Source organism: Schistocerca gregaria, chromosome X, assembly GCF_023897955.1.
Source record: "Schistocerca gregaria isolate iqSchGreg1 chromosome X, iqSchGreg1.2, whole genome shotgun sequence".
NCBI classification, from domain to species: Eukaryota; Metazoa; Arthropoda; class Insecta; order Orthoptera; family Acrididae; genus Schistocerca; species Schistocerca gregaria.
In genome coordinates, this window is record NC_064931.1 from 242918272 (window position 1) to 243206629 (window position 288358).

At 39.7% G+C, this 288358-nt stretch overlaps 2 protein-coding genes across 2 annotated transcripts; both read right to left on the reverse strand.

The window, feature by feature from the left end:
* Nucleotides 1-95997: 95997 nt before the first annotated feature.
* Nucleotides 95998-174904, reverse strand: LOC126298015 (uncharacterized). Its single transcript, XM_049989338.1, has 5 exons — nucleotides 174888-174904; nucleotides 174393-174524; nucleotides 150195-150323; nucleotides 132757-132885; nucleotides 95998-96283 (listed from the first exon to the last, which is right to left on the reverse strand). Exons 1-5 carry the CDS (start codon nucleotides 174902-174904, stop codon nucleotides 95998-96000), a joined length of 693 nt encoding a protein of 230 aa, XP_049845295.1.
* Nucleotides 174905-177455: 2551 nt separating this feature from the next.
* LOC126299144 (uncharacterized) lies at nucleotides 177456-221939 on the reverse strand. The gene is made up of 4 exons (XM_049990912.1): nucleotides 221746-221939; nucleotides 210647-210784; nucleotides 204965-205102; nucleotides 177456-177517 (listed from the first exon to the last, which is right to left on the reverse strand). Exons 1-4 carry the CDS (start codon nucleotides 221853-221855, stop codon nucleotides 177514-177516), a joined length of 390 nt encoding a protein of 129 aa, XP_049846869.1. The 5' UTR covers nucleotides 221856-221939; the 3' UTR covers nucleotides 177456-177513.
* Between the last annotated feature and the right edge of the window lie 66419 nt (nucleotides 221940-288358).

Here is a 288358-nt window from a genome sequence, read left to right on the forward strand (position 1 = left end):
TATTGGCATTTTCCTTTCATATGTGTTGTCCATGTCATTTGGCATGGTCACTAAAGTGGTTGCTGCTGCCACCACATCTTCTGCGTTCTCAAAAAGTAAAATAATCTATTAGTCATAGGTGTTCTGTCCTACAGCAACTTGTTGATTGTAATATAAAAGCTGATGATGCCACAGAACACGTGAGGCTGTCAGATGATGTTTGTTGCATTCCTTAATATTACTTTTGGAAAAACAGTGTTCCTTCAAAAGTCTGCAACTGTGTCAGTAAGAATCTGAATAATAAAATATGGTATGACTTACTGGTACATTTTTTTCAAGTGCTAGACATTACTGAAAATGCAACAGAACTCCTGAGCTGCATCATGTTAAGCATCGTAAAACATAACTAGGGCACCATTTTATTATTTGAATTATTTTGGGTGTTGTTAACTGCAGTACAACCAGTGATCCATAAGGCTTATTTGTTTTGGTAAATTAAATATTGAGGATTGGTTCCTTACAAAGGGAATAGTGTAGCGAGCTTCAGGTACGTGTGATGAGTGATAGGAATATCAGCATCAACACCCTGGTATTACCACCACATTTCTGTTTTTTCCTTCTCTTGGTGCAATGATCTGGTGGTCTCGTTTATATTTCCCTTGAGTTAAGCAATCTATGGAAGAATCCAGAGCTACCATATACGAGGGTGAGTCAAATTAAAATTTTAAATTTATAATAACAAATCCAGTCCTGCTGTTATCTTGTAAGTTGGTAAGCGTGCTACAAACCGCGTGCAGAATGGTCTGTAGGTGGCAGCATAGTGCAGATGCGCCACATACCGTTGCATTATCAGTATAAAGATGGCCGCCCCACTTGCGACTTTTACCAGGGAAGAACAGCGTTCTGTTATTCGGTTTTTGCGTAGTTAAGGTGTGATAGCTATTGAATTTCATCGACGAATGAAGGTTCATTACGGTGATGCATGTTTGTCATAGCAGAAAATCTATGAATGGAGTGGGATGTTCGCAAAAGGTGTGAGGTATGACGTCAGAGGAAGATGCTCATCGTCTAGGTCAGGTGCAACCAATTGTGACTCAACAGTACATTGCAGCAGTGGAAGCCATAGTGAAGGAAAACCGCCGAGTGACACTGAATGACATTGCAGCATGCTTACAGATTAGTCATGGGTCAGCACACCGCATTGTGCAGTTTCACAAAGTGTCACCGAGATGGGTGCCACTGACTCCTGATATGAGAGAATGACATGTTGGTGCGTGTGAAGTACTTCTTCAACGCTTTAAGCGAGAAAGTCATGGCTTCCTTGCAAGAATCGTTACTGGGCACGAAACCTAGGTTCACTTCCACCAACCGGTAAAGAAGAGAGCGAGCAACGAATGGCATCATTCCTCATCACCAAAACCACAGAAGTTTCGAACAGAACCATCAGCAGGGAAGGTTATGCTGACACCATTTTGGGACAAAAAAGGCGTCAATTTGGAACGTTACATGCCTAGAGGGACCACTGTCACCAGTGCATCGTACACAGATCTCCTAAAAAATCATCTGTGGCCTGCAGTCAAATCTAAGCGACGTGGATTGCTATCAGCAGGTGTCCTTTTGCAACATGACAATGCAAGGCCCACACTGCCCATACAACAATTGCAACAATCACAGACCTGCATTTTGAGTGTCTTCCTCATCCACCATACTCACCAGACCTGCCCCAAGTGATTTCCAAATGTTTGGACGACTCAGAGACGCAATGGAAGGAAGGAAGTTCCGTTCTAATGAAGAGATACGCCACCCTCTGCATGAGTGGTTGCACGGACTACCAAAAGAATTTTTTTCTAAAGTAATTTATGCACTTTGTAAGCTCTGGAGTACTTGCATTGAATGTGGGGTCCATTATGTTGAAAAGTGATACAGCTTTCTACCACTTCTGCACAATAAATAATATTTAATAAAATATTTAAGGTTTTCATTTGACGCACCCTCGTATGTCTATGTATTTTGTGCTGTTGTGTTGATCAAAGATTGCCTAAAACTTTACGCAAATGTTAAGGCAGTTTGTGATTTTTGTTGATCTACAGTCCTCAATAAGATCAAATCATCCTTGAAAACAATCAAAAAAGTACTAAGAGCACCTGAACATATCATATTACCATTGCTAATTACGGCTGAGCTCTGTTCTATTTTGTTTCTTGAAAAGCATTATTAAACTTTATCAATTTTGTAATCTTTCATATTCTTCTTATGAAGACATACACTTATCATGACATATGAACAGTGTTTAAATCAATTTACACATTTTGTTTCTTTGTGATGCTGTTATGATACAGTTTCTTCTCTTTACTAAAATTTAAGCTCCAAATCACTCATCATGCTGCATCTTAACATTTCTGTTAGTACCTTGTTGTAGATCCAATACACTGAAACGGTTTGCTGTGTTATTTCTGTAATCTGAGTGCTAAGTACATTTGTAGTAGTGTAGCGCTTAAAATTGTAACATGTCAACAGCACTCGTATAGGGGATGCCCATTGACAGCCAAGTTTGCATAGCGCCACTATTGTTATTATTATTTAATGCTCTTCTTTTAGTTAACTATGTAATACTTTAATTCTCTTAGGGCATAAAACATATTGTCAATATGATGCTCTAAAACAGATAAATGGAAATATGTGGGAAACGGTATCTAGTAACCAGACAAGTGGAGATGTTGGAGATTAGTATTTACTACTTGACACTGAAGTCAGCACAGCACTGACAGCATGCTCACATCCTTTAAATTTCTGCTGACTGTAGCAGTACTGGAAGAATGTGGTGATGTTCTAGGCTGCTTCTTACTTTTCTGCCTGACAAGTTACATTTGAAAAATGTCTTATTGGCAATGAACTCGTGTTATGTACTCAGGCATAGCAAGTCCTATACATATTAGTATTACACATTTTAGCTACCCATTTAACAATATCAGCAGCAGGTAATAGATTTAAGCAGCACATAGTGCCTTGGCAGTGCAAGAGAAGCTTATTCTGGGTCTATAGTATTTGTGTGTGAGTGATGTAGTGAACTGTAAGTTGACATTTCGTGTTTGTATTTGTGTTATGGACAGTGAGGACTGATGTAAACTATGTGTTAGAGGTTTTATACCAATTTAATTACCATCATTGCCACATGAAGAGAAAAGAGAAGAGACACCTGCAAACTTTATCATTGGTTTGATCAAGAAACTTGAAGTTGTCACTATCACTGAAATACTGAAGAATGAAGAACTTGTGCAAATGCCTTCCAAGGACATTACTGATCTTGAACAAATTTATGAGACTTTTAGTGATGATTGAAACAAAAGATAAAGGGTGGTCATTGAAAACAATTATGCATCACTTTAGAAAGGTCAAGGGCAGGGACATCTGTCTCATTACCAAAGTATTATGACCAACAAGGAACAAAATGTGAAAAACTGAAGGTCATATCAGAGTACATTTGGTGTATTTTCCAAGTGGCAAGTGTCAATTCCATTGCTGTGGATGATCTCAATACAAGGCTGTCAGCGTAGGCCTACACAAAAGCTAGAGTGCTTGGACACAGGGGCAATAATCATTGAAGACTCCACAGTTGGCAGACCAATTGCAGTGGTCGTTCGCCAGCAGTCCCTACTGCAAAGAGTGCTGTCCAACCTCAAGCAGCAGCAGGCTCCCATCACCAGTGCAGCAGTTCCACCAGTGCATGAGACTTTACCACATGCAAGGCACCATCTGCAGTGGCAGTTCCAGCTACTTTCCAGTTAATCCTCAGTTATGTTTGGGATCCACCCATTATAGTTTTCAGTGACACCAGAGAGCCACTTAGCAGTACAATGATGCACATTGCTAATCAGTGTTTACCTCATATCAGAGACATCAACTCATCCATGGCTAGTAACATTATCTTTCTGAAACCTTGACCTCAGCCAGATGCAATTGAGCTATTATTCAGAGACCTACTATTGTACATGCCAATGCCATCATTAGGCAAAAGACTCTTTACTGCACCACACACTTATCTCCAATTTGTAAGTTGACTATTCTCCATATAACATTTTTAAGATGATGTTTGTCATGCTCTGATTCCCATGCACCTTCCTGAACAGAATTTTGTTTTGTATGCATGTCTACCACTCAGACACACATTGTTCTCTGCTGACGCTATGAGCTACAACATCTGGCGACAAGGAAAAATAAGATTTTGAAACTGCTGTGTGAATATGAGAAAATTTGTGCCTGTTTCAGATTTGGCTCTTACCCACCAGTATTTACGTGTACTAATATGTTCTTACCACAGAATTCATGCAGAAGACAACTTCCTGAGTATATACTGTATTTTATTGTTGTGCAGTACTCTGCTTTCACTTCTCTTAGAATTAGTCATTACTTGAACTTTTACTTGTCATTGTTATGCCAGAAATGTCAGTTATACAAGTCACTCAGTTTCAGGCACTACAGATGCAAAAACATATGGATAGTATGAATAGAGTCTTGAAGTTCCAATCAAACATAACAGCATGGCATCCTGCTACCCAGGCCACGCTGAAGCATTCTAAATCTGCCTGTGCACCTAAGTTCTGAGAATCTAATGTACAGCAGAAAGACTGCACTGAGTATTTTGCACAGCTGCAGGCACATTTCTCAGTCTATCACACACAATTTACAGAGTGATTTGCTCATTTTCTTTCAACAGTTGGTGTTGAAACTCACCAGAGGTTTTGTAAACTGTTTCCCACAACTTGTACTGAGAATGTTACCTTTGACAATTTAGTAGCAGTTCTAGAGAAGCATTTTGACGAACAGATTTCTGTAGCAGCTGCGAGATTTAAATTTTTTTACATTGTGTAGAAAGCAGCAAACTAACAAACAATAGCCTTCATATTAGAGAGACTTAACCAGACAGTGCAAATTGAAATGTGAATTTGGCAAATATTATAGTGATGAGAGTTTCATGATGCCATTATCCAAAATATTTCAGACAGTTGTCTTAGAGCTCAAATTCTCACACTCCCAGGTCCTATTTTTCAGCAGGTTGTCGATTTGTTGGATCACCAAGACATATTTGATATAGTGATGTTCAGGCTAGTGGCAGTAGTAAACAGCCTATGGATGCAGGTTATGTACCGTGGTCCAGTGCGAACTGCCCCAGCCTGGCATGGCCTGTGCAATCAGGTGGAAGTAGCAAACACCTGCCTCTCACTAAGGAACCAATAAACAAAGTAAAGTTATGTCCACAATGCTTCAACGCAGGTAAGCGGCAAGCTTCTCCTTATAGAACGGCAGAATGGTATAAATGTAGCAACCGTAGACACATTCAATCAGTCTGTATGTAAAACAATTTCAGAACAAGTCAGGTGTTAGTTCATTAGAAAAGCAAGATTATAGTGTGAATATAATTGTGTCAAAGCCAGTTCCTGAGGCTAACATCGTTAAATTTGCCAGTTTCAAGTATGTAGTTAAATCAGTCACAAAGCCATAGAAATTTCCCTCAATCCAGAGAAAAGCTAGGTTATACATGTCTTTGAACATTTCTCAACAACATCTGCATATGCAACTAGACACTGTAGCATTAGTCACTGTGGTAAACATATTACGAATTACGTTAGTCAAAACTTTTCAGAGTCGCAAACTGTACTGTCCACTTACAATAGAAGTGATATTCCGAATCGTGTGATGTGTGCTCTACCTGCAACTTCTAAAAAGTAACTAAAACTGTGTCATTTGTGGTGCTATGCACAAAAGACAGTCTAAACATCTTTGGCATTGATACCTTAGATTTGTCTGGCTTGCAAATTCAGGAAAATGTTTTGTCAGTCAACACATTAATACCTAACACCATTTTATCTTAACTGCACAATGAATTTTGGGGTCTGTTTCAATTCTCATTAGGCAAGACCAATGATTTTGAAGTTTGTATTACTCTGAAAGCAAATTCATAATAAAAAAATGTTCCAGGCACAGCTAGTCCTATACGCCATTGGTAGAGGGATGAAGAATGAAGTGTATTTGGCTGTCAAGGCGGTGCCGGCATCGGTGGTCTCGCGGTTCTAGGCGCGCAGTCTGGAACCGTGCGACTGCTACGGTCGCAGGTTCGAATCCTGCCTCGGGCATGGATGTGTGTGATGTCCTTAGGTTAGTTAGGTTTCAGTAGTTCTAAGTTCTAGGGGACTGATGACCACAGCAGTTGAGTCCCATAGTGCTCAGAGCCATTTGACATTTTTTTTGTCAAGACGGCAGTGAATTAGGCCATTAACGTCTACCAAAACCCAAAGAAACTCTGGTTATATGTAAAGACTATCAATGAGGCCAATGTTAGTGTTCACACACTTATGGATGTCCAAAGAATCAAAACTGAAGGTATTAAACCAAAATCAGAAATACTAAACTGCATTTCCAAATAACTAACGAAGATATAGTTCTTCTTCCACACCAATGAATAGATGAGAGCTATCAAACAATGATGCAGGACACAGTGGGATCTCTGTCAGATTGCATACACAATTTACAGCTGAATTAGCTCCAATTTTCACTATAGTATATCATACATCTCTTAACAACAAACTATCCCTATGATTACAAAAGAGCACAGGTCACACCTGTGTGCCTGAAAGATAACAGAAATGATCCAGAAAATTACCATTCGGTTTCACTGACAACCCATCTATTGTAGAATCCTTGATATGTCCTGAGCTCAATCTTTACAAGTTACCTGAAACAAAATGACCTCCTCCATGTCAACCAGCACGAATTCCAAAAACATTGTCCATGCAAAACCTACTTGTGCTTTTCTCAAGTGACATCTTGATAGCCGTGTACCAAGGAAATCAGATGACTGCAGACTTTATAGACTTCTGAAAAGCATTTGACCCAGTACCATACCAGGGTTTATTAATTATGAATATATTGAGTACGAAACAAAATGTTTGACACAGTTCAAGATAACTTGGTAGACAGGAAATAGTATGTTATCTTGGATGAATAGTAATCAACAGAGATCAAAGCACTTCATATGTGCACATACATCTACATCTACATGACTACTCTGCAATTCACATTTAAGTGCTTGGCAGAGGGTTCATCGAACCACAATCATACTATCTCTCTACTATTCCACTCCCGAACAGCGAGCGGGAAAAACGAACACCTAAACCTTTCTGTTCGAGCTCTGATTTCTCTTATTTTATTTTGATGATCATTCCTACCTATGTAGGTTGGGCTCAACAAAATATTTTCGCATTCGGAAGAGAAAGTTGGTGACTGAAATTTCGTAAAAAGGTCTCGCCGCGACGAAAAACGTCTATGCTGTAATGACTTCCATCCCAACTCGTGTATCATATCTGCCACACTCTCTCCCCTATAACGCGATAATACAAAACGAGCTGCCCTTCTTTGCACCCTCTCGATGTCCTCCGTCAATCCCACATAAAAGCGTGCTGGAACATTTGTGGTTCATGTTGTATGTTAATGATATGGCAGACAATATCAAACCAGAACCTCAGACTTTCCCCAAGTGATCCAGTTTTCTCTGTGAAGTATTCTTTGAAAAAAGCTACAAGAACATTCTGTCAAATCTTTATAAAATTTTAAGGTGGTGCAAAGATGAGCAGTCTGCTTTAAATGCATAGAGAAGTAAAATAATGCTCCTCACAAAATGAAAAAAATACATAGTGTACAATGGTTACAATATCAGTTAGTATTATTGATCTTGTACAAATACCTGTGTGTAACAATTGGTAGGATTATGAAATCAGTTAACAGTAAATATGCAGCCTATGGAACGAACAAATGACAAGAAAGCAGCACAGAAGATAATATCACCATGTAAAAGGACTGCGGAGGAACCTGTGCCAGAGTGGATAGAAGATAAAACAGCAGATTGCAACGAGACCCCAGACAGAGGACAACATCCAAACAATACGTGAATGATTTTCTTATGGTCTAATTCACTGCTGAAGAATACAACCATGGGCCCTCAGGAGGTGAAAATGAAGACAGAAATGAAAAGAATACCAGTGTCTGCTCTTCAAATAATTAACCTGGCAAGAAATGTGCCTCTCATAGAACTGAATAATTTATTAACTCTCCTATTTCAAAATGTATGGGGCATAATCAGTAAGTTATATGAGCTAGAGGTCCTTTTGAGTGACACATTGAAGGAGATTTCAATACCAGGGATTATAGACTTCCAGTTGATCAACACCTTTTGCAGGGAAACAGAGGGAATGGAACATGTTTATGAGTATCAAAGGAAATCTGGTTTAAAATGTATGCTGTAGTGTAAAGGATTTTCAGTATAGTTTATGTGAATTAACAGTAAGAAAAATTATAATTGCATTTGAACATAGGCAATTCTGAATTGTACTCTGAAAGTGTGGAAAATCTTTTGAACTTCCTTAGTAATTGGTCAAAGTACATAATTATAATAGCGGATTTCAATACCAATTTTAAGCACAACTCTAAAAAAGGGTAGAAACTGGTCAATCTACTAAAACCATACAATATGGACATATGTGTAGAAGATATCACCAGATATGACAGCAGAAGCGGAAGTACTACTGATCAAATAGCCATAGACAAATCCAAATGTAGTTTTAAACCTCAGGTATTGGATTCTCTAAACATCAAGTAATTAAATTGACTGTAAATGAATCTTATGAGGAAAGAGATATATTGAGAGAAGAGTAATTAATTATAACAGCATTAGGGTCTTTAATCTCATGTTAAAAAATGTAAAATGGAACATTGAAACCATCATAAAATTCATCAAGTACCTGTCAAATTATAAATGCTGTTGTGATATTTCAATTTTTTGAGACTAACAATAATAAATAAAAACTCAAATTCATGGTTAACAAGTGACATTAAAGAGTTATCAGAAAGTTATAGAATGCTATATAGCGTGCAATGTAAAATAATATCTCAAAACCGTATGTAAAGTGTTATAGAAAAAAGGCTCAGGAAAGCTATAGTTGCTGCAAGAAAAGAAGCACAATGATTCATATATCAGAAAAGTAAACAACAAAATGAAATCTGTGTGGAAAGTTATGAATAATCATACAGTGAAATATGAAAATACAAGTAATACTAATCAACATAATGCAAATAAATGAAGTTCTTGATCAACTGCTTCTAATAGGTAATGATCATTATAATAAGATAGCAAAGACATCACCACAAGTATATATAATCCAAAGACAAAGGTAAAAACTCCAATAAATAAAAAGACAATATTCCTGTATCCCGTAACACCCGAAGTAGTACAAAGGGTGATCAGTAAAGTAAAGAGTGAAATGACCTTCAGATTTGTTGGTATCACTGACAACATTATTAAACATAGTGCTGATAATGCTGTCTCTCAACTCGTGTACATAATCAATGATTCCTTTGAAATTGGTATGTTTACAAGGAAACTTCAGTAGCCAACAGTAATAACAGTTTATAAAAGTAGTGACAAGTTTGACATTAAACATTTCAGACCACTATCACTATAATCCACATTTTCGAAACTAATTGAAAGAATAATGTATAACAGATTGCTAGACTTCCTCAACAAAAATAAAATTCTGGTAAAGGAACAGAACGGTTCAGAACAGGGAAATCTACAGAAACAGCTTTCTTCAATTTCCTAAAACTTGTTTAGAAAGCTATAGAGGACAAGGAACTGGTCTGTGGGTTGATTTCGGACGTTTCCAAAGCATTTGATCTTATAAATCATACTCTACTACTGTCACAACTATATAAATATGGTGTCCATGATATTTACTATTAGTGGTTCAAGCATTTAACCTGACACGTTCCACATCATTACGAAGTGTCGTATTCATGATCTATGGAACAAGTATTAATCTAATCTAATCTATAGAAAGCAAAGAGTGAAAATTTCTCACGATCGTAATGTATGTCGTTCTGAATATAAAAGAGTTAATAATGGGGTGCCCCAGGGCTTGGTAATGGGCCATTGTTATTCTTGTAACAATTTTCAACAGCTGATACTATATTATTTGCTGGTGATACCAGCTTCTTTATAAAAGGGAAGAATGATTATGAGATGCAGCAAAAGATCGAAAAAATAGCAGAAGCGTCTGAAAAATGATTTAAAGATAATTAACTGGTTGTCAGTAATAAGAAAACTCGATGGATGATCTTCAGTCATATAAGACACAAAAATTGGACCAATGTAAAATTCATATTATCGAATAGCCAGATTCATGAAAAGAATTAAATAAAATTTTTTGTATTACATGTGGGTCAGCATCTAAGATGGGAAGACATGTAGAATGATAAACAATAAATTTAACAAGCATTGTTACTTATTAAGCATGCATAAAGTTTGGTGCAATACTGAAACACTGCTTATTATTCATACATGCATAGTCTACTGTTGTATGGTATAGTATTCTGGTGAAGCACCCCTGTCACAAAGCAGTCTTTTAAACTTCAAAAGAAAGATGTAAGATTAATAAGTGATGTTGCTTACAGACAATCATGTAGAAATACCTTTAAGGAATCTATATTTATATTTCAAATAATCTACTTCATTAAAAACCATCAAGTTTCTGCTTTGAACACTGAGACTCACAATTATCAAACAAAGAACAGGGGTGATTATCACAGATATGTACACAGAAAATCAATATATCAAGACAGTGTTGTTTACAAACTAAACATTCCGTACAGTGTTTTGTGTGATAACATCAAACAGTACCAGACATAAATACATTTAAAAAAGATATAAAAAATGTACTAATAAACAACAGCTTCTACACCATTAATTAATACCTATAATTTTGTTCAAATCTGCAGGTCTGCCCATGATCTATCTAAACAAAAATTCATAATTATCAGCGTATTCTTAGATAAAACTGAAATTCTTTCCTGAATGTATGTATCTAATTATGCACATACCTATAGTGCCATAAGTTACTATGCCTATTTCAGTAAAGTTGTTGTATTTAGTGGTTTTAGTAAAATCAATCCGGTGTTCCACAAGCTTTTATTTTATCTGTATGTATGTATACAACTTTGTAATATGATTAAGCAGAACAATGTTTCTGCTATAAAGATGTGTTGATGAGAATATTAAGATTTTGTACATGATGAAAATATATAGTATTTCATACTGTTTTGACCTTTGAAAAGTCCAATATCATGAATGTGGTAATATGGGTGCTAAATAAATAAATGCTTATGAATGATCAGCTGCGTGTGACACAGGTGGCAGAATACTGGGATAATGCAATCAATCTACAAAAGAGAGTGCTTATATGTCACTTATGAATCGAATCTTAGAATATTGCTCAAGTATATGAGACCCACACCAAATAGAATGAACAGTTGATTTGCGGTGTATACAAAGAAGGCTGTGTGACTTGTCACAGGTCTGTTTGACTCATGGGAGAGCATCATCCAAATGTTGGATAACCTGAATTGACAGACACTTGCAGATATACAGAAGGTATTAACAAAAGTTTACAAACAAATGTTTAAGAAGCTATATTAAGTGGAGAACCTTCCCTTATGTATCACTTATACAGGGCTGTATAAACAAAATAATACTAATTACAGCACACAAAAATGCATATGACCAGCCATCTTTCCCATGCTCTATACTCAATTGGAACCAGAAGAAATCTTAACATGATACTATTCTCTGTACCCACTCCCATACATTTCACAGAGGCCTGCATATATATATACACTCCTGGAAATGGAAAAAAGAACACATTGACACCGGTGTGTCAGACCCACCATACTTGCTCTGGACACTGCGAGAGGGCTGTACAAGCAATGATCACACGCACGGCACAGCGGACACACCGCAACCGCGGTGTTGGCCGTCGAATGGCGCTAGCTGCGCAGCATTTGTGCACCGCCGCCGTCAGTGTCAGCCAGTTTGCCGTGGCATACGGAGCTCCATCGCAGTCTTTAACATTGGTAGCATGCCGCGACAGCGTGGACGTGAACCGTATGTGCAGTTGACGGACTTTGAGAGAGGGCGTATAGTGGGCATGCGGGAGGCCGGGTGGACGCACCACCGAATTGCTCAACACGTGGGGCGTGAGGTCTCCACAGTACATCGATGTTGTCGCCAGTGGTCGGCGGAAGGTGCACGTGCCCGTCGACCTGGGACCGGACCGCAGCGACGCACGGATGCACGCCAAGACCGTAGGATCCTACGCAGTGCCGTAGGGGACCGCACCGCCACTTCCCAGCAAATTAGGGACACTCTTGCTCCTGGGGTATCGGCGAGGACCATTCGCAATCGTCTCCATGAAGCTGGGCTGCGGTCCCGCACACCGTTAGGCCGTCTTCCGCTCACGCCCCAACATCGTGCAGCCCGCCTCCAGTGGTGTCGCGACAGGCGTCAATGGAGGGACGAATGGAGACGTGTTGTCGTCAGCGATGAGAGTCGCTTCTGCCTTGGTGCCAATGATGGTCGTATGCGTGTTTGGCGCCGTGCAGGTGAGCGTCACAATCAGGACTGCATACGACCGAGGCACACATGGCCAACACCCGGCATCATGGCATCCTACACTGGCTGTACACCTCTGGTGATCGTCGAGGGGACACTGAATAGTGCACGGTACATCCAAACCGTCATCGAACCCATCGTTCTACCATTCCTAGACCGGCAAGGGAACTTGCTGTTCCAACAGGACAATGCACGTCCGCATGTATCCCGTGCCCCCCAATGTGCTCTAGAAGGTGTAAGTCAACTACCCTGGCCAGCAAGATCTCCAGATCTGTCCCCCATTGAGCATTTTTGGGACTGGATGAAGCGTCGTCTCACGCGGTCTGCGCGTCCAGCACGAGCATTGGTCCAACTGAGGCGCCAGGTGGAAATGGCATGGCAAGCCGTTCCACAGGACTACATCCAGCATCTCTACGATCGTGTCCATGGGAGAATAGCAGCCTGCATTGCTGCGAAAGGTGGATATACACTGTACTAGTGCCGACATTGTGCATGCTCTGTTGCCTGTGTCTATGTGCCTGTGATTCTGTCAGTGTGATCATGTGATGTATCTGACCCCAGGAATGTGTCAATAAAGTTTCCCCTTCCTGGGACAATGAATTCACGGTGTTCTTATTTCAATTTCCAGGAGTGTATATAGATATGGCTATTACTTGAGTGTCAGATTTGTCATATCTCATACAGAAGCTGAACACCTTCACAGTCTGTATCTGCTCTTTACAAAACTCCAGCAGAATGGTGTAAAGCTTCCATACTCAAGTGGAATACCTATGGCACATCCTTATCTGTAGAGGCACAGGACTGATGCAGCACATGTTGAAGCAGTCACTTACTTACCACTGGCAACAAACCAGGAGGAACTCTAAGGCTTCTTAGGAAAAGTAAATTATTGCTCCAAATCCACACTACATAGATCTGAGTTTGTAACTGGCAATAACTGCCTACTTCTACAGATATAGCACATTATCATCAATGTCTGAGCTGCAAACCTACCTCTCACACCAGCATTGGAACTATACACAAATCACTTCCTCTAGCATCAATTACAGGTCATCACCAGAGTCACTCTAAGCCTCCTGGAAAATGAAGACTGCAGCGTGTTATGCCTCGATGTTTCTGCCTTCTCATCCTCCAGATGCTCCGTGGTGACTAGTGTGACACCATCTACATGACAGCAATGGGCACCATAACTACTGACTGGGAATCAAATGAGGTGTTAAGTGTAAGGCCACCTCATATGCAACCTGCTACAACTACCAGGTCACTCCACAGCTCTGCAGCATAGCCTGCTCCATGCCACAAGTTCCATGGGACCACTTCAATATGGAATAAACTGGAGCTTTTATCAGTAAAATGTGACTTATCATCATTCATGCACTATGAAAATTTCAGTATGTGGCACAAATGTATTCTTCAACCACTTCTATGCCAGAATGTCTTCTATTGCAATGACTATATTGACCCAGATCTCAAACCTATTATTTTACGGTGTCTGTCAGTCCTAAATATCAAGCAATAGCCCACAATCTATGTCTGCTGAATTATCTTCTTTCTGCCAGTCTACTAACAGTGATCACATATTCATAGCGCCATTCCCTCTATCCTCAGGTGGCAAAGCAGAAGGTTCTGTATGTGGCATCAAACAATAACTTAAGAAAGAAGTGTTTGTAGATACAATACCATGGTGGGATTCCTCTCTTCATATCAAACCACTCCAATTCATTGGATGTTCCTGACCAAGATACCCCACTTCATTAGATCTCCTATGTCACATAGTGTAGCAGTCACCTCAGTCAACTCCCCCACAATACTTTGTGGACTCCCCAGTGTGGGATCACACCTACAGCTGGATGTTAGGCTGGATCCCAAGTAAAATTACTGCTCTCTGAGGTAAGGCCAGTTGGACAAACTTTCAATGCCATGCTCAACTTTGCCTCTGCAATGCACCCTAGCCCCAGGATTGGGTTGGGCGAAGCCTCCTTCTCCATCTCCACAGTATAGACTTCATCCGGGATCACCAACATCCACAGACCTTCTTAACTTCTACCCATTTACAGAGGACATCAAGGAAACCAAGGAGATGGCACCACTGCTGGTCTAGTACTTCAAAAAGCTTCTCAGCATGGCTGGCTGCTCCCAGGGCATGGTAGGAGGACACAGTAGACAACATAGATGGGAGTGTGACAAAAGAATCATCTTAAGATTCTGTATTGTGTTCATCCCTACAGCTGGCACCTTTGGCTCAGCTACCTGTACCTTCACATTGTGCCACCACCAATGCCAGATGGGAAAGTTTTGGTTGTACTGGATAAACGTGGGGGAGGAATCTATATCCTGCCCTAACACTGTATCTGGTTCTAACTCACACACTGTTATTGACATAATACAATTGTTTACATAAACAGTAGCCCAGGTGAGGAATCACACACAAGTTACTGTGGCCTTCATTACTAGTTGCTCACAACATGTCAAGTGCTGCCCCAACTACACCAGAATGACAAGAATATAGGTCTCATATTAGCTGAGGAGCACCTCTTTGGATATTCTAGTAACATTACCTGAACAAATCGTGAAACTTAGATACATTCTGTATTTCAACACTGGAGGATTAGACTTTGGATACCTGATCATTCTGCTCAATTAATCTTGTTCTATTTTGGTCTCTTAGTGAAATTTAACTTGAAACGGATAAATTATGAAACAAATAAACTTTCATTGTGATTATTAATTCAGCGTGTGGATAAATTAGGTCATGAAAGATGTAGCACAAGTTCGGAGGGGTTAAAGGAGGGCTAAGGATATCAGGTTTTGTCGTTTCAAAGGAACCATCCTGACATCTGTCATGAGCAATTTACAGAAATAATGTGACATTTAAATATGGATGGCTGGATGCAGATTTAAACTGTCATCCTCTTGAATGAAGGAGGCATATTAATCACAGTTGACAATAAACAGAAATCCACCAAAATACCAATTCAAGAAGCATGTATCTGACCCCTCATGTTGCCCATCCTAGTATATTTTTCCACTCTATAGTAACCATACTGAACAGGACTGATGGGGATACTAGATGTATGAGGTCTGTCTGCAAAATTCCAGGACTTCATCCACAAAGGACATTAATCATTTAAGTCTTGTAATCTTCCTAGATCTACTGATGAATGACACCTTACCGTCAATATGCCACATGAAACTTATGGCAGCAGGGTCTCTGGAAGCAGTGAGCAGCACAGCATTTCCAGCCAACAGGTCGGGAGGCACTATCAGCCAGCAGATTTCAGACCAAGCAGTCACTTCTGTTTGATAGCTAATGTGTTCTTCTCCACGACCAGCTGATATACAGATGACGTTTCTGCACTATAACAGTGATATCAGGATATTCTTTGGACTTATCATGTTATTTGTTCATAGTAAGTGGGCCGGCTCAGTACCTGAGTATAATGACTTCGGCCTACCATTGTTAAGGTCTACTTTGGAGGACTGTGATATCATTTTGGTCAAATGATTGATTACAGCTTTGTCAGTAATTCCCATCATTGTAATTCATATTTTGTTGATTCTGATTGCTTTCATTTTAGGTCCTGGAAAATTCACAGGATCAGCAGCTCTTCTGAGCTATGTATGATGTATCCTATGTTTTAGTTTTTTTCGATAATGTGTAGATAAATGAGTTTTGTGATATAAACTGGGTCCAATAACTTTTTATATCAAAATGTATTTTGTCACAGCTCAAACTGATTTTTTCGCACCACCGTAACTCAGACTCACAGATCTTGGGAGACTGAGTACGAAGTGTAACTGTACATGCATTTGTAGCCTAGCACAAGCAAGAAGTTTAATTGCAGGTACTGTAACTCACCGTAACTCTCAGCCCATGATAGAGATGTGTGCTCATAAGGGTTGCCTCAGTTAGATCCAATGTAAGCAGAGGTTTTATGAGTGGCTAGATCTTTTAAAATTTCACAAGCTGCCCAGTAAACGTTTCCTGATTATTTTTAAATGTCTATGATGGCCTCGATGGGAACCAACAAAATGCAACAGATGTTTCCTTCTAATCTTATTATTGTAAACGAGTCTCATCCTGTGGCACTCTGCCAGTCGCACTATACTTTATCTCATGTATTTCAGAGCAAAGTTTCCAGACTGAAAGTTTTTGATCACTGCCTAATTTTTCTGATTGTTTCACTTTACACCCATTTCAGAACTGCCCAGATTATAGTGACAAATGCCAAAAGTCGATACTGTTCCCATAAGGAACACATTGTGGACATATGTCAAAGTGTCTGACCCTGTGTTTCTACAATCAAGATTAGCAATATCAAGAGATGTGATCCTGCAGTTGTTCTTTGAAAAATATTATGTTATTCAGAGAAATCAAAATGTATCTGTTACATTATTACTAGATACAGGTGCATCTGCCTCTACGATCAATCACCTGACAGCTTTCAGTATTGGTCCCCTGCCTTTGGACACTGTGGAGTCCCAAGTATGTGTTCATCAGCATAATGAAATTCTGTTGTTAGGTCAAATGAAGTTTTTTGTGAAGTATAAACACATGATCATGAAGTTACCTTTGCTTGTGGTCACCAGTCTTTCTGTAAATATTGTTTTTGGTCTTGCTTCCTATTTGGTTTTGGTTTTCCTATTCAGCACATTATAAATGCTACGTAGCTTTCACTGCCGTGTGAAGAAACTGAAATTTTTTGTTTTAAATTTGCATTATTGTTTCAGTTTGGTCACAGACAGTCTAGACTTTTAGTCACAAATTATTCCAAAACAGTGTATAGTCGACCACTTTTACCTGCTGCCCAGTATTGTATCTCTGTTAATAAAAAAATTTTGTAATGGCCTACTGGCTCCACAGGAATAGTGATTTATTAAGTAATAAACTAACTTCACGTTATAGAATTTATAAAGTTGAGTTACAGCAAGTTAAGGACATAATAATGGTACTTACCAGACACTTTATTTCAGACTTTTATTAAAATCCATTGAAAATATTTTTAAAACCACTCGTGGGCAGTAGGGACCAGATTGACTACAACTCTTCTACACTTCTGCATTTTTTAAAAGACTGCATTTCCATTGGGCCTTTATGATAAAGGGAAACTGGAATTAGACAAGTTGATACAATAGCAAGTGCCTCTGTCTAGTGGTTGTACATGACCCTGGTGGCGACCTATGTCTGTGTGACAACTTCACTAGTTAGTGCCCAAGAGGAAGTTGATTCCTACCTTTTACTTCAGTCTGATTAATAATTTAACTGGTAGCCACTTATATTCAAAAAGTGACCTGGCAAGGGTTTTGTTTGCAGTTTCCATTGGCAGAGGAGCTGAAGGAAATCTGTGTATTAAATATTCCTTTTGGTCTTTGCTAGTGTAATAGGTTACCATTTGGGGTAATGAGTCCAGATGGTATTCCCTCAAAAAATTTAGAGGCACTGATAGCAGATATTTCTGAGTGTGTTAAATACGTTGACAAAACCCTCGTTAGAGACTGTGCAAACAAGGAAAATTCATGCAATTTGCATCAGGTTTTCATGACTCTGTCTGAAAAGGGTCTTAAGTGACATTTTTCTAATGATCATTCATTTCAGGTTACCATCACTTCTTAGTAAGAGTCCCACACAGTAATATGTCAAGGTAATCAAAATTGTGCTTGTTCCCCAATGTGTGAAGGACCTCCAGGTGTTTCATGGCAAGATTACCTGTTTGCCAAATTTATTCCTTGGGCAGCTTCCATTGCTTATGATTTGAATCAGTTTCCTTGTAATGGCATTCCATTCCAATGGTCCACAGTTTGTTAGCAAGTGTTCAAATTATGAAATCTCACCTACTGTTAGCCCCCTGCTATGTGATGCATCACCCTTGGTTGCCATTGACTCTGGCAATAGATGCATCTCTTCATGGAAATGGAGTCATTGTTTCTCATACATTTCCAAATGGTTCTCAGAATCTTGTACTGTTCGTTTCTGAAACCTTAATTCAGGCTCAAGAAAATTAGTCACAATTCAAGATGGAAGTGCGGGGTGTAATTTTTGGACTGCATAAATTCTTCATTTTTCTTTCTATAACTAAGTCACTGAAACAAGCCTTTACTTGCTTTGTTTTGCCTCAAGGCTATATTTGCAGAACGAAGGGCTCATCATACTAATTTCATCTGAAATACATTTCTTTTGAAGTTTTATCTAAATTGTAGGTGGAGGGGGGGGGGAGTGGGGATGACGAGAAAGGAAAGGGAGTAGGAGGGACTCATGATGGCAACTGCTTCAATACTTTATGCAGAATCTGCAGCACCAAGCTACAATGTGTGCTGGTGCAGGATTCAAAGTCAGGGTCTTTTTGCTAACTAGGCAGTTGCATGTACCACTATGCCATTCGGACACGTTGTTCAGCGTAATTGCACAGACTCCCTCAGTATGACCCCTGGCTGATCCACATTCCCACCTGGATCCACAAGGCACCGTACGTTCCTACAGCTGGGACACCTCAATGGGATATGAAACCACCACCTTCAGTGTGAATGCACAGCCACGTTCAACCACCTGCTAGAATCTGAAAGAAGCGAGCATGGAGGACATGGATGGGGACTACGGATATGTGATGCTAGGTGGGTATTAGGGTTGCCTGATGGGCATACCGAGATAGACCGTGTGGGTGTGATAAACATTGTGTTTGGGTGGCACCACAGTTAACGCAACTACATAGTAAGCAGGAAATCCCAGGTTAAAGTCCTGGTCCGCCACACATTTTCGCTCGACATAAAATCCTGATGCAGCTGACATCACCAGTTCCTTCCACCTCCCGCCACCCCCTCCCCTTCCACCTTGAATTTACATAATAGGTATCCCAGATTCGGATTCTGGGTGATGTCTGTTCAGACAATAAACGTTCATATAATTTTTGAAATTTTGCTTATGTTGAGTGTCAGCTGCCAATGTCGGTACCAAGCACAGATCTTCTGCAGGTATTCCTGTAGTTCGTTACAATTTCTTAGCGTTGTGACGTCTGCTTAAACGACAAAATTATCCGTGAACAGCCTTATAGAGATTCCGACGTTATCCTCTAGGTTATTTTTTAAAAAAATGATGTGAACAGTAATTTTCCTAAAACGATTCCTTGGCGTATGGTCGAAGTCACTTTCACATCTCATAATTTGTTTCTGATAAAATAACATGGTGTGTTCCATTTGATATAAACTCTTCAATCCAGTCATAAGGCTGGTCTCATACTCGGTACGCTGGAGTATGATTCATTAATTGACAGTACAGAGCAGTATCGAAAGACTTGTTACCTTTCCGTAGCTAAACCGCTAAACCGATTTTGATGAAACTTGGTATGGAGATAGCTTGAATGCTGAGGAAGAACTCATGCGCCTATTTGTCATCACCGATTTAATTCATATTTATGGTGTATGCAGGGCTTGGCCAGAAATGAAAGTGACAGAAATGGAAGCTCCAGATGGAAAACTGGATAGAGGAAATAGTAATTTTGCCGCGGGTCGAGCGAATTATAAGCTATTTATGTTAGTGTAGCTTCCATGCAGCTCTTGGTGTAGTGCTGGGCCGGCCACAGCGTGCCGAACTTCACGTGAGCAGCATGTGAGTGCTGCGTGTGAGCCACGGGCCGACCTCTCATTCACATTTGTTCGGTCCTTCTCGGAAGTACTCGGAACAGCACGACATTTCTTTAACATTGCGGTGTGGCAGTTTTCAGTCGTCACATGTCTCTGAATTCGACAGAATCGTAATGTCAGTGCTGATTCAATGTTGTATAAATAGTTCCACGGTAAACGGCTACATATCGAGTATAAATTGTATATAGTGCAATAACTACATCGCGAAAGGTATCAGGTTATGTGCAGTGTCGCAAAAATGGATTCTTGCAAAGCGTTTCGCGGGAACGGAAGAATGAGACGCGAAATGTGTGGCATGGAATGCTGCGATCTACTAACGGTAGCTTTGTCAATATACGATAACTGCATAGAAGAAAGTGTTACTGCATCGCTTCAGCAAGACCTTGTGGTTGCAAATCGTTAGGTAAATAAGTTATAGGAGCTGATAAAACAACGGAAAGATGACGATTTAAAAAACGAGTGTAATGAAAACATACCGGCAACTTTCGTTTCAAACAAAACTTCTGCTCGTAGTGAACGAAACCTTTCTGACGGTATGAAATCGGCAGTAAATATAGTGCAAAGAAAAACGGGTAATAAAGACAAGACATGACGAAATGTGAACTCAAAAAATAAGACTAGTGAAAATGAATCTAGATCATCTTTGTGTTCTAACGAGAGAACTTCAAAGAGTACTATAAAACCAACTGAACGAGGGCACTTGGAGAACAACAAGTCTGTGTATTAGGTGTGGTACAAATAATAAATGATCGGCAGTCCCAATTTAGAGTAACAGGCATTGGCAAACCTGGCGCTCCCCTTAATGAAATAGTAAATAATTATGAAAAGTTAGTTAAGACTGGAACATGCTGTATGGTAATAGGTGGAGCAAATGGCGTATACAAAAATGAAAGCCAATTACCGGCAAGGGCACTTCAAAAAACTCTAAAAAAACCGTCAGATCTAAAGTTAAAGGTTCTCGTTGTAAGGTAGCCACATGGACATGATCTAATTGAGGAATTATGTCTAAATAAAGAAATTAAGTCATCAAATAATTAATTTAGGAAGATCTGCTATGCTTTTAAGAGAGAACTTATTTCATGAGGCATGGACAGCACAGGAACAATTATGGAAAAAAGATGTTGGGTGTAAAAATACTAGAAGAAATAAGCCTTACATCAATAGAAAAGTTCCCTAAAATCCCACTCCAAATGTAGCTAGTATAAACAATCAATCAGCATCATCCATTTCAAGTAGGAAAAGCAACAGAAACAAGAAACCTGTGGTACAACAGGATGTTTGGTATCCAGCCTTAGGGAAAACTCCAAGTTAACAGTGTTAAACGAAAGAAGAAATACCATAGGTGCTCACTCCCCTGTTCTAAAGATGATGGCTCAAAATGTGCAGTGTCTCAATAACAACTACTGTGAATTCGAAATAGCAGTAAGTAACACCCAACCTGATGCCTTGTGTATTACTGAACACTGGTGTAAGGTCCATGAAATTAGTAGTATTCATATTAATCCATTTAAACTGGCAAATCATTATAGTAGGAAAATTGCATAAAGTGGTGGAGTCGGTATTTACCTTAGAGAAGAGTTAGAATTTAAAAAGAGATGTGAAGCAAAGAACTTCAGTATTGAAAAATTTTTTGAAGCAGGTGCTGTCCAGCTGTATGGCCTGATGAAAAAAGTCATAGTCATGACAGTGTATAGGTCACCATGTGGGAACATAGAAGCCTTTTTGATAAATTAGAATTGTTGCTAAATACTTTTTACAAAAAAGAAATTGTGATTATTCTTTGCGGTGATTTCTAGTTGAAAGTCAACAAAAAAGGCAATTTTTGGACATGAGTTTCAACATGTCATCACACACAAACAATTCAACTAGAATAACAAACACTTCCAATAGCCTCATAGATAACATTTTCTCATATATGTCAACAATTGACATAGAGGTAACAAACATTGATTTAGGATTGTCTGACCACAATGCTCTCACCATTGAAATCCCTTTAAGGTCAAAGGAAGATCTAGGTGTAAATAATATTTACAAAAGAAACTTGTCTGTAGAAACCTGTCATCAGTTCATAAGTATCTTAGAAAATGAAAACTGGTTAGATGTTATGAATTAAACAAGTACAGATGAGGCATATAGTGTATTTGCATTGATTTATATGATGTACTTTGAGATGTGTTTTCCAAAGAAACTGACCAGAATCAAGTCTACTGGGCACATAAAGTCAGGTTCTTGGATGACTCTTGGCATTAAGAAATCATGTGAAAACATTAAAAAGCTGAATTCAGAGTTGAGGGACTGTACAGATACCGATTTTATAGAATATGTAAAAAGATATAGGAAAATATATAGCACAGCAATTACAAATGCAAAGTTACTAAGTAATGACATGGAAGTAAAACTTTCCAAAAATAAAAATAAAATAGCATATAAAAGATAAGGAAATTTTTCTAAAAGATGAGGAGACTAAAATCGTAGATAAATATTCCATCCCTAATAATATAAATAACTACTTTTTAAATATACCCCAGACATTAAGCAGGAATTTTGGGGAGCAGATTAAGATGGCAGCACCCAAGACAGTCAGCAGTATGATGGCGGTCCCAGCAAACGAAAAGGAAGTTTTAAAAGCGATTAAAAGTCTGAAGTCCAAGATGTCAGCTAGAGTAGATGAGGTGCCAATAATACTAGAAAGGAAAACAGCTAATCAAATAGCGAAACCATTGGCGCACATAGTAAACTTGTCAATGGCAGAGGGCATGTTTCTGCAGAAACTGAAATTTTCTAGAGTCTTTAACCTGTTGAAAAAGGGTGATAAGCTTAAAATAGAAAACTACAGACCTGTCTCACTTCTCCCAACTTTCTCTAAGGTTTTAATGACACTAATGAAATATACAGTCACACACTATCTTAATATCCACACTCTCATAAACAGTAATCAGCATGGATTTCTAGCTGGGAGAAGTACCAGAACAGCTGTACCGGAATACACAAAAGAAATAATCAGTAAATTGGGAGAGGGAAAAAGTGTAGTCGGGATAAATCCAGATCTGTCAGAAGCCTTTGACACTGTTGACCACAGCATACTTTTGGAAAAGCTTGAAGCTATAAGTATCAGAGGACCGGTAACAAAGTGGTTATAGTCGTATCTGGAAAAGAAGAGAGAGGTGGCTGAAATTACAGCGCGAAATATTAACCAAAAAATTAAACCAAGATCAGATCCAAGGGAGGTCGCAGTAGGAGTACCCCAAGGAAGTGTATTAGGCCCCTTGCTGTTCCTCATTTACATTAATGATATTCAGGTGTGAGAGAGAAAAGCTAGAATCATGTTATTTGCTGATGATACTAGTTTAATAGTTAGTGATATGAAGCAGTCATTGCACAGTACTGTGGACCATGTTCTATAAGATATACAAAAATGGTTTAGTGCAAACAAGCTAATACTGAATGCAAAAATCTAATTATGTGTTATATGGGAAAATAAGTGAACATGAAGATCTAAATCTCACCATGGAGGGCAAACAACTTGAAAGAGTACAGTGTGCAAAATTCCTGGGTATGCACAGTGATCAGAAGCTATACTGGAAAGACCTTATGGTGAGTTTAGTACTAAAACTAAATTCTGCATATTTTGTACTAGGAATACTTTCAAGAGCTTGTAGTAATTACTGTACCATATTAGTATAGTTCGGCAATTTTCAGTCCATTGCATCCTATAGGATAGTATTCTGAGGAAAAACAAATTGCCGTCTAAATGAGATTTTCAAATTACAAAAACGCGCTATTCAGATAATGACCCAGAGCCCACCTCAAACACATTATAGGCTCCTTTTTAAAGCATTGAAAATTTTAAGAATTCCATCATTAAACATTCTGGAATGTCTGTTGGTGATCAAAAGAAATCAGGACAAAATGAAAACCAATACAGACTACCATAATTACGATACACCACAATGTAAAGATCTCCACTTACAAGCTGTAACAAGGATCTGAAGTCAGAAACATGTATGTAATCAAGGCATTAAAGTTTTTAATGTTCTACCAAAACATATCAAAGAGCTGGAAAATGAGGATAAATTTAAAACTGTTATAAAGAATCACATGCTTGAAAATGTTATTACAGTGTAAGTGAATGTCTATGCTTAACTGTATTAGAATATAAGGAACCACATTCTTGACAAATGTTTTTACAGCATAAGTGAATATCTCTGCCCAATTTTATAAGAATATATGTTAAGGTTAATGTGACAAATGATATTACATCAATTAATATGTCTGTCAAGCACATAAGAAGATTAAGTACCACATGCTTAACAAATATCACTACAGTATTAGTGAATAGATTTGCTGAACTGTATAAGAATATATGATATCGTAAATGTGACAAATGAAATCAAAACAAGGAACAGGTCTGTCAAGCACATGAGAAATTATATTATAAAAACACTTATTAGTTGTATATTGTATTAAAGATAAGATAGATTCATATGAATTCAGCATAGACAAAAATTTTTGGAAAGATATTTTATAGTTGTTGAAATGTATCCTGACAAATCCTATATCTCAAATGTAATCATTGGGATGTTAATAAATAAATAACTAAAATAAAGTAAATAGATTACTCTTCTCTCTTTGTTCGTGGTATGAACGATGTTCACAGGCCCAGCGGCTCTTTGCATAAAAACAGCAGTCTATTGATCTATCGTCACAAGCCTTTAAAATGAATGGGAATGACAGAGGAGAGATATGAGAATTCTCAGTTCGCATAAGCGAAAGGTAGCTACTGCGTATTTGCTATGAAACGCACCACTATACCATGCAGATGGAATTTAAATATTTCGTGGGCAATGAAAAGGAAAAGAATTACAACAATCGACAGACGGGATTCATTGCTCTGTACATTAAAAAACACTATGTGCTAAATTTAGAGGCCTGGAGCACATGACGATTTCTGGTACGAGTAACAAAATTTCTGGATTTGAATGCATTGTTCCATTGACAGTGCAACAGTTTTCGATGGAACTGATCAAAGAGAATGGAGACTTGATTCATCACTGCAAAGTATGTTGGTTAAGACAAGGGGCATGCCTGCAACGATTTTTTTGATTTAAAATCGCTGTTATTGAATATATGAAGGAAAAAAAAAGGAACGAAAAAAAAGAAGTATGGGAACAAAAATTGGAACATCTGAAAAGGACTACCGACTTAATATTTTACGTGGAACAGACAGCACATTGCTAACAGTAAGATAGTGCAAGATAATTTCTTTCTGATTTGATGGGGATACATTTAAAAAGAAAATCGCTTTGTAGAAGGGACACATTCTGACAGCTGTCAAGTTCCCTAAGATCACTAACATTGAAGATAAAGCAAGGTTTGAAAAATTTATTGTTACCTTGAAAGATTTACAAGGAAGCTGTTTTTGAAACCGTTTACCATTTCAATTGAAATTGCCCTGTGCATTTGTAGGTGTAACTGACTGACCTGGAAGGTAATTCTAGTTTTAATGACAAATATTTTTACATTATATTCCTCAGGTAGAGTTTCCAATTCGCCATAATGACGTTGCAAAAGTGCTACAATATTCTGATCAAAATATTTGTGTGAAAGACAAAGAAACATTATGATAATAAATAAATCACGATTACATATCTACCTGAGTGCGAAACTTGAGATTGTCTGTCTGTCCGTGTGCCGAATGTTTGTACCAGATAAAACTTGTATTACGTCTTCAGGGCGCCAAAAATAATTAAATAACACTAAAAATTTGTTTTGTTTGTTACCTATGTTATTAGGAAATGTGAAATGTAACACTGAGTAGTATGGAGCCTGCCATTTAATTCGCAATTTTCCCTTCTTCCTCCTCTTGGCTTTCAACAGCGTGGTGTGACGGTGGGGGAAATGTGAAGTCAGGCTGTACGCTTTGTCACTCGTGCCCACGTACGGCCCAAGAGTTGAAATCTTGGCCGCCACTGGCGAAGTGGAAAGAGTAGGAAACAGTAATCGGAGAAGCTTGGCGTCGAGTAATTATGCGGAAATATTTTTTCAGTTTTTACGTTATTTAAGTTTCAGATAAACGTAAATAAAGCTCAGTATATTGTATTTATTAATATTTTCGTAAAAGACACGAATGAGAAAGAAGAAAGGAAATTTGAGATTGCAAATAAGTTTTCAGAAGAGGATTGTACTTTATCCTCAATCAGGACTCCGTATATAGCTTTCGAAGAAGAGAGTGCAGTTAAACCGTACAGATGAAAATGCGGCATTTATAACGTATGCAAGAGGCTGATAAAATTACTGCTTCCCCAGGGTTTACGATGAATATCAGCCCAGCACGTATAAATCGTAAACTGTACGATAATGAAAGTATGTCTTCAGTGATATTGTCAAGTATCTATTCCAACATTAAGTAGACAATGAGGCTGAAGAGTTAAGTGTGTATATCCGGGTGAGTATATGTGCTACAACAAAGCTAGGTAGTACTAATTCTACAAACAGAAACTCCATACAAGCGGATTTACAGATGGCATTCCTAAGCCTAGTAGTCTTCCAGTTTGTTTGTGTGAAATACAGGTTGCATTTAAAGCACATAAAAAGCAGTTATTTGAAAAGCTTTGCTGACTAATGAATAATGTTGAAGTATAAAAAGCAGAATGATAATGTTTTATTGCCGATGCTTATTTCTTTTCCACAGATCATAAAATAAAAAATTTATATTAACAATGTATACAACTGTATATAATGAATTATATTCATACATGTTGCATTGTACTTAATCCCCTTATACAACACCCCATGAGGCTTAACAGTTGTCCGAGCGAGGTGGATCAGTGGTTAGCACACTGGACTCGCATACAGGAGGACGAAGGTTCAACCCCGCCTCCGACCATTCTGATTTAGGTTTACCGTGATTTCCCTAAATAACTTCAGGCAAATGGTTCCTTTGACAGGGCATGGCTGACTTCCTTCCGATGAGGCTGATGACCTCGCTGTTTGGTCTCTTGCCCCAAACAAACCAATCAACCAACCAGCTTAATAGTTGAAATGTTGGAGGAGAGACTTAGTAGTTCACACATCTTCTGTGCCAGAGAGAGAGTTTACAGTCTGGTCGCTGCTGCTATGTCGAAAAGAAGTAGTACATGTTACATGATATGATATTTTACACTGAGAGGCCTGAGATTTATATTTTCTGTTACAGCTTCTCTCAGTTTCTTCCAATATACGACCACTACCTTCCTATCACATTCCTACAGTGGTGCGAAGAATCTGTGACACGTTCAGCCGTGAGGATGGTAGATTTCCGATGAGGTGGATAAAAGATGTTTGAAACTGTAAGAAAATAAGCTTGAGCTGTAGGAAAAAGAAATGTAATAATACAACATTTAGAAGAACCTATTGACATGTAATTTCAAGAGTGAGATGGTTGATAGCACTTGGTAAGACAAATTTACAGCTGATCTTGTACATCGATTAAGAGCTGACAGCCACTGCAATATTCCCGACCGTTGTTCCATCAGAGCACCAGTTTTAACGTCAGCCAACCCAGAAATACGTTTTTTTTTCATGGTGGTTTTAGACGCCTTCTTGCTGATTTCATCCAGTATTCTTCCTGCCATCTCACTGTCATCTGCATGGTTTCTCAGCCTTGACAGAGATGAAATTGATAGCTTGAGAAATCATTTAACGTATCACACACATTGTTAAAGAGTATGCCAGTGGACTCGTCATCTTACCAAGAAGTTCAAGCATACATAACAAATATGTATAGCTATCGAACAGGTGAACCACACCAGCTGTCTATGGGAGCGTAGAGACTAGACTTCAGGAGCACTGCCCTTATATATGGATAGTAGAGCGCAGTAGCCAGACAGTATAGTATAGCGCTATACTCAGATATGGTTTCGGACAGGAGAGTACAGTGACATAGGCAGTGAGTACAGAATATTTTGCTGTACCCAAATATATACGTGAACGTGGTTGCAGTAGTTACTACATTTAGACAGGAAGTGTAATACAGCACTGTACTCAATTACAGCTCCAGAAATGACAATACAACGCCTAGGATGGGCATTGGAGTATAGAGCTGTATCCGAAAACAGTTTCGGACGAGGTAGGACAGCAAATTAGCCTTACGATAAACTAGAGCTCTTGTAACTGAACGTGGTTGCAAAATTATGGGACCTGGGTAGGGTGACGCTCGTGAGGGGCAGTAACGGCTCCCCCCTCCCCTATCCTCCCCGCCTGTTCCATGCCACAAATGCGTTGTGTGGTTCACCTGATCAATACATACACATGTTTGTGATTCGTCAAGTATGCATCAACTTCTTCGTAATATGATGAGAACAGCTGCCGAACAATTTCAAAATGTGTGTGGTACCTAAAAAATTCCTCAGGTTCGTATGTTCATCATTCACAAGCCTGATAACCACGTCTACTACATGGGGATGAAAGGTGATTGTGGGAGGAATACCAGATAAAATCAGCAAGAAGGCATTTAAAGCACTCGTTAATAAAACCGAAAACTGGTGATAACTGATGTTATAAATTGCTGCTCTAATGGAACAACTGTTTCGAATTACACACTAGCTGTCAGTTCTTCCTCGATGAACAAGATCACGTGTAACTTTGACTTAGGCATTGTCAGTCCAGCCAGCTAGTCCTTGAACTTACATTCCAATAGGTTCTTTTACATTTATTTCAGTATCTTCCTATTTCTCATGCTTTTTTCCTTATAATTTCAAACATCTGTTCCCACCTCATCGGAAATTTACCTTCCCAACAGCTGAATGTCTCACGAACTATATCCACTGCTGTAGGAATATGATAGGATGGTACTTGGTAATGGTGATATGGTGGAAGAAACTGAGAGCACCTGTACCAGAAAATGTAACTCTTAGATCTTTCAGCGTAAAAATCTCACCTCAGTTTGAATGTTCTTAGTCTCTCGCACATATCAGAGGCAACTGGCCTGCAAAGACTCTCTATGGCATAGAAAATGTATGAGACACTAAAGCTATGGAAATAAATAATACGTAACTCTTAAAAATATTGTCATTCTCTTTTTTATACATCAGTCCCACTCCTCAATCAACACTTTCGAGTAACTGATTTTTATGTTTCAAATTCAGCATGTATTTCACGCAAACTAATTGAAGCTCTAACAGACTTAAGAGTACTGTCTTTTGACTGTATGGAGTTTCTGTCTATAGGAGTAATACTAGCAGAGTTTAGTACAGCACACATAGACACATCTATAAACATACTTAACTTCTCATTCTGAATGTACACTTCATGTTCCAACAGATACTTGACAATATCATAGCAGAGACTTTTATAGCTGATGGGTAGTAAGTCTTGACAATGCAGATCACTAGTGGATAGAATTCTGTTGTAAATAATGATTTGTCTGAAAAATCATTTAAAAATGCAGTGCCAGCCCAGACAGGAGGTTGGAGTTTAGCGTTTTGTCTACACTACATTTTCATCACACCAAGGTACATCTACAGCGACACCCGGTGTATATTAAGAAGTTACACTGCCACCCAGTAGAAGCGTGTGTGGATGCAGTGGTACAGCTGGCTGAAAGTCCTCCAGCTAGTTGGGAAACTACGGCAATCTTAATTCGTACTGGGATCCACTCTTTGAATTTATTCAATCTACTATCAGTACTGCTAGTGTAACTCGAGACATTCGAACAATCCTTTCATTCTTAACTCTGGGAAACTAAGATCACAACCACAGGTGGAAGTGCAAGAGGCCAAAGACATGGCTAGCTAGGGCATAACCACCTATGGCGAGCTAACATACACTCACAGGCGACACCTTTGGCAAGCCCCTGCACATCAGCAACACTGACTGGATATGCCAGTTGCTATCACAGGTGACTACCCTACAGTGTGACCCGAAATATGACCTATCGGGAACTAACTGATGATGAACCAAACTGTTACAGGTATGCTGATGCTGACCAAGATGCCAACACCTGAACCCAGCTGCTGCTGCAGAGGAACATCTCTCCACAACCCAAAGGTATCTGCCTGCAAGATGTCCAGTACTAACAAAACCTACCTGCAGGTCCTTTTGCAGGCAGCATAAAAACCGCTAATGCTCTTACAGCCCAACTGAAGTATCGCATAGGCTTTCTTCCCTTGGCTCTTGCCTTGGCACTTACTTTCCTCTGGTCTTCAGACCACTACACTCATTCAGCTTTCGACCCTGTCTACCTCCAGATGAATGCATATTAATAATTAATGATAACCAGACGTTCACAAGCATTGCAATACCCGTAGGTTGGGAGACTACACTTACTGAAAACTAACCAATATGCAGAGATGGTAGTAGGCCTTTCGTGTTGGCCATTATACTGGTGTGAGCTTGGAGGGGCTCCACCTTTTTTTTTTTTTTTAAATCTACTGCTACTACTACAAATCCTAGTACGGTACTACAACTGAAGCAAAGCAAACTGCATACCGCATTTTCCTCTCCAGATATCCTTACAATTCATCACAAATGAGACATGTTTGTTGCGTGTGATGTTAAAGATTTTGATGCTGCTTCAGCTAAGCCTCTAACCTTAGAAAGGCGACTATGAGCATCTATCCTCTGGAAGCCTACATGCGCGTAGAATATCTTATTTGATTGCTAATAGACCCCTTTTGCTATTCCACCTGCATATGGAGCAATGGAAGAACGAATATGTGTCACAGACAAGTAACTTCAAGTGTTTGAGTGTGGTGAATCTATGCAACTTCTACTCTGCAATACGGATCGCTATGGAGAGACTAAATCAGTGTGAGACGTCTCTTGAACTACTCTTAGATTATGTTGTCAAGAACGTGTTGGAATATAAAGGTAGTGTTCCTGAATTCTGGTCGGTGTTAGATACATGGTGTGCTGTGGTTTAGTATCTGACTCTGATGACTGCTTTTAATGTTGAAATGTCATGAATAAGACGGGAACAAATTATCATCACCACAAGAAGTCGCTGTTTTGTTAAATAGTTTACCATCGCTGACGATTATTTTATAGAGGTTGATGTGAACATAACATAATTTCTGAACCATTATTTTCTACGAGTCTTGTAAACAGTTGCTAATCCCCTGTGGAAATCTATAAATGGTTTTTGTCGGGTAGAATCGATGTATTTGATATACAAAGTTGTAGCTTCATTCTCTTACAGTTTGCGACCATTGTGTTTGGAGCTCTGTAAGAAAGAAACTTGTTAGATGAACGTACATAAGGCACTGGAAATAGATTTTATCCTACTACAGAGCATGCCAGTTGTGGTGGGGCACACATCCTGTATACCATAGCACCTAGAAATTCAGACCTGCATCATGCAGGAGAAAGTTGATGGTCATGACTGGAGATGATAGCAGCTGCATGGTTTGTTGCTTATGTGGAATTGTGTGATGTTGTATGGAGTGCAGTAAGCCCTGGCAAGCAGTCTGCTAAGGCATGTAGGTTATGCCTGTTATGTAATGTCATAAGCATTACATCACCTTCCCACAGTACAATGTTCTAAAATTAGGGTACGTATGTATACAGGCTGCATCAGTGATCTAAGCAGTTTTAAAGGTAGGACGAGTGCTCTCCGGTGTTGTAACCCAGCAGAGTCCCTATCATGTTAGACTTGGACTCTGTGGGTTTTCTCAACATTTTGGAGTTATTATGGTTGGTATGGATCGGCTATTTGTTTAAAATGTAATGTCAGAGGGGTTGTGGAGGTTGTTTAAGCATAGCAAAAGCATACTTCTGGGGGAAGTTGACCCAGCACGCACTGTGGCAGGTTGTGTGGATTGCAAGGCAGCATGGTTGATGAGAGTGGCATGTGAGTAATGGCTGAGGTGGTGGTGTTTGTGCAGGCAATTTGTGGGTAGTGAAGGGGCAGAGCAATGGTGGAGAGCTCTTCCGCTTCCCTCACCAGAGTTTGTTTCAGTAATAACAGAATTGGAGAGATCCATACTTAGAGCGTGCAGTGGCCATGCACCTCTGAGCGAATGGTAGCTTGAATGGAAAAACATGTCACGTAGGCCAGCAGACAGGCCTGGACCTGCTCAATCATCCTTTGTCTCAGGTGTCATAGTGCCAGTATTTCAGAACTAGGATTCTGAAGGCATAGAGTCTGTCACAGTATTTGAAGCCGGGACCAGTATGCCAGAATTCCACACTGTTATGAATAGCCCAACAGCTCTGACCTGCATTGTGACATCATAGAGCTAGGGCCAGTATTCCAGCTCTGGGACGATATATAAGAGGTCCATACTTTTATAAACAGCCCAACAAGTTTGATCTGGACTGCGACGTTAAGAGCCAGGGCAAGTATTCCAAGCCAGCGAGCATGACAAGGCGTCATCTTGCATTTCTGACCAGTTCATACTTAGGACAACAACCCTACTTCCACAGGAGTGGGTGAAATTCACTAGCACAAACAGGCTATTTATTTATAATTTCCCACCAAACTGTGAATTTCTCGCCAAAGCTTGTATTGTCTGCCATTTTATACATATTGGCCTTTGTCAGATGGTGGAGGGGTTGGGGTGGGAAGATCTCATGGCTTAACGATGATGTCATCAAGGGCCACAACTTCCTAGAATAATTACTGAAAACAGTGAAAGCAGTTCCCTATTATCTTCTTTGCTTGTATTAAGAACTAACGCACAGTCCAGAATTTATGGAATTGTTTTAACCACTACGTATTTGGAACAATGGAACGGTGGTGAATAAGAGTTTTCATAAATGACTGTAACCAGTCGCTTTACGTAATGGCAGAATTTTAATTTTTCCACTACTAGTTTCATAACCAGTAAAACACATAGTGGTTATTAACTGTGGCAATGTTTATACTGTGTTGTGTTGATAAGATAACTGGACATCTTAAACAATGTTTTCCAAAGTGACGTGTGCCCTTAGGAACAATCTCGTGGACTGAAACAACTCTACCCAGTGGCCCCCACAATGTTCTGAACTATCACTAAGGACTGTACCATGTGATGATGAGTAGCTAGGCGACTTGAAACCAGTAATGGGAAACTAAAAATTCCATGATCACAAAGGACGCCTAGGTGTAGCCATTACTGAAAACCTGTTCAGGAGTTATGTTAAGTGAAATGAATACAAGTTCACCGCGCGGGATTATCCGAGCGGCCTAAGGCGCTGCAGTCATGGACTGTGCGGCTGGTCCCGGCGGATGTTCTAGTCCTCCCTCGGGCATGGGTGTGTGTGTTTGACCTTAGGATAATTTAGGTTAAGTAGTGTGTAACCTTAGGGACTGATGACCTTAGAAGTTAAGTCTCATAAGATTTGACACACAATACAATTTCTTACGGGCAAATTGTAAATTTTTTTAAACTACTCTTCCACCAAACACTGACGAATGTCAAATACTACCCCAACTACTGACACCATTCAGCGGAAAAAGTTTCGGCACTAGTACCATAAATGCGATCGCAGTAGTATTATGTCTGCGTTTCTCTAATTAGATGAAAACAATCAGAGAAACCGAACTACAATTGCTGCTGCTCTCTTTTTCTTCGACAGTATCGTTAAAGGGCTTACAGTGTTGCAGCCTCCTCCAGCAATAATACAGTTGTGCCCATCATACTTCTTCTGAAGATAGCAACATAATAGGGTTCATCATTTTGACCAGCGGACTCTGTTGTATCGTTTGAGTACCCGTCTGGAACACTAAAAGTGTAAAGAGAATCATTCGGAAAATGAGTTATAAATTTTCTGTGAAGAGCATTTTCCGAAAATCATTAATGGCTCAGTCTTGACGATGCTGGCTCCGCAGTAAACTGATCTCTTTCTGCTCTGGCGTAACCAAACCACACAATAGATAAGGTCTAGATTTTATATAAATTTGGGATCCTTCGATACACAACTATATTCATGAAGCAGCTGTAATTTCTGCATGCAATTATCTTGGAGATATATCTGTATTTCATCATGGTAGTAAGGCCAGATATCGGTGATGTTAAAGACTGATTACTCATGGCCAAAATTGTTTGGGAGTCCGATGTGTTACATGTGTCAGTAGGAATTCTCACCAAAGCCCCTAAATGGGCGTCTATGGAACACTGACACTTATACGGAGATGAAATGTGCTGACATTTCTGCGAAGTAAAAGACATTTTAGGCAGTGTTTTGCTACCCTATTCGTTGACTTCGCCAACTCAAAAGAAAACTGTCAAACTACACTATAATCTAGACCCAACTGGTAAAAGCAAAATTAATTATCATAAAAAAGTGACTCATCACAGTTTCTCAACCTTTCAACATATATTAAAAAAGTTACATAGTAATACATATCGTAGACTGTAGGCAGTTGTGCTAACCTGCTAGACAGGATAACAATTCTTAGTGTGCCTGTATACTACCTGGGAAAAGACGCGTACTTCAGCCAGAGCTCCAGGTTCCTTAAAAATGTCTGTACGCACAAGTGTTGCAACCCGTTGAACGCTGCTGAAAGTTCTCCATTTGCATTAGTTTTATCTATTGTGTCTTCAAAACTGCGTTTAAGCGATGTCTTACGAGTATTATGACTTGAACTTCGCCTTTCCTGTGTAAAAGTCCAAACATAATTTTGAGACAAATGAGTAACTTCCAGTTATCTACTAATCACGGCCATATTCGCAACACCAAGTATGCCTTTCCAATGCCAGTTACACAGTTTCAAGTTTTGTGAAAATATTGAAACAGTGACTGATGTTTACATTGTTCTATTTTTCGAATTACTCTAGATTTTGGCGAGACAGTGTTACGATTTATTGTGGATGTAATGTGATGTGGTGGAAGTTACCAATTATTCACCACCAGTCAAAAGAAATTTTGGGTCATACTCATAACATCATTATTGAGACATATAGTCTATCATCAACGTAGTTTCGCATTATGACTTCAGAATGTTTACAGCAACGCACTAGTTCATCTACCAAAATTCAGCTCTGGTATTGCTCATCCAACCAGTTTCATATATGTTTTTGAGTGCATATATATATATATATATATATATATATATATATATATATATATATATATATATCTGTGTGTGTGTGTGTGTGTGTGTGTATTTGCACTCTAGCGTGTAAAAGGGTAGCTCCAGAAACTAGCAAGTTTTCTTTATTTTTTGGTTGTGCCCGTCGACTACTCAAAGCTTCTGATTAGCAGTGAGTGATCTTCTATACTGCTAAAGTATAGTAGCAGGGAAAAAAAAATCGTTCACCTCGAAAGGCGATGTCGATTTTGATTCAATGATTGAATATGCCACCTGGGGTACAGTAGGTGTACTGATTATGATTTCAACGTCGTCTGCCAAGAGATAGCGCTATCGCAAAGCTACCAGAGTGCCATCCATGTCTACCCTTTAACGGACGGAAGGCAAGTGGACTTCAGGAATTCGATTTTTAGATTTTAGCAAATTTTAAATGCCTTGTCTGTCCTGCGTGAAACAGTTTTTGTTTTATATAAATACGACAATTTTTTGATAAGATATGGTGGTTTTGTTGACGCTCTGTGCAATCTGGCATTTAAATGCCACACCTTCCTTTTTGCGCCATGCAGAGATAATGCGCAGCATTCTTTCACTCCTTGTATATTATTTCATGCTTGTATTGTCTTATCGCTTCAGTGTTCCCTACCCTGTATCTGCTATCGATACTCGCTTTTCCGATAGTGTTTGTTATTGTTTCGAGCATTAATGGTTGTACTTAAGGAAGTTCGTTGTGAGTGACGTACGTGTCGATTTGTATTTTATTTGACTCAGCGTGTTTTCATAAAAATACCACGAATAAAGAAAATATCGCCTAAATTAAAATTCAGAGGAAATAAATATGAAAAGGTAAATGAGGTTAGTGGGTCAAAGGACCCAAGAATGTTAGGCATAAAGAAAATCAGCACATCAAGAAAGAAACTGCAATGTCTTCAAGGCATTTCCTCCCAGTCACCTTGTGGAGATGAACATTCGTTTGGGAATATTATGGTAAACCTCAGCATGCTCTGTGATTTCATTTCTAAAATTACTGTGTGCAGAATATGTGGTGGTGACGTATCTTTGGGTGAGAATCAGTGTCTTCGTAAAGGGATTGTTTCAAACCTGACACTGAGTTGTACAAAACGTGGTGCAGTTGCTACAACAACGACATCAAAAGTGGCAAATAATAATTTATATGAGAACAACATAAGGCTAGTTTATTGTCTCAGATCTAGTGGTAAGGGGGTGGAGGCAGGCAAACTTTTTTCTGCATTACTTGACATTCCAAATCCTCTTGCAAAATTTATGACTTACAATAATGTTATTGGTACTGCTGTTGCTGAAATTTTTAACATCTCAATGAAGGAAGCAGCTGAAGAAGCGCTCAAGGAAAGTGATGACAGTGAATGTGGTGATATGTGTGCATGTTTTGATGGTAGCTGGTAGAAACGTGGAACATATCACTAAATGGTGTTGTGACAGCTACATCATTTGATACTGGCAAGGTAATTACTGTAGAGACTCTAAGCAGGTACTGTAAAACTTGTGGCAGTGGAACTGAGAAAGAGCATGAACATAACTGTCAGATGAATTATACTGGTCCAAGTGGTGGGATGGAAGTAGCAGGAGTTCTCAGGATTTTTAATCGTTCAGTGGCAGACGTGGCAGATACACACAGTATTTAGGGGATGGTGACAGCAAGGCTTATGACTGGGTATGTGCAGAACAACCCTATGGTCCTAATCTCACAATTTTTAAATTAAAGTGGATTGGGCTTGTCCAGAAGAGCATGAGATCCAGCTTGACAAGATTATTTAAAGAAAAGTCCAAAATAGTATTGGAAGATGATAAGACGATAGGTGGTAAAGGTCGCCTGACAAATGTTGAAATACATGCATTACAGAATTATTATGGCTTGGCCATAAGAAGAAATGTAGGGAATTCAGAAAACATGAAAAAACCTGTATGGGCTATCTTTTTCCATAAGCTACACACAAATGAAAATCCAGTGCATGGTCTTTCCCCGAATGATCCTGATGCTTCATACAAGTACAGGAGAAGTGTCAGATATGACTACAAATATTCTTTATCTGCATCTGTAATGAATGAAATTAAACCCATATTTAGAGACCTTTGTAAAGATACCTTGTTGAAGAAATGTCTTTATGGGAAAATCCAAAATTTAAATGAATATGTAAATTCTGTCATTTGGAACTGGTTACTAAAAACTGCATTTGTTCAGCTTACATCCCTCAAGTTCCACGTATTTCATGCTTCAGCGATGGTGTATTTAGAAAACTGGATCTTATGGAGTTATTGGGCATAAAATGCAGTGGAAATACTGCAAAATCCTTGGTGCACGTGGATAAAGAGAGAATCTGCAAAGCAGATATTGCTAATTTAAAATGCACAAAAGAAGACAGAAAATAAGAGGGACCAAGAGAAGAAAATAAGATCAATATGAGTCAAATGATGCTTAGTATGGTGCAGGAAAATATTAGTGGTAAGTAATTCACATCAATAACTAGACTATAACTGAAATATTAAAATTTAAATTGATTTTTCTCAAAATTATGTTTTTTCTTTTACTTTTAGGTACCATTATTTGATAAACTAATGGGGTTAGAAACATGAAATTTGGTCAATTTGTACTGAAGATGGTAATAAGTTATTAAAAGTAAATTGAGAACCACCAAACAATCAGAAACTATTTTATAATAATTGTTGTATAAAGAGAAGTTAGTTTTACTAGTGACAGAATAAAAAAATTTTCTTCAAAACCATAAGTGGTATTATATTGATTTTCCTTTTAAATTGAAGCATATATATATATATATATATATATATATATATATATATATATGCAGTAATTGATTTTCCTTTTAAATTGAAGCATATATATATATATATATATATATATATATATATATATATATATATATATATGCAGTAAAAATTTCATTGCTTTATCACTTATAGTTCTTTTGAAAAGTGTACCTACTCAAAGGGTAAAATAGCATTGGCAGAATAGGGATGAAAATTGCCTTCCGTCTCCCCTTAAAACTGGAGCCGTTCCTGTGCATTAATGGCTAGTGGGGCGAGTAAAGCTATCTCTCCATATACGGTGGTCTGGTTGTCAATGAACTCGGAATATCGAAGTGTTCGTTGAATGTAACTTCGCAAAATTGTATGCCGTTCTAATAAGCCTAAGATGTATACTTTTACTGATAGGTGATGACTTACATTCGCCCATTACCAAAGCGCCTCATTCTCATTGCACAGCAAAAGGAAACATCGTAAGTAGAGGTGCTGAAATTAACAAAATATATGCCAGAATCCGTAATCAATTGCAGCCTCCAGCTTTAGAGAAAATGCTTTGATGTGCTTCATTTGCCAAGAAATTAGCACCAGATTGCGAGGTACTTAGCAGTATTAACGTAGTTGCATTTCCTAATGGTATTCACAGTAAAGGATGTAACAGAGGCATATTTGCCTTCCCATGATGCTGGTGGGGCTTAGATTTTTTTCTGTTTTCTGCGTTTCCATGAGAGATGTGACCCTAGAGAATACACTGGTCCTCTTGAACTATAAAAGTTAAAATCAAAGCAAAAACTGATATCCTAGAATTTACAGCATTTTTTCATTTTCGGTTACTGTTAGTTACATAACGTTATATGAGATTTGTGATGATAAAATCTAATTTTAATAACATGTGAAACGCTTATTCATTTTTAGATACTTCTGTTGAATTTCTCTAGGTCACTAAAATATTGATGTCACTGTCTCATACTTGCGGGACAACAAATGAAAAAAATATAAAAACATAAGACTGGATCTAAACAAGGATCGCAAAAGTTTGAAACTGCTCTTAGTCAGCACGGTGCCAATACGCTTGGTACAGCACAACGTGTGTGAACTGATGCTGTAGCGTCAGAGCTTTGACTGTAATTGTCTCGGAAAGTACTGAGTGTTAGCACTCAAGACAAAATATGAACCCCTTTATTTTCAGCAAGTAAAGTTTCAAATGTGTGAGAGAGCGGGCTGTAGATTGTCCTCCTTGTAAAACATAGTTTCAGTATTTCCGCACAGGAAACACAGTTCGGCCGATCTCTAATAGCCCCACAACGTCTCTCTTGAGAAACTAATACACTGCCGAAATTAAGTACCACGTTCTGCATACCTCAGGACTACTATGGTGATTCGACGTGTTAAAGTAAGGTCAAACCATAATGATTCCGTGGAAACTGGCAAATTCATTTTCCTTTGATTTGTGGACACTTTCCTTATTCCTTTTTGACTCTCATCCTGAAACTATATCATTGCTGAGTTTCTCGACGAAATTGTAGGATGCAGTGACCGACACTCTCTACTTCGACTTCGAGTTACCAAAGTATTTAAAACGACTCTAAGAGATTATCAAGTACACACATTAGGTGTTTGTCAGCCGTATAGGGGCGAATTCAAAACGGAGATACTTACACAATAAATGGTTTAGGTTTCATCTCGAAATATTTGATTCGTTTTATCAACCTCATTTCATCTAAAGTAGTTGCCTCACCAGTGCTTAATATTTTCAGGTTATTCCACAGGGACATAAAGGATGAGATGTCTTGTCCCCATGCCTATGCTTCTTTCTGGCTTTACCCATTTTATGTGGCTCAACATTTTAGTTAAATAAGAGACATGAGCAGTAGCATCCCAAGACAAGTTAATGTTCATGGGAACTAACTTTAATACATTTTTGAGACATTCCAATGGTCTGCAAGATGAAATAAAAGTATAATTAGCGTTTTCCACTAAGTCGCAAACTCTATAATATTTAACATAGAAGTCTGTTTTAATATTTACACCTAGGTATTTCTCATATCTTTGTTGTGGTTGCCTAGAGAGGTTGTTAGTATGAAACAACTGGGAAATATACTACGAGCAAGATGAGACAACTGCAAGGTACTGTATGGACATTCCAACCCATGCTCACTTAACGCAAATTCAACTAGATACTTTCGTTCCTATCGGTCTTAAGCTGTCTGCAAACTGAAAAGCTCATTCATCAGGCGCTTTTGGCTTTTACTGACAAAGCATCAAGAGTGGTTTTATCGTAATCATTACGAGCAGACGATACTTTTCGTCTCTGTATTTATAGAACGAAGGACACTTTTGCTTAAGAATGACATACTCTACACACTGCATTCGGTTCTTTTTGATCCTTGTTTCATATTCTCATCACAACTGCTGATGATACTAAAAAGGCGAATCGCTTGCGGTGAATCATATTTAATTTGCAGTTCACTTAAGGCAACAGCTACTGGAGAGGAAATGTACACAAATAGTTTTCCCTTCTGTCTATTTATGATGGTGCAGTCAGTGCATCTGGATATTATTTGTAACTACGCATTACTTCCAAAATATACACTCCTGGAAATGGAAAAAAGAACACATTGACACCGGTGTGTCAGACCCACCATACTTGCTCCGGACACTGCGAGAGGGCTGTACAAGCAATGATCACACGCACGGCACAGCGGACACAGCAGGAACCGCGGTGTTGGCCGTCGAATGGCGCTAGCTGCGCAGCATTTGTGCACCGCCGCCGTCAGTGTCAGCCAGTTTGCCGTGGCATACGGAGCTCCATCGCAGTCTTTAACACTGGTAGCATGCCGCGACAGCGTGGACGTGAACCGTATGTGCAGTTGACGGACTTTGAGCGAGGGCGTATAGTGGGCATGCGGAAGGCCGGGTGGACGTACCGCCGAATTGCTCAACACGTGGGGCGTGAGGTCTCCACAGTACATCGATGTTGTCGTCAGTGGTCGGCGGAAGGTGCACGTGCCCGTCGACCTGGGGCCGGACCGCAGCGACGCACGGCTGCACGCCAAGACCATAGGATCCTACGCAGTGCCGTAGGGAACCGCACCGCCACTTCCCAGCAAATTAGGGACACTGTTGTTCCTGGGGTATCGGCGAGGACCATTCGCAACCGTCTCCATGAAGCTGGGCTACGGTCCCGCACACCATTAGGCCGTCTTCCGCTCACGCCCCAACATCGTGCAGCCCGCCTCCAGTGGTGTCGCGACAGGCGTGAATGGAGGGACGAATGGAGACGTGTCGTCTTCAGCGATGAGAGTCGCTTCTGCCTTGGTGCCAATGATGGTCGTATGCGTGTTTGGCGCCGTGCAGGTGAGCGCCACAATCAGGACTGCATACGACCGAGGCACACAGGGCCAACACTCAGCATCATGGTGTGGGGAGCAATCTCCTACACTGGCCGTACACCTCTGGTGATCGTCGAGGGGACACTGGATAGTGCACAGTACATCCAAACCGTCATCGAATCCAGCGTTCTACCATTCCTAGACCGGCAAGGGAACTTGCTGTTCCAACAGGACAATGCACGTCCGCATGTATCCCGTGCCACCCAACGTCCTCTAGAAGGTGTAAGTCAACTACCCTGGCCAGCAAGATCTCTGGATCTGTCCCCCATTGAGCAGGTTTGGGACTGGATGAAGCGTCGTCTCACGCGGTCTGCACGTCCAGCACGAACGCTGGTCCAACTGAGGCGCCAGGTGGAAATGGCATGGCAAGCCGTTCCACAGGACTACATCCAGCATCTCTACGATCGTCTCCATGGGAGAATAGCAGCCTGCATTGCTGCGAAAGGTGGATATACACTGTACTGGTGCCGACATTGTGCATGCTGTGTTGCCTGTGTCTATGTGCCTGTGGTTTTGTCAGTGTGAACATGTGATGTATCTGACCCCAGGAATGTGTCAATAAAGTTTCCCCTTCCTGGGACAATGAATTCACGGTGTTCTTATTTCAATTTCCAGGAGTGTAGTTACAGATTAAGAAATAAGGGCCTATGCTAGGTATTCTCTTCCCAGTCAATGCAGTGGCAGCCAACAATGCAATTCGAAGGGCGATCTTCAAGAGTCCTGCCAGCTGAAGAAACACGTCTACTGAGCAGATGTATTCTGTCTGTCACTAGTCTAACGGACATTTAGAAACATCGTAGAATATGTTTGTCAACCATGTGGCCGTCGGTTTACTTTCTGGAGTGGTTCAGAATCATGGTAAATTCCCTCGATATTTTCCTGTCTTGCAGATTAAATATTCTGAATTATTTCCAGTTAAGAGATGACATAGAGGTAGCACACTTACGTTTTAGAGACCAGGAAGCTCGTTTAAACAGAAAATGCAGCTTACTTTCCCATTTACGTGCGAATTAGCAGTCTTACGAGGAACCCTTTGAGTGCGAGGTCGCGAAAGGCCAGTGATGTTGCCGGTAGTCGACGACCCACGTAGTGTTTACCATGTAACCGCAATATTGGCTGCTAATGACGGGGGACGGTACTGGAAGTATCCTACGGTGAGTGCAACATGAGGCTTCGGATCGTAATCGAACTGCTTATTCGACGAATAACTCACAACAGTGCTACCGTGCTAATAGTGCTGCTAAAAAGCAGATAAACAGAAACGATAAACAAATCAAACATTGGATTATATCTAGAGCAACATTTGCCAAAGGTGGCATATCGACAGAAAGTTCAAATGTTTCAAATGGCTCTGAGCACTATGGCACTTAACTGCTGAGCTCATCAGTCCCCTAGAACTTAGAACTACTTAAACCTAACTAGCCTAAGGGCATGACAGATATCCATACCCGAGGTAGGATTCGAACTTGCGACAGTAGCAGTCGCGCGGTTCCAGGCTGTAGCGCCTAGAACCGGTCGGCCACAGGCGGCCGGCTCGACAGAAAGGAACAAAAGGAATTTCGCAGAGTGAAATATCAGCGTTGCTATGAGTCAGTGGAATGTGTGGTGTCGCCTTAAGAGTGGATACCTAGTTGAACGTCCTGCATGGTTTATAACTCCCAATAAGCTCGCCTTCGATCTCATTATACATGAAATATATTAGCAGTTCCAGCTGTATAATGTAACGGCGACAATGAAAATTTGCCCCGGACCGGGACTCGAACTCTGATTTGCCTCTTATCGCGAGCTGTCGCCTTACTGTATAGCTACCCGAGAACGACTAACGACCAGACCCAATCTTCCATAAGTCGTCAGGCATGTATCTACAAACTGTACTCGTACATTCATTATGTATATTCCCGTACAGGAGACACGTTTTAATTGAAAGTCGCCATCCCGGGGTTGGCGGATAAATACGATTTTGCAGTGTCTCTGTCATTCCGAATTACGATGCTTTGTTCATTCGGAGTTCCGTAATTCGGAATAACACACGCAGCGCAATATCCTATGTATCCGCCGACAGTTAGCAAGAGACTCTCAAGTAAAATGTCTCCCCTGTATGAAAATGTACTTAATGGATGTATGAGTACGTGATGTTGACACGTTGCTGACGACCTATGGAAGCTTGGGTATGGCCTTCACTCGTGCTTAGGTAGCGGAAGGCTAAGGTGGCCGCTCCCGATAATCGGGAAAAACCGGGTTGGACTCCCGGTCCGGCACAAATTTCCACTGTCGTCATTCCATTATACAGCCGATGGTTTCCATAATCGCAACTGCGAACACATTTCATGTATTTCATAATAGCTGCAGTCGCGCAGTGCCTGTTCCTTCGGACGTGTATGCATGTCTGAAGAAACATTGTATCGTAATTCGGAGTGACACAGGCACTGAAATATGGTATTCGATGTTGATGGTACCAACTTTTGTGATCACTGTTGAACGCCATTTTTCATTCGGTATTCATTGCCTGGTAGGCGGTGCGGGTCTCTGCATCGCCCCTACGCTCCTCCGAGTATGGGACCTGATCATCATCATTCATGGTGCCTGTTGATGGTTTGTTTTGAACGTTTCTTGACTGTCGATGATGTCAATTTTGTGATGAATAATACATACATCCCATAGAAGGTTAATCTCTACACCTCCTGCACATTCATCTTCTGTCGACCTCTAGATGCATATGGTGAGTCATAAGCAGATAATATTTATCCTGTCGTAACTGATAACACAACACTTTTAAATTAGCCTTACAAAAGATTGACCTTGCGACCTCGCTCACAAGGGGTCACTCGTAAGCCATAACTGGTAACACAAGGAAGCTCTCTATGATGCAGTTGTATGCTGGATTAGTAGTAAAGTGCTTCAAGTGGACGAGTGGGGTAGTTTTCAATTCAAATCTCACTGGAGACAAGATTTTTAACTAATCTGTGAAAGAGCCACTAGTAGGCAGATGGATATGCAGCAAACAAATCGTAAGACAACTTTGGTCGCTGCCTTGATTCTGTACGCTGCAGATCTAAAAAACGTTCAAATGTGTGTGAATACCTAAGGGACCAAACTGCAGAGGTCATCGGCCCCTAGACTTACACACTATTTAAACTAACTTACGCTAAGGACAACACACACATCCATGCCCACGGAAGGACTCGAACCTCGGGCAGGAGGGGCCGGCATATCCAAAGGTGAAAAACTTGCTGAACTGTACACTCGATAGTGCGCACTCTTTCTGCTTCTGTCAGCTGTATACACTTAATAACAGGATTTTCTTATATATCTACTCCTACTGCTACATTTGAATATTTTCGTGGTAGTCCTCTAGCCCAGCTTCACTACGACTGTGGAATGAACGTAGACACAAATCATTTAGAAGCCGAATGTGCGTATCATCCGGTTAATTCTGGGATACTTTGTTTTATTAAAAGAAACTTTCTTTAGAAACGTTATCATGATAAGTTGTAAGTCATATGTAACAGTAGAGTGGATACTAAATAGCGTTTTTTCCTTAGTTTATTGAACGCAGTAGGTAGACATAAGAGATAAATAAATCAGCAGCAATATAGTCTCCCACATTATCTAAAACTTTCTGAGAATTTTCGAATAGTTTTTCGACTTTAAGCCTGTAGACAATATGTTGGTAGCACTTCGTCTTTCTGAGAATTTTTGAATATTTTTTCGACTTTATGCCTGTAGACAATATGTTGGTAAAGTCTAGGGCCCGATGACCTCAGCAGTTTGATCCCTTAGAAATTCACACACATTTTTGAGTCTACCTGCCGCATCAATACGTAACTCCTCTTTTCCAGTGAAAACCCCCAAAACAAGATATAAGGGAGGCCTTTCAATAAATTTGTTTAATACGTTAGGAAACAATTATTGTTTCCCTCTTATCTGAAAATGGAACTGCAGTAACCCTGTGATGTGCTTACCACTTCAGGTGTACACATTACTTTGTGCCCTGAACGTTAGAAGTAGCCTGTGACATACTTGGGCAATAATTTTATATATAGCTGCCCAAGAATTTGGGCTCCTTAATGCAAGTAGAAAGTCCACATCTACAACGATGTTGCCGCTGGTACCACAGTTTAGAGAACACTGCAGTCTAGTATCATCTAGTGTATCGACCTCTCCATATTCACATCTATTTGCATGACGATTGCCGATTTTACGCAGATACACAGGGCACAGTTCATGTCCTGTTATGAAATTGTTCTCCCCTCGACCGCGATTTATATATTGCATTTTTTCCTTTCTAGAATGTCAAGGAACAATTTTTAAACACTACGGCCAACGTCCTTATTGGCCCAGCTCATCTGCCACGTACCGATTCTGAAGTACTTAAGACGTTCCCGCCAACATGTACCACTGGTGGGTCACTCTAGATCCTCCCACCACGCAGCGTGTGCCACCTACGACTCACACTCGCCTCTACCTAACATGGTACCTGCAATACACCAACGTATGATGTATTATCTGTAAGACAGGCGCTCTGAATACAATTTTGTCTGACCCTTCATCGAGAGAACTTTCCCATCAAATGAGATATCACTTAACTTGTGATTAATTTAATCTTAAAGTATTTCGTGTGATCTCTCGCTGTTTTAAAAGAATGAACTTACATTGATCAGCCAGAACATTATGACCACTTCCCTAATACCCAGTATGTCCACTTTTGGCACAGATAACCACGGCCGCGCGGAGTGGCCACAGGATTTGAGGCGTCGTGTTACGGACTGTGCGGCCCCTCCCGCCTGAGGTTCGAGTCCTCCCTCAGGCATGAGTGTATGTGTTGTTGTTAGTGTAAGTTAGATTAAGTGGTGTGTAAGACTAGGGACCGATGACCTAAGTAGTTTGGTCCCTTAGGAATTCACACACATTTGAAGATTTTGATAACTGTGGCGACGCATCGTCACATGGAAGCAGTAAACCATCGGTAGGTCTCTGGAGGGAGTTGGCACTACACCTGCTCACGCAAGTCACCAAATACCCGTAAATTCTGGGGAGGTGGCGATGAGATCTGACGCCACATTTTATCACATCCCAGATGTCTTAGATCGCGTTAAGACGTGGCGTGTTGGGGGTCCAGCACATCAATTGGAACTCGCCACTGTGTTCCTCGAACCACTCCTTCACACTCCTGGCCTTCCGACATGGCGCATTATCTTGTTGAACAATGCCACTGAAGGTGGAAAACATAATCGTCATGAAGGGGTGTAAATGGTCCCCAACCAATATACGATACCCCATGGCTGTCATGGTGCCTTGCACGAGCTCCATTGCACCCATGGATGCCCACATGAATGATCCCCAAAGCAAAATGAAGCTGTCACTAGCACGTCTCCGCCCTGCAGTACTGGTGTCAAGGAGCTGTTCCCCTGGAAGGCGACGAATTCGTTCTCTCCCATCAGTATGATGAATAAAGTATCGGGATACATTAGACTATACAACACTCTGCCACTGAGCCAAAATCAAGTGCCGATGGTTACGTGTCCATTTCAGTCAAAGTTGCAGATTTCGCGGCGTTAACATTGACACATGCATGAGTCGTCGGCAGGGGAGGCCCATCGTTAGTAGTGTTCGGTGTAGTATGTGTTCAGACACACTTACACTCTGCCCAGCACTAAAGTCTGATGTTAGTTCCGCGACAGTTCGCCGCCTGTTCTCTTTTTTACTAGTATGTCCAGCCTACGATGTCCGACATCTGTGATTAGGCTCACTGAGGTTACCTGCAGCGTGCGTGTGTATGACTAGCAGTGATTCATCGCCAGGTGACGCTGCTATCGCCCAGACGTGTTTATGTCGTTAGTGGACCAGTAGGCCGCGGGGGATTAGCCGAGCGGTCTAGGGCGCTGCAGTCATGGACTGTGCGGCTGGTCCCGGCGGAGGTTCGAGTCCTCCTTCGGGCATGGGTGTGTGTGTTGTCCCTGGGATAATTTAGTTTAAGTCGTGTGTAAGCTTAGGGACTGATGACCTTAGCAGTTAAGTCTCATAAGATTCCACACACATTTGAACATTTTTTTTTGGACCAGTAGTCACTATATTGTAGCTGATCAGTGTACGTCGCTTTAAAAATTAAAGGTCAGTATATTAAAATAGTAGCCTAAGCTTCCGAATACGAAACTGCCCCACAGCGAGAAACAGGAAAAGCAGCGTCACCAATTGGAGAAATGCATGAATACGTGAGCGGCCCCACAGCGAGGAACACAACACCTAGCGCTGGTGTGAACGTGTTAAGCTGCACTTTATGTGTAATTTGTTTGACAGTGATCTGTCTTACTTTCTCAAAGTCCCCTTTCCGCAACCAAGAGCATGCAGCTCTGTAGAATATAAGTGTATCGGCAGGATGCACTTCCAAAATTATTGAGAATGCTTTTCCTGGTGGTGTACCAACTGTTCCCGGAAGTACATTTCGCAATATATGTCTTAGGCATGCTTTCCCACGCTGGTAGCCCATCTCTTGGGTCCACGTGCTTGCTGCGAATCCATTACTGACATGAAAGATGACACGATGATACACTCTCACTGTTAACGATGGTAATTTATAAGTCATATTTCCAGCACATGAGAGCTTGTGCATGATTTTGTACGGTTTCTGGGTGAAATTACTAAGGTAAGCTGAGTAATTTCTTTCCTCTTCTATATGAATTTAACCTACTTTGGTAATTAGGTAATTGTTCAGATACCGATCTCGAAACTTTTGAGGTCTTCAAAAGTCATGTGACACCTCCTAATACAGTGTCGAACCTCCATTTGCCTGACGTAGCAAAGCAGTTCGACGTGGCATGGACTCAACATGTCATTGGAAGTCCCATTCAGAAATACTGAGCCATGCTGCCTCTATAGCCGTCCATAACCGCGAAAGTGTTGCCAGTGCAGAATTTTGAGCACGAACTACCTCTCGATTACGTCCCATAAACGTTCGATGACACTGATGTCGAGTGATCTGGGTGGCCAGACCATTCGCTGGAAATGTCTGGAATGTTCTTCAAACCAGTCGTGAACAACTGTGCCCCGGTGACAGGGAACATTATCATCCATACAAATTCCGTCGTTGCTTAGGAACATCAAGTCCATGAATTGCTGCAAATGGTATCCAAGTACCCAGACATTACCATTTCCAGTCAATGATCGGTTCAGTTGTACCAGAAGAGCCATTCCATTCCACGTAAACACATTCCACATCGTTATGGAGCCTTCATCAGCTTGCACAGTGCTTTGGTGTCAACTTGAGTCCATAGCTTCGTTGGATCTGCGCCACACTCCCAACCTATCGTCAGCTCTTCTCAACCGAAATCGGGACTCATCTGACCAGAGACTCTTAAGTGCCATCATGCGACCATAATCACGTCGTAAACCTTTTCACCTGAATCACCTGAGGAAAAATGACAGCTCTGCCAATGCATTGCCCTTTTATACCTTGTGTGCGGGACACTACCGCCATCTGCATATGTGCATATCGTTATCCCATAACTTTTGTCACCATAATGTATATTTTATTATTGTATTTCTTTTTATCTTTTCTATCGTTCAGTCATCACATACATATATACTTACAAGCCAAAACCTTTTGAGGACTGCCTACTGTAGGAATGAGAGCCGCTTGGTTGCGTTGTGGGTAAGTGGTATGGTAAGGAAAGTATAAGTTGATCAGATAGAATATTATGACCACCGACCTGCTATCGATATAAACCCATCTAGGCGATATCAGCGTCATCTGGCAAGGAATTATTGCTGGTCAGACACACAAACGGTGCATATAGTATCAGTTGAGTATGCTGTCCATGTGGAGAATGGGGAATGAGCGCCATCTGTCTGGGTTTGACGGAGAACAAACTGTGATTGTTCAAGGGGTGCTGTGGTGAGTGTCTTCAACACGTGGCGAAACCAAGGTGAAATCACTTCCATACGTTGTGGAGATGGGCGCCCACCCCTCATTACAGATGTTAGACGTCGTAAGTTGGGCAGACTGATAAAACAGAACAGGTGGCGAACTGCGGCGGAACTAACATCAGACTTTAATGATGGGCACGTGACCCTCGGCACTGGACGCTGGCGCAGTGGCAGATTGTTGCATAGGCTGATGAATCCCGATACTTTCTTCATCATCCTGATGGGAAGGCACGAATCTGTTGTCTTCCAGGGGAATAGCTCCTTGATACCTGTACTGCAGGACGGAGACAAGCTAGTGGCGGTTTTGTTATGCTCTGAGGAACATTCAAATGGTCATCCATAGGTCCAGTGAAGCTGGTGCAAGCCACCATGACGGCCAAGGGGTATCGTATATTGGTTGCAGACCACGTACAGCCCTTCCAGATGTCAGTGGCATTTTTCAACAAGATAATGTGCCATGCCACAAGGCAAGGAGTGTGATGGTGTGGGTCGGCGAACAAGGTGGTGAGTTCCAATTAATATGCTGGCCCCACAACTCGCCAGTTCTTAACCCAATAGAACATATCTGTGATGTGACTGGACATGGCGTCAGAACTCTTCGGCCCCTCCCAGAAATTTATGGGAATTCGGTGACTTGTGTTTACAACTCCCTCCAGTGACCTGCCAATGCCTCATTGATTCCATGCATTGTCGTTGTTATCCGTGCTAAATGTGGACGTACCAGCTATTAGGTTGGTGGTCATAATGTTCTGCTTGATCAGTGTACAGGCGGAGCAGAGACGAACAGTAAATAGTTGTAGCCGTGATACGGGCTCCAAATGAGGAAATCGACTGAAATAAGTCTTTCACATCGGGAAGACTACTATGGCCTCACGCGTGGAGTCCAGTATGTCGGAAATGACGAAGCTGGTCGGTTGTTCGAGTGCTTGTATCGTGAGCATCTACAGAAAGTGACTGATTGACAGTGAAACCATGAGTAGGAAACAAGCTGTTGGATGTCCAAGCCTGATAGCAGATCGTGGACGACGGAGGGTTGCCCAACCAGTTAAGCATGATAGGTAACAGTCTGCAGCAGACATGAACACGTTGTAAGAGGTTAGTGAGTAAGTTCGTTCCGTTTTTAGTTAAGTTTAATAAACATAACAGAGACTTTAGTCATCTATAATATATTCTGCTTCATTATTTACAACAGTTTGTCAACACTGGAGAAACTTTTTGATTCCACGGCTCCAGAAATAACGTGGTTTTGCGGCGAAGAACTCGTCGACCCATGTACGGCGAGCATTTTAATTTGGAAAAGAAGTTCCTTGAAGGTTGCTCGATAGAGAGTGGAAAAGGTGAAAATCTGAGAGCCAAGATGAGGTGAATAAGTTGGGTATGAAGTGACTTCCCAACCCACCTCTGTATAGTTTTTTGCCAGTCTAGCAGAGAACAGGAGAGCATTAACGTGGAGTAGTAGCCATTCAGGCAGCCTTCCTGGCCGTTGCTCTCGGACTGAGTCTGCAAGACGCCTCAGTTGCTGACAATCGATCTTAGCAGTGATGATTACAACTTGGGAAAGCAATTCGCAGTACACCACTTCGTCGCTGTTGCACCAGATGCGTGGTTGTGTCTTCCCAGTAGTCGGTGGCACCTTGCAGCAGTATAATTGCCCATGTCACGAAGCTAAAAACGTGCTACAGTAGTTGGAGGAGCATGATACTAGATTAACTTTGATATCTTAGGTTCCAAATTCGCCTGATATGAACCAGATGGCACGTGCATGGGACTCTATTGCGCATTAGCTCTGCAGCTCCAAACCACCAACCCACAGTTTACAGGAATCACATGACCTGAGCGTAGATATCTGATGCCACATACCTGCAGAAACTTACGAAGGTCCTTACCACGCAGAATCGCTGCTATATTCCATTCTGAACATGAACCAACACGTTGCTAGGCACGCTACAGCAATGTTTTGGCTCATAGTGTATGTTGAGAACACTATAATGTTTGTTCATTCTTTATAGAATACATAATCAATGACAGCACATCTAAGTATGAAACTCATTAACCATGCTGAACGACCTAGGAATCACGACAGAACAGAACAGCGATGCCATCCTGAGGCCAGATGCTGTCAAGGATTTCCTTATACAAATCACTGTTGCTTACACTATTGAGAAGATATGGTACTTCCCTGAAGCCTCGTGTTTCGTAGCGCAATGGTGAACTGTATGAAAGATACTAAGAGCATACTCATCGCAGCCAGACAACTCATGTTGCCCCCAGTGCTTGAAGCCAGCATTCGTTTGCATGGAGCGCAAACTGCGTGAACCATACCTTGCATAGAAACCATCTTCACAATCATCCTGATGGTTCTAATCGTGCGAAAGAGTCACCAGGAAAGTACTGGCTGAGTTGTGGACGCGTGATGTGTGGTCTAGCCTGGTCCTCTGGCGACTGAAAATTTCGTGAGTCTGGATCCATCTTTCGGCCCCTTCCAGTAACACTCTAACGATGTCAAACATATCAGTATTCTTTCATACTGTTTATAATTTTTGATAGAGCTCATTTACACATACTTTTAATCCCTAAAGCCTTAAACCTTCTTTCATAAATTATTTACATGGATATACAAAACTGTGTTTCATACTGTAGGTATAAAACAATTTTGTACCAAATTACGAGCAATTTAGTTAGAGATAAGTGCTGGGCTGGGGAAAGACCACCTTTGTCCCCACTGAAAATGGAATATTTCGGCGTGTTATATGACTAAGATGCTTTCAGACCTTGTATTTGCCCTTTACCATGATTGTGGACCACCGCCGATATCAGTGTATATAGCTGCACCCAGGTCCTGGGTGCCCGATGAATGGAATACCCAATCCCAAAAGCAATGCAGATGCTGGGGCACAATTTCAAGGGTGTATCGTGAGCACCTCAACAACTTAATGACGGGTCACTGTCCACTATTGCAGATTGTAACAACGGATATACAGGTGACACTGTAGTAATACAGTCATGAATCCAATTTCAACAACAATTGCTAATTAACATAATCATCCATGTGCAACAACAATTGCTAATTAACAAAATCATCCATGTGAATTGCGATTTGTAATTACAGATATACTGGATGTCCCAGGGGAAACGGGTCAAAATTCAGGGCTATGACAGGAACGACTATTCGAAGCAATATTGTAGTAAACACGGGCTCTAAAATGCCTACCTTGACAGCTATGAGCACTTTTTCATCTTCAATACTATGAAACAGATCTCTTCTACTGCCACCACTTTGCTTTCCATATTTTAAGATAATAGTAGTAGTAGTAGTAGTAGTAGTAGTAGTAATTTACTCATCCAGCGACAATGTACATGGCATGGATTTCGACAAAGAACGTAGTATAACAAAAATAAGGTAAGGGTGTACAGTTTACTACATAATACAACGGTTCATTGTACCCATCACAATATTTTTGGGGCAGTTCAACTTTGATTACTGTAATAATATAAAAGTATAAGAAGGACTTTTGCATGAAATACATTACAAGTAAATAATTTATGTAACACTTTAGTTTAGGGCATTTTACATGAAATACATTACAAGTAAATAATTGATTTAACATTTTTGTTCAGAAAAATTAAAATAGTGGCTGTGGCAAGTATTTGATTTATGGTACTATTAACATATAGTAAATGGATGTAGTTACTTGCTACAAGGTTACTGCAGATATTCATTTACACTATAATAGCATTGGTCATTAAGAACTTAAATACTGCTTCCTTGAATGTAGATAATGTCTTTATTTCTTTTAGCTACGTTGGAACTTTGTTGTACAAAATAGTATTCTGAATGTTGGTTTGTTTTTGTGTTAAAGCCTTGTTGACTCTTTTCATGTGGATGTCATTGTACATTCTTGTATTATATGATTGATGATCTGAGTTGGTTTTGTAATTACCAATGTGCATTTTTATATTAAGATCCAATTTTTTATATAGAGGCGTGGTAAGGGTAGAATATTTAGCTGTTGAAATAACTGTTTGGAAGGTGTTAGCCTTTTACTGTTTGAAATTATTCTAACATTTCGTTTTTGTAAGGTGAAGATGGTTTTCGTGTTTGCCTTATTATGACCCCAGAGGGTTAGACCATAGGTGATAGCAGAATGGATGTGAGCAAAGTAGACAGTTCTGCTACACTCTCTACTGCACAGAATACTAATTATGTATATTGCAAAACAAGCACAGCTTAACTTGTTAGTGAGGTAGAGAATGTAGGCTTTCCAGTCTAAATTTTCATCAATTTGCACACCTAAGAATTCTGTGGCAGCTACCCTTTCAATTTGATTATTTCGAATTGTGAGATTCACATCATGATGAGACTTTGTTTTCCTTTAATGTATATAATTAGTTTTTGAAATATTTAAAGTTAGTCTTCTGTGCTCAAACCAGTTTTGTATGTATTCCAAAACCCTTGTTGCAGATGTTGGCAATACCGTGTTTACGTCTGTCACAACAATATTTGCATCATCAGCAAACAAAGTTATGTTTGTACTACGGATTGGGATCTTGATATCATTAATATATATAAGAAATAATAGAGGTCCTAGAACGCTGCCCTGAGGTACTCCAATTGGTACAGTGTGCATGTCCAATCTGAACACAATGCATTGGTTTTTATTGTTTGCATAGGTAATTTCTACTACCTGTTTTCTGTTTTGGAGATATGACTGAAACCATTTTAATTCAACTCCTCGTATACTTATAGTTTCTAGTTTGTCTAGCAAGATATCACGGTCAACAGTATGAAATGCCTTTGATAAGTCTAAGTTTATACCTACTATACTGTTATTTCTGTCAAGTTCTATTACAATGTTTTCGATGTGTTGGGTAATTGCTATTTCTGTGCTCATGCCTTTGTGAAAACCATGTTGGTTTACAGACAAGAGATTTCGAGGTTATTTGTAATTATATTTTTCATGATAGTCCCCACTATTTTTGAAAATACAGAAAACAAAGCTATTGCTCTACAGTTTCCTACTTCATATATATTATCCTTTTTATACAATGGTTTTATTTTTGAAATTTTTAATCTTTGTGATAACGCCCCTTCTGTTAATGATATGTTTATGTTGTGTGAGAGTAGTACTGATATGACACTAGCACATTTAATTATGACTGTACCTTGTACCTCGTTAATTCCAGAGGACATTTTACTCTTCATTGTTTTTATTATGTTAACAACTTGTAATTTATTTGTGGGACATAGCAGTATTGACTTACCACTTCGTCTCTTTCAAGTGTGGTACTGCTATTACTAGCAAAATTTTTATTCAGATTGACTAGAGAGTTTATGAAATAGTCATTTATGTAGTTTGCTAGAGTGCCATTTCTGAGTAACACACCATGATCATCTTCCAATACAGTGTCATCTTGCCTTTTAACACTTTTGTTTATTTCCTTTTTTACTATATTCCACATTGCTTTCGACTTGTTTGCTGTCCCTATGATTACCTTGTCATTGTGCATTGTCTTGGTTGTTTTAATTACTTTCTTATATATTTTCTTATAAGTCTTAACATATTCTGCAAACTGATCATCTTGGTTGTCTTTTCTCAGTTGATTGAGAAGTTTTTCTTTCGACTGGATACTCTGATAGCAGGTGTTGTCCACTGGCTGCTGTTTCTTGGCATGAGATTAATTGTTGCCAGTTTTTTTTTTAAACACATGTCAAATATGGACATGAAAGTATTATAAATGCATTGAATGATTCATTAGTTGATGATTTTGAGTACACATCTTCCCAGGTTTCTTTTGCTAACGATTGGATAAAAATATTATTAACCTTTTTGGGTAGAAGTGCGTTTTATATCCCCATTTGTACTTAACCACCTCAGGTACAGAAGAATTTATGCATGTTAGTAGTGTGTTGTGGTCTGAAACACCTAAGTTAACTTTTTGTGCCTCAGTAACATCATTTTCGATATTTGTAAAGATATTATCTAATTGGGATGAAGATGACCCTGTTATTCTAATGGGGTCTGTGAATAGTGGCTTCATGTGAAAGCTGTTTAGGATACTCAAAAGCTGTCTTTTTTCTTCATTTTCAATTAACAGGTTGAGGTTAAAATCCCCACTTAGTAATAAGTTCACTTCATTGATATACAAAATATTTAGCACTGCTCCCAAATTTTTAAAAAATATGTTTTTGTCACCTAGTCACTAGGAGAGCCGACAGCAAGGGAAAACTGGGACATATGAAGTCATAGCCATCCCCACAGCTGCAAGCACACGGGAAGATGGGAATCATCAATATAAATAACTCACTCTTCTTAACAAATGTCTAATACCAAGTGCTGATTGCTGACTCCCCCGAATGTAGTATCAACCAATGTGTCAGTTGCAGCTATCTAGGGACATGGGAGGCTATGGAGGTCGACCCTCAGCACACCTAGCCATCCTCTGTCATCTATGGAGCCATGTGTCTGGCTGGAAGAACGCTGTTGCTGCCAAATGCACTGCCAGTTTCTGAGGCAACACTGATGGGGCCTGCAGGCTGAGGGTCGACCTCTGTGAGCCAGCCAGTACTCCAGGCAGACCTGAGGGTATCATCCCTGAGTGCAAACCTTCAACATCCATGAGAGCACTTTGGAGATCGATACATAGAGCTGGAGGCCACTGACGTCCATGGGGCGATTCCACTCTCTGATGTAACAGCCAGCACTCAGTGCTTCGCTGCACTGGAGAAACTGCAACTGAGGCATATACCAGCCTTCCTCTGCTGATGATGCATATGTTCTGCCGGCCTGGCTGTGACACAAAACTTTGGAAGACAATCCTGTATTACTGCATAATAAATATGTTTGTTATTGCCAATGATGTTTCCATGGCGCTCTCGAGAGTAACTAGTTCATCACCACCGCATCCTGCTTGGCCTTCTCCTGAAGACTGTAGCAGTCTAGAACCAAACTTCTAGAACAATGTCACTGATCATTTAATTGGGAGGCCACACTTCGATTAGAATTTGATAGTGATAGAATTTAGTTTCATAACATTTCATAACACCATCTTTATGCGTAAACGTATTTTCATGAAGACGGAATTTTTCCAAAGCCTTTTCCAGTTAGAAAACCCTACGGAAGTAAATAAATCTTTTTTTTGTGAAGAAAATTTTAATAAATTTTTAGCATCTGCCCCTTTGCAAGCTTTGCAAATAATTTTCTTGGTAGAAGCTTCATATTCTATCCATGTATATTTGATCAACCGAGACTTCTGAAATGATCTTCTCTTACCGGATGGTCCAGGTTTCGGCTGTAAACGGTTATCGCCTGAAGATAAAGAGGCAACTGACGACACAATAATTGTTGGAAGTTGACTTGCAGTATCATCAACAACAAAACACAACTTTTTGTTAGCAAATTAATCCCTTGCAAATGTATTTCACAATACAATAAGAGACTAAGGTAAACGAATAAAATATAGTCATATAAAATAGTCAACTAGGCACTAAAGTCGCAACTCTAAACACGTTTCCAGCATGCACTGAGCGAAACTATCCACACTTAACGACTGCGACAGTAGGATGGGCTTTATATAGCCACGGCATCGTAATGCCTCGAAGCGTCAAGGCGAGGGTTACTGGCGCTTCTCCTCTAGTCCTTTTGATGTCGCCGCGGCCTCAGCGCTGCCCTGCCCTGCCGGGGCCAGACTTACACGAAAGTTCGCACACTAGGACAAATTCTAAGTATGCCTACAGCACCTTAACGTTATCAAGATTTACACAAATCGTTTTCAGTTAACCTGCTTACTACAATCATAATTATTTGTTTTAACTCATTACTGAATGTATTTTAGAAGGTAACTGTCGTCATACAAGGAAAATAAAAAATTCCAACATAACTTTGTGATTTTACAAATCATAATGTAACTTATAATCTTCCTACATTATTTTGAGATGACTCGGGCCCCCTTAGGCCCCCATGAAATCGGCGCCTGTGGACAGATATTATACTGGACATACATTCATTCTTGTATATTGTCTAAATGTTACAGTTTTTCTATAATAAGTGGTTCTGCTCCTTTTATTCTCTTTTTATTTTCCCCAGTTATTTTGAAAATACATATCATGCTGAAACTAGCATTGTAAAGGGAGAAAGACAGCAAATGAAGTAAAGTAAAATATGTGGTAGGCCTATGAAGTCGTGTGAATAAAGTGGAATTTTGTGTGTGTGTGTGTGTGTGTGTGTGTGTGTGTGAAAGAGAGAGAGAGAGAGAGAGAGAGAGAGAGAGAGAGAGAGAAAATTAGACCAATATTATCAATATTATGATCTGTGTTCTTACATTTCCATATCATTGACATTTTTGTAAAATGTTCCAGTGTGCTGTAACTGTACACAAAGTCATTGGTTCACAATTCACAATCAAGTACTTCTATGCACTAACACCTGAAGTAATATTCGGTCTAGGACAACTTTCCACCTAAAGTAAGGTAACACAGTTTTATGAATAGTTAAATGCGAAAATATATGAAAGTAATTATATGCAATGTGAAACTACAGAATTACTTAATGTGGGTAATCAATATTACTTTTACAATTAATTATGGCCAAAAAATTGGAAGTAAATCTGGCCTGGAAGCTGAAGACACAAATGATAGTAGTAACAAGAGTCATTAATTAGAAACCAGATAGGTTAGATATGCTTCCCATTATCCTATTTGTTTACACTGCCTAATAAAAAAAAAGTGAAGCTCCGAAGAGGACATGATCAGATGTCACTGTAACTTCATGCATATACACATCATTGGTTGATGTTTAAATGATTAGAGTTGTAATTCTCTGTGACATGTAAAACAGTCACCAGAGTGCATTTGGTTTATCCATCTTTAGATTGTTACCTGGTTTGATAGGATAAGTAAAGAATGTTAATGGCATGAAATACTGTGTGATTACCGTGAAAGATATGCACTCATGTAAGAGAGAGTTATTAACTCCTGACAGAATCTGAAAGAGGCCTTATTGTGGGGTCCCTATTTGGTTGACTGACTGTCTCAAGCGATATTCAGAATAATGTGGCATTTCGGGAAGACAGTGGCCTGATTTTGTATTCCATGGGAATGTGAGTGCAGACATACTCATTGTCAAGATTCCAATTCCTACCACCATGTGGGAGGATTGCTGTATTGTGCACGAAGCACACTATAAGCCCTTCACATATACACCTGCTATCTGAGAAAAAGTACTTGATTCTGTGTAACATTATATGTCATATCACAATTTTTGTAGAATTGTAGCAGCAGGTAAACTGTGGGATTACCATCCCATTCTTGGGCTGCCATTAATACTACAGCTTAAACAAATGTGTTTGAAGTGGTGCTGTGAGCATGATACATGGCCTGCTGATGAATGGTGCTGCATTGTGTTCAGTGGTGAATTTCAGTTCTGCTCTATCATAATTGGTCATCACTGGTGAGCATGGTGGTGACCTGGGGAGAGATCAAATTTTTCTAATGTTTCAAAGAGACACAGTGGTGTTGTCTCATTCTTCCAATATTTTAGACAGACACAGTGGTGTTACTCCTGACATGTTATGAGGCGCCATTGGGTATGGCTTCTACTCACAGCTGGTAGTAATTGAAAGATCTCTGACAGTACAATAGTGTGTCACAAAAACCTTCATCTTCATGTGTTACCTCTGATGCGACAATATTGTAGTTCTGATGTTCAACGTGATGGTGCTTGCCCATACAGGGCAGGAGTCTTTATGAACTGTGTGCATTATGTTCAGATATTCCTATGGCCAACAATACCCCCAGGTCTGTCCCTGATAGAACAGGTGTGGAACCAGCTAAGACATCACTCTGTCCAAGTGCCAGTATCCAGGATATCAACGACCAGTTTCAATAACAGTAGGCCTTCATGTCTCAGGAGAGGATATGACACTTTTATGACACAGTTTACAAATGGTTCAGTGTATTCATTGGGGTTAGAGGAGCTGTAACTTCATATTGTTAAATGGGCACATACTGCCAAGTACTTTGTAAATGTGACAGTTTTGTAATCATTGTAGTAACATCAAATAATCTCTCAACCCATTCAGATGCATTTCATGTCATCCTCCACTTCTGAGAGCCTCACCTTTATTGTCAGGCAGTGTATTTATTTAGCACATTCAGTCATATGCAGTACAATGTACCAGGTGATAATGGACTTTATATGATTTTAGTGTTTGCAATAAAAAATAATGATGTATGTATTTACCTACATTAAACTTTCCTTGAGTGATTTCTCTGTTGTACACACTGAGGAATAATTAAACAGAACCCTATTAGTGTATGCATGTTTCACATTTTTCCACTCTCGCCTTATCAAAGGAACTCTTCTACACTCCTGGAAATTGAAATAAGAACACCGTGAATTCATTGTCCCAGGAAGGGGAAACTTTATTGACACATTCCTGGGGTCAGATACATCACATGATCACACTGACAGAACCACAGGCACATAGACACAGGCAACAGAGCATGCACAATGTCGACACTAGTACAGTGTATATCAACATTTCGCAGCAATGCAGACTGCTATTCTCCCATGGAGACGATCGTAGAGATACTAGATGTAGTCCTGTGGAACGGCTTGCCATGCCATTTCCACCTGGCGCCTCAGTTGGACCAGCGTTCGTGCTGGACGTCAGACCGCGTGAGACAACCCTTCATCCAGTCCCAAACATGCTCAATGGGGGACAGATCCGGAGATCGTGCTGGCCAGGGTAGTTGACTTACACCTTCTAGAGCACGTTGGGTGGCACGGGATACATTCGGATGTGCATTGTCCTGTTGGAACAGCAAGTTCCCTTCCTGGTCTAGGAATGGTAGAACGATGGGTTCGATGACGGTTTGGATGAACCGTGCACCATTCAGTGTCCCCTCGACGATCACCAGAGGTGTACGGCCAGTGTAGGAGATCGCTTCCCACACCATGACGCTGAGTGTTGGCCCTGTGTGCCTCGGTCGTATGCAGTCCTGATTGTGGCCCTCACCTGCACGGCGCCAAACACGCATACGACCATCATTGGCACCAAGGCAGAAGCGACTCTCATCGCTGAAGACAACACGTCTCCATTCGTCCCTCCATTCACGCCTGTCGCGACACCACTGGAGGCGGGCTGCACGATGTTGGGGCGTGAGCGGAAGACGGCCTAACGGTGTGCGGGACCGTAGCCCAGCTTCATGGAGACGGTTGCGAATGGTCCTCGCCGATACCCCAGGAGCAACAGTGTCCCTAATTTGCTGGGAAGTGGCGGTGCGGTCCCCTACGGCACTGCGTAGGATCCTATGGTCTTGGCGTGCATCCGTGCATCGCTGCGGTCCGGTCGCAGGTCGACGGGCATGGTACCTTCCGCCGACCACTGGCAACAACATCGATGTACTGTGGAGACCTCACGCAACACGTGTTGAGCAATTCGGCGGTACGTCCACCCGGCCTCCCGCATGCCCACTATACGCCCTCGATCAAAGTCCGTCAACTGCACATACGGTTCACGTCCACGCTGTCGCGGCATGCTACCAGTGTTAAAGACTGCAATGGAGCTCCGTATGCCACGGCAAACTGGCTGACACCGACGGCGGCGGTGCACAAATGCTGCGCAGCTAGCGCCATTCGACGGCCTACACCGCGGTTCCAGGTGTGTCCGCTGTGCCGTGCGTGTGATCATTGCTTGTACAGCCCTCTCGCAGTGTCCAGAGCAAGTATGGTGGGTCTGACACACTGGTGTCAATGTGTTCTTTTTTCCATTTCCAGGAGTGTATATGGTAACTGCCCCAGCTCAAAATAGTATTCAGATAGCAAACAATGGCAGCATGTGCTACAACAGAATCTTGTAAAGATTTCTTCGAAGAGCTCAGTATTATTATAATCAATAGCCTCTATTTGTAAATTATCCGTCTCAATGTTAAAGATAAATTAGATAACGTCAACCTTAGGATGTTCGGTCATGAACACAATGCAAGAACTGGACAATCAATTGATGTACCTACAGTAACACAGCCACAGCCACAAATATCTGGGGCCCAAATTTTTTTTAGTAGAATTCCAAAAGCTGCCCATTATGTTAACTACAGAACATTTAAAACTATTTTAGCTGGTTGGTTTAAGACGACAATGTGCTACTCCATAAAAGAATGTGAGGAATCAGACTTAAGTGACATAAAGTTATAACTAATTATTGTTAAACAAAGTTGTAACAAGTCGTTGTTTAAAAGTTTGCTCCGTGTATAATTTCCACATAACAGGAAACAATGTGTCACTGATGTAAATATCATCAAATTTTATGTATCTCATATGTCTTACATGTAAGAATTTCTACCAATAACATGTAAAATGTAAGTCTGCAGGCTTTCGTGGCCATTCTCAGTATAGTTAAAAATTTTTGAGTTGTTAGGCCACGTCATATTTCCTTCTAAAATAATCAGTGTTTCGACCCTTCTGCTGGTATCCAATCAGAGGGGTGAACATGTTGATATTTTAGAATGAAATATGATGCAGTCTTATAATCTAAAAGATTTTAACTTTGCTAACATGTTAGATGTTTGAAGCAGAATGAACTGTATTCTGAACGCTATTCTCTGTTGGTTCTCTCTTTACCCATATGACTTGAGACAAATTCCTTTGATTAATGGGTTGGTAGAGCTATAGAAATATTGGTTTTACCAATGGTGTATCTAGATGAAGGGATTGTTTATTTCTTGCCAATAACACACAAAAACTAAGTATAAGGCATGTACAAGTAGAATCATTAAATTTTTGTCTGTTTAAAAGTTAGAGGATATTTCTCAGTAGAGTGCTTAGTCACCAACGGGGTTCCTCAAGGGTCATTAATGGAAACTGTTCAAAAACTGGTACAAATGGCTCTGAGCACTATGGGATGTAACATCTGAGGTCATCAGTCCCCTAGAGCTTAGAACTACTTAAACTTAACTAACCTAAGGACATCATACATCCAAGCCCGAGACAGGATTTGAACCTGCGACCGTAGCAGTCACGCGTTTCCAGACTGAAGCACTTAGAACTGCTCGGACACCATGGCCAGCAAAAACTGTTCTTCGCCTGATTCATATCAGTGAGCTGAATGTCCATGCTGATTTAAATAAAACAAATATGTTTACTGATGACCCAACATTATCAATGAAAGCAATTCAAAATGCAGATATTCTACATGTTGTAAACTCTATTATAAGTCAGCTCAGCAAATGGTCAACAATAAATGGGCTCATTACAAACTATGCGAAAACAGTATCAATAAATTTCTGTAGACGTCAAAAGAGTATCATGCATTAACCTGATGCCACCAGTAACAATCAACCCATTTAAAATAAAGTAACAACAAGGGTTCTTGATATTTCAATAGAATGTGGCCTATAATGGGACAAGCATGGTAAATACATCATTCTGATCTGTCAACAGGCTGGTAAAATTTATTGTGGTGAGAAGGATGCAGGAATAAGCAAATACTCATCCAGCTGAGTTCCTGGTCTATGTAGAAACCCAAAAGGTTAATTATTTTCTAATCTTCATTTAATGTTGGAAACAATGACTGCAGTTTTGTTAGAATTAATTTCTTAGCAATTTGTCTCAAACCAATTAGTACATTGGTCTATACACTCCTGGAAATGGAAAAAAGAACACATTGACACCGGTGTGTCAGACCCACCATACTTGCTCCGGACACTGCGAGAGGGCTGTACAAGCAATGATCACACGCACGGCACAGCGGACACACCAGGAACCGCGGTGTTGGCCGTCGAATGGCGCTAGCTGCACAGCATTTGTGCACCGCCGCCGTCAGTGTCAGGCAGTTTTCCGTGGCATACGGAGCTCCATCGCAGTCTTTAACACTAGTAGCATGCCGCGACAGCATGGACATGAACCGTATGTGCAGTTGACGGTCTTTGAGCGAGGGCGTATAGTGGGCATGCGGAAGGCCGGGTGGACGTACCACCGAATTGCTCAACACATGGGGCGTGAGGTCTCCACAGTACATCGATGTTGTCGCCAGTGGTCGGCGGAAGGTGCACGTGCCTGTCGACCTGGGACCGGACCGCAGCGACGCACGGATGCACGCCAAGACCGTAGGATCCTATGCAGTGCCGTAGGGGACCGCACCGCCACTTCCCAGCAAATTAGGGACACTGTTGTTCCTGGGGTATCGGCGAGGACCATTCGCAACCGTCTCCATGAAGCTGGGCTACGGTCCCGCGCACCGTTAGGCCGTCTTCCTCTCACGTCCCAACATCGTGCAGCCCGCCTCCAGTGGTGTCGCGACAGGCGTGAATGGAGGGACGAATGGAGGCGTGTCGTCTTCAGCGATGAGAGTCGCTTCTGCCTTGGTGCCAATGATGGTCACAAATGCGTGTTTGGCGCCGTGCAGGTGAGCGCCACAATCAGGACTGCATACGACCGAGGCACACAGGGCCAACACCTGGTACCGTGGTGTGGGGAGCGATCTCCTACACTGGCCGACAACCTCTGGTGATCATCGAGGGGACACTGAATAGTGCACGGTACATCCGAACCGTCATCGAACCCATCGTTCTACCATTCCTAGACCGGCAAGGGAACTTGCTGTTCCAACAGGACAATGCACGTCCGCATGTATCCCGTGCCACCCAACGTGCTCTTGAAGGTGTAAGTCAACTACCCTGGCCAGCAAGATCTCTGGATCTGTCCCCCATTGAGCATGTTTGGGACTGGATGAAGCGTCGTCTCACGCGGTCTGCACGTCCAGCACGAACGCTGGTCCAACTGAGGCGCCAGGTGGAAATGGCATGGCAAGCCGTTCCACAGGACTACATCCAGCATCTCTACAATCGTCTCCATGGGAGAATAGCAGCCTGCATTGCTGTGAAAGGTGGATATACCCTGTACTGGTGCCGACATTGTGCATGCTCTGTTGCCTGTGTCTATGTGCCTGTGGTTCTGTCAGTGTGATCATGTGATGTATCTGACCCCAGGAATGTGTCAATAAAGTTTCCCCTTCCTGGGACAATGAATTCACGGTGTTCTTATTTCAATTTCCAGGAGTATATATATATATGAGTATGTCACAGCTCCTACAGATCATCAACTTGCATAAATCGAGATGTATCATATGTGTCCAATACAAACTCAAGTGTCAAAAATTAGGTCAAATCATTCATTCACACAATTAATCAGAAAGGACAAAATACTAAACCATGTGGGATGTCTTTTGTAGCAGATAAGCATTTCTGACCTTTGAGTAAAGTTATTAACTGTTTCCTCTACCTTAGATGTGACGCAGTAAGGTGAAGAGCATTCTCTACAACTCTGTAGTACTGGAACTTTACTATTAGTATGCTGTGGAAGACAGTATCAAAAGCTTTCCCTCAAATCCAGTACAGCTTCAGAGGTTGCTTTTTTTTTACACTTAAAAGAAAGCATGTTGTGAAGAGCTAAGAATGCTATTTTCCTGAAAGTGCTGTTTCATCTGTTTGTGTATATAATATTCTATCAATACTAGAAATAAGAATAATCTTCACATGGATTTAAAGTCACATAGTCTTGTACAAAATGGTGTGCACTATTCAGGAACACACATTTTCAATAACTTGCCAGCAGCCATAAAAAGCGTAACAACCAATGATATGCAGTTTAAGAGAAACCTAAAGGATTTATTGGTGGCCAACTCCTTCTACTCCATTGCTGAATTTCTCAGTAGAACCAACTCATTTGTTTGTGTGTGTGTGTGTGTGTGTGTGTGTGTGTGTGTGTGTGTGTGTGTGTGTGTGTGTGTATGTGTGTGCAAATATAAGTACAATATAACTTCTGCACAATTTCAGTGCAGTAATGTGTTCATTGAAAATAAGTATTATTGTAGTTGTATTGCACGTTAATTACCTAACATATAAAAAAATTATTTTAAATTCAGTGCATTAGTATTTGTAAAATGATTTATTCATTAAAAAATAATGATCATTCCACTTGGGACCTGTGGTATGTTACATTAGTTTATTTGTTTGAGTTGTTAATGTTAGTCATATATTGTTGTTTTTCTGACATGTTGTACATCCTTTTTTGTATTTATTTGTATTTATTGTATTTTTTTGCATGGAGACACCAACTGGTGTCTGTTGCAAACGTCATAGCATTTTTTTACAAGCTTAGTACAGTCATACATATGTGATTACATGTACATGATACAAATGTACCATTGTACCTAATAAGGCACAATATTGTGTGTTACATCGTACCTATTACAAATATTCAGATTTTACACAACTATATATATATATATATATATATATATATATTAGTTTAATATTAATATTCACTTAAAGAATATAAACACTTGTCAATCAAGAAATATTTCAGTTTCACTTTGAATGAGTTCCCTTTGTGGCATCTTATAGAGCTCGGTAATCTGTTGTACCATATTTCGACAACTAATGCATGGGCTATGGTCTGTTGTTTTTAATTTTGTTCTTTGTCTGTAGTAGCAGCCTTTATTTCTTGTATTATAGGCATGCATATCAGAGCACTTTGTTGCTTTGTTTTGATGTGTCACAAAAAATATAATTAATTTGTAAAGATACAGTAGAGTAGACTGTGAGGTATTTATGATGAACAGAGATTTCCCTGCATGAATCTCTATACTCTAATCCATGCATAATTCTGATTGCTCTTTTCTGTAGGGTTAATATTCTGTTCTTATGTATGTCGGCAGCACAACCCCAAATCTCTATTCCATGATTAATCTGTGCAAAAATGGTTCCATAATAAATTGTTTTTAATGTCTGATGTGAAACTACTTTTGATAACTGGCTGATTAGATGTAATGAACTGCTGATTTTATTGCATAAAAATCTGATATGGTTTACCCATCTTGGATTCTCATCTAGGTGAATACCTAGAAATCTGCAGCCTTCTGTGTCCACTACTTCAATTCCACCTACGTTACTGATAGAGGTTTGGTGTGAGTTTGTAAGTTTAAATGGCAATAACTGAGATTTACTGATATTAACTTTCAAACCTTGACCTTGGAAATAAGTAGTTATTTGACGTAGTCCCTCAGTTTCTACCAACATTAACTCATCATTTTGTTTACCAAGAAATAACAGTGAGTTATCATGTGCATAGGTTACCAATTGGGAGTTGAAAGGTTGCTCTATATCATTCATGTACACTAGGAAAAGGAAAGGGCCCAAAATTGAGCGCTGGGGTACACCTTATGTGACTGTCCTGGAGGACCTTCTCACTACAGATCAATAGGAATGAAAGTAAATCTAATCTTATCTAATCTGTCTATGCTATTATTGGTGTGAGTGATATGTGATGGTAGTTATAAGAGAATGCTTTATTACCTCTGTTATGAGTAGATGTTAAAATAGTAAGTTTTGGTGATCTGGAAAGAACCCTTATTTGGTTGATGACTTAAGTTTGTGGCTTTAAAATTTCATTCTTAATGTTTTTATTGCATAGTTTGATAGTCCATAGAAGCCTTTGACTTATGAGTTTGCTAATTTTGATAACTGCTTCCCAAACTGTTCTGTAAGTTACACAAGACCAGCAGAAATTGTCAGATGGCTTGTTATCTATAGTTGGGGCCAAAGATTATTTACATCTTTAGTGAGATTTTTTATTTGTGTCAGAAGTGGTAAATTTTGCATTTATGTAAGTGCCTGGTAGGATTCAAATGTGTTTAATTTCAGAGCTTAATTTTGTTGTGATAACTTTCCATTCTAACTCACACTTTGAGTTGAGTATGTAGTTGTTGAGTTGAGTATTTAGTTGTCATCAACTATCCAATGGAGGCTCTAATTTCTAATCTGTACATCCTTCTTGCTACCATCTAAGCCTCATTCTCAGCTTGACTCTATTGTCATCTGTCACAGTGTACAGTCATCTCCTCACAAATTTGCTCAGGTGTAGTATGTACAAGCTCCTTAGCTCTTGAGGTTTATTATACTGATTCTGTTTTGTGTGTTTTTGCAATATTTGGGGTAACATGTGTCAAGGTTTTTCACTAATAATTTAAAAAATCTGTGTGTTGATTCATTGGCAGGCATATCATTAGTGACTACTGTGCCCCAGTTTATCTGATTAAGATTGGTTTTTAGCTAAATCAATTCATGTTCATTGCTTGATCTGATTACCCTTCAAAGTTAAGTTGAAGAACTGTCTGTGTTGTTGTTTAGAGGGGGCAGAAGCCACAGCCACGCATAGTCTGACAGCCTGACGTTTATGGTACGAAATACAGTTTTGTATGGTTGAAAGTTGCAGATTATATTACTTAATTCTGCATTGAGCCTGATGGGATTATCACACAGACAGTAGTAGTTTTGTGATCTTAACATGTTTAATAGATACATCACATTTCTAGTCTTATACCTAATGTCTATGTTAATATAGGTAAATATTAGAACTCTGCCATTACTACACACCAGGAAAGAATTACCCAAATACGGTGGATATCGGTAGATGTGACGTACATTTACAGACAAGTAAAGGTTACAATTTCAGAAAAATTGGATGAATTATTCGAGAGACAGAGCATTACATATTGAGGAGGTCAGAAACGTGTTGGTTCACCTTTGGCCCTTCTGTAAGCAATTACTGAGCTTTGCATTAATTGATAGAATGGTTGTCTGCCATCCTGACGGATATTGTGGCAAATTCTGTCCAACTGGCACATTAGATCACTGAAATCCTGAGCTGGATAGAAGGCCCTGTCTATAAAGCTCCATACATTCTGTACTGGTAAGAGATCCAGCGTCCTTGCAGGTCAAGGTATGGTCAGGAAGTTTGAAGACAAGCAGCAGAAACTATCATTGTGTGCAGACAGGCATTATCTTGCTGAAATGGAAGCTCAGGATTGCTTGCACTGAAGGGCAACAAAATCGGGCATAGAATATAGTTCCTGTACTACTACTACCACAGACAGCAACCAAAGGGCTCCTGCTATGAAATGAAGTGGCGCCCTGGCCTATCACTCCTGCTTGTCAGGCCATATGGTGGACGACAGTCAGGTTGATATCGTACTGCTGTCCAGGTTGTCTCCAGACAGTTCAAAGGGTTACTCGTCACTGAAGACAATTCTACTCCATTCAATGCGATTCCTGGCTGAATGTACATAACACTGCTGCTAGTGGGATTTCTGGTGTACAGAGGTCAATGGCATTCAGTGCAAGGGGTGCCATGACCTCAGCACCTTTTCTGTGAGCCACCAATTAATAGTTGTTGTGGTCACTGAAACACCAGTTGTATGTCAGGTCAATGATAATATTGGATCCAGGGGTCTGAGTGCCTCTGAGAATTGTTCAGGCTTCACTTTCTGTTATCTCCCTAGCTCGACCACTTTCTTCTTGATATGGTGTTTACTGTGGTTTACACATTTCTGCTGAAATTGTCAAATACTGGCATTGCCCCTATGCAAATGTTCAGCATTTCACCAATTGCTCCAACCAATTTCTTTGAGCCCAACCAAATATCCTCTCTGAAGTGCTAACATCTGTGTATATTGTTCATGAACCTGTCTGCAATACATACTTAGTGTCCAACTAATTACACAGAATGAAATTCACAAAAGACATTATGCCCTGGTATTGACATGTCCTATGTTTAGTATACTTGCCAGCTGCATGGTGAAACTGTGCTGCAGAATTATATATTCATCCATTCAGCTGCCAAAGTTTACAATTTTGTATTTTCCATCAATACCTGTATCAATGTCAGTTTGTGATCAATTTGCATAGCTCCTTCCTGGTGTATCATTTTTTCTGTCTTAGAGTGTATTTTAAGAGCATTATTATCATTTTTCAAGATTTTCTACACATAATTCCATGTTATTACTACAGGGGTGTTATGCCGATACAGCTATTAGTTTCTGACTTAGCATCAGCATTTTTGGAACTTCAAAAACTGCTTCTACACAGAGAGAACTTACATTAATCACTTTATATGCTAAATTATTTGTTTCTTTGATAACATTTGAAACACCATCATGCTTCAAATTGCCTCTACATTAACATGTGGCTAGTTAATATTGTTAAGATATACTTAATTCATGTTCACTATGGATTTGCCTGTGTCCTTTTACTAGAAAAAGATCATAATTTAATTCTTCTAACCAATATTCCATTTCTGTCAGTTAATTTTTAAGTTATTTACAATAAGAGGCTTGAAAAAATATAGTGTTGGCCCTGATGTTTGGTAGTAGCAATAAGCATATACTGGGTTGGTGTATAAATTCGTAGCATTTTTGCATAAGTTTCACGAACATAAAGGATACATATAACAAAGACTTTGGTCATCAGAAATGTATGCCCCTTCACTATTTATAACAGCCTGCCAGTGATGTGGTAGTGATGGTTACAACTTTGGGGAGCAATTTGTAGTGCATCACAACATTACTATTTTACCAGATACATAACATTATCTTCTATGGACACACTTAAGTTTTGTACAAGGATTTGCACCTTTTTTGGGCACAATCATTTCTTTCTTTGCTTTATGTTAATATAAAGACAACATTTCTCATAACTAGTAATGATACAGGGCAGGAATGGTTGATGTTGTTCATGATCCAATTGATGAGTGGGCAGAATTGCACATATCACCACCCACTCATTTCTGTGATTTCAGCTTAGAGCATACAGTACCCATACACCCAATGTTTCAACCACCCTTATTTCATGGAAATGTCTCAAAATGGTGGAATGATCACAGTTCATCAAATTTGTCAGTTCTCAATTACAGTAATGTGGGTGACAGTGGATTAATGCATTTAAACAAATGTGGAGTGTCACTAATGTCTAAATGATCCACCTTAAAATGAGAAAATCATTTTCTTTCTATGCTTTGTCCAATGGCATTATCCCCATACACAGCACAAATGTTTCAGACTGCCCCACTGCTGTCACCCCTCTCTTAGAACTCAAAAAAACAAAAATATGTCAGAAATGTTCACAATTGGCATTCCATTTTTTAGTTTCCTCAGTTCCACTCACTATCTCCAAATGATAAAGTGACAATGTGTAAACTCAAATAGCAGCAGTGAACTACAAATAAAAAATGGCAATCAATACATAACCCCATTTCAACTGGAATACCATCATGAAAAATGGAAATGCTATGAACTTATGCACCGACCTAGTATGTTCAAGATAGGTGATCAACACCTTTTTGAGGAGATGAGATTCTGGCAGTTATATTGGCTTTAGGTAGAATTGCAACGGGCTTTATTTGTATCACTAGACTGAGCTGCTAGAGATTATTAATTTTTTTATTTAAAATTCTTGTTCTGTTCCATATAACTTTTCCAGTGTCATTGCTTATAGTTATAGGAAAGAAGCAGAACTTACCATTGAACCTGTTAATCATTTTGAAACTGAAAGTATGGAGGGCAGTTGAAGAACTGTTCAGTGAATTCAAAAGCTAAATTTTACTATTCCAACTGACCAAGTATCTGAATTGGTTGTAGGCTATTGTAAATTCAGTAAATGGTTCAAAGTTGTGTACCCAACTTCTCAGTAATGATATTGGAATGAAAGTGGCAGATGGCAGGTATAAAGCTGAAGTATCAAATTTGGTTTCCAAAATTTTTTCATTGTGGAACTTTGTAGTAAAATTCTTCATTTAAGTCCTTGCATGAAAACCACAATACCAGATACCGTTGAAGGTGATCATGATCATGGAATATAAGTGAAGCTACATTGTTCTCTTGTGGGAAGGCATCTGGAATTTATAAGGTACTGTAATATGCTACACAGTTTATGCAAAAGATGTTGCCGCCTTCTATCTACAGTTTATTTCAAGTTACTGGAAAATGAATGATATCTTACAATACAATTAGACAATTGCTGGTCACTAACAGTTTCAGAAAAAGTTTATTGGAGGGGTGAAGATATAAATAAATAGGTTTATGTTGCTACCACCATTCTGATGCAGAACTAAGGAACATATTTTTAGATCATCCACTATGATCTATTTGTAGAAAAAATCTCATCTATGGGAAACAAATTAGATTCTGCTAACAGAGATCTTGTGAAACTCATACCTTAGTGTCCTCTTTCTTTTTCTCTACAATAATTATTTAGTATACACAGTCTTTTAAACCATATATATCCTGGAACTACAGTATTTTAATTATGATTACAACGCTCATAAAAATAGTACTAATACTAAACAAAAATTATCTGTAATAGGACAAAAGTAACTATAAAAGCTAAACATACAAACTACATTCAGCATAAGCTGCAATATGAAATACATTAGCAGCCTGCTAAGACAGTGCAAATACAATGTCAGGAAAAGCATGTCTTTGATGAAACATACATTGCCCTCAAAGAAGATTTCATAGTGTAAAATCTGATAAAGAAGATAGTGATTATCTTCAAAAGCTTAGTGTAAATTAGGTTTGAGATGTCTGAATGTGGAGAAAATTTTCTACAATAATGCTGCTGTGAAAGACTTCAATATCAATTGCTCAAAGTGACATCATTACATCTCCAAACATGTAGCAACTCATTCAATCATGTTTCTCTGTACTATTTGAAACATATTTGCATTCACAGTTACATGAACGGAATTGATGTTCTTTACTAGATCTTGTATATTTATTACCAACAGAAGAAATGTGCACACAAGTACAAGTGCCTCTGGAAGAACAAATACACTGGAATTAGGTTAGGCAAACACAGAGGCTATAAAACTGGACCTATGTAACCAACCCATTTCCCAGGAAAAACTCTACATATTCCTTTCAGAGTGTGCAAATGCACTATTATGTCATAACGACAACCTCCTCAAAATGTAAAGTGGAACATCTCCCAGAACCTCAGACAAATAGTTTATGAGAAATGGATGATAGCTCCATGCAGTCAACTGATTTAGCAAGTAGGGACCTGAAATGGAAGTTCCTATACATTCTTGCTAAAGCAGATCTGGTATACATGATTATAGTAGATGTGCATGCTGCCGCCAGACCAATAGTGGCATTATGCCTATTGAAGTTATCCTCACCTATGACTACTGCTTCATCAGACCATATTAAAACACTTAAGAAGTGGCAGATTAAAACTGTGTGCCAGACCTAGACTCAAACTCGGGACCTTTGCCTTTCATGGGCAAGTGCTCTACACTTGGTAGAGCACTTGCCCACGAAATGCAAAGGTTCTGAGTTTGAGTCTCGGTCCGGCACACACATTTAATCTGCCAGGAAGTATCATTTCAGTACACACTCCACTGCAGAGTGTAACTCTCATTCATTTAAGAAGTTATCATCAGGTTCCTATGATGGTTGGATCCATCTACAAACTGCATCTGCAGGAGATAATCTTCAGGACGCAGGTATTGCATTATCAAATAATGATGCATGTGAATCTCTTCACCATGCAACATCTTAACTACTGTTCTTTGCAATACAGGCCACTGTATTGTTACATCATGTGTACTTAGCTGGGTCCTTTATATATATCTTCAAAAATGGCATCTTTGGTAGTTAGGGTATGGTTAAACATATGTGGCCTCTGTTGAGGCAAAACACCATATGACAAAATACATTTTTATGTGGATGACATTTACCAGGAGACCTAACAGCATATCGACAAAAACTAACACCAGCCCTATAATCTGATGCACAAAGGTCCAAAAGCCTATCAAGATATTTGGCATTTATTTATGCCATATGACTGTCTATGCTGTCCTCTAAGAAACAGAAGGACAAAGTACAGCATGTATTACTTCCCATCTATGGAACCAAACATGTACACACATCAGTCATCAGAGAGGGCCATTGTGCTTCAGAAACATCAGCACTGGTAAAGCTTGTTCTTGGTGACATACAGAGATAGAAATATCAACACACATTTCAAAAAATATACAATCCATGTTCTGACAATATCCACTATATACAGCATTTCAAACCACTTTTGCATCAATGGTTCACAAAAGGTTAACATCACTATCTAGGCCATGGTGTCAACAATTTGTTAGTTGTGTGTGTGACTCGAAAGTTACAGAAAAATATCTTTCATTCTGCATTATTCAACCCAACATTGCCATTGCCAAAAAGGCTTAAGATTCCAATCGAACTGTTTTCCTGACAGTAACAGACAAGATAATTGCAGATTTCCATCAATGTAACTAATAATAATGAATGGAGAACCATGCTACATGGCCTGCACTTATTGGACTGAATAGTTAAATGCATAATTAGTGGTTACTCAGTGTTGATGGTTGTGATGATAAAAATAGTAAGAATGTTTGGCAATTATCTGTAATATGGCTTACTTGCCCTATGGATATTGCGACATCCTAATTAATATAATGAGTAAGAGACATGAAAGTGGCATGAATTATAGTTGGTACTCATCGATGGAAGAAGGTTTTAAATGTAGTAGGTGAATATATACATTTATACAGTGCACTTACATGGACAATAACATGGAAAAGCAAAAATAAAAGATATTATCATGCCTTATATAGTGTAAGAGAACTGTTGGTATTCAAAACATCTTCCATTCAGCTCAAAATGTTTAAATACAGTTCCTGTACAGCTTTCAAGGGAAGTTTATGTCATTCTTTCTGTAAAATAGTGACAGGTTCAGTTAACAATGATGGAGGTAGATAGTGATCATGCACCTGCTCTCCAAAGTAGATCACACAGGCTCCATAATACTGAGATAGGGTGACTTGATCTTCATGCTTATAGAATCAGTCCTGGACAATGTAAACTATTTTAACAGAGGCCCTGTCATCTTGGAATAAAACATCACCACTGGGGAACAAACACAGTACCATGAGAAGGATCTGATCAGCCATAATGGTCTCATAACCCTTGAAAGTAATGTGACACTGCAGAGTGCCCATGGGGACCATGAAATACCAGGGTATGGTTGTACAAATCCTCACAAAACCCCCACCATGTTTCACTCATGGGACATAAATCAGCCAGAAGTGATAATAGTGTGAAACAAAACTAATTCGACGACATTATATTCTTCCATTGCTCCATAGTCTAGGTCACTGATATGTGATTTTGGAATTTCTGTTTTGTTGGCATTCCTCTGCTTATGGACTTCCCTTCATGGTTTCTTCATTGTAACAGAGTTCACCAGTGCAACATTCAGTTCTGCAGTGACTTTTGTAGCAGCTGTCTTCTTCATTTTTGTCTCCTGTCCTATTCAATGACCATCCATCATGATCACTCAAAACACCCTTTTGTCCACTTTCTGATATAGCATACCATATTTTCCCCACTTTCCCTGTATAAGGTATCCATTTTCAATATGTTGTGCTTAAAACACCAAATACTTTGGTTACCTTGGTTACAGAAGCACCCAACATACAAGTGTCAACAATTTGCACACATTCGTATTCACTTGGCTCCAAAGTACTACCCTCAAAACTCCACAGAACACTGTTCTAAGCATGACAAACATTTGTAATATATTGAGAATATTGCACTGGCGGTGTTCATGATCGATTACAACAGCACAACCTGCAGGCTTGCCTAGCATCCACATTCACATTCAAACATGCATTTCCTATGTTCTTTCTTTATTTTTGTCCAGCTCCTTTATTTGATTTTCATGGTTTAGGGCTAACTGACTATGACAAGTATGAATTCATTTATGTATCAGGAACAGACCAAAATGAATATGGATAGAATAGTCCCTCTTTTATTTATTTATTTATCTCTATCTATTGCAGTAACTGGGCAGTCTTACTGAAGGAAAGTACATGTCATATTTGTGAGTACATTGTTAGGAAATTGTCATTGTTTGACATCCATTTTCTTCTGAAAATATGGATGCGATGAACTTTTGTTACAGATGCTTATATGTTGCTAGTAGTGAGGGGATGCTGATCTGGAGTCAGTATATATGAATGTTTCTTCACCAAGTATGTAAATGATTTAGTGGATAATATTGCAAATTTTCTGAAACTGTTTGAGTGGGATCCTGTTGTCTATATGAATGTTGCAATGTCAGAAGAGTGCAGCAAAACACAGTGAGACCTGAAAAGGATACAAGATTTGTACAGTGATTGGTAGTTGAACTTACATGTAAACAGATGGAACCTATTGTGCTTACATTAGGAAAGAGGTCCATTAAAGACTGAATATAAAACTGGAGACAAATCATTTCAAACAGAATCAACCACAAATTACCTAGAATTAACCACATGAAGTGACTTAAAGTCGAATTATCGCGTGAAATCAGTTTTAGGGAAAGCAAATGCCAGGCTGAGACTGAGTGCAGAATCTAGACAAAATTCAGTTTATCCACAACAGAAGTGGCTTAGCAAACCCTCATTCAACCAATTAACAAATGCTGCTTCTCAGTGTGGGACCTTTACCAGCTTGGATTAATAGAAGAGGTAGAGAATATGCAACAAATATTGGTTTGCTTAGCCTTACATTTGTTTAGTAGGTGGAAGAATATTACAGATATGCTTATTAAAGTCCAGTGATGAACACAAGAGAGGAGTTGTTTACATCAGAGAGCTTTTTGTTATAATTCCCACACTATGTGTTCCAAGGAGAGTTGGGGAGCACATTATGTCCCCATATATGTCTCAACAAATGACCACAACCAGACAGCCACATTAATTACAGCTAATACAGAGGGTTATTGACAATAAGGGAGGGATGCAACAGTGGTATCAGAAGTACCCTTCACCATGCAAACAGTCAGAGAATAGGCTGAATTTCAAATATGAAGTACATGACATGGAACATAAGCTGTGCTATACAAAATGGATGGGGATCAGTAGTTTATCATACATGTTTGAGTGCAATTATGCAAAACATTTGGGCTAGAATAGGAAAATTGTGTATGAAGATGTTAGTTAGCGCCATGAACATTCTATTCAGTTAATATTTGGCACAGTACATAAACGTAGTATTTCTCAAGCAAAGTTAATCCTGATGTTATTTTAGTTGTAACAAAGAACCACAATAAAATGGAAGAATTGTACTGTACATGCAATTAACAACAGGTTTTCTTTTAAACATGCTACTACATTTGAAATTAGCAACATACTAAAATACTAATTTGCATAAACTGAACTTAAACATATTTATGTGGTAATTTATTACACATCTTAATTTTCACTTTGCTGAATACAATAATACAGTTTTTTGAAACAAACCATGTCATTTAAAGAAAAATAAGTAAAATTTGTAATGTGAAAAAACTGTGCATTTCATTAATGTTCTGTTATAAATGAGAATTTTGTTTAAGGAACAAAAACTGCACTTGTCTTGCATTTCCGCTGCATTTTTAAAATAGATTCACATTTATTACAATTCATATCTTGATTGGAAAAATTGATGTATTTATAGAGGTTTCCTTTCTTGCATATTCTAATACCAAAACCTAAAGTATGTTTGTACTAAGTACAAGCCCGATAACTTGAGGTTTAATCTCTCAATTCTTATTGTGAGTGCCATGCATGTAGAAATCAGATCCAAAAACTGTATGTCATTTGCTACTTATCAATATACATGAAGGGCTGTAATCTACAACGATTATTGATGATCATTTACAAGAACAAAATACAGCAAATGAATAAGAAAAGGTAGATACCATTTTTTAAATGAGAAACCGCACTACATGGACACTGATGCCAGTGGTTTTCAGGTACTAACCAGATCAACAGAAAAGGTAAGTTTTATTATTGTAAAACTTGTATCACTTTTCCTGTAATAATGTAAATGCCATAATAGCTCTAAATATTGAATGATATTTCATGTAGTAAATATTAATGGTATATGAATACTCATAACCATATACTGTACAGTGGCTTGTGGGCTGTAGATGTATATTATCTATGTTGCTGTAGCCCAAGGGATTTTGTCCAAGCTAGAGATCATCACCATCAGAAAGGTAAGGTGGGTAACAAAGAATGAATAATTATTGATTAGTAAGACTTGATACCACATTCAGTAAGATGGCGGATTCAGTAAGATGGCGGAAAGTGTAGATGTAGTGTGTGTTAGCTCCGCAAATGTGAACAAAAACAGTGGTAAAAAGTGTGCAAAATCTAAAAAAAAAACATTTATAGTGAAGAGGAATGTGTTATGTGCCATATGATTGTAAAAATATCAGAAGAAAAGATGGGGAAATCGACAAATTTGGTTAACGCAATCGCGCCGGCCTAGCGGTTCTACGCGCGACTGCTACGGTCGCATGTTTGAATCCTGCCTCGGGCATGGGTGTGTGTGATGTCCTTAGGTTAGTTCAGTTTAAGTATTTCTAGGTTCTAGGGGACTTATGACCTAAGATGTTGAGTCCCATAGTGCTCAGAGCCACTTTTTTAACGCAATCGCGAGTATAGCGTCCACATGGTCCTCCGATCAACCTCGTGGTGAACATTACGTGTATTCTCAGACAAGTGCTAACGCAACAAGCGAGAAACGAAAGGTATTATGTGATTTAAATGCAAAACCTTACACCATTGCAGTTGTGCAAGTGCTAATTCTGGACTTGTGGGGATGTAATGTAGACGACACTGAAAAAAAAAACAAAAATCTGATCAGTGCAGAATGCGAAAGTGAAGTGATTACAACTTTGCTAACTGAGATCGGCATTTTAGAACATAAATATGACGCCTTAACACAAGAAGACCTACAGCCTCATATATTAAAATATAAAAGCGAACTGGAAGAAGCAAAATTAATAATAAGTTCATTAACTAATGAACTACAAAGACAGGCCTCACATAGAAAACACTCTGAGATCGGTGCATTTCAACAGAAAATGCATACCAGTGAAGCGAAAATCTGTGCCCAAGTGACATATTTGTTTCCTACAATAAATAAGAAATCTTCAGGAAATCTGACTGAGTTAAATATCTACTCAGATAACCACGGACGCGGACTGGCGGAAGTACTACGAAACCACTACGATCTGAAACTATGCAGTCATTTGAAACCAGGAGCACCAATGCGGGAAATTATTAGGGACGTTTTACTGGACAAACAAGACAGCAAAAATCGTCATGTTGTATCAATTGGAGGAGCAAATGACGAGTATTGTAACGAGTTAGGTAATGCTATTATCAGTCTCAAAAGTGCCTTCAGTTCGATAAGGAAACCACAGTGAGTATTGTATCACCACCTCCATCCTACTCCAAAGTAGTGCCTCCATTCAGCCAACCCACATAAACTATGTAACATGTAAAACAAACAAGAACCTTGAGAAACAGACAAAAAAATGTCACCTCCAGTAGCAGATAAGAAGACACCACACATCTTCCCTCTTGCTGTGAAAAATCAATATGATTTATGCACATAAATATTAGATCTCTGAAATATAAAGCTGATGAACTTGGTGTTGTATTGAATGGAAACAGTAGAATAGTATTATGTATTAATGAACACTGGTTAAGAGAAGAATAGATAAAACTGTATGTACCACCATCTTTTAATTCAATTACAAGTTACTGCAGACCCAGTTAAGGTTATGGGGGTTTCTCAATATATATAAGTGACAACCTAGGGTTAAGATATACTGTGCTTGATGTTAGGGACATATGTGTTAAAGGCATTCTTGAAGCGGCTGTCATGCTACTACCAACATTAAAACTCACAGTTATTTCAATATACCATACTCCTGAAAGTGATGACAATAAATTTGTAGAGTGTTTAGATAAATGTATTCATCGTACAGAAAAATATACCAAACACAAGACAATAATTTTAGGAGATTTAAATTTCGATGTAAGAAAAAACCACACAAAAATATTAATTTGCTTAATATGCTAAAATCCCTTAATCTCTTCTGTGCAAATTATAGTCCCACAAGACAACTTTCTTGTCTAGAAAATTTTATGACAAATATACATAAAGATGATTTGGAATTGGGACTCCTTAATGTCGACCATCTGACAGATGACAAAGGTATATGGGTAAAACTAACAATTAATGAAACAATGGGGGATTGTGAACCAACCCGGTATGTCAGGTTATTAAATGATAAAATCATAAATAGCTTCAGGGATAAGCTGAAGGTACTAAACTGGAATAATACACTCCTGGAAATGGAAAAAAGAACACATTGACACCGGTGTGTCAGACCCACCATACTTGCTCTGGACACTGCGAGAGGGCTGTACAAGCAATGATCACACGCATGGCACAGCGGACACACCAGGAACCGCAGTGTTGGCCGTCGAATGGCGCTAGCTGTGCAGCATTTGTGCACCGCCGCCGTCAGTGTCAACCAGTTTTCCGTGGAATACAGAGCTCCATCGCAGTCTTTAACACTGGTAGCATGCCGCGACAGCGTGGACGTGAACCATATGTGCAGTTGATGGACTTTGAGCGAGGGCGTATAGTGGGCATGCGGGAGGCCGGGTGGACGTACCGCCGAATTGCTCAACACGTGGGGCGTTAGGTCTCCACAGTACATCGATGCTGTCGCCAGTGGTCGGCGGAAGGTACCGTGCCCGTCGACCTGGGACCGGACCGCAGCGACGCACGGATGCACGCCAAGACCGTAGGATCCTACACAGTGCCGTATGGGAACGCACCGCCACTTCCCAGCAAATTAGGGACACTGTTGCTCCTGGGGTATCGGCGAGGACCATTCGCAACCGTCTCCATGAAGCTGGGCTACGGTCCCGCACACCGTTAGGCCGTCTTCCGCTCACGCCCCAACATCGTGCAGCCCGCCTCCAGTGGTGTCGCGACAGGCGTGAATGGAGGGACGAATGGAGACGTGTCGTCTTCAGCGATGAGAGTCGCTTCTGCCTTGGTGCCAATGATGGTCGTATCCGTGTTTGGCGCTGTGCAGGTGAGCGCCACAATCAGGACTGCATACGACCAAGGCACACAGGGCCAACACCCGGCATCATGGTGTGGGGAGCAATATCCTACACTGGCCGTACACCTCTGGTGATCGTCGAGGGGACACTGAATAGTGCACGGTACATCCAAACTGTCATCGAACCCATCGTTCTACCATTCCTAGACTGGCAAGGGAACTTGCTGTTCCAACAGGACAATGCACGTCCGCATGTATCCCGTGCCACCCAACGTGCTCTTGAAGGTGTAAGTCAACTACCCTGGCCAGCAAGATCTCTGGATCTGTCCCCCATTGAGCATGTTGGGGACTGGATGAAGCGTCGTCTCACGCGGTCTGCACGTCCAGCACGAACGCTGGTCCAACTGAGGCGCCAGGTGGAAATGGCATGGCAAGACGTTCCACAGGACTACATCCAGCATCTCTACGATCGTCTCCATGGGAGAATAGCAGCCTGCATTGCTGCGAAAGGTGGATATACACTGTACTGGTGCCGACATTGTGCATGCTCTGTTGCCTGTGTCTATGTGCCTGTGGTTCTGTCAGTGTGATCATGTGATGTATCTGACCCCAGGAATGTGTCAATAAAGTTTCCCCTTCCTGGGACAATGAATTCACGGTGTTCTTATTTCAATTTCCAGGAGTGTATAATATATGCTTCTAACAATGTTGAGGAGATTGTAGCAGGTTTGTTAGTACTCTATCTGAAATTTTCAATACCTCATAAGAAGAGTTCCAAATCAGATTCACAATCTACTTATATAAACCAGTTTTTACGAAACTTTGCTGATACTGTGCCAACCTCTAATTGGGGACATGTGGAAATAAGTGATGTAATTAAATCAGTGGCAAAATTAAGTGACTCCAGATCAGAAGATATTTATGGCTTCTCAAATTTTGTGATTAAAAAAATAATCGACTTGATATTCTCTCTCTGCACACTCATAAACTGGATATTTGACACTGGTATTTTCCCAGAATGTCTAAAGAAGACAGTAGTAATTCCATTACACAAAAAGGGTGATAAATACTGCACTAATACTTATCGTCCAATTTCTCTGATACCTGTTTTTTGCAAAATAATCGAATAATGTATAAAAAAAAGCAAATTAACATGCAGTTGTCAAAAAACAATATACTGACAAAGTTCCACTATGGGTTTAGGACCCATATCAACAATGAATGCTGTTGAAAATGTTGTTTCTAATCTGCAATCTTCTTTTGAAACCAAATTATCTGCTGAAGCCACACTAGTGGACTTACACAAAGCATTTGATTCTGTAAACCACACAATACTGCTGGAAAAACTATGATGTTATGGCATTAGGGATCTGAAACTCTCATTAAATCATATCTCAGTAACAGAAAGCAAACTGTAAGCTACAAAGGTCAAAAGTCAAAGTTGCTGAATGTCACTAGAGGTGTTCCCCAAGGATCAGTGCTTGGGCAATTACTGTTTATAATATTTATGAATGACCTGCCCAGCAATATGCCATGCAAATCTGTGTTTCACACAGATGATACAAGTTTCATCAATTTAGGGAAGGACATAAAAAAACCGAAGGAGCAAAGTAAAGATTTCCTCAGATTATCCAATATGTGGTTCAATGCCAGTGAGTTAGCTATTAACTATGAAAAGACTGTAAATATATCGTTCAGCTTATCTATTGCTGATATTGAGTACACTTCTAACAAACTTCTTGGCATGTACTTACATACAAAATTAACCTGGTAGAGTCACATAGACAACATATGTCGAAAGCTTTCGCGAGTTATCTATCTACTGAAAAAATTATGCACCTGTGTTTCTGAAAGCCTGCTGATCAATTCCTATAATGCATTCTTTCATTCCCATATTAGCTATGGTATTCTTCTATGAGGTAATTCTTCATGGTCCAGGAAAATTTTTATTTGGCAGAAGGAAGCCATCAGGGGCATCTCTGGGATTACCAAAAATAACATATCATGTAGATCATACATCAAAGAATTACAGATAATGACAGTCCCTTCTCTTTTCATATGCAGCTGCCTTTTGTACATAAAAGAAAATTTTAACAGTTACAACCTTAGGCAGTTTGATCATAATAATAACACTCATAAAACATTTAAGATGGGTATACCAACAACTCAACTCAAGAAAACACAGGACAGTTATGAATACATGGGAATAAGGCTTTTCAACACATTACCTGTGCAGGCACATTGTTTCTCTCTTAATATATTTAAAAGTAAGACTAAAAAATGGCTGGAAGACAAAGCTTTTTACAGTGTTAAAGAATTTGAAAACTCTTCAAAAATAGACCTGGCTTACGAAATAACTTGCAACTCTGTTTGTATCTCTTACCAACCTTATTTTGTCTCTGTAGTTCCACATTTAAGTGTTAAAAATGTGGAGAAATCCTTATGTATAAAATGTATTCTTTTATTATGCACATTCTTTAAAATGCACACTTTAGTTATGTGGGATATCTTTATGTATCAAATGTATTCCTTTATTGTGTATGTTCTTTTAAAATGTATACTTTAGCTGTGCGTGATACCTCACAATAGTTATATTTCTTAATGTGTAAATTGTACATTACCCATGACGACATCGATTGCATGTAAATGCTTGAAGATGGATAATTAAATAGTCAGTTTCTACAATTTCCTGACTTCCCATGAATTAGTACATCTGTAAACTATTCCACAACGCTTAAAACTGGGCTAAATGTATGACAACTCTGACACACTTACAAGTAAGTTAAGTTATAGGTATCCATGTAACTGATTCTAAGACGAGAGAAATAGCAAAACAGAGCAATCACCATACACTTGAATAATTATGGTGTTAGTTATTGGAATCGAATGACTATGTGTCTCTATATGTGCAAATATTGAGAGATTTATTTGGACTATGATACTACTATTAGCAAATGCAATGTAATGAAAAGTTATTCATTCAATCACGAGTTGAGCAGTTAGATACAATTTGACAGTTTGATATGATGAAATCATGGTCATGTACAGAGAAATGGATTGCAAAGATATTATGTTTGTGGCATGAAACAGATTGGAGTGCATATTGTTCTCAACAATATTATAATGGACATCCAATCATGTCTTGTGCTGATATAATGGAATGTTCACAGTGGTCACTGTTAGCAAGTATTGGAGTGCTATACAGCTGATGACAGAAAACAAAATGTAAATATATAAGCTGTATTATGTAGCAGTTGCTAAAAAGTGATGGGACACTAAAACATTCACTGAGAAAACAAGAGAACTCCTTTCCAAGAAATCAAATGAAACTCTCAAGGAAGTTTATGATTGGTAAACAATAAAGTGACATTGAACATAAAGAAAACTAATGCCATTAACTTCAGTTTGAAGAGGAAAAACGACAATGTTAAATGTAGATGGCACCTCCATAGACTGTGTAATAAATGCAAAATTCCTAGGAATGAATATTGATTCTCAGTTGAAGTGGTGTGAACACACAAAGGTACTTGCAAAGCAGAATGTCATCAGCATGTTATGCCCTTAGAATCCTATCATTAGTGTGTAACATGCAGTGTCTTTTAGTTACATATTATTCATATGTACACTCAATTCTTAGCTATAGCATTCTTTTCTGGGGAGCAAATGCACAAAATATGAACAGAATTCTCAAACTCCAGAAAAGAGCCATGAGAATAATAACCATATATATACTGTTGAGCTCATTGTGAAGATATGTTCAAAACACTGGGGATTTTAACTGCTCGATGTAAATACATTTACCAATCAGTTGTACACATCCAAAATAACATTGGTAATTGCTGCACAAACAGCTGTGTCCATGACCATGCAACAAGAGATATACTCAACTTATATTTACCAAGAAAAAAATAAACATAAAACTCAAAACAGCATTTTCTAGCAAGGAATAAAACTATGCAATAAATTACCAAAAGATATTAAAGAAGTTGCCAAAATACAGTTATTTAAAAGTACCTGTTATGCAATACTTTTTATACATTGAAGGGTTACTTAGCTAAGACAGAGTAGGGATTCGATAAAAAATGTTATACAAATAAATAATAATATTTTTTCCTTCTTTCTTGCCTTTCTAGAAATACTTACCCCCAAGCAATGCATAGCACAATACTAATACCTCTTCCTCTTTCTGACATCAACATCTCACTCATTATGGACATGTCCTATATCCTTGTAAAAAGAGGTCTACGGATGAATAAAGCTACTACTACTACTACTACTACTACTACTACTAGTAGTAGTAGTAGTAGTAGTAGTACTGCATGACAGTAATTACAGTGTACAGTTGTAACGAACATTATATTTTAGGAAACAGTGGAACCATATTCTTTCTTTGTTAATGTCAGTTTCAGATATGTATCAATGTACAAAGTACTATTACTGAACAGTTCATGAAAGCCAGCATAAGTACATTAAATATTTTAAGAGTGTTTGCTGTTATATCTAAGTCTGTTAGCTGTAGGATATAAAATGTTGAGTTATTAATCTATAAAAGTATGTAGCCTATAAAAAGAGTTGTAGAGTGAGAGTGGAATTAATTGAATAGCTGCCCAATACATGACATTTATTATAACACTGAGGGTGTAAAGTGGGAGAATTGGATAATGGATTAAGAAGAATCATACATAAATTAAACAATAAAAGTTTTCCGGTTTTATTCTAAACATTACATAATACTTGAGTGACTAGTTGCTGTTTCACAGCATACATCCTTGAGTGCAATCAATGAATAATTTCTTAAGTCTTAAATATATGTGCCACATGTCATTCAATAGTTGTTTCACCATTAAAACACTGATTATTTAATAAATTTTATATTTTGAGTGTTCATAGACATTCACAGACAAACAGATTAAAACTGAAACAGTGTTACACATGGCAAGTGAAGAGCCAAATAATGTGACTTGGCAAAATATTCTTACTGCATATTTGGGGATCAAAGGGTAAAAACTGTTACTAATACTGTAAAAACATTAACACATTTCGTATAGGATTTTTTAAAAATTAATACTTTTGTGGCAGTTAACAAGGAACGAGTGGCTAAAACATAATTGAAACTCTTCTGATAAACATTTTATCAAGTAAAATTATGTGAATACACATGGCGAAATGTGGGGGCATTTGGAACAATAAAATGTAAGCTTTCCACAGAATAATGAATTAAATTTTTTCATGAATTAGTAAACTATACAAAATCAAAGAAATATAACTGCTAAACTCATTGTGATGTTGGCTTCACTGCAAGTGTGTGTTTTGGGTTTCCCTATCTTCGAGGAACTGTCTCTGCTATTAGAATGTACTCATGCTTCAGCTCCACACCTTATGTTGAGCCATTTGTACAACACCCTCCAATCGTTGCACTAACCTGAAACAGAGTGCCCATAATAGTTTAATATCCTGAATGACTGAAAAAAAATAAGGGAAGGAGACAATTTGCTTTTGCCTTTAAAGAACTCTTAATTGCTTATAATAACTCTGTTGTATTTGTTTCTGTTTGTAATTGTGCTCATTGTAGTTATTTCTTTACTTTTATTTATTTATTTAACTTATGGGGTTATCTTCAGCATCTGTATAACTGCTGTAATTTCATTTTGCCTAAAGGTAGATGGTCACGGGCAGAGAATAATTTATTAATTGTGACAGGAAAACTGTCTTATTTGGTTTTTAAATGCAGAAAGAATTATTTGTCTATGACAGATTACTGTACAATTAACCAGCATGCTATAGGCCAGTCATTGTTGTTTACTACTATGGAACGGCAACACACAGATCTACAGTACAATGAAGGCTTTTACGAATGGGTTGTATAGCTGTGTTCCATGGAGCTCTTCTATCCCTGACGTTTCGTCCAAGGGTACGTTGGACATCTTCAGAGGTGCGCTTGGTTGTGCTGAGTCTTGCCGACTGACGAGTCGGACGTCGAAGAGCGGCCTAAATACCTTGGAAAGTGGGCATGGTCTGGATTTCATGTGACAGTGGAGATAAATCTTGTCAAAGATAAAATATAACTATCGATCATAGTACGTCAAAGATAAAAACTTCTCATCGATTCTCTAGCGCCACTGTCCATATATCGCTGAGTTTCATGGCTTCTTCTTTTCTCTTAAAATTATCCCCATGTTTATTTATTTCGGTAGTTTCTCTATATAGCCATGGATACTTCATCACAGTACACAAAACTTCAGTTTCTGAAAATTTCACTACGTGATAACCTGACTGAAGTGCATGTTCTGCCATGGCTGACTCGTCTGTTTTCCCTAGTCGGCAAAGACTTTTATATCTTTTATGTTCCTTCAATCATGTGTTCACACTTCTCTTTGTAGTTTCAATGTAGACCTTACCACACATACACAAAATCTTGTATACACCACTTGAAGACAGAGGAGGAGATTTATCCTTAATGGAATGAAGTGCTTTTCGTCTGAAAATCGGTTGAATATTACATTTCCTTAAAATCCTACTGATTTGATGCGTTACTTTTCTGATGATGGGTAGAAAATCGTGTTCTTCCATTGCTGTGTCCTATCCTTGTCCTTAAGCCGCCTGTTATTCAGTCACAAAACTATTTATTTCCTTAATAGAGTACCTATTCTTCTCAAAAGCCTGCTTTAGATGTTTTAACTTGGTGTTCAGGTATTCTGATGTACAAATCCTTTTAGCTCTGACCATTAGAGTTTTAATTACACCTCTTTTATGTTGTGGATGATGAATGGAATCCTTATGCAAGTATCTGTCAGTATGTGTAACCTTCCAAAAAACTTTGTGTTTCAACCTCCAATCAGTCTGTGTCATAACAAAGACATTCAAGAAGGATATTGCATTGTCTTTCTCCATTTCCATGGTAAACTGGATTTTAGGATTTATACTACTCTTTTGTTATTTGAATAAAACAAGCGCCAAATTAAAAGAGTTGAGGAATGAAATAAGGAGACTTGTATTCAAATGACTGAAATAATAGGGGATATTAATAAATATAAAATGGTTGTAGAGTCAGAGCACAAATGAATCAATGTACTGGTTGATTCAGTGGGAGGTGAACTGACTGAATTTAAAACAAATTTTACTGATAAAGCTGAGAAAATAGGAAAAATTTTGAAATAATGGATAATGTGCTAAAATAAGAAAGCTATGTATTAAGATCAGAAATGGATCAACATAATAATAATCTTGAATGTAAAATTAATAACTTAGAAAGTATAATAGAAAATCCAGTCTAGTTAATTAATGATGAAGTTGCTGAGGTAAAGAAATTTGTAATGTAATAGCACTGTAGTTAATATTCTTAGAAAACTGCCTGAATTGGGAGAAAATTTTGTAACTAGAAGTTTCAGCAGTAACTGTAGTGGGAGGTGGACCAATGCACCAATTAAAGGTTTTTGAGAAAATAATAAGCTTAACCCAGTCAACTTTTTACAACATTGTTATGATAATATTGTTAGTGGTATGACTGATATGCATAAAATAAAGTCTTGGGGGAGGAAGCACTCTCTTGGACTAACCAATATACTAATTCAGATATGATATATTGTCAATTTGAAAACAGCTTTTTGAATAAACTGTCAGAACTGAACAAGCTAGTATCAAAAATGAAATCATAAATGAACCACATTGCTAACAAGTGAGTGGTAGTATGAAAGATTTTTGTGAGAAGCTCCTGACACAATAATTAACAACCCTAGGTCAATCATTTGAAGAGCATACACAAGTAAGTGTATGAAAGAGGATTTTATTTTTTGAATCATATGGCTAGGGTGCCCCCATCGGGCAGGCCGTTCTCCAGGTCTTTAATTTTGACACCACTTCGGAGACCTGCAGTCGATGAGGATGATAGGATGATGATGAGGACAACATAACACCCAGTACCTGAGTGGAGAAAATTCCCTGACCCAGCCGGGAATCGAACCCGGGCCCAGAGAATTGACAATCCGTCACGCTGGCCATTCAGCTACTGGAGGCAGACTATGAAAGAGGAGATTACCAAGGAAAATGCAGTGGGGTTTAGTTTATGAGCCAGATGATTCTATTTTGATTTTTGACATACATAGATAAAATAGACAGGGCATTAGAGAGAAATTTTTCATCAGAAACTCCATTGTGTGCATACAGGCCAGAGGGAGTGAAATGCCATAGTGACAAGTGGATGGATACTATGAAGGTCTTTTTAAAATTTCACTCTATTTTGTAGTTACTGAAATAATATTACATACACTCTCAATTCATAAAGTTTTATTTCCTCCTCCCCTTCTAACCACTTCACTTTTTTTTTGTCAGGCTGTATAGTACTGCTTTCCTGTTCACAATTAGTAATGGAAAATAGGTCTGAAAGAAGCTGATGAAGGTTTTTGGAAATATAAGTTTGTCTTTCTGTTGTTCTGTATTATATAATTTCTGTAACTGTTGCCAAATGTGCGCCTTAAGGTCTGGCTTGTAAATACTTCTTTAGCATATGGCTGCATTAATTCTGGTTAAGGTTTGTATTTGTGGATCATCATCTGACAGCTCCTCACTAACATCCCTCCCTGTATGCCCCTTTACTATAGAACAATCAAAGTAGATATAGCCAGTGTGTGTGTGTGTGTGTGTGTGTGTGTGTGTGTGTGTGTGTGTGTGTGTGTGTGTGTGTGTGTTACTACTTGTCCATATACTACTGAGCAAGATGGTGCAGTGCTTAGCACCTTGGACTCACATTCAGGAAGATGAAAGTTCAAACCCATGTCTGACCATCCAGATTTAGGTTTTCCATGTTTTCCATAAATTGCTCCAGGAAAAGGCTGAGATGAATCCTTCATAATGGCACAGCCAATTTCCTTCCCCATTATTAATGTAATCTTAGCTTGGGGTCTGTTTCTAATGACTTTTTTTCTGTAGGCTGGTTTCAAAGTAAGATATCTGCGGAAGGTTGTAAGACTCAAATAGATCCCTTAAAATTCTGTTCCACAGCAAATCAGTCCTGACATTAGTACAAAAATTGTCATAGGAGGCTAAGTAAAATTAACTTTATATATTCCTTATGGAATGAGCTTTGCAGTGTCAACTAAAGAGTAATTAAGACATGTTTTTCTTCTTGTAAAGTAACTATGAACACCATATTCATCTCAAATTGTGATTGAATATTTATCATGAACTTCATTGTCAAATATACATCTTGTGAAACATTTAACATGAAGAAGTCCCTAAAAGGCATTTACAAGGTGATTCTTGATAAACTTGACATATTATGGAGTAGACCATTGATTACCTGATATCAGTCAATTGAAACATTGATTAAATGAAAGGGTTTCATTAAGTAAATTTAAATTTGTACATCATACACTTCCACTAGTGGCCACTAGTACTTGCTGGACCTCAATCCTTTTGTCATAATCCATAAGTGGCATTTTAGCCTTCACTTGAAACATAATGCTGTAGTTGTACTGTCCACAACAATGAACAAATGTAAATGCATTGTTCTCAGTGTTTCCAATAAACTTAAAAAGTAGGCCAACTGAGGAATTGTGCTAGTGAATCAAGTTTAGTTAGAGGATATGGCATGCTGCAGGACTGGATATTAAAAAGAATGTAATGCTATTACCAAATTTGCCAAGTGGCGTGGCAGTGAAGATAGAGCCTTACACATAAAAATGTTGAAAATGGCAGAAAACTGGAATTTAGACACTGCAGTGTACACATGGTTCATGCAGTCCATAAGTGATCCTTTGATTTATGAAAAAGTGCTTCATTGAATAAGAAACTTGGAGGTAACACTGACTTTACAGTGACTGCTGTCTGGTTTGTTGTTTTTTTGTTGTGGTCTTCAGTCCATACACTGGTTAGATGCAGCTCTCCATACTACTCTACCCTGTGCAGACCTCTTCATCTCCAAGTATATACTGCAATGTACATCTTTCTGAATCTGCTTAGTGTATTCACCTCTTGGTTTTCCTCTATGATTTTTACCCTCCATACTTCCCTCCAATACTAAATTGGTGAGCCCTTGATGCCTCAGAATGTGTCCTAACAACTGATCCCTTCTTCTAGTCCAGTTGTGCCACAAATTCCATCTTCTCCCCAATTATATTCAGTACATCCTCATTAGTTATGTGATCTACCCATCTAATCCTTAGCATTCTTTTGTAGCACCACATTTCAAAAGCTTCTATTTTCTTCTTGTGTAAACTGTTTATCGCACACAATTTACTTCCATACATGGCTGCACTCCATACAAATACTTTCAGGAAATACTTCCTGACACTTAAACTCATACTTGATATTAACAAATTTGTCTTCTTCTGAAATACTTTCCTTACCATCACCTGTCTATATTTTATATCCTCTCTACTTTGACAAACATCAGTTACTTTGTTGCCCAAATAGCAAAATTCATCTAATACTTTAAGGGCCTCATTTCCTAATATAATTCCCTCAGCATCACCTGATTTCATTCAACTACATTCCATTATCTGCATTTTGCTTTTGTTGATGCTCATCTTATATCCTCCTTTCAACATACTATCCATTATGTTCAACTGTTATAACAAGTCGTTTGCTGTCTCTGACTGAATTACAATAGCTTCGGCAAACCTCAAGTGTTTTATTTCTTCTCCCTGGGTTTTAGTTTCTACTCCAAATTTTTCTTTTGTTTCCTTTCCTCCTCAATATATAGATTCAATAACATCAGGGATAGGCTATAATACTGTCTCACTCCCTTCTCAACCACTGTGTCCCTTTCGTACCCCTTGAATCTTGTAACTTCCATGTGGTTTCTGTATAAATTGTAAATAGCATTTTGCCCCCTGGATTTTTCCCCTGACACCTTCAGAATTTGATAGAGAGTATTCCAATCAATACTGTCAGAACCTTTCTCTAAGTCTACAAATGCTATAAATGTAGATTTGTCTTTCCTTAACCTATCTGCTAAGATAAGTCATAGGGTCAGTATTGCCTTGAGTGCTCCTGCATTTCTGTGGAATCCAAACAGATCTTCCCTGAAGTCAGTTTCTACTAGTTTTTCCATTCATCTAAAAAGAATTTGTGTTGTTATTTTGCAACAGTGACTTGTTAAACTGATAGTTCAGTAATTTTCACACCTATCAGAACCTGCTATCTTTGGAATTGGAGTTATTATATTCTCCTGAAGTCTGAGGGTGTTTTACCTGTCTCATACATCTCGCTCGCCAGATGCAACAGTTTTGTCATGGCTGGCTCTCCCAAGACTCTGAGTAGTTATAGCAGAATATTACATGCTCCCTCGCCCTTGTTTCAAAAGAGGTCTTTCAGTGCTATGACAAATTATTTATGCAGTATCATATCTCGCATCTCATCTTCATCTACATCCTCTTTCGCATCCATAATACAGACCTCAAGTACATTGCCCTTGTATAGAACCTCTAAATACTCCTTCCAACTTGCTGCTTTCCATTCTTTGCTTAGAACTGGTTTTCCATCTGAGCTCTTTATATTCATACAGGTGGTTTTCTTTTCTCCAAATTTCTCTTTTTTGAGGCAGTATCTAACATGCCCCTAGTGATATATGCCTCTACATCCTTACATATGTCCTCTAGCTATCCCTCCTTAGCCATTTTATGCTCCCTGTTGACCTTATTTTGAGACATTTGTATTCCTTTTCACCTGATTCATTTAGTGCATTTTTATATTTTCTCCCTTCATCAATTAAATTCAATATCTCTTGTTATACCCAAGGATTTCTACTAGTCCTCATCTTTTTACTCACTTGATCCTCTGCTGCCTTCACTATTTCATCCCTCAAAGCTACCCATTCTTCTTTTTTGCTGGCTTATGCACTCCAAATATAGGCACTGAATTGGGGAATTGGACACTCAAGGTGAAAAACTATTGGCTAATACTGAGGCAGCTGAATGTTTTAAAGAGATTTTAAAACAATTTATCACCAAGGCTATAACAAAACCAATGTCTACAGTGCAGATGATATTGCTTTGAATTGTAAGAAAATGCCAACAAAATCCCTAGTTTCCAAGGAAGGAAACCTCACATCATTGCTATGGTATGTGGAAATGTTACTGGAACACATGGGCTATCTTTTCTGCTCCTAGGGAAATCTAAGACTTTGTAGCACTTTATGGGAGTAAAAAAACTGTTAGTCACCTACAAGAATCAAAAGAATGCAAAGACAGTCACTAACATTTTTACAGAATGGTATCACATTGTGTTTATTTCTGAAGTCAAAAATCATCAGCATGCAATTGGTAATTCTGAAAATGTTTTGTTGTTGATTGATAATTCCCCAAGTCATCACTAGCCTCTTTAATGTCACTGCAGGCATCTTGGTCAATGCAAAGACAAACTGGAAAGTCTAAAGTTATTTTCTTGCCTCCCAATAATACTGATACTAACTTGAAGGCCACTGTGCACATGGCAGCTGAAGTTTGGACTACTCTTAAAACACTAGTCTAGCAAAATGTTGGAACAAGATCCTTCCATCTGGTGAGCTTATTACTGGAACTTGAGAACCATCAAACAGATATTTTTGTTGCAACTGGCTGGGCTGATTAAAGCATCTTTAGGATTTGAAAATTGTGACCAGAAAACATTCAAGACTGGTTCAAATGTGATACCAATGCTCCTGGTTATCAATTACTAACAGATGATGAGGTCATTGCTAGTGTCATCAATGACCAAGATGCCTGCAGTGACATTAAAGAGGCTAGTGATGATTTTACTGTAAAAGAACCATTCAGTAAGGAAGCTTTTCACTGCCTTGCAAACAAGAAGAGTGTGGCATTGTGCTGTTGCTGTGTTTAAGATGTATGTTGGATTTAATGGCAAAAAAAGCATGTTTCAGTTCTGGAGCAAATATTACTTTTGAACTTCTTTCCATAAATGGTAGGACTGTTTTAATAGAAAATGACTGCTTTATGTAAGCTATGTACAGTATTTGTAATACATATAAAAACAATGCACTTTTGTATTTAAAACAAACATCTGTTTCTTTGTTTCATATTTCTCCACTGATAGTGATACTTTTTTCTCAAAAATGATTAGTTATGTGAAAAATCAGTTATCCAAACACCCCCAGGCCCGAATTGTTTTGGTTAACTGATGCTGTGCTTTACTCACTACTTACTTTATGCAACAGTATTTCCTTTCTGAATTATGCCATAAGACATTAGTACACATAAATATGAAGAATATGTAATGATTTTTATCTGTTTCTTTCAAAGAGTGGCAATTATGTGAATGACAATAATTCATGAACTTAGTTGTTTGAGCAGCTCAGTTATACGTTTATTCCACTTTCATTTAGTCATCATTACATTCACCCAAAAATTTGGGAAATTCTGTGCTATTTACTGACTGCCATTCAGAGAGTAAAATGCATTTACCTACACCTTCCTTGGAAGTCCACTAATTTTTCCTCTCTTGATACAAAAATAGCACAGACAGCATTTGTCTATACAGGTCTAAAAATGTATGCACAGTACCCAATTTTTTAGTGTTTCTTCTCTTTATCCTTGATTGTTATTGGCGCAAAAACAAAGCTCAAAACAAAGCAAGAAATGCATACACACTATCAAAACTTCTGCATTTGACTTAGGAACCTTGTCAGACAAGCAAATGGAAGCAATGAGCATATCAATTTGTGTGGCATTGCCTACATCCAGCAAGGGTGCCTGCAGACACCAGTATTATAAGCTGCTCACATGAATTTCTGTACAATGCAAATGTAAGTTCACCGGTGGCTAGTTGCTGTAATCCAACTTTTTCTCAGCAAGTGAACTATGACCACCACTGAAGTTTATATGGACCAGTTTACACTTGTGTTGTATAGTGCTTTGACAGATGAGCAATTTGTTTCCAGCCCCTCCAGTCTTATGTGGGACTTTGCTCTTCATGTTATAATTTTAATATGCATGCATCATGAAGTACTATTGCTTGGATTTATATCATATTCAGACATGAACTACTGCACTTTAATTTCTGTCAGTAACTAGGGCTTATATTAATTACCACCATGAATTATTGTTTGGTTTAATGGACTAATAGACAATAGTAACCTGTTGTTACAGTTAATTTATTTGTATTTGACAAACTGTGATGACACTATATTTGAGGTTACAGTATGTGACCCATGAGAACTTCATAGTTCAGGTAAATATCTGTGGCTGCCTTTCTTCGTACCCAGGAGATATAAGTAACAATATGCAGCCATTATTTCAGCAATATGCTTTGGATTACGTGGTATTTTCATTAAACATTTGTTTTGTAATCTTGCTTATTTTTGAAATTTAATCTTTTGAGCCTTACATATATTATCTGTGCTAATAAAATAACTGCAAGTATCACTATAACCTTCTTCATCTCTTTCACAGTCTAACTCTGAATCACAGTGACATATTATACTCCACTGTCTACTGCTTCTTACTCAGTGATCAATTAATGTAATATACTGGGTGTTTCTTAACTCCCAAATTAATGTAGATGGCGCTGAGTCAATTACTTTAAGACACAAGAGGTTGCAAATGTCACAAAATATCCCAAAAGTATATGACAAATGTTGAACAAGTCATGGCACCACATGATATACTTTGTCAGCCTAACTGTCTGTCACGCCTGCTTATCGCAACCCAAGTCAAGTATTCCTATCAGTATGGTTCTGAGCCAATGTGCACAACTTCAGTGTATGGAACTCAGAGTTTGAGTCTTGTGTCCGGCAGGCAATATTTTTTCTTTGCATTAAACAATTATGCATTTACATTGAGGTAAAATTTATTATTTTACTTAGTGGTCTTGCAGTCACCAAGAGTTAATGCCACAAGAAAACCTTACCATATTGAAGCACTAGTAAATGGGAAAGCTTCAAAATTACATTGTTACTAGTAAATTAGCTACATTTCTTTACTATACAATATCTGTAAAAAGGACAATAAGAGATAAAAGTAAAGAAACACATAATAAAAATAACTTTTACTTGGTTACAGCATGGACAATAATTTAGCATATACTACATTTACAACAGATCATATTTACAAAAGGTGTCTGAAATTTGCACTGTTTGCTTGAATGCAAGTACTGCATCACTCAATCATCCCTTCATGCCCAAGGCCTACAACATGTGTGACAAGGTATATCATCTGGTGATGTCGCATGTTCAGTATTTCTCATCCCTTCTTGGGGTATTTCCTTACATTTGCTATCATATGTCTGACCATCATCTACAACACTTTTGGTACATTAAAATGTTTCAATATTTTTTTAGATTTAATTCTTATAAATGTGTAGAAACATAGTGATCATAATACTTGGATCATAACTAACAAATGGAATCACAATTTTTACTGAGTAGCATTTCTGGTAAAATAATAATAATATGCTATTAAATTATTTATGAGACCAGACTCACGGGCTGACCACTTCACAGTACTGTAGTATAACATCTAACGGCATGGGTGAAAGAGAATGTGACTTACTCTATTCAGTGTTTAGGGCAATAATGAGTAGATCAAAGGTACTAATGTCAAGCATTGCTTCATGGCAAAAAGTGGAATACTTCAAACCCCCTCACTCAAAATTTAATTACCATGGGTCCAGAATTAGAGAACATTAACACATGTTATTATAAATCACGTGTGGGATGCAATGGGAGGCAGACTGCCATCCATCACCAACATGAACTACTCTTCCAGACCTACAAAAACCTCAGGAATGGAATCAATTGTCAATAATACTTCTGAACTAATTCATAGCAAGTATGATTGGTAGCTGGAGATACTATTTTGTCTGATCATATTTTGTTGTTGTTTTTGAAGATATTTTTCAGGTCTGTACTTCTTTTTTAAAATGGGTAGTTTTTTCTAAATACGTGAAGTGGGCTCTGTTCAGTTTCATACATTTTTTCATCAATGATTATCTTGTTCTGTGAACATTCAAACATTCTGTTTCCGTTATACACATTAATTTCTTGATTGTTTTTAGCTTTAGGAGACTAGTATAGTAATAACATGTCAGATGACTACTGTTGGTTTTTGTCTATAGTGAAGGTAATTTTAGAAACTCGAGGTAACAGCTTACCTCTTCTACTTGGTGATTCCTCTGATGTGTCTGCATCTGCATGTATTGAAGTAGCAACTCCCAGTGAGCTGCTAATACTAGCATATAACGGAAGACCAATGTAGTACTCAACATCCTGTGGTGTTACGAGAGGCCATGGTAGCAACTCTTCCTCAGATCTCCCCAGGATGCCAAAATCTGGCAGTGGTGAAGGCTGCTGGGCACTGCTTGCATCTGCTTGCTTGTCTCTGTATCATGCAAAACAGTGGTTAGTGTCTAGTGTTTTGGTGAGAGTGAAATCACTAGTAATGGAGGCTATAGCTCATGGTGGATGAGTGACAAGTGTGGAGAGGCTGGATGTGGTCATATAAAAAAACTCGACCAAATATTTTTCTTTATTATGGAAAACCTGCAGCTTGAAGGCTAGGCAATAATTTGAAACCACCAGTTCCATGTGTGAGTCTAATGCCCCACATGCATGCTTTCCTTTGGTCCTGTTTTGAATTTGACAGTCTACCCAAGGATCTCTGAGTATTTAGAAACATACATGCTCTTAACATTCATGGGCCACATAACTAAAAACAGCTGATATGTTGGAGAGAGGGTACAGCTATAACCATAGCAAATGAGATAGTTTGTAAGTCATGGAATCAGGAAGTAATCCTGGCCATTGGCAGGGCAAGATGAGCATAAGATGAGAAAGATGCAATATAACAACAAACCCCATCAAAGCCAAACTGCGGGACACAATGGCATAGAGCACCATCATGGAGGTTGTGCAGACCACAGGTGAATGATAAACTAGGAGTACCTCAATTCAGGGAAACCTGTTATCCACAGAATCAACTACCACTGGTAACACTGTGTTGATAACATGGGTTACAACTAAAAATAGCAAGCAAACATAAGGGAGAGGAGGAGTGGGCCAGTGTTTGATTAAGTGAGACATGTGGACTTAGCATTTGAGGAATTTTAAATAATTTGCGAACTGCGATTTAATTCGCACATAAGATGAAATGGTTAATTGAAATGAATAAAATTATTTTGTCAACATTTTATAAAAATTTAATGTACAAGACAGGGACAGAGTCTAAATATTTTAATGTTCAGAAAGGAGACCATGACAGAACAAAAGCCATGGTAAGGTTCTACACATCAAGCTGCATAGTTAATCTAACAAATGCATCTGGGCGAATATCTGAGCATTCAGTGAGTAACTGTCTAGCAGTGGTGAAAGTGCAATGAGGTGGTATGGTAGTGGTAGGGGGATCACAGTGGCATTGGCAAAAATGTAAAATATGGTGAAGTAAAGTTTTGAGTAGTTAAAGCGAGAAAACACACTTCATCTATGATAATTTACTGTTCTGCTAGAAGCCTTAACAGCAACATTATTTGTAAATTTGCTATTGCTAACATGTCAAGAGAAACACTGCTTTGAGTTTTGTTCTGTTGTTTTATACTGCATTTATAATATTGTAAAATATCTCATTTTGCCATGGACAGTTACAGAATGCAGAAATGAAGATTAGTACAGTTATATACAGTGGGCTTATAATTAAAGTTTCCCTAGTTGAGAGGCCCCCATGAAAAACAAGTTATCATATCACAATGAAACTTTGTAGAAACGATTTTAGGGACAAGTGGGAGATAAATAATGAATAAACCATTGAAAGAAACACATTTCAATTTCCACATGAAAGGGTATCATTTATTAATTGCATACAATTTTATGTTCCAGGTTTCAAATTTTGCTGAATATTAAGACCATTTGCAACCAATACAGTCTGGAACCATATTAGGGATACTAATTCATAATTGTTCATTGTACTTTCCAAACAGTGGACCATGGAATGTTCATCTGTTGTGATACAGCCTGTGAACTGCTTGAAGACTGCACATTGCATCCATGATTCTCAGCAACAGTAACTTCAACACTCTGGAGCACAATTGTCCATCAGCCTCTCGCAGGAGCAATTTCCAAAACACCAGTTCATTCAAACTTCCTAATAATGTTCTTCAAGAAAGAGGACCTCTCCATATTCCTTCAATGTGTCAATATTCATGAAGAATATGCTGCTTATTTTGATAAAACAGCTTTATGAGTGAAGCCTTGCTCACCTTGTCCAAGCTCATGTTGACTGCCTGCAACTGTAATGCAAACTGATGCTTTTGTTTCAATCCTGCAGCACCATACCAGTACCAACACGCAATGTCAAGTCATTACACTAGCGCTAGTAACAATGCAAATCCTGCAGCACAGAGTCCGAACATCATACTTATAAAATTGGATACCTCTACAGTAAATAGTTTTCCTTCTACAATGGCTCAAGTAGTAAAAGTTTAATGATGACCAAGCTGTTTTTCTGCATGTTTCTTAGAAACATTTAACTCAATTTGCTTTTAATCAAGACACATTCCTCTTCTCATGAGTACAGTTAGCCCTGCATAGAGACATGACACACCTCAAAAATGATTTGTACATTTCCTGCTAAGCAATTGCAAAATTTCCGAGATAGAACACATTTAATATACAATTGCTTGTTTGATAACTGCAGAAACTTTCCATGTGCTGGTAGTAGGACTATGCTACATCTTTCAACAATGTCTTACCCATCCAGCCTCTTTGACATTTTTTCTAATCCAACCCATCTCACCACTTTCAACTTCTTTGGTTGGGATGTCTTTCTGCCACTATAAAAGCCTGTTGAACACATAGGTGCCAAATGTGTGTTTTCAGTGAAGTAGTGTGGAGGACAGAGGTTGTATCAGAGAGAAGCACTGTTTAACTCTGTTAGTACGCCTTCTGGCTAAAATGCCAAAAAGCTTCACTATGCACATATGTGTATGTTTATGGCTTCTTTAATGATAGTACACCTGCTGTCAGCTCTTCCCAACACATCAACTGACTGTGGAGAATTTACCAGAGTTTCCAGCACATTTTGTGAAATGGGCATTCTTCTTCCAAAGTCTGTTTTTTCTTCTGAGCATATATTTAAGCAATCAGTGCTGGATCAGCAACACATTGTTGAAATGGTGCAGCATAGTTCTACTACCAGCACATAGTAACTTTCTGCAGTTATCAGTGTGCCATGCACATGTGTAAGGTAAACATTACATGTGGGAAGCTTGTACCCATTTCACTCATAGCATTTCCACAATCTTCACATTGGCAACAATGTCACATGATATGAATTTTGTTAGTGGTTAAATGACAGTTGTCATTTGCTTCCATTAATACTATGCACTGATGAAGCCACATTTAGATGAAATGGGACTTTTTTTTTCTTTGGAAAATTTGTTTGTTTTACACATTGCACATTGAGGGTGTTCCTTTGGCCACACAAACTACAATGTACTTCTAACAGGATACAGTGTCTCCACATTTTACCAGACATGCCAGGGAACATCTCAACTGCAATTGCTGGATAGTACAGTTAACAAGCCACCATGATTGCACACCTTATACAATGTTCCTAACCATCACACTCTCTTACAAAATGTATATGCTCTCACCAGGGATCGAAAACTTACTATGTTAATTTCAACACCATCGCAGATTCTGGATTTCTTGTCGATCTCCAATGGGAAACAATTGGCAAATTCTAAAAATAGTCTGGCTCAGAAAGCTTTCAGGCTATATTTATACAAATGCAAGCCACTTCCTTACAACACAAGAAGTTTTTTTCTTTGATGACAACACTACCCTGACCTCCTAAGGTGAAACATATGAAATGACAGAACTCACTCTTGATGGTTCTCTGAAAGAACTAGCACATACTATGAGACTAACCACAGAAAGCCTAAACCTCAAAAACTCCTGTCTCTGCTTTCCATCGCAGGAATCGGGAGGCCTCAATGAAAACTGAATGTATCTTGTAACGGCACATTACTTCACTCCAAAGTACATGCAAGCAATACTGGACTGCCCCTTTACCTTTTAGGCAACACAGCTTATACATGAGAGAGAGTATCAGTGCTCAGAATAACATAATGAAAATTTATGTTGTTGTTGTCTTCAGTCCTGAGACTGGTTTGATGCAGCTCTCCATGCTACTCTATCCTGTGCAAGCTGCTTCATCTCCCAGTATCTACTGCAATCTACATCCTTCTGAATCTGTTTAGTGTATTCATCTCTTGGTCTCCCTCTACGGTTTTTACCCTCCACGCTGCTCTTTAATGCTAAATTTCTGATCCGTTGATGCCTCAAAACATGTCCTACCAACCGATCCCTACTTCTAGTCAAGTTGTGCCACAAACTTCTCTTCTCCCCAATCCTATTCAATACCTCCTCATTAGTTACGTGATCTATCCATCTAATCTTCAGCATTCTTCTGTAGCACCACATTTCGAAAGCTTCTATTCTCTTCTTGTCCAAACTAGTTATCGTCCATGTTTCACTTCCATACATGGCTAAACTCCAAACAAATACTTTCATAAATGACTTCCTGACACTTAAATCTATATTCGATGTTAACAAATTTCTCTTCTTGAGAAACGCTTTCCTTGCCATTGCCAGTCTACATTTTATATCCTCTCTACTTCGACCATCATCAGTTATTTTACTTCCTAAATAGCAAAACTCCTTTACTACTTTAAGTGTCTCATTTCCTAATCTAATTCCCTCAGCATCACCTGATTTAATTTGACTACATTCCATTATCCTCGTTTTGCTTTTGTTGATGTTCATCTTATATCCTCTTTTCAAGACACTGTCCATTCCATTCAACTGCTCTTCCAAGTCCTTTGCCGTCTCTGACAGAATTACAATGTCATCGGCGAACCTCAAAGTTTTTATTTCTTCTCCATGAATTTTAATACCTACTCCCAATTTTTCTTTTGTTTCCTTTACTGCTTGCTCAATATACAGATTGAATAACATCGGGGAGAGGCTACAACCCTGTCTCACTTCTTTCCCAACCACTGCTTCCCTTTCATGCCCCTCGACTCTTATGACTGCCATCTGGTTTCTGTACAAATTGTAAATAGCCTTTCGCTCTCTGTATTTTACCCCTGCCACCTTCAGAATTTGAAGGAGAGTATTCCAGTCAACATTGTCAAAAGTTTTCTTTAAGTCTACAAATGCTAGAAACATAGGTTTGCCTTTTCTTAATCTTTCTTCTAAGATAAGTCGTAAGGTCAGTATTGCCTCACGTGTTCCAACATTCCTACGGAATCCAAACTGATCCTCCCCGAGGTCCGCATCTACCAGTTTTTCCATTTGTCTGTAAAGAATTCGCGTTAGTATTTTGCAGCTGTGACTTATTAAACTGATAGTTCAGTAATTTTCACATCTGTCAGCACCTGCTTTCTTTGGGATTGGAATTATTATATTCTTCTTGAAGTCTGAGGGTATTTCACCTGTCTCATACATCTTGCTCAGCAGATGGTAGAGTTTTGTCATGACTGGCTCTCCCAAGACCGTCAGTAGTTCCAATGGAATGTTGTCTACTCCGGTGGCCTTGTTTCGACTCAGGTCTTTCAGTGCTCTGTCAAACTCTTCACGCAGTATCTTACCTCCCATTTCGTCTTCATCTACATCGTCTTCCATTTCCATAATATTGTCCTCAAGTACATCACCCTTGTATAAACCTTCTATATACTCCTTCCACCGTTCTGCCTTCCCTTCTTTGCTTAGAACTGGGTTGCCATCTGAGCTCTTGATATTCATACACGTGGTTCTCTTCTCTCCAAAGGTCTCTTTAATTTTCCTGTAGGCAGTATCTATCTTATCCCTAGTGAGATAAGCTTCTACATCCTTACATTTGTCCTCAAGCCATCCCTGCTTAGCCATTTTGCACTCCCTGTCGATCTCATTTTTGAGACGTTTGTATTCCTTTTTGCCTGCTTCATTTACTGCATTTTTATATTTTCTCCTTTCATCAATTAAATTCAATATTTCTTCTGTTACCCAAGGATTTCTAGCAGCCCTCGTTTTCTTACCTACTTTATCCTCTGCTGCCTTCACTACTTCATCCCTCAGAGCTACCCATTCTTCTTCAACTGTGTTTCTTTCCCCCATTGCTGCCAATTGTTCCCTTATGCTCTCCTTGAAACTCTGTACAACCTCTGGTTCTTTCAGCTTATCCAGATCCCATGTCCTTAAATTCCCACCTTTTTGCAGTTTCTTCAGTTTTAACCTACAGGTCATAACCAATAGATTGTGATCAGAGTCCACATCTGCCCCTGGAAATGTCCTACAATTTAAAACCTGATTCCTAAATCTCTGTCTTACCATTATATAATCTATCTGATACCTTTTAGTATCTCCAGGATTCTTCCATGTATACAACCTTCTTTTATGATTCTTGAACCAATTGTTAGCTATGATTAAGTTATGCTCTGTGCAAAATTCTACCAAACGGCTTCCTCTTTCATTTCTTAGCCCCAATCCATAATCACCTACAATGTTTCCTTCTCTCCCTTGTCCTACTGATGAATTCCAGTCACCCATGACTATTAAATTTTCGTCTCCCTTCACTACCTGAATAATTTCTTTTATCTCATCATACATTTCATCAATTTCTTCATCATCTGCAGAGCTAGTTGGCATATAAACTTGTACTACTGTAGTAGGCATGGGCTTTGTGTCTATCTTGGCCACAATAATGCGTTCACTATGCTGTTTGTAGTAGCTTACCCGCATTCCTACTTTCCTATTCATTATTAAACCTACTCCTGCATTACCCCTATTTGATTTTGTATTTATAACCCTGTATTCACCTGACCAAAAGTCTTGTTCCTCCTGCCACCGAACTTCACTAATTCCCACTATATCTAACTTTAACCTATCCATTTCCCTTTTTAAATTTTCTAACCTACCTGCCCGATTAAGGGATCTGACATTCCACGCTCCGATCCGTAGAATGCCAGTTTTCTTTCTCCTGATAACGATGTCCTCCTGAGTAGTCCCCGGCCGGAGATCCGAATGGGGGACTATTTTACCTCCGGAATATTTTACCCAAGAGGACGTCATCATCATTTAATCATACAGTAAAGCTGCATGTCCTCAGGATAAATTACGGCTGTAGTTTCCCCTTGCTTTCAGCCGTTCGCAGTACCAGCACAGCAAGGCCGTTTTGGTTAATGTTGCAAGGCCAGATCAGTCAATCATCCAGACTGTTGCCCCTGCAACTACTGAAAAGGCTGCTGCCCCTCTTCAGGAACCACATGTTTGTCTGGCCTCTCAACAAATACCCCTCCGTTGTGGTTGCACCTACAGTACGGCCATCTGTATCGCTGAGGCACGCAAGCCTCCCCACCAACGGCAAGGTCCATGGTTCATGGGGGGGATGAAAATTTAAGGAGGCACAAAATTGAGAGCTAAGCTGCACATTCCTAGAACTGCTGCCTTTTCCCGTGCTATTATGCAACACAGTATGCCCCTCCTGTTTGCTACAAGTCATCTCATGACAAAGATATGGCTGCTACTCAGAGTGAAGCTTTCAGGCAGATTAAAGGGTGCTTAAAACCTACCCCTATTGAGAAGATTTACTGTCTTGCAGGTATTTAACCTGCAGATATTTGATGAGAAGCTGTCACCAGTCATAAACAACTGAGAATGTTGAAGCTCAAATGCTGTCTGGGCATGATCTACTTCAGCTTAGACTAAAATCTTGATTAAGTTACCTTTGAATAGCAGACCCTTTGAAACTACCTCCAGACAAGACAAGACATTGTTGATGAACATTCATACAACAACACTGATTGCAACCAAGATAACATATTCCAGCCAGCCATAATAAGGAAAGGGGTGTTTGGAGGTCCATTAGATACACTTAAGAACATGTGTCAATAAGGAAAATCCTCTCTTAAACTATGCCATGTGACAATGGAGGATACATAATATGAGTGTGGAGAAGAACAAACTGTGGACCACCTGTGTCAGTGCCCTCTTTGTCCAGTTATCTGTTGAACATAGCATTATGTGCTTGAAATAATAGACTGTATGCATGATGATCAATGACAGTGAACCCAAGGCACCAGATTGTTGCAGATGTCACGGTGCACGCATGTGGTCTGGCATTGTCATGCTGAAAGTGAGAGTTCCCCATGTGTGGATGAACTCTTCAGTTCGAAACTCGATTACAGCACAATGTTTCTTACACACCAAAACAGTTACATAACATATTGCCATGTTCAGAGACTTCTAGCAGCAGAGTGATGCAAATATGAAGACAAAGAAAGACTATACAATGTCAATAATGTTTGTTTCATACAAGAAGTTTCAAGAGTTTTCACATTAAAAATTTGGAGGTACAACTTTTTAGCCCTCCCTCATGCAAGGTAATAGAACTTTGAAGTTTGACATGCTATGACCTGATGCTTTTATTTATTTATTTATTTATTTATTTCATGTTCTGTAGATCCAGTTACTGAGTCAATCACAAGGATATGGAATGTGTCAAATTGTACAGGTTTCAGTTTTTAGTTGGTTGTCGATCTTTTTGAGAAATTAGTGGCAAAATTTAGAAGAATTTGTACTTACAGTTCCCTTATGGTCCATTTGTGCAGAGTCTCAGTGATGTTTAGTGTGTGTGTGATACTCTGCTCAAATGGACCATAAGGAAACTATAAGTACAAATTCTTCTAAATTTCACCACTAACTTCACAAAAAGATCGACAACCAACTAAAAATCAGGTGTTTTCTTATATAGTGCAGTAAAGTCAACAAAATGAAAGGGACTCTCACACATCAACAACATAACATAGGAATGACATAAGAAACACAAAAAACACACTTGAAAATGGGAATCATTTCCAGAAAGGGGTCATGTGAAAAATAAAATAAAGAAAATCATGACTAGTAGCAGATGAGTTATTTACATACAAACAAACCTACACTCCTGGAAATTGAAATAAGAACACCGTGAATTCATTGTCCCAGGAAGGGGAAACTTTATTGACACATTCCTGGGGTCAGATATATCACATGATCACACTGACAGAACCACAGACACATATACACAGGCAACAGAGCATGCACAATGTCGGCACTAGTACAGTGTATATCCACCTTTCGCAGCAATGCAGGCTGCTATTCTCCCATGGAGACGATCGTAAAGATGCTGGATGTAGTCCTGTGGAACGGCTTGCCATGCCATTTCCACCTGGCGCCTCAGTTGGACCAGCATTCGTGCTGGACGTGCAGACCGCGTGAGACGACGCTTCATCCAGTCCCAAACATGCTCAATGGGGGACAGATCCGGAGATCTTGCTGGCCAGGGTAGTTGACTTACACCTTCTAGAGCACGTTGGGTGGCACGGGATACATGCGGACATGCATTGTCCTGTTGGAACAGCAAGTTCCCTTGCCGGTCTAGGAATGGTAGAACGATGGGTTCGATGACGGTTTGGATGTACCGTGCACTATTCAGTGCCCCTCGACGATCACCAGAGGTGTACGGCCAGTTAGGAGATCGCTCCCCACACCATGATGCCGGGTGTTGGCCCTGTGTGCCTCGGTCGTATGCAGTCCTGATTGTGGCGCTCACCTGCACGGCGCCAAACACGCATACGACCATCATTAGCACCAAGGCAGAAGCGACTCTCATCGCTGAAGACGACACGTCTCCATTCGTCCCTCCATTCACGCCTGTCGCGACACCACTGGAGGCGGGCTGCACGATGTTGGGGCGTGAGCGGAAGACGGCCTAACGGTGTGCGGGGCCGTAGCCCAGTTTAATGGAGACGGTTGCGAATGGTCCTCGCCGATACCCCAGGAACAACAGTGTCCCTAATTTGCTGGGAAGTGGCGGTGCGGTCCCCTATGGCACTGCGTAGGATCCTACGGTCTTGGCGTGCATCCGTGCGTCGCTGCGGTCCGGTCCCAGGTCGACGGGCACGTGCACCTTCCACCGACCACTGGCGACAACATCGATGTACTGTGGAGACCTCACGCCCCACGTGTTGAGCAATTCGGCGGTATGTCCACCCGGCCTCCCGCATGCCCACTATACGCCCTCGCTCAAAGTCCGTCAACTGCACATACGGTTCACGTCCACGCTGTCGCGGCATGCTACCACTGTTAAAGACTGCGATGGAGCTCCGTATGCCATGGCAAACTGGCTGACACTGATGGCGGCGGTGCACAAATGCTGCGCAGCTAGCGCCATTCGACGGCCAACACAGCGGTTCCTCGTGTGTCCGCTGTGCCGTGCGTGTGATCATTGCTTGTACAGCCCTCTCGCAGTGTCCGGAGCAAGTATGGTGGGTCTGACACACCGGTATCAATGTGTTCTTTTTTCCATTTCCAGGAGTGTATTAAGATTCTCTTGCTCACCAGTGCCCTGTGAGCTCATTGTTTTATTCTGTTTTTAGCCACAGAGTCTATATACTGGGTAATCTTGGTGAAAATTGGTACATTTTTCTGCTTCTGACATTTCAGTAAAAATGCAAGAGAGCACAACAGTTAATTTCTCTTGTTACAAAGTTTATCAAACTCATATATTGTTGCACACCTCCTCTACATAGAGATTTTTACTGACATGTTAGTACCAGTAATCACAATGAAGATTTACAATGCATTTTGAACACAATACACTCAACAACAAAAGCAGTCAGAAGAAATTGAGAACTTCACAAGGATGTCAGTGATGTGTCCTCTAAAATCGGCAGGGTATTACAGAAACATCAATAAAATGTGTCTTTGCACTCTGGAATGAGTGCAAATGATTTGGGGTTGTATTCACAATGATCTAGGTCTAAGGAGATTTGAGTAGCTAAAATTTCATGCCCTTGTGTGGAAAATTCTTCAGTGCTTGGACATGTTGCACTATTAAAGACAGATGCAATGTACACAGCATAACAGACTAGGCCAGCCAGAAAAGTCTGTTGTTGCTAAACATTGTCTGTAAAAAGGACATGGAACAAACTATGGAAAGATCAAGATTCTCTAGTGTGCCTCTAGTTACTGAGACTCCATCATTAAAGAAGCAGTCACAATTGGTATAGCTAATGAGTTAATTAACAGTCACATGGGATTTCAAATGAGTGAAGCATGGGAACCAGCATTGGTGGTAATATGGCATTGTTGGGCACAGAAAAATGATTACAAAGAGTTAATCCAAACGAAGAATCAAAGCCAGAACAATTATTATACGCACAGGCATATTACAAGTACATGTACACCGGTACACTAGGGTCTGCAGCTTGTGGCAAGGCTACCCTGAACCATACATGTGGAGTCCATAGTCCATTACTCCAAGAGAGGGCTTCGGATCTCAATGTCCTTTGTGAGGGTGTTATAACCCTGCCACTTGATGGCTGCACCTTTATAGTGAGCCATCGTATAAATTTTCGAACTACAATGGCAACATGCAATAGCAGCTGAAGATGATAAGCAGTTGCCTCATGGGAAAATTGTGCAGTTTATAAAATACCATCTGTTACACTATATGTGAACCTATTAAGCAGTTATTATATCTGGGAATCCTCATACAGCAAAAGTGCCGATGTTCAAAAAGTACAAACCTCATTAGTACTGACATGTTTCCAGTGGGTGTGATATAAATAATCAGTTAAATCTAACATTTTGTCTTCAGTATGAAAACTGGTTTCATGCAGCTCCTCATATTGCTATATCCTGCACCAGCCTCTTCAACTCTGAATAACTACAACAATGTATGTCCAGTTAAACCTGCTTATTGCTCTCATCCCTTGGCCCCCCTCTAAAATTTTTACCCCCCTTCTTCAGAAACAATTTCCTTGCCATTGCCAGTCTACATTTTATATCCTCTCTACTTCGACCATCATCAGTTATTTTGCTCCCCAAATAGCAAAACTCCTTTACTACTTTAAGTGTCTCATTTCCTAATCTAATTCCCTCAGCATCACCTGACTTAATTTGACTGCATTCCATTAACCTCGTTTTGCTTTTGTTCATGTTCATCTTATATCCTCCTTTCAAGACACAGTCCATTCCATTCAACTGCTCTTCCAAGTCCTTTACTGTCTCTGAGAGAATTACAATGTCATCGGCGAACCTCAAAGTTTTTATTTCTTCTCCATGGATTTTAATACCTACTCCGAATTTTTCTTTTGTTTCCTTTACTGCTTGCTCAATATACAGATTGAATAACATCGGGGAGAGGCTACAACCCTGTCTTACTCCCTTCCCAACCACTGCGTCCCTTTCATGTCCCTCGACTCTTATAACTGCCATCTGGTTTCTGTACAAATTGTAAATAGCCTTTTGCTCCCTGCATTTTACCCCTGCCACCCTTAGAATTTGAAAGAGAGTGTCCCAGTCAACATTGTCAAAAACTTTCTCTAAGTCTACAAATCCTAGGAACATAGATTTGCCTTTCCTTAATCTTTCTTCTAAGATAAGTCATGAGGTCAGTATTGCCTCATCTGTTCCAGTATTTCTACAGAATCCAAACTGATCTCCCCCGAGGTTGGCCTCTACCAGTTTTTCCATTCATCTGTACATAATTTGTGTTAGTATTTTGCAGCTGTGGCTTATTAAACTGATTATTCAGTAATTTTCACATCTATCAACACCTGCTTTCTTTGGGATTGGAATTATTATATTCTTCTTGAAGTCTGAGGGTATTTCACCTGTTTCATACATCTTGCTCTCCAGATGGTAGAGTTTTGTCAGGACTGGCTCTCCCAAGGCCGTCAGTAGTTCCAATGGAATGTTGTCTACTCCGGGGGCCTTGTTTCGACTCAGGTCTTTCAGTGCTCTTTCAAACTCTTCACGCAATATCATATCTCCCATTTCATCTTCATCTACATCCTCTTCCATTTCCATAATATTGTCCTCAAGTACATCGCCCTTGTATAGACCATCTACATACTCCTTCCACCTTTCTACTTTGACTTCTTTGCTTAGAACTGGGTTTCCATCTAAGCTCTTTATGTTCATACAAGTGATTCTCTTATCTCCAAAAGTCTCTTTAATTTTCCTGTAGGCAGTATCTATTTTACCCGTAGTGAGGTAAGCCATCCTTACATTTTTCCTCTAGCCATCCCTGCTTGCACTTCCTGTCGATCTCAGTTTTGAGACGTCTGTATTCCTTTTTGCCTGCTTCATTTGCTGCATTTTTATATTTTCTCCTTTCATCAATTAAATTCAATATTTCTTCTGTTACCCAAGGATTTCTACTAGCCCTCGTCTTTTTACCTACTTGATCGTCTGCTGCCGTCACTACTTCATCCCTCAAAGCTACCCATTCTTCTTCCACTGTATTTCTTTCCCCCATTCCTGTCAATTGTTCCCTTATGCTCTCCCTGAAACTCTGTACAACCTCTGGTTCTTTTAGTTTATCCAGGTCCCATCTCATTAAATTCCCACCTTTTTGCAGTTTCTTTAGTTTTAATCTACAGGTCATAACCAATAGATTGTGGTCAGAGTCCACATCTGCCCCTGTAAATATCTTACAATTTAAAACCTGATTCGTAAATCTCTGTCTTACCATTATATAATATATCTGAAACCTGTCAGTATCTCCAGGCTTCTTCCATGTGTACAACCTTCTTTTATGATTCTTGAACCAAGTGTTAGCTATGATTTAGTTGTGCTCTGTGCAAAATTCTACCAGGCGGCTTTCTCTTTCATTTCTTAGCCCCAGTTCATATTCACCTACTATGTTTCCTTCTCTCCCTTTTCCTACTAACATTAATTAAATAAATTTTGTTAAGAATACATGCCCAGAAATAATGTTGCCAATGGAAAGGACTGATTTTGTCTTCAGTATGAAAACTGGTTTCATGCAGCTCCTCATACTGCTCTATCCTGCACCAGCCTCTTCATCTCTGAATAACTACAACAATGTATGTCCAGTTAAACCAGCTTATTGCTCTCATCCCTTGGCCTCCCTCTAAAATTTTTACCCCTCACATTTTCCTCCATTACTTGCCTTCAAAACTGATGATTTCTTAATGCCTCATGATATATTCAACCAACCAATCCCATTATTAGTAAAGCTGTGCCATAAATCTCTTTCTTCCCTAGTTCAGTTCAGGATCTCCTCATTATTTATTTATCTGGTCTACATCATTCTTCTGTAGAGCTACATTTCAAAAGCTTCTACACTCCTCTTGTCTGAACTGCTTATAATCCATGTGCACTTCTGAACAAAGCTACAAACTTCACAAATACATTTAGGAAAGTGTTGCTAGCTCTGAAACTTATATTAAATGTTACCAAATTCCTCTTTTTCTAATATGGTTTTCCTGCCATAGCCAGTTGGCATTTTATGTACTACTTTTAGTGTCTCATTGTCAATCCACTTCCCTCAGCACTGTTTGATTTCATTTTATTACATTCCATTATGCTTGTTTTGCATTTGTCATTGTTCAACTTATTACCTCTTCTCAAAGCCCCATCCATTGCATTCAGCTGTTCTTCCAAGTTCTTTGCTGTATCTGACAGAAATAAAATGTCATCAGCATACCTCAAAGTTTTTACCTCATCCATCTGAACTTAAGTTCTCTCTCAAAGTTTGTCATTGGTTTCTTTTACTGCTTGTTCATTGCACAAGTTGAATGACATCAGGGATATGCTGCAGTCTCATGAAACTTGATTCCCTACCACTGGTTCCTTTTCATGTCCTTCAACGCTTGTAACTGCAATCTGGTTTCTGTCCCAGGTTGAACGTAACACTTCTTTACCTGTGTTTTGTCCCTGTTACCTTCACGATTTCAAAGAGTGTATTCCAGTCAGCACTGTAAACAGTTTCCTCTAAATCTACAAACACCAATTTGCCGTTCCCTAGTTTTTCTTATAGCACAAATTGTTGGGTCAGCATTGGCTCACATGTTAGTATATTCCTCTGGTATCAAAACTGACCTTCCGTGAGGTCAGCTTCTAACATTTTTCCTATTCTTCTGTAAATAATTTATGTTACTATTTTGCAAGCATGGAATAATAAACTGATGAATCAGTATTTTTCACATTTGTAAGACCCTGTCATCTTTGAAATGCGGATTATTTATATCTGAGGGTACTTTGTTTTTCTCATATATAAGAGGTGTTAAAAAAGATTCACTTCACAGGCCATACAATCCAGAATTAGTATGCCAATAAGGTGAAATTGCTGTGATCATTGATGCATTCATCCCACCAAGGTGTTGTTGTTGTGGTCTTCAGTCCTGAGACTAGTTGGATGCAGCTCTCCATGCTACTCTATCCTGTGCAACCGTCTTCATCTCCCAATACCTACTGCAGCCTACATCCTTCTGAATCTGCTTAGTGTATTCATCTCTTGGTCTCCCTCTACAATTTTTACCCTCCACGCTGCCCTCCAATACTAAATTGGTGATCCGTTGATGCCTCAGAACATGTCCTACCAACCAATCCCTCCTTCTGGTCAAGTTGTGCCACAAACTTCTCTTCTCCCCAATCCTATTCAATACTTCCTCATTAGTTATGTGATCTACCCATCTAATCTTCAGCATTGTTCTGTAACACCACATTTTGAAAGCATCTATTCTCTTTTTGTCCAAACTATTTATTGTCCATGTTTCACTTCCATACATGGCTACACCCCATACAAATACTTTCAGAAATGACTTCCTGACACTTAAATCTATACTTGCTTTTAAGAAATTTCTCTTCTTCAGAAATGCTTTCCTTGCCATTGCCAGTCTACATTTTATATCCTCTCTACTTTGACCATCATCAGTTATTTTGCTCCCCAATTAGCAAAACTCCTTTACTACGTTAAGTGTCTCATTTCTTAATCTAATTCCCTCAGCATCACCTGACTTAATTCGACAACATTCCATTATCCTCGTTTTGCTTTTGTTGATGTTCATCTTATATCCTCCTTTCAAGACACTGTCCATTCCATTCAACTGCTCTTCCAAGTCCTTTGCTGTCTCTGACAGAATTACAATGTCATCGGCGAACCTCAAAGTTTTTATTTCTTCTCCATGGATTTTGATACCTACTCCGAATTTTTCTTTTGTTTCCTTTACTGCTTGCTCAATATACTGATTGAATAACATCGGGGAGAGGCTACAACCCTGTCTTACTCCCTTCCCAACCACTGCTTCCCTTTCATGTCCCTCGACTCCTATAACTGCCATCTGGTTTCTGTACAAATTGTAAATAGCCATTTCTCCCTGTATTTTACCCCTGCCACCTTCTGAATTTGAAAGAGAGTATTCCAGTCAACATGGTCAAAAACTTTCTCTAAGTCTACAAATGCTAGAAACGTAGGTTTGTCTTTCCATAATCTTTCTTCTAAGACAAGTCATAAGGTCAGTATTGCCTCACGAGTTCCAGTATTTCTACGGAATCCAAACTGATCTTCCCTGAGGTCAGCCTCTACCAGTTTTTCCATTTGTCTGTAAATAATTTGTGTTAGTATTTTGCAAATGTGGCTTATTAAACTGATTGTTCGGTAATTTTCACATCTGTCAACACCTGGTTTCTTTGGGATTGGAATTATTATATTCTTCTTGAAGTCTGAGGGTATTTTGCCAGTCTCATACATCTTGCTCAGCAGATGGTAGAGTTTTGTCAGGACTAGCTCTGCCACGGTTGTCAATAGTTCTAATGGGATGTTCTCTACTCCCAGGGCCTTGTTTCGACTCAGGTCTTTCAGTGCTCTGTCAATTTCTTCACGCAATATTGTATCTCCCATTTCATCTTCATCTACATCCTCTTCCATTTCCACAATATTGTCCTCAAGTACATTGCCCTTGTATAGACCCTCTATTTACTCATTCCACCTTTCTGCTTTCCCATATTTGCTTAGAACTGGGTTTCCATCTAAGCTCTTTATGTTCATACAAGTGGTTCTCTTATCTCCAAAGGTCTCTTTAATTTTCCTGTAGGCAGTATCTATTTTACCCCTAGTGACATAAGCCTCTACATCCTTACATTTGTCCTCTAGCCATCCCTGCTTGCACTTCCTGTCGATCTCATTTTTGAGACATCTGTATTCCTTTTTGCCTGCTTCATTTACTGCATTTTTATATTTTCTCCTCTCATTAATTAAATTCAATATTTCTTCTGTTACCCAAGGATTTCTACTAGCCCTCGTCTTTTTACCTACTTGATCCTCTGCTTCCTTCACTACTTCATCCCTCAAAACTACCCATTCTTCTTCCACTGTATCTCTTTCCCCCATTCCTGTCAATAAACTCTGTACAACCTCTGGTTCTTTTAGTTTATCCAGGTCCCATCTCCTTAAATTCCTACCTTTTTGCAGTTTCTTTAGTTTTAATCTACAGGTCATAACCAATAGATTGTGGTCAGAGTCCACATCTGCCCCTGTAAATATCTTACAATTTAAAACCTGATTCGTAAATCTCTGTCTTACCATTATATAATATATCTGAAACCTGTCAGTATCTCCAGGCTTCTTCCATGTGTACAACCTTCTTTTATGATTCTTGAACCAAGTGTTAGCTATGATTTAGTTGTGCTCTGTGCAAAATTCTACCAGGCGGCTTTCTCTTTCATTTCTTAGCCCCAGTTCATATTCACCTACTATGTTTCCTTCTCTCCCTTTTCCTACTAACATTAATTAAATATATTTTGTTAAGAATACATGCTCAGAAATAATGTTGCCAATGGAAAGAACTGATTTTGTCTTCAGTATGAAAACTGGTTTCATGCAACTCCTCATACTGCTCTATCCTGCACCAGCCTCTTCATCTCTGAATAACTGCAACAATGTATGTCCAGTTAAACCTGCTTATTGCTCTCATTCCTTGGCCTCCCTCTAAAATTTTTATCCCTCACATTTTCCTCCATTACTTGCCTTCAAAACTGATGATTTCTTAATGCCTCATGATATATTCAACCAACCAATCCCATTATTAATAAAGCTGTGCCATAAATCTCTTTCTTCCCTAGTTCAGTTCAAGACCTCCTGATTATTTATTTATCTGGTCTTCATCATTCTTCTGTAGAGCTACATTTCAAAAGCTTCTACACTCCTCTTGTCTGAACTGCTTATAATCCATGTGCACTTCTGTACAAAGCTACAATCTTCACAAATACCTTTAGGAAAGTGTTGCTAGCTCTGAAATTTATATTAAATGTTAGCAAATTCCTCTTTTTCTAATATGGTTTTCCTGCTATAGCCAGTTGGCATTTTATGTACTACTTTTAGTGTCTCATTGCCAATCCAATTCCCTCAGCACTGTTTCATTTAATTTTATTACATTCCATTACGCTTGTTTTGCATTTGTCATTGTTCAACTTATTACCTCTTCTCAAAGCACCATCCATTGCATTCAGCTGTCTTCCAAGTTCTTTGCTGTATCTGACAGAATTAAAATGTCATCAGCATACCTCAAAGTTTTTACCTCATCCATCTGAACTTAAGTTCTCTCTCAAAGTTTGTCATTGGTTTCTTTTACTGCTTGTTCATTGCACAAGATGAATGACATCAGGGATATGATACAATCTCATGCCACTTGATTCCCTACCACTGGTTCCTTTTCATGTCCTTCAACGCTTGTATCTGCAATCTGGTTTCTGTCCCAGGTTGAACGTAACACTTCTTTACCTGTGTTTTCGAAGAGTGTATTCCAGTCAGCAATGTAAACAGTTTCCTCTAAATCTACAAACACCAATTTGCCGTTCCCTAGTTTTTCTTATAGCACAAATTGTTGGGTCAGCATTGGCTCACATGTTAGTATATTCCTCTGGTATCAAAACTGACCTTCCGTGAGGTCAGCTTCTAACATTTTTCCTATTCTTCTGTAAATAATTTATGTTACTATTTTGCAAGCATGGAATAATAAACTGATGAATCAGTATTTTTCACATTTGTAAGACCCTGTCATCTTTGAAATGCGGATTATTTACATCTGAGGGTACTTTGTATTTCTCATATATAAGAGGTGTTAAAAAAGATTCACTTCACAGGCCATACAATCCAGAATTAGTATGCCAATAAGGTGAAATTGCTGTGATCATTGATGCATTCATCCCACCAAGGTGGTGTTGTTGTTGTGGTCTTCAGTCCTGAGACTGGTTGGATGCAGCTCTCCATGCTACTCTATCCTGTGCAAGCTTCTTCATCTCCCAGTACCTACTGCAACCTACATCCTTCTGAATCTGCTTAGTGTATTCATCTCTTGGTCTCCCTCTACAATTTTTATCCTCCACACTGCCCTCCAATACTAAATTGGTGATCCGTTGATGCCTCAGAACATGTCCTACCAACCAATCCCTCCTTCTGGTCAAGTTGTGCCACAAACTTCTCTTCTCCCCAATCCTATTCAATACTTCCTCATTAGTTATGTGATCTAATCTTCAGCATTGTTCTGTAGCACCACATTTTGAAAGCATCTATTCTCTTTTTGTCCAAACTATTTATTGTCCATGTTTCACTTCCATACATAACTACACCCCATACAAATACTTTCAGAAATGACTTCCTGACACTTAAATCTACACTTGATTTTAAGAAATTTCTCTTCTTCAGAAATGCTTTCCTTGCCATTGCCAGTCTACATTTTATATCCTCTCTACATTGACCATCATCAGTTATTTTGCTCCCCAAATAGCAAAACACCTTTACCACTTTAAGTGTCTCATTTCCTAATGTAATTCCCTCAGTATCACCTGACTTAATTCGACTACATTCCATTATCCTCGTTTTGCTTTTGTTGATGTTCATCTTATATCCTCCTTTCAAGACACTGTCCATTCCATTCAACTGCTCTTCCAAGTCCTTTGCTGTCTCTGACAGAATTACAATGTCATCGGCGAACCTCAAAGTTTTTATTTCTTCTCCATGGATTTTAATACCTACTCCGAATTTTTCTTTTGTTTCCTTTACTGCTTGCTCAATATACTGATTGAATAACATCGGGGAGAGGCTACAACCCTGTCTTACTCCCTTCCCAACCACTGCTTCCCTTTCATGTCCCTCGACTCCTATAACTGCCATCTGGTTTCTGTACAAATTGTAAATAGCCATTTCTCCCTGTATTTTACCCCTGCCACCTTCTGAATTTGAAAGAGAGTATTCCAGTCAACATGGTCAAAAACTTTCTCTAAGTCTACAAATGCTAGAAACGTAGGTTTGCCTTTCCATAATCTTTCTTCTAAGACAAGTCGTAAGGTCAGTGTTGCCTCACGAGTTCCAGTATTTCTACGGAATCCAAACTGATCTTCCCTGAGGTCAGCCTCTACCAGTTTTTCCATTTGTCTGTAAATAATTTGTGTTAGTATTTTGCAGCTGTGGCTTATTAAACTGATTATTTGGTAATTTTCACATCTATCAACAACTGCTTTCTTAGGGATTGGAATTATTATATTCTTCTTGAAGTCTGAGGGTATTTTGCCAGTCTCATACATCTCGCTCACCAGATGGTAGAGTTTTGTCAGGACTGGCTCTCTCACGGCTGTCAATAGTTCTAATGGGATGTTCTCTACTCCCGGTGCCTTGTTTCGACTAAGGTCTTTCGTTGCTCTGTCAAACTCTTCACGCAGTATCGTATCTCCCATTTCATCTTCATCTACATCCTCTTCCATTTCCATAATATTGTCCTCAAGTACATCGCCCTTGTATAGACCCTCTATTTACTCATTCCACCTTTCTGCTTTCCCTTATTTGCTTAGAACTGGGTTTCCATCTAAGCTCTTTATGTTCATACAAGTGGTTCTCTTACCTACAAAGGTCTCTTCAATTTTCCTGTAGGCAGTATCTATTTTACCCCTAGTGAGATAAGCCTCTACATCCTTACAGTTGTCCTCTAGCCATCCCTGCTTGCACTTCCTGTCGATCTCATTTTTGAGACGCCTGTATTCCTTTTTGCCTGCTTCGTTTACTGCAGTTTTATATTTTCTCCTTTCATCAATTAAATTCAATATTTCTTCTGTTAACCAAGGATTTCTACTAGCCCTCGTCTTTTTACCTACTTGAACCTCTCCTGCCTTCACTACTTCATCCCTCAAAGCTACCCATTCTTCTTCTACTGTATTTCTTTCCCCCATTCCTGTCAATTGTTCCCTTATGCTCTCCCTGAAACTCTGCACAACCTCTGGTTCTTTCAGTTTATCCAGGTCCAATCTCCTTAAATTCCTACCTTTTGTACTTTCTTCAGTTTTAATCTACCAAGGTAACAGGTTAAAAATATGTGTTTGGTAAAATACTGTGTCCTGTTACATGAAGAAGCCTCTAACTCCCTGCAGCATATCCTTGTCTGAGAGGAATTTTTACCCTTCAAGGCCATTTCTAAAGGATCAATGGCACAATCGTCACATGGGGAGAGATCAGGACTTTACAGTGAGTGCTCAAGAGTGTTCCACTTGAGTTGGTACAACTTCTGCATATAAAATTTGCTATGTAGGGATGTGTGTTGTCATGAATCAGTGGCATGGAACTTGGTGCATCCTTCTACAATGGTGCTTTTCCACAGACATGCAGCTTAGCACACATTCTTCTTTCTGAGTTGGAAATCTACTGGTGTTTGTCCTTTGGCAACCAAGAAACACATTGGTCCTGTTTGGACACATTTGATAATAACATTGGCATAGTTCACATTTCTACATTTACTGTACACATGCCAGAAAGACATCAATGCCACAGTAATTCATTGCTTACGTTTTGGTGCTTATATAGTCACATTGGAGCCATGTTACGCTGCATGTACACTGCAGCAGTGCCCTCAGATGGAAACTTTTGATGGCCCCTTATACGTTCTGCACCAGGTGGGATAGTTTTGTCATAATGGCTCTTCCAAGGATCTCTATAACTTGTCAGGTAATGTCATCATTTCAGAGGTCTTGTTTTGACTCAGGTCTTTCAGGGTTATGTTTAATTACTTCCAACACATCCTCATATACTTTCTTTTCCTTTTCTATAATATTGTCTTCAAGTCTGTATTCCTTTTATAGCCATTAAATCTGCAGTGTGCTGGTCCAATTGAGGACTGTGTGCATGGAGGATGCACCACTGCCCGACACTCGGTGCCGCAACACCATCTGCTGCTCGGTCACCCCAGTGGTGTTTCTCACTGGTGGTTTATATCGCAGCTGTGCGGACATATTGGTATGTGCGCTGTGCTGGGAGAGTTCGCTATGGCACCCAAGTGGGGCTTTGCCCTTCTGTGGCGCTGGCGTTGGAGCTGCAGGTCACCGTAGGTGGCCACGTGTTGTCTACCGCCGGCGACACCATGACAGCATGTTCCTGGGCTTCTGTCTGTAGTGGCAAGCTCAGTTGAGAGCATGGGCGGTCACACTGAAAGCATCTACTTGCCTAACTCCAGGCAATTGCGCCTCTCTCGAACTCGAACAAGTACTTAACTCTGTATTCCTTTTATAGCCATTCTTTATAATCCTTCCACCTTTCAGCTTTTCTTTCCTTGCTTAGTACTGATTTGCCATCTGAGCTCTGAATATCCATACAGCTGTTTCTCTTTTCTCCAAAGGTTTCTTAAATTTTGCTAAGCTGATTTCTATCTTTCTCCTAATTATGTGTGTTTCCATATCATTGAAATTATTGTGTAACCTTTCCTGCTTAGCCTTAGCTATTTTACACTTTCTGTCAATCTCACTTTTTAGATGTTAGTGTTCTCATCTGACTGCTCCATTTGCTACTTTTTCATATTTTCTCCTTTCATCAATTATACTCACTATCTCACACGTTATCCAAGGATTTCTACTGGGCATTGTCTCTTAGCCTATTTGATCCTGTGTTGCCCTCATTATTTTGTCTTTCAAAGTTACCCATTTATCTTATATTGTATTCCTTTTCTTTGTTGCAGCTAACTGTCTAACCTTAAGAAACTCTCAGCTACCTCTGGTTCTTTCAACTTGTCCATGTCCCATCTCATAAATTTTTCTCATTTTTTGAACCTCTTCAGTTTAGATCTGTAGTTTACAACTAATAAATTATGGTCAGAGTCCACATCTGCCCCTGGCAATGTTTTGCAGTTAAAAGTTTGGTTTCAAAGTGTCCATCTTACCATTATGTAACATTCAGAAACAATTCTGTGCCATTGGTTCCTCGATATATGCAATATTCTTTCACAACTTTTAAACCAAATTTTAGCAGTAATTAAATTATGTTCTGTTTGTAATTCTATCAGGTAAGTTCCTCTGCCATTACCTTCCCCTGTTCCATGTTGTTCTACTATTTTTCCTTATCTTCCTTTACCTACTATTGATTTCTAGTCCCTCATCACAATTGAATTTTCATTTCCTCAAAAGTTTCTTTTATCTCATCGTACATTCTTTCAATTTCTTCATCCTCTGCAAAACTAGTTGGCGTATAAACTTGTACTACTGAGATGGATGTTGGCTCTGGATCTATCTTGACCATCACCGTGCTCTTCACAGATGCTTACCTGCATTCCTATTTTGGTACTCACTATCCCTTGATTTTTTATTAATAATCCTGTACTCACCTGAGACCTGATGGGAAGTCCTGTTCTTCTTGCCACCACACTTCACTATTTTCCATTATATTTAACTTCAATCTGTTCATTTCCATTTTCAAATTCTCTAGCCTATGTATCCAACTGAGGGAACAGTTCATTATCCGCCACACAGAATTCAAGTTTGTTTTTGTTAATGACATTAGTAGTCACTCAAAGGAGATCTGAATGGGGGACCATTTTACCTGCTTAATGTTTTACCCAAGGGTCTGCCATCATTATTTGACCACATAGCAGAGCTGCATGTCATCAGGAAATATAATGGCTGTGGTTTCCCCTTGCTTTAAGCTTGATTTGCAGAACAAGCTTAGCAAGACAATGTTGACTAATGTTAAGAAGTCAGATCAGTCAGTTATCCCAACTGTTGCCCTTGCAACTGCTGGAAAGACTACTCCTCCTCTTCTGAAACAAAGTATTTGTCTGGGCTCTCCAGAGATACAACTCGACAGTGGTTGCACCTGCAGTATGGCTGTCTGTATTTCTGAGGCATGCAAGCCACCCCACCTTGGCTAGTTCACTGGTTTATGGGGTGTTGAAAGAATTATAAAGCTAAAATTCATTTTTGATCAACACTGTACACCTCTAAAACATATGTTTTTAGTGATTGGAAATGTGTCTAAACTGATTCACCTTTTCAAAAAAGTTGAAGTAAAGTGTGTTACAAACCTATCATATGAGCATATTTGGCGATAAAATATTGGTTTTCAAAAGTCATTTCTGGAACTTATGCTATTCAAATATTTGTTTTGATCCTAGTATATGAACATTCTAAAATACACTATCTGTTTTTCAGTACTCTTTTAAGTAATACATTACAACCATGATTATTAATTTTGAGAGTGCTAGGGAAGACAATTAGTATTGACAGTATTAACTGTAGAGGATCAACATGACAGAATTATAAATAAAAATCTCAGGGGAGTTAACAAAAGTCTGCTGTCTGCCTTATCTCATAACTAGTAAATTAGGAAACACTGTTCTGTTATGAAAGATATCTGTAATAGAGAGAGTGTAAAAGATAAAGAACTTATTAAAGAAAGAAGTTGCAGGAAAGGGGAGAAGAGGACAATGTGGTAAATAGTGAGTGGACAGTACTTATGAACAGCTATTTTTGGGTCAGAATTCATGATTACACACATGTAGGGTGACTGCAGTATAGGTCAGAGCTGTCATAGATATATAAAGTTATTTCACAAATCATGATCTCAGTGGATCATGTGCAGTAATGTCATAAGCAGTCACATATGTAGCTTAATCAAACAATGGAAAATCTAAGATGGAATGTAACAGTATAATGAAAAGAATAGTTGCTGCTCACCATATAGTGGGAAAAGGCACAACAAAAAGACTGTCAGAAAGATAGCTTTTGGCGAAAAGGCCTTTGTCAAAAGTATACAACACACAACACAATCATGCAAACGCAACTCACACACACATGGCCATAGTCTCTGGCAGCTAGAGCCAGACTGCAAGCAGCAGGGCAAGGTAACAGGGTGGGGATAAGGAGGAGGCTGTGGTGGGAAGGAGAAGCGATAGCATGGTAGAGGTAGGGGATGATAAAGTGCTGCTGGGAGACTGCAGGGATGAGATGGAGAGTGGGGCAGCTAGGTCCAGGTTAGACAGAAAGTGGGAGGGGGGTGGTGTTTCAGAAAAGGAGAGAAGTAAAACAACTGGTTGCTTTGGTGCAATAGAGGGCTGTGTAGTGCTGGAATGGTAACCAGGAAGGGGCTAGATGAGTGAGGACAGTGACTAACAAAGTTCGAGGCCAGGAGCATTATGAAAACATAGGATATATTGCAGGGAGAGTTCCCACCTGCGCAATTCAGAAAAGCTGGTGTTGGTGGGAAGGATCCACATGGCACAGGTTGTGAAGCAGTATTGGAAATGAAGGTTGTTGTGTTGGGCGGCACATCCCGAGCTTGTGGTGTTGTGGGTAGCATTGCTACCTCTGGATCACGGGGTCCCATGTTCGATTCTTGGCCGGGAAAGGGATTTTCTCTGGCCAGGCACTGGGTGTTTGCATTGTCCTCATCATCTCATCATCATTCAGGAAGTGTCAAGATTTGGAACTGCAACAATTGGGAACTTATATGGGTGCTGATGACCTTGATGTTGAGCACCCCAAAAAACATCATCATCATCATCATCATAATTGGCAACAGGGTGGTAGGGTTATTTCTTGGCTACAGTTTCCTGTTGCCTATTCATGGGGACAGACAGCTTGATGGTTGTCATGCCATATAGAACAGCACAGTGGTTGCAGCTTAGCTTGTAGATCACATGACTGGTTTCACAGGTAGCCCTGCCTTTAATGGGATAGGTGATGTTTGTGATAGAACTGGAGTTGCTGGTGGTGGGAGGATGTATGGGACAGGTCTTGTACATAGTTCTATTACAGGGTATGAGCCATTAAGCAAGGAGCTGGGAGCAGGGGTTGTGTATGGATGGTCAAAGATATTGTGCAGGTTTGGTTGGTGGCAGAATACCACTGTGGAAGGAGTGGTAATGATAACGGATAGGGCATTTCTCATTTCAGGGAATGACGAGATGTAGTTGAAACCCTAACAGAGAATGTAATTCAACTGCTCCAGTCCTGTGTGCTACTGAGTCATGAAGAGAATGTTCCTCTATGGCCAGACAGCAAGGCTTTGGAAGTGTTGGGTGACTGGAAAAATAAGGCATGGGAGATCTGTTTTGTACAAGGTTGGGAGGGGGTAATTACAATCTGTAAAGGCCTCAGTGAAACCCTTGGAATATTTCGAGAGGGACCGCTTGTCACTACAAATGCAACATTGATGGGTGTATAGGCTGTATGGAAAGGGTTTCTTGGTATGGAATGGATGGCAGCTGTCAAAGTGGAGGTATTGCTGCTGGGTGGTAGGTTTCCTATGGACAGAGGTACTGATACAGCCATCTTTCAGGTGGAGGTCAAAATCAAAGAAGGTGGCTTCATGTGTTGCTAGAACCAGATGATGTGAATGAACACATTATCTGAAAACTGTCTTGAGCAGCTAAATTGACAGCCAATGAGTAATGGAAATATTTTATATCTGGTAGCCACGAACAGACCAGACCTCATTGACGATGTCAATGTTGAGACAGGGATTTGTGATCATGATGTTGTCATTACGACTATGGTTACGAAAGTTAAAAAGTCGGTCAAGAAAGTTAGGAGAATATTCTTACTAGAAAGAGCAGATAAGCTGTTGTTAGCGTCCCTCTCAGTAAACGAATCGACATCATTTACTTCCAGTATGATGGACTTGGAAGAATTATGGGCAAATTTTAAACACATTGTAAATCACGCATTGGACAAGTATGTGCCAAAAAAGTGGGTTACGGACGCAAAAGACCCAACGAGATTTAACAGCACAATTCGGAAAGTGCTTAGGAAGCAAAGGCAGTTGAACTCACGGTACAAGAAAAATTGGGGTAATGAGGACAGGCAAAAGTTAGTAGAGATTCACGTGCTGATGTAAAAAGAGCGATGCACGAAGCATTCAACCACTACAACCATCATACTTCATCAAAAGATCTTGCTGAAAACCCAAGGAAATTCTGGTCTTACGTAAAATCGGTAAGCGGGTTGAAGGCTTCCATCCAGTCACTCACTGATCAGTCTGGTCTGGCAACAGAAGACAGCAAAACGAAAGCTGAAATTTTAAACTTAGCATTTGAGAAATCTTTCATGCAGGAAGATCATACAAACATACCGCCGTTTGAGTCTTGTACAGATTCCCGTATGGAGGACATAGTGATAGACATCCCTGGGGTTGTGAAGCAGCTGAATGTCTTGAAAATAAATAAATCACCAGGTCCTGATGGGATTCCAATTCGGTTTTACAGAGAGTACTCTACTGCATTGGCTCCTTACTTAGCTTGCATTTATAGTGAATCTCTTGCCCAACATAAAGTCCTGAGTGACTGGAAAAAAGCGCAGGTGACACCTGTATATAAGAAGGGTAGAAGGATGGATCCTCATAATTACAGACCAATATCCTTAACATCGGTTTGTTGCAGGATTCTCAAACATATTCTCAGTTCAAATATAATGAATTTCCTTGAGACAGAGAAGTTGCATTACCACGGCTTTCGAAAGCATCGCTCCTGCAGAATGCAAATTGCCCTTCCTTCACATGATATCTTGCAAATCATGGATGAAGGGTATCAGACGGATGCCATATTCCTTGACTTCCGGAATGCGTTTGACTCGGTGCCCCACTGCAAACTCCTAACTAGGGTACGAGCATATGGGATTGGTTCCCAAGTATGAGTGGCTCGAAGACTTCTTAAGTAATAGAACCCAGTATGTTGTCCTCGATGGTGAGTGTTCATCGGAGGTGAGGGTATCATCTGGAGTGCCCCAGGGAAGTGTGGTAGGTCCGCTGTTGTTTTCTATCTACATAAATGATCTTTTGGATAGGGTGGATAGCAATGTGCAGCTGTTTGCTGATGATGCTGTAGTGTACAGGAAGGTGTCATCGTTGAGTGATTGTAGGAGGCTACAAGATGACTTAGACAGGATTTGTGATTGGTGTAAAGAATGGCAGCTGACTCTAAATATAGATAAATGTAAATTAATGCAGATAAATAGGGAAAAGAATCCTGTAATGTTTGAATACTCCATTATTAGTGTAGCGCTTGACACAGTCACATCGATTAAATATTTGGGCGTAACATTGCAGAGTGATATGAAGTGGGACAAGCATGTAATGGCAGTTGTGGGGAAGGAGGACAGTCATCTTTGGTTCATTGCTAGAATTTTGGGAATATGTGGTTCATCTGTAAAGGAGACAGCTTATAAAACACTAATACAACCTATTCTTGAGTACTGCTTGAGTATTTGGGATGCCTATCAGATCGGATTGAGGAGGACATGGAAGCAATTCAGAGGCGGGCTGCTAGATTTGTTACTGGTAGGTTTGATCATCACGCAAGTGTTACAGAAATGCTTCAAGAACTCGGGTGGGAGTCTCTAGAGGAAAGGAGGTGTTCTTTTCGTGAATCGCTACTGAGGAAATTTAGAGAACCAGCATTTGAGGCTGACTGCAGTACAATTTTACTGCCGCCAACTTGCATTTTGCAGAAAGATCACAAAGATAAGATAAGAGAGATTAGGGCTTGTACAGAGGCATATAGGCAGTCATTTTTCCCTCTTTTTGTTTGGGAGTGGAACAGGGAGAGAAGATGCTGGTTGTGGTACAAGGTACCCTCCACCATGCACCGTATGGTGGATTGCAGAGTATGTATGTAGATGTAGATGTAGAGGGAATGTGCTGAGGTTTTGGAGGAATGTGGATAGGATTTCCTCATCCTCGATCCAGATCACATTTCTGGGAACCAGTGATCAATACCTTGAGCCAAAACTTTTGCAGACATAGTGTGACAAAGTAAGGTGGATTCTACCCCACCTGTTATGTTTTATAGCCCTGATAATAACTATTTTTTCTTCCCTATTTAAATTTTCTGCTATATTTTCAGTTCTGTTTTATAAGTAATATGTGGTGTATGTATTGATAATCCGAAAGTGTAATTAAACATTCAGCAATTTAAATTTTTTTTAAATTTCCCTTTTGGCTAGGCTTATTATAATGGTGCCATTAGTTTGGCTATATAGCAGGTTAATTAAAAATTATAGTTAATTAGAGTCAACACTACAGTATGATACATGAAAAACTTTCTGAACTAATCAATATAAATCCATATAATGACCCACACCAACATAAAGTAAAGCATTCCAATTTTCCTGTAAAATGCTTTTAGTTACCTATGACTAATTATCTTCTGAAATAATGTAATCTGTAGTTCAGAACCACTGCCAATTTCTACAGCAGTTTTTTTCATAACAGGTGTTTAATTCTGATCATTGATGGCATGCTCTTGTTTCCTCATTTTTTCTGTATATAATGACATACAACATTCATTCATTAATTAATTCAGTAGTTAATAATTTCATGTAATTTATTGAAATCTGCAAAATGGTCCTCATACATATAAACAAGCATGTTTACATTGCATAATGAGAATAGTGCTCATATATTTTTCTAATTTGTGACCAACACCATTTTCTATCAGCCAGAACCACTAGTTCTTATAGTTAATCAAAAACAACAAAATCCAGACTAGCTGATTTTTACAGCATTTTGTGTTTTTCATAATAATGGTTTATTCTTACTCCCATCTGCAAAAAGTCAGACATCACCCAAAATTGCCAGTTCATGTTTCGAAAGCTCACAAGTAAGACCTATGTCAGACATACTCTCAGTGTTGACTTAGACTCCTAATGTGCTCATTCAGTACATTACATGCACACCTACAACCACAAAACTCAAAAACTTCAATGTTTAACAACTTTTGAGTGATTTCTGTAACCTTAATCAATGAAATTTTATGCAAACTATGTTGTGATAAGCAAGAGTGTGGAATGTTATTGTCATCAAAACTAGTGATTGTTGCAGTTGGTTATTCTCATTATAGACTAAATTACATGAACTATCAAAGTGTAATCCTTTTCCAGTAAATCACCACAGTACAGTACTAAGTTCAAACCGTGACATATGTAAATGTGTCTTTGTACCACAACAGACCCATTAACTTTATTACTATTATTGTAGGGCTGATTTGGTTCAATGAGCTAAATAATTTTTGTAGACGACAAACTGGTCACCATATCTAATAATCAAACATAGATGTTTATGTTACTTTAATACAAGTAATGGTGTTGTGTCCACCTTCGAGCAAACAGCATCTCACACTCATTCAGACTTTCAGCTTTGTGTTAGTCAAGAGTGGTGTTATTGAGGGGAGACTATGAGAACCAAGTCTATCACTACATCTAGTGTCCCAGTGTTTTGGAGCTAAGGCACAGTGAAAAAGGGCACATATGAAATAGTAAAGTGGCAGTGAACTGTTAATATAGAGTGGTGAAGCGACTACTGAGCAGTGAACTATAAGAGACAATAAATGAAAATGAAATGGATGAAAAAGGTACATAAACTGTTCATTATTTCAACAATAATCATGATAACTGAATGATTATTTATCCCACTGTGAGACAAGATGGACAGTGACTTCACAGAAAAATGTTTGTGGTTGCCTATGCAACCATTATTTTACCCATTCATTTTATTGTTCATCCAGAACAAATTGTTAGACATGAATGTTTTTCTTCTAGGCTCCTAAATATATGGAAATTGCACGGGGAGAGATTGACGCTGAATGAAGGGTATGTAAGGGCTTCCCAGTGACACTTCTACAGCATGAAGGTGGACACTTTACAAAAATTTAAGCATACCATCAAGTCCAAATGTACAGGAATGTTGAAGGATAGTGTCCACCCATATGCTGCCAAGGGTGTTTTGATTATGCTACAGAATTTTTGCTGGGAAGCTCTGTATGAGAAAGCTAAGATTGTTGTAAAATGATCTATGGTTAAAACTTCTTGATTCTTGATTCTTGCACATCATCTTATCCATACAGTCCCAATCTCTCCCACACAATTTTCATGTCTTTCGAGCCTTGAAGAAAGACATTCGTAACCATGCAATAGCTTTGGATAAAGAGGTGGATGACTGGGTTCAATCATGGGCAACTGCAAATGTTTTCCATGACACTGATCATTCTGTGATATATTAGCAGTTACGATAATTACTTTTGAAATAAGAAATTTTTTACTTACTTTTTCCAGTCTGTTTCGTTTTCAACGGACTGGCCCTTATATACTTTGGGTGGCAAAATTTAACTGAAATTATGTTTACACTGCAAATAGGGCAGTGCACAAACAATTTTCAGGATTGTTCAAATTATATTATGTGAAGCAGATGCCATTATGAGCAGTGGGAGAATGAGTTCATCTGATGTCATCACTAATGCCATCTTGAGCAAGACCCAATGATCACAGATCCTAGCAGTCTACAATGAAATAGCATGGTATGAAAGTTCTAGTTGGGAGCAGTAAGCAGATGGTGGTTGCAAGTTATAACAGCAGCAAATTTCAAGGGTAACAGTGACTGATAGGTAAGTAATTTGGAGCAAAAGTGTCTTTGTCATTTAAATGTGATTAACTGTTTGCCAAAGTGAGTCACAAGTGAGATGGAGACATAAGCATGAACATTAGGAAAGAGCCATGTTATGGCAATGCGAATTATTATGTCTTTTTCCCAATCTTGAAACAAAGTGAAGTTCACAATGACAGTGGTTTTAAATCAGGATTATGCACAGCTTTATATAACGAAGTGAACTATAATCATGTTGTGAACAAAATAGAACAGGCTTCACCCAACGCTTGCTGCAATGGGAATGAGAGAGAGCAAAGTTCCAAAGTGGTGGAGTAAACTAATATTAAACTAGAACTGCATGAAGGAGTCATGAAGTACAGGAAGTGTCAGTGAATGAGGATAATCAACTAGTGACACTGAAGTTGGTGAAAAAGTCAAATTCAGGAATGGAAGCGCAGGAAAAGATGATATCTACTAAGAATGACATTCATACTTTAGATTCCAGAATGAACCAAAACATTAAAGATTTTAAATAAGAATGTAAAAATTTAGACAAAAAATTATATCCATAAGAATTTATTTTGAAAATATATTAGATACCTGCACTTGGAATATCCAATATAGAGAAAATGTAACTGACAAACTATTTAAATAGAAGATTAAAATTACTGATTTTTGTCACAATGATTTAACAGAAATGGATGCAGATCTGTTCTGATATAGTAATGAAATGATTTTCAAAGCAAAGCAAATTGGTACTATTGGACTGAGAGAGCATGTAGGTGTAAATATTGATGTGCTGAGAACACTGAAACAATTTGTGTGCAGGTGGTAAAGGGAAGTGTTGACATGGTTGAGAGATCTTAGAAGCTAACAGTAATATCAATAAGATACAATTAGTATAACCTGATGCAGTTAATATCAAAATTAAAAATGTTCATATTGAGAAGAGAAAGGTTGCCAAGGTAAAGAAGCATGGACTGAAATTAACAGCAGTTACTATGTACAAATTATTAGAAGTTAATAATGAAGTAAACAGTGCGATGGGTGTAAAAGGAATTCTATGGGATTGGCAGTAAGGAGACACTTTTCAAGAGGTTATTCTCAGTGTAAATATTCAAAAATTTTTGTTCACTATTAAAGTACAGTAAACAGTTGTTCAGGCAGATGAAATTTTGTTGTGTTTTGTCTTGGTCTGGTAAATGTACTGAAAGACAGGTGTTGTTCTGAAATTGGTAATGCAAAACTAGCTGGATGGGCTGGGGGTTAAATTAATTGTGAATCTGTCCATAGGTCGGACGTTCACTGCTCTTTAGTCAATCCATTATTTAGCACATAATGCTTCCCCAAACTGGGTGATACCATTCTTTCTCTTTCCTGAATCACTAAGCCTCACTTAATATCCTCTCAATTGCTTGTAAGTGGACAATGTTCAGCTTCCACTTTGAACAATTTTATGTAGTATTCGGAGATATGAAGTCTTGATGATTAAAATTTGTATTGTTTCAAGCATAAGTTTTGGGTAGTGATTAACTATAGTAATGCAAGTGGATGGAAACCAGTACAACAGATAAATTTTGTTAAGCTTGATGATGTGTTGTGTTGTTTCTGAGTATAGTAGTACTGAGAATTTTGTGTCTATAATAAACAAATTTCTGTTAGTCATAAGGTAATTTTAAAAAGTAAAATATAAAATATGTTAGCAGATAAGAGAATGTTGAAATGTCTGGAGACAATACTGACTATCTAAAGTAACCAGCAAATATCTGAGTCAATAAACATTTACACAGGAGCATAAAGAAAAAAAACCTTAAATGCATGATTCAGTATTGTTTGTGTAAATGTGTGAAAGTCTTTTGCTCAGGCTAAAGTTAAACTGAATGACATTGTTTATGGAAATGGCCATCTTTGTTTAAAATATGTCATATTACAGCCCTTCAGACATTATTAAAGAAACACAATATGCAATGCCTTAATGGTCACTTGCATAGTTATCACGTAGATGCAGATGTAGGTTGTAGTTGCCTATAGCAATGTCTGTGCAATGAAGGGAAGTTTTGTGTCTGTATTGTCCTTCAGGCTGCAGTTCAGAATAATATCTACCCATAACATGAAGTAGTGATTTCAGTAATTCATATTTTGTCTGTTGTGTTATGGAAATAAGAGTTTTGCCTATAATACTGTGGTTGGTTATTGTAAAGCATATTTTCACAAAGTCATTTTCTGTATATTCAGCAAAGCAGGGGTATATTTGTTGTTTAATGAAGTAAAGAAGTGATGATGTAATGACATACAAAGGAATATGTGAAGTATAGGTAATCAGGAAGAAGTAACAGTACATAATTGAAAATATACATGAATTAATAACAGTTAAGGAACTTGACTTTGCAGTACCTTAATTTTTCAGAATGCACCCCTGTAGCTAACTAGGTTGAAAAGCACTTTCTGCATAAGTGAATCAAAAAGAACATTACACTGCCATGTAAAAAGTCATGGATCACTAAAGGGATAAAGGTATCTCATGGAAGGGAATGGGAAATGTATCTTTGGAAAGAACAAGGAGGGATCGTGCAGTAGCTGCATGCTACAAAAATTACTCATAATTATTGAGGAAGGTTACTAAAAAATCAAGGAACATGCAGATAATGTCAGAAATCAGTAATTTCAGCAGCAGACTTAAGGCTGTATGGAATGTAGTGGAACGAGAGACAGGACAACCAGCCACAGAACTAGACGATGCCACTACTGAACTGAATGAAAGGCTTGTAAATGATGAGTAACAGGTAGCAAATGTATTTAATAATCATTCAAGAGAAAAAGTTACTCCCACAAAAATAAATCATATGAATGTATCACGAAATTCTCCTTTTGAAATTGCGGAAATTATACATTCTTTCAAAAATAATAGTATATATCTCTCAAGGTGTTTCCAAAAAATTATTAAAGATTGGCTCACATATAAAAGTTGCAGTTAGATCTAACACATGTAATTCATCACTGATTACAGCTATTTTCCATAGAGACTGAAATATGTCATTGTTAAGCCCCTCTTTAAAAACATGATAAGAGAGATGTCAATAACTACTGATCTGTTTCACTGCTGACATCATTTTCCAAAATTTTTGATAAAGTGTTGTATTCTAGAGTAGCATCTCACCTTAGCAACAATAACATCTTCAGTAAATCACAGTCTGGATTTCAGAAGGGCCATTGTACTGAGAATGCCATTTACATCCAGAGTGTGACATAGGACATGGTTTCCATCCTATGTGTTACACTTTTGATCTCTCACAATAAATAATTTTTTCTTTCCTTTTTCTAATTTTCTGCAAACATTTTCAGTACTGTCATATAGGTATGTATGGCATATTTACTGATATTCCAAAAGTGAATTTCAGATTCACCTGTTCAAATTTATTGTTTAGATATTGTTTTTGGCTAGGCTTATTCCTAAAGTTTCGCTATAGAGTAGGTTAATTAAAAGTTACAATTAAATAATTTTAACATTATAGTCCGATGTGAAATTTTTTAAGGCTAATCAACATAATTCAGCTAATGATCCACATCAGTAGAAACTTAAGTATTCTGACTTTCTTGTGAAGTACTTTAAATTACCTAAAATTAATGTCTTCTGAAATAATGAAACCTGAAGTTCAGAGCTGCACAACCACTGTTAGATTCTGATCTTTGACAACATACTTTTGCTACCTAAATTTTTCTGTAAGTAATGACATAAAACACTCTCTGTCCGAATAGGCCATGAAGGCCAATGGTACCGACCAACCACAGTGTCATCTTCAGCCCACAGGCATCATTGGATGCCCATATGGAAGAGCATATGGTCAGCACCCCGTTCTCCCAGCCATTGTCAGTTTCCATGACCAAAAATGCTGCTTCTCAATCAAGTAGTTCCTAAGTTGGCCACAAAAGGGTTGGTGCATCCCACTTGCCAACAGCACTCAGCAGATCAGTTGGTCACCAGTCCAAGTGTTAGCCAAGCCCAAGAGTGCTTGACTTCAGTGATCTGATGTTACCACCGCAGCAAGGCCACTGACACATAATTACACAGAAAAATATTAATTAAATAATTAATAATTTCATGTAATTTATCCTAATCTGCAATATGGCACTCTGATATATAAACAAGAGGATTCCCATTGTGTAGGAAGAATAGTGTCCATACAGTTTTCCAAATTTCTGACATGTGATATTTTCTATGAGACAAAATCTCATTCTTCTAATTGATTCATCTGTGTGTTCTTGGTGGAATACTGTATATCATATTAACTAAATGAAAGCTGTTTTTAGTCTTGTTTCAAAAACTTTCTTGTTACTCTATGACACAGGTTGCAGGAAAATATGTTTAAACTTGAAACATAGGTCATACAGTAATACTACACTTTGTGAAACAAGGCTAAAAAAAGCATTTCATGTAGTTAATACAAAATCACATTTGTTCTTGTTGTAGATCAGAAACAGCAAAAGTCAACCTAGCTAAACTGTAAAGCATTGTATAGTTTTCACAGTAACTGTTTGCTGTTGTGCCTGTCTGTAAGCAGTCAAACGTCACTCAAAATTGCCAGTTTGCAGTTAGAAAGAACACAAGTAAGAACTCAAGAACTTTAACATTTAACAACTTACGAACAATTTATATAGCTTAAACTAATGAACATATCACTCAATCTGTGTTGTGATAACCAAGAGTGTGGAATATTATTTTCATCAAAACTAGTGATTGTTGCACATAGTGTTTCCCATTATAGACTGGCTTAAAGGAACTATTAAAGTGTCCATTTTTCCAATAAATTACTACACAACAGTGCTAAGTGGAAACTGCGGCATGTGTAAATGTGAAATATGTCTTTCTGCCACAGTATAACCATTAACTTCACTACTGTAATTGTAGAGTTGATCTGGTTCAACAAGCTAACAAATTTCTGTAGTTGACAAACTGGTCACCATTTCTAATATCAAACTTAGTGAAGAAGAAATGGGTGTGTTAGTTCAATGTACACAATGGTGTTGTGTACATCTTTGAGTATGCACCATCTTGCACTCATTTATACTTTTCAGCTTTGTGGTAATCAAAAGTGCTGCTACTGAGTAGGAACGGAACCAGGTTAATACTGGTAGAGCTACAGTAGGTGGTACACCTGCCCTACCAGTTCCTTCAAGAAACATGTACTGAAGTCAATAAACACCTTAACTACTTATATTAGCTCAAACAAAAATTAACAGACTAAAATTAGAAAAATAAATAAAATGACTGTAAATCTGTACACCTTTAATTAACTTGAAAACCCAAATATATCTGAAAAAGTCACTCAAGATGTGTTTATATTTTACGCAAATGATGATAAACTTACTCTCCTTCTGTTTGCTTCTTGGTATATTCAGTTGGTGCCCTGCCTGGTGTTGCATCATGGAAGGTGGACACAGATGCTGTTTCTCCCATAGCTGACATAGTCACACCTGTTTCCCCCTCTTCTGAAAACCTACAACCATGCATTAGCCTGAGACAACCTAGCCATGAGTGTGTATTAGAGTTGCTTTTCTAGCCTTTATCTTGCTTATACATTTATCTTTTATACCAGATAAAAATATAAAGATACTCGGATAGCTGTTCCTATATATATCAAACATAAAAAATGGTATTTTGTGTAGGAGGGATAATAGAAGTTCATAATGATGGCAAGCCTTAGCCTCAGCTTTCATAAGCAACAGAAATGAAAAAAAAAACATAAAAGTATGTCATTGCTTCTCTCACACAATTATGAACACTTGTACATTCTGCAACACAATTGGAAATACATACATAATTATGTAGAGGATAGTAAAACAACTTACACTCTTCCTCTTTGTTTTTCACGTGGTGTGTCACAGAAGCAAGGGGTAGCTAATACAATTGCTGCTTCTTCTACTGTAGACCTATTCACTCCCTTTCCTATTTATTATGAGGGCTCTGAAGCATTGATTAGCCTCAGATGTCATGGTGAAGTGCCTGCACTGCAAATGGTCACTCTTTGTACATTAATAGACAATCGTACTATGAAAAGGCATGGCTACCAAATGATGTGTGTGTGTGTGTGTGTGTGTGTGTGTGTGTGTGTGTGTGTGTGTGTGTGTTTGTGTTGTTTTTACTGTTCTGGGCTTCCTCAAGGCTAGTCAGCTACTCAAACTTTGGCAAATCTTCTTGCACTTTGTGGACAGATGTGTCATCACAAACCAAGGATTGCCATGAGCATCCTTTCCTCACTGATAAACATTAATTGTGAAGTCTTTCTCAGTTGTAATACTGTTAATTGGATCCACAGAATGCCACAGGTTAGTGTAGTGAGCCCCAGAAAAGTTTTCAGATGTCACTATTTTGAAGAGAGCATGGCCAGGTGTGGGCCAACCAATAAGGTCACCATGGTATTACCATTACTTTCTGTAAGTTGCTTTCTGAGTAATCTGTAATACATTGTGGTGCTCTTTTGTTTTGCCCTTAATCCACAACAAATTTGGAAGTGTGTAAAAGAAGTAGTAATCTGTTAGTCTTGTGTGTTTTTGTGATCTACAATCATGTGGAAGCTTAGACACTTTTAGGAAGCACAAATTGTCAATCAAAGATTATTTGGTGCCTCTGTGGTAACAGTAAAAAGCTACTAAGTGTATCTCCAGCTATTGTATCTAATCTTCAGATCTGTATAGATTTAACTGGATAAATGCATCTGCTTTGAAGAGAACCTGAACTTCTGGAAAAAGAGAAAATGGTTTTAAAAAGGTTTACCTTTCATGTTATGTAAGTTCCATCTAGGTTTCATCTGGGCTAAATATGTGTCTAATGAACACAGTTCTAACAAAGTATTTCCACCTGTATTACCAAATACACTGTATGGTAGAGTTGCTGCTGCAACACTTCACCATATCAGAAAAATGCATAAAAAATGTTTCAGTTGTTCAAAGCAAAAAAATACTGCACTGTATAGCTGTAGTAGCATGCTACCTTACCCATCATTTCAGTTTTCATACAATACACTGGACACTGATGGAAAAAATTCACAACACCAAGAACAATTTGTGTGACATACATAACAATTGGCAGGAAAGTTTCTACACCTGAAAGATAATGTCTACTCAAATTTCATGTAAACTGCATAAAAATAGCATTAGTGGAAGCACTATGATGGTGCAAATCAGGTTTGCTTTAAACATATGCTGTAATTATCATGAGTGTTAGGTACCTTTGAGATTGAATGTGGTGAGTTGATGTTAGTCAAGAATGCATTTAAAGCAACAAAGGTGCCATTATCAACACCTCATTGACTTTGAAAGAAGCCATTTCTGTGAAAAACTGGATGTTCCTTCTGCGATACTGCAGCAAGACTTGGCAGGTATGTGGCCACTGTAGATCATTGCTGGCAATGGTGGTCACAAAAATGTACATTCGCAAGAAGACCAGGCTCTGGACAGACACTTGGCACTACTGGGAGGGAAGACCTTTGAGTTTGGCATATGGCTCTGGCATATCGTGCTGCATCTGCAGCAGGCAGCAGTTGGCATCACAGTGACACAACAAACTGTTACAAATCAGTTACTTCAAGAACAGCTCTGAGCCAGGTGGCCCATAGCATGCATTCAACTGAACCACCATTTCTGGGCTCAGTTGCGTCAAGCAAGAGCTGATTGGCGGTAAGTGTTGAGGTGCCAGTAATGACTGTGTGTTGCTTACATGTAGGGCAGTTGAGGACCTGCAACCAACCTGTCCCCATGCTAGACACACCCTGGACAAACCTGGAGATATGGTCTGGGGTGTGATTTCATACAGCAGCAGGAGCATCCTCGTGGTTATCCCACACATCCTGACTGCAAAACTGTATGTCAGAGTGGTGATTGAACCTGTTCTGCTATCATTTATGAACAGCAATCCAGGGGGTGTTAGCCAACAGGATAATGCTCACTCACATACCTCTTTTGCAATCCAACATGGTCTACAGAGTGTTGACATGTTGCCTTGACCTGCTCAATCACCAGGTCTGCCTGCAGTCAAGCAGCCAGGTATGGGATATCATCAAACAACAACTCCAGTGTCATCCATAAACAGCAATAACTGTTCCTGCAATGACTAAGTGCAACAGGCATGGAATTCCATCCCACAAACAGTGCACATGTGATTGCATGATTATATTCAACACTCTGATGGGTACAATGGTTATTAATGTACCAGAATTTCACATTTGCAGTGTGTCATTTCACTCTTACATTAATGTGTTACTCACTTAAATATATTTCCTAGAAAAATGTATCCCTAAAATTTCATTATTCTACATTAATTTTTTTGGTATTGTGATTTTTTTTTCATAAGAGTGTTTACCTGTGAAGAAAATCAGGAAATGGATAAAGTCCTCACTGTCTCTTCCTCTTTTCCAGCAGAGTGTAGAGTGTGCAATGGACTGACTGATAATAAACTTGTGTTTCAATATAATAAACAGTAACTGCTAGGGTCTTGAAGTGACTTAATTTCCATAAAAAGTAAAAGTATTTTATACATAATGAAAACTCAAAAAATATGTGCCAAAACTGTTTACATGTAGTCAGTGTATAGAACATATTATTACACCATAAATAGAATATAAGTTAAGAGTAAAAACAGACATAAATGTAATATAAGATGGTTTGAACTCTGTAATATGTTAGGTCAAAACTGCTTCTCTGTCATACTGGATTTTACCATAATCAAATCATCTGGTGTACATTTAAGTCTTGTCTTTGTATTGTTTTTTCACTGTCATATTTTCCTCTAATTGTGAACTTCATGACCTGGATGCACGATATATCTAAAACACAAATGATCATTTTTCCTTTTATTTTCTCTCTCTCTCTCTCTCTCTCTCTTTCCTTTAAATGGATCCTGGCATACTATTTTGGCAACCAGAGATATACAGGAAATGCTTATTCTATGCGTGGTCACAGGATGGGTGGACTGTATCACTATGCAACACCAGTGCCTCTTACTGATCATTATAATTTACACTCACAACTCAACACTTGCATACCTACCAGCAAACATTAATACACTCCTGGAAATTGAAATAAGAACACCCTGAATTCATTATCCAAGGAAGGGGAAACTTTATTGACACATTCCTGGGGTCAGATACATCACATGATCACACTTACAGAACCACAGGCACATAGACACAGGCAACACAGCATGCACAATGTCGGCACTAGTACAGTGTATATCCACCTTTCGCAGCAATACAGGCTGCTATTCTCCCATGGAGACGATCGTAGAGATGCTGGATGTAGTCCTGTGGAACGGCTTGCCATGCCATTTCCACCTGGCGCCTCAGTTGGACCAGCGTTCGTGCTGGACGTGCAGACCGCGTGAGACGACGCTTCATCCACTCCCAAACATGCTCAATGGGGGACAGATCCGGAGATCTTGCTGGCCAGGGTAGTTGACTTACACCTTCTAGAGCACGTTGGGTGGCACGGGATACATGCAGACGTGCATTGTCCTGTTGGAACAGCAAGTTCCCTTGCCGGTCTAGGAATGGTAGAACGATGGGTTCAATGACGGTTTGGATGTACCGTGCACTATTCAGTGTCCCCTCGACGATCACCAGAGGTGTACGGCCAGTGTAGGAGATCGCTCCCCACACCATGACGCCGGGTGTTGGCCCTGTGTGCCTAGGTCGTATGCACTCCTGATTGTGGCGCTCACCTGCACGGCGCCAAACACGCATATAACCATCATTGGCACCAAGGCAGAAGCGACTCTCATCGCTGAAGACGACACGTCTCCATTCGTCCCTCCATTCACGCCTGTCGCGACACCACTGGAGGCGGGCTGCACGATGTTGGGGCGTGAGCAGAAGTCGGCCTAACGGTGTGCGGGACCGTAGCCAAGCTTCATGGAGACGGTTGTGAATGGTCCTCGCCGATACCCCAGGAGCAACAGTGTCCCTAATTTGCTGGGAAGTGGCGGTGCGGTCCCCTACGGCACTGCGTAGGATCCTACGGTCTTGGCGTGCATCCGTGTGTCGCTGCGGTCCGGTCCCAGGTCGATGGGCACGTGCACCTTCCGCCGACCACTGGCGACAACATCGATGTACTGTGGAGACCTCACGCCCCACGTGTTGAGCAATTCGGCGGTATGTCCACCCAACCTCCCGCATGCCCACTATACGCCCTCGCTCAAAGTCCGTCAACTGCACATACGGTTCACGTCCACGCTGTCGCGGCATGCTACCAGTGTTAAAGACTGCGATGGAGCTCTGTATGCCATGGCAAACTGGTTGACACTGACGGCGGGTGTGCACAAATGCTGCGCAGCTAGCGCCATTCGACGGCCAACACCGCGGTTCCTGGTGTGTCCACTGTGCCGTGCGTGTGATCACTGCTTGTACAGCCCTCTCGCAGTGTCCGGAGCAAGTATGGTGGGTCTGACACACCGGTGTCAATGTGTTCTTTTTTCCATTTCCAGGAGTGTATATCTTACACAAGGCATGGCAGCAAAGTAACCCATGGTAATCTAAACCTCTTGCCTCCAATGGAATTTCATAAAATTTGCCATGAATGTATCCTGATTTTTGGTTAGTGAGTTCCAGTGTCAAGTAACCACACTCAAATGATTCGTTAGAAACATTGATTGCTCTTGAGTAACACACTCTTTTTCCCTTGCTGAAACATATACACACTGTGAAATGCTTTTTCCCTAAAAGCATTGCACATCAACCAGCTTGCTGATACCTCTACCAGATGCTAGAAACTAATTGTTTCATTGGTTTCTAATGTTTATGGCACTTCGATTGCAGCTATGGCCTACACATGGTGAACTTTCACCAATGGCCTACAAGCAAAATTAGCATCAGGCCCCTTCTACAACTACAATGGCATTGTGATGTTGCCTGTGGCAGTGTTACCATCACAATTAATTCTTTGCTTGTTTTTGGGCTTACCTTGTACAGATACAGAGCAAAATGATACAACAAAACCAACTTTTTTTATTTCCGTTTCTGTATATAAAATATATGGATTGAGCTTTTCTCCTACGCAACAGATTGTTCTAAAATCTATGTATTCAGGGCCAGGACGTGTCTTGCTTTTATAGTCTTTCTCATTGTTGTACTTTATATTAACTTAAAAGAATTTGGTAGGTAGGTCAAGATGAGTCTATTCTGAGAATTAGTGATACTTGGCCTAAATGTATCTAAACAGAGCACATAAAATACCTCCTTTTTATTGATTACATCAATAAACCTTTAAGTAAGTTAAATGATACCTAAATTACTGACAGTAGTTCCTATCAATAGTGTCCGCACTAGTCAAATTTGGATGGTGCAGTGTTCAACAAATTTGGATGGTGCAGTGTTCAAATCCTCTTGAGGAAATCCTGTTTTAAGTTTATGATGCTTTAATCAAATTACTGAATGTGAATTCAAGGACTGTTTCTCTGAGGTCATGACTGAATTTACTCTTCTGATCCTCTTTCAATCTTAGTTCACGCTCCTGATTTAATAACCTCATCACTGACAAAATGTTTAGCTCTAATTTCCTTTAATTATGTTTATTCTTTGTAATTTCATCAAAAACCATTTAGAAGCGTCTGTAAGCCACTTAAGATTGAGCAAAACTGAAGAATGGCATACTGTGATAGGTCAATCACAGGCAGCCCCTGCATTATGTCACGCAGCTGAAAAAGAAACTTGATGACACCAAATTGTCAGATGGTAAAAGTATAAAATATGTGGGAAGGCTTACTGATAAAGTTATTGATGAATTTCAGGTATATTATGGCAAAGCCATAAGAGAAAACCCACATGAGTTGGAAAGCGTGAAAAGAGCAATGTGGGCAACATACTTTCACAGGCTGTCCACAGACACTAACCCTGTACATAGATTGTGCCCACCTGCACCTCCAAATAACTAATGCAATCTACATCCCCCTGAATCTGCTTACTGTATTCATGTCTTTGTCTCCTTCTACAAGTTTTACCCCTCATATTTTCCTCCATTACCAAATTGGTGATGTCTCAGAATGTGTCATATCAACCAATCCCTTCTTTTAGTCAAATTGTACCACAAGTTTCTTGTCTCCCCAATTTTATTCAGTAGCTTCTCATTAGTTTTATGATCTACCCACCTAATCTTCAGCATTCTTCTATAGTACCATATTTCAAAAGCCTCTGTTCTCTCCTAGTCCAAACTGTTTATCATCCATATTTCACTTCCATACATAGCTACACTTCAGATAAATAACTTCAGGAACGACTTCCTAATACTTAAGCCAATGCTTGATGTTAACAAATTGGTTGTACTGCCATTGTCAGTCTACACTTTATGCCATCATCAGTTATTTCGTTTCCCAAACAGCAAAACTCACCTACTGTTCTGAGTGTCTTTTTTTTCTCAACTAATTCCCTCAACATCACCTGACTTAATTTCACTACCTTCCATTATCATTGTTTTGCTTTGTTGATGTTCATATTATATCCTCCTTTCAAGACACTGTCCATTCTGTTCCACTGCTCTTCCAAGTCCTTTATTATCTCTAGTGGAATGACCATGTTATTGGCAAACCTTGCAGTTTTTACTACTTCTGAACTTTAATTCCTAATCAAACAATTTTCTTTTTTTCCTTTACTGTTTGCTGATGGATAACATCAGAGATAGGCTATAACGATCTTCCACTCCTTTCTCAATCACAGCTTTCCTTTCATGACTCTTGTCTCTGCTGTTTGGTTTCTGTACAAGTTGTAAATAGCCTTTTCCACCCTGATACATACAGAGTTTCTAAGAAAGTCTTCCAGTCAACACTGTCAAACACTTTATCTATGCCTACAAATGCTATAAATATAGGTTTGCTTTCCCTTAATCTATATTCTAAGATAAGTCATAGGGACAGTATTGCCTCAGATTTTCCTACACTTCTGCAAAATTCAAACTAATCTCCCACACCAAGGTGGGTTTCTGCCAGTTTTTCCATTCTTCTGTAAAGAATTTACATTAATACATATATTTATTTATTTAATTACACATCAAGTTCTGGAGGACCAAATTGTGGAGCAAATTTCCAAGGTCATGGAATGTGTCAGTACATGAAATTACAGCATAAAAGTAATAACAGAAGGAAATAAATGTTTATGAACCTGAAAAAAGTCAGTCTTCAAGTTGAAGTAAACACAATCAACAATACAACAAGAATCAGCTTAATTTTTCACGAAACTCCTCAACAGATTAGAAGGAGTGACCCCTGAGGAAACTCTTCAGTTTCGATTTGAAAGTGTATGAATTACTACTAAGATTTTAGAATTTGAGTGGTGGCTGATTGAAAATGGATGCAGCAGTATACTGCACACCTTTCTGCACAAGAGTTAAGAAAGTCCATTCCAAATGCAGGTTTGATTTCTGCTGGGTATTAACTGAGTGAAAGCTGCTTATTCTTGCGAATAAGCTAACATAGTTAACAAGAAATGACAATATATATATATATTATCAAAAAGGAAGATTCCATGACTTACCAAGCGGGAAAGCGCTGGTAGATAGGCACAATAAAAAAACACACAAACACACATACAACATTTTGAGCTTTCGCAACCCATGATTGTTTAGTCAGGAAAGAGGGAAGGAGAGGGAAAGATGAAAGGATGTGGGTTTTAAGGGAGAGGGTAAGCAGTCATTCCAATCCCAGGAGCGGAAAGACTTACCTTAGGGGGGAAAAAAAGGCAGGTATACACGCGCACACACACACATATACGGACACAAGCAGACATATTTAAAGGCAAAGAGTTTCGGCAGATATATATATATATATATATATATATATATATATATATATATATATATATATATATATCACTTATTGCTCGAACCATCCATTTCTGAGCCAAAAATATCTTTATAGACTGGGAAGAGTTACCCCCAAAATATAAGACCATAAAACATAAGTGAATGAAAATAAGCAAATTAGAATAATTTTCACGATGAACGATCACTCACTTCAGATATATACCTGCCTTTTTTTCCCCCCTAAGGTAAGTCTTTCCGCTCCCGGGATTGGAATGACTGCTTACCCTCTCCCTTAAAACCCACATCCTACCATTCAAATAGTAAAAATGGCAGCATTAAGTCTTTGAACAATATCCTGATTGTGAGCTTTCCTTGACACCTTACTATCTATCTAAACATCTAGAAGTTTGAAATGTTCAGTTTTACTAATCATATGTCCATTCTTTGAAATTAAAACGTCACGTTTTGTTGAATTGTGTGTTAGAAACTGTAAAAACTGAGTCTTACTGTGACTTAACTTCAGTTCAATTTCAACAACCCATGAACTTAGGTCATGAACTGCACTATTTGATACTGAGCCAACGTTGCACACAACATCCTTCACTACGAAGCTAGTATCATCAGAAAATAGGAATATTTTGGAGTTACCCATAATACTAGACGGCATATCATTTATGTGAATAAAAAACATGAGTGGCCGCAACACTGATCCCTGGAACACCACCTACTTGACTGTACCCCACTCAGACAGCCATTCTCAACATTGTGAATAATTACCTATTGCTGTCTGTTGCTAAAGTAAGTGGTGAACGAATTGCGAGCTATTCCCCGTATTGCGTAATAATCCAACTTCTGGAGCAATATTGGGAGATAAACACAGTCAAATGCCTTAGTTAAATAAAAAAATATGCCTAGCATTCGAATCCTTTTGTTTAACCCCTCCAGTACCTCACAGAGAAAAGAGCATATAGCATTTTCAGTTGTTACACGGCTTCTAAAGCCGAAGTGCACATCTGATAGCAAATCATGTGGTATAAAATGATCAATTATCCTTATATACATAGCGTTTTCAATAACTTTAGCAAACACTGATGGCAGAGAAATAGGTCTAAAGTTATCTACATTATCCCTTTCTCCCTCTTTACAAAGCGGCTTTACTACTGAATACATTAATTGTTCAGGAAACTGACCATTTGTAAAGGAAAAATTACAAATATGGTTAAATACAGGGCTATCATGTGCAGCACAGTACTTTAATATTCTACTAGACACTCCATCATAACCATGAGAGTCATTAGTCTTCAGTGATTTAATTATTGACTCAATCTCCCTCTTGTCTGTATAACACAGAAGTATTTCTGACCTCACTCTCAGAATGGCATTTGCCAAGAAAGCTATATGATTCCCTGTAGAATTTATATTTTTATTTAATTCACTAGCAATGCTCTGAAAATGATTGTTAAAAACTGTACATATATCTGATTTATCAGTAACACAATTATTTTAATTGCGAGCTGACTTTATATCATTGACCTTGTGCTGCTGACCAGATACTTCCTTTACAACTGACCATATGGTTTGAATTTTATCCTGTGAATTAGCTTTTCTATTTGCATACCACATATTCTTTGCCTTTCTAATAACATTTTTAAGCACCTTACAATACTGTTTGTGCTACTGTAGCTTGATTGTTACTACGTCTAACATTTTGACATAATTCCCGCTTTGTTCTACATGATACCCTTATCACACTGTTCAGCCACTTGGGCTGCCTATTACTGCTAGTACTCCATTTAGAACATTTTAATGGAAAGCAACTCTCAAAGAGCATGAGAAATGGGTTGACAAAATCATTATATTTATGATCTATGTTATCTGCACTATAAACATCCTCCCACTCTTGTTCCTTGACAAGGTTTAAAAAACTCTATTGCTGCTGGATTAACTTTCCTACATAGTTTGTAATCAAATGTGACATTTGTCAGAGTACTAAAGCCTTTTAGCGTTAAAATCTGTGCATCATGGTCTGAAAGGCCATTCACCCTTTTACTAACAGAATGCCCATCTCGTAATGAAGAATGAATAAAAATATTGTCTATGGCTATGCTACTGTTCCCCTGCACCCTAGTTGGAAAAACACAATCATATGAATTTAAGAGATCTACTAACATCCTTTTTCTTGCACAATCATATACAAATTTATATTGAAGTCACCACATATAACTAATTTCTGGTACTTCCTACAAAGTGAACCAAGGACCCACTCTAGCTTGATCAGAAATGTTCCAAAGTCAGAGTTAGGGGATGTACAAACAACAATTAGAAGTTTAGTTTCACTAAATTCAACTGCCCCTGCACAACATACAAATATCTGTTCAGTGCAGTGCCGTGAAATATCTATGGACTCAAATGAAATACTGTTTCTTATGTACATAGCCACTCCCCCACCCCACAAGGAATTCCTTGAAAAACAGCCAGCTAATCTGTATCCTGGTAAAGAAGCCTCTGAATTGTCAAATTATTTAAGTGGTGCTCTGAAATATCAATAATTTCACAGTCACCATCTGTAAGCAGTTCACTAACTTTATCTCCGATAGCTCTTACATTTTTATGAAATATGCTAATTTCTTCTCTACTTGGGAAAATTACATCCTCTGAAGGTGAGCCCTTCGTTAGAGGGACTTCCTTTAAGCAGGTATCGCTGTAAATTGACTTTAATCTATAAAAGGTGCAGCTCTAACACCAACTACTACAGGAATTTTTCCATGACTGATCCCACCGCCACTATCCACTACACTGTCACCTTTAAGCTTTTCATGCCTCCCCTTCCCATACCTACTGAGATGCAGGCCCTGCACTGTGAAACCCGATCTGCCATTAGACCCAACTGGCACCACCAAGATGTGACCTGTGCCTTCTGCCATCAGCACCCTCCCCAGCCCCATGTTAACGCACCTAACAGCATTAAGATGAGGCCAATCCTGATGCTGAAACAGTTGCACAAAATGCACATTAGTGCCACCAGTTTTAGCAGCTATCTTTACCAGGTCACCACCTACATCATATTTCCCATCCCTATCAAGACTGTTCCCTGCTCCACCCACTTTCACTACCTGATCCTCCTTCATAAAATTCCTGCAAAACACCCCTATGCTGTCAGTCACTTGAGCCAACCCTGCACTAGGCTTCACAATGCTGGTGACCTTGTACTCACTCCTTAACACTTTCTGCAACTGCTGGCCCACACCTATATTGTGTGAACTACCTAGCAGCAGAACCTTCTTCTTTCTGTTAGGCTTTGCAACTGACCTAGGCCTCCTGACTGCTGAAGATGGCTGCATGCTCTCTACATATACAGCTACAAGAGGCTACTCTCCAATCAGCTCTGACAGTTGGTCAGATCTATTGCATATAGGCAAAGGATAACTGTCTGAATAGCTCCTGTTCCTAGCTGCCCTTCTTGCCAACAGCCAGTTTCCATTCCCCACCACCCTTCACCCTTCTCAACGTATCTAGTTCCTCCTCTGTGCATTGTAACTGCACGTGAAGGGCACATATCTTATGCTCCTGCTCCTCTATCAACTTATTTCTGCTACAGATTCTGCATTCCCAGGAGAGGATCTTGCTAGAATGCCCACTGGCTTCCCCACTGCATCCCCCCCCCCCCCAAATGAAAATACTTTGAACAAATCCCACACTGTAACCCACAACTCACAAACCTATGACAGAGTCCTCATTTCTCACTCATGGTAAAATTTTACAGTTACTGTAAGAAAACTATATGTCTATACTACCAAAATTCAGTTACACCAGTAGATCTATTTATAGAACTAACAACAGTTGTCTCAAGATTATCTGTCTACTAAGAAAGCAACTACTTTAATTACTACTACTACACCACAGCTAATACCAATAACAACAAAACTTTACAAAATTATTAGATAAAACCAAAAATTCAAATGAAGTTAAAACACTGAATGCAAATTTTACTGAAATATTTCACTTGAAACAAGAAGAAATGTCAGCTGAAAACTAAAGCACAAAATTTACTAAATGACTTCAATGCACAGAAAACTCTAACAAACACAGCGAGTGAACGTTCCAGAAGTTTATTAAATAATCATTTCACCACAAACTGCATGAAACACCTCTGAAAACTATTAAATTTAATAGTTGCAACTAGAATGTGTTATACTGATTGTTAGCTAATTTTCACACCTGTCAGAAACTGTTTTCTTTTGGATTTGAATTCTTAAATTCTTATTGCACTCTGAGGGTATTTCATTTGTCTCACACATTTTGCACACCAGATGGAAGAGTTTTGTCATAGCTGTCTCACCCTGGGCTATTAATTGTTCTGACAGAGTGTCGTCTACTCTCATGAACTTGTTTCAACTTAAGTCTTTCATTGCTCTCTCAAATTCTCCTTGCAGTATCATATCTCCCATCTCATCTTCATATATGTCCTCTTCATTTACTATAATATTAATTTCCAGTCTATCCCTCTTGTATAGACCCTCTATATCCATCTATATACTCCTGCCACCTTTCAGCTTCCCCTTTTTTTGCTTAGGACTGATTTTCCACCTGAGATCTTGATATTCATACAACTGCTTCTCTTTTCTCCAAATGCCTCTTTAATTTTACTGTAGGCAGTATCTCTGTTTCTCCTACTCAGCTGCTACTGTCTGCACTTCTGCACATGTGTAAACTCACAGGTCCCCAATGAGGATAAATTGTAGCTGATGGCTTTGTTGGTGTATAAAGCTTTAACTTTTGTGTGTGTTATTTCTATCTTCGTGCCTATCATTTATCTTGATATAGTCTCTGAAGTTCTGCAGATCCATAAATATTTTTTTCTCAGTTGGACCAAAGGGTACAACATAGGACAGTCAGTGAAAGTGCCAATAACAGCTTCTTTTCCAGCTCCTACTGGTTCTGAATCAGGAAAATGTTATATTAAAATACTAAATTTATCCTTAAATAAAATTATACAGCAAAATGGAAAGTATGAGTGTGAAAAACTAACTTAGGGCACACTGAGACACTGGCTCAAATGTGTTTCACAACTTGTGTTTCACTTTACTCAATGCGTAATGTCTTCAAAAACAACATTATAGCAGCCTAATGATAATGTATTTTGCAACTTAAAACTACACAATATTTAGACTGGAGTACATAGATTCCAGGTATATTGTATTATTACCTAATTTAAATTAGTAGCCATGTATCATACACAACAAATTACGTAACATTCCAAGGAAGTGTTTGTGTAACTTTATTCAAATAACTATATCCACTGATTACCCATGTCAGGCTACTATTTTCCAAATTACTTCCTATTCATATCACCAATGAAACAACACTGTAAGACTACCACAAGGAGAGAAGACAGAAATGTCTTTCTCTTTCAATCTAAATACTTTATCATAACAGAATCGAGGTAAAGTATACTGAATTGAAATGAAACTAAAATATTACATTATTTTTAAAAATAATATTTTACCAACTATCCAAAAAGTTTCGTATTTCTCATGCCTCTCCAATTAAACAATATACACCGATAAAAAAAAAAAACAACACCAAAAAATAATTAATGTAGAGTAGTGAAATTTTAAGAATGTATTTGTCTAGATAACATACTTAATTGATTAACATTGCAAGATCACAGGTTAATGTAAGGGAGAGATAAGCCATTGCAAATGTGAAATGCTAGTATGTAAATAAGAAGTGCAACCGCCAGAATGTTGACATCATTGCTGAAAACATGCATGCATTGTGTAGTACAGGTGCTGGATGTCAGTTTATAGGATAGAGTTCCAGGCCTGTTGCACTCAGACGGTCAATAAAGGGACAGTTTATACTGTTTGTGGATGAGGCTGGAGTTGTCATCCAATGACATCTCATATGCACTTGATTGAAGATAGATCTGGTGATCACGCACGCCAGGACAACATGTTAAAGCTCCGCAGACTGTTGTCAGCTACAACAGCAATATGTGCGCAAGCGTTATCCTGTTAGAAACCACCACCTGAAATGCTATTAATGAATGACGGCACAACAGGTTGAATCACCAGATTGAGGTACAAAATTGCAGTGAACATGGGGCAACCATGAGAGTGCTCATGCTGACATATGAAATTGCACTACAGACCCTAATTCTAGGCGTAGGTCCAATGCATTTAGCATGCAGACAAGTTGGTTGCAGGCACTGAAATGGACTCCTTCAGATCAACCCATGGACATAACTGGCACCAAGGCAGAATGATCTTTCACCAGAAAATCCAACAGATCTCCACCCTGCCCTCCAAACAGCTCTTGCTTGATAATACTGAAGTGGCATAAGGTGGTGGTTTGGGTTCAGTGGATTGTACACTACAGGGTATTTGGCTAAGTGCTTTCCTTAATGTAAGTGATTTGTAACAGTTTGTTGTGTCACTGTGGTGCCAACTGCTGCTCAGATTAGAGCTGCAGATGCAGAACGATGTACCAGAGCCACATAGGAAACATGATGGTCTTCCCTCTCAGTAGTACCATGTGGCAGTCTGCAGCCTGGGTTTCTTTTGACCATTCATATTCACGAGCACTGTTGCCAGTAATCATGTATAGAGGCTACATTCCTGCCAAGTCTTTCTGCAGTATCACAGTAGGAACATCCACCTTTTTGTAGCCCTATTATACTACCCCTTCCAAACTCAGTGGGGTGCTGATAATGGTGTCTCTGTTGCTTTAAATGCATGCTTGACTAACATCAACTCATCATGTCCAAGCTCAAAGGTAACTAACCCTCATGCTGTTACAGTGTGTATTTAGAGCAAACTTGATCTGCATTCTCACAATGGTGCTACTAGTGGCACTCCTATGCAATTGGTGCAAAATTTGAATATACATCATCTTAGAGATGTAGTAACATGCCTACCAACTTTTATTCACCTCTCACAACTCCTTCTTCGTGTTCTGATTTTTTTCTGTCGGTGTATTTCATTCACAGTATCGTAATATTAAGCCAAGTTTAAGAATTGCTTAGAGCTCAATAAAAATCGTTTTTATCTCTTTAGAAGATTTTACAACAAAATCGATTTGTACAATAAATAAAGATTCCACGTTTCGGAAGGATTCAATCTTTCTAAGTACAGATGTATGTTAACTAACAACCACTAAATGATCTTGATGAAACTTGGCAGGAATGCATTGGGTGCAGATTAATGCAGTAGCCTTTTTGTGCCCAGTTTCACTTTTAATGATTAAATCACACCCTGCAAGGTAATTTGACATATTAGGTTTGGAGGTAATATATTTGAAATGATGATATTTAAAAAAAGTTATCATATAAAAGTCAATATGTAATTAACCTTCTTGGAAACTGTATAACTGAATTTTATAATATTATAAAATTCTTCAAAATACCACACCACCATTAATTTATTTTCAAAAATGGTAACTTTTGTTACAGCATAAACTAAAGAAGTTTTGAAGCTACATACATCTATGTGTAATAAAGGTGGTATCTGGCATACAATTTTTGGAAAGTGCTGTCACAGTAATTTCAGCACACCTAATTAAAACATGTAAACATTCATTATTATAGCCACTTAATTCACTCATATTTCTTTTATTCAGCACAACACATAATGTGTAAGGATACCCAAAATATAGTGCTGTTACTGAAACTGAATTTATTGGAATTCATATTCATGAAAATCTTCACTGGGGCTGTCATAGTGCATCTCTAAATTCAAAACTAGCAAAAATGAGCTATGTAGTAAGATAGTTTTGCAATAACACTAGTGTAGGAACAGTTTGGGTTATATACCTTGCTCACGTGTATTCATCAGTGAAGTGCAGTTTCATTTTCTGGGGGAATGTGAACCAAAGCAAAACAGTTTTTAGGAATTAGGAATTATAAGAATAATTAAACAAGGAAGCAAGCAGCAGAAAAGCATGCGAAACTACGTTCTAAGATCTAAAAATTTTACCCCTTCCCTGCATTTATATAGTGCAAGTAGTTTTGCAAGACAAAAAAGTATAATAAGGAGAGAAAACACTTTTATGGAAAACAGAATTGACCATTATTACAGTACCAGGTCACACAGCAATATACATGTTAGTCACTGCAACACCATCTTTTCCCAAAAAGATGTATACCTTGCAAAAAAACAAACTATGCAACAAATTACCAAGACAAATAAAATTTCATCCTGAACTATAAAACTTGAAGTCTGTGACAGCTTACCGACCGTAAAATTGCTTTTATTCAATCTTGTGGTATCCTATGCATTAAAACATGTAGATCGTGCTTTTAACATGCAGGAATAAGTTGTAAATGTACAGTATATAGTCAAATTTGTTATTTCTCACTTAACAAAAATTTAAATAACGTATGTTTAATATTCGTAAAACAACAGCTACAAAAGTTACTTCTGTCAGTTACCTTGTGTGTAATATATGCTCTGTGAAGCAGGTTTACACAGACAAATAAATAAATCTAATCGTACTGGGAAACCTGTAAAACCTAAACTGCCTTCTTTCAATGCTGGAGATTTTAGAGCCTCCACAAAAGCTTAGGAAAATAGTAATCTACTTTCTGATCTATAACTGAAGCTACCATCCAAAATTATTTTGAATCATATTCAAGCACTATGGAAAATAATATGCATTGCACATGTTGAAATTTAGAAAAAAATCATGAACACTTGATATTAAATAGAATACATCTGTATTTTATGTTAGTAAACAGTGATAAATCATTATCAGTTAACGTGCCTCAGGTACCCTTTCTTCCTGTAGATACATTAGGATGACAGAGTTTAAAAAGAGGATGACTATTAAACTGATAAACATTGCATGGGAAGTTAATAACTCTTCCATAATAATTCTATCAAGTTCACAGAAACAGTTTATAAAATAATAAAAGTAAAGGTAAATGGGTGTGTCCATAGCTCTCTACTTTATCGGAATCACACAGGCAGTTTAAAATGATTACAAGTCCTCTGTTTATTGCTTGCAGTTCTGAAAAAGAACTTACCGTTCTCCCTTTTGTTTCTTGGTACGTTTAATCAATGGCGATTGAGATGTAGCCTCACAGGAAGTGGATTCAGCTGTTACAGGAGCTGCTTTTGCCACAGATGACATAATCACTCCATGTCCTGAATACCTATAAACACAAATTAGTCCAGGACAACATGTCAATTTATGCTAGGTAGTAATGGCACAGAACAAGTTAGGTAATCAAAAAGTTATTGCGCTATGATATGGGATTACAGATAATTAGTCAGACTTTCCGTGTCTTTTTTCCCCCTAGGACTGCAGTATCGGCAAATCTACATCATATTCCTCAAACCACCTAACGGCTTGTGGCGAAGGATACTTCTCATATCAATAACTGATCTCCACCATCCCTGTTCCACTCCTTAATGGCGCATGGGAATAATGATTGTCGACAAGCCTCTGTATTACCGTAGTTCAAATTTCTTTAAATTTCTCATCAGGGTCATTTCCTGAGAGGCATGTGGGAAGAAGTAATATGTTATCCAATTTTTCCCAGAAAGTATTCTCTCAAAATTTCATTAGTGACCTCTGTTGTAATGTTTGCCAATGGAGTTTGCTGAGCATCTCTATAATACTCTAGCACCAACTAAACCATCCCAGGTTAGGATCCCATAATGAATAATACTCGAGAATAGGTCGGACAAATGCCTCAAGAGCCACTTACTTTGTGGATGAGTTACATTTACTTAAGATTCTTCCTACGAAATCAGTCCGGCATTTTTTGTTTCCTACTGTTTGTTTTATATTGTCATGCTAATTAAGGTCGCTTTGGATAGTTACTCCTAGAAATTTTATGATAGATGCTGTTTCACACACTTTGTCATCAATAGTGTAGTGGTACAGTAGCGGATCTCTTTCATTATGTATATGCAATACACAGACTGTAAAGTTACAAAAGTCACACCAATATTCAAGAAAGGTAGCAGGAGTAATAAACTAAACTACAAGCACACATCCATTATGAATTAGGCCTACCTCGATGAGAACAGTCTATTGACACATAGTCAACACGGATTTTTTTTTAAAAAATCGTTCTTGTGAAACAAAACCAGCTCTTTACACACACAAAGTGTTGGGTGCTATTGACTAGGAATTTCAAATTGATTGCGTATTTCTAGACTTCCAGGAGGCTTTTGGCCCTGTACCACGCAAGGGACTTGTAGTGAAATTGTATGCTTATAGAATATCGTCTCAGTTATATGACTGGATTTGTGATTTCCTGCCAGAGAGGTCACAGTTCGTAGTAATTGACGGAAAGCCATCGACTAAAACAGAAGTGATTTCTGGCGTTCCCCAAGGCAGTGCCACATCCCCCCTGCTGTTCCTTATCTATTTACATAATATAGGAGACAATCTGAGCATCCGTCTTAAGTTGTGTGCAGATTATGCTGTCGTTTATCGTCTAGTAAAGTCGCCAGAAGTTAAAAACAAATGCCAAAACAATTTAGAAAAGGTACCTGTACGGTGTGAAATTTGGCAACTGACCATAAATTCTGAAAAGTATGAGGTCATCCACCATATGACTGCTAAATGGATCACGTTAAACTTCGGTAACAATATATCAGTGAAATCTAATGGTCGTAAATTCAAATAAACACCTAGGAATTAAAGTTGCGAACAACTTTAATTGGGAAAAACACATAGAAGACGTTGTGGGGAAGGCAAACCAAAGACTGCATTTCATTGGCAGAACACTTCGAAAATGTAACAGATCCATTAAAGAGACTGCCTACATTACGCTTGTGCGTCATCTTTTGGGATAGGTTACAGCTGCGTGATCTGGGATCCTTACCAGAAAGGATTAACAGAGTCAGCCCAGAATCTACGATATATCCTAATCGGGGCAAAAACTTGATAGTGCCCTCCCATCCCCACCCTATCGAGCGTTTGACATAGGAAGTCAAAAATTTTAAAAAATCGTTTTTTAACTATTGTGTTCGTTTTGTAGCTCACATCTTTCTGAAGGGTCTGATACATAAAACATATATGTTCGAAGAAATGAAAGACATGTTATTTGGTCTTTCTTCGATCGGACGCCACAGTATTTCACTCTGTGGGATTCAGACGTGTATATTTTGGAATGGAATCAAACCTATATTCAGGACAGTGGTAATTAAAATGTGCTGTGGTACCTCTCCTACTCCCAGTAGGCCGGTTTGGCATCCTAACCACCTTTAAAAATTAATAAATAAACTAACAATTAATACTGGGTGAGATTATTTGTGACCGGGAGAATAAGAACTCTTCAGAAAATATGCACTCTTTATTGGTTTATAGCTACTAACTTTCTCTTTTTTGTGACATAAAATTAAATATAGGAAATATAAAACCAGTAAAGGCAAGAGACAAGCACGATAGTACGCAATTCTTCAGTCCCTAGGTACCAGCATTTTTTTCTCCCTAATATTGCTAAAGCTTTACAATACGTGCTTTCCTTTTTGCGAAAGAATCTATAAGCAAGACCGTTTTGGCATACAAAGTGGCCATTTTTATCTACCTCATTTACATAAATAACACGGCAGAACATAATTCACATAGTACCAGTATCGAATGCCTATTCAGCCTGTTAGAAGCTAAAAGTTTTATTTTAGGAAACAGTTTCACATTTCAGTTACATTCTCCAGTTTCTCGAGCATGAGATCGAAAAGAAGTAGTAGTACGAAATTTTTATGCAAATATAGAGACGTAATATTTTTCCATATAATTTATGTGATGTCCCCGTTTCCTCTCCTCCCTCGATCTAACAAACAATCTTGTCACCACTAATTCTGTAACTAATCCTGCAGTTGTCAAAAATCATTATCATGTTAACTTCTCTAACCCTGCCAAAATCACCTGTTCAGTTAACCCACGTTTATACCACGGTTAGGTGTTATTTCGTGTTTATACAACTCGTTTTCCTTGCTTTCCCGAAAATAGAACTTAAGCGGCTACCAACTTGGAACTGTACTATTCGCCCTTAGTAGTGTAGCGTTCTGGCAAAAATTTTCTGTCAAAATTTCATTTTGTTGGTTAACTTGTTCAGATGGAGCTGAGCACTATGGCACTTAACATCTGAGGTCATCAGTCCCCTACAACTTAGAACTACTTAAACCTAAGTAACCTACGCACATCACACACTTCCATGCTCGAGACAGGATTCGAACCTGCGATCTTAGCGGTCGCGCGGTTCCAGACTGAAGCGCCTAGAACCGCCCGGCCACCACGGCCGGCTTTTGTTGGTTACACCAAGAAGATTATTTGTAATATTTCTTACCAGTTGTTCCTGTTAGTCGTTTATTTCCACTGAGGTAGTCTGAATCTATGGATTTCGCTAACAATTATAGCAATGCTTATCATTCGCAAACCTAATCAACCACATAAACAAACAGTGATTGGCATTTACTCGTTCGTGTTTATTCAGCTTAGTTCGTATAGCCCCGTCCCCTTTTGTCCCCGGAAGATTTTTTATTTCTAGATTCGACGAAGATTCCGCTGGCAGAGACAGCATATACACTACGCACGCATTCAAAAATCAACTTACAATTAGTTCAGAAATCAGCTTAAAATGTGTTCAAAAACAAGCGGAGTGCATCGAGCAAGTTCAAAGAAGCGCAACACGTTTTGTATTATCCCGAAACAGGGGACAGAGCATAACTGTCAATACGATTTGGGGTGGACATCATTAAAACAAAGGCGTTTTTTGTTGCGGCGGTAAATTTCAGCCACCAACTTTCTCCTCTGAATGCTAAAATAATTTGTTGACGTCGACCTATGTAGGAATAAACGATCATCATAATAAAATAAGGGAAATCAGAGCCGGCAAGGGAAGACATAAGTGTTCGCTTTTTCCGCGCACTGTTCGAAATTGGAATAATACAGAATTATTGTGAAGGTTGTTAGATGAAACCTCTGCCAGGCACTTAAGTGTGATTTGTGGACTATCCATGTAGATGTAGATGAATATGTTACATTTATTCACATTCAAAGTCAAGTGCCAGAGCCTGCACCATACATTAATCCTCTGCAAGTGATTCTGCAAATTCGCACTGTCTTCTACGATTGCTACTTTCTGATAGACAATCACATCATTTGAGAACAGTCTGCCAGAGCTTTTGAAACTTTCTACTAGATGATTTACACACACTGTAAACAGTAATGATCCTACCACACTTCCCAGAGGTACAGTGGAAATTACCTTTACATCCGTTAATTTTGGTGATATGTTGAGTTCTATTCACAAGGAAGTCTTGAATCCAGACCCAAATTTTCTGTGATACTCAATAAGCTCATATCTTTTTAACTACCTGGTAATGCGGGATGATGTCCAGTGCCTTCCAGAGGTCAAGGAAGGCAACAACCTGAGCTCCATTGCCTACAGCGCTATGGATCTCATTGAGGAACAGAGTGGGCTGAGTTTTGCAAGATCTCTGTTTGCAGAATGCATGTTAATTTTTACAGAGGAGATTTTCTTTCGCCAAAAATTCTTGGGCATAAAGCTTGTTTCACAATTATACAAAAGATGCATTTGCCGTACAGGCTCTCTTTAAAATAGGGACTTGTGCTTTTTTCCAGTCGCTAGGTACCGTTCGTTGCCCCGTTGATCTATGGTAAACAACTGCTAGAAGGGGAGCAAGTTTTTTGCATAAGCTTTGTAGAATCCTACAGGTATCTCATCTGGCCATGATGCCTTTCCACTACTAAAAAATTGTAGTTGCTTCTCTGTTTCATTATCAGTTATCTCAATATCTGCCATCTCAACACTGGTAAGATGATTGAATGGCTGGACCATGTTATGATCTTCCATGGAGATACAATTTTGGAAGACTGAGCTCAGTATTTTACCTTCTCTCTGTTACGTATCCTCAATTCTGGTCCCAGTATCTTCACTAAGTGAATGGATAGAGCGTTTTGAATTGTGTATTGATTTTACGGAAGACCAAAAGCTCTTAGGCCTTTTACTGAGATCAGTTGACAAAATTTTACATTCAAAGTCACTGAACACTTCTCTCATTGCTCTCCTTGTGTTCATTTTACTTCTCTTGAATATGGGGTGAAGCTTTCTTTTAACACATAGCAGGTTTCCAAACACAGCTATCAAACAATGACGGGTCTTTTCCATCCCTTAATTCCTTGCTTGAAACATGATTGTCTAAGACATATTAAGTGATGCTTTTGTATTTTTCCGTTTGTGCTCAACATCTTCATCATCAATACTGAATATTTAGTGCTGACTACTCCGATACTCTGCAATTCGTATGCTGTCACTCTTGCTAAGCAAATCTATCTGCATACCCTTCTTAAAATTCTTTGAAATACCTGCTATTACAGCCTTATGATCAATGGTGCCCTCCTTTATGTTAACTGAATCAATAAGCTCAGGTCTGTTACAAGGAGGTATAAGATGTTACCTTCACTAGTCTCTAACTATCTGCCCCAAGTAATTTCAGAGAAGACATTCAGAATGATGTCGTATGAATTCGTCTCTAGCACAAATTTTGATCACATAACTCTCCCTATCTGTACCCTGCAAGTTGAAGCTACTCTCTCCCCCCATTACAACAGCATGATAAGGAAAATTATTAAACACGTCCTGCAAGTTCTCTCTCAAGTGCTCTACCCCTACAGATCCTGAGCCATGGCGTTTATAAAAGCAACTCAGTACCATTTTTGACCAATCTTTGATGCTTAACGTCCCCCAGATTAATTCAAATTTAGAATCCATGATAAAATTGTTAAATATTATTGAGTTCCTTACTGTAATAAACATTCTGCCACCATTGGTGAGTAACCTGTCCTCACAATAAATATTCCAATCTGAATTTAGGATTTCATTGCTATTCACTTTTCTGTTTCCAAAAATAACATTCAATAAGCAATACTAATCCTGGGACCGCTTCTTGTATGTACCTGCTGCTTACTAAACACATATCAATCTTTTCTCTATCTGATCCACGAGGACAATCATTTTGTAAGAACATTTTAGCTGTTGTAACTTTGATTTTATAAGGCAATACATCTCTGATCCAAAGGGTAGAGGGATTTCTCTTACATAAAAAAGCCTATGTGCACGCTACACGTACTCTGGTACCCTAATAGCCATTTCCTTCATTTAGTTCATGGCTAACCTGTTAAGGTGGGCCATACAATTCTGTACTCATAATAGAGGCTGAGAAATTTGCAACCAATACCATTACAGAGTCATCTGAGCCTCTGTTTTAGACCTCCCCTCTGCTCCAAACCACAGGACTGAGATCAACCCTGTGTATGCTGCAACAACTAGACAGCTTAGCTTGCACTCTGTCTGATGCTAGTTGCCTTCACCAAATTAGCTATACACCGAAAGCAACCAAGGATGGCCTCAGAACCCAATCGGCAGGCATCATTCATGCCAACATGTGCCACTATTTGCAGCCTGTTGCACCTGAGATCCCTGGTAAACATACTGAGTGCACACTGGCATTCTTTCCTACTCTACATACTATTTCTCTGATAGTCTGCATTATGCAACTAATACTTGAGCTCCCAGTGATTAACATACACATCCTCTGCAAAGGTATAGATTGGGCAGGAAAATTGGCTGCTGGCCCAACAGGTGAGGCAACTCATGCTGGCTGAGAAGTATTATGAACACCGGGTAGCACCTCAAACCTGTTGCCAAGGTATAAAGAGTCAGCTGTGCTGACTCTTCTCTTTTTCACGTTCTGACCAATGACACACAATCCTACCACTGTCTGCCACACGTTCTTGGGTGTGGATCAACTGGTCAGATGTTGTATTTCAAAAGATGTAGTGACAACCAGGTCACCAGGAGATTTCAGCAGCAACAAATGTGTCACAGGTCTCATCACCAGTGCCGTTATGTTGCCGCAGCTTTGAGCAGTAGTCAGAAGCCTGTCAACCATGGCCAATGCAGATTCCACCTGTTTACAGATTCTGTTAATATTGCTTCTCTTACTTAGAAATGTAAATTTTGTTAAGTTCTATCATATCTCAAATTCATCTGCACAAAGATAGATAATGAATAGGATGATATCATAGCGAAATGCAGTGAATCAGTATGAACACCTTGGCATAAGAATTCCTTTCTAGAAGATTTGTCCTGCCGTATCTGTTAGTACTGTGGGTATTTTCAAGTTTTCCTACTATAATTAGTAGTCTGTGAATTTAGGGGTTGCAGACAGATGATGTTGACATCTTGCCATGATATTCTAGCTGACAAACATGCAACCATCTTCATGCAATCTATAGAACTGCAGAAAACTAGTATATGTTGCTAAGTTTCTCCAGAAATTTTGCACATTGTCAAAATACATAGATCTTGGCTGTATGACTAGCATAGACAAAGTTTAGTATCCTTTGGAACAACATAAGCATACAGTAAAGCCACATGAGTAGCACCCATTTACCATCACTTACTTTTCTTGCAGTGTGGCATTCTACAGCCAGCAGTTCCCTCACTGGCTTTTACTTCACTGACATAAAAAAATATAGAAGTGAAATAAATCACAGTGCAGCGTGATGTGTAATGATGAGTGAAGCAACTGCATCACACCCCCACATTTGTCAACTTGGGAACTTATCCACACATGGAGACAGCCAAATGAGTGCATGCAGCCATACACACCAAGCACACTGCTGTGCCACTAGGCAGGATACCAATCATTTTCAGTAACTTCTGTCAAGTTACATGAAATTTTTTTGGCACCCCTCTCAGATACCACAATAGAGTAAAGACCATGCAGAACTGAAACATACTTACAGTCCTCAATGCCCATCATCAAATACTGATTTATTTGAAGTGTACATTCGTAACACTGTTACTCATGCATGTCATTTGTCAAATTGAGAGGCCATGGACTGAAAATTCAAGGCTCAAACTAGTAAAATTAAATGGCTCTGAGTGTGTCATTAGGTAAAAGCTTTTTAATGGGAAACCCTAAGGAGAGAGCACTTGAGTCAACAGCACACAACCAAAAAAGTGTGCCCCCATGGGGGACAAGAGCTGTTACAATTTTTCCACATTTATACCAGTCTACAAGAATACCCCATTTGTGATGGGCATGGAAACAGGTGACTGTCTACTTTTATTAGCTGTCTTAATTGTTTGGAAAGTGATCAGGTCATTAGAGCTTTCTGTTTAATGTAAGTTGACAAATACAGATCTGTATTTACAGGCATTTAACTGCCATGAGTCTTCACAAACTACACTGTTCAGTCACTTAATGCGACCACTTGTTGAAAGCCTCTTGTTTGACTTCACTGTATTATGTATGCAATGCTCTTGACATTTCATCAATAATGTGACTGTCATTCATTTAACTGCCCATAGTTCAGTGTATGTCAGATTTCATGCCACTGTCGGTATACAGTCCACTTCTAACTACCAAAACTTTTTTCAGCATTGGATTCTAAATCTTGCTTCTTACTGTCAAACACACATTTATCAACTTCTCTGTCACTCATCTTATCAACGGTTGTCGCACACTTAACAAAATGAACACTTTTACTCTAATTCTAGTTTTGTTGATTTCTGCCGTCACTGTATTATGTTGTGATATGATGGTTTGTTTACATCTAGCAAGTTTCTCATTGGTTAATGCTCTTCAGATGTGGTGACAATATTTTCAGATTCCTACTGGCTGACATCTTCCAAACATGGTAGCCATTTCCTCAATATTCCTTTCTCTGGTTTTAAACGTGCCTCTGAATTTTATATTCTTCTCAATTTTGAACTACCTAATCTCCAAATATGAACTTTTTAATTCGTTACTAATAAACACTTCACAAACTATATGAGTATTCTTGTTTCTTGTGCTGTGAACCACTCATGTTCCATCTGTCACCATTTTTAATAAACTCTATTTATATAAAATTCACTATCTTAAACATAGTGAATTCTTTTCATAATGCCATAGTTGGATAACATCCTTACATGCTGGCTCTATTAGTCACTTTACAACCTAGTAATAAGCCTTGGACACCTTTTCTTCTTGCAATGTTCACTGTCCAACAGTTCATGAACATATGCTAAATAATGTATACCACACTCAGTAACTGATTTTTGATTTGATCATATATATTTTCACACAATGTTCTCTGTTTGGTAGTAAGATCTGTAATAAGCAGGAGTTTAAATATTGTAGTTAAGTTATCAAGTGACACTAGTAGTCACCATATCAAAAAGATCTTTGATGGCAAACAAATACATGAATTTACATGATTTCAGCACTATTAACTGTGAGTCTATGTTTTGGTATCAATAGCTAAATAAATTTTATGAATGTACATTCTGATATATTTGCACAGAATGACTCACACAAGTGTCTACACATTATTAAAGTTTTGCTTTCCATGTATTGACTGACTCAGTTTTGGTGTACAACACTTGTTTATAGGAATGCATAGTATCATAAATTACATTTTATGGAACTAAAGTCTGATTGCAGTTATTAAACAATGACAAAAAACAGGAGAATTGAATGAGACAAAATCACATTGGAGAGTGAGGTAAATTTGCTTAACTAAGAGTGATAAAACTAGAAAAGACTAAAAAGGTACTAGAAGTGCCAGTTACCATTTCTTATATAAAATGGTTGGCTAGTTTCATAACATTATTAATAAAGTATCAGAATCAGATACGTACTGGTTTGGCTGTTTTGTAGATTCCTCTTTTTCACCCTGAATATAGTTTAACACTTATAGTGACCCAAGGTTTCTTTGAAGACTTCCTAATATTTCATTTATTTACTTTTATAGGAAAATGATTATAAAAATGGTTACAAACTTATTATGATGTACATTGAATTTAAAGCTGGTATTAGGCTCTTTGTAAGCTTTACTCCAGCCAATATGGTCTTAAGTTTTTCTTAAAATCTTCATTGGTTTGTCATTGATCATCTTTATTGCCTCCATTGAGTTTTTCTGGACTTTAAATGTAGCTAAGCTATGTAATGTATCTACCACAGGGAATGTGTGTGTTTCTTTAACTTCAGTTCATTGTATAAATACATTATCTGTCAGTGTACTATTATCAAGAGCCGTGCAAATGGGTAAATTTAGAAGTGACACTAAACTGTCTAGGTTTAATAACATCTAACCTGTCAGATTCCTTTAAGAGATTTACATTAAACTCACTACAAATCAATAATCCCATCTTTGAGTCTGACAGACAGCACCCTAGGATATAATATTTTTTTTTACAAAAATGGACAAGTTATCCTGTGGTCACCTGTGTACTGTAACAATATTTGTTATTTTGTTCAGTATTAACTGACAAGCACTTTATGCTAAATTATTGTCTACAGAAAGTTCACTTACTTCTGTACTTTTGAATTTACATGCATTTTTGTGAAACTCCACCTTTCTCCATAGACAGTCTACATGAATAGGCAGCTAACATGTAGCTATCTAGTACAAATATTTGCATCCCAGTGGTTACATTGTATTCAGACAGACATGATATCACTTTCTTATCAAATGCTGAGATCTTTGAGACAAACTAACTGTTCATTTACTTTATTTCTTATCTCCCTAATATTCTCACGAAACACATTAATTTCCTGTCTCACTCTACTCTTATGTCATGAAGTGGAAGTCTGTAAATTTAATTTCCTTAAATACAGTCTGAATTTTTGATTTAACTCAAATACATTTGTCTCACCTGACCCCAATGGCCCCAGAGAATTCACTTTGTGTGTTTGTGAATTCACTTGCTTAACTCCCTAAGGTACACATTTATTTTCTGTTACTTGGCTAAGACTAACATTTGGCTGTACAAACCTTGTGACTATGTATTTTGAACCCAATTTTATCTGTTGCTGCTGAATTGCATCTCTCATAGTGATATAGGGTGATATTAAATCCACTTTGGTTTTACAAGAGAATACACATCTGCATTGATTCCTTACTTGGCTGGTGTTTATCATGAACCTCTCATCTATCACAAAGTCTCAGGCAATGGAAAAAAAGTAAAGGTGATTACATACATGAGGAGGACATAATAGTGAACCAACCAAATTAGAGACCAATTTCCTTAACATCAGTTTACTGCAGAATTCTTGAGCATATTCTAATTTTGAATGTAATTAATTTCCTGAGAGATAAAAACCTCAACCCATAAATCATCATGGATTTTGAAAGTATCCCTCTTCCAAAACTAAGCTTGTCTTTTCTCATATGATATTCTGTGAACTGTGGATGAAGAGCAGTAAGCAGACTCCAAATTCCAGTGTTCCACTGCTGACTATTAACAAAGGTCCAAGCATATGGGATCAGTTCTCAGGTATGTGAGTGGCTTGAAGGCTTTTTAAGTAATACAACAAGGTACATGGTCTTGGACAATGAGTGTTCAACAGAGACAGGGGTATCATCTGGAATGTCTCAGGCAAGAATGATCTGACAGAGAAGTTGAACAGCAATGTGTAACTGTTAGCTGATGATGCTGTAGTGTACAGGAAAGTGTCATCAGTGAGTGACTGCAGGAGCATATCGGATGAATGAAGGAAGCTTGTTAACACTGATGTAACAGCTATGCCTTGATTTGTGAAACATGCAACCCAAAGATTAGACCCATACTCACTCTGTTTCTGATCTCTGATAGTCATTCCTTTCCTGTTACACTCACAAATGGAGCAGGTGGAAAGACTATATGTGCTTCAGTACAAGCCCTAATTTCTCCTAACTTCTCTATGTGGTCCTTATGCAGAATGTGCATTGTTAGCAATAGAATCATTCTGCAGTCAGTAAAAATGATGTTTCTCTAAACTTTCTCTTATAATTTTTCATGAAAGCAAGATATTCTTCCCTCCAGAGCTTCCTATTCAGGTTCACAAAGAATTTCTGTAATTCCCATGTGTTAGCCAAACCTACCAGTAACAAATGTAGCATTATGTTTCTGAATGGCATAATATCTTCTTTTAATCTGACCTAGTGGGGAGCTCAAATGCTTTAGCAGTACTCAAGAATGGGTTGCATAAGTGTTTTACACATTGTCTCCTTTATAGATGAGCTATACTTTCCTAGAATTCTTCCAATAAACTGAAGTCAACCATTCATCTATCCTACAACTGACCTTATATGGTTGTGCCAAATCATACCACTTAGCAGAGTTACCCCCAGATAGTTAATCAATGTGATTATGCCATAAAGTTCACTAGTAAAATTATATCAGAACAATACAGGATTGTTTCTTCTACTTATCTAAATTAACTTAAAATTTTCCACATTTGTAGCAAGCCGTCATTCAGCACACCAAAGAGGAATTATATCTGAGCCACCATCTATAATTATTTGGTTATGGAAACTTGAGTTTTTGGGCTAACAGTGACTAGTTTCACTTATCACTAATTTCTGTGATTTCTTTTAATAACTAACCACCATTTAGAGATTGTACTTCATCCACATGTCATGTCTACTGGTACTTTACTTACAGACTTGGTAATACCTCAAAAGTGTGCACATGTCAACATAATTATTAGACATTTTATGAATAGACAGTAAATGTTAAAATAAATTTATAGAAGTCTTCAAAAAAGTTTTATCTGTATAAATGTAAGTGCAAAAAGAGCAACAATCACTGCTAACCTATCAGTTGTTACGCTGGTACATAAGTTGCTTTATCATTAGGGCAAGTTGGACATTTTGTGGCAATTTAACATGCACTTGGGCTGAAATAACAATTGTCTGAAAGAAATGAATAGCAATTTACAGTTCAATGTAGCACCACTAAACTGATGTCTTGCCACACCATCTCTCTGACTGTATATACTATTATTTGTTTTGGACCTGTGTTCATGAGTGACAGGGTTCAAATAATAATTTGGCTTTTTAGATATGTTTTCTATGGTTCTGTGATTCACATTATGCTATAAATCAGACTTTTTCTTCAACAAATAACAGGTCAATTTATTTCCGCATCACAATTAAGCATATTTTATAGCTATATATACACACTTAGAGCCATGTACTTTCAAAACTATTGACCCTCTATTTTCTGTTCCATTCATACCTCTGTTTAAGTTAATAAGTCTTTCCAAATTATTCTGTCATTTACACATTATAGATACCAGTAGATATCTAACCTACCAAAATTACTTCACAGAAATAGTTCAAAGCTAATACACAACCAAAAATACACTAGGTATGTTTACTCCTTATCAAAGTTATCAAAATGTACATAAAAAGTTCAAAAATGAAACTTCCTATCAGAATCAAACTATATGGTGGATTGAGACTCAACCATGGGACCTTTGCATTTCTCAGGCAAGAGCTCCACCAACTGAGCCACCCAAGCATGACTCAAAACCCTTCATCACCGTTTTAATTCAGCCACTTCCTCACCTCCTACCTTCCAAACATCACAGAAGTTCTCCTGTGAAACTTGCAGAACTAGCATTACTGGAAGAAAGGATATTGTGGACACATGGCTTAGCCACAGCCTGGAAGACATTTCCAGAATAATTTTTCACTCTGCAGTAGAGTGTGTAATGATATGAAACTTCCTGACAGATTAAGACTGTGTGCTGGAGTGAGACTCAAACACAGAACCTTCACATTTCACAGACATGTGCTCTACTGACTGAGGAACCCAAGCATGACTCATGATCCATCATCACATTTTTACTTTTGCCAGAACCTCACCTCCTACGTTCCACACTTCTTGAAACACACACAAACTGTGGCTAAGGCATTCTCCACAATATCCTTGTTCCAAGCCTGCGAGTCCTGCAAGTTTTGCAGTAGAAGGCAATGAAAGTTTGGAAGGTAGGAGATGAGGCAGTGGTGGAAATAAACTTGAGATGACAAATCATGACTCAGCTTGTGTACCTTAGTTGGCAGAGCACTTGTCTGCTAAAGGCAAAGGTCCCAAGCTCGAGTCTTGGTCTGACAAACAGTTTCACTCTTGTATGAAGTTTCATATCAGCACACACTCTATTGCAGAGTGAAAAATCATTCTAGAAAGTTCAAAAAATTAATGTTAAGTTCACTATGTGGGATTGTACACATATCTAAAGCAACTTACCCTTCTGCAATTTGTAGGTCAGTATATTCAGTTAATGACCAGACAGGTATTTGGCACGGTAACTGAGTGTGGCAGTTGGAGACGCCGATTCTGCCTTTTTTGATGTTATCACTCCATTTATTCTGCACTTAAGGAACTTATAAGCATTAATTGCCATGAGACAATTTGCCCATGAGTGTGTGCTGTACAACTACTGTCAACATTAGTATTTAAATAGGTAATAAGGCTAACAGAAAATAATAGGTTTCCCGATATACTGCTAATGCATAATATTTAAGATTGCCTAGGTAAACAAGGTATCAAAAGAAGAAGTGTGCCACAGAGCTGAGGCAGGGAAGCTATATCATTTACAGCTTAACCAACATAGAAGGGAAACATGCATTGGCCATTTGCTGAGACATGATACTACCACTGAAGGGGCAGCAGAGCAGAACAACACAAGAAGTACATTGAGATTTCTTTCACCACCTACCAGCCAATCACTTTTACCTTAAGTGTCTTACTGACAGCTCAAATTAATTACTCACAAATAGAGGGAAAGCGTTAGTGATAATGTATGGGTTACGATATTTCACATATATCTGTGAGGAACACAATTTTACTGAATTCCAGATTATAAGCCACTCATATTCCTTATAAGCCTCCAGTCTAAGTTCTCACAAAAGAAAATACAATGATTGTGGTAGTGGCTCTTATTCCCAAGCACTGAACTGACTGACACTCATCATAGACCAAGCCAATGCAAATTCTCTTTCCCATGAACCTTCATGGACCAAGCTTGATAAGTACAAGGCAATGAACCTACAAATAAATAACAATGTGCAAATTATTCTAGTATAATTCCCTGTTACTACACACAACATACATCCATCCACAGAGGGAACCACACTACTCTGCAGAGTTGCATCATCAGTTGAGTGCGAGTTGCCACTTCATCTGCCAAAACGATTACTGTGATGTTTTATAACATACTTCCCACTACAACATATGGTCAATTCAACCAGTTTCATAATGTTGTTGGTTATGGAGGATGATGACTGTAGAATTATTGTCTTGCCTACTTCCAAGCCATTGCTACTCCATTTACCGTGAAGGTCACAATGGCGAATTATACACAAGACAGCATGACATTATGTTTGTTGGACAGGCATTGACACGGAAATTCAAAACCTGGCGCAAGCCTACTGCATGTGCTCAGACTCTGGCTGCCTTGTGCAACATATTTCCCCCTGGCTCAGGTGTGAGCACCCTTGGAATCAGATTCACACTTATTCAAAAGAGCTATATGGTTACTGGTAGTGGAAGCCATTCAGATTTTCTATATGTGGTTCAGATGACTGTCATCACTAGAAATGTTACAATCTTGGGTATGGGAAAAGTATTTTCCATGAAGAGAACACACCATGTGATGGTTTCTAACAACTGTCCACAATTGCCTTCCTCAGACTTTTGGAGTTCCTGTAAATGCAATCACAGCTATAGTCAGCACCTTATTACTATTCTGTACCATGCACTATCTAATTCCAAAATGGGACAATTATCCAAAGAAGAAAAATAATACTATTAACAGTGGCTGAAGAAGACCTAACAATCTTCTTTGCAACATATTGTTCCATCTCCATTAATTGTGCCTTGCCTGTAGAACAGTTGCACATGTTTAGATTTTTATTTTGTTCAAATTGCCATATCCAACCCAGAAAGCCCATTGTCCACTGTCACTAACATATTACCACATGAGTACACATACCTGTATGTGTATGTGAAAGCATGGTGGTTATCATTGGCCATTGATGGTACCAATACATTTGAAGACAGAGTCAGCTCATCTTTCATCATAATCAACGGTTGTAATGACAGAATCATAATTCTGAACTTCCTATAACACAAAAATGGGTCACCAACAGACACCAGACAAGGCCTGCATCTCCAGCTATAGGTCAGCACTGACCAACATGCATAGGCCATGTTCACCACCTCTGAATCCATTGCCAGATCAGTACAAGAATAGTGTTGGATAGCAATATCAATGTCCCACCAGAGCTAGGGACACTCTCTCACCAGAAGGCAGATCATTGATGGCCATGGTAGCATAAGCCATAGAACAGTTGGTGTCAGTGTGACATCATGATACTGTTAAAAGTTGCCATCACAGACTGCACATTTCATGTGACTTTCAACACTCATCACATGGCTTACTCAAGCTGCCTGTCAGACTACTCTATGGACGATTGCCCTGGGCTACATTTGTGGATGTTATTTGGATTGACTGTGACTATGCTACTGACAACTTACTGTGTTCTGGTTTACAGACTCCTACTTTGGCTTGGTAACTGAACCAACACGTTAAAAGTTATTGTGATGTTCAAGCTGACAATTGCTTTTGTATCCTTCAAAAGAATCATGAGTCAAGGTAAATAACTGTTTGGTGATGAGGTGCATCAGACATTATATGTGGACTTACAAATAATAGTGCAGATGCTGATATTTTAAATACATGACAAAGACAAAAGTCATTGCAGGGACAGCTATTAAGGCAGCTACAAGAGCTACAGCAAGGACAGGAAGAACAGAACAAATACAAGGCTTATTCACATTAATGTGACGGCCACCTATGTTTGACATTAGTGTGGAATAACCACTTACAGATGGAAGGTGGAAGCAAAATCAGTGGATGATACACACTCCTGGAAATTGAAATAAGAACACCGAGAATTCATTGTCCCAGGGAGGGGAAACTTCATTGACACATTCCTGGGGTCAGATACATCACATGATCACACTGACAGAACCACAGGCACATAGACACAGGCAACAGAGCATGCACAATGTCGGCACCAGTACAGTGTATATCCACCTTTCGCAGCAATGCAGGCTGCTATTCTCCCATGGAGACGATCGTAGAGATGCTGGATGTAGACCTGTGGAATGGCTTGCCATGCCATTTCCACCTGGCACCTCAGTTGGACCAGCGTTCGTGCTGGACGTGCAGACCGCGTGAGATGACGCTTCATCCAGTCCCAAACATGCTCAATGGGGGATAGATCCGGAGATCTTGCTGGCCAGGGTAGTTGACTTACACCTTCTAGAGCACGTTGGGTGGCACGGGATACATGCAGACGTGCATTGTCCTGTTGGAACAGCAAGTTCCCTTGCCGGTCTAGGAATGGTAGAACGATGGGTTCGATGACGGTTTGGATGTACCGTGCACTATTCAGTGTCCCCTCGACTATCACCAGAGGTGTACGGCCAGTGTAGGAGATCGCTCCCCACACCATGATGCCCGGTGTTGGCCCTGTGTGCCTCGGTCATATGCAGTCCTGATTGTGGCGCTCACCTGCACGGCGCTAAATACGCATACGAACATCATTGGCACCAAGGCAGAAGCGTCTCTCATTGCTGAAGACGACACGTCTCCATTCGTCCCTCCATTCACGCCTGTCGCGACACCACTGGAGGCGGGCTGCACGATGTTGGGGCGTGAGCGGAAGACGGCCTAACGGTGTGCGGGACCGTAGCCCAGCTTCATGGAGACGGTTGTGAATGGTCCTCGCCGATACCCCAGGAGCAACAGTGTCCCTAATTTGCTGGGAAGTGGCGGTGCGGTCCCCTACGGCACTGCGTAGGATCCTACGGTCTTGGCGTGCATCCGTGTGTCGCTGCGGTCCGGTCCCAGATCGATGGGCACGTGCACCTTCCGCCGACCACTGGTGACAACATCGATGTACTGTGGAGACCTCACGCCCCACGTGTTGAGCAATTCGGCGGTACGTCCACCCGGCCTCCCGCATTCCCACTATACGCCCTCGCTCAAAGTCCGTCAACTGCACATACGGTTCACGTCCACGCTGTCGCGGCATGCTACCAGTGTTAAAGACTGCGATGGAGCTCCGTATGCCACGGCAAACTGGCTGACAGTGACGACGGCGGTGCACAAATGCTGCGCAGCTAGCGCCATTCGACGGCCAACACCGCAGTTCCTGGTGTGTCCGCTGTGCCGTGCGTGTGATCATTGCTTGTACAGCCCTCTCGCAGTGTCCGGAGCAAGTATGGTGGGTCTGACACACCGGTGTCAATGTGTTCCTTTTTCCATTTCCAGGAGTGTATAAAGCTTGGTGGGGACGTATTAAAAAAATGAACTCATTGCTATAATGTGGAAACATAACAATTTATCTGACACCCAAAAGGGCATGGGCATTGGTTTTCAGCCCAAGAGCAGAAGCATTTCCAAAATGGCAAAGTTTGTAAACTGTTTGCATGCTGCTGACATTAAAGTATACTGGAACGGCAAAATGATTGTGAACAAAATTGGTACCAAGGCAGCTGTGGTACATATGGACCACAGACAATAGGGGTCAATGATGGCTCCAGAGATGTGTATGGGTAAACAGACATGCAACTGTCAAGCAGAAAACTACCCAGATGAACCAAGGGTTTACCAACAGTTGTTCTTCAATGACTGTTCATCGAAGATTTCTGCGTATGGGCCTCTGAAAAGGGCACCTGTTTCATGCACCCATGCTGACTTCTGTCTGTCAACAAAGAAAGTTAGAGTTTACACACCAGTACCACAACTGAATGTCCACTAAGTGGCGACAAATGACCATTTCAGAAGAACCACATTTTGTGCTCAATCAGAGAGATCGTCATTGACATGTACGGTATGAAACATCTGAAAGCAAACACCATGCAACAATCATAAGGTGAGTGGAAGCTGTAGGGGGGGGGGGGGGGGGGTGTTATGGTCTGGAGAATGTTTCTGTGGCATTCCCTGCTGATCTCATTATTATGGAAGGCACAATAAATGCATGTATCCACCCCTACATAGAGTTTTCTTCCCTCAGAATGATGGCATCTATCAGCAGGATAATGCAGTGTGTTACACAGCGTGCACTGTACACTGAGCAGCCAAAACATTATGACCACTGCCCACCATGATGGTGTTGCAGGCCTGTGATGCCGTAACAAAAGTACATAAGTGGAGAAGACATGCATGGGTAATCACTCTATTGAAGATATGTGTTGCAAATGGGGAAACCCATTCGCATAACTGATTTTGACAAAGGACAGATTATTATTATTATTATGCAGAGACTGTGAGCAAGTATCTTGAAAACAGCAGAGCTGGTCAAATGTTCATGTGCTACTGCCATGAGCATCTATGGAAAGAGGTAGGACAGTGAAACTATCACTAAGCACTAAATGGCTGGGTGTCCATTACTCCTTTACAGAATAGAACCAATTCTGGTGTGCATGCAAGTGCTTCAGAGCACACTGTTCACCATACATTCTCAAATATGGAGCTCTGCAACAGACTATTCCTACGTGTTTGCATGTTGAGTCAACAACATCATCAATTATGATTGCAGTGGCCATGAGACCATCAGGATTGAACTGTTGATCAGTGGGAATGTGTTGGCTCATCAGGTGAATGACACTTTTGCTACACTATGTTGCTTGTCATCTCCACATACACCATCATCAAGGTGAAAGGTGGTTCAAAACATGCAGCAAGCCATGGATACAGACTGGTGGGAGCAGTGTTATGCTATGAGAGACATTATCCTGAGCTTGCATGGGACCTGCGACAGTAATCAAAGATATGATGACAGCTGTGAATCACCTGCATCTCTTCTTGCTTGATGTCTTTCCAGATGATGATGTCATCTTTCAGCAGTATAATTGTCCATTCCTCAGAGCCAGAACCATGCTACAGTGGCTTTAGGAGCATTATAGTGAACAACTGTTCATCTCTCATCAACCAATTATGCATAATTTTAATCCTGTTGAACCCATCTGTCCTGCTATCAGCTGCCATCACCACATATGCAAGTCAGCGACCCTTACTTAACGTGAATAACATGACCTGTAAACAGACATCTAATTTCATATACCACCGCAAACCTACCAACAAACTGTCGGATGCCTGGTACACAGAATCAGTGATGTATTTCATTCCAGAGATCGAAAAAACAAGCTATTAAGCAGATGGTGATAATGTTTTGGCTCATCAGTATATGTGCTTCACTTGAAGAGCACACTAGATTTAAACCCAACTAAGAATTCATAGGACCACATCGATCAGGTTGTTTGCACTGTGGATCTTCAATCAAGAAACTTAGTACAGCCTACCACTGTGCTGGAGTTGGCATGACTCCACATCCTTATCAGTACTTTCCAAAACCTCACTGACTCTCTTCCAGCATGTTTCCCAGATGGCCAGTTTGGGAAAGGTGGTTATTCAGGCTTTGACAGGTGGCCACATTAGTGTGACTGGACAGTGTAGTTGATGCACGAGTAGAAATTCTGGAGCTACATCTTACAAATGCAGAAATCTCCTTTAGCATAGGTATCAACTACTGCACATTTACCAATTTTACTACCATTTGAAAAGCCATATATGCCTAAGAGTCTTAATATGCAAATGACTGCTACAGAATTTTCCAGTTTTTAAGGTACGAGACATTGTCACTCCAAAAGGCTACTTTTTGTTGTAAACGGAACAAGACTACATATGCTAGCCACTGCAGCAGACCCAGAAACACTTATTTGTATAAATGTGTGTGTCACTAGCAGCGTACTGTCATCACCAACAGATTAACAAAGATTAGATCATAAATATCCTTTGGATGCCAATAACCTCAGACACCGTATATGGGCAATTTAACTCATAATAGACTTATTCAGTAAGAGCCACATGGAAGAGGTATGACACAATTCCTTAAAATTATAGGTCCCTTCACTACATCAAGTATTACCAATAACCAAAATCAGAAATAGTGTTGATGTGGCAGAATGCATAAATGTACTGCAAATAACTGACACATCAGAAAAGAGCTGAGATTCACAGCTGCAGCGAGGATGCCCCAGGCATGTGCCACACCAGCTAAAGAATTGAGCATGGACTTGGTATCTGAGCAGCAAGCCTTTTAAACAGTTAATGAACCACTCTGAACAGCAGTTATTAGAGTGCTACATTTATGTTCCTTCATGCATGATGATTCCATTAGGAATTCAAAGCAGTGAAGGAAGATCATAAATAATCACCACTACAACAATGGAGAAAATTTAGTTCAGTAGATTTCTTCTACAAACAGATCCTGTGTTTTCCAATATGCTTCAGACGTCAATTAGAAGCCAAAGTAGAAAATTTGAAATTTTTCAGCGATGTATCAAATTTTGTAGCAGAATGTTATACACCATATAAAATGTCAGTTATATCAGTAAACAGTCATTATTGTTTCCAGGACACAAGTACAACAGTAACATTATCAAACATAGCAATCTACTAGAGAACAGGTCTACCACCGCTGTCACTAGCTGACAACTTTATAACTTCATATAACAAGAAAAGAATATCAGTCAAGCTTACGTTCAGAACAGAAGCCAGTCAAAAGCAAGGATATGAAGTATGCAGTACTTTCAGGTTCACTGTGGTTTAAGATATTCGTTTCCTCAGTTTAGAACAACTCTCTGATGAACTTAATGAACCATTTCAGATCAATCTTGGATGCTCCAACAAATCAAAAGCACATTTTACCTTGAAACCAACAGCAACCACTCAGTTTTTGGAGCAGCCTCTGTACCAGCTCCCCTTCAGGCACTAGTAAAGAAGAAGTCGGAGTAACTCTAGAATCTCTGTGTTGTCAGATATGTAAATGTGAGCAAATGGGCCACGCCTATCATATGCACATAAAATAAAGGGAACTATTGTGGCTTTGTGAACATTTTAATATTTGAGTCAGTTCATTGTCCTTAGTACAGGCTTATCTCAGTCTGTGGGCAGAAGATAGCCTAGCAAGGTGACTTCTGTAATGTAATTAAATGTGTCAAGAGAAATGAATGCAAGTCCAGTATAAGTGTTACATTGAAAGTTGGCCCACGGTCATCTGCGGAGCTATAGTCCATATACCTGGATGAAGTGAAATTATGTAAGGGAAGGAAAGAAGTCTTTTATCTTGCATTAAATAAAAGAACTGACACAGAATGAGAGAAGCTCTATGGTTTAATGTTGACTAATAAAAATATGCTCCACACTGAGAGGCTTCTCTCTCTACTGAAGGACGTGTACAATCTGCGCACACATCAATCTCATAAGGACATGGGTTTCATATACAAGAGACATTTTACTAGTTTGCAGATTGTGCCTTTTGGTTTTTATTTCAGCATTTGCATCTTCATAAGCAGATGGTGTCTGCTACTAAAAGATGATTTACTTTCCAAACAAGGAATGTATATGGGTGATACCCTGACTGCAAGTCTCATTTGGAAAGAGCACAGGCAATCAATCCAGTAAGCCTTTTAGAAGCAGTAAGACAAGGAGGCATGACAATATATTTAAAAATGTACAAAATTTGTCAGTAAGGTAATACTGTTTGAAAGGTCAATTGTAAATGGACTAGTAAGTGTACAAGATAATTTGAAGTTGCAACCTGTATCTACTTCATGTGGAACATTACAGATCTCTGTCAAGGACAAATTGTTGATGTCTGCTCAGCTGACGTTTTCATGACTTTGAGCTATAATTTATTAGATACATGTAATTTTATCTGTATCTGGTGTGAAGACATATTTCAAATGAATGATAAATCTTTATCTGCTAAGCACAATACTGGAAAGAGATCTGAGCACCATGATACTAACAGGCCATAAATTCGGATTTTTATCTATAACAAGATAAAAAGTAAAATACAAGAGAGTACTGAGATTAAAGTTTATGTACATAGCAGGTTCAGCGAGATGGATTTACAATGGGAAACACCTGCAGAATTATTGTGGTGTTCCTGCCAGATACACAGATCTTACTGTAGTGTCATATGGGAGCATTTAATGTTATTCAATGACTGTCACTTGACAATGTTCCCAAAATTAGTAACTGTTTACACACAAAGAACACCAGTAAGTGCCCACAATAAACTGTGTTCTTCTTGTTCTGAAGCATGGTGGAAGATCTGTGATGGTTAGGTCAATAGAAATATGTTATTTCCACATTTTGAATCACATCTAAGTAAAGGACTTATGCTACAGTTTGTGAAATACTTTAAAGCAGCTTGTGTAAAATAATGAAAAATAATAATGAAAGCACAAATATAATATCAGAAGCTGATTAAATTTTGGCAGTCTCTAGAATATATAACAGGCCATATACAGGGTGATCAATTTAACTGAAGGCATTGAAATATCTTAAAAACTACACACTGGATCCAAACAATTCATACTTAAAATTTGTTCATCTTAAAAGGCACATCCAAGGACACCAAGCTTCATCACCCAACCTGCTCCATATATGGGGATGGGAGGCAACTCTGAAACCTTAAATAGGAACCTCAATTTGCTATTACAGTTTTGGATTCTACAGACAATAATAGATAGGTTTGGTCAAAACTTTTTTTTCTTTTCACAATAGATGACACTATAATCAAAAAATTCAAAATGGGTAAAAAATCTTATATTTCAAAATGTCATCAAATAACGCTTGAATTAGTCATCCACCTCCATGCTGCAAGGGTAGGACAGGCAATTATTTCACAACTTCTGATGAGAAACACCATTCTCAACATTGTATTCCTCTGACAAAATGAAAATGGGACTGCTCCATGCACTACTGTTGCTATGTAGTGAATTACAACTTATTATAACAGGCAATGCAGTCCCATTAAAAGTTATGAAATAACTTCCTGTCCTACCCTCACAGTGTGGAGGTGAGAGGCTAATACAATTGTCATTGGGTAACATTTTGGTTACTTTGCTACAAATGTGGGTTAAGATTATCTGGTTATGGAAGTTAATGGTTACTGGTATCACAATGTGTAAGTGTCAAAGGTTAAGATCAGATTTTACCTCTAGTAATTCCATTGTTAAACATTTACTGAAGTTGTAGGACATAAAACTTACTTGCATCAGATCACAAACTTTGATGCAGGGGCAATATAATACAAGCCCTACTAGAATATTGTGTGCATATATTCAGCAAGTTTAGGTTGAAATATTCTTCAAGAAAATTAGATTCATATTTTCCACAAATTCTTGAAATTACTACAATTAGTGCAGTGTCCAGTTCCGTACAAGTTGTGGTTGTCAATTTTCTTACCCATATATGTTCTATCAACAGTCAAAATACTTGAACAGCTACTAAAAATGCTTACTGATTTACACACATAAATGAAAAGGACTTACTTTGCTGGGTATTGTGGCTGATATATTGTAGGCACTGTCTTTGTAGCCTTTCTTCTGTTGTGTGTAGTCAGATCAAGTGGGCCTTCTGTTTCAGCTACTTCTGTTGCATTGTATGGTCTCCAGACTGGAATCCTGAACACACACAATAGCCTTAGGACCCTTACATTTTCTTGTGTATATCAATGACCTTACATCAGTAACATTATGATGCCAACTTTGTTTTGTTTTCAGACGATACAAATACTGCAGTACGTAGTAAATCAATTACAGGCTTAGAAAGGTCTGCTAATGAAATTTTTGTGGACAGTAATAAAAGTTTCCTAACCAGTTCTCTGCCACTAAACCTGGGAAAAACATAGACTTTGAAGTTCTGAACTTGTAAAAGTTTTCCCACCATTATGTGCCTAAAATATGATGACAAGCAGGGAGAAGACATTGACAGTGTTAAATTTTTGGATTACACCTAGATAAAAATTTTAAATAGGAGGAGCATACCACAGTACTGCTGTCATACAACATCATTATTAATAATATTTCCTGACATCAAAACCCACCCCAATGGAAAGCAAATAGGCCTAGATGTATCTTGAGTAATTGGGACTCTGGCAGATTAATAATGTGCTAAGTATGTGGGTGTTCAATGTTGGGGCATTTTTCTGACTCTCTTTGTCTATAGGCATGAAGTTATCAGGGTAGTGATCTGCCAATAGACCATCCTCCCAAGGGTCTCCCAAAAAAAGTCTTTATGGGAAATCCTGTTTTAGTTGAAGGTGCCACCTGTATGGGGTGCTGTCTCTGGTTGTGGTGAAGCAGTTGGTCCAGTATCACTTATCATCTGTGATGTCTGGTGAAATTTTTCATGGGATATTATTTGATGGTCTTGTTGTTCTCCATTTGTTAGAGGTTAGTTGGTAAGACCATCATGGACAGAGGTAGTTTCGGTAGTTGCAGTGAACATCATCTGGCCATGGGTGGTCTCCACTACTGCCAGAAGCAAGGTGTTTGGGTGCAGGATGGAGGTACCTGAATGTGGAGGACGTGTAGTAACATTTATGATTGTCCACCATAAAATATCTATGCTGGGCTTTTCAGTTTATTTGTGTTGTCTGGTATGCAAATAGGCTCACTTCAAGTGTGAGAATGTTAGTTAGGCTTCATATTATATGATCTGTAGTGACTGACAGCATGTTGATGATTTATGGATAATTAGACACTGTGTGTGACACCACCAACCGCATGTATCTTGAAAACAGTTCAAAGCGGTCCAGATGAGTGTGATACTAAGGATGGCTAGATATTGGTAATAATTCGGATTTCCTCAGAGATACCAGCTGGAAGTGTGCATACTTACAGCATATACATACTTATAGCATGTACACACAGTACTTTCTGTGGCTCTTGTACTTGTACATTTGGGGACTTAAGCATATTACCTAGCCAGCTGTTACTCCTGTGTCCACTTCCAATGTCCTCTGTGCAGCAGTGATAAGATGTGCTGCTGCATTTGCTTTGGAATAACTACCTAACATTCTTCTGGATTTAGTGAAACTATCAACATTCCATTAGCTAATGATAGTTGATGTTGCTGTACAAGTTGTGCCGCTAGGATGGGATCCTTGTTAGTAACTAGAGCTACTTTTGCGTCCTACAGGAGGTTTGAATAGAGCATTAGGAGTGGTACCACAGATGACTAGCTTATAAAAAAATCTTACATTTGTATGCTTCTAAAAATGCAGCTTTCTTTGTCATTGCTCAGGTGTCTGATTTGGTATCATATTACATGGGCTAAATATTGTCTGATTTGGTATCATATTACATGCACCAGATATGGCTATTAATACCCTATTATGGGGTCCATTACATGGAGAAACCTTTTATCATATAATGGAACTTCAGGTTTGTATAAACTATTGCCAATGGCTCTGTACCTAAATGCAGTTACATTATGTTGCATTGAGTGAATTAGAGTCAAATACAATTAAAGCACTCAAGGCTAGATAATGGTAAGACACACACTCAGTGAAATTAAGATTTCTGTGTTTTTCATATCTGCCAGATGATGGAAAACCATTGGCAGAGCATGATTTGATGAGACTAAGAGAAAAAGTACATCTTTTTTTGCTTTGGTATGGTAATTCACAGCCAAGATGATGATTCACAAAAGAAGCAGTGTGACCTGTTCATATGAAAAAATGTACTGAGGACCGATACAGAAGCCAGCTGTTGTGACAGTGAATCCTCTTGCAATGACAGTGTTATTGATGTAGATTACTGACCAAATCCATGTGATTATAAGTAATCAATAACAAAATTTAATTATGTGGCATTCAATACTGAAGCATGTGACAATGTAGCTTACCCTGACAGTGCAGAAAACTCTTAATACTATGAAATTAATGGAATCGTGAACTATGGGACATTTTCTAAGATATTTATCTGGAGCCTATTAACTATGAACAATTTTTATACTTGTGATGAACATCAGTAGGTGCCTGGAACAGGGGTTATTGTGGCTTGCCATTAATTAGCTGTTAAACTGTTGTATTTTTCTATCAGTGCCACTGTGTAGCTGTTAAATTACAGTATCGTTCAGTGTAGGTTCATAGGTTCATTCTCTTCATCATTTTTGCATTTTTTCCTTCCACAAGGAGGGAGACTCAACACTTGTTGTTACAGAGTCCTCCTCTGCTAAGGATGGAAGGTGTTGATGGCACCAGTGGACATCTGAATGGAGAGATGGGGTACTGACCACAATCAGAGAGTATTAACAAATGTTACCATTTTACTTAATTAACACCAATTATTACTATTATTATTGAGGAGAGCCAGCACAAATAATACTGTATTAATATTATTATTTTTAACACAATTTGTTTCATAAACATGTTGCAATACAAATGTTATTTTCCTTTCTAAGAGTCGGGTTTACACGATGATGCAACAAAGGAGAAATTAGCTGCTAAGGAAATTGGACATCCATGTTTCTGCCATCAGAAATGGATGATGAAACAAGAGAAGCAGATTCCACAATATTACAGGGATTCTGGGACTTAGAGAGGATGTTGATGCACAAAACAACTACTTCTTTTTGTGTATCACAAATGACACCTCCAAACCACTCCTACCTGAAAAAAAGGAAAAAGGATCAGTCTTCTTAAAAGATCACAACTATCTGCTCTGTTAAGATGCAAGTTAAAGTCATTAAAATCTGTAAGAAAGCATTTTTCTCCATTCACAGGTTACACAAATCGAGAAGATCAGTGGAAAGCATTGTAAAATGGGTTAATAGTGGTAAAGAGTTTGTAAAGATAGATCAGAGTTAGCACCATAAAAATCATCAGAAATATCCATATAAAGTGGTAGAAAGTGTTCACAAGCATATTCAAAGCATTCTGACCTCCTGAGGTCACTATGGCAGGTGCACAAATCCCAGAAAGGTTTATCTGGAGTGGGAGATGACAATCAGTTCTTTATACTGGGATCATTATCTACCCTACTATGCAGGACAAAAATGCCAGTGTTACAGATGATAAGTACAGACAGATTTTCTGCAAAGAATACAACACAGGTTTCAAGATGCCCCTTCACCCTGAAACCACACTATGAGCGCAATACTGAGACAAAATCCCAAAACTCACCTGACAAACAAAAAAAGCTGATGAGAACTACATCACTGCAAAGCAGAAGTAATGCAGGCAGATATCGTCAGAGCCAAAGCTGATTTCATTATCATGATTACCACAGCTGACTTGTAGCAGGCTCTCCCTGTTCCAAAAGTTACTGCTTTTTACAAACGAAAACTACAGATGTACAACATGTGTAAATGTGACTGTGAAGCAGGCACAGTAAACATGTACATGTGGACTGAGGGTGTCACAAAACTAGCAGTGAAATGATATGTAAACATATATTTATGTTTCTACAGACAAATAGCAGTGCTTCCTATTCAGGTAACTGTGCTGGACAAAATGAGAATTTGACTATTATGTGCCAGTCGTCATCAGTAGCATGCAAAGATATATTTGAAGAGACTGAAAAGAGATTGTGATTCCTGGTCACACACAACTCCTGTCAGATAGTAGTCAAGAAATACTGAAGGCAACACATGAGCCGAGATTTCATGCCCACTGAGTGGTTAGATATTGTCAAGAAAAACGAAGCAGAAAACAAATTAGCCATGACAGGTATGAAACACGATGATTTTCTAGAGTTCAGCAAAATGCCTCATCAGCACATAACAAAAAGAAATACAGCAAAGGATAGACAGCATACTATAGTAACTAATCAGTAGTTACAGTATTCATATTTTTGGTCCCAAATCTTGATACAATTTTCCTGAAACACACTGTTCAAATAGGCCTCCATGACATTAATGTTGAGAAGTGTGGCTGTCCCACACAGATATCACAGATTATGGCCAGATTATTGTAGGCCTGTTCCTATACAGCATAAGAAATTGTCTCACATCATGGACCTGCTCCCCTACATGCCAGCAGTGCATCACAGATATTATTTATCCCTGACTCAGTACAAAGCCATAGAACAGGTTAATGAATCGACATTAATGGATGGCAGTATCTCTCATTACACTGAATTTTGATCGATGGAGCTAAATGTTGGCACTATAACTTGGGTGATTCACAATCACAAACCAGAGAATTGTTTGTATTCCTTATACTTAATATTATTTTTCATTACATACTGTAGTTAAACATGTTTTATTTCATGTGAGAAGAACACTGTAACATATGTAGAATCTTATTATACAAGAAACACGGCTGTTAAGTCCATTACCTGATTTATGAATTTTATGAACTTTTGAATGATTGTCCTGCAAAATTAACTCAATGTGGCTTACCATTATCTTGCCCTGAGTGCCTTAATTCATTGTATGGAACTGTGTGGACTGGTGTGAAAGAGCTGTGCATGTTCCATATTGATGCGCACCTCCTTATACTGCCATGAGCTTCCCACATATGTGTTTGCCAAATAGAGAGCCAAGCAGAACTTGCTCATGACTGTTGGGAAAGCTTGCTTCTTTGAACATGATCATTCAAATTGTATGGTTTATGTATTGCTAAATTAAGAGGCCTCAATCTGTTCACAGCTCTGGAGATAAAGTTTGCATTTCTTAAGAATGTAATGTTGGTGAGGCGAGGAATGGCATCAATTGCTGGTAAGTGTTGTCTAGATGCTGCAATGCTAATTTCAATAAACACGTGCCTTAAATATGTTATTTATTTTACTACGGGTGGCACTTTATTCATGCATACTGGAGGCAGGAAAGGACTATGCTGCCAGCTATTTGAAATATTACTAATTCACTTGTGATGATATGACCAGAAGGGCACATTGGTGCCTTATCTAATGGTGACTGTAAATATATAATGGTGAGATCCAAGTTTTAAAAATATGTTCTTCTTGAAAAAATTGACCGAAACTCTTCTGATCTAGATACTGAGTGTGTTTATATTACTGATTAAGAATATATAGTTGCCTTACAATCTCCACAAAGCATTGCAGATCCATTGCGTCACTGTCTTATCTATCACTGTCACTTAACTGTCATCATTTCTGTGTTCTACTTAAGTATCTAATTATTGCTTAATCTCATTCTTGAGCATGAGCAGTATGCTATCTGTCTTCTCTGTACAATTCCAATACTGTTATATGTGTCCACTAAGATGGGGGCAAGGACAGAAATGAGGGACACATGTTTCTTCGCCTCCCCCACATTTGGAATACAGATTTTGAATTCACTACTGAATTCTCAGAAATTCCATGATTACACTAAAACTCTCATTTAGCCAATTGTAGCACTGTGTGGCTGGTCACAGGGGGACAATACCACAGCTTTAGCAATTGCTGAATAACTTATGTTTATTTGGATGACACTATGTCACAATTTCAGATTGTTAGCTTAAAAAGTATACCCCTTCCACACTAATTATAGTAATACAGATAGATTAACTTTGAAGATAGTTGTGAAATCATGCATATCTTTTAAGTATAAAAGTAAAGTAATCTACCTGGAATAAATATTGAGCTGAAATTGACCAACTAGTTTATATCAAAAAGGAAATTTCAGAGTCTTGTCCCCATTCCTCTATGGATAACTTTATGCAGATGCCCATCCACAAATACTGATTTTTGGTTTCACTTAATATAATATTCAAAACTGGCAGCACATACAACGCCTGGCACAAAAGGTGTGGGGAATTCACTGCATGAGCCATCTGAGGTTTCAAAAGGTATATTCTGTGAAATAAGGCCTAATGTCCATCAGACATCAATATGAAACTCATAGCTATTCATATGCTCCAAGGATGCAACAGATGCAAGACTTGAGACACTGCCTCAAATAGTACAATGATCACAACTTAGAGGCATAAGGCTTCAATCCAGTCACTCAGTGACCACACAGATGTGGCAGCAAAAGATAACAGAAGTAAAGCTGAAGTCTTACATCGCATAGTTAAGAACTCATTCAAACAAACGTACTGTCATTTGATCATCACATGACATATGGTAGTAAGGGCTGATTCAGGGAAGGGGACCAAACAGTGAGGTCATCAGTCTTTTGATGTACAAATGGTGTACTAATAAGCATCTCTGGTGTAGAGAAATAACTGAAAGAGTTGAAAGCAAATATGTTGCAGGTCCTGATGGAATTACAAATTGGTTCAGCAAAGTGTACTCTACAGCACTGGCTCCTTAGGTATCTTGCATTTTTTGTGACTCTCTCATCCAGCACAAAGTCCCAAATGTCTGGAAAAAATTGCAGATGGTTAATAGAACAGACAAATATCCTTAATATCAGTCTGCTGCAGAATCCTTAACATATTCTCAGTTTGAATATAATTAATTCCCTTGTGAGAGGAAAGCTTCTGTCAAAAAATCAACATAGTTTTAGAAAGTGTCACTCATGTGAAACTCAGCTTTCTCTTTTCTCATATGGAATCTTGTCACCTATGGAGGAAGGGCAAGAGGTGGATTTCATACTCCTAGATTTCCATAAAGCATATGACACAGTGCCACTCTGCCAACTGTTCATGAAGGTACAAGCATATGGACTAGGTTCCCAGGTATGTGAGTGGCCTGATTGACTCCTTAAGTAACAGAACTAAGTACATTGCCATCAACGGCAAGTGTTCAAGACAATGGTATTGTCAGATGTGCCCCCAAGGAAGTGTCATTGGACTGCTGTTATTTTCTATATACATAAAAGATCTGTTGGACAAGGTAAGCAGCAGTCTGTGGCTGTTTGCTAATGATGTTGTGCTGTATGGGAAGGTGTCATCTTTGAGTGACTGTAGGAGGATAGAAGATGACTTAGACTAAATTTCTAGTTGATGTTATCAATGGAACCTAGTTTTAAATGCAGAAGAATGTTAATTAATGCAGGTCTGTAGGAAAACAAACCCAAGGTTTTAGAGTACAGTATTTGTAGTGTGCATCTTGACACTGTCACATTGATTAAACGTCTAGGTATAACACTGTAAACCAATATGAAAGGGAATGAGTATGTAAGGATTGTAGTAGGGAAGGAAAATGGTTGACTTCAGTTTATTGGGAGAATTTCAGAAAAGTGTGGTTCTTCTGTAAAGGCAACTGCATACAGGACAGTAGTGCTACCAATTGGTGGGTATTGTTTGAGTGTTTGGAGTCTGCACCAAGTCATATTAAAGGAAGACATCAAAGCAGTTCAGAGGCAGGCTACTAGGCTTGTTACCATTAGGTCTGAACAACACACAAATGTTCAGGAGATGCTTTGGGAACTCAAACTGAAATCACTGAAGGGAATTTCACATTCTTTTCAAGGAACACTATTGAGAAAATTTAGAGAACCATCATTGGAGGTTGAATGCAGGATGATTCTGCTGATACTGATGTACATATTGTGTAAGAACAATGAAGATGAGAGTAGAGGGGAACAGGAAAGGAAATGACTAATAGTGGTACATAGTATCCTTCAACATACTGTGGCTTGTGGAGTACGTACGTAGGTGTAGATTTATATGTAGAATGTGTTTAAACTACTTTCTCTAATACAATAGGTTTATCAAAGCACATGCATAGCTACACTGCAATGTAGACAGAGAGACAACAGAAATTTAAAATACACAAAAACAACTTTACCAGAAAAGAAGAAGGATTCGACAAGTTGTGAGACTTAGCTAAATAAAGACAACCATATCAACTCTTCCAGTGTACAAGCTCCAGAACAAATGTCACCACAACTTTGTGATCTTAAGCAATTCAGATGCTTAAGTCCTTCATAGCTCCAGATCAATCATAGCTTCCGCTCTAGTAACAAGCAGGTCAGCCACACAGAGTACTGATGGTACAAACAGCAGGCTACACCACAACAAAGAATGGCACATATTACAGAAATCAGCATGACAAATTGCTAATCACCACTATTGTGACCACTAAATGATAAATGCTATATTCATAAATAGAGACACAAAAGAGAAAAAGAAGAAATCATTACATTTACATAATTGTTTTTTGTAATGAGTTTGAAGTTGTCCCACCCAGAGAAGTAAGGGAATGTGTAGGCTGTTGGACAGAAACAACCTATACCTCCCTGGGAACATCAACTACCATATGTCTGAAATACCAGCAGCAAGATGAAAAAGAAACATACAAAAATTATTAACTAACTAGTTCCCACACTGCGATGTAATATGAATGGGGTCAGAACACACGTGGATGGGCTGAAATTGTTAGTACAGGGAAGGCCTTTGTGGTTATGTCTACAAGAGATGCAATTTCAAATGAATGATACAACTATGCTAGAAAGATACAGCCTCTTTCAAAAGTAAAACATCACTGGCGACAAGACTAAAGTGGTGTGAGCATATTTAACAATGAGGAAATGCATTACTTGCTTCTCCTCCTCAACACTAACTTGTTGGTGTAATAGCACATGTGCCATACAGAGAGACACTATGCTCTGTATACAAGTTCTCAGTATAAGGATTATGATGTGACTTTATGGACTGGTTCTCTTCAATTGGCTTCTCACTTTTAGGATTTGAAGATCAGTACCCAGTCATCAGTTTCATAAAGAAATTCTCAACAACTCAAGAAAATCTTTTTGAATATTAGAAAATTTCCAGGACGGTTAAAAAATTGAACTGTACTAAATCCATCACCAGTAGCTGAGTGCAAAGCACTTAAGCCTCATAACTTCAGTGATATATGTTTGATTCTCCTAGTTAGTATCTCTTCCTTATTTTCATTTAATTTATTTACTTGTCATCCAGTCAAAATGTTTATTAACCAGCATGACTTCATATTTTGTAAATAAAAACACATCCTTTTCTTTTGAATTACTAACTGAATTGCGTGTATACTCCAGTATTCACAAAGAAATTATAATACACACACACACAAACACACAATTTTTAAATTAGTTTCAGGTTATTAGTAATTACAAACAGAAAAAAGTTATTTTAAGATAAAATAATGATTCAGTGTTCATTAATGTATATTTGCATTTAATAATAAATCTAACATTCAAATAAAAGAGAAAAAAGATGGGGACCACAAGGTGAAACATTATCTAATGAGTACAATTGACAAAATGGTAATTTCACACGTGTCATGTTGTGAAAGTTACAAGGCTACATACAATAAAGTTAAAGCAGCGTGAAATAGACACACTTCTCCCAAGAATGTAGCAGTTGTGTCAAGGATTTTATGCATGAAGTCTTCACAAGTTGTCAGCTGAGTAGCACTGTCATCTTGTAGCAACATTTTGATGGAATGAATCTCCATCATCTTCAGGTGAAGTGACTTTGCCTGAAGATGATGGAGATGCATTTCATCAAAGCGCTGCTACAAGATGACGACGCTACTTGGCTGCAACCAGTGAAGACTTTAGATATGAAATTCACCAAGAAAGCCTGCTCTAACATAAGAATTTTATGATTTCAAACATAATAAAATTAGAGACATGGCCATATCCAAGAAACTGTCTAGTTTGCCAGGCAAATTCATATATAGTCTTCTTTAACATGACAGTCATCAATCACTCGTGAGTGAGTAGACCAGAGAGAATGTAACTGGATGGCTCATAAGAGAAGACAAACAACTGAATTGTAATAATCAAGAAGATAACAATCCTTTGGTGTTCATTTTAACAAAATTAAAAGAAATTATCTATTTTGTAACAATTGTGGTGGATGTGCACAAATTGCAAGAGAACTCGAGAAGCTTAAGAAGAAAGAACATGGTTTTCTATGCAAGAAAAATATTCACAAAGAAGAGAAGTGGTACTTAAAAAACAAAAATGGAGTTTGGGAACAAAAAATTAAACCTTCCAAGCTTTTTGCTCACTGAAAAAGGTCAAAGCATGAAGAGAAAGAAGTTTTTCACGAACAAACATAGAAATAGCATTTTTCCTAAAAGACATCAAAGGCAATCCATTAATTCAAGGAAACAAGAAGAAATGAATCACTCAAGAACGCAAGAAATAAGACATCAATAATGACAAGAAGTGAGAAGGCAACACTGAAGAGAACAGGAAAGTAGATATCGATAAAGGAAAAAGAAAGAAGACAGCAGCAACAGGAAACTTTGTGGGTCAAAACTTTATTTTCAAAAATATTGTATATGTTCCTGAACTGTGTAGAAATCTGGTGTTATGTATTCTATCACTGAAGAAGATTGCACAGACAGGTTTACTAAACATTCTGTTATAATTTATAAGTGCATGCCACTTATTTTAAACCTACAAAAAAACAAGAAATGGTTTGTATGAAGTGCCAATCGAACCAGGCATGCCATCACTGCTGACAGGAGAAGAAAGACAAGAACGGCATAATAAGCTAGGTCATCCAGCCATAAGTTTATTTCAAAATTCTAGAAAATATGAGATGGATTTCCTAATGCTGAGAAGAAAAATCATGTGCAGCTTATGTGAGAGCTAAGTGCAGCTTATGTGAGAGCTAAGCTAACAAGAGAGCAATATTCTTTTGTGAGAGAAACAGAAAGAGACTGACTTGAAACAACTCAAGCTGGCATGTGTGAAGACACAGATCCCCACAATTAGTGGATACAGATATCACATGAGTGTATTACATGATTTCACTGTTTTTTGTGTGATGGAGTTGTTACGATATAAGTCAGAGGCTGCAGTATTCATAAGAAAATGTGTTGGAACTAGAAAATCAGTTCAATGTGAATGTATCAAAGATAATGTATGATTAACATGTGGATTACACCAGTTTTGAATTTAAGAATTGGTGCCAAGAAAGAGAAATTTTGCTAGACTATAGTATTCCTTACAGTCCTCACCTCAATGGGAAAGCAGGGAGATTCAATCTGACAATAATGAATAATGCAAGAGCTGCAATCTTTGCTGGCACACTGAAGGAAGATTTGTGTGGAGAAACAGTGCTCCCAACTCCATATTTAATTAACAGAAGCCCAGCATTTAGGTTTTCTCAAATGGTATTAAGCATTTGGTATTAAAAATTACTAAGAAATATTGTTTAAAACAAATCAAGAACTATGCACATAATGTCTGAAATCAGTAATTCTGACAACAGACTTAAGACTATGTGTAAAGTAGTGAAACAAGAGGCAGCACAACCAGCCACAGAACAAAACAGCATCACCAGTCAGCTCAATGGAAAGGCTATAAATGATAATTCACTGGTAACAAATGCATTTAATAATAATTTCTTAAGTATAGTATGAAGCATAGGAGACAAACAGTTCAAGACATCAATCATAGCAGTATGTCAAAAACATAACTTTCATAAAATTCATTTATATGAATGTATCAACAACTTGTCCTTCTGAAATTAGGAGAAATATACATTCTCTCAAAAATAAAAGGTCATTTGGTTTTGCTTTTGTGTCCAATAGAGTGCTAAAGATTTGTTTCCATATAATAAGCCCAATTTTATGCATCACTAACTCAAGGTATTTTTTTCAGGCAGACTGAATTTATAGTTCTTGTACCCATCTTTAAAATGTGATGCAAAATTTTTGAGATGGTGATATACTGTAGGACTCTATCTCACCTTAACAACAATAATATCCTAGGAAAATCACAGTTTGAGTTTCAGAAGGTTTCATCTACTGAGACTGCCACTTACATGATCGGACACCACATTTTACATGCATTAAATAACAAAATAGCACAAGTTGGTATTTTTTGTCAGTGTGCATTACAGTATTTTTCCAAAATAGGTAGAAGTTTTATGGAATTGATGGTATAGACAAACAATGGAAGTCACATCCAACCAAAAGAATGCAGGAAATTGTACTTAGTAGTTAAACCAATACAGTTTGGGGAGACAATTCTTACTGGGGAGAAATCACATATGGAGTGCCCAAGGCACAATCTTAGGTCCACTCTTGTTCCTCACACATGTAAACAATCTTGCTTCTGATATACAATAAGCAGAATTAATTCATTTGCAGGTGACACTAGTATTGTTATCAATCCAAGCAGACCTACAGAAGCAGATTAGATTAGATTAGTACTTGTTCCATAGATCATAAATACCACACTTCGCAATGATGTGGAACATGTCAGGTTAATAAAAGGTGTCTATACAAGATATTACATTACAAAAAGTATTATATGGCACTTTTTTAGGGGGGGGGGTGTTGTGGAAATTACTCACTTATGATATCCAAAAATTCATCTAATGAATACAAGGAGTTGCCATTAAGAAATTCTTTTAATTTCCTTTTAAATGCTAATGGCTATCTGTCAGACTTTTGATGCTATTAGGTAAGTGACCAAAGACTTTTGTAGCAGCATAATTTACCCCCTTCTGAGCCAAAGTTAGATTTAACCTTGAGTAGTGAAGATCATCCTATCTCCTAGTGGTGTAGCCAAGTACACTGCTATTACTTTTGAAGAAAAAATGGTAAACAAGGTATCACTGACTAGTTTTCTGCAAATGGTCTCATGCTCAATTAAAAAAAACAGTTCTTTGCTTCTAGAGGTACTACACCAATGATATATGCAACATGTAGAGAGGAAATAATAAATAGGGTTGAAAGTTCAAAATTACAAGGTACCCATGTTGATGAGAATTTAAATTGGAAAAATCACAGTTTGGAACCCCTAAAACAACTTACTTCAGCCACATTTGGAGTTAGATCGCAAATCTTGGAGAGATCCAAATCAGAAAGTCAACATATTTTGTGTATTTTCATTCAATAATGTCATATGGGAAAATGTTCCGGGTTAACTCACCTTTGTGAGAGAAAGTCATCACCTTGCAAACACACGATGTAAGAATAATATGTGGTGCTCACTCATTTTAATCTTCTAGTCATCTGCTTAAGAACCTGGGCATTATGACTAATTTTTTCAGTATATTTATTCCCTTATTAAGTTTGACGTCAATAATGCATTGCATTTCAAAAGGAACAATGAGGTACATAATTACAATACTAGAACTAAAAATGACATTCATTACTACACATTAAGGATGCCTTTAGCACAAAAAGGGGTGTGCAATGCTGCAAATAAGATTTCTGATCACTTACCCATGATATAACTGTTGTACAAACAGCAAAGTAAAATTTGAAAACAAACTGAGAAAGTTTCTCCATGACAACACCTTCTATTCTGTAGAAGAATTTCTATTACTGTAATGGGTAAAACGTGGTGGATAGGAATTGCTGGCTCCATAGATATGTTAGGATGAATGCAGATCAAAACATAACTCATTTGAATAAGAAGCTGAGTAATGTAGATTGGAACAATATTCTGATAACACATTACAGTTATGGCAAATTCCCAAGTTAATTATAGTACAGTCTCAAATAAGCCTGTCCATTAATAAAAAGGAGAATTCAGTCACATGCTGTAATCTGAAACTGAATACCAAGTTCAGTCCCTGAAGCTAGAGAGAAACTAAGATGGTATCAATATGCTACATTAAATGACTTGAGCAATAAAAAATTAAAAGAAGAATTCGAAAAGTATCAGAAATACTATGTAGACCTCCTAAATTCAAAACAAAATTTTGGAACTGTCATTCAAAACTCAATTAATATTTCCAAAACATGATGCTCATTAGTAAATAGAGAAATAGGTAAATCTGGAAACATACAATGGAAAATCACTTGCTGATAAATGGTACAATAGAAACTTATCAGAATAAGGTAGCAGATCTATTTAACAATTATTTTGCCTCTGTTGGTTCCAGCATAAACAACCAGCTTAAAAATCACAAACACAAATTCAGACATACACCAGTGTCAGGAAGTATATTTTTGACACCAACAAATGAAGATAAAATAATTAAAATAGTAAGTAGCTTGAAGAATTCTCATGTATCAGGATATGATAGTCTTAGTCTGGCCACTCATAAGAAATGTACTCATACAACTTCATCACCTTTATCAGCAGTTATCAACTCTTATATGGAATATGGTCTATATCCAGATGAGTTGAAAATTGCTCGAGTTGTGCCTCTTTTTAAAAAGGAAACGTAGATCTAGTTGAAAACTATTGATACATATCTGTTCTGCCAATAATAGCCAAAATCTTTGAAAAAGTAATATACATAAGAATCTGGAATTTCCTGGTGAGCAAAAAAGTTATTTCTAAGGGGCAGTATGGGTATGTCAAGAGGTCATCCACCATTACAGCAGCATCCAACTTAATTGCAGATGTCACTCAAACAATAGGCAATTAAGAACATGTATGTACCATCTACCTAGTCTTACAAAATGCATTTAATTTTGGTGATATGACCATATTGCTAGATAAACAGTCGATCTATGGCATTTGAAGCACAGCACATAATCTGATTAGATCCTTTTTGACAAATAGGAAGCCATTTGTGTCTATTAGCACTACAAGGGAGCATACAAGTCAAACACCAAGGACATTAATTTTGGTACCTCACAGGGGGTCAAAATTAGGACCACTTCTTTTTACTATTTATGTTAATGATATTCAGTCTATAACAAACCCGACTACAATTATCTTATATGCAGATGGTACCACATTAATATGCCATAATCCTTGCTATTCAAAACGTGAAGCGGAATGCAATATTGCAGCAAGTATAATTCTGCAGTATTTTAATGAAACCAAACTAAAATTAAATACATATAAATCAGTCCATTTGAATATGATCTTGGAAGGCAAAAAAACTCCTGAAAACTAAATTTTAATGTTCGATGATTACATTAAAAAAGAATACTCGACCAAGTTTCATTGTCTGAACTTGATAAGGAGTGAAATTGGTCTGATCATGTAAGTGATATTTGCAAAAAGCTAAGCAAACTGACACCTTTTTGTAACATTACTACTAAGAAGCAAAAATATTTTGCACTATTTTAATCTCATCTAAGCTATGGGAATCCAGCAGTAAACATAATATGAAAAGAGTACTTATCCTACAGAAGAAGGTACTTATAATTATGGAAAAGAAATGTGCCAGGGAATCCTGCTGAAATTTGTTTAAAGAATTAAAAATACTAAATTTTCATTACTCTTATGTGCTTAAGATAATGATTATGGCAGTAAACAGCAACAAAACACCTAAAAAGAAATATATGGCCACAACACTAGAGGCACAGAGAGGCCCCACAATAACTCTCATAGAACCATTCATTATGAGAAAAGCCCTCACTAAAGAAGCATCAAATCACTGAATTGCTCTTTCACAAATATCTCTAAATTGTCCATTACAGGGCTAAAAAATAAATTAAATTTATAGCTCCTAAACAGTCATCTGTATTCGATAGATGAGTTTCTAGATTTAGTACAGTCATATGACGGGAGACCACTGTTCTGCAAATATATGACTCTCAGGTCCTGGAAAGTGTCACAAATAGTAAATATATGAACCTCAGGTCTAAAGACTGTGTCACAAACTGTAAACTTCTTAATCTATGTATTGCAGTGGCAAATTGTTTTTATGTATAGTCCATATATGTAACTAAATTTAGAAAAAAATTGTGTAGCTAATAATACCAGGTAATAATATGTAACTGTAGTAAGTAAGGCTCTTAGGTATCCAGAAGACTGGAACAGTAAATAAATAAATAAAATTGTTACCAGTTGATGTTGGATAAAAATAAGTAAATCTGTGTCTCTTTTCTCCTGTTGACAAAAAAATCTTAAAAATGTTCAAATATGCACAAATTAATTTATGATGTGAATGTAAAATGATTCATTCCACATCACTGTGATCTATCATGCAATATGATCCATGGTACGTGTAACTAACTAACTAACTAACTGTCTGCACTGCCACTGCAGTTTGGAACATCTTCCTGTCATGAAAGTACCTTACAGACATGTATCAAACAATGTATACCACATTGCTGTATTTAATTTTTTATTTCATCAAGTTTGTTTATAATCAATACTCATGGGCTGATGATTAGCTTTGTCACAAGTAACAGTCAAATGGAATGAAAAGCCACCCCAGACGATCATTCCTGGTTGTCAGGCCATATGGCAGGCAAAAGTCAAAATGGTATCCCAGCATTGTCCAGGGCATCTCTAGACATATCTCTGCTAGCCATCAGGGCTCAGTTCAAAGTGGGACTCATTACTCATCACAATTCTACTCCAATCAATGAGTTTCTAGGCCAGAGGTGGACCAACACATTATTGACCAGCTCAATTTGTGGAGCTCTTTCTCTTGAACAAATTATCTCATTTTTCTGAAATTCTGATCATTTGTTTGTCTGTACATGTACATCACATGTACTAATTTCCATCACATTTGAATAAATCCTTTGTGATCTTTTTTGTCTTACAAAGTGACCATACAAACTTCCCCTCAACAATTTGATTCATATTGACAGGATGTGTAGGAAACAACTAGGACTTCAACATGTGTAAACATGAAGACATAATTCTTAACCAGTTTTGAAAAAATTGAGTTTGAAAATTATAGGTGTCCTTATGCTGTATGCTGTGTAGGGCCACCAATTTTTATAGAGTCAACAGCCGAGCAAATAAGCACTTATTTTCATAAGCACAAGGTTTCTGGATTCAGCCTTGCTGCAGGTACTACATTTTTTGTGAGCTACATGCACCAATATTCAATGCTATACTTTGATATTGTACGACAACTGACTACCCTTTATGATTGTAAAGCCAGTCTGTTTTGCAATACATATATTGGAAAAAATCAATGGACATGCAAAAGTTAAGACTCCTGCGAGTCACTATAACTATTGTTTTCCATGTTTCTATGATTGTTATCATCCTAATTCATCCAATGTTACACAAGTTACACATTATACTTGTCACAAATATGGAGACAATATTATAGATAAAATGACTAAACTGATTTAATGGAAAGTTCTCATGCAGCCTTTATTCGTTTCTAATCTCTTTAAGGGAAAAAAATTTCTCCTTTTTTCCTGTTAAAGATTAGGAAAATAGAAAATTAATTATTGACTACTGATACTTTCCATGGGCATAATAAACCTGTTGTCAGGAATGCTTGAGAAGAACAAAGAAGAATAAAGAGAAAAAAAGAACCAGTAGCCAGATTTGATCCAAAAACCCCACATTTATGACAGTAACACTTGGTCTGTGAACACTAGCAGTTCTACAAGGCATACAGTGTAAGCATGCCCATAGTTTTAAAACTCAATTTTCTCACAAATGGTTGAGATTAGTGTCTTTCTGCTTACATATGCTAAAGTCCTAGTTGTGTCCTATACATGTTGTCAATATGAATCAAATCAGTAAGGGGAAGTTCATACAGTCCGCTTGTTAGAGCATGATCAAGCATTGGATAGATATGTTCCTAGCAGAACAGCTCATGATTGGAAGGACCCTTCATAATAAACAGTCTCTCTAAATAAACTTCTATGGCAACAGGGATTGCTGGACAGCAGGTGAAACATAAAGCAGAAGATGTTGACACAGTTACAGTAAATGAAACATGCTTGCCTGTCAAAAGGACAACAATTCAGCAGAATATTATCCAATAAACTCTCACATAATCAAAAGAAATTCTGATCATGTCTAAAGGTTGTTAGTGACACCATAGTTATCAGTGTCTAGACACTAATGGATAATGCAGGACCTGAAACTGAGGGTACGAAAATCAAAACTAGAAATGCTTAACTTCATTTTCAAATTTTCCTCTGCAAAGTACTCTATTGAACAACATTTTCCATTTTGCACTGTCAAATTATAACTGGAATCGCAGTTCCTTGTAATAACTCCAGTTTACAGGGCACCTGCGCGAAACATTAAAAAGTTCCTCTAGCAGCTAGAATTAGTTATTGCATAACATTAGAGGAATAACAGTCAGATTATAGTATGTGGCAATTTTAACATTAATTTTCTGTCAAATAGTTAGAGCCATAAACAACTGGAATCATTCTTGTCAACTTTCCATCTGCTCCTGAAGGTCTCATTCTCAACAAGAGTATGCTGGCATAGCAAACCTTGTTTGATATTCTGTTGCTGGACCTCACAAATTACAGTGATGTAAAACCACAAGCCACAGTAAATGGTCTGCCTGATCACAATGGTCAATACACAATCTTAAAACTCACCAGAAGAAAAACAGTGAATGGTCATACCCCAGTTAAACATGTTAGAATAATAAATAGGGAATATATTAGCTTGTTTAGAAACAATTAACACTGTGAACACTTAGAGGAAGTGTACCAGTCAAACACAATTAACAAGAAATTCAATTCATTCCTGGAATTAATTCTCAAACATTTTGAAGCTTACTTCACCCCAAGGCAGATTAATATGAAATCAACCTGTCGTGGAAAGAAAGAGTGGGTAACAGTTGGCATCAAAATATCAAGTGCTAAAAAGAGAGACATGTATATAGAACAAAAGGGCTAGCACAAACCTAGCAGTGGAACCATGTTAAAAAGAATACTGTAAAATTGTAACATGTGTAATCAGGAAGGCCAAACAAATGCATTATGCAGAAAAAATTAGCAAGTCAAACAATAAAGTAAAAACCATATCCAACGTCACTAAAAGTGAGACAAATAGGAACATAAAACCTGAACAAGCAGGAACTCCACAGTCCTCTAGCAGTGGCTCAGACAAGAACAATCAAAAAGCTGCAGCCTCAGATTTTAGTAACTTTTTTCTCACAGTAGCTGAAAGAACAGGGAGACACAATAAACAATCTCCACAGGAGCCATAGATCTACTAAATCATATGCAAATCACACCAAATATAGCACTTCATTTCAAAAGCACAATTCCTAAAGAAACTGAAAAAACCATAAAAGCTATGGATGTTGTGAATATGATTGAATCTCAAACAGGGTCTTAAAATCATGTGTGGACTTAATCACTCACATATTCCACTATTTACATAACCTGTCAATGGAAACTGGGACATTTCTAGGGAGACTTAAACATTCAATAGGGATGCCTGTCGTAGCGGCCCCTTATTGTTAGAGGGCCTGTAGAGCCAACACGCAAGGTTGGTTGGTAACCCCCTTTCAGCAGCGCAGAGAGAAACATTGCCAGCAGACAGAAACAGTAATAGGTTTTCCAAATAAACATGGAACTACTTTGCCAGCAAACATGTGACAGTGTTCCACCAATTGGAACAAATATGACTGCTGTAGCACTCCGCCGACCTGGCTTAATAAACATGCCTAGATCGTCAGACTGGCAGTGTTTACCAACCGCTAGGAATAGCTCCAGCCAGTGTTTATGCCAGCCCTAGCCTGATATTCACTCGCCAGTCTTGTAGTAGTACATTGTATTTTGTAGAGCAGCTTCGGTCAGTATTTTCTTCCATTGTCTTCTTTCCTTATCTGTTTTGGTACCACAGAGTTGTGGTTTTTATTTTTATTTATTTATTTGTTTTATTTTTGTTCTTCATTTAAAACTTACTATATGCCAAGAAGGCACTTTTTCTTTAATTGTAATAAATTGTGTTCAAATTGACTGTTAGTTCTTTCCTGCCAATTGCAGGACACTACAGTTATTGATGACAAGGATGGGATTTTCATTTTCGAACGGAATGGCCTCCTCTGAGGAGTTTCTTCAGTCCTTGATAGAAACTCTACAGCAGATTCAGGCAATGCTCACACATTCACAAATTTGCTCTCACTTGCCAGAGTTGCAAGAAGTAGCTCATAGGGTCTACCCTATCACAGGTAAATTGAACACGCTGCACATGGCTCCACCGACATTTCCGTCTATCGACAGGTTTGGCAAACCATGGTCAAATTATGTCAAACAGTCAGCAAAACATATGCTGGCATATGGGATCCATGACAAAAATCAAAGTTGGGATTTTTTTTAGTGAGAGTCGGTCCACAGTTATATAATTTAATTCAACAGTTGAACCCTGAGCAGTCTCCTCAATATCTCTCATTTACTCACATCAAGGGCTGCCTTTTTGAGTATTTTGATGCACCTCCACCTGTCAGACTTTCTTTTCTTGTCAAAAGTCTTCAGGTCAGACCTATCAGGAATGGATTATGATGCTCCAGGGTCTCTCCTGCGATTGTCAATTCCAGTGGTCTAACATTGCCTGCAACCAGTCTTATGCCTCTTTGTTGATTCGAGATATGGTGATGTTTCACACACCAGACAAGGGTCTTCAGGCTGGTATTTGAACTTACAAGACCAGTCCCTCGACATCTGTCTGCTTATAATTTGTGTGTTTGAACAGTCTCACTGCTTACAGCCGCCGCATCTTGATCCAGCTGTTTCTGTGGCTCGCCAGTTGAGTGGGAGTGTCATCAATCCATTGGCCCACTCCATGACAGGAAATCTTTCACCAGGCTACTTCTGGCTACTTCTGGACTCACCAAAGGTCAGAGTGCCCTCAATTGCGAGCAAGATGCATGGCTTTCAGCCAAATGGACCATATCGCCGTGATGTGTCAGGCTTCACAGAAACATAGCGTCGATGCCATGCTTCCTGCAGATGCACAGTCTCATCACAAATCGTCACCTCAAAACCTGGAAGACTTGCATTCCCTTGATGGCCACGTATTCTCAATAATTTCCCAGTAAGGTGACCATTTTCTCATTACTTTGGAGGTTGTGCATATTCCAGTAGTCTTCCAAATTGACACAGCATCATCCATCTCTATTGCGGATGGTGCCATATACCAACATCTGGGCTTGCCAGCTTAATCCCAGTACACTTGAACGTTGTGCAGTTTTAGCAGTCACTCTATATCCATTGATGGCGTTTTTGCACACAAATCTCTATCAACAGTCGTTCCTTCACCACTCAGTTTTTGGTGGTCAAATCCCCTCGAGCTATTAATCTTCTGAGTGTGGACATTTTTGGTTGTTTGGGTTTACAGTGCAGGACATAGTATAAGCGGTGTTGATCCCTCGTAGGATACCCTCCTCAGCCTATCACTCAGGAAATGCGACACGTTCTTCTCATCCTCCACACCAAGGGTAAAGTGTTTCACTGTGCATGTTCAGCTTCTTCCCTCCAGTATTCCTCGTTTTTTAAGGCCTGCCTGGTCCCCTTTGCTCTCCGAGACAGGCTTCAGGTGTAACTTTGCCACTTACAGGATGAAGGCATCCTTTCTCCCATTGCACACAGTCACTGGGCGACGCCTATCATGTTAGTAGAGAAGCCAAACGGTGCTTTATGCATCTGTGGCGATTTTAAAGTCACGGTCAATTCTCAGTCCGTCATCAATGCCTATCCTGTCCCATTGGTGGATGGCATACTCACACATCTTGCAGGCTCGACTGTTTTCGCCAAAATTAATTTGTGAGATGCTTATTTGCAGCTGCTGTTAGATGAGGAATCACAGCAGATCCTAGTCATCAATACCCTGTGTGGCCTTTTCCAGTACAACCGCCTCCTGTTTGGCATTGCCAGTGCCCCACCATTTTCCAATGTTATTTGGAACGCCCCACAAGCCAGGTGCCCAGGGGGCCAATTATCTGGACGATGTAATTGTCGGTATCTCATCTGCAATGGACCTTGTGGCTGGACTTGATGTTTCAGGTTTTTTCCAATGCTGGCCTGCATTGCTGGAAAGAAAGTGTCACTTTTTTTGCACGAGAGGTCAGCTATCTCGGATTCACGATTGATGCCTGCAGCCTACACGCCTCTAAGGAGTATGTCAAGGTGTTCAAAACCTGCCTCTTCCCACCAACATGACGCAACTGCAGTCCATCCTCAGTCAATCAACCATTATTGGCATTTTATACCCCACGCCGCTGAGATTTCGGCGCCCCTGACCAGGCTGCACAAGGGTGCACTTTGGGTTTGATACATGGCATGTGAGCAGGCTTTCACATATCTCAAGTGAGCTCTCTCCTGCCCTCCTTTTCTGGCCGCTTACAATCCTGCCCCTGCCCCTCATCATCATCACCGATGCCTCGGATTATGGCCTGGGTGCGGTCCTCTCACATGTGGTTGATGGCGTTCACAGGCTGGTGGTTTTCACATCCAAAAAATTGACTGACACTCAAACCAAATACAGTCAAATTGAAAAGGAAGCTTTGGCGCTGGCTTTTGTCCTGACGAAGTTCAATAATTTTGTGTATGGTCGTCATTTCATGCCGCAGACCAACCACAAACCTGTATGCTGCAGTGCCCATTCAGACGGTGCACTGCCTCCAATGTTGGGCACTCTTCCTGGCGATGTTCGACTTATATATTGTCTACCACAGCTCTAAACGGCACGCAAACATCGATTTTCTGTCCCAACTGCGTGCCAGGGAGGACCGTGAGTTTGACGCTTCCCACTTGGTTTGTTCCTATGTGGACCCAGACGTGGACACAACTCTGGATGCGTTTCTGTTGGATACCGATGCACCCTGGCAGGCCACTGCTCAGGAACAGACACTGCAAGCTCTCTGCCACCAAATCGCTGTGGGATGGCCAACCAGCCATCATAGCATCCGCAATGCAGTGGTCCAGCACTTTTGGGATCATCAGCACAGTCTCTTTCTCCACAGTGGCATTATCCTTTTGCGTAGTGATTCCGACATTACCCAGATGGTCATACTGCATGTGTTCCATCACCATGTCCTCAACCTTCTCCACATTGGTCATTGGAACATTGCCCTCACCAAACAGCTGGCCTGCCATGCACTATGAATAAAGACATTGCCTCCCTCATGTCAGCATGCACCACATGCCAAACATATAAAGCAACACCCCCGTGTGAAAATCTTCATTTGGATTTTGCAGGTTTTAGTTTGCAAACTGTTTAATATTCGTTCCTTAAAAGAGGTTTCCTTGCAAGTATGATTTGTTAAAACTGAATTTCAGTCACATTGTTATTATGGTAGGTTCACTAGAGGTGACTCAAGTATTCAGTACCAGAGGGAATTTCTTAAAAAGAAGTTTATTAACATGGAGTTTTACTGTAATGTTATATATTGATGTCATTAGCTGCCACTCTCCTATTTTGCAGGAAAACAGGCACCAACAAAATGGTCTCTCTCATGCTGTGTGCATGCATCTAGGGGCAGGCACTTACTCTGGATTTGTATTTTGGAGAAGCAAATTTGAAATACACTACTACCATCTTCGGCTTTTCTTCTTCCTGTATGCCAAAAACTTCTGCAGCAAAGTTCACCCTGTATCTACTGATATATATTTAATTTTTGAACCATGATACAAATTACAGCAAAAATAACATACTAGGCCTTTTATGGGCATAGAACCATCCAGTTCCATTTGTAGATGAAGATCGTTAGAAACAACCATCATAAAATCTCTGATAAAGTGTAAATTTCAGTAATTTTATCGCTGTGACAGTCATCTTAACATGCATGTGGAAGAATGGCATATGTCCCTTGACTCACCTCAAAACTTACAGACTACAAAATTTGAGAATAATTCTTCAGTTACTTCACAAAACTTTTCTAATGGTGTTTACCACAAGATATTAATAAAGGATATGAAAAAGCTTTTTGTCACAACTGACCTAAACTTTGTTTCACAGTTTATAAATATTGGATCTGATAGTAACACCAGCAGGAATAAGTCTGTAAGACAATAAATAAATAAAAATTTGTTAAATGATATTGACAGACTAATTCTCCTTGATAGGCATCTGATGGACAGGGTGAATGTACAGATATATAACTGTTTCCTATTGGAGAAACCTTACTGTGAATGGCTGTGGACTGATGAAATGATGCACCCTCAGCTTCATATGACTCATGAGAGGGGTGCTGGTCACACAGGTTCATGACAGCTGGATCCTTGGATGGCTTAAGGCTTCCTCCCTTAGCAAAAAACATCTTTTTGCTAAGGAAGAAACCCCCTGAGAAACATAATTGGTGTGCTACTTTCTCACATGTGCTAAACATCACTGCCACTGAGATGTGAAAGATTTGCTAGAGACAAACCATGTATCATCAGCCTGGTGCAGAAGGAGAGCTAGTCAGTGAATGCAATACAGTGAGAACATTTGCAGGACATGAGGATTGAAGAGTTAACAATAACTGGTGACAAATGTAAGATTTTAGGTACTTTTGAGGTAGTTCAGCTGAAAGCTGGCACCAAAGTTTGATGCTCTGGAAGCATAAGAGAAGGAAGATATGTATGAAAACTGTTGAGCCATAGAGTGGAGAAGTGGCTTTCATATCTAAATTTCACCCTACAGTGGTTAGTATTTGAGACTTCATGCTGATCCAATCCCATGGTCATTTGAATCAATTCCATGCTGTACTGATTTTCATTCAGTCTATGCTGGATTTGATTTTAGTTTGACTGTTCATTTTGATAAAGATTCAACTTCATATCTATTTTTAATGCCTGCTTCTGACTCTGACTCTTGTGACAACATAAGCTACAGCCTCACATTAGTGTAGAAAGTTGTTAAAACTGTTGCCATGATGTATTTTACACTGATATTGTGTAGATGGCAGATGTGATATCAGACAGTGGGTGTGGGAAGGGATGCTGAGAGCAAGGAATATTCTGTTGTTGGTAGCCATAAGGGTAACATGTTTGTATAGTGCAGGACTAGTCAATTTGTTTTAATAATGTGTTCTGTACTACTCGAATTTTTATTCAACCTATCAAAACAAATATTCAGATATTTAACTTTAATGATCATAACAACTTTACAAGAACTCCTGTGTGACAATATTACATGTAAAATCAAAGCTATAATTTAGGCACTGATTGAAGTTGCAGCAGTATGCAGGTGAAGTGCAATTCAAGATGTATGTTTGAATCCTAAAAGGCATCAAAATTCTACAGGGATACTGAAAGCTGCAGCTGGCTTGGAAATTGTGAATCACCAACATAACAACCATGGGATGCCACTGAGCAGCAGCAGTCCACAGCAGTCAGCCAGAAAATACAACTTGGTTTAGCTAGATCATCAAAATGAATAAATCGAATGGATACTGTGTTAATGAAGCCATCAGTGACTGTAAATCTTCAGAGAATGAAATCAGTATGTGTTCTCTGAATAGCTCTGATATGAAAGTGGATCACCAGAATTTAATATTGAAAGTTTTAGCGAAAATGAAAGGGCAGTTGTATGAAATTAAGAAAAGTATAAAGAACAAGGCGCTGAAATTATTAGTAGTATCAAGTCAATGAAAAGTATATTGACCAAGGGAGGAATTGATACTCAAAACAAGCTGAAGTTGGGGATAGAATGTAACTCAAGTGAATACATAGGGTTTAATGGCAAGGTTAAGAATTCAATTTACAGAATAGATTGCAACTTAGAAACTAAATCTTCTCCATTGGAAGAAATTAATGTATGTGAATACTTGCAGCAGCAGATAATGTGAATGGGTGTGATATAGTGAATGCAGCAGTGACTAATGAGCATGTTGATGCAGATCAAAATTATGTGATTTTAAAGGTGACAGTTATTTCTTATGATAACGCTGCTGTTTAATGGTTTTCAACTTCTCCCAGCATAATTCATGATGAAATAGCTCACAGGTGAATGATCACGTGTCACTGTCCAACAGGCATAATATTTCAGCCTTGTGTTCATCATCTAATTATCTGAACATGGTCATTTGCTAAACTACTGTGCCCATTAAACATTCAGCCATTCAATAGTGAACTATTACATCACTGTTGTTTTTAATGATTTTATTTGTGTTAATGATGGAGTGAATGGCAAAGAAACTGTTGATAATGGAATTGGTAGTGATTTGGACAATGATGTAACTTATCTTTTTGATAATGTAGAAAATGTTAATGGGGCTGATGTCTTGTGGTGGTGAAGCCAGATACAACAACTGTGGAAAAAATACAATACTGTAAAATCAAGCGGGTTAAGATCAAACATGAGTGCACTGATAGAAAATACTAGATGATATAAAGTATGTAGCATTGGTGGTGCTGGAAAAATGAAGGGTATGGAACACTAAGATGTGTTTATTAAGAAAATGCAGGAAGTAAATGATACTATACAGGGATTCCCCTGGTTTTATAAACTTAGAAAATCCTGAAGTCAGAGGGACTCAGAAGAGTTTACTTGTCTGTGCTGACAGAGTTGTGTAAACTATTGGAAAGCCAATAAATTGAAATTTACATGGGCATTATTATCTAAAATAAACGAGAAAAAGTCATGGAAGGAGATTTATAAGTATGGTAATTATTTGATAGTTATTTGAAAACAGAGCTACTGGAAAAGGAATCAATTATAATCATCATACTTCCAGTTGCTTATAAATGTAATTTTTAATAAATTCTATAATATTTGTTCATATAAAGGGAAGGAATGTAAGAAGAAAAAATAGTGCAATAAAATGTTAAAACAGAGATAGTTTGACAATGAGACCTAGTTTTATGTAGAATGAAAGATACACACATATATCTTCAAAAGTGTGGATATAATATGAGTGAATAATGGTGTGTGTGTGTGTGTGTGTGTGTGTGTGTGTGTGTGTGTGTGTGTGTGTGTGTGTGTGTGTGTGTCTGTGTGTGTTTTGCTGCAGCTGAGAATGCTTACTACAGAAATATAAGGGATAGTATTAAGCATTTTTCATGATTAAACAGTGTGTGTTCTCTGGGCATGTAAAATATGTATTCATTAATGGTAAGCGAGGATAAAATATGTGCTTTCCATGAGATGATTGAGGAGATGTGGTTGGTAACATTTTCATGAATCTTGAGGTTGTAAAATTTGTTTGAAACCATGTTGAATAGGTAATCTTAAAAGTGACATGGGAGATAAATGTTTATCACCCAAATAGTTCTGGCTCTGTTAATGACTACCTTGTTTTTATTAGCAAGTGCTTTTGTAAAGGATAATTATTTCTTAATGTTGGATGGACTATAAAAAGGATAAATTACATGCATCACCACTTGTGTCATTCTGGAGATCAAGTTCTGAGATAAGGCACTGAACTGAATATTTAAGTAGTGCTTTTGAGTGGATTGCAGACTGGATGCTAATTTGGGCTTATTTGCATGTCCTGAGCCAGAGCACTGGAGGTCTCACAGGAGGTTCAGTTTTGGTGCAGTGTTGCATCAAAACAGACTACAGTATGTTATGAAAGTACATTCAAGAACTGAAGAACAAGTTAAGTGAGTGTGGCGAAAGTGCTCTTCGAAAATGTGCAGTAAAATTATTGACAGAAACGTCTTTTACTATGATGAAATCAAGCAACTGAAACTCCAGGTTGGAATTTCGATGATATAAGGAAAAGATAGATTGCTACTTACTGTAAAACTGACACATTGAGTTGCAGACAGGCACAGCAAGAAAACACATTGGCTTTCAGTGGCAGCCTTCATCAGGAAATGAAACACACACACACACACACACACACACACACACACACACACACACACACACACACACACACACACACAGAGTCATTCACACAAGTGAGCACATCTCACGTACATATGATCACCACCTCCAGCAGCTCGGACCAAAATGGTCATATGTGCATGAAGTGCTCTTGCTTTTGTGTGTGTGTGTGTGTGTGTGTGTGTCTGTGTGTGTGATGAAGGCTTTGGTCAAAAGAAATGTGTAAGTGTCTTTTTGTTTTGCCTGTCTGCAACTCAATGTGTCAAGTTTACAGTGAGTAACAACCTATCTTTTTTGTGTATTATTTCTGTGAAGAGTACTTGATGACTGGAATTCATACCCTTCTTAAAGCTTTTTCTTTACCAAGATAAACCTTTTGGTGAAAAATTAATTTATTTGAGATGGAATTCCTATCCATGCTATAATTATTATGAATGCTGAACAGTGGCGCATAATGAGTTAATATTCTCAGTTATAGATACATAAATGCAAAGGTAAAGGGTAAATATCATTTAGTGGTCTCTAGAACTGATGTATATTTTTGTTTAAAATTGATTTTAAGTACATTTGCATTTATTAGAATCTTTAAATGTTTGCTTTGTTGGGATTCATGCCCAATAAGGCCACAGAATTAAACTGCTAGTGGGCACTTAATTCTAACCAGGTGACTTACACCTGTCATAATTAAAGAATAAATATTTTAAAACAGATTTTAACTAATATTTCTGCTATGATGGTTTAGTAACTGCACATTTTCACCATTTCATCATTGTTATTATTATTATCATAGTTATTATTATTACTGTAAGCATCTTTTGTTTCCTGTGAATAGTTCTATAAATTTTAAATTTGGTTTTTGTTTCTACATAATTTGTATTTGAGACAGAAGTCACCTTTTTAAAAATTTGTTCTTCATATAACACATATAAAATTTTTGGGGGTACTGTGATAATATGAATCACAGTCTCCTCTTATAAGTAGTATGTAGTTAAAAAAGTGGTCATAGATTTATGATGCAGCTTATATAACTGGTGTACATGACATCAGGCAGTGCATACTCAAAGAGGGTCTGAGAGCAAGGAGCAAGTATTCTGCTGTTGGTGTCCCTGAGAGTATCAGGTTTTTATACTGTGGTGCTAGGCAATGTAACTTAATAAATAAATTGTTTACTGGTCCAACATTTATTCAACATATCATGAGAAATAAACAGATATTTAACTGTTATTATAAAACTGAAACAGGTCTTCATACCCTGTTTTACTTTCTCAGTCTGACTCCAGAACTGATTCAAGTTTTGACTTTGCTGTCAATGAGATAGTCTCATGAGCCCTCACTCTCTTCTGTTCCAGTTATTTTAGCACAGTTTCTTCTATTCTGCTCCATGCATAGTTACAGTACATGCCACACTATGCTACTTGTCATACTTCCACTTTGGAGAAGACACTGACTATCATTAGAGGTTCAGAACATTTAACAACCACTTACATGAATCATCAGTAAATCTGACTAAGGTGCCTTGGCCAACTTACGAACAGCTTTACGCCCATAAAAGAATTAACATCAATGGATGACAGTGGTCAGTCATCCACTGAGTGCCAACCATATACCCAAATGCAGCTGCTCGTTGCATACACTAACACATGTTATCACCCACTGATCACCAATTCTACACTATTGGCAGCTGATACAACACATGCGTAAAGCTCAGACTATCACCTGGCTTACTAGGGCTCATAAAATCCTACTACCTTAGTCATTTTACTGTGTCAGCTCTGTCAAAGCACCTCAAGATCCAAGACCCTTTATATATCATACTGACTTTCTTATTTTCATAAAGGAATGTTGCTATCCTTATATAGGTCCCAGTGGCCCATACCTAGGCCTCAGAATCTTTTTTCTGCAATTAGGTCAAAATTAATTATATTCTCACTGAAATTTCAACATAAGATATTCTGGCAAGCAGTTTGGAATGCTTTACAGCAATAACATCCACGTCACTACAACAATATTTTACTGGGCAATAGCAATGAAAGTTACACCACTTGGGGAGCTATCATGCAACTGAAACATAGTGAAGGCTTACATGGTGCTTAGGGAATGCGCACTTTATCTACACTTATTGTTGCATACCTAAAAATGAGTTTTTGATGCTGAGAAACTTTAGAATGATTAGTAACACTTATTTCTGATTATGTCTTACATGTTCTGAATATGACTTGTAAATATTTCTTTCTAAAGCTAAAGCTACATCTCCTGGCCATGTCAGGTCTTTCAGTATCAACTGGCTGCCAAGTCAGACTCTAACAATGGTGTCATTCAGGTGCAATAAAGAGAGGCAAGGAATCAGTATAACATAACCACAGCCTTTGAAACCTTCCCACAATTTGGAGCTACTACTTCTCACTCAAGTAGATCCCAACTGGCATGACAAATCTGGGTACACACAATTCCAGTCTTCCCACCCAAGCAATACTGGGAATCAAACACAAGTTTTCCGCTTATCAGACATACTGAAAAATTAGCTATGAGGGAAGACAAAAATTTCTTTCTACTTCAGAGGATATGCATGGCTGCTCACCTTCCATTTTTCAAAGGAAACTGCTGGTGGTTTCTTGAGAATGTTCATAAAAAGAAATTCTTTCTTGTGTGTTACTGACACAATTTCTAAATATTCCCTGTACACTGTGTCAACAGCCATTTATGAAAGAAGATTTCTAGGCTACTGATATTACTTAACAGAAATATCTTCAGGCTCAAGATCATAAAAAGAGACTTCAGTCATGATGTGTCAATATTTCTCTAATTCAGTAGAAAACACATATAATGTTCAATAACTAGCTTTAGTTTTGTACAGCACTGAGTAAAGACTTACTCTCCTCTCCTTTGCTTCGTCTTGTATTCAATTGACGGCTTGCTATATGGTGTCATATGGATGCCAGATGCAGTCATTGGGCTGGCTGTTTCTCTGCTAGTCAACATAATTCCTCCCATTGCTCCATGTTGTGGAAATCTAAAACCATAAAATGGACAGACAAATTTGACAATGATTGCATCCAACTGAAGATCAGTATTCTGTCACTATCATATCATGACAGTGTAGAACCAGAAAGCTTGTTGTACAGTTAATGTGATGGTCTGGGCTCACATGATACTTTGGTTAACCTCTTTGCATCTTCAGAATGGTTGTGTTACCATCCTTTGATACTAATGTCCATGACCAACCTTTACCCCTTAATTACCTATGTTGTAAAGCCTTCCTCAGATCTAGTCCTGTCAACTGGCTGCATACAAGAGAGCAATATTGGTTTCAGTGTGATTAATCATAAAATCGTGTTCATGTATGACTAAAATATTTAAACTCCCTAAAAACTTCTTATTTTAAAGGATTTCCCTCCACATTTACTGCTATGTATTAATATTGATTTTTCTTTCACACTTGTATTATAATATCTCTGAAATTGTTCTGAGTCACTAGTAATTCTATAATTATTCAAGTATTTTTTTTTTTATTTAAAGTAATGTAGGATCATACAGGTCTTTATCAGGGGTGAATTTGCATTGCTTGCACAGTTCATGTGTCTTCGTCTTTAGTCACATACTTATGAGGGTTTCAGAAGCTATTACAGTTAGTGGGAAGAAATGTTTTAATTACAATTTCTTGGTCTGCTAAACACCATACTAGAAGTATAAATGATTTTTTTAGTATGAACTGGAAGGAAGTGAAGAGGATTTTTATCTCTAGTAAATAAAAGATTTCTCAGAGAACACAGTGCAAAAGAAAATGTAGTGACAGAAACAGTACAGTGAAACTTCAGTTTTTTAACTCTGTGAAAACAGTTCACTGGAGTATCCTCCTGCAAAGCCTGGTTGTTAGTGCAGACTTAAAAGATAGATAACCGATAAGGCATCTGTACACAAGACAAAAAGTAGCAATGATGAAACAAGTGAGTGTTGGAACAGGTGTCAGGTAAGAATTTTGTTTGTCACTAACACTTTTCAATATTTATATTGAGGAATTAATGGATAAATCTGTTAGGAGAACAAGAAGCCTAACAATAGGAGGAGAATTTATAAATAAAATTAAGTGTAAATATAAACAAATAGTCTTCACAAAATGAGGATAAAAAATACAAGTTATTATGGATAGGATTGTAAAAGAGTATTTAGTAAGTACAATTGAGGGAAAAGCCAAAGTGATGACCTTTGTCAAATATGAATTGCAGTTCACATATAACTGGAAGCGAACACATTGGATGAAATAAAATGTTTTAGCTTCTGTACTTAGGACATTTGGTGACAGACAACAAAAACAGTTCATAAGAAATAAGAGGTTAAATATCTATGAGGTAATGAGTTTCCAAAAGATGAAAGGCTTCTTGAAAGGAACAAATTTAAAAAGTAGATACAAGAAGAATGAAAGATATTCCCCAAGTGCTTTGTCCAGAATATACCATCTACATCTACATCTACATCTACATCCATACTCCGCAAGCCACCTGACGTTGTGTGGTGGAGGGTACCCTGAGTACCTCTATCGGTTCTCCCTTCTATTCCAGTCTCATATTGTTCGTGGAAAGAATGATTGTTGGTATGCTTCTGTGTGGGCTCTAATCTCTCTGATTTTATCCTCATGGTCTCTTCGCGAGATAAACGTAGGAGGGAGCAAGATACTGCTTGACTCCTCAGTGAAGGTATGTTCTCGAAACTTCAACAAAAGCCCATACCAAGCTACTGAGCATCTCTCCTGCAGAGTCTTCCACTGGAGTTTATCTATCATCTTCGTAACACTTTCGCCACTACTAAATGATCCTGTAACAAAGTGCGCTGCTCCCCGTTGGATCTTCTCTATCTCTTCTATCAAACCTATCTGGTACGGATTCCACACTGCTGAGCAGTGTTCAAGCAGTGGGCGAACAAGCATACTGTAACCTACTTCCTTTGTTTTCAGATTGCATTTCCTTAGGATTCTTCCAATGAATCTCAGTCTGGCATCTGCTTTACCGACGATCAACTTGATATGATCATTCCATTTTAAATCACTCCTAATGCGTACTCCCAGATAATTTATATAATTAACTGCTTCCAGTTGTTGACCTACTATTTTGTAGCTAAATGATAAGGGATCTATCTATTCGCAGCACATTACACTTGTCTACTTTGAGATTCAATTGCAATTCCCTGCACCATGTGTCAATTCGCTGCAGATCCTCCTGCATTTCAGTATAATTTTCCATTGTTACACATCTTGATACACCACAGCATCATCTGCAAATAGCCTCAGTGAACTTCCGATGTCATCCACAAGGTCATTTATGTATATTGTGAATATCAACGGTCCTATGACGCTTCCCTGCGGCACATGTGAAATCACTCTTACTTCGGAAGACTTCTCTCCATTGAGAATGACATGCTGTGTTCTGTTATCTAGAAACTCTTCAATCCAACCACACAATTGTTCTGACAGTCCATATGCTCTTACTTTGTTCATTAAACGACTGTGGGGAACTGTATCGAACGCCTTGCGGAAGTCAAGAAACAAGGCATCTACCTGTGAACCCGTGTCTATGGCCCTCTGAGTCTCGTGGACGAATAGCGCGAGCTGGGTTTCACACGATCGTCTGTTTTGAAACACGTGCTGGTTCCCACAGAGTAGATTTCTAGTCTCCAGAAAAGTCATTATACTCGAACATAATACGTGTTCCAAAATTCTACAAATGATCAACATTTGAGATATAGGTCTATAGTTCTGCACATCTCTTTTACGTCTCTTCTTGAAAACGGGGATGCCCTGTGCCCTTTCCCAATCCTTTGGAACGCTGCTCTCTTCTTGAGACATACAGTACACCGCTGCAAGAAGGGGGACAAGTTACTTCGCCAACTCTGTGTAAAATCGAACTGGTATCCCATCAGGTCCAGCGGCCTTTCCTCTTTTGAGCGATTTTAATTGTTTCTCCATCCCTCTGTTGTCTATTTCAATATCTACCATTTTGTCACCTGTGCGACAATCTAGAGAAGGAACTACAGGGCAGTCTTCCTGTGTGAAACAACTTTGGAAAATGACATTTAGTATTTCAGCCTTTAGTCTGTCATCCTCTGTTTCAGTACCATTTTGGTCACAGAGTGTCTGGACGTTTTGTTTTGATCCACCTACAGCTTTGACATAAGACCAAAATTTCTTAGGATTTTCTGCCAAGTCAGTAAATACAACTTTACTTTCAAATTCATTGAACACCTCTCGCATAGCCCTCCTCAAACTACATTTCGCTTCGCTTATTTTTTGTTTGTCTGCAAGCCTTTGGCTATGTTTATGGTTGCAGTGAAGTTCCCTTTGCTTCTGCAGCAGTTTTCTAACTCGGTTGTTGTACCACGATGGCTCTTTTCCATCTCTTATGATCTTGCTTGGCACATACTCATCTAATGCATATTGTACAATGGTTTTGAACTTTGTCCACTGATCCTCAACACTATCTGTACTTGAGACAAAACTTTTGCGTTGAGGCGTCAGGTACTCTGTAACCTGCTTTTTGTCACTTTTGCTAAACAGAAAAATCTTCCTACCTTTTTTAATATTTCTATTTATGGCTGAAATCATCGATGCAGTAAGCACTTTATGATCGCTGATTCCCTGTTCTGCGTTAACTGTTTCAAATAGTTCGGGTCTGTTTGTCACCAGAAGGTCTAATATGTTATTGCCACGAGTCGGTTCTCTGTTTAACTGCTCAAGGTAGTTTTCAGATAATGCACTTTAAAAAATTTTCACTGGATTCTTTGTCCCTGCCACCCCTTATGCATGTTTGAGCCTCCCAGTCTATATCCGGCAAATTAAAATCTCCACCAAGAACTATAACATGGTGGGGAAATCTACTCAAAATATTTTCCAAATTATCCTTCAGGTGCTCAGCCACAACAGCTGCTGAGCCAGGGGGCCTATAGAGACATCCAATTACCATGTCTGAGCCTGTTTTAACCGTGACCTTCAGCCAAATCATTTCACATTTTGGATCTCCCTCAATTTCCTTCGATACTATTGCACTTCATATCACTATAAACACGCCTCCCCCTTCACTGTCCAGCCAGTGTCTGCGGTATACATTCCAATCTGAGCTAAGCATTTCTTTACTGTTTACGTCTGGTTTCATCCAACTATCTGTCCATACTACTATATGTAGTGCTAGCCAATGTATCTTAATAAATAAATTGTTATTCAACCTACCATGAGAAATAATCATATATTTAACTGTTATTATAAAACTGTAACAGGTCTTCATACCCTGCTACTACTTTCTCAGATTGACTCCAGAACTGATTCAAGTTTTCACTTTGCTGTCAATGAGATAGTCTCTTGAGTCCTCACTCTCCTCTGTTCCAGTTATTTTAGTACAGTTTCTTCTATTCTGCTCCATGCCTAGTTACAGTACCTGGCACCCTATGCTACTTGCCATGCTTCTGCTTTGGAGAAGACACTCTGACTTTCATTAGAAGTTCAGAACATTTAACAGTCAGTCATCCACTGAGTGCTAACCATATACCCAAATGCAGCTGCTCGTTGCATACACTAACACATCTTTCCACCCACTGATCACCAATTCTACACTATTGGCAGCTGATACAACACATGTGTAAAGCTCAGACTATCACCTGGCTTATGGAATGTTTTACAGCAATAATATCCATGTCACTACAACAATATTTTACTGGGCAATAGCAATGAATCTTACACCACTTGGGGAGCTATCATGCAACTGAAACATAGTGAAGGCTTACATGGCGCTTAGGGAATGCACACTTTATCTACACATATTGTTGAAAACATAAATATGAGTTTTTGATGCTGAGAAACTTTAGAATGATTAGTAACACTTATTTCTGATTACGTCCTACATGTTCTTAATATGCCTTGTAAAAATTTCTTTCTAAAGCTAAAGCTACATCTCCTGGCCATGTCAGGTCTTTCAGTATCAACTGGCTGCCAAGTCAGACTCTAACAATGGTGTCATTCAGGTGCAATAAAGAGAGGCAAGGAATCAGTATAACATAACCACAGCCTTTGAAACCTTCCCACAATTTGGAGCTACTACTTCTCACTCAAGTAGATCCCAACTGGCATGACAAATCTGGGTACACACAATTCCAGTCTTCCCACCCAAGCAATACTGGGAATCAAACACAAGTTTTCCACTTATCAGACATACTGAAAAATTAGCTATGAGGGAAGACAAAAATTTCTTTCTACTTCAGAGGATATGCACGAGCTACTCACCTTTCATTTTTCAAAGGAAACTGCTGGTGGTTTCTTGAGAATGTTCATAAAAAGAAATTCTTTCTTGTGTGTTACTGACAAAATTTCTAAATATTCCCTGTACACTGTGTCAACAACCATTTATGAAAGAAGATTTCTAGGCTACTGATATTACTTAACAGAAATATCTTCAGGCTCAAGATCATAAAAAGAGCCTTCAGTCATGATGTGTCAATATTTCTCTAATTCAGTAGAAAACACATATAATGTTCAATAACTAGCTTTAGTTTTGTACAGCACTGAGTAAAGACTTACTCTCCTCTCCTTTGCTTCAACTTGTATTCAGTTGACGGCTTGCTATATGGTGTCATATGGATGCCAGATGCAGTCATTGGGCTGGCTGTTTCTCTGCTAGTCAACATAATTCCTCCCATTGCTCCATGTTGTGGAAATCTAAAACCATAAAATGGACAGACAAATTTGACAATGATTGCATCCAACTGAAGATCAGTATTATGTCACAATCATATTATGACAGTGTAGAACCAGAAAGCTTGTTGTACAGTTTATGTGTTGGTCTGGGCTCACATGATACTTTGGTTGACCTCTTTGCATCCTCAGAATGGTTGTGTTACCATCCTTTGATACTAACGTCCATGACCAACCTTTACCCCTTAATTACCTAAGTTGTAAAGCCTTCCTCAGATCTAGTCCTGTCAACTGGCTGCATACGAGAGAGCAATATTGGTTTCAGTGTGATTAATCATAAAATCGTGTTCATGTATGACTAAAATATTTAAACTCCCTAAAAACTTCTTATTTTTAAGGATTTCCCTCCACATTTACTGCTATGTATTAATATTGATTTTTCTTTCTCACTTGTATTATAATATCTCTGAAATTGTTTTGAGTCACTAGTAATTCTATAGACGCTCATGCATTTTACTATTAGTACATTAATATTGTTATTCCCTGTTGCATTTTGCCTACTCCTACCTTGCCGCGTCTCAGGAGGCGTCTTGTCAGGCCTAGGGAGGGAATTCTCTAACCTAAAAAACCCACATGTGCATTCCACATGTACTCCACTACCCTTGTAGCCGCTTCCGGCGTGTAGTGCATGCCTCACCTATTCAGGGGGACCCTAAATTTCTCGACTCGATAGTGGAGGTCGAGAAATTTGCACTCCAGATCTCCGCAGAATCGTCTTAGCCTCTGGTTTAAGCTTTCCACACAGCTCCAAAACCAGAGGACCGCAATCGGTTCTGGGAACGACACAACAAATAGTTAGCTCTGATCCCACCACGCGAGCGAGACTTTCCGCCTTCACCAATTCCGCCAGCCGCCTGTACGAAGTGAGGATGACCTCTGAACCCGGACAGCAGGAGTCATTTGTGCCGACATGAGCAACAATTTGCAGTCGGGTGCACCCAGTGGTCTCTATCGTCTCCGGCAGGGCTTCCTCCACATCTCGGGTGAGACCCCCCGGGCAAGCAGACAGAGTGAACAATGGCCTTCTTCCCCGACCTTTCCGCTATTTCCCTAAGGGGCTCCATCACCTGCCTAACGTTGGAGCTCCCAGTAACTAATTAACCCCTCCCCCCTTGTGCCTGCTCGAACCTTGCTGAAGGAGCGGCCACATGTCCACTCACAGGCAGAGTGGGCAATGCCACATGGACAGCCTCCACATTGACCCTTCACCTCGTGCGCCGCGAACACCGCTGAACCCACCACTCCCTTTGGTGAGAGGGTGGCCCAACTACGCCCAGTACCCGTGAAGATGTCTCGACAGCAGGGACAATCGGTGAAGCATGTAACACCTGGGGTGTATCATGCAACACACCAGACTCCCCACTGCCGCTACACTCCGAGGCAGCAGCCTCAAGACGGCTGACCGTGGCCATCAACACGTTCAGCTCTTCTCGAACAGTGGCCAGCTCCTCCTGAATCCGTACACAGCAGTCACACATTCTATCCATCCTAAGAAATCAATTTACTGTAGAGAGTTAATCAACTCTTAACTACACTGCTAATTCACTAAAGGTGGCTGATTGTTCACTAAACTGTGGTTGCTAGCCACTTCTTGTAGAAAAGAATGAAAAGAGCACTACCTGTTTCTGGACTGTATCGAAAACAAACACTAGCACTACTGGCACTATGGTTGACTAAAGGGACTCTCTCTGACTGTATTCAAAACAAACACAAAATCTATGGAACAGTATTACTGGCACTCGACAATTAAAGCTTCCGAATAGCAAAAAACAGGGAAGAAGAAGTGACAAGTAAGAAAAATACAGTTAATACTTAAATTAACGTATCTCGCTGCACAGCAGACATGACACAGATGGCAGTTACGAAGACACTGAACCATTGACAGCCATAAAGAAAGAAGGAAATACTTGGTTAACTCTGATATGCTCTTTGTGAGAAAAATGTGTAATGTGAAATGGCTGGGCAGGCAAAGAATGCAGAAATACTTACATGAACAGCAGGGTGAAAAGAAACTAGTGGAAATATAGGTAATGAGTAAAGCATCACCAATGGGACATATATTGCAAAAATAATTTTTCTCTAAGAAAGAGTCATCAAATGAAATATTGGGGGGAAAAGAGAGAAAGAGAGAGAGAGAGAGAGAGAGAGAGAGAAGAGAGAGAGAGAGAGGTGGGATTCTGCATTATTTTAAAAATATAAGAAGTTATCAACAGATTAAGGAACAAAGGCAGAAAGAGAAAACTGATTAGAACCCAATATCTTTCATAATAAAGAAGAGGTAGTGATACTAGATGGCAATATCTTTCATAATAAAGAAGAGGTAGTGGTACTAGATGGCATACGTTCTGTGTCTGTGTGTGTGCAGAGATAGGACTTTAGTGTTACATAGGGCCAAAAACTTCAACTACCAAAAAAATAAAACGTGGATTTTTGTCAAAATAATAAACTTTTATGCTCTTCCCAACCTAAGGATATATTTATATATATAGACATGACCATAAAACAACATATTCCAAAGTGACTGCTTCCAATTTGAAGCATGGAGGATGGTCTCACGGTCTTTGACCAAAATTACTTATGAAATTCATGAATCTTATACTTGTAATGAAGCAAAAGGCATCTACTTTTGTGCTGTGGCCCCACCTGGTGCCTGGTGTACAAGAAGGACGCTGTGATTGGCTTAACAGATGATGTCATAACAAGGGTGATGCAAGGCAACCCAGTAACAGGGGCAGGTAGCCATTCTTGCATAATAAGCTATATTCAGACTATGCTGACATTCCAGAAGTTTCTGCCCAGAGCTTAGGAATGTTGAAACTGCTACACTATTAGAGAAGAGAAGTGCTGCCATTTCAGAAACAGTGATAGACTGACTTTGCATAAACATCACCCAATTCAGACAGGCAACATCATTCAGCATCATGAACAAACTACAAAGTGATGATGATGCCAGATATCATTATAAATATGTTACTGAACTGCTACTACCAGCTGCTATCATCATTAGCTGTGGTTGTGCTGTCTGCACTAAGTGCATTCCAGCAGGTGACCCACCCGCTAGACAATTTCTACCCCTTGTCACATGTCTGCCTTGGGGTTTCATGCTCCATGCTTGTGCCACTTAGCTACCATACCCTCTGCTAGCAAACTCTACAGCTGTGTGGTTCCCTGTGTGGGCATATTCTGGTCCTGTTCCATACCTTGTGTGGGCAAATTCTGCTGCTGTTTGAGACCCCAAGAAGGCACATTCTGTCACTGATTGACGTCCTGTGTGGGTAAAATTCATCACTACAAGCCCCTGCTGTCCACCCTGAGCCCACAGTTTGGCTCTGTATGCTTTGGTGCCTCCCATGCTAAGCTGTGTATCAGTACCAGTTTAGTTTGACAGCCTCCTCCAGCCAGGTCATGCTATCCTGCCTTGCGTCTGTGCCACACACATAGTATGAACTGCTGCCTGCTACACCAGGGGTAGCACTGCATGCTGGCCATGACATAAGGCCACCTTTTGATTTAAGCATCCTACACTGACTGCGACCAGTCTGCAACTTGGGGCTGCTGATCACCACTTAGTAGCACCATATTTCATGTATTTTACCACAAAAAATGGAAATTAGCATATGGTGTCAGTGGCTGGAAGTTCCCAGGCAAAAACTTGAGCCACCAAGTGCTAGTTTTAGTTGCCACAGTGGGCAACTTGCATGTCAGCAGTGGGGATGAAATGATAATGAGGACAGCATGACACCCAGTCCCTGAGGGGAGAAAATCTCCCACCCCAGCCAGGAATCGAACCCGGGCCCCCATGCATGGCTCTAAGAAAGGTTAGTTAGAATCTACTGTGAAAACCAAGGATCTGGGTCATTGTAATAAATATTATACAGGGTGTTACAAAAACGTACAGCCAAACTTTCAGAAAACATTCCTCACACACAAATAAAGAAAAGATGTTACGTGGACATGTGTCCGGAAACGCTTACTTTCCATGTTAGAGCTCATTTTAGTTTCGTCAAAATGTACTGTATTTCCTCGATTCACCACCAGTTGGCCCAATTGAAGGAACATAATGTTTACTTCGGTGCTTGTGTTGACGTGCGACTCATTGCTCTACAGTACTTGCATCAAGCATATCAGTATGCAGCATCAACAGGTTAGTGTTAATCACAAACGTCGTTTTGCAGTCAGTGCAATGTTTACAAATGCGGAGTTAGCAGATGCCCATTTGATGTATGGATTAGCACAGGGCAATAGCCGTGGTGCGGTACGTTTGTATCGAGACAGATTTCCAGAACGAAGGTGTCCCAACAGGAAGATGTTCGAAGCAATTGATCGGCATCTTAGGGAGCACGGAACATTCCAGCCTATGACTCATGACTGGGGAAGACTTAGACTTACAAGGACACCTGCAATGGACGAGGCAATTCTTTGTGCAGTTGACAATAACCCTAATGTCAGCGTCAGAGAAGTTGCTGCTGTACAAGGTAACATTGACCACGTCACTGTATGGAGAGTGCTACGGCAGAACCAGTTGTTTCCGTACCATGTACAGCATGTGCAGGCACTATCAGCAGCTGATTGGCCTCCACATATACACTTTTGCGAATCGTTCATCCAACAATGTGTCAATCCTCATTTCAGTGCAAATGTTCTCTTTACGGATGAGGCTTCATTCCAATGTGTTCAAATTGTAAATTTTCACAATCAACATGTGTGGGCTGATGAGAATCCGCATGCAATTGTGCAATCACATCATCAACACAGATTTTCTGTGAACATTTGGGCAGGCATTGTTGGTGATGTCTTGATTGGGCCCCATGTTCTTCCACGTACACTCAATGGAGCACGTTATCATGATTTCATACGGGGTACTCTACCTGTGCTGCTAGAACATGTGACTTTACAAGTACGACACTACATGTGGTTCATGCATGATGGAGCTCCTGCAAATTTCAGTTGAAGTGTTCGTATGCTTCTCAACAACAGATTCGGTGACCGATGGATTGGTAGAGGCGGACCAATTCCATGGCCTCCACTCTCTCCTGACCTCAACCCTCTTGACTTTCATTTATGGGGGCATTTGAAAGCTCTTGTCTACACAACCCCAGTACCAAATGTAGAGACTCTTCCTGCTCATATTGTGGATGGCTGTGATACAATATGCCAGTGTCCAGGGCTGCATCAGCACATCAGGGATTCCATGCGACGGAGAGTGGATACATGTATCCTTGTAAACGGAGCACATTTTGAGCACTTCCTGTAACAAAGTGTTTGAAGTCACACTGGTACATTCTGTTACTGTGTGTTTCCATTCCATGATTAATGTGATTTGAAGAGAAGTAATAAAATGAGCTCTAACATGGAAAGTAAGCATTTCCAGACACATGTCCACATAACATATTTTCTTTCTTTGTGTGTGGGGAATGTTTCCTGAAAGTTTGGCCATACCTTTTTGTAACACCCGGTATATTGGCCAAAGCACACAAACTATACAAAAACAATACAATGAATGCAGGTAGCACATACTGTATTCTTCACCTGAATAAATCTGCAGTGACTAAGTATTACATCTCCGCTCACTACTCTATTAATTATGAACACTTTCAAAAACTGGCCACCATCACATCTTTGCGGGTTTGTGAGGTTAAGGAAGCATTGAAAAACAACTCACAGAAAATATAAGCAATCAATATGAGAGTTTCAAATTAGACAATTCCAGTACTTGGATTCTGCTTGTATCTCTTATATGCTGTCATAGTAATTTCTCTTATGAATCTAGAACACATCACAATTTGGCTGAGTGAAGAATGGATGGGTAAGATTTATTGCCCTGAATCTTCCACCTTCAGTTCTATTTTAAATTATGGTTATTGCATTTTTTGATGAATTCCTTGTATTATGATACTGGAACCTTAAGGAACCGCACAACAGTGAACTCAGAAGTCAATGGAAGACACTCCATGCCAATGACTATAGGATTTATAACTGAAATGTCAGGAGAAATATGTTGGAAAATTACGAAACAATTAATTGCACAAACTGTTTCACTGATTGCTCTATAATAGTGTGGCCTGAATGAATCATTGAAATGAAATAGTTGTTTTCAATTACTTTGAGATCATTTGCAGCCGTTAATGAACCGCATCTTCCCAAACAACGGTGGAATTTTTGTGGCTGACAATGTGCCATGTCACCAGGCCACAATTGTTTGCAGTTCAGTTGAAAAACACTTGTGGCCAATTTCAGCGAACGATTGGGCCACCCAAACTGCTCAACGTGAATGCAATAAAACATTTACAGGACATAATTAGGAATTCAGTTCCTGCAAAAATCTTGCACTGGCAAAATTTTCACCTTTATGGTTGACTACAGAGGCAACATGGCTCAGTATTTCTGCAGGGGACTTCCTATGATGTGTTGCATCCACATGAGATTTACCTGCTGCAGTACACTGGGCAAAAGCAGGTCTGAAACAATATTAGGAAGTATCGCATGACTTTGGCCACCTCAGTGTAAAGTTAAGTGTAGGAGCACATAAAATTTCGTGACATTTACTTCAACAATACTGTGTCACATGTAACGTCAAAATTATTTAAGCAGGAATCAGTTGACAAACCATTTTATGTGGATTATTTGAATCTGCTAGTATTGTCTAGTATTACAGCTTAATGTGGAAGTAATTCATCAGAGATTATTGTCACTGAAATTGATTTCTTATGTTCTTTTTTTAAGTAGTATACTTTTCCTTAAACCATTCTTATAAAATAATTTTAAGTGCACTGTAGGCAACAAAATCACCTATTTTTGGACTGTGTTGAAACATCTGAGGCCAAGATATTTGTGGCCTGTTATGAACATTAGAAGCCTATTGTAGGGCAAATCAACTGACTGCCCAGTCCCTGTGTTTTCTTTCTGTATGGACATCTTAAGGTTAAAATTATTTAAATTCTCCTTAATACTGAGAAGGTAACTATATATATATAGAGGCTAGGAAGTGTCATAATATTAAGATCTTTGAAGTGAGTTTTACGTGCTTCTCTTAAAACTTGTTACTATAAATCTCATAGCCTCCTTGTTGCCTCCTGAAAACAATTTTTGAGTGAAAGCAGTTACCCCGTAGAAGAATTCCACAGGTAAGGTGAGAGTGGAAAAATACAAAATACGTATATACCAGTAAGGTTTCGCTTTCATTGTTCCTGAATTTGTGCATCAGATAAATCACTCAAGACAGTATGGAGCACAACTTTTCTGTGTTACTCACCTAGGTGAGTTTCTGGTCAGTGTAGAGACCGAACAGTTAGATTATTTTGTTATCTTCACTGGAGACACTACAACTGATAACAGTATCTTTAGTTTTCTTATAATTAATTTGCAGGCAATTTGCCTGGAACCAACTAGCATATCTGTCCATTGCTATATTTATATTATGTCACAGCTTCTCTATATAATCAAATTGTGTAATTAGAGTTGTATCATCTGCGTATAATAGTGACTCGTATGGCAAGAATGAGGGGAAAGGACAAAGTACTGAGCTCTTTGGCATACCTTTTGCAGCAGATAACCAGTCTAATATTTGATTATAGTTACTAAATGTCCTATGGCTCAATAAGGTGAAGAGCATTTCTTCCAGCTCTGCAGAACCAGCACTTTATGATAAGTCCACTGTGGGAGACAGTGTTAAGAGCTTTTCTCAACTCCAGAAGAGTTGTACAGATTGTTTCTTTACACTCATAGGAAACTATGTTGTGAAGAGTTAAGTAGGTTATTTTCCTCAGAATGCTGGTTCATGTGTTTGTGCATACAATTTGCTCAGGTACAGAGTGTGCCAATTATGCCATTACTTCATTTCTTGAGGTTTATAACACCAGTTCAATTTTCTAAATTTTTGTGATATTTGGGACAATATGAGTAATCTTTTCTACCAATAACCATAAAAATTTCTTTGTTGACTTATAATTTGTAAACCATCACAAATAGTAGCCAATTGTGTGAATTTGCTACTTGCATCATGTGTATGGCATCATAATTTTGGTGTAATGGATTTTAAAGTGAAAACAGAGGTGTAAGTAAGAGGAGGTATAATTGATGTTACAGTGAAGGAGGCAAAATATCTTTCTCATTCTCCTTACACATGTTCAATACAATGCCTCCCCACAGCTGAACTAAACAACAATCAAACGTATCTTTCACCAACATTCATGTCACTGTACTGGCTAGTACCCTCCGTAGACCTGTATGTTGAATGGGTGAGATTTAGACACCTGTTTTGACTTCTAGAGTCTGATAATCTGTGGATTCCCATCACAGAAAGCAATTGCTGGAATGATTTCACAACTGGATTCTTTCACTTTCCTAGTAAATTCTACATCTCAAATCATTTATGCACTCTTCAAATCATCATAGAGTTTGTAGTGGATAAAGTACCAGTATCATTTTACTCGTTTATTGTTCCATTCCCAATTAATATGTGGGCAGAATGACGTTCAATATGCCATTTAGTAGACAGGAATTTATCTAATGTTGCTGTCATGATTGCTATGCTAGGTAGTTTTGCAACATTTAAAACTTTTCTAGTTTCATTTCAGAACTCATCTTCACAGATTTTTAAAACTTGTGAGCCTCTCATGAAGGTTAATGATAATTTCTGTGATGACCTCTTGCAGACTACTCAAGCTTGTGAGTGATTCAAAACTTTGCTTTTAATGTTCTGTATCTTCTACATAACTCAGTTCGAACAAACTACAAATGACCAAAAATACAGTACCACTGAATGTATATGTTACTGTATTACTCTCATAACTTTGACATTGATAGAACATGACTAATTTTTAGGGTGTTTTACACAAACACTGAATTCAATGCAGTTTAATCAATCTCTTCAATGACAATACACAACTATTCACATCATCTACTAGCTCCACAAGTCAGTTTTCAACTACAAGTAACATAAAATTCCAAGTGCTGCACCATTCAGTACTCTGCAAGCACAATATCATGCTTCACACAGAATAATGAAGTTGACACATTTATCTCATAAGTTAATAAGATTACAAAAACACATTGAATATTATGTACAGAGCCCTTTTGTGATTATTATTGCCAGTGAAATTACCAATCGCATACCAAAATATATTTGAAGGGTTAGTCTTAAAATGTTTGCATAGTTTCAAGGTAGATGCTGAGTCCTATGATTCTAATACTGTCCATATTATGAAACAGAGGTAGCAACTGCTGAGATAATCCTGTTATGTAAGCTGCGCAATATGTGGACAGATTCACAGGTAACAAGAACCCATTTCCTCCAGTCCATTGATGAGATGGCTTCTCCTTCAAGAGTGCCTTTTAATCAATAAATAAACTGTCACCCATTGTGGATCATTAGCTACTGACATCTCAAAGTGCTTGTTTTCACAAATCTAGATTTTGTTTATCTATTGTATCCTTAAGTTAATGCAGGGAAATTTTGGTATGCTTCCTCTCTAAAGAAAACAGCCAATGGCCTTCCCCATCCATCTCCTATTGGAATTTATAATCTGTTTCACTGTCAATGGGCCATTAAATGCTAGTACCCCTATTTTCCTTCCTTATTTTGTAAATGATGTTTCAGGTATTTAACAACTTTTCAATTGAACCATATGGTAAAATCAAGTTCTGTTCCTGCTAATAAAAATCAGGAGCAGCTGCTGCTCTGATTCAACATGTGTAAATGAGGCAATGTTAAGTAATGAATCAGTTAATGAGTGATTTGTGTATTCTTTAAGTAGTTGGATGTCTGTTAAAGATGAAATGTTGCTGGGATGTACCTCAACTTACAAAACAGCCAAGCAAGGGGATAAAATCTGTTATGTCACTTCATGTAACCATTTCAAAATGACTGATAAAATGAATGAATTGTCTGAAATAGCCTGCCTTTAATCCCAAAACAATTTACTGAAGGTACATAGAAGAGGAGTGTGGCAGCAAAATTGTTTCTGCTTGCACTTTAAGAACAGAGAATGACTCGTGTGTGACAATGTGCTACAATTTAGAAGAACAGTCACTAATCGCTTCTCAGTTTTATTAAAAAATCATTTTGTGCTCTGAGACATGATTTTATACATATGACTCTTAAAATGAAGAACAAGTGAGAGTGGAAGACTCGCATGTCAACCCAAGATAAGAAAGCAAAACAGGAAAGAACTAACACTGTTTTGTTTTCTTTGTTTCTGGTGTTGAGGGGATATGTTCACTACCAATTTGTTGCCCAAGCTACCACACTTAACGAGCATTAACACATTCACTTGGTTAAACAACTAAGGCTTACATTTTAACAACCAAAATTAGGATTCTACACCACATAAACGCTCCTAGCTACAGAGTAGTGTGACGTAGTGTTTAGCAAAAAAGGAAAAGAAAAGGTCCTTTGCTATTCTCCTTGCTGCCCAAAATGATATAACCCTAGAAAGGGGCATTTTTTAGATTGAATAGCTGAAGCACATCTTATTGGAGACACTATTCAGCAAAACTGTAGGTAACTACTACTGTCACTGGGAATTGCTTTTGTGATAACCAGGCCAAAAACTTCTTGCTGTATGGGTACACTACTATGCTGCATGAAGAAACTCTGGAAACTTTTATATTTACTTGTGCGACAGACATGCAAATAAGACAATAACCATAACAGATGGCCTTACAACTCAGAAACTAGCCATTTATGGTCTAATTTTAATTTAAATATTTCTTCTTATTTTTGCACAAGTAATCATGTCGTAAAGTCTTACCAACTATTTTGTGTATGTTCCACACTATAAGCAGACCTGACATAAAATCTAACGTGTTGCATTCAGTAAATTTAATACACTCTCTGCACAATTTCCAGAGGAATGAAGTTGTGTTTTGGTACTGCATCTTGTACAGAATTAGGAAGTAGCTTCTGTTTGGTTGTGATGTCTTACCCTGTACAGGATCCATGCTTGTGGGTAGAACCAATTGTAGCTGCACCCTCTGCTGAGCCACCCTCATATGATGTTCTGCTGGTGCTGCACAGAGATTCTACTGTATACATGCTTTTCAGTGGGATGGGGAGAGGCCCCCACTGTGGAGGCAGTGAGGGGTCCAACTGGGATGGGGGTAGAGACTGCCTAACACCAGCTGGCCACAGCCCTGCTTGCTCCTCCCTGCAACAGCACAAACATATACATGTCACTCTGCAGCTCTGCCCCTTAAATAAGTGTCACATACAGTAATGTTGATACACTCTCTGCACAATTTATGGAAGAATGAACTTGGCACTTCCTGTTTCAGAATTTCACCTTTGACAAAATTGGCTAGGATCTTCTGTTTGGTTGTGGTGCCTTACCCTGTATAGGAGCTTTGCTGGTGGCGAGACACAATCGTAGCTGCACACTTTTCTGAGCCATCTTCATATGCTGTACTACTGCTGCAGCATAGGGACGCTGCAGTATACGTAACTTTTGATGCAGTGGGGACAGGCATTGGCAGCATATGCCATGAGGGAACCAATGGGGCTAGAGGTGCAGGCTGCCTTACACCAACCTGCCACAACCCAGCTTGCTCCTCCCTGCAACAGCACAAACACACCTATGACACTCTGCAGCTCTGATCCTAAACTAAATTTTCACATCCAGTAAATTTGATACTCTCCCTCCACAATTTCTGGATCAATGAACTTGCCACTTTCTGTTGTGTTATTGCATCTTGCATAAAATTAGCAAGAAGCCCATGTTTGGCTGTGGTGCCTTACCCAGTATAGGATCCTTGCTGGTGGGTAGATCCAATTGTAGCTGCACCCTCTGCTGAGCCATCCTCATATTGTGTACTGCTGCTGCTGCACAGAGATCCAGCTGTATACATAGCTTTCGGTGGGATGGGGAGAGGCCCCAGCTGCTCCGGCAGTGAGAGGGCCAACTGGGATGGAGGTAGAGGCTGCCTAACACCAGATGGCCACAGCCCTGCTTGCTCCTCCCTGCAATGGTACAAATACATCCATGCCACTCTGCAGTTCTGCCCCTTATCTAAATTGTCACATAAAGTAATTTTGATAGACCCTTTGCACAGTTTATGGAAGAATGAACTTGCCACTTTATGTTTTATAATTTCAACTTGCACAAAATCAGCAAGGAGCTCCTGGTTGGTTGTGGTGCCTTACCCTGTACAGGAGCTTTGCTGGTGGGGAGACACAATTGTAGCTGCATGCTTTTCTGAGGCATCTTCATGTGATGTTCCGCTGCTTTTATATAGGGATTCTGCAGTATACACAACTTTTGATGCACTGCGGACAGGCACTGGCAGCATATGCAATGAGGGGCCCAATGATGCTAGAGGCGGGTGCTGCCTAACACCAGCCTGCCACAGCCCAGATTGCTCCTCCCTGCAAAAGCACAAATACACCTATGACACTCTGAAGCTGTGATGCTAAACTAAAGTGTCACATCCAGTCAATATGATACTCTCTTTCCACAATTCGTGGATGAATGAACTTGTCACTTTGTGTTGTGGTATTGGATCTTGTGCAAATTGGCAAGGAGCCTCTGTTTGATTGTGGTATCTTACCTTGTACAGGATCCTTGCTGGTGGGTAGAATCAACTGTGGCTGCGCCCCCCTCTGAGCCACCATCTTGTGATGAACTGCTGCTGTTGCACAGAGATGCTACTGTATACACGGCTTTTGGTTTCGGTGGGATGGCGAGAGGCCCCAGCTGCTCTGGCACTGAGAGGGCCAACTGGGATGGTGGTAGAGCCTTCGTTACACCTGCTGGCCACAGCTCTGCTTGCTCCCCCCTGCAACAGTACAAACACATCCTTGCCACTCTCCTTATCTAAAGTGTCACATCCTTTAATTTTGATGCACCCTCTGAAAATGTATGCAAGAATGAACTTGCTGCTTTATGTTTTGGAATTTCACCTTGTACAAAATTAACAAGGAGATTCTGTTTGGTTGTAGCACCTCACCCTGTAGAGGAGCTTTGCTGGTGGATGGACCCAAATGTAGCCGCATGATTTTCTGAGCCACCTTCATGCAATGTATGTCTGGTGTTGCTCATGGACACTGCAGTATACACAGCTTGCGGCACAATGGGGACAGGCCTTTGCAGAAGACACTGTGAAGGGGCAGACCAGGACACTGCAGTGTACAAGGGATTTTGTGCAGTGGGGACAGGCGGTGTCAGTAGATGCAGTGTGGGGGTCAACTGGGAGCAGGGTGGTGGCTGCCTAACACCATCCCAATGCAGCCCTGCTTGCTCCTCCCTGCAACAGCACAAACACATCTGTGCCACTCGGCAGCTCTAGATCTTAGCGAAAGTGGCACATCCAACAATTTTGAAGTGTTTTGGTGTTCCATCTTGCATAAAATTAGCAAGGACTTCTGTTCAGTTGTGGCACCTTACCTTGTACAAGAGCTTTGTTGGTGGGTAGATCCAATAGTAGCTGGACACTTTTCTAAGCCACCTTCTTGTAATGTACAGCTGCTGTTGCACACAGACACTGCAGTATACATGGGTTTTGGTGTGTTAGGGACAGGAAATGTCAGCAGACACATTGTGGAGGCCAACTGGGATCAGGGTGGAGGCTGCCTAACACCAGCCCGCCACAGCTCTGCTTGCTCCTTCCTGTGACAGCACAATCACATCTTTGGCACTCTGCAAAAGTCCTCAGCTAAATTGTCACACTCAGTAATTCTGATGTGTTTTGGTATTCCATCTTGCATAAAATTAGCAAGGAGTTCTGTTTAGTTGTCATGCCTTACCTTGTACAGGAGCTTTGCTTGTGGGCAAACCGAAATGTAGCTACCTGCTTTTCTGAGCCATGTTCACGTGATGTAATGTATGTCTGTTGCGCAAGGACATCTCAGTATATGGGGCGTTTAGTGGGCTGGGGAAAGGCCCCAGTAGGAGAGGCAGTGAGGGGGCCTACTGGGATGGGCACAGAAGAGGCCTAACACCAGCTGGACAGAAGCCTCCTACCTTCTCCCTGTGACAGCTCGAATACATCTGTGCCACTCTACCACTCTGGACCTTTGGAATGAATCATAAATATCACAGAAGTTATTTATCTGTCTACATTTCCTTCTCTCCCCTACATAATTTTGGAAGAATGGAATTCAGTTTGGTGCTAACTATGAAGGATAGTCATTAGTCGTCTCAAAAAAATAAGATTTCATAATTAGTTTTCAGTTTGTTTGCAGGTGCAAGTTTATAGTCCCAGTACACACTGTAAACCCAACATTACAATAATCCTTATCATAGCATGATGGTTGAGGAGACAACATAAAATAGTGTAGACCATAAATAAATTGGAATATCGTATAATGATTTGTTTTGTGCATTTGAACAGGAGAAGTATGGCAACAATCCATGTAGAGTTCACAAAATAAAGGCAATAGTGGAAAAAGTGGAAATTAGTCAATGAACTGTTCTCAATATCTTATGCAACTACATGTTGAAATGTTGAATATGAAAAATACTGCTACCTGCTAGCTCCACGACTATTCCATTACAAAAATTGTTCCAACTGAGACCTCAGCAGAAATACTGCAACTATGTCAAGATCATCCAAATTTCGTCTCTAGTCACCCAGTTGCCATGGATGAATGTTTGGTGTATCACTATGACCATGACACAAAAGAGAAAAACAAGCACAAGAAATACAGAAATTTGGATTTACCACCTACAAGAAAGTTGGAATCACAACAATCATCATATATGGTGATGAAAATATTATATATATATATATGTATATATATATATATATATATATATATATATATATATATATATATATATATAAAGATGATGTGACTTACCAAACAAAAGCGCTGGCAGGTAGATAGACACACAAACAAACACAAACATACACACAAAATTCAAGCTTTCTCAACCAACGGTTGCTTCTTCAGGAAAGAGGGAAGGAGAGGGAAAGACGAAAGGATGTGGGTTTTGAGGGGAGGGTAAGGAGTCATTCCAATCCCAGGAATGGAAAGACTTACCTTAGGGGGAAAAAAAAGGACAGGTATACACTCGCGCACACACAGACACACACACTCACACACACACACACACACACACACACACATATCCATCTGCACATACACAGACACAAGCACACATTTGTAAAGGCAAAACTCTTAGAGAATTCCGAAGTTGAATCGAAAATTGATTTCACAGATGAAGATGACGTTATGTACCTGACACGAGTGAAGATGAAGACTTTGTGAACGAGGGGCGATTAGTGTAAGAGGATTCAGATACTGATATACGTCAATCATCACCTCTTTTACCACAGCAGGTACAGTTGAAAGCGTATACAAACATGATTTCATGCGTTGGAACCGTGTGGGAGATTGGAAATTATTCATCTTCTGGAAGGAAGTCAGCTGTGAATGTTCTACAGGAAAGAGGAGGTCTCACTGCTTATGCTTGCCGACGAGTAGACAGCTCTGTCGTCAGTGTCTTCCGTCTTATTTTTGATGAAGCAATGCTACGTCTCATGAAGAACTAAACAGAATCAAACGCTCGAAAAGAACTAGAAAACAAGGACTGGACTGTGTCACTTGAGGAACTGGAGAAACTGATAGCCATCATGTATGTTTGGGGTGTATTTTGCATAAAAGGTATGTCTGTGAATGATCTCTGGTCGCACTCTTGGGGGCCTGGTTTTATCAAGGACATATGCCAAGGAACAGATTTCAGGAGCTCATCAGAGTTCTCCGTTTTGATGAAAATTCAGCCCGGGGTGAACGCCTGGCAGCTAATAGATTCGCTCTTGTATCTGAAATTTGGGGAAAGTTAATTGAAAACAGTATACGCTCTTACCGCCCTGGAGAAAGTATAACCATTGATGAGCAGTTCATGTTGAACAAACCAGACAAATATGGTCTCAAATTCTGGTTGGCTGTTGATGTAACGGCAAAGTATATATGTACTGCTTTCCCATACCTCAACAAAGAGGACGCACATAGAGAGAAACAACCACTTGGAGAGCACGTCACCTGCGTCTCATGGAGCCATTTGTAAATCAGGGAAGAAATGTGACTACAGAAAAATTCTTTATGTCTCTCCAACTTGTTAAAAAACTCAAAGAAAAGAAAACTTCATTAGTTGGTACAATGAACAAGATACGCCATGAAATTCCCAATGAAGTAAGGAAGCCGAATGCTGAAATACACTCCACCACAATACTGCACAATAGAGGCAACACAGACTGCACCTTAACTGTATAAGAAGGAAAGAAGAATAAAAATGTCATTCTTCTGAGTACGCTGCATGCTGAAGTAGCAATAAGCAAGGAAGGAAAGAAAAAATCTGAAACCGTAACGTTCTAGAATGCAACAAAGTACGGGGTGCACGTGGTTGATCAAGTGACCCGTAAATATACTACAAAGGTTGCATGTAGTAGATGGCCAATGCAGCTGTTCTACAACATACTGGACATGGCGGCAATAAATGCATAGGTCATCTGTATCATAGTAACGATCAAGAAAACGGAAAGGAAGAAGTTCATACTTCAACTGACAAATGAACGCATATGAACGAAAGAGCACGAACATCAGGCAAAGGAAGAGGATATGGAACTGAAATCACCTAGAAAGCGGAGGAAGTGCCAAATCAGCCTCTGCAAAGACAACAAGACCAGCGAAAACTGTGCAAAATGCCAGAAGGCCGTATGCTGAAAATGTGTGCGTAAAACAGAAATCACCTGTGCTAAGCGCATCTAGCTGCTTCAAATGACTTAAGTGAAAAGTAATACAGAACTGTTTGTAGAATACATGTGAGAGTAAAATGGAGCAAATGTACTATATGTGTCTAGAAGGTTGTATGTATAATCGACAAATTAAAATTTATAGTTAAGAAACTTGTTAGCAGTAGCAACAATACATTTGTATGCTACATTGTTGTTCAAATAAATTAGTAATTATTATTTATAATTGTAAATAGTTGTTGTGATTACTAGATATAAAATACGAATTAGCAAGCACTAAAGTAAGTACTTTTTTAAGTAAAATATGAAAATATTTTATGTGGGGTCAAAATGACCCCTTTCCGCCATTTTAGGAATGTCAGAAACTCCGTCATTCTAGTGTTAAAGTATTACACCAGTAGTCTATAAAAACATGAGATTCTAATCCCAAGCAAAGAGTACAGCCCAACCCCTGTAAATATATTTAAGAACGAGGTAATGTTAATGTTGGAATTTACTGTTGTATGAGGGACGATATAATGTAGAGATCGCTTTAATATCATTTTAAATAGAAGTAAGACGAGTATTTTGACATCATTTTAAGTGGATCTAAGATGAGTATTTTTACTGACACACTAGACTTTGGCTCTCAGTTCTTACGTATCTCACACTTACGCATTCTCTGCATTAAACCTGTCAGAAAACATGATATTATATGAGTACACCAATAGTAAGAGTTTGAGGTACCGATTTCTACAATAATTAATGAAAACTATAGACAGGGTGAGAATAGCTTGCATTAAAACCTGTCAAACACAGAACAGTCCAGTTGTATGCAGTAACTGCATTATGAACCACGGTGTGGTGTAGAGAGAGTTTGAAATATTGCTGGCCATCCATCTAATAACAATAAGGCACTTACAGATAATATGAGTATCATCTATATGAAGGTATTAAAATATAAAACCAAACCCTTAATTTTTTTCAAGTCTGTCAGTTCCACTTAGTTCCAAGAGTTTATTTGTTTATTTAAAAAAATTATAGTGCTTAATGGTAAAATGTTAAATACTGAAACCATAGAATGACGATCAGCACTTATAGGCCATCAGATAATGTTGCCATGATGTTCTGCCAAACTGGCAGGCCTAATCTTACACACAGCAGTAATTTGATATGAATACTATTCACACTGACCACAGCTCTGGCTATCTCTTCCTAACGTGCATTAACCCTCCTACAAAAGAGTCAGTTGTATACTTGTAGAAAGCAGTAAATTTCCCACCAATACTACTGCCAGAGGGAACAACCAGAAAAAATTGTTAAAATTATCATGGCTTAGATGTTATAGGAACGCCGAGAAATAGTATTAACTGTTAATCTAAGACATGTAGATAACATCGGTTCTATCTGTGTAGTGCACAGTGTTATTTCATCCCTTATCAACGAACATGTCGTGGTTTTACCTGCAGCAGCAACAGTAAGTGATCCATGTGTATCACGTTTCATTTACAGAATCATTCCACTTTAAATTGAATCGCAATAATTTAAGATTCCAAATACATATCACTTGCAGCTCGTATATACTTGTAGAGAATACCAAGGCACTCAGAATCCATATAAAGAATATTTTACAAATCGCATCCCACAATACTAAAATGACTCGAGGTAAGAGGACTAAGCACCCACCATATATTTGCTCTTTTCCCTATATTTCTATGTAAAGAGCTAGCAGTTTAGCAACCGAATGGATGCCTACCGGTTTACACCACAATAGTATTATGCAGTTGGGAAATCATTGTAGATACAGATAGGACATTTGAAAAATACATAGAACGTCTTTTGTATAATACTTGCATCACAAATCTTAACGATATAGTCATGTTTTATAGGTATAATGTGTATTGGAAATAACATTACCGCTTTCTTGCACACACAGAACTAGCAGACTTATGATAATTGCTTCTTGTCAACCTGCACCTTGAATATACTGCCTTTCTACGATTAAAGTACAGTACATTCTAGAGACAGGGAGAAAAGACGAAATCATATATGTGAGATGACACACCATCCTCTGCTATATCTAGTGGCTACAATAAAGCCATACAGCATCTCTATCCATCTGTATAATGCTTTTTTTATTTCTAAACGTACAAGTGTGACATGATGATTCATTTACATGTATTTAGTGCTTATGCTGCAAATTTCGATTACTACTCTGTATAAATGATAAACCCCTATTTTTCAAATGATCTGGGAGCTCTATCAACCTTCAGCGCAGATGTTTCAGTCATTTTGGAAGCAGATGGTTCTATGATTCTAATAATTCTATTCCTCGGTACAAAAACTTCTAGTTTTCTAGGAAAGTATCCAAGATATTTTCTGGCACTTTGACCTAGTACTTATGCCACAAATTTCAACTACACCCTACGTATACAAACACATATCTTGTATTACCATTTCGTGTCCCGAAGTTGCTATATTTTCCATATTTTCCACCTTTTCCATTTCTGACAATTTTTCCCTACTCTTCACGGTTTTTTCGTTTCTTCCGTTTTTTTCTATATTTTCAGTGCACTGCGATCCGGAAGTGAAGCCTCGCCGATATTTACCTCTCTGGATTGGTCAAATCCATTATTGTTTATCACTTGCATACCATGTTTAGGGTACTGATTCGGATTTTCAGGTGTTTTGACCAAGGGCTGCAACATATATAACCATTTACCAACCAAAAGTATAATTGTTCTCATGAGGGAATGTGTTGGTGCTTCTCATATAGTGCAGAAATGCATACCGAGAGCAAAGTTCAAGAAGCTGAGTTGCAGGATTACAGACACACGCACACAACTATAGCTCTAGCCTTATAAAGCAAAATCATGACGCCACTTCCGGTCATGACTCCTGAAAAAAAAATAGAATATGTATTGACACTATGGATAAAATCACGTAACATGATTGGTTCGTCCGTAATGTTATAGATTTGTGTTAGGTGCTGTTCTGACGTTACAACAGATAACATTATATATGGAAGTGTGTCACAGCTTCACCGCGCAATGCTAATGTCAATATGGTGTCGTAAAATACCTACGATTACCCGTCATAATCGATCTAATCAATAAATATTTACCATTTTCATACCACGCTCTCGGAAATTGTTCGGATTTGATAGGGCATTATTTGTTGTGTGTTATGTGAAAATACATCAGGTTATGGTATTTGCTCATCAGTCATTAACCAAGTTGGATTATGAGATACAGTACATAATTACCGCACAACCTATCTCAAATGTATGTGCCCTATAATAATTACCCAGCAGAGTGGGAACTGTAAGAGGATATTACCATATGTAAGGATTTTACCACCTTACACAAAAACGAAATAGAGATTTAGTAATACCCTACATACCGCTTTGTCTTCACAGCATCATCACGCGCTGAAGTTGACACTTTGATTGGGCATTTTTTGCTTTGTCTTCAGTGACATTGTCGTGGATAGAACATTGCAGGAACCCAAACGATACATAATAACCAGGGTAGAAGAACTCGTGGTAAATCTTAAATTCCAACACCTTAAACCTGATGACCTTGTTGTATCGAGTACATGTAGGTACGTATTTGTTATTCATTATCGCATATTATTTAACACAGGATATCGACAAATTTCTGCTAATACGACTGCATGAGCAAATCCAGCAGTTCACAGACGGTCTCAATGACATACATGAGCTGTGTTATAAAAATAAGTTAGAATTTTTTTATGGTCACCTTCATACTGTGGTAGGAGGCTGCTACATATAGTACGCAAGTCTTTCTAAGTGCGTGAGTATCACTATCGGGCGTTCATCTTTTAAGAGAGTTATCTGCCGGAAGCAGGTGCAACACTTTATGTCGACGTAAGGAATTCTGGACCGTTAACTAGAGCGATACAGATAGGTGCTTCCGCATTTAGTAGTTTTGCGTAAGACGTTTTCCTGGCAGTTACAAGCAACCACCGGTGCCGAGGGAATCCCGTTAGTGCAATGGTTTGTTAAACAGCCTTACTTTTATGTATTGCATTGCGTGTTACTTCTTCCGTCAGGTATTTGCACGCATTTTCGTGAAAAACAATAACTATTCAAAATAATGTAAACAGCGATAGATGTTTGTACAATGGACTGTTCATTTCGCTATTTTCTTTAGTACTGCTATTTCACATATTAATAGTACAGGGATAATGTAGGGTTGCTACTTAGAGAGTGGGCATTTGTGATTAAGAAATGAATTACGTAATTTATTACACACCGAAGCATCTCGAATGTATTTTGGAATGCTTGACTTAGGGTGAAGCTTCGTAGTCCGTACAGAAATGTTCTTAATACACATTCCGTCATCATGCATTAATAACAACAATATATAGCAGTGATATAGCTTTGGTATATAGCCAAAGTTTATTTGTTTGAATATCTAGTTGTGAGGCAATACTGACCTTACGACTTATCTTAGAAGAAAGATTAAGAAAAGGCAAACCTACGTTTCTAGCATTTGTAGACTTAGAGAAAGCTTTTGACAATGTTGACTGGAATACTCTTTTTCAAATTCTAAAGGTGGCAGGGGTAAAAAACAGGGAGCGAAAGGCTATTTATAATTTGTACAGAAACCAGATGGCAGTCATAAGAGTCGAGGGGCATGAAAGGGAAGCAGTGGTTGGGAAAGGAGTGAGACAGGGTTGTAGCCTCTCCCCGATGTTATTCAATCTGTATATTGAGCAAGCAGTAAAGGAAACAAAAGAAAAATTTGGAGTAGGTATTAAAATTCATGGAGACGAAGTAAAAACTTTGAGGTTCGCCGATGACATTGTAATTCTGTCAGAGACGGCAAAGGACTTGGAAGAGCAGTTGAACGGAATGGACAGTGTCTTGAAAGGAGGATATAAGATGAACATTAACAAAAGCAAAACGAGGATAATGGAATGTAGTCAAATTAAATCGGGTGATGCTGAGGGAATTAGATTAGGAAATGAGACACTTAAAGTAGTAAAGGAGTTTTGCTAGTTAGGAAGTAAAATAACTGATGATGGTCGAAGTAGAGAGGATATAAAATGTAGACTGGCAATGGCAAGGAAAGCGTTTCTGAAGAAGAGAAATTTGTTAACATCGAATATAGATTTAGGTATCAGGAAGTCGTTTCTGAAAGTATTTGTTTGGAATGTAGCCATGTATGGAAGTGAAACATGGACGATAACTAGTTTGGACAAGAAGAGAATAGAAGCTTTCGAAATGTGGTGCTACAGAAGAATACTGAAGATAAGGTCGATAGATCACGTAACTAATGAGGAGGTATTGAATAGGATTGGGGAGAAGAGAAGTTTGTGGCACAACTTGACTAGAAGAAGGGATCGGTTGGTAGGACATGTTTTGAGGCATCAAGGGATCACAAATTTAGCATTGGAGGGCAGCGTGGAGGGTAAAAATCGTAGAGGGAGACCGAGAGATGAGTACACTAAGCAGATTCAGAAAGATGTAGGTTGCAGTAGGTACTGGGAGATGAAGCAGCTTGCACAGGATAGAGTAGCATGGAGAGCTGCATCAAACCAGTCTCAGGACTGAAGACAACAACAACAACATCTAGTTGTGATGGATACATTGCAATTATGTGACTGCTTAATCTTCCTGGGAGCTCTATCTGACCAAAAATAACGTCGACTCCACATAAACTGTAGTACTAAAAGCGGGAAGCTGGTGTGAAGAGGGGGAGCTTGTTCCCTACTGGTCCAGAGAGATAGTGGAGAGAGAAGGGGAATGTTTGACGCTTAAACTGTTAGGAAAGCTTATCTGCAAATCCGTCCACAGATTTTTCCTCTGGTGAAGTCGTGGAAGCTGGTGGGTTAAGACTCGTTTCCTGTTATCAACATGGGCTGGATGGTGCTTTCTGAATTCCTGATTTAGTAGCAGTGTCTTTTCTGCCATCTACCAGGCAGTTGTTTGCAAAACTATTACACATACACGCTGATAAGCCAAAACATTATGACCACTGCCCACCGCGACGCTGGATGCCATCTGTTTGCGTTGCAGGGACACGAATGGGGGATCACCCTAGTGAAGATATGGGCTGCAAATGGAGAAATCCACTGAGATAAGCGTCTTTGCCAAAGGGCAGATTATTATTACCCAGAGCCTGTGAATGAGTGTCTCGAAAACGGCGAAGGTGGTCGACAGTTCATGTGCTAATCTCCTGAGCATCTACGGAAGGAAGTAGAAAGATAGTGAAACTACCACTAGGCGCTAACTGGTTGGACATCCACGATCATTCACAGACAGTGGGGTTTGGATGCTTGTCTTCTCTGTAAAGTGGGATAGATGGTGGTCTCTGCCAAAAGAGCACAATGGTGGTTCGCATGTTAGCCCAACGACATCGTCAGTTACGATTGCAGTATGGGTGACTCACATTTTCACTACACTACGTCGATGGTAGTCTCCAGAAAGGCTGTCATCAAGGTGAACAGCGACTCGAACCGTGCGGCGCACACGGACGCAGGCTGGTGGGAGTAGTATTATACTATGGGAGACATTTTGCTGCACATGCAGTGGTAGTAATAGAAGACATGCTGACAGCTGCGAACCACCTGCAGACCTTCATGTTTGATGTCTTTCCCGATGGCGATGTCATCTTTAAGCAGTATAATTATCCGTGTCTCGGAGCCAGAACCGTGCTACAGTGGTTTGAGGCGCTATATAGCGAACTCACGTTGATGTCTCGGTGACCAAATTCGCCTAATGTAAATCTAATGGAACGCTTATGGATCTCTATAGGGCGCCATCACCGCGTACGCAAATCAGCGGACTATGATTTACGGGAATTACATAACGTGTGCGTAGACATTTAATGTCAAATACCTCCACAAACCTACCAACAAACTGTCAAATACATGATGCGCATGAGCAGTGAAGTACACTCCTGGAAATGGAAAAAAGAACACATTGACACCGGTGTGTCAGACCCACCATACTTGCTCCGGACACTGCGAGAGGGCTGTACAAGCAATGATCACACGCACGGCACAGCGGACACACCAGGAACCGCGGTGTTGGCCGTCGAATGGCGCTAGCTGCGCAGCATTTGTGCACCGCCGCCCTCAGTGTCAGCCAGTTTGCCGTGGCATACGGAGTTCCATCGCAGTCTTTAACACTGGTAGCATGCCGCGACATAGTGGACGTGAACCGTATGTGCAGTTGACGGACTTTGAGTGAGGGCGTATAGTGGGCATGCTGGAGGCCGGGTGGACGTACCGCCGAATTGCTCAACACGTGGGACGTGAGGTCTCCACAGTACATCGATGTTGTCGCCAGTGGTCGGCGGAAGGTGCACGTGCCCGTCGGCCTGGGACCGGACCGCAGCGACGCACGGTTGCACGCCAAGACCCTAGGATCCTACGCAGTGCCGTAGGGGACCGCACCGCCACTTCCCAGCAAATTAGGGACACGGTTGCTCCTGGGGTATCGGCGAGGACCATTCGCAACCGTCTCCATGAAGCTGGGCTACGGTCCCGCACACCGTTAGGCCGTCTTCCGCTCACGCCCCAACATCGTGCAGCCCGCCTCCAGTGGTGTCGCGACAGGCGTGAATGGAGGGACGAATGGAGACGTGTCGTCTTCAGCGATGACAGTCGCTTCTGCCTTGGTGCCAATGATGGTCGTATGCGTGTTTGGCGCCGTGCAGGTGAGCGCCACAATCAGGACTGCATACGACCGAGGCACACAGGGCCAACACCCGGCATCGTGGTGTGGGGAGCGATCTCCTACACTGGCCGTACACCTCTGGTGATCGTCGAGGGGACACTGAATAGTGCACGGTACATCCAAACCGTCATCGAACCCATCGTTCTACCATTCCTAGACCGGCAAGGGAACTTGCTGTTCCAACAGGACAATGCACGTCCGCATGTATCCCGTGCCACCCAACGTGCTCTAGAAGGTGTAAGTCAACTACCCTGGCCAGCAAGATCTCCGGATCTGTCCCCCATTGAGCATGTTTGGGACTGGATGAAGCGTCGTCTCACGCGGTCTGCACGTCCAGCACGAACGCTGGTCCAACTGAGGCGCCAGGTGGAAATGGCATGGCAAGCCGTTCCACAGGACTACATCCAGCATCTCTACGATCGTCTCCATGGGAGAATAGCAGCCTGCATTGCTGCGAAAGGTGGATATACACTGTACTAGTGCCGACATTGTGCATGCTGTGTTGCCTGTGTCTATGTGCCTGTGGTTCTGTCAGTGTGATCATGTGATGTATCTGACCCCAGGAATGTGTCAATAAAGTTTTCCCTTCCTGGGACAATGAATTCACGGTGTTCTTATTTCAATTTCCAGGAGTGTATTTCGTTCCAAAGACAGACAAAGAAGCTATAAAACAGGTGCTCATAGTGTTTTGACTGATCCGCGTTTGTGTTATACTCTGACGGAAAAAATAAGCACGAGATAAGCCATTCCAAATTTGAAATTCTGATACATTAATGACCCGTGTAACCGCCATAATGTAGAATGAAAGCATTCAAACGTGTATGAGTTGTACAGGTGCTGAATGAGTTTGTGGGATGGAGATCCATGCACTTGGTCGGTCAATACAGGGACGTTAATATCCGTTGATATCCCATATATGCTCAACTGGAGACAGATCTGGTGATCAAGAAGGCCAGGGCAAAGTATCGACGCTCTGGAGAGCACGTTGGGTTACAACAGCGCTATATGAGCGAACGTTAATCTGTAGGAAAACACCCCATGGGATACTGTTCATGAATGGCAGCCCAGCATGTCGAATCACCGGACTGAAGCACAAATATGCAGTCAGGACGCGTGGAATAAGCACGAGAGTGCTCCTGGTGTCATACGAAATCGCACCTCAGACAGTAGCTTCAAGTGCAGGTGCAGTGTGTGTAGCATGCAGACAGGTTGTTTGCAGACCTTCAACTGGCCGCCTCCTAGGCAACACACGGCCATCACTGGCATCGAGGTAGAACCAGCTTTCATAGGAAAACATAATAGACCTCCACCTTGCCTTCCAATGAGCTCTTTCTTGACACCACTACAGTCTCTACCAATAGTGGTTTGGGGTCAGTTGAGTGCATGCTACAGGGCGTCTGGCTCGGAGCTGTCCTTGAAGTTATCGGTTTGTAAGAGTTCTTTGTCTCACTCTGGTGGCAACTGTTGCTCAAACTGCTGCTGTAGATACAGAGCCACATGCCGAAGACGATGGTCCTCCCTTTCGATAGAGCCACGTGGCCATTCGGAGCTCCGTTTTCTTGCGACCGTACATTCTCACGACTGTTGCTGCCAGCAGCAATGTACAGTGGCTACATTACCCCCACATCTTTCAGCAGTACTGCAGAAGGAACATCCAGGTTCTAGTAGCCCTACTACATGACCTTAGTCAAACTCTGTGAAGTGCTGATAATGGCGTCTTTGTCGCCTGAAAGGCATTCTTAAAACCTTCAACTCACCACGTCTATTTTCAAAGGTAACTAACGTTCACGAACGTTACAGCGTGTATTTAAAGCAAACCTTATTTACACCTTCATAGTGGCACTGCGAGCGCCAATTTTATGAGACAGGAGAGAAATTTGAATAAACATCGTCTTCCGGATCTAAAAACATGCCTATGAATTTTCGTTTATGTCACGCAACTCCATTTCAGTGATGCGATTTTTTGTGAGTGTGTAGATAAAACAGAGTGTATGTCTGTATGTCTGGGATCTTCTCCCAAAACCATGGGTCGATTTCAACCAAATTTGGCATAGAGACAGCAGGCTTCATTAGTATCAGCGCTGTGGGGTTTATAACCACCTTGCTCCAATAGTGTAGAAACAGTATCAACCTGCCACATCAATCTACTTTGAAGGGCAGCCTCCATGTCAGGCCCTGATATGAGCTGGATGTGAAGCATGCACTGCATAATGGGGGTGTTGTGGGTGTAGTATTGGCCTGTTTTACTGAACTAAACTGCAGTGGCCATATATGCCAATCATCATGGCTGGGGACAGGTTGAGATGGATAGAAGGGGGCATGAACATAGTGAGGGTAGGGGGAAATGGACAGATACCGTGGAGGAAGGTGAGATGCAAGAGGCAGGTGGAATGTGTAGAGGGATGGTGGACAGGTGGAGTAGGAAAAGGGGGCAGAGATGGAAAAGAATGGGGAGGGGGATATGGTTAGAGAGAGTGGGGAGGAAGTTGTGTCAAGCGAGAGAGAGGTGGAGGAAGTGGACATGGAAAGTGGAAAGAGGAGCTGAAGAGACAGAGACATTGAGGAGAAGGAGGTAGACAGATGAAGGGGTGAGAAAGAGGAGGACAGTTAGAGGAAGAAAGAGGTTGGCATAGAGAGGGGAGGAGGATGTATGTCGAATACATATATACACAAGGCTGCAGGGAAATATCTAGTTGTTTAAACAATGCAAATTTCCCTAACACTGCTGGGAGGGAATGTGGGGGCTAGTGTAGTGCTAGCTGCTCAGTTTGGTTCAGTCGCTTTACTAATATCAACACAAAGTAGGGGGAACCTGAAGCATAGCCTACCCTACATGTGTTTCACTTGTCGCTGGCGGCTTCTGTAAGTGTTTGTAGCACCATGCTAATTCTTGTGCATACCATATTTATGCACATATTTGGCCGACGATCTTGAAAATCGATAAAACTGTTGTGCTTACTGAATTTTGCTATGACATTACACACTAGTGTCCTACGTCACACATTTTCTTAATATTTACTTGAGTATGCTGAGACAACATTAATTCTATCAACAGGAGAATGCTCTCATTTCAATACATACACTGTGATGTGACAGACACACAAGTAATGTAAGGATGACTTAACAGGAGTTTATATGTTTATACATTGCACTGTAGTAATTCTTTAACATTTAAAGACTTTGCGAGAGCCTATTTGTTGTTAAACTATATGCTGCCTTAATTTGTTAACATCACATTTAGAATAGAGGTTTCAGTATCAGGAAAAAATCGGTAAAGTTGCAGCAAATTAACTTAAAATAGCAAATAATCAAGAGATTAATTGCTATTTTGAGTTAATTTGTTGCAACTTTACCTACTTTTTCCAAGTAGTCAAAGTTTGATGGTCAATTGTTGCTCATGTGTGTAGGTGTAAGAACGCTACACACGACCCCTGGATTGTGTTAAACGGGCAACAGTGATCTGGCAGGCAAACCTATCATCCCACTAAGATCTCCTGGTTATAATACACTAGGAATCAAGTTTACATCTTTATGGTTCTTCTCAGAGCCACGTGAGAAGGAATATTGGACATAGTCTCCTCATTTGCCAGCTCAATACAGAATGTTCCAACAAAGAAAAGATGAGAGTCTCTCCCACATCTTGAGAGAAATGAATGTGTACATTGCTGTTATTCAAGAAACACATATCAGCAATGTAGTTAGTCATCGATCAAGAGGCGCAGCATCTGGAAACAAAATACTTGGTGCAATGTACCATCAGGCAACTTCATAGTAATATAGAAAAATACCTGCTTCTTAGGTGTTAATACTGAAAATGAAATCCAAATTATCACCATAAAAAATTAAGAGATCACAGTAACAAATATAAATAAGCCATCACAAGTACAATGGCCACCTGAAGTTTTAACACCACTCCCTCACCCAGCTACCTGTATGGGCGATTTTAGCACCCATTGTGGAATGTTGGAATATAACACCAGTGATCACAATGATGCACTTGCACTTGCACAATGGGTTGAAGAGAGCAGTTTAAGCCTAATTCTTGACCCAAAACATAAGGGTACATTCAGGTGTACAACGTGGAGCAGGGATTACAACCCATATTTTTGCTTCTCATTACAAAAGTCTTAGAACCAGCCTTTCAATATATTCAAAATAGTTGCTGGTGACTTTCCAAACAATCGACACCAAACAGTCATTTACAAAGTGGGGTGCCAGAATCCAGTTATACGATTCATTTCTAGGCCAACGTCGAACTTTCAAAGGGTAAACTGACAAACATTCTCAAAAGATGGATACCAGCTTCACCTGAAAATTATTTCAGATTTGTTGGTGTTGTAATCTCGACTCCAAAGAAACGCATACCAAGGGGTTACTATAAGGACTATTTTCCATACGGGGGCCAAGGAGGCGAAGAACTTTATGAATCATACATGGTGGATCGCGATACTGATCCAGCCAATTAACTGATGCAAATATTGAATCAATCAAGAAGAGAGAAGTGGATCAAAACAACAACCGAGTTTGATTTTAAGAAATCAAGTGCTCAGTCTTGGAGCTTGCTGTTGAATTCCAGAACGTTAGTCAGTGACACCAGACAAAATAGCAAAGAGAATGGTCCACTCTCGAAGGACCCAAAAGACAAAAAGCTTTTCGGCAAGTACACAATTTTCTCAGGACTTCACATTGAAGACGGCTCTCCAGGATGTAAAGACAAGAATCCTGGGAAACTGCATGTAGAACAAATAGGCTTGAGGCCAAACAGGAGCTGCACAGACCCCTTAGGGGTCGGTATTATCCCCTGTATTTTTCAACCATTATATTTCTGACATATCTGAAACCTGTACAAATAAGTTTGGATATGTTGACGATCCAACACTTTTGGTTCAGCGTCTCTTACCAACATTGTTGTTCTGTCTGAGGTTCTGCATCCGAACTACTTATAGTTTGAACTCAATGATATGACTAAATGTTATGGTAATGGGTGAGACTTTATCGACGTTTTTGAAATACTGTGAGTCTTCATCCTGCGCCTGCTGAAGATGGCAGTCGTGATGTGAGAACACTGTACAGATGAATACATTATAGAGGGATTTAATATGGAACCATCAACCAGCATATGCCATGTGGCACTTGCTGTGGGTTAAATGGCTCTGAGCACTATGGGACTTACCATATATGGTCATCAGTCCCCTAGAACTTAGAACTACTTAAACTTAACTAACCTAAGGACAGCACACAACACCCAGTCATCACGAGGCAGAGAAAATCCCTAACCCCGCCGGGAATCGAACCCGGGACCCCGTGTTCGGGAAGCGAGAACGCTACCGCGAAACCACTTGCTGTGGACACAGGCACATGACTGCTTGGAAGTTACTGCATTGTACCAACTTGAGAAGGTGTAGGCATTTTGAAGTTCATATCGAATTTGTACAGTGCGCTCTTTATCAAAATTCTAGTGATGCTGGCTTACACTGCACTAGTTTTATTCACGTATAAGGCCTTCTTTTCGGGAGATGGTTGTTTTTACAGTAGAAACGCTCATTCCAAGGTTTACGAGAATTAAAATGCAAATGCTGTTAGATTTCAGCACTGGAGGATACTTAGAAAATTTATGCTGTATTATTTCGTAGCTACGCAGGTCTTAAAGCACGCTTAAATGAAATAACTTATCAGTTCTGCACATACTGATCATTATACCGCATTTTACTTGCAACATCCACTGGCCCCTGGATGAAGGCGCTTCAGAGCGTTTCAGTGTCACTTGACCACAGTTATTCATTCAGCCAAGTCTTTAATGAAATATGATTAATGTACAATGTTTTTACTCGTTCTCAGAACTTCAGGGCTTGTAAGGCACAGAACCCTTGCCAAAAAACTTATGTTCTCTTAACTTGAAACACCTTGTATGCTTCTTTATTTTCTATGTCTTTAGTTTTATACTGCGAAAAATTGTAGTTACAGTGGGACACATTAGCAGTGTGATCAATTTCATTTTACTACAAGCTCAAGTGTGTGGAGCATCTGCTAAACAACTCAGAAGTATGGCTAGGGAAGATTGGTGTTTCGTCAGTACACGAATTAGGTTATAGCTATCATTCCCATCTGCCCAGCACATTATAAAAACTACAGCCTCAATAGATCAAAATATTCATTTCACCTCCTTATCATCTCATTACGCCAAGAAGATTTAGAGAGATAATTCAAACGTAAAGAACTGAATCAGGATTGAACATTAGACTTTATATTCTGAACGGCGACAACTATTGTGAACAATTGATTATTGTGAGTCCGTTGTCATTATATTACTAATAATCTACAGATGTAAGAACTGTCTGCGTGCCTATGGAATATAGCTTCAGTTGTGCGACTGGATTCGTGATCTCCCCTCAGAAACCTCACAGTACATATTAATCGCTGGAAAATTATCAAGTGAAATAGAAAGTGGTAACTGTCTCTAAATATGGAGCAGCGTGACGTCTTCCGTATGGGTACGAAAATAAATCCGTTAAATTTCGGTTACGCCTACACAATAAATCATACAAATTTAAATGCTGTCAGTTCAACTAAATACTTAAGAATTACAGCTACGAACATTTTAAAATGGAACAAACACGTAGATAATGTTATGAGTAAGGCAAATCAAAGATTACGTTTTATTGGCAGAATACTTAGAAGATGCAATAGATCTATTAAAGAGACTATCTACACTACCCCTGTCCGTCCTTTGCTAGAGTATTTCTGTGCTGTATGAGATTCTTACCATACACGACATCGAAAAAGTCCAAAAAAAGGGCAGTTCGTTTCCTATTATCTAGAAATATGGGAGACAGCGTCACGGATATGGTAAATTAATTGGTGTGTCAATCATTAAAACAAAGACATTTCTCGTTGCGGCGAGATTTTTTCCACGTAATTTCGATCACCGACTTTATTCTCAGAATGCATCCGTCTGCTTAGCTGAGTGGTAAAGTGTTTGCCTACATTGCACCGGGCCCAGGTTCGATTCGCTACCGGGTTTAATATTTTTCTCCGCTTGTGGACTGGTTGTTGTGTTTTCCCGATCATCCTTTCATCGTCATCACCGACACGCAAATCGCGAAACGTAGCGTCGAGTGAATTAATACTTGCAATCCGGCGACCGAGCTACCCCGGATGTGGCCTCCCGGTCAACAATGCCACACAAATATTTTTTCTCTGAATCCGAAAATATTATATTGTCGCCAACCTACATACGGAGAAATGATCATCATAATAAAAGAACAGAAATTAGAGCTCGTACGGAAAGATTTAAGTGTCGATTTTTCTCATGCGCTGTTAGAGAGTGGAACGGTAGAGAAATGGTCTGAAAGTGTTTCGAAGAACACTTTGCCAGGTACTTAATTGTGATTGCAGAGTAGTTATGTAGATATAAATTAATTAAGATGATTCCATTCCATTAAACAGTGAAAATTTAATTTCTTGTTTTGTAAACACTACAGAATTAAAAAAAATTTCCAGTAATTTGGTCAATAATCATTTATGAAAGTAGAGACATGCCGAAATTGCTTAAATCAGCTCAAAGATACAGTTTCTACACTAATATCATGAACAGCATACAAATGTATTATGTATGTGCTTTTCTGTTTTCATGACATCATTTAGAACACTCAGAAACCAATTTTAATCGCCCCTTTTAGTTTCATACAACACTGAGAAAGGACATACCGTTCTGAAGACTGCTGTTGTTCCGACGCAGGTGGCGCACGCACAATTACTGATCTGTAGCTGCATTCTACGCTGGGCGCAGACAATGGAGCAGCTTCCTTTGATGCAACTTCGGGTTTCGAGTCTGGAACACTAAAAGCATAAATAAGTCTGTGACTATCTGATCACAAAGGTTCGCATGCTTATACGTGGAAAAATAGAAGTTCCAGCTGCCCAATACACCTTAACAGTGTGGTCAACTTCATCTGGCTACAATTTGAAGCATGTGGAGTAGCTGCAACACAACTCAAAGCGATCGCTGGTGTGGAATGGTGTGTCATCAACACATAAATTAGGTTACACTTATCGCTGTCTCAATAGATTACATTATTCATTTCAACTGCTTAACAGTTTGCTAAGCAAAGAAAACGGCAAACATTTAAAGGTCGAAGGTTGACACAGGACAGTACTTCAGTATATTTACTACGAACGAAGATAATTACGTATAACATTTCACTTTAAAGCTTCATTGTGATGAGTGAAATAACAGTAATTCGTGGTGTTGTTTTTTATTTAAGATTCACACAGAGGAGTTGAGACACTGATGTGCGACATCAGTACCAATGCCGCTCTTCTCGGAATGACCTAGTGAGTTACCTGAAGTGAAACAGTCATGCTAGATTTATCATCAGAAGAGACATGTGGATTTAAAAACACGACACTTGCGTGCAATGGAATGGACACAATCTGTTAGTTTTGATTTTTAAAAAATGGTTCAAACGGCTGTGAGCACTATGGGACTTAACATCTGAGGTCATCAGTCCCCTAGACTTAGAACTACCTAAACCTAACTAACCCAAGGGCATAACACACATCCATGCCCGAGGTGGGATTCGAACCTGCAACCGTAGCAGGGTTCTGGACTGAAGCGCCTAGAACGGTTCGGCCACAGCGGCCGGCTTAAGTTTTCATTTGTAAACCCTTGCAAGCACAATTCTGGCAAAAAAAAAAAAAAAAAAATGAAGAAAATACCACCCCTTGTCAACCACGAACATCTGGCCCAAAAATTTATGGCACTGATCATTTCTCTTCCGTGTTTGGTGCCAATTTCATCCTTGCTAGAAGCAAGAAGAGTAGTGTAGTATTATTAGCTCTGAACCACCTGGAAGTATGCAGCAGACAAATTGGATAGACTTCCTGTAACTAATTTTATTCCCACCCACAGCTCGTGAGTTGCAAGTGATGTTCGTGAAGTGTGACTTTTTTGTGGTGCATGACTGTAAAATGTGCATGTAGGACAAATCCGTGCTGTTATTATTGATGCCTATAACAGTGAGAGTGTCAAATTCAACTCATTCCTCTGTAGTTACCACCACTATTTAACAGACTATGACAACAAACAGAATTTTATGCTTTCGCCACATTATAAAAAACAGGTAACTTGGAATTTCAGCCAAAGGAACTGCTACGTAATATTTCTGCAGTATTAGCACTATACCACTGGGACGAATTCTAGGATGCTTCCTAGAACAAATTCACGCAAATCTCCTGCCCATTACAGTCTACTCTATACTTACATCTGCATATGAGCTCTTCACGTCACCATACGGTGTGTGGCCTAAGCTATATATTGTAAGAGTACAGTTTTATTTTATCCTTTTCCTTTCATGGAATGAATGAAAGGAATAACTACAGGAGTCCATAGTTTCACTGCGATATGCACTAATAAAGCTTTCTCGGACTTCAAGCCGCGTCAAGAATCCACGAGCTTTCGGCCGAGTACTCCTCGGTCATTGTCAAGTGGTGACTGTTTTCTGGTTGCTGCTGCCGTCCTAATATAGCCGCACTGCCTTTCGTGACGTCACTGGTACTCGCTCCGGCACCATATATGGTAATGTTTGCGTTGTGCGACCGCTGCGCCCGCTTCAACCTTCCGATGGCCACGTCCCGCTCTGAGCTTAGCTGCAGGCCGCCGTCTTTATTGAGAGTGTTGTCACAAATTTTTATTTCTATCGCTTCTCTTATTAAGCTATCCCGAAAACTGTTACTCTGTGTGATAATAGATGTCTCGTCGAATGGAATACGATGACCGTCTTTCAATGCATGCTCTGCTACCGCTGATTTCTCTGGGTACCGTAGACGAAAACATCTCTCGTGTTGTACATAGCACTTTTCAATAGTGCGCACAGTGTGTCCGATATAGAGCCGTCCACACCTAGATGGTACTTTATATACTCCTGGCGTTACGAGGCCTACGTCGTCTTTCACAGGCCTCAAGAGTTGTCGAATTTTTGCTGGAGTCCTGAAGACCAATCGACTTTATGCTTCTTTAGGAGCCGGCTTATCTCTCCTGTTATGGAGCCACAGAACGGCAAGAGCGCAAACTTCTTCGAGTCCCCCTTGGAGTCTTTCTGCTAACGTATTTTCGGAAAGATAGTTTGCGAAACCTGGCAGTGTTGCAGCCGTTTTCCTTGAATACTTTCCGTAAGTGGCTCACTTTCTTCGGCAAGTTTTCAGAATCTGACACCGTTTCGGCTCGAAGCACTCAGGTCCTCAGAACATAACTTTTCTGCGAAGGATGGTGATAGCTGTTAGCGTGTAGCGTCTGTGTGGGTGGGTTTCCGGTAAACGCTGTGGCTGAGACACCCATTTGCTTTGCAACGGAAGAGGACATCAAGGAACGGCAAGGCAAATTAGCCTAAAGAGAGGCGTGCGTGAAACTTTCAACGAATTCAAAAGTAAAATTCTGTCTACCGACTTGACAGAAATTCCTAAGAAGTTTTGATCTTACAAGGGAACCTCCCCATCGCACCCCTGTCAGATTTAGTTATAAGTTGGCACAGTGGATAGGCACATCAAGGATAGTGTAAACTCAGGAGCGCGGTGGTCCTGTGGTTAGCGTGAGCAGCTGCCGAACGAGAGGTCCTTGGTTCAAGTCTTACCTCAAGTGAGAAGTTTAATTTTTTATTTTCAGACAATTATTATCTGTCCATCCGTCCGTTCGATGCGCGGTAACTGCGCCGTAGTATGGGGACGCTACACCTAAACAAACGTCGAAACAAAACATATGTTTTGACAGAGTACAGCGAAAACTGTGCGACTGTGAAACTGTTGCATTCATTTGTTGCAGTTTGTGTGACAAACTCTTATGTTTTCATCACTTTTTTGGGAGTGATTATCACAACCACAAGAAAACCTAAATCGGGCAAGGGAGAAGAATCTTTTTACCCATTCGCCAAGTGTACAAGTCGACAACATATTCCTTTCATGTGACGCACATGCCGTCCCCAATGTCGTATAGCATATTTTCAGACGCGTTTTCCTGTGGAGGAATTGGTTGACCTATGACCTTGCGATCAAATGTTTTCGGTTCCCATTGGAGAGGCACGTCCTTTCGGCTACTAATCGCCCGTTTTTGCGGTGCGGTCGCAAAACACAGACACTAAACTTATTAAAGTGAACAGAGACGTCAATGAACTAACGGACAGATTATAACTTTGCGAAAATGAAGAAAGTAAACTTTTCACTCGATGGAAGACTTGAACCAAGGGCCCCACGTTCCGCAGCTGCCCACACTAACCACGGGACCCCGGCGCTCATGAGCTCACACTATCCTTGATGTCGCCTATCTCGCGCATGGACTACTCAGTTTGTATATTTTGCTTATTTTTTTCATAGTTCCACACTGTTTTCTCGATTGATCTGTGTTCAGTTTTTCAAGGCCTTTCCACTGTGCCAAATTGTAACTACATCTGAGGGGGGGGGGGGGGGGGGGGCGATGGGGAGGTTCCCTTGTTAGGTTAAATCTGTAACTGAATTAAAGCCATCTTTCCAGGCACTCTGTGGCTACTCTGCAAAACACATTTAGGTGCCTGGCAGAGGGTTCATCGAACCACATTCATAGATTTCTATTATTCAAACCTCGTATAGCTCTCGGAAAGAACGAATTCCTATATCTTTCCGTAAGAGCTCTGATTTCCCTTATTTTATCATGGTGATCGTTTCTCCCTACGTAGGTCGCCGTCAACAAAACATTTTCGCATTCGGAGGTGAAAGTTGGTGATTGGAATTTCCTGACAGGATTGCGCTGCAACGAAAAACGCCTTTGTTATAAAGATGTTCACTCCAAATCCTGTATCATTTCAGAGACGCACTCTCCCCTATTTCGCGATAATACAAAACGTGCTCCCTTCTTTGGTCTTTTTCGATTTACTCCGTCAATCGTATCTGGTAAGGGTCCCACACCACGCAGCAGTATTCTAAAAGAGAACGGACGAGCGTAGTATAGGCAGTCCCCTTAGTAGATCTGTTACATTTTCAAAGTGTCCTGCCAATAAAATGTAGTCTTTGTTTAGCCTTCCCCACAACATTTTCTGTGTGTTCCTTCCAATTTAAGTTCTTCGTAATCGTAATTCCTAGATATTTAGTTGAATTTACGGTCTTTAGATTTGACTTATTTATCGTGTAACCGAAGTTTAACGGATTCCTTTTAGCACTTATGTGCATGACATTACACTTTTTCTTATTTAGGGTCAATTGCCAATTTTTGCACCATACATATATCTTTTCTAAATCGTTTTGCAATTTGTTTTGATATTCTGATGACTTTACTTGTCGATAAATGACACCGTCATTTGCAAACAACCTAAGATGGTTGCCCAGATTACCTCCCAAATAGTTTATACAGATAGGGAACAGCAAAGGGCCTATAACACTACCATGGGGAACGCCAGAAATCATTTGTATTTTACTGGATGACTTTTCGTCAATTACTACGAACTGTGACCTCTATGACAGGAAATTACGAATCCAATCACACAACTGAAACGATATTCCATAAGCACGCAATTCCACTACAAGCCGCTTGTGTGGTACAGTGTTAAAAGCCTTCCGGAAATCTAGAAATACGGAATCAAACTGAAATCCCTCGTCAATAGCACTCAACACTTCATGCAAGTAAAGAGCTGGTTGTGTTTCACAAGGACTATGTTTTCTAAATCCATGTTGACTGTGTGTCAATAGACAGTTTTCTTCGAGGTAATTTATAATTTTCGAACACAACATATATTCAAAAATCCTGCTGCATATCGACGCTAATGATATGGTCCTGTAATTTAGTGGATTACTACTACCTTTCTTGAATATCGGTGTGACCTGTGCAACTTTCCAGTCTTTGGGTATGGATCTTTCGTCGAGCGAACGGTTGTATACGATTATTAAGTATGGAGCTAATGCATCAACATACTGTGACAGGAACCTAATTGGTGTACAGTCTGGACCAGAAGACTTGCTTTTATTAAGTGATTTAAGTTACTTCACTACTCCGAGGATATTTATTTCTACATTACTCATGTTGGCAGCTGTTCTTGATTCGAATTCTGGAATATATACTTGTCTTCTTTTGTGAAGGCATTTCTGAAGGCTATAAAAATTTTGAAAACATTATCAGCGATCTTTAAAATTAAAATTTAAAGATTAAAAACAGTCTTGATCGAAACTTTTTATTTTTATTGGAGTGACCGGTTTCGATTCTATTTAAGAACCATCTTCAGACTCTGAAACAACATATTACCAGATAGGGGGATCGTTGTAACAGTAAGTATATATAACAAAATATAGAGCTAATAAATAAATGTACCCAGAACGGTGGGTGGACTCCGTGAAGCAAGTTGCGCCGACCCTCGACGCTGGAATAACTGCTAATCGGACAAGGAGGAAACAGTTATTAAATAGGCTTGGTCACGGCCACCGTCCTGAGTTTGACATCATTGCTAGCCAATCAGAAAGACGTCTATGATTAAGTAAGCACAAGAAGTAGATTAAAAAGTGCGTTATAGTTAAATTACATCGTAAAATCATTATAAATGATTATTCGTCATAAAACGTAAACTATAAAGGTTATTTGGTTTAAGATCAGCTAAAAGTATGCTGCCCTCTAACGTCTATTCTGCGAAGATGCACCAAAGATTGGTAAATCTACAGGGAAATGCTACTCGCAAAGACGCATTGAGGGTTGCCGTGGAAACGGCGTCCTATTCCGATGTGGCAATCTATACTACTGTCAAAGATTACAGTAAACGAGGACCAACGGCCTCTGTCGATATAACATGTTGGAGATAACTGGAAAGCGAATTATAGTTATATCGTTTTTAATCTTTAAATTTCGGAAGGCTGTGTTTTGTAACTCTGCTTTCATAGCACTGTCTCCGGAAGTATCTCCGTTGTTATCGCCCAGAGAAGGCATTGGTTGTCTCTTGCCGCCGCCGGCGGTTGTGGCCGAGCGGTTCTAGGCGCTTCAGCCTGGGATCGCGCGACCGCTACGGTGGCAGGTTCGAATCCTGCCTCGGGCATGGATGTGTCCGATGTCCTTACGTTAGTTAGGTATACGTAGTTCTAAGTTATAGGAGACTAATGACCTCAGATGTTAAGTCCCATAATGTTCAGAGCCATCGGTCTTGCCGCTAGCATAATTCACATGTCACCGGAATCTCTTTGGATTTTCTGCCAAGTTTCGAGACAAAGTTTCGTTGTGGAAATTATTATAAGCATCTCGCATTGAAGTCCACGCTAAATTTCGGGATTCTGTAAAAGATCCCCAATCTTGGAGATTTTTGTGTCTGTTTAAATTTGGCATGTTTTTTTCGTTGTTCCTGCAAGTGTGCTGACCCGTTTTGTGTACCAAGGACGATCAGCTCCGTCGTTTGTTTGTTTATTAATTGGTATAAATCTCTCAATTCGCTGTCGATACTATTTCTTTGAATTCAAGCCACATCTGGTCTACACTTATAGTATTAATTTGGAGGGAGTGGAAATTGTCTCTCAGGCAGACGTTAAGTGAATTGTTATCTGCTTTTTTGAATGGGTACATTTTTCGTTTATTTTTGGAGGATGTGGGGATTACTATATTCAATCTCCCTACGACAACCCTGTGTTCACTAATCCCGGTATCCGTTTTGATGCTCCTTATTAGCTCAGGATTATTTGTTGCTAAGAGGTCAGCTGTGTTTTCACAACCATTTACTATCCGCGTGGACTCATGAACGAACTGCTCGAAATAATTTTCAGAGAATGCGTTTAGCACAATGTCGGATGATGTTCTATGCGTACCTCCGGAATTAAACATGTATTTACGTCAACTTTTCGAGGGTACATTAAGGTCACCACAAACTATAATCGTATGAGCCAGGTACGTGTTTGAAATCAAACTCAAGCTTTCTTTGAACCTTTCAGCAATTGTATCATCTGAATGGGGAGGTCGGCAAAAGGATCCAATTATTATTTTATTCCGGTTGCCAACAACGGCCTCTTCCATACTAACTCACAGAAACTATCTACATCAAATCCGCCACAAGTTAAACTACTTCTAACAGCAACAAACACGCCACCGTGAACCGTGTTTAGCCTATCGTTAAGTTCTTCGCAAAAATTTTGGCTGAGCTTATCTCTGGTTTTAGCCAGCTTTCAGTGCCTATAACGATTTGAGCATCAGTGCTTTCTATTAGCGCGTGGAACTCTGGTACTTTTCCAACACAGCTCCGACAATTTACAACTGTTATACCGACGGTTCCTGAATCTACTTTCTTCCTATGTTCAGTCTGCACCCTTTGTAACTGAAGCCCATTCCTGGGGCCCGCTAACCCAAAAAACCTCCCAGCCCACGCCAAACATCTCATGCTACCCTCGTAGCCGCCTCCTGCGTATTGCAGTCACCTGACCTATTCAGCGGAACCCGAAACCCAACCATCCTTTGGCGCAATTCGAGGAATCTGCAGCCTATACGGTCGTAGAACCGTCTGATCCTCTGATTCAGACCCTCCACTCGGCTATGTACCAGAGATCCGCAATCACTCCTTTTGACTATGCTGCAATGGTCAGCTCTGCTTTCATCTCGCAAGCAAAACTGGCAGCCTTTAACACTTCTGTTTGACACCCGAAATCAGAAAGAATCTCTTCTGATCCAAAGTTACATACACGATTGGTACCGACATGAGCCACCATGTGCAGGTGACTGGACTCTGTGCCCTTCATGGCATCGGGGAGGACCCGTTCCCCATCTGGAATGACTCCATCCAGTATGCACATGGCGTACAAATTGGCTTTCTTCCCCTTCTTGGCAGCCATGTCCCTAATGGTCCCCATAACGTGCCTAACGATGGAGCTCCCAACTATCAATAATCCCACCCTCTGTGATTGTCCAGATCTTGCAGGCTGAGAGGTTTCCTCTAAAACAGGACAGGCAATGGCAACTGGCTCAGTGACAGTGTCGACGAGAGACAACACTTGGAACCTGTTTGTTAGACTGACCAGGGAGGCCTTACTTGCGGCCTCCTGGGAAGTCTTTTGCCGCCTGCTACGCCCTGGGGCGACCTCCCACCCGACCAAAGGTAAGGGCTCAACGTCAGTGCGACCAGTAACTGGGCTGGTCACCGGTGAGGACCGATCAGAGGACTTGGATGTGCTGGACGTCCATTGGATCCCTGTGACCGGCCCACAACAGTGGTACCCATCTGTGCAGCCTCAAGCTGTGTAACTGAAGTCATCACAGCCGGGAGCTGATAGCGAAGTGTCACCAACTCGGCTGGCATCCGCACACAACAACAGTTCCTGTCCATACTAAAGTATCGTGGAAAATTAAACTACCCCAATAAACGGACTATCGGCATGTGCTGTGGAACTCTACTGTAGACACTGACGAAAACGCTGTAACTGTGTCTAATAAATTAGATTAAATACGCGGAGATCCTAAAACCTAACTACCACAGCACTCAGGTGAAACTAAATAATTCGCTCCTGATTAGGAACTTGTGATATGTCGCAAAATTGGTTTACTTTTCGACGCAAACGAAGACGCGAAAACTGTGGCTATTCGATATTAAATTAACACGCAGAAACTCAAGAAACTAAACTATTAAAGAATGCATATGATGATATAAAATTCGCTTCTATTTAGGAATTCGTAAAAGTCACAAAATCGGTTACTTCCTTGTTGCTGCGGCTGCTGCTGCCTGACACAAAGAAGTTCGACATACTAAACGTCTTTGGTCACAACTGTTTTACTGAGAAAGATAGCACTGTGGTACATCCTTTAAATTGTCACACGAACGTCAAAATGATAGATATCGAAATAAGTGACCACGGGAAAAGAACCAACTAGCTAGAGGTCGCTCAATTGGGGTTATTAATTTTTAGATAAACATATGAAAGTGAGCCCTCTCTCCGAAATATGTTAATTAATCGCGCTCCAAAATAATGAATTGGGAGTCCTACAACTATGAAATGAGAAAAGAATTGCAATTATTTTGAGTTATTATGATAATATTATGCATAAGCAGTTCACAAACAATGTCAATAACAAACATAAAACATCTTGGCATATTTGACCAATGGGGTTGGTAAGAAAGGCTTAATAATATCGCAAGTAAATTAATTGCATTCGGGAGGTGTCCAGTGATTGCCTTCATGTTAACTGAAAGGAAAAAAGTACTACAGACGGAAATGCAGGGTGTCCGGGCTAAACATATAATAATATAAAACTGAATAACTTGAGGTGTAATTGAGTTATTTATTGGCGGTTTGTTTTTGCAAGTACGATAACTCAAAATTTTTTCTGTGCTAGCTTTGGTGAGTAGTTAACGCGTGTACATGCAGGTAACCGCTTTGTTCCCCTAAACGCGAATGAGGACTCCATAGCGGAAGGTGTTCTGTGTGCTGTCACTGGTACAATTTAAGTATGGACAGCCACCAACTGACGAGTTTCCACTTACATAACCACCGGCTTCAAGAAACTGGGAGTTTGTTTATGATGCCGAGCCATCACGCGACGCACGCTGTTTCGGAGGCTCCTTTTGAATTAATCTGTACGTTCTTCCAGCCAAGTCCTTGTAAGTCAATCGGACAACCAAGTAGGCAGTTACAGTTACCTCGTTCGACACTACACGATGACGTCCATAAAAGGTTGCTATTGCACATATTAAGCCTGCGATGCTCCAAACACTTGGAGAGAAGCCATATGTCTGTCGTTCCACTAATGTTGCTCATATCGGGGTTTATTACGTGTGTAGAAGAACATTTTGAATTACCATACTTGTAGAAACACACCGTCAATAAATATTTCGATTACCCCTCAACTTATTACATTTTATATTACTGTGTATGTAACCCAGACACTCTGAATGCCGGCCGCGGTGGCCGTGCGGTTCTAGGCGCTCCAGTCCGGAGCCGCGCTGTTGCTACGGTCGCAGGTTCGAATCCTGCCTCGGGTATGGATGTGTGTGATGTCCTTATGTTAGTTAGGTTTAAGTAGTTCTAAGTTCTAAGGACTGATGACCACAGCAGTTGAGTCCCATAGTGCTCAGAGCCATTTGAACCATTATGAACACTGAATATTTTACCTATGGTCTTAATTGAAAGCGGACTGTTCGTTAAATTAAAAGTGCAAGTCTTCAAAGTGAAGCTTTAGCTGGTCGAAATGTTATAAAGTGCCTTTAGCTTCCCTGCATATTGTTTCACAGTTGCGACTCGGTCTCACTATAGTGTTGCAGTTGGAGGATGAAGTCCTTGCCAAATTAAGACGCTGGGGCACCAACGACTCTCGCCAACGGCAAAGTGCAAATCAGCCCGAACTTTTTCTATGTTCCTACATCAGCTCTGTCGGCAGCTGACCTGCAGCATCTCTCATCAGATGATGTAGTCACTGGAGAAGACTCCGATGTGGAAGTTGAAGGTAAAGTCTCTGATGAAGTGATTTTTGATCGATGTTTTCTACAAGGCAACCTCACACTGCTGCGTTTTGCTTCTCTAACTGTATTCATATTGTCTGGGCTTTGCATCTTCTCAGCACTGGCCGATCAAACTGTTTTTTAGAACATGTTAATCCCATTCCCCGAGTATCCCCTCTTTGGTTAACCAATAACGTGCGTACTAGCATTTTGCAAAGGAAATGTCGTTTCACTCTCCACCTCACTCTTTAACTAATAAGATGGTCCTTGTGGTGTCACCGTCAGACACCACACTTGCTAGGTGGTAGCCTTTAAATCGGCCGCGGTCCGGTAGTATACGTCGGACCCGCGTGTCGCCACTATCAGTGATTGCAGACCGAGCGCCGCCACACGGCAGGTCTAGAGAGACTTCCTAGCACTCGACCCAGTTGTACAGCCGACTTTGCGAGCGATGGTTCACTGACTTCTACGCTCTCATTTGCCGAGACGATAGTTAGCATAGCCTTCAGCTACGTTATTTGCTACGACCTAGCAAGGCGCCATGATCAGTTTCTATTGATATTGTAAGTCATGTACCGTCAAGAGCGACGTTCGTTATTAATGGATTAAAGTTAAGTATTCCACCAGCTACGTCCGTTTTTCTCAATTCTAATTCCCTTGTCATGTTCCAGACCTCACGCCAGCCTGCGTGAGCTAAACGCATGCATTTCGGCCTCCTTTAATAAAACGGTGTTGGCTCTCCTGCCAACCACAACATTGGCGACGAGAGTAAAAGTGTTCTTATGTAAATTGCCCTGATTTACTTGTGTAATGGCTTCGCCACAATCTCCAGATGTACTGTCCGAATTTTATCGCTTACAGAATCAGCAGACGCAGGCCTTACTGGATGCCCTTGGACAGCTCATCCAGGGTCAACGTGCGATGCAAAACGATGCTGCAGCAGCCACCTCACCGCTAACGCAGCCACAACACGCTGTTGCACCAACTTTTCGACCTTCTGATGCTGCACTGGAAAGCTGGACGGAGTGGTCACGCCAATTTGGATTCCATCTCGCCTCCTACAGAATTCAAGGTAACGAGCGGCAGCCTTTTTTATTATCGTCGGTCGGCGTGACCACGTACCGTGTGATAGTCAAATTATTTCCCCGACGCGACGTAGCAACTCTGTCCTACGAAGAAATTTTGTCTGCATTAGATACATATTTCAAAGAATCAGTCAATTTAGTTGCAAAAAGGTATACCTTCTTTCGTACAAAACGTACGGCAGGTCAGACTAATCGGGAGTGGGTTGCAACCTTGCAAGGCCTTACTAGGGATTGTGCTTTTGAGTGTCAATGTGGACTCCCTTATTCAGATACTATGGTACGTGATGCAATAGCACAGAACGCGTCTGATGTTCGTATAAGGGAACAGATCTTGAAACTAGTCAATCCCTCCCTTCAACAAGTGATGGACATATTGGATCTGCAGGACACACTTGACTTTCGCCGCTGCCGCCAGGCTCTCAGCCACGTGTACCGCGCCGGCAAGCAAATGCAGTAATCAAATCATGCCCGCGGTGTACTACCAAACATTAGCGTGAGAATTACCCGTCACGCCAAGCTATTTGCTTTTATTGTAATAGAAAATGACATGTTCAGCGTGTTTGCCAGAAAAAGCTCAGATCGGAAGCTTAAAACCGTTCCAGACCCTTTGCTTCGCGCCGGACTCGGAATCGAACCAAGGTTACTCAGGCTCGCGAAACTTCGCCCATGGGAATTCATATAGTTCATTCCACTCCGCCCAGTGCCACTCTCTCTAACAGTGACTGTGTTCGTCCCAAAAATAGTGTGCGTCGACATCGCCGGAACTCCCGCCAAGTCGCAAGTGATTCTGTACTAGTGTCAGTTCACGTTGCACGAGACAGTCGCTCTTGTCGTCAGCAGGACAATAAACTTTTTGTGGACTTGGACATTAACGGCAAAGTGATACCATTCCAGCTCGATACCGGAGCTGCAGTTTCACTGATCAATCAAGACACTTACAAACTGCTGGGCACACCTCCGTTGCGTGCCGCAAAGGTTAATTTAAGTAGTTATTCCGGTCAAGATATCCCTGTGTTAGGACAGTGCAGCCTTCTTTCAACGTACAAAGGACAAACAAAACTTGTGTCATTTTACGCCCTTCCTTCTTTTTCTGCAGTGAACTTGTTTGGTTTCGATTTATTTCAGTTGTTTAACTTGTCTATAGTAAATCAGGTCCTATCAGTGACCCAGACTGTGCCTTCCGACAGTGTTTCTCGTCTATGTGAAGAATTTGCAGACATTTTTGCACCGGACCTCGGTTGCGCTAAGTACTATAAAGCACATTTGGAACTGAAAGTAAACGCGCAACCGAAATTTTTCAGAGCGCGCAATGTTCCCCACGCATTGCGTGGTGAGGTCGCAAAAACGTTACACGATTTGGAATCGTCATTGAAGGTGTGCAGGCTTCTCTCTGGACATCACCCTTAGTAATTTTGCCAAAACCTTCCGGAAAATTGAGACTTTGTGTGGACTTCAAGGCAACAGTGAATCCACAACTCGTGATTGCAACTTTTCCTTTACCCTGCCCGGAAGATCTTTTTGACAAACTGTGCCCAGGTAAATATTTTTCGAAGTTGGACTTAGCAGATGCGTACTTGCAAATACCGGTGGACGAAGAATAAAAAAATGGTTCAAATGGCTCTGAGCACTAAGGGACTCAACTGCTGTGGTCATTAGTCCCCTAGAACTTAGAACTACTTAAACCTAACTAACCTAAGGACATCACACACATCCATCCCCGAGGCAGGATTCGAACCTGCGACCGTAGCAGTCGCACGGTTCCGGACTGCGCGCCTAGAACCGCGAGACCACCGCGGCCGGCGACGAAGAATCCCAGCGCGTTTTGGTGGTTAACACGCATCTTGGTTTGTATCGATTCAAACGACTGCCATTCGGGTGTGCATCCGCCCCTGCATTGTTTCAGAAATATCTACATACTGTTTGTGCATCGGTCCCTACTGCAGCAAATTATCTGGACCTAATTGTGATCTCTGGACAGATGGAAGAAGAACATTTGGCCAATCTCAGAACATTATTTCAGGTCTTGCGACAAAATGGTCTTCGCTTTAGGAAGGACAAATGTGTGTTTTTTGCTCGGGACTTGCCATACTTGGGACAGGTAATCAATGCCCAAGTCATACATTCCAGTCCCACGCACCTGCGTGCCATACAAGACTTGCCGTCACCGCAGAATTTGAAGCAGCTACAGAGTGTGCTGGGAACAATAAATTATTACCATCGCTATGTGCCGCATGCCTCTTCCATTTCAGCTCCGCTTCATCGCTTACGCCGTAAGGGTGTTCCGTTCGTCTGGACGACGGAATGCGAACGCGCCTTTCGCCAGTTGAAATCGGCGTTGCTTTCCAATACTTGTCTTACGCCATTCGATCCCCAGAAGCCCCTCTTGTTGATGGTGGATGCATCGGATTTCGGGATCGGTGCTGTGCTTGCGCACAAAGATGGATCGCACGATCGCCCTATTGCCTTTGGGGTCCAAATTGCTCTCGTCTGCGCAAAGAAATTATTCACAGATCGAGAAAGAAGCATTGGCTCTCGTCTTTGGTGTTACAGAGTTTCATGATTTCTTGTATGGTTGTCACTTTACCATAATCACAGACCACAAACCTTTGACATCGCTTTTTCATCCGACCAAGCCTGTACCTCCACGTACAGCGCAGAAATTCATTCGCTGGTCTATTTTCCTCTCTCTACGATATATTGTATCGGTCCACTGCTAAGCACGGAAACGCCGATGCGTTGTCCCGCTTGCCTGTTGCTGAGGACAGGGCATTCGATTCCTTCGAACTTGCTTGCATGTTCATTGATGCGGAAACCGATGACGTGGTCGAATCGTTTCCGATTGATTTTCGTCGTGTAGCTACAGCCACAGCTGCCGACCCTGTCCTTGCTCCCGTTCTGCGTTTTGTTGCTACGCAAGGGCCCTTGTCAAAGTCACGGATCGGGGACCCGTTGGTTGGCCGATTTTTTGCTCACAAGGAGAGACTTCTTGTATTACGTGGTGTTTTGCTGTTGCGTTCTGATAATGGTCAGTCCAGGGTCGTGGTCCCACGTTCGGTACAGTCCTCTGTCTTACAGCTTCTCCACCGAGGACATTGGGGTATAGTGAGAACGAAACAACTTGCTCGTCAGCACTGTACTTGGTTCGGAATCGATGCCGCGATTACGAATATGTGCTCTTCTTGCGTGGTGTGTGCCGAACAACAATCAGCACCACCGCGGAAATTCTTTGCATGGCCAAAAGCCACTTCCCACATCGATTTTGCTGGTCCATTCTGGAATACTCGATGGTTGGTTGTGGTAGATTCATTCAGTAACTTTCCTTTTGTTGTCCGGATGTCTTCCACGACGTCATCTGCCACCATGCAAGCGTTATCCGCTATCTTTTGCATTGAAGGTCTTCCACAGACTATTGTTTCCGACAATGGCCCACAATTCATGTCCGCAGAATTTCAGTCATTCTGCAAGGCCAATGGTATTCAACATCTGACGTCCGCGCCGTTTTCGCCACAGTCAAACGGTGCCGCTGAACGATTGGTTAGGCCTTTCAAGTCACAGATGTTGAAGTTGAAAGAGTCGCATTCTCGGGACGACGCGTTATTGCTTTTTTTGTCCTCGTATCGCTCTCAGCCCCGAGATGGTCGCTCGCCGGCTGAGTTGCTCCACGGTCGCCCTCATCGAACCTTGATGTCTTTGCTACATCCGCCGCATCAATTTCCTGTGCAGTGGCAGACACCTGCTTTTGCTCCAGGCGACGTTGTCTACTATCGCCACTACCGAGGTTCACGGCGTTGGCTCGAAGGGCGCATTCTTCGCTGCCTCGGCAGCGCTATGTATCTGGTTATGGGGGCCTCTGGTGATATGCGTCGGCATCTCAATCAGCTGCGCCTCTGTCGTCGCACAGGATCTGCCGCTCGCCGTCTGCTTTCAGCGACGGTGCCGTCCGGTCAGCGCCCCGCGGACCCATCTACTGGCTCGCCTCAGCCCCAGGCGTTACCGACGCTGCCTTCCATTTTTCCCCATGGCGACGCGCCGCTGACGCCGCCGACGCCGCCCGTTCTCCCTCCGGCGACGCCCGCAGTGGACGCATCGCTGCAACCGCCGGGCGCATCCCTGGGTTACGCGCCGCCAATCGCTTCCCGTGACCAGTTGTCCACCGACATGGAACTCTTGCACGCTCCGGACCGTATGTCGTCTTCGCCCGTCGGGTGCCCCGGCCCGATGGAGGTCGACCCTTCGGCCCCTCTTGTCTCTCTACGGGCGCATACACCGCAGCCAAAGTTGCTCCAAGCTATTTTGTGAAAGGACATTCGTGGGAGGTGCTGGTAAATAGCCCATGGGCCGGAAAATGCTTTGTATTTGCTGTACCGGGGCATCCAAGGAGACCCTGCTGCACTCTGGAGCAGGTTTTCAGGCGTTTCCTAGCTCCCCGCGGTCCGAATGGCAGGGTGCCAGCCTCACCTGTTGTTAGGCTCCCCACCTCGTCGCATACGTCAACATGGGGTCCTCCCCACGGCGGGCGGAAGCCTTATTTCACAACCGTGCGCTGATTTGCCGGGGAGGAATGTGGTGTCACCGTCAGACACTATACTTGCTAGGTGGTAGCCTTTAAATCGGCCGCGGTCCGGTAGTATACGTCGGACCCGCGTGTCGCCACTATCAGTGATTGCAGACCGAGCGCCGCCACACGGCAGGTCTAGAGACTTCCTAGCACTCGACCCAGTTGTACAGCCGACTTTGCGAGCGATGGTTCACTGACTTCTACGCTCTCATTTGCCGAGACGATAGTTAGCATAGCCTTCAGCTACGTTATTTGCTACGACCTAGCAAGGCGCCATGATCAGTTTCTATTGATACTGTAAGTCATGTACCGTCAAGAGCGACGTTCGTTATTAATGGATTAAAGTTAAGTATTCCACCAGCTACGTCCGTTTTTCTCAATTCTAATTCCCTTGTCATGTTCCAGACCTCACGCCAGCCTGCGTGAGCTAAACGCATGCATTTCGGCCTCCTTTAATAAAACGGTGTTGGCTCTCCTGCCAACCACAACAGTCCTCATCAGAACAGCTGAACTTGTCTAACCCCTTTTTATTTGTATTTGAGGCAATCCCTGTGATTCTTATATCGAGTACACATTTAATTTTTCGTTAATTAAACACATCCAGTGGCATGTCATGCGGTCCGTTTTCAAGATGTCTATCTGTGGCGTCCAGATCTTTCATGGAGAAAAACGTAGCTTTCTTCTTTCGTGCACAGTAGTTACTTCTGCTAAACCGTTTCTCCTTCTCCATCTTTCTGGGGTTGTAAACTCTTTTGCAGCAGGGTCTCCTTGGATGCCCCGGTACAGCAAATACAAAGCATTTTCCGGCCCATGGGCTATTTACCAGCACCTCCCTCGAATGTCCTTTCACAAAATAGCTTGGAGCAACTTTGGCTGCTACTAGTTTCTACCAGTTCGTGTGTTTATGTAATGTCCAGAATGATTTCAGCACCCTCTCATTTATACAAGGCATGCAAATCTGCATCAGGAATAACTGAAGAGTAAGGTTAAGTTAGACAATTGCTGACATTTGCTGTATGTTATCATGTTCCTCGACGTTGATGAAATGTTCCAATCAAATGAGCCTTTCATTATGAATTTATATGCGTTATGTGAATGTATCGTAAAAATCGGTGTTATAACAAACTGAAATCGCTCAGCAAACGAAAATCCACTGGATCTGACGAGATACCAGTACGATTCTACGTGGAGTATGCGAAAGAACTTACTCCTCTTCCAGCAGCAGTGCACCGGAAGTCGCTCGAGGAGCGAAGCATTGCTTATGTTTGGAAAGAAGTGCAAGTCATTTGCAATTTCAAGAAGGATTGTCGAACACATGTACAAAATTATAGGCCTGTGTCTCTAATATCAACCAGTGTCAAATGGTTCAAATGGCTCTGAGCACTATGGGACTCAACTACTGTGGTCATCAGTCCCCTAGAACTTAGAACTACTTAAACCTAACTAACCTAAGGACAACACACACATCCATGCCCGAGGCAGTATTCGAACCTGCGACCGTAGCAGTCGCACGGTTCCGGACTGCGCGCCTAGAACCGCGAGACCACCGCGGCCGGCTCAACCAGTGTCAGAATTTTGGAACATGCAATATGCTCTCATATTATAACCCTTCCGAAGACTGATACTGTCTTGTTTAGGAGACAGTAATGGTTTTAAATCAAGGGTCATGTGAAGTTCAACTTGCTCCACTCGTCCACGAGAACCACAAAGCTGTCAGCTCCTAAGTTGATACTGTGTTCCTTTACTACTGGCAGACGCTTGACACAGTTCCATAGTACCGCCTAATGAATGAAGTCTTTTTGTACCGAGTATCAGACCATTTTGAAGAATTTATAGCAAACAAAAGACAGTATGTTATTCTCAATGGAGAGAAATGTGCTCAAGTAAAAGTAACATCGGGTATACTCCAGGGGAGTCTTATAGGACCATTACTTTTCACAACACACAGAGTGTTACGGGATAGGTTCATATATTTTTATTGGTGGCTGAGGGCGGTGTACTGAGCAACATTACATCAGTATTTACTTCATTTGCAAGCTAATAATTATAGCTATTATGGGTAGCATGTTTTTAGGTTGGTTAGTTCGTCGAAGCCCAAGTAGCAAGAGCAAGCCATTATTGCATATTTTCCCCTGGGCAGCACGTTAGGTATGGATGCGTAGACGCAAAAGGATTAGTCTATACTGACCGTATTGCTGGCGCAATTAGGACTAAACCTTAGGTATTCATTATGTGACGTGTTTGCGGCAAGACTGTTAGACACAGAGAAAAAACAACTATCACACTGAAGTAGCTGCCCTTTAAGGTAGCAATGACCACAATATCTGCACTTACACCCCTAACATCCTGTATGTAAATGACCTAGTGGATAACCCTGGAAGTTCCATCTGTTTCTTCGCGGATAATGTTCTGGCACATGCAGTAGTTGCAACGCTAGAAAATTGTAACGAAATGCAGTAAGGCCTGCAGAGGATCGCCCCTTGGTGCAGGTAATATCAGTTGACCTTTAACACAAGCAAATGTAACGTGTTGCGTATAAAAGAGCAGAAAGAAACATTATCATATGATTACACGATTGCAGAACAATCAGTGGAAGGAGTTGCATCCATAAAATATCAATGAGTACGCGTACAGAGCGACTTAAAGTGGAAAGGCCACATAAAATTTACCCAGGTAGGGCAGACGACAGACTTAGAATCACAGGAAGAATCATCCGTAAATGTAGCTCACTCAAAGAAGGTAGCTTATGGAGCCCTCTTTCGTCCAATACTTCAATATTGCTTGTCAGGACCCTTACCAGATGGGTTTCTTAGAGGAAATAGGAAGATCCAAAGAAGAGCACCTCGTCTCATTACAGGCTAATTTACTGAGTGCGAAAGCATCATGGTGGTGAACAGCCAATTACAGTGGCAGACACTGCAAGAAAGGCGTTCTGTATCACGATGTGGTTTGTAGTTGTAGTTCTCAAAGCGTATGTTATTAGAAGAATCACCAAACATATTGCTTCCCCTTGTGTATATCTCGCGAAAAGACCATAAAGGTAAAATGAGAGAGATTCGAGCTCACGCGGAGGCTTACCAGCAATCGTTCTTCCCACGAGTGGAACAGGAAAAAGGGGAATGTGACAGTGGTACACAAAGTAGCCTCCGCCACACGCCACAAGATGGCTCATGGTGTATAGATGTAGAAGTAGGTGATTTTTTTTTATGTTTGTGGCACATGTTATGCTTAGAGATTGTAATGGAAGCTGTCACAAGACAGGAGTTCAGAGATCTGGTATTACTTCCCCCATGTACACTTTTCTGTATCTCCTTGTGGACCACTTAGTCGAGAGTAGCTCACGAACAATGAAAATCTTTTGCTTCTGAGAGAGTCAACATAATATTGATAACTCTTGAGCTGTTTGTTCTGCAGTTGGCGTTTTACCTTGATATGCATCGTGCTACTGAGTCACTTGATAATGGGTTCAAAATGATAAGTGAAGGTCATAAATCACATCACGTCCATTTGGAAATCACTAGAGACCTATTTAAGGGAACTTTGCAATATCTGTCTTAATAAATTTAATGAAATAAAAGAAATTGAGGGTAAATTAACCCAGTGTGCTCAGCAATTTTTCAGCTCTCTCGGTTAGATTTCTTACCTTAATCGGCATATAGAGGGGAAGGACTGATTTAACGTCTTTGCTTTTGGTCTTATTGCACTTTATACCACGACGCATGGTGGCCAGTAATGCATGCTCTTATCCACTGGCGAAAATTAATGAATCCGGTAGACGTCCCGCACAGTAGGACCCTCTTAATGCGTTTCTAATCTCTGACTGTCACTGACAGCTTAGGGTTTCTCTATAATTGACTGACAGGATGCGACTAGTTCTTTGTAGATGCAATAATTTTTGCAGTATTAATTTATTGCACCCATATGTAGAAGGACGCGGTTCTGCAACATGGTGAAAAGAATAAACTACTTATGACGGCTGATTAATACACGTTACTTTCGTATCTACGGTCAGGTTTACGGGCGGACTAAATGTTATTCTTCTTTTTGTTTCAAGATATCATTCCTTGGGCTGGGCCATTGTAGATCTCTTCGTCTGTTTCGGCCATATCCCACAGAAGAGCTTCTCAATTGGGAATAATCGACTAGGTATTACTAGTACAGGCTGAAAGGGAACTTTGCGAAAACTGTAGTCAGCGCACGAGCTTTAGAGCGCCATTAATTTGTTGCTGCGATAATAATATTAGAGACAAAAATATATAGACCTAGTATGTGTGTTTATGTTTGTACGTACAGGAATGTTGGCGACCAAAGGTTTTAGTGTCGTGCCGCTGTTTATAGCCCAGTTGGACACTAGCTCCCACACGCTGCGTTTTGCATCTCGATGGTTTTTCGACGTTCTCATCAGCTTCGCGCGCGATAGGCATCACTTCGTAATTCATTTCATGACTCTGTTAGAGCGCGACATCTGCTTTGCTTGCCTGCTTCAGATGAGCAGTGGTTACTTAAATCTGAGTAGACGAACGGGAATTTGAACAACGTCTCTCCCGAAAAAGAAGTGCCTCATCATCGGAGAGAACGTAAAGGATCTGAGCCAACACAGTCTTCGAGTATTCGCTAGATCATGTGTGTAGCGCAATATGTTATCGATATAGCTGCCCGGAACCTCTGTTTAGTCACTGATGGGTTTGTTAAGCAGTTTCCGGTGTCTGCGCTGATATACGTGAAATGCTGAAATTCGTGGCGGCGACTTTCTTCCGTCAAAAGATAGAAATTCTAAATTTCAGTAAGGCAATTTTTGTTGTGTGTGAGAGCAAGTTTTATTTTATTACCTTTCATTTCCGTCATTTATTTGTGATTATTCAAAATTAGGCTAGGATTTACAGTTTTATTAACTATTCCTTCAGTTGCAAGCTCTTAACGCCCTTGGAAATTCCTTCTCCTCTCATCCTCGCAGGAACACCTTTCGAACTGTAGTCATTGGAATTTAATATCAAAAGACGGTGTCAGCAACGACGCATTCTGTTTCAAATCGGACACTCTTCACTGTTTAGTCATAAGCATTACATTGTAAGTCGCGAACTTTGTAGGAAAAGAACAGAAGCCTGAATATTCACTGCTAATCGACAAAATACTAGGGCTATTCAGAAAGTAAGTTCCGATTGATCGCGAAATAAAACCACTTTGAAAATCAGAAATGTTTGATCTGCAACAGTCAACTACAGCTTCCAGCAACTGCTCTACATAGTCACTACTCCGACTTAGACATTTGTCGTAGCGTTGTATCAACTTTCCAATATCCTCGTCATAGAAGGTAGCCGCCTACACTTCCCGCCAATTCTCTACGCTCATGTATAGCTCGTTGTCTGTGCGAAAATGTTGTCTTCATAGCCAGTAGTTAATGTGAGCCGGCCGCGGTGGTCTAGCAATTCTAGGCGCTCAGTCCGGAACCGCGCGATTGCTACGGTCGCAGGTTCGAATCCTGCTTCGGGCATGGATGTGTGTGATGTCCTTAGATTAGTTAGGTTTAAGTAGTTCTAAGTTCTAGGGGACTGATGACCACAGATGTTAAGTCCCATAGTTCTCAGAGCCATTTGAACCATTTTTGAGTTAATGTGAGCAGAGATGAATCACACAGGGAGCCAATTACGGGCTGTTGTTCGGGTGATCAAACACTTGCCCATCGAAAACGCTGCAGGAGCATTTTCATTACCAATGTAGATTGCGACTGAGAATTGTCACAAACTAGGAACCATATGAAAGTTCTGTAATGTGGGCTGCGTAACATCAGGCGAAATTTCTCACCAGGACCTCATACTTGGCGGGAGACACTATTTTCTACGCATCTTTGTGTGCTCACCATGCACTCAGAAATGAAAAGATCGAAGTTATGTAACCAACAGGCATACTACAGACACTGTCGAACACATATGTGCAAAGCTTTATTAGATTTTCACAGTGGTTTCCATTCCTTGGCCGATCGGAGCTTACTTTCCGAATATCCCTTGTATACAGGGTAAAGAAAAAATGCCACGCTTGGAAGTCGGCAGGCGATTCCTCATCCAAATTAAAGCAAAAGCTTATCTAGCAAAATGAGATCAGGTGCATGTTGAAAACACACATATGAAAACGAGGAGTTGGCAACACTGTCACATTGTGCAGCGCATCGGAATGTGCGAAGAAACATGAATCAAACCTCAGTACGGTACCAGCTGTCGTAGCTCAATGAGTAGACTGCTAGGATATCGAACCCACATACACATACTCATCAGTTTCCTTTTTTATTTTTTAGACTTCTTTTCCCTTTTTGTCGTCGTTTATAAGCAGAACATGATTTTTTTCACCTAACAATAACCTGTCACATGACAGTGGGATCCAATAAACTACATGTGTGTGTCTGCTAACCGCCCAGAGACCAGCCATATCTGCTACCATCATGTAGGGCAGCTTCCCGATGGAGTACATAAACGATGAATAGATCGATGTGCTTTGGGGCTGGGTGCATCGAATAACCAAGCTGCTCCTGCTGCTGCTGCCCATGTCTTTGTTGCATGGTACCCTCAAAGGCATCATCCCGATAAGAATGTTTTTCATCGGCTGGTAACACCTTCAGGAAACCGACAATTATCGTCCACATCTAATACACAGGTCGTCCGAAGACTAGATACGTGTATATTCCATACATAAAGGACACGATTCTTAAAGCCGTTTACCAAACACCTCGGCTAAGCACGCGTGGTAATGCATGCAAGGCAGTTCCAGACATATCAAAGACTGGTCGTTATAGTATTTGCACGATGAAGAATTGCATCCATATCGTTGTACGTTAAGTCAACTCCACCGTTCAAAAGACCGCATTCGACAAGCACTTTTATGAATGATTTTTACACCAAGTAAAAGACATCGAACATTTCATAAATAATGCGATATGGACTGACTAATCTAACTTCACTCGTGAATGTATTTTCAACCACCACAACAACTATTATTGGTCGAAACACAACCCACACGTCACCCGTAAACGTGGCTTTCGGGAACTCTCTGGCATCAACTTGTGGGCTGCAATCGTGGAAGAGTGCTTTTGGGTTCTTTGAATGCGCCCCCGTATCTTACTTTTCTTTGCAAATACTTCGCCTGGCGCATTAGAAAACTTTCCACCTATTGGTGTGCAACGACCGCTATGGTTTCAACGTGACGCTACACCGTCACACTTTGGAATGAATGTGTGTAACTATTTAAATGAAGCATTTCCAGGGAAATGAACTGATCATGGTGGCCCTGTGTTCTAGCCTCCACGTTTCCGGACCTTAATCCACCAGATTTCTATTTATGGGGAAACTTAAAGTATATAGTACTCCACACATGGATGTACACGACCTAATAGCTCACCAGCGTGCCGCTTCGGAAATGGTGGATTCAAGTGTGTCGCGAAGAGTCCAGCAGAGTATGATCCAGCGAGGCACGAACTGTCTGCAGATGTAACGTGGTCGCTTTCAACATCATCTCTAAAGTGGACGTTGCTCATACGTATACATACCGATTCTGTAAAGATAAGCCTGGACGTAAAACGTACAGAACGGAATTATTGTGCGCAGCAAAATTTGCAAGCTAGTGTAGCCTACCTGTTGTGTTTTTTGTATCTCATTGGATACAACCGAACGAGGTGGCGCAGTGGTTAGCACACTGTACTCGCATTTTGAAGGACGACGGTTCAAACCCGCTGCTGGCCATCCTGATTTAGGTATTCCGTGATTTTCCTAAATCGCTTCAGGCAAATGTCGGGATGGTTCTTTTGAAAGAGCACGGTCGACTTCCTTCCCTAACCCGATGGGACCGATGACCTCGCTGTTTGGTCCCCTCCCCCAAATCAAACAACCAGCCGTTGGACACATACACTATGTTACTGTCGCCAGTATTATTTTCTGTTGGCTTTACTTGTGTCATGTACGAAACGTAGTGGTCGTTTACGTCTGTAAGGAGTTCATGTCATATCTTAATGTTTAAATAAAGCTAAGAGTAACAGAAAGAAATACACAAGATTATGTATTGCGGAGTGTAAGCTGGATACAATTCTATGCTTTAACTGAAACAAAAACTATGGCGCGAACGTGACTCGAATATCGGCGAATCTCCATATCCGTTTCCCATGCAACTGAGTTCACGCTATCTGTTCTTGGTCACAGATTGCCAGAGTTTCATTTTTTAAGTCGCATTTCTATTTAACCTTCCCTGAGTATTCCCCAGATACCAAGTTTTCCAGACAATTCGTCACCCTGTGTATACGCCTGGAAGCTGCGCATGCACCATGACGGGAGCAAACTGTCGCTGTTGCGTGTCCTGCGTCCCCTGCCGGAAACGGCACCATCGTTTGCTGCATACGAGTATACATCACCAACAGTTCTAACGTCAGCAGCTACGCTCGTGGCCAGAACCGCAAATTTTTTTGGAATATGTATGGATTCTGCAGCTGTACTTAAGATCTTGCTTTATTTATTGTCATGTTGGTGCTACAGTGCACGATCTTCAGGCCACTTCTGCGATACACTTCTTGTTAAAGGGACAGTAAACAAGATTAAAATTATTAAAGTGACAGCAATAATCATCTTCAACAATCAAATACATCGCAGAAAAGGCCCGAAGATGGTTAACTGTTGAGACAAAGCCGACAGCAAATAAAACATGGCTTTTAAATGTAAATGGTGTCCCTTGGTCTGTCTAAAGATGGATGTAGGAAAAACCACAAGTGGTTACTACGTAGATGCTCTATCATACAGCTAAAGTTATTTCTTTTCCTATCTGTTTGACCGCTACAGGAGCAGCACCGCAGACTACACTGAAATTAGTATCACAATCACTCAGATTGGTATCCTTCGTAGCGACAATGGGCTTAGCTCTCAATCTGATAGTGTCAGGAAGAAAAAATTAAGGCTAGGATCCTCGAGTTTTCATTCACTGTTGATCTTCAATTACGATAGCAATGATTGACCCACGCCGACACACTCGCTGTCCTAGGCGCGTTTTGTGTCTGTATTCGTCGCAACACGCAGACATCTCGAGTGACTGGTTGTTAGAAACTATCAGTCACATAGCATTAAATACAAGGTGTGTATGTGTTTTGACTGAAAAATTCTCAGAAGCGTTTTGAGAAAAATGATGAGCTGAAAATTCCTGGCAGATTAAAACTCTGTGCCGGACTGAGACTCGAACTCGGGACCTTTGCCTCTCGTGGGCAAGTGCTCTACCAACCGAGCTACCCAAGCACGACCCACGCCCCGTCCTCACAAGTTTACTTCTGCCAGTACCTCGTCTCCTACCTTCCAAACTTTACAGAAACTCTCCTTGGAATTTTCATATCAGCTTTACAGAAGCTCTCCTTGGAAGTTTCATATCAGTGCACACTCCGCTGCAGAGAAGAAAATATCATTCTGAAATGATGAGCTGTTAGAAACACAGTTGCTGCTGTCCCAATCTTAATTTAAAAACGCTGGATATGGAAGCGAGGTTAGTAAATTCCATTCTGAAACTCAGAACAAAGAGGTCAAAGAGCACTTGTATAGTGTCGATAAATCCCAAATTTTCGATTCTGTTGGCGATGTTTTGAGAGAACAGCGGTCTAAAAAGGATTACGTTGAAGTTCCAGAATTATGTGCGACATCTCTTGTCGAGGCACAATCTCGTGGCGTATCTTTCTGTGCTCCAGGGCCTATCCATAATGCACGGTGGAACGTGGAAATTATTCATTGCTAGAGAATTTTCATGTTCGGCTATGAATCTGAATTATGACCACAAGAAAAGAATACAATTTGTGATATTTCTATCTTCCTTATCACTCTTTATGACTAAGTATTATTGCATACCCCTTCTGATGCCAAAACAGCGTTTCAGTACTTCTGTAGAGTCACCTCGGCTATCATTGATTCTAACTAGTATTCGGGATCAGATATGATATGTTCAAGCCATTGAATCGCGAAACAGGACCATCAGACAAAAATACTAAAATTATTCCGTTAGGAATCGGTCAAAAACCTGAAATTATCAGTAACGGGATTGAACAGTTTGTTCCTAATAAAAAAAAACACCAGATGTGGTTTGAGTTACATGTTCAAAATATTCTTCGCAATTATATGGTAATAAAGATTTCGTCAGTGCTCTACCCATAGTTACATCAAAATTTGTAAATTTGGCGGCTGGAAAAGATGTCAGTTTCATGGAAGATTACAATAAACTATTTATAAAAAACAAGAAACAGAAGCAGTACGCGCTTCAGGTTGAGGGCATGAAAGAGACTTTATGAAATAAAAGGAATATTTAAGGAAATATGTGATTTACACATCCTATTTGTCTCACAAACGTTGTATATGACGGCGTTATAGGTTCGACTATAAAGTTAATGCACCAGTATTGATAATAAATTTGAGAGTAATATAGTTAATAGTAAATCAGTTTAATATATACAAAAATATATGAAAATAGATAAGTTTTTAATATGATTTTTCGTATATATCCTAATGTAGAAGTCGAGGAGCAGCCCATTCCCTTTTCTTGAAAAGCGGAAATTACACACTTCGTACAATGAAACCAAGCGTTGGGACAGCAGGCTAGAAAAAAATCAAACTTGAAAATTAGAGCCACACTAGCGCAGCAGCCCTTTGTCCATATTCCTTTGTCCCTGGTCGGCCCGAATAATGTGGCGCATGTGGGACACTAAACGTGTACTAGGTTCAGATCACGTCTGGCCAATCTAAGTTTGGATTTCCTGCCATTTCTGTAAACTCTTAAAGTGAATGCCAAGACAGTTCCCTTGAAATTGTCACAGTCGAGTCCCTTCCTCAGTCTGAGCTTGCACCCTGTCTCTAGTTACTTCGTCAGAGGCGGGACGTTACAGCCGCATCTGCCTTCCTATCCATAAACACTCTTCTTTTTCTGGCGTACTTGTCCCGCATCGGCGCAGGGTCAGCATTGTCATTAGCGATTTGGCATGGTTATCCCCCGCGACGGAAAGTGTGTACCCCGACTGTGCGTGTGTAGTATTATTAATGTGAGTGTAGGTCAAAGTTTATAAATGTTTGTTAATCCTGTAAATGAGCGGAACTTGAGTATAAGCCCGCTGTTCACCTAATGGTATGTGGGAAACCGCCTAAAAACAGCATCGAGGCGGCCAGCACACTCTTTTTTAATCTGGCTTTCGATTCAACGGCGGTGTAACTTCCCATCTAGAATACAGCGCTTTAACACGCATGGCTATTCGAACGCGTTAGCCATTAGGACACGGCTAGTATTATATAATCCAGAGAAAGTGTTGGACAGAACCTGTAGTTCGCCCCTGTACCATGCAGGCGAAAGACGTAGTAGTCAATATACATTGCCTCATAAGTTTCAAACAAAATTTTCGCGTACATTTGTTGATAAACAATTTTGTTCTTATTTTTACACGGGGAATCCGACTGATAAATATTTTCAATGTTGTCATTATTACCTTCAGTCTGAAGACGTTTCATGCCCCTCTGCAGCCCGCATCTCGTGGTCGTGCGGTAGCGTTCTCGCTTCCCGCACCCGGGTTCCCGGGTTCGATTCCCGGCGGGGTCAGGGATTTTCTCTGCCTTGTGATGGCTGGGTGTTGTGTGTTGTCCTTAGGTTTGTTAGGTTTAAGTAGCTCTAAGTTCTAGGTGACTGATGACCCTAGATGTTAAGTCCCATAGTGCTCAGAGCCATTTGAACCATTTTTTGCACCTCTGCACACTGGTCTATCCCGTGTAAACTTCATCTCTGCCTGACTATTGCAACCTATATCCATTTAACCCTGTTTATTGTTCTCAAGGCTAGGTCTCCCTCTACACTTTTAATCCCCCATACTTTCCTGCATTACCAGATTAACTATCTCTTGAGTTCTCAAGATGAGTCTTATGAACTGATCCCTTCTTTTAGTCAAGTTTTCCCATAATTTATTTTCTCCCAAATCCTATTAGCTAACTCACCATTAGTTATCTGATACATCTATCTAATTTTCAGCATTCTTCAGTAGTAACGTATTTCAATAGCTTCTGTTGTCTTGTTGTGTGAACGGTTTATCGCCCACGTTCCTTTTCCTTACAACGCTACACTCCAGATAGATACCTTCCAAAAATTTAAATTTATTTTTAAAGTAGTGAATACTCGCCGTTGACTGTAGAAATTAGTTATTTCATAAATGAAATTTCGGCCATTTTCAAGCGGTACTGCAAAAGATTTCGCTTCAGCCCATTTCAGACTTTACAGTCCTCCGGCATGTATAAATATCAGTACATCTCATCGTCATAAAAAAAAATAGAAAATGACCCAAAGGCCGAAATCGCAATTTTGAAATAAAGAATTTTTACAGTCAATGGTGAATATGACGTCCTTTAAAAAAGTCTGTATAACTGTGACCCCGAGCATGAGAAATTAATCATTTAAATTTATGTTCGATATTAAAAAATTATCTTTTTGAGAAAGTCCATTGCCACTATTGCCAGTCCGCAGATTATTTCCTCTGTGCTTCAGCCATCTTCATTATTTGTCTACCCAAATAACACAGTTAATCTACTACTTTCATTTACCCTAGCATAGCTTGATATAATGCGACCACATTCCTTTACTCTTTTTTCATTTTTGTTGATGTTCATCTATTTTTTTAAACCCTGCATATGAGATGTGCTACAAAATTAACGATAATGATTGTTTTTTGGAGATAATTTTACATATTCGCCATATCAATGTTACAGCCTTCAAAATAGTTCCGTTTCATATCATACACTTAAGCTTGCGCTCCTTCCAATCCCAGAAACAATTCTGGAACTCGGGCTTTGCAATAGTTTTTACTCTCCCGGGGATGCATTTTTAATCTCATCTGTGCTAGCAAAACAACGAAAGTTTAAGATTTTCTTTATTTTTAGAAACAGAAAAGTCACATGGCACCATATCTAGCGAATATGGAGTATGGGGCATGATTTTAGTATTGTTTATGGTAAGCAACAATGAATGAGCAGGTGTATTATCATAATACAAGAACTGTGAATTCTTTCGCCACAGATCCGGGCATTTCTATTTCTTTCTGATTACTACACACCAACAGTATTGAACTTGTAAACAACGTAAGGTATTTTTTAAGCTCCGATCGATCGCGAAATTAAAACCATAGTGAAAATCCGATGAACGCAGATGTGTTGCACAATATCTCTAGTAAGGCGGTCGATCGTGTCACGTCGAACTTTTCAATTGTAAGCGGGGAGTGAGCACGCTGAAATAGTTAGAACAATAGTCTCCCGCTAATTGTGGAGTGCCTGCTGAGGGATTCCGCCTTATTTCAAGCAGCACACACACACACACACACACACACACACACACACACACACACACACACACGCACACACAAAAAAAACTGAATGACATTACCGTGGGCGGAGCTTGTGTAGTGCGCATTTGTGCCTCAGGCATGTACAGCGCAACTCACTGCCAGTTCAGTGCCGTCAGTGTTGTCGACCTGGCTTGTCCTGTTCATTTGCAGTGATAGTTTTCTCTAGTGCTGTTTTGTTCTTGCTTCATTTTTTATGATGGTTCAAATGGCTCTGAACACTATGGGACTTAACATCTGAGGTCATCAGTCCCCTAGAACTTAGAACTACTTAAACCTAACTAACCTAAGCACATCACACACATCCATGCCCGAGGCAGGATTCGAACCTGCGACCGTAGCAGTCACGCGGTTCCGAACTGAAACGCGTAGAACCGCACGGCCACCGCGGCCGGCTTTTTATGATGACAAGTTTAAATGAACAACGCGCAGCTCTGAAGTTTTGTTTCCTAATCGGTAAAAATCTTGCTCAACTGTTTTAATCTTGAAAACAGCTTATCAGGATGACGCTATGGGAAAAGCTCAAGACGTTTGCTCGATTTAAAAATGGCAACATATCGATTGATGAGAGGCCTCATTCTGGAGTCCAGCAACTGCCCGAATCGACGAAAATATTGAAAAAATTCGAGAGCTTGGGCTCATAGACCGTCGACAGGCAACTGATCAACTGTCAGAGATTAGTCGGTTACCTTGGAGCTCGATATGTGGCGTACATGAGACTGGTTGTTCCACCACGACAACGTATCTGCACACACAGTCATCTCTGTTAGTTTTTGGTTAAAAATGGCATGGTTCCACTGCTTCAGACACCTTACTCGCCTTGTCTGACTCTATGCAAATTTTCTTATTTCCACGCATCAAAAGGGGCATGAAAGGACACTGATTTGAAAACATTGCAAAAGTCGAGAAAAACGAGGGAGGAGCTGTCAGCCATTTTTAAAGATGACTACAAAAAATGTGTCGAACAGTGAAAGCACCCGTGGCACGAATGTGTTAGTTGTAATGGAGAGAATTTTGAGGAAGATAAGGTTGTTTCTTAAACAATTTGAAGATATATAGCTGTTAAAAAATAATTCCGGTTTTTTTAGTAACTCCTCGTAAATGTCATGCGTTTCCTTCTCCATTACAATGCTCGGCCGCATACTACATGTGACACAACAGCGCTCCTGCAGCGCTTCCAATGGGCAGTGTTTAATCGCCCACCACACAGTCGAGACTTGGGTCCCTCTGATTTTCACCTCTTTGTCCACATGTACCGCTGGCTATGAGAACAGAATTTTGGCACAGACAACGAATTGCAGTCCAGTGAAGGGAACTGGTGAAAAATAAAGTCCATTTATGACGAAAGTATTGGCAAGTTGGTACCACGCTGCGATATACGTCGATGTCGGAGGGGTTACTACGTAGAGAAGCAGCTGGATTAGTATCTAATTGTTGCAACTAAAACATTTTTAATTTACACAGTGATTTCCATTTTGCGACCAATCTGCGCTTGAAGAACACGAGCTCTCGTAGTACTTCTTACTCATCATTCAACTTTGTGGCAAGACCACATGGTACATCAAGCCGTTAAAATTGAAGAACAGTGAACACAGACTTCAAATTTGACGGTACTTGTTAGCCTCTTTTAGATTTTGGCTACCCACAGTGTTTCCGCTGGGATGACTGTTTAGCTGTTTAGTATCCAACAGTGATTCAGGTTCCCCGTCGAACCCGGGCATCAAGTAGGTAAGATCAGTGGCATAAAGTGCTTGTAAACACTGCGGCTTGCACTTGTGCTGCATTTCTTGCTATTCTATGAAGCATTTGATAAGCGCCCTTGATAGTAGAGTGATTGCCTTGCCTGTGTTTACGGATCGCTCTGTGGACTGTTTGGACACGCTAACGATGAGTTTCGCTACACTCTGGCCTTTACTTCTAGTTATCCGATCACTTTGTGAATTCCATCGACATCAGCGACAAGAACCATCTGTATGTCCCGCCAGTCTTTGTATCATCGACAGTGCGCTTGATCATAAACTGAGTTCTACTTAGGCAGAGCAGGATAGAAAAAACTCAGCCTTAGATTCATCGTCATATCTGCAAACCCACGTTTCATCACCTGTTATAAGACGTTTCGGTAGTTTTGCACCGTTGTTGACTTCATGTAGCGACTATTGGACAACTTGCATTCGTCGCTGTTTTTTTACTCGAAATTAAACAATTTTTGCGCACATTTTCCTTTAACACGTGTCGTGCCAAAAAATCCCAAAATATTCATGGCATGAGCCGGTCAATATGTTAACATAATGAGCAACTTCTCTGACTGTGATCAAGCGATCGTTCATAACCAGTTCTTTCACTTTTTCCACGATTTCGTCAGCTGATGATGTACTACGTCCAATGCTTTCGTCATTCTCAGAACCTCCATGACCTTTTTCAAAACGTTTATACTACTTGTAAATCTTTGTTTGACTCAAAGCAGACTTATCGAAAGCAATATTTAACGTTTCTAAAGCTTTACTACACTTTCAGCTGATACTATAGCAAAATTTAATACAAATTCCCTGATTCATCTTTATGCAAAATAAATAATCGCCAATACTACGAAAAACATACAATCTTATTCATGGGTAGCTAAAGGCTAACATAATACATACAGTCTTGAGACTTTTTACCAACATAACAACGAATAAATCGCTCGAATTTGATTAATCCATTACGGAGAATTACAAAATTACAATTACATTTCTAACGCACTTCGCATTCACCACATTTGTCAGGAAAGCAACAAGCGGTAAATAATGTAATTTAGATGGTGTCCCAGAGCTATTTCTGAATGAAATCTCATTATGAAACATTTTTAAAAATGTAGTTTATCGTTACTCGTGGTGCTTTACCTTTTACTGGTGTCTTCTTGATCCGTGAGTCCCATCATTTCCTTAGCCCATTGAGGGACCGTCGAAATCTCTTCATCTGATGAACTCTCCTCGTCAAAGTCCAGCCCTGACGGAATAGGGCGAGGCCATGTGGATCGTCTAGCTCGAGCGTGCCTGCGACACCACAAACACATCAATTTATATTCGATATTTTAAAGATTCTCTTTTTGAGAAATTCTTTTCTTCTCTGGCTACTCCTTATCTGTGACTCAACAATCTCCTATTATCTATATTTCTTTCTTCGTTCTAGCCAGGTCTAGAGGAACGGAAACCATTGTGAAACTATGCAATCACCGAAAACCGAAGCTAACGCTAGTCTTAGTCTGAAGATGATATACTACTTAAAGAAATTCTTTTTCTCTTCCAGATAAACGTACCAGTACATTAGTATCTAACTGTCAGGTCCACTGGGCGATCGTAAGTAACAGCAGAAAGACTGGGACAGAATTTCCACTTGGTGTAAAGAATGGTAGCTCTCTTTATGCATGAATAACTGATAAACAAAAAAAGAAATTCGATAGTATCCGATTTTATGATTGGTGTCGAACATTTGCAGCATCTCACACAGTTTAAATATTTACTAATAATACTAAGAAGTGATATGATATGGGATGAATTCAAAGTCTGCTTGTGGGAAGAATTATGGAGAAGTATAGTGGACCTATAAAGGAAACCACATGGAAGATGCCAGTACGATCAGTTCTGGAGTAATGTTCAACCATTAAGATTCCTTATCAAATAAACATTACAACAGACATCGACTTAATTCTAAGGCGGGCTGCTAGCAACATAAAAATGTCACAATGATATTCGGCGAACTTAAATGGGAATCTTTCGAAAAAGGCAACATAGTCCCGCATATCCTTTAGTATCAAATTTAGAGAACTTGTATTGGAGGGTGAGTGTCAGGCATTCTTCTCCCACCACTGAATAGGTCGCTTAGCCATTACGAGAGAGAGATTAGGGCATATACAGGGGCACATAAGAAGCCCGTTTTAACTCTCCGGGTAGACGAGTGGAATAGGACAAAAATCGTCATTGTCTGTACGAAGCACCCTCCTTACGCTCTGAATATTAGCTTACAGAATACGTAAGAAGAGAACAGGAACATTAAAACGGGGTGACGTTGATGCTGTTATCCAAGTCCCTATTATCTTCTCTCCAGACTTTCAATATGGTGAGTGCCCTCAGATCTGTTATTATACCCTGAAGGTAATGGCAACATTGACACAATAATACTTGTTCTCCTCCACTATTTTGCCGAAGCTGAAGATGGCAGACAAAGTAGAAGAGTTCTCACATCGGTAATGGTGCGCGAAAGTTCCCAGATTTTAATCCCAGAGTTCATAAAGTTTCGTTATTTTGAAGTAATTATTTTTTACTTGACCAAGATAGTGGGTAAAATGGTTGACGTGTCATCACGACTTCCACTGTGCCCTGATGATTCTGAGTTCGAATATTAGAGACCGTATATCCTTTGCATTAAACTGAGATTTGTTTTCGACGAAGATGGTGGGATAGCTCAAGTGTTTTCATATCCAAGTTACCGTCCTGAAGATTCTGAATTCGAGTAACAGAGGGGATATTTTTTATATTATCTTTGTTTATTAGAAGCCTCTTCAACCAGCTATAATATGATGTATGTATATGAGAACTATAGCGACGTTTTAGGCCATGTACTCAGTTAATACTAATAATAATAGTGGTAGTAGTAACAGTAATACTAATAATAATAATAGTGGTAGTAGTAACAGTAGTATCAGATACCTTCACCATATGAGCTATAATTACCACATCTTTTCTCCGTTAAGTGAGTATAGCGAAGGTGATGGAGGATAGTGTCTGCATATGTTTTTTCTTCACTAAATTAGAGCAAGGAAATGTGATAACGAGAACTATTGTATTATTTCAAAAAACAAACGCTCCCGATTACATATACACTCCTGGAAATTGAAATAAGAACACCGTGAATTCATTGTCCAAGGAAGGGGAAACTTTATTGACACATTCCTGGGGTCAGATACATCACATGATCACACTGACAGAACCACAGGCACATAGACACAGGCAACACAGCATGCACAATGTCGGCACTAGTACAGTGTATATTCACCTTTCGCAGTAATGCAGGCTGCTATTCTCCCATGGAGACGATCGTAGAGATGCTGGATGTAGTCCTGTGGAACGGCTTGCCATGCCATTTCCACCTGGTGCCTCAGTTGGACCAGCGTTCGTGCTGGACGTGCAGACCGCGTGAGACGAGGCTTCATCCAGTCCCAAACATGCTCAATGGGGGACAGATCCGGAGATCTTGCTGGCCAGGGTAGTTGACTTACACCTTCTAGAGCACGTTTGGTGGCACGGGATACATGTGGACGTGCATTGTCCTGTTGGAACAGCAAGTTCCCTTGCCGGTCTAGGAATGGTAGAACGATGGGTTCGATGACGGTTTGGATGTACCGTGCACTATTCAGTGTCCCCTCGACGATCACCAGAGGTGTACGGCCAGTGTAGGAGATCGCTCCCCACACCATGATGCCGGGTGTTGGCCCTGTGTGCCTCGGTCGTATGCAGTCATGATTGTGGCGCTCACCTGCACAGCGCCAAACACGCACACGACCATCATTGGCACCAAGGCAGAAGCGACTCTCATCGCTGAAGACGACACGTCTCCATTCGTCCCTCCATTCACGCCTGTCGCGACACCACTGGAGGCGGGCTGCACGATGTTGTGGCGTGAGCGGAAGACGGCCTAACGGTGTGCGGGACCGTAGCCCAGCTTCATGGAGACGGTTGCGAATGGTCCTCGCCGATACCCCAGGAGCAACAGTGTCCCTAATTTGCTGGGAAGTGGCGGTGCGGTCCCCTACGGCACTGCGTAGGATCCTACGGTCTTGGCGTGCATCCATGCGTCGCTGCGGTCCGGTCCCAGGTCGACGGGCACGTGCACCTTCCTCCGACCACTGGCGACAACATCGATGTACTGTGGAGACCTCACGCCCCACGTGTTGAGCAATTCGGCGGTACGTCCACCCGGCCTCCCGCATGCCCACTATACGCCCTCGCTCAAAGTCCGTCAACTGCACATACGGTTCACGTCCACGCTGTCGCGGCATGCTACCAGTGTTAAAGACTGCGATGGAGCTCCGTATGCCACGGCAAACTGGCTGACACTGACGGCGGCGGCGCACAAATGCTGCGCAGCTAGCGCCATTCGACGGCCAACACCGCGGTTCCTGGTGTGTCCGCTGTGCCGTGCGTGTGATCATTGCTTGTACAACCCTTTCGCAGTGTCCGGAGCAAGTATGGTGGGTCTGACACACCGGTGTCAATGTGTTCTTTTTTCCATTTCCAGGAGTGTATGAACAGTCTGTGATAGTATACACATATTTACACAATAACAAGTTACTTATATTGATAAGTTTCGTTGTTCAGGAAGCACAGTCAGCATTAATATGTATTTAATACAAAAAAGATCCAAAATTTAACACGGCATTTTCTTCTCAGTTGGCATTTAAGGAAAGAGTTACATAAGTACATTAAACGAAACAAGCGTCCCTCTCTCCTATGTGTCGCTCGAGCAGCAGGGAATTCAAAAATGAAAAGAATTAGTCACCAACAAAACTCTAATAAAAAAGGTTTCCAGAAATTACTGCAACCAGTCGCCTTTTATGTAGATGTATTTTATTTAACCATGACCGGTTTCGAGCTGCCTAGCAACTCATCATCAGATGGTATATACATTCAGTGCTTTTTGTACCCACTGTGTGGGTGGTTGAGTATCTGTGGAGATAAATCTTTCTGCAGGTATATACATCTCTTTTAGGATCTGAGCGCCACAATCATGACTGCATACGACCGAGGCACACAGGGCCAACACCCGGCATCATGGTGTGGGGAGCGATCTCCTACACTGGCCGTACACCACTGGTGATCGTCGAGGGGACACTGAATAGTGCACGGTACATCTCTTTTAGGATCTGTGGATCTCTAAAAGAGATATATATATACCTGCAGAAAGATTTATCTCCACAGATACTCAACCACCCACACAATGGGTACAAAAAAGCACTGAATGTATATACCATCTGATGATGAGTTGCTAGGCAGCTCGAAACCGGTCATGGTTAAATAAAATACATCTACATAAAAGGCGACTGGTTGCAGTAATTTCTGAAATCCTTTTCACACCACAGTCGCAGTGTTCCACATCCACAATGGATAAAAGTCTAATAAAAAAGTTTCAGCCTTTCTTTATTTTCAGTGCTACCAGAACTTAGACGGATGTGTTTTTCTATTACATAATTTCCATATTATCTGTAGAATCCACACACCAAATACAAGTTAGAGATAGAACAGGCTCCGCCGTCAAATGTACAGTGATCCTCGTTCCATTTCACGATCAAGAGGACAGCTCCATTCTAACTAGACGAGGTGCTCTCCACAGAGTCGTAAGAATTTTATTTGATACTTTGGCAGATTTTTGCGTTGTGTAGCTGTAGCCAGCCCAAATTAATACTGCTCATCAAGTCTTCCGCGAGGCCCAGTGTCGACCAAACACATAGATTTGTTTCCCAGCACAAACAAAATGATTTTTAAAGCGGAATTTTACATACCCATTCTATAAATTGGTCGGAAATTAGTCTACTGCTATATTCCTTATCTCAGTCTGTATGAGTAGGGACATTGAAACACTAAGAATACCTAGTAATCCAACAGCGACTGAGGTGTGCTGCTGCATGGCGGTTGCAGCCATCACGGGCTAGGATGGTACTTTCGCTTCTGGAGTACTGGTTTTTCTAGGATCCCTCCGAATGGGCATGTAAAATTCCGTTTAAAACCATTTTTTCATAACAGGAAACAAATCGACGTTTTTCCGTTGACACTGGGCGCCACATGAAAGATATGACGTGCAGCATTTGTTTGGGCTGATTCCAGTGAAACATCGCAAACATGAGATTGCAGATATCTGCCGAAATACAAGAGAAAATACGCCTTATGACTCTTAGCAGTGATAACCTGTGCAAAAGAGTTAGTGTCACTTTTGAAACACTGTTATTCCTCCCCCCCCCCATTACGACACAGAAGCGTGAAATATGCCACAAAGATGCCTACAACCTTCCTCTGTAACGGAGGAGAAGCATGGCGCCCTGCGACGTTATCCTCGGGCACGACGAAACTTCGAACACCAAGGTGACAAGACACGAGGGAAAAAGGTAGACGCCAGATGTTCCCATGAAGAGTAGAGTGCGTTAACGATATTACATTGGCACCAAATTTTACCCTGCGCTGGAGGTCGGAACCGTGACATCCAGCGTTCGAGCCAAGCAGTTTACTTACGGGTGACTAAGAAAAACGTTTCAGACACACTACCGCTCAGAAGAGACAAGAGAAGACCTAAGGGGTGGCATAAAGGTAGCCAATGAAATCAGCCATTCCCTTGAGGTGTTCATTTACACACGTTCCGCTGTGGAAAATAAATGACAGTTGGCAGTGAAATTAGCAACGACGTTCTTGGTAACCTTTGCCACTGCTTACACCTTCCAGACGATTCACGCTTCTCTAAAGATATAGTGGGGCTGGAACCTCACTGAATGTGGTCTGATCCATTGGAGTATAGTGCGACCGTAATTTTCACTGGGTTATACAGAATGGAACCACTACTACGAAAAATGGACGTTATCAACAGCAGGAAAGGGTGTTTACACTATATCAGTCCTTGTGTTTCATGTCCTCCTGTGGCGTTATCTCAGGGGGTGCAATATTCACGCATGTGTGAATAAAATGACCGTGGATACGTCTGAGACTCTCTTGGTGGCACCTGCTCAGATTTCTTGAGCACTTTAAGAACGTACCTATACACATACAACACCTGATTTATTTTTTTTTTTATTTTTATTTATTTTTTTTTTTTTTACGCACGTGTCGATACCCTGCTGTTTGAAGCATCATCGAGCCAGAGAATGACGTCTTAGGGTGCCGCACTTATGCACCATTACAGTGGAAGGTTGTAGGCACCTGATCAAATTTTGAACTTCTGCATCGCATTGGGGAAATGACGGTATTTCAAAGAAATGACCATTTAATTCTTCTGCGCAGTGTATTTGGAAATTTGTGGTAAGTTCCTATGGTGAAAAACTGCTGAGGTCATCGGTCCCTAGGCTTACACAGTACTTAATCTCACTTAAACTAATTTACGCTAAGAGCACACACACAAACACACACACACAAACACACACACACACACACACACACACACACCTATATCCGAACCTCCGACGGGGATAGCCGTGTGAACACTGCCAACGCGCCTTAAACCGAGCAGTGTATAATCAATGGCCAGATACGCAATATATAAATATGCACTATATATACACACAACGTTTTCCTATTTATTTAATGTCTTTATACTAGTCTTTACTTTTTATTGCAAATATTAAATGTTATGGAAGTATATGGACGGTATGCTGCACCAAAGAATGGACTTCTGGATGAACGTAAAATTGTTTAGTGTTTCCCTGGCAAGCACAGAGCCGGGCGAAGACAGCCCTAAATGCGTTGTCTCCACTGGAATGTAAACCAGGAAGGAAACCCAATCCTCCACTGTATCCGGACTTAGCAACATTTCAGGCACAGTGGTGGGATATAGAGCGATGACAAGCCGAGAAAACGGGGCCAAATTAGCTCATTGTCACTGTTTGGTATCGTCATAGGCATCAGTTAATCAGTATAAGTACTTGGATTTCTGAAGCACAGGATCAATCGGTATGACAATCTTGATAAGTTGCAGTGAATTCCCACCGAGCTGGTCTCTAATTCTCGGACTTGACTTCCTCGACAAACATCACGCTAAAATCGATGTCTTGCGGTATACAATTGAACTTGGTGGAATTTTGTTTCTGCTGGGACCAACTGCAAGAAAGGCAATGACACAAGGTGCACCGATCATGAAGGTGTTACCAACTGAATTGTGAACACGTTCGCTAAAAATTAGTACGCATTAAAACATACCATCAGATTAGGTTGGGTTACTGTAGGTATAGATTTACCACAAGAAGTATTGCGTGTTGTAGAACAACTAGAGAATGCTAAAGAATTGGATAAAATGCGTTGTATCGTGCGCAGAAGCATACTGCGCGTTAGTAAGATACAGGGTGATTCTTACAAACATTTAACAACCTCCAAAGAGATGTAGATGGCGCTGAGATACGTAATTTAACGTAAGACACATGAGGCTGCATATGTCTGGAAATACCTCAAAAGTGGATGAGAAATGCTGAACATGTGACGTCACCAGATGACATTTCGCTACACGTGCAGTGGTTGGGCTTGGGCGTGAAGGGATGGTTAAATGATGCAATACTTGCGTTAGAGCAAACGGTGCAAATTTAGAACATCTTTTGAAAATAAAATCTGTTATAAACGTAGATGATACGAAATTACTATCCTCTCTATAACCAAGAAAAGCTGTTCTTGTTTTGTGTTTTGTTCCTTTTGTCCCCGCTTTTTTAATTCAGTAAGGAAAATGTAGGTCATTTATTGTAAACATCGCAATTCTGAACCTTATACTTATATATGGTACTTGTGACGCAATAAGATAGGTTTTTGTCGTACTGAACTTTGCAATAAACCACAATGAATCGTACCTCAATGTAAGACATAACTTTCAAACTCACTGATAAAAAATATTGCCTGCCAGACGTAAAACTCGATTCCTAAACCCCATGTGTTGAAATTGCACACCTGGGTCGGAGCCACACCGACATGAATACATGACTGGTGTTAGGATGATCAGGTGTTACAGACCGATAGACTCAACTGCTGCATGTGCGACGAAGCACGTCATCTGGTGACGTAATATGTTCAACATTTCTCATCCACTATTTGGGCATTTCGCGACACTACGGCTCCATGCGTCTTGCATTAAATTATTTGTCACAGCGTCATCTACCTTGCCTCAGGTGTTTTTAAACGTTAATAAGTATCAGCCTGTATACGGTGAGGAGTTTATGGTTCCTGTTAGCCTGGATAATTTTGGCATGGACGAGGTTAGTCTGCCAAACGGTTTAATGATTGCCACTTTAGATGTTTTGGATGAGGAAATATTGATAGCTGATGTGATGATCAGTGCCCTAAACAAACGTTTGGTAATCATCCTTCGTGGAGGACCACAGTCATGTAGAATTTTTTTAAAAAAAGAATCCACTATTTGACCGTTGATTGTTCATTTATTTTACACAATCATGATTCAGGCTTTATAGACAATCTCAAGTTCATGTTGAAAGGTTAAAATATGTGTGACGTGTCGATGACCTGTCATCATTGATGAAACAAAGTTCTAGTCTTATAGACCACTTGTCGTATTACAGGATATTAGTACATATCGAAGAAAATATGGCTGACATCGTGCACAGTGAAAAACTATATTTAACAGCCAGTATATTCCTGTGATTTACATTCTTTATTTCTGTTTATCAACCGACATTAACGCATCTTAACATATGCTATGTCTGCAACCATTAGTGGAGGAATTAACTGATCAGTAGCTAGCTGAGGGAATAACAGAACATGTGATAGTCCATGGGGTGCAGCAGGGTCATCATCCTCATAAATCACTAAATGAAATTAAAAAATATACATTCTGTTGCAACTACCAATATCTGAAGGCGAAAACTGTCACTGATGCATATCCTACCCTGAATATTACTGAGACTTTGGGAACGTTGGACAATGCAAGTATTTTTCAACGATGGAACTGAGGAGTGGATTTCACCAGCTACAAGTAGTTCCAGAAGACTGATCAAAATCTATGTCCACAACACCATGGCGTCATTGTCAGTACTGCAGAACGCAACTTGGACTCAAAAACTGATTTGCTATGTTTCAGAGAATTTAACTAACAATGGGAACTTTGTCGTACGAAATATAATCTTCGTCCAGACAAGAATTGGAACCCATATCGCCCGCATATTGCAAGCTGTCACTTCTGCTATTCAGGCCATCTATGCACGCTGTCAACGTAGTCAATAACCTTCAGTGCAACGGATGTTTCCCTTCTACTCATTCTGAACACCGGAACCACAGTTTCTGCCAAGCTGGTTTTGGGAATAACACCACTGCAGGAAGATTACTGATAATGGATCATGGTTTACCCCACCACAGGGATATATGTAAGTAGGATGAAACACAGTGAAATGAATGGAAACGTTCGGGATGAATTCAATGAGTAGCAATGATATAAAGTCATGTAAGAAACTTTGTATGCAGTGAAATTGCGTGAAAAATGAAAATTTCTGCTACATATTAATCTTACCAATTGGGATCTCCGACGAGACACACAGTCGCCTTAATCATTTAAGGTACCCGAACAAATCCCCCAAACTTTTCATGTCACTGAAGTTTCTCCCTATGACTTCTGGATGTCGGTTCGAATCCCTGTCCGGCCATCCATATTTAAATTTTACCTGATTTCCCTAACTCTCTTAATGCAAATGCCAGGGTAGTTTCTGTGAAAAGATACGGCAAATGTCTTTCCGCATCATTCACTAATCCGTGCTTGTGCTCTGTCTCTAATGACCTCGTTGTCGATGGTACGTCAGACGCTAATCTTACTTCCCTTTATAACTTCCGGTCACTGCATCCTGAGATTCCCTTGTGAACATAATGGTCCCTTCGCGAAATCCTTATCCCGCGGGAAGACCTTTGGTTAAGTGCTGCCAAATAATAAAAACCAGACAAAAGCCAGTGACGAAGAAAATTCGAAGCTGTCGCGCAGGCCTGCTCGAATGACCCAAGTGCTGAAAGTGACTGCTCGTGATAATCAAAGGATCCGTTTTCGAATCCTGGACAGTTTACATTTTTCATTTCTCACGGCAATCTTATTAAATTGAAGATCCAACATTTATAAACGAACTTCTATCATTTCAGAACATTGTATTTCATTGATATCATACTCAGTGATTCCAGTCATGTCCTTTCAATACCTTTCATTCGGCTGGTATGAATTAGATTCATACCGCTTTGGACACTAGTGATCCTTAGTCGCCTGTTTGGTAAACATAACAGTAGGAATCAAAAAATATTATAAGGTCATTCTGTGAATGCATGAAAGTTAGTATACTAAAAATACTGAAATTTGATTACATAAATGTTATCAGCACTGAAACACCGAAGGCAAACAGAATCTAAGAGTGTCAATGCTCGTGTAACTTATTAAAATACTCTTAATAAACACAAAAACTATCAAAAACGCCTCTTTTCTTGTGCAGACTGAGAAATAACTTACCCCTTTTCCGTTTGTTTCACGTCGTATTCATCCGACTGTCCTTCGGAAGTAGTGTTGCGCAGGCTCGACGTGGCTGTTGCAGCGGTTGCTTTTGATGATATCGATGTTCCTTCCGCTGTACCTCCTCCTTCGGCAATCCTAGAAGCATGAACTAGACTGAGACGACCTAGCCGTGAGCGTGCGCTACAGATAGTCCCTATTTGTATTTAAATAGATGACTATGTCGCAGAGCAATGAACTGTGTAATGTTCTAGACTTTCTTAATGCTAGTCGCAGTTTAAATGAAATGTGTTGGCAGTTGAGAATATGGACAACCATTAGGTGTACAATGGAATGACGAAAATGACAAAATGGCAGGACTGGCACTCAAACTGGATTTCCCGTTTATCGCGAGCGGTCACCTTACCATTTGGCTATCCGCGCACGACTCAAGGCCAGACCCAAACTTCCATACGTCGTCAACCATGTGTGTACAACCTGTGTTCGTACATCTATTATGAATTTTCTTACAGGGGAGACATTTTACTTTAAAGCCGCTTGCCCGGTGTCGGCGGATAAATACGATATTGCAGTGCCTGTGTCATTCCGAATTACGATACAGTGAAGGAACATTGCATCGTAATTCGGAATGACACAGTTACTGCAATATCGTATTTATGCGCCGACACCGGCCGAGCGACTTAAAGCTATTTTAGTACTTTGCTATCCTATTGTCTTCAATTTCTGTCGTTGCATAATTTGTGTCCTTTTTCACTTGATATGATCTGCCTTACAAAAAGTTTTTACGTGTCAGTAACTATGACAGTATGTTACGGTTTTAATTTAGTGTCTTCCATCTCATGGATTAAACATGGATACGCTTATCGGCTTGTTGTTCGAAGCAGCCTTACGGTCTTGATATTTGTTCATTATGGTGGGTGTGAGTGAAAGGGCGAGAATGTGAGAAAACTTGGGGGGGGGGGGGGGGGGGGGGTTATTGATCTTTCCTTATTTATGTCTTCCGTTTTCACTCAGTGCACTCTTCGCCCTGAGGTCCTGTTTCATTTATCGTGACGACTTCCCCTCCTCAGGGGTTTGATGGTGTTTGGTTTTTGGGACGCTCAAAGAGGTCATCAGCGCCCGTACAGAGTTCCAATTTTTTCGCACTCCAATTTTTTTACAAAATTCCATCTAGTCACTGTTACGAATGATTATGATGGTGATGGTGATGAAATTATTAGGATAACACAATCACCCAGTCCCCGGGAAGAGAAAAATCCCCAACCCGGCCGGGAATCGAACCCGGCATCCCGTGATCCAGAAACGGCAACGCTAACCACTAGACCACGAGCAGCGGACAGGTTTGATTTTTTTGACCAAGAACGCTCGAAGCGTCTTGGTGCGCTAATGTGACATTGTTGTTTGTCCGTTTTAATTTTGATTTTTTTGTGCCTGATTAAATACTTTACGTAAGATCTACAAAAATATTTTTTTTAAAATTTTTCTTAAAATTCTCTTATAATTTATTTTTTTTAAAATTTTTAAAAGATTCTTGTAGCATTTTCATCTTATGTATTACAGAGGATCCTTTCCTTCGTATGTAGTTCACCAGAGGGTACTGTTTTAGTGCAGTGAAACAGGTTTTGACAGTAACTAAATCACTAATTACAGCCGTCTTGCTATTCATTTTACATCCATTCACTACACTATGATGATATGCCAATAGCAATTAAGGCAAAGATGGCGCAAGTTATTGTGTAAGGTAGACAAATTTGAAGAAGAGGAGGAAGAGAAAATTAACCATAAAGATATGTTGTGCGTCATTGTTTCACCTTTACAAATTTCGAGAATCGTCTTTCGTAACTTCTGAGACAAAAACATACGTCATAATATTTGCTAAAAATGTCAACATCCTCTACAAAGTCGCTTCAACGTGGAAAAATGATATAAAAGACAGTTATTGTGAACGGTGTTTACAAAATAGGTATTAAAATCATTCACGATTATAGCAACATTATCATTAACAGATGAAACTAGAAACAATTTATATTAGAAGACGCTGCTGGAGAGCGAATTAACACGGAAATAATACTGAATAACTCTTTTGGAAAATACTGTGTTCATCGTCTGTGGCACTCATTAGGTTTTGTTTCTATAGAAGCAGTAGGGGAGAGAAAAGGAATTTTGACGGGATTAATCGGCTCGTATTCTGCAATCCTTTTTCAAAGCAACTGGGAGTCGCATAGCATTATCAGGCTCAGTGTCAGGTTTCTATACCTTGTTTTTTTGCTGACAGGAGCAAAATTCGACAGAAAGAACTAAAAATGTGTACCTCTTGGTAAGTTACCTATAGCTACAGTAACTGCCTGTAATACATACTGGCTTTCTTTCATTACCTCACTTAGCTACGTCGATTGGCCTCTCACAGATCAAGACCTGTAACCTGGCGCGATATATGCAAGCCAAGTGATGTAGCGGGTTTGAACTAACTGTTCCCAGAATATGAGTACATTTAATTCATGTAGAGGTGTAGTCAAAATAATATGAGGGAACCCATATGACCA

Bases quoted from the DNA above. Each gene is read 5' to 3' on its own strand.
- LOC126298015 (XM_049989338.1), bottom strand. The intron at 132,886-150,194 runs GTAAGTTCTTTT...GCATGGTTGTAG, and splicing joins AAGAAACAAAAGGGAGAACG to GTTTTCAGAAGAGGGGGAAA. The intron at 96,284-132,756 runs GTAAGTTTATCA...TGCATGATACAG, and splicing joins AAGAAGCAAACAGAAGGAGA to AGACAAGCAAGCAGATGCAA.
- LOC126299144 (XM_049990912.1), bottom strand. From the start codon at position 221,855: ATGTATACAGTAGAATCTCTGTGCAGCACCAGCAGAACATCATATGAG. The intron at 210,785-221,745 runs GTAAGACATCAC...TTATGGTTTTAG, and splicing joins AAGCATGGATCCTGTACAGG to ATTTCCACAACATGGAGCAA. The intron at 205,103-210,646 runs GTAAGTCTTTAC...TTATGGTTTTAG, and splicing joins TTGAAGCAAAGGAGAGGAGA to ATTTCCACAACATGGAGCAA.